At 41.8% G+C, this 250,158-nt stretch overlaps 6 protein-coding genes and 1 long non-coding RNA gene across 22 annotated transcripts; 5 read left to right on the plus strand and 2 right to left on the minus strand.

The window, feature by feature from the left end:
* Nucleotides 1-13,638: 13,638 nt before the first annotated feature.
* On the plus strand, nt 13,639-29,078 carry fam20cl (family with sequence similarity 20 member C, like). Its single transcript, XM_049560735.1, has 11 exons — nt 13,639-13,691; nt 15,865-16,386; nt 19,176-19,354; nt 25,827-25,905; nt 26,089-26,181; nt 26,410-26,525; nt 26,606-26,786; nt 27,916-28,025; nt 28,252-28,333; nt 28,502-28,561; nt 28,817-29,078. Exons 2-11 carry the CDS (start codon nt 15,866-15,868, stop codon nt 29,076-29,078), a joined length of 1,683 nt encoding a protein of 560 aa, XP_049416692.1. The 5' UTR covers nt 13,639-13,691; nt 15,865.
* Nucleotides 29,079-31,427: 2,349 nt separating this feature from the next.
* sp100.1 (SP110 nuclear antigen, tandem duplicate 1) lies at nt 31,428-99,323 on the plus strand. 15 transcript variants are annotated; one of them, XM_049560714.1, is made up of 16 exons: nt 31,446-31,972; nt 33,715-33,889; nt 34,322-34,549; nt 36,992-37,111; nt 37,214-37,347; nt 38,096-38,140; nt 38,244-38,283; nt 40,154-40,249; nt 87,656-87,793; nt 88,354-88,496; nt 88,637-88,705; nt 88,813-88,946; nt 93,651-93,768; nt 93,863-93,937; nt 94,119-94,262; nt 94,408-99,323. In XM_049560714.1, the coding sequence occupies exons 1-16, from the start codon at nt 31,826-31,828 to the stop codon at nt 94,495-94,497; spliced, it is 1,896 nt and encodes a 631-aa protein (XP_049416671.1). In that variant the 5' UTR covers nt 31,446-31,825; the 3' UTR covers nt 94,498-99,323. The 15 variants fall into 15 exon arrangements, with proteins under 15 accessions (XP_049416676.1, XP_049416674.1, XP_049416671.1 ...); XM_049560711.1 differs by lacking the exons at nt 87,656-87,793; nt 88,354-88,496; nt 88,637-88,705 and adding exons at nt 40,368-40,505; nt 41,677-41,819; nt 41,960-42,028 and having other exon boundaries at nt 31,465-31,972; XM_049560710.1 differs by lacking the exons at nt 87,656-87,793; nt 88,354-88,496 and adding exons at nt 40,368-40,505; nt 41,677-41,819 and having other exon boundaries at nt 31,465-31,972.
* Nucleotides 65,524-68,212, minus strand: LOC125879162 (uncharacterized). Its single transcript, XR_007447834.1, has 3 exons — nt 68,140-68,212; nt 67,006-67,110; nt 65,524-66,903 (listed from the first exon to the last, which is right to left on the minus strand). It is a non-coding gene; the product is annotated as an uncharacterized LOC125879162 (long non-coding RNA).
* An 835-nt stretch (nt 99,324-100,158) lies between the features above and the next one.
* LOC125879100 (uncharacterized) lies at nt 100,159-106,079 on the plus strand. Its single transcript, XM_049560747.1, has 4 exons — nt 100,159-101,273; nt 101,428-101,496; nt 103,063-103,355; nt 104,875-106,079. Exons 1-4 carry the CDS (start codon nt 101,054-101,056, stop codon nt 105,754-105,756), a joined length of 1,464 nt encoding a protein of 487 aa, XP_049416704.1. The 5' UTR covers nt 100,159-101,053; the 3' UTR covers nt 105,757-106,079.
* Nucleotides 106,080-106,991: 912 nt separating this feature from the next.
* Nucleotides 106,992-113,715, plus strand: LOC125879117 (GTPase IMAP family member 7-like). The gene is made up of 3 exons (XM_049560768.1): nt 106,992-107,686; nt 108,070-108,260; nt 111,827-113,715. Exons 2-3 carry the CDS (start codon nt 108,191-108,193, stop codon nt 112,819-112,821), a joined length of 1,065 nt encoding a protein of 354 aa, XP_049416725.1. The 5' UTR covers nt 106,992-107,686; nt 108,070-108,190; the 3' UTR covers nt 112,822-113,715.
* Nucleotides 113,716-119,757: 6,042 nt separating this feature from the next.
* ccdc97 (coiled-coil domain containing 97) lies at nt 119,758-123,640 on the minus strand. The gene is made up of 7 exons (XM_049560771.1): nt 123,187-123,640; nt 122,921-123,097; nt 122,051-122,210; nt 121,660-121,748; nt 121,385-121,574; nt 120,273-120,396; nt 119,758-120,131 (listed from the first exon to the last, which is right to left on the minus strand). Exons 1-7 carry the CDS (start codon nt 123,340-123,342, stop codon nt 119,993-119,995), a joined length of 1,035 nt encoding a protein of 344 aa, XP_049416728.1. The 5' UTR covers nt 123,343-123,640; the 3' UTR covers nt 119,758-119,992.
* Nucleotides 123,641-127,724: 4,084 nt separating this feature from the next.
* LOC125879058 (myocardin-related transcription factor A-like) lies at nt 127,725-206,406 on the plus strand. 2 transcript variants are annotated; one of them, XM_049560656.1, is made up of 22 exons: nt 127,725-127,849; nt 127,968-128,039; nt 128,708-128,769; nt 134,241-134,416; nt 160,359-160,424; nt 176,308-176,363; nt 179,526-179,601; nt 179,728-179,889; nt 185,500-185,660; nt 186,584-186,700; nt 188,271-188,339; nt 188,440-188,624; nt 188,782-188,953; nt 189,324-189,585; nt 189,816-189,970; nt 192,628-193,677; nt 193,872-194,069; nt 196,988-197,104; nt 198,022-198,153; nt 198,262-198,345; nt 200,167-200,215; nt 200,367-206,406. In XM_049560656.1, the coding sequence occupies exons 4-22, from the start codon at nt 134,278-134,280 to the stop codon at nt 200,915-200,917; spliced, it is 3,801 nt and encodes a 1,266-aa protein (XP_049416613.1). In that variant the 5' UTR covers nt 127,725-127,849; nt 127,968-128,039; nt 128,708-128,769; nt 134,241-134,277; the 3' UTR covers nt 200,918-206,406. The 2 variants fall into 2 exon arrangements, with proteins under 2 accessions (XP_049416613.1, XP_049416614.1); XM_049560657.1 differs by lacking the exons at nt 127,725-127,849; nt 127,968-128,039; nt 128,708-128,769; nt 134,241-134,416 and adding an exon at nt 147,436-148,025.
* Nucleotides 206,407-250,158: the final 43,752 nt, after the last annotated feature.

The following is a 250,158-nucleotide window of genomic DNA, read 5'->3' on the forward strand; positions in this document are numbered from 1 at the left end:
TTTCTATCTTAATTTTTTGCCTCTCGTCTTTCCCACACTTCCTCCGACAGTGACATGCACACACATATATAACACCAGATCTACACACTTTGCGACAGCCGATGACAGATTGTCCCACGTGTAGAGATGCAGGATAAGATTATCGCACAAGCTGTCACCTTGAAATGGACGACGAGAGAGAGGGATGCAGTAAAGAAATGTAGACGATGAGACCGATTAGAATCACCCTGCTGGGAATGCACGAAGGCTGCAGAGGCTTCATATGATTTTCTACTTGTGTATGTGTTTTGTGAGTTATGCCGTGTGTGTGTGTGTGTGTGTTCACAGAGAAGTAAGTGTGTCTCCCTATATAAACTGTGAGCATATTGTTGCTCTAGTTGGTATTCCACAGGAGTCTTTCCTCGTGGTCTCGCCCTCCTCCAACATCTATCTCACCTCTCCTCCCCTCCATCTATCTCTCCTCCTCCTGCTTTTCTCTTGGTTCCCTCTCTTCCTGATTGCGTTTGTTGCTCTTTGTCTTTATTTATCGCTCACCTGTTTTGCTCCATCACTTCTGTCTCTGCCTCTCATTCTCCTGCTTTCGTCTCCCACTCCTTTCAATCCCGCCCTCCCTTTCCCCAGATGAAATATTCATGCCCATCCATACTGGGAGTGTAGCAGCAGCAGCAGCCGGAGCCACAGGAGTCAATGCTTTCAAAGACTTCAGGCCTCTGAGAGGGAGAGAGGGGGAGAGAGGTTGTGGGGGAGGAAAGGGAGGGAGTAGGCGGAAAACGAGCAAGGAAGTGAAGGCAGAGGAGAGCAGGTGAGAGAAAGGAATAGAAAGATAAGCTGTGACAGAGTGAGAAAGGAAGAGAAGGAGTAGGAGGATGAGTGAAAAGACCAAGCAGCCCCTCCATCACATCAAACACCAGGCAACACATGATGAAACGCTGCTTTTCCATCGCGCACACACACACGTGCACGTGCACACACACACCTGCAGACACATACTGTAGGTTAAACACAAAGAGAGAGAAAACCACAGAGAGATACAGCGCCTGCAGCACTTCAAACATCAACCGACACATGATTAAACACTTCGTTCTCTTTGTATTCCACGCTCGCTGGCACCAAAAAAAACCCTCTCGCACCCCTTGGGTCCTCATAAGGCCATTTAAGCAGTTTTTACACCAAGGGACAAACACACACAAACTCGCGGAGACATTTTATGCACATTGAGAAAAGCAGCCACACACACTCTGTCTCTCTAAACACACGATCAGGCCTCTAAGGCTTTCATCAGTCACCCCTCCGCATGATCCGATAGGCCCTCCGCCGCTAGTTCGTCCTCTAATGTGCCAGATGTGATCTTAAATTCACTTTGTCTTATTATCCTGAGTTTGCACAACAGACTCGCCGTCCGCCTGCCTGCTGGATAAAGCACACACACGCTCCAATTAGGTGCCAAAATTCTGGGTTGTTTCCAAGCAACCTACATTAAGCTGCAACTGCTGTGAGGGAATCGGGGCTTCAAAGCTTTTGAAGGATGTTTTCGCTGTTTGAATGTGAGTTTTATGTGTGTGTGTGAAAGGGAGAAAGGCAATAAAGATGGGACAGAGGCTGGAGAAAAATTGAAAGCAACACAAATTTAAAATATGTTATTGTGTTGATTTGATGTTTGATTTTCCCCGACATCCTGGAATAAGATCGCAGCACTGGTGGAGCAGATGTAGAGGTTGTGTCTTCATTGAGTTTTCCTTGTGTTGTTAAGCAGCTGACCCAGAGGTGACCTCACATCTCCCTCTGGAGGAAGAGAAATGTGATCAGACTGCAGTTCATGAGGTATCACATCACATAACACAGCACTACAGTTCATCATTCTGCATGTCTTGCACCGATGCACTGGTGTATGTGAGCTCTCATTATGCCCAGTGTGACAGTGTGTCCTCTGCTCAGACAGCAGTTGTCAGAATTTCAGCCCCCTTACTCAAGGCCTCTTAAATGCTCTCTGTTAGCACCGTTCACCATCAATAAAAGGTGATGTCTTCCTTCCAATAGAATAACCATCCCATCACAGCCCTGCTCGGCAGTGTGTGAGATTTAGGGAGACTTAAGCCTTCCACTTCTGAAATGGAAGTTTTTCAGGCTCCAGTTTCCAAAAAAAATTTGTCCACGAGTGGTGTGATTAAAAAAAAAAAAAAAAAAAAGATATCCCCACAAAACCGCAACACCCGCTACCAAGTGATGTAATACACGTGCCAAAGCAGTAGGTGGTGATGTAACTTCTAATGGAAAGGCCATTTAAGCAATCAGAAGTCAATACCGGAATAGGGAAGTGCGGAAAATAAAAACAATCCGATCCACAAAAATAGCGTGAAACAACCAACAATGACGAATTGAGGCGGGGAGAGTCTTTCGTGTGGACAGATAGCGAAGTAGAATTGCAGGCAAAGTATGCCGATATTCAAGCTCTCTTTATTGAGCAGTACCGTGAAACACGCTCACAAATAAAGTTAGCACCAGCATGTTTGTTTGGTCTGCAATTTCACTAGTTATTTACTGTCGCTCTGACATCAAACAATGGAGACAGGTAATAAAATACTGCGGTTATCCTATCTACACGCAACCGCTGGCACTGGAGTCTTCCAAAAACTTCACCCTGGACTCTGGTTTCAAAGAAACGTGGTTTCAGGTGCGGTTGTATGTGGCCAAACAGCCAAATTGCATAGAATAATAAACAGTTTCAGAAGTACACGGGTCTGTGTGGACTAGGCCTTAGTGGTGAGGATTGCAGATTGAACCAGCTGAAACTTCTCCCAGTTAGAATTCCTTCACTGTTTATTGTTCAGGAGGTTTTTCCCGGGAGCCGAATTTTCCAAAGAGGTCTCTCCCTCTCCAGAACAAACCGGGTGATTAAAACTGGTTAAAACAGTGAATAAAGCACACTTTTTTTTCTACGCTGTTAGGCATGACTCAGACAGGCTGCTCATCCAGCACCTGCTAATGTGTGCTCACCTTTTTTCTCAAATAATTTGAGCTCCAAACGTTCAGGAGGTTTTCACCAGGAGCCGAATTTTCCAAAGAGGTCTCTTCCTCTCCAAAACAAACAGACCCGGCGATTTAAACCATCAAAAAAACTAAGAAAAAGCAGTTCAGTGTTGTGGCCGATGTGAAAACGCAAATGGCCCCATCTATAGCCAGTGCTTTGTTTGTCCATTCTGGGCTTCTGCAGAATCCGACCCGGCCTCACTCCAAAGTCGTCGAAATCCAGCGCCTGGGCAGTGACTTGTGGCATCAGACACTAACAACAAAAGCTGTACTTTAACGTCAGCATGATATGCGGCCAGTTGCCGTTACAGTTTAACGGCGCTAGCAAACGCAACAAACAGCGTCTTTCACCTGTGAGAGCAGTGTTCATGCCCAGTAAGATTATAAAGCCAGGGGAAAAAAAAGTCAATTCAAGTTGTTGTACTGACGTAGTGCTTTTATTTTGAAAGAAACTGTATGTAAATGTTAAATTTCCTGTGAAAACAGGAGTGTATTTTGAAAGAAGACAATGCATGTAACAGGCAGAACTTGACACGGCGTCCCAGAACATCAACAACCAACACACGCAGGGTATCTTGCACGGGTCCATGTCATTGGTTCGACATCCCATTAGTCCAACTGTCCGCGGTGCTGAACGGCTCGTGGCGGGCGTATGGTGCGCCGCGACCGGCTTGAGGCGGAGCAGGCTCACGGCTTATGAGTTTGTCACTTTCTTTTTCATTTTAACCCACACCATGATCTTTTCCTGACCCTAACCAAGTGGTTTTTGTGCCAGACCTTAACCACAGGGCATCATGATGATTTCGGAATGGACTTCGGAATAATGAGTTTAATATGGTCGGAACAATGGGATGTCGAACCAATGGGCAGTTCCCCCTTGCACGTCATATGTGGACGTGGAAAGTTATGTGACAAGGTCGGAGTGATAATGTGTTGTAGAGACCTGCTCCCTATATAGATAAAAATGTCTCATTCTTATTTTCAGGTGATTATACATTAAAGCAACACAATGAAGTTTTTGAGCCCTCAAAATATATATCCAAGATCCTTGTGATGGTACATCAACTCACAATAGGTTGGATGACACCTCCGTCATTGCTTGAGAGCGTCTCTTTCACTTGCACTGGCACTATGCAGTTTTGGGGTTCGGGTAAAATAGGAAAAAAAAGGACTACAAAATTTGCCTGCTTTACACCATACGTCATATCCTCCTCCTCTCTAGCGTAGCCAAACCGAGGTGAACGAAGTTAGACGTGGTTGTCATAGCTGAAGCAACAAAGAAAAGGAAGAAGGTGAAGGTGTTGTCTGAGGAGGCAAGAAAAGAAACATGGGAGAGCGATAAAACAAGAGCTTGAACAAGGATTAATATTGGCCCAGCTTTCACACACTGGTGAGAGCTGCCCGACCGATGGTGACCTGGCGCTGTTACTGCTGTTACCCTCTACTTAGGAGACTCACTGTCTGCAGGTCGGCTGCCTCAGGTAGCCTACATACAGACAGCTTTCATTTTAGTTTGTCTTTAACACTTGCGATATGCTTGTGTCGACCGTGATCGTAAACCATAATAGCGGTGAATGAGAGACTGCGGACAGAGCAGCAAATGCTATGAGGTTACTTTACCTGTTCTGAAGACGTGATGATCGCGCATTACACAGCTTCAGGAAGTTCACGTTCAAGTATCGTTGGCTTGTCAACAAATGCACGCGCAGAAAGATTTTTGCTACAGTTGTAAAGACAATACGGTTTTTCGTCTGTAGGGGGACCCCGTGAGGTTAAAAGCACAATCCTCCATTGTGTTGCTTTAAAGAGAACTTCTTATTACATTGTATTCCATTTCTGCCATTATATCCCCTAAATCCTACACACTGGACCTTTAAATACCCATAAATGTATATCCATCCACGGCTGAAAATAGTCCCCAACAAATACACAATTTACGCCAGTTTGTGTAACACTGACTAAAAACCACAGTGCCCAGCTGTTTTAGAAAATTATTTATCATTTCTAAAAATAAAACTTTAAAAATGTGACATGTTTTTATGGATTTATAACCCCAACCCCAACCCCAAATGATGTAAAACACAAATAAAAACAGAACGCAATGATTTGCAAATCCTTTTTCGAAATATATTTATTTGAATACACCGCAAAGACATGAGATTTAATGTTTAAACTTATCATTTGCATTGTATTTTGTAGACAAACACTCATTCAGAGTCTGATGCCTGCAACACGTTACAAAAAGTTGGGGCAGAGGCATGTTTACCACCGTGTTACATCACCTTGTCTTTTCACAACACTCAGAACGCATCTGGGAGCTGAGGACCGTAACTGTTGAAGTTCTGAAAGTAAATTTCTCTCTCAAGATTCACAAGAAGACCTCCCGAAATCTTCGAGATGGAAAGACTTTCTGTGTGGAAGAATGAGCCAAACTCCCATCTGGGCTCTGTGAAAGGTTCGTGTCTTCATGCAGGAAGAGTCTTGAAGTTGGCATTGCAAATAAAAGCTTCTCCAGCAAGTAGTAAATAAATTTCAGTTTGAGTGTTCAGTACTGTTTTGCTGTGTCATTCCACTTGGTTTGAAATGTCAGAATTTGTTTATCAGTGTAGTTTAATTGAGTTAATAATGTCTGGTCTAAAGTTTCATGTGGATAGCTCCATTGGAAATATGTTTAAAGACAACGACAGTGGAGAAGGATATCGTTGGAAACACTTTCAGAGAGATGTGATGAACGATAGAAACACTAACATACAATTAAAACCCATCTGAATTTACAGGGCGTCACGTTCAACATAGCAGATGATATTGTGGAGATACTCATCTTTATAAAGACGCAATCAGGATGAAGGACATCTGGGACACAATCAGGCTCACCCTTGGACTCAGTGGTGAGTGTTTTGTCATTGTCATTAACAGAAGTGAGGAGACAATTATAAATAGCTAACACAAGCTGGTGACCCGTATCCTTGTACTCCTGGCTGAACGTTATTGTTCATCAGTGTGGATGCTCACACCTTAATTCGTACAGCTTATGTCCGTGGTGTAAACAGCCTCTCGGTCTTCTTGTACTATTGTTCAGCACTGGCTACGATTATACATTTGCTATATACAGTATACACAATATGCAGAACTCTATTCCAAACAGGATGATACACCGAAATATATAATTAGACACTCCTCAGATTTGTTGTATGGAGAATTGTCGATGTCAAAGTGCAACGGCATTACCATCACAGGGCTCCCTAAAAACTTGACATTTCAGCCAGGTTGTCATGGTTTTGCTGGGCAAAGCAGTCTCGGTAAGTCATTTAAAAATCTGCCAGGAAGTCTAGTCCTGGTTACAGCTGTGTCAGCAGTACAAGAAGCAAAACTCTAAGTGAACAGATGATTACAAATATATAGAACAAAACACCAGCATCAATAGACTACTGAACGGGCCTGCCAGGCACAAGCCCAGAGGCCCAAAGTGTCAGGGGGCCCCCTGGCCTTCACTTGCTAAATGTCACATGTCAAATTAACACGTACCGACCAGGAACAGACTCAAGATGACCATAGAGAGACACAGAAGACACCAAGTTAAAAAGAGACACAAAACAACCACAGAGTTTGTGTGTCTTGCTCCTGTGTAGGAGAGGTGGTGGGGCCCTTTGCATATCTGTACACAGGGGCTCAAAGTGTCAGGGGAACCCCCTGGCCTTCACTTGCAAAATGTCACATGACAAATTAACACGTAAGCTACTGACCAGGAACAGACTCAAAATGACCACAAAGAGACAAAAACAAGAGTTAGCTCAATGAGTGTGTTTACATGGACAGTCTAATTCCCTTTTCATTCGGAATGAAAGTTCATTCCTATTAAAAGTGATCTTGTAAACACCTAATTCGGAATGAAAATGGCCAACGCGATTGAAAATTCAATCCGATGTAAGGGGCTGGAATATTCCGTTTCTAATTCCAAATGAAAGAATTTCTCGCACTTGTATACACTCATTCCTCTGTAAGTTCATTCCGGTGTTTCTGTGCATGCTCGTTTCCTTGCCCTTCTGGCGCGATGACGTATACAGCGTGCATAGCAACGGACTGCGATAGAGCAGTCGGACTCATTGCACTCACTGGTTTCCATACGCCACAGCATGGTCTTCTATCTCCCTTCTCCTCCTCAACAGACGAAGCATTAGCAGAACAAGGTTGTTGTCGTACTGCTGCTTCAAGAATATAAGCAAAACAAGCCCGAAAAAGGCACTAAGAACGGCGTCGCCCCGCCCGCTATCCAATCAGAAATCTTCCCTACCTCAAACCTTGCACGGACTCGAATAAAGGTAATTAAACTGATCTCCCGTGTAAACCCCCATTCGGAATGAATATTTCTCATGTAAACTACCTGGAAACACTTTAATTCCAAATGATTTCATTCAGATTTATTTCATTCTGAATGAGAAGCTATCATGTCACCACACCCAATGAGACACAAAGGCCCAATCCCAATTCCTTTCCTTATCTTAACCCTCAATCTTAACTTTCAAGCTCAACCCTCAATCTCACTAGCCCTTAAAAACCAAGTGTTAGGGCTATCTTGAGACTTAGAAATGGGACACCCCTTAAAGGCAGATACGTCTTCAGACTGTGGGGGCAGCAATACGCCAAAGCTCCGTCCAGTCTGTCAATTCAAAAGAAGAAGAAGAAGAAGAAGAAGGTACATTACGTCATCAGTAGTCGTAAAAGAAGAAGGTTACAGACGAATGATGCGAATCATGCCATCTGCAGCTGCGCTTATGTCTTGCTTGGGATTTAGGAATCTTTCTGAGATTGTCTACAGCAGTTGATATTCAACCAAATAAGGTGTAACACAACTACCGACATAACTCTTTCAGCTAACTTATGGTAGTTAACGTTAAACCAAAACACCAGCTTTAACCTGCAGCTGCGGCTACAGTAGATGACACCGTCCGGTCATCTTACAAAAATGTCGGTGCAAGCATTCCATGTATATTGATAAAACTTAACAACATTACCACTGAGAAAAATGATATAATAATAATAATAATGTTAACTAAACGACAGCTAACGTTATGGCTTGTGTGCAGCGCAACGGCTAACATTAACGTTACTATCGATCGTTAGCGAAAAAATGCGTTCGTGTTTACGCTACAAAGAGGTCTAAAATCCATAAAATGACATTTAACTAAGATATTACAATGCTTATCATAATTTTTAAACTCATATTTGCAAGGAAAATACTCACAGTTATAACTCTTCTTTTTACCGCTTTCTGCCGCCATCTTGCTTTGAATGAATTGTACGGACTCAGCTGATTTTGGCTGGGCTCGGCCGATGATGCGCAAGGGATTCTGGGATAGCACTTGATCTCAGGGTCAAGCAAAAGATAAGGTTATCAAACAGTTTTTTACACTACGGTTTTGTCAGCTTATCCATAAAGTGACCAGGTGACACAATGCAAACTGACAAAACCACTGATTAGGCACACACCACACTGTGTGACGCAGGATGTTATGCCCCGCCCCCAGTTGAAGTACCAAGTTATTAGGGAGTCCCTTACTATCATGATGAATAATTGAGAAAAAATGTGTTGTTATGCATTCAGATTTTTCCTAATGTACTCAAACATGTAATATTTATCTAATCAGCGATCTATTTCCTCTCCCTCTCTCTGCCTGTGTGTGTGTGCGTGCTGATATTGTAATCTCATTTGTGACATTTAACAGTTGTTTACATGTAATGACACACACTCAGAGGCTGCATATTGCCCCAGGTTTGAGAAACATGAGCCTAATCTGCTGGGATTTGCTCTAACATACATAATGCATTCTGTCTCAGAGCGACGTTAGCTAATTAGCAGCAACATATAGTCGGCTAATTAGCAGTACGCCACAGAATGATTTTGCAACCCTCAGAGGGCAGAAAACGCTGAAAGTCAGAGAGGATTTAGAGTCAGCAGGAGATGTGATGGTAGATACACAGATATAATGGATGGTTTATGATAAAAGGGGTGAGGGAGACAGGAAGAGGGGACAGGTTCAAAGAGAGACAAAAAGAGAGACAGCGTAAAAGAGATGAATATTTGATTTAATCTGGGCTGCTTTAGAATATAAATTCATCACTCTACATGTTTCTATGTGTGCACTTTAATGTGCCGCCAGTATCAAACAGTTTATCCAGGAAGATCCAGGTCACAGTTTTTGACATCACCTACATTAAAGCCATTGTGCTTCATGAAAAAGAGTCGCCATGAATTCACAAAATGAACAGAAACCACACAGAGTGTCCTTTCAAAAGTCAAAACTAGAAGCAGATATCATTGACATAAGAGAAAAACTCTAGACACGAAGGAGGCCACACAACATGTTACAAACGGAGAAAGATAGAGAGAATAGCCGAAAATGTGGACAACACGGGGTTATACAGTTCTGCATTTTGGGAAATGTGCTTATTTATTTTCTTATTGAGAATTACAAAGATTGACTCCATTCTCATGTCTTTATATTACCATAAAGCTAGGCTACTACGAGCGACCTGTTAGCTTAGCTTAGCTTACAGACTAAAAACAGGGGAAAACAGCCAGCCCAGTTCTGTCCAAAGTAGAGGTGGGCAATATTGCAAATAATTTTTATTATTTAAAGCAGCTGAGCTCAAAAAATTACTGGAATATCTGAATATAGTCTCAGTCTGCTAACAGCTAATGTTGACCGGATGCAGATTGAAAATGTAACACTAACCAATGCTTAAAGCCTCAGTGTGTAAAAATGGTGAGTAACAGTGACATCAGTGGTCAAATTCTAGATTGCAGCGCTCACTCACTCACCCCTCCCGTCGGGTAAGTGACGGTGGCCTCGTAGGACAAAAAGCCTTGCGCAGACAGCAGAGTCTTTCAGGAGTATCTAGCAACGAGGTGAATATTTATTTAGGAATCTAAACCATGTTACGATATGTTATAGCTTACCAGTGAGATATAGGTTATCTGTGAGATATATGTTAGGAGTGTTTTATTTCTAATTGTTTTGGTAACACGAGCATTAGCACAGTAATGCTAAAATAACACGTTTTATGTGATAGTCGCGGCACAGTGCGGCAAATATAGGTTGGTACAATTATAATATATGCGATTCCAGAGTGTTCTTCCACAGAGAGATGAGGAAGAGGGAGAGGGAGAGGAGGAAGACCAGGGAGAGGGAGGGGGAGAGGGGGTAACGTTAGAGGCAGTGCAGGAACAGCCAGGTGAAGAGGTGTGTCTCGGCTACCCAGAGGGAAGAGGAGCAGGAGAGGGTGGCAGCCTTCACAGCAGCGTGAGAGGAATCAACAGATTAGGCTGTAGGCTAGGCTAACCATTTAGCTGTAGCTCTGGGATAACGTTAGCCAAGGCTAGGATAAGGTTAGCATGTAAACGTAACCGTCACTCAGACTTAGACGAGAGGGAAAAGTAGTTGCAAACATGAAGCCAAAATGATTTTAAAATATCAGACTGAATTACCTGTCTAGCAGAAAGCAGGCAACCTCTGCATCCCTTGTGAAATCCTTCTCCTTCAGGAGTTCTTTCCGCCTGGAATAAGCAACACCGATATTCACTCGCGTTTTGTCCCGTCCTCGCTTATCTGATCTTTTTCTTTTATTTGGTGGCGTGGTTTCCCTCTTACGGGGCAAAACATATGTGTGGTCCTCCATTTAAAGTGCGACAGAATCATAAAAGTACAAAGCAGATTCACGCAGAAGCGCCCCGGATTGATCTTCACCTTAACCGTCTCCAGTGACGGCAAGTTCTAGGTAAACGCGAAAGGCGAAGCGCGTATATCCCTTTTTGTATGTGAATTGCATTACACTTTAGTAAATATATATTTATGAAAGCAATAATTGATATTTGCTAATAAACAACCACGTAAATTACACATTGTAACTTTAAGGTCCTATTTGACTAAGGGTGCTTTCATAGCTGCGCTGTTTGGTTCACTTCCTGGTTTGGTTTCCTTCCTTTTCTGAGCCTCTCTGCCAGTGAACTGTCTGTGTGTCGGGGACCTGGATCATGGATGTGTAAAGAGAACTGGATACAGCATTGGAGGCCCGATCCCATTCTTGCCCATGGAAGTTGCTCAGTGGCGCAAAAACATTTAACCGCTCTATATAAATTTTCCTGAATGATCGGCATGGAGCAAGTGCACTAGAGACTTCCACCAGCTGAGCCAACTACTTCCAGTTTAGCGCTGTGCTAACTTGAATAGGGATACAGTTATTTAGTTTTTCAGGTGTTATAGATTTTCCAAATATTGTTTCATTATCATGGATAAAAACCTGATAATGAACAAGTCATTTTGTGATGCTCATAAAATGTATCCACTGATTTACAGACGTCTCTTTCACAATGTAAGTCTATGGGAAAAAGTCTTTGGGCCCCGTGGCACCAGGTGGCGGACTCAGAAGTTGTTATTTTCTTACTGTGCAAATAGTTTTTCTAGTTGTGCACTTTTAACTACTTGACTCACAGTCACTTTGTCTTCTGTGTTTCCTTTCTTGTTGTACAATACCCTTGTAAAACATTTTGTGACCTATGTCTGTGAAAAGCACTATATAAATAAATGTTCTTACTTAATTACTTATTCAGCTGTTTGGCCACTGTGTCGAATTGGCTTCAAAGCCCGGTGTACCTTCAGGGGGCCTGATCTGGATGCTGAGGCACTTCCTCCTCCTTCCTTCTTTTCTGTTGCAGATCCAAGTTTTCTTTTTCATGTTTTTTGTAATGTCTTCAAAACAAATTTGTGGTGTTGCCACAGTGCTGATCAGCCTACACACATCACTGTTGACAATGTTTCAATTCATAGCTGTGAAAAGGCTCCAGTCGATGCTTCTTTTTTGTTCAACCATCACTGCAATTATGTGTCAACTTAAACTCATCTGGGTGGGCGCCGCAGTGCGTGCTTGACGTGTATGTTGTCAGAGTATACACACCACAACAACAGCAGAGAGACAAAGAGTTTGCACAGTAAGATGTATTTACCACAACAGAATGTTGTTTACACAGACACAGTTTAACCTGTTTGATGAAATAAAAATGAGTACAACGTAGAGGAGAGAAACTGATCCTTTTCTGATTTCTGTCCTACTGAGGCTAGAATTGCTCTCCAGAACAAGACGTAGTATCATACCAGTGTTTAGATGTTGATATTAGTATTGATGGTAGTGTTAATATTCAAAATGTGACTACCAGCACCCCTAAAAGCCCAGACACACCAAACCAACTTTAGAGAACTGTGATGGCCCCCTGCTGCATCACCTGACATTGCCTTGTCTCAGCCAAAAAAGTTGCACATGAAGACATCGCAAAGACTACAGCCGACGGCCATCTAGCCTGTATGTTCTGTGCCTGTGAGAGAGGAAATAACTCTTCACACTAGCAGATGGAAGTCATCTATAATTGGCATTCAAAAAGAGAAACCGAAAACCATCTTGATGCTAATTAGCCAGTTAGCACATTAATAACACAGTCCAGTGTTGAAAGAACAGAGTATATTTACCATGCACCAGTGAACAGTACCACAAACCATCTGGAAACATTTCTGCTAAAGAGCTCAATGGTTAGAGAAAAATAATCTGACCTTATGTGACAAGTTAATTTTGGGCTGACACCTTCTTGGCTTTAGCTGATTGTTTACTTTCCTCACTTCCTTTTCTCTTCTTGTGCGTTGAGCTGAACTGCCAATCAGAGTGATTTCATTTACCAACGGGCTCTGCCCATGCCAGCGCTGATTCAACATGCTGAACTGGCCAAAAAAACAAGCCAATGGGCGTGGAACCGACCGCAGCGACGAGGGCCACAAACACTCGCCAATGGCCCAACATTGACCAACAGCCGACCATCAGCTTGGAGTGTCAGGTCCTTTAAGCACACTGATTTGCATGCTAGTCTGTATCTGGTATATCTATCCGTCCGTCCATCCGTCCATCCATCCATCCGTCCATCCGTCCATTTTCATCTGCTTATCCAGGGTCGGGTCGCGGGAGCAGCAGGTCAAGCAAAGCACTCCAGATGTCCCTTTTCCCAGCAACCCTTTTCTCAGCTGCTCCTGGGGGACCCCAAGGTGTTCCCGGGCCAGATGAGATATCCCTCCAGCGTGTTCTAGGTCTTCCCCGGGGCCTCCTACCAGTGGGATGTGCCCAAACTTCAAATTTACCCTACAGTTTTCAGAGTGGTATCAAATCTCATCTAATTCTCAGTAAAACAAAATAGAATATTTCCCAAAATGTCCATCTATTAGTTATATGTTATGTATTTTTCAGTGCTGCTCCATTGACCCAACCTGTTTGAGGATTATTATTACGAGTCATAAATATTGAGTCAGCCCTCTGTACAAGACTGCTGTGTATTTCACCCATTCTGCATTGATCCTGGCAGACTAAAAGCTCACTTGGCAATTTACTGTGATTCCCTTTCTCTTTACTGTGGGTCACGCAGACACAGGTCACCACAACATGTCAGTCCTCGTCCTTCTGTTTGGACTGCAGTGACCGCGTGATAACAAACAAACCATCCTCCCAGGGAAAGAACAGGACAAAAAAAAGGGTAGAAATGTCACCAAACTCTGAATATCTGCCTCATTAACAGAGGAAGAGAAGCGGAATAGAGAGAGGGAGAAGAAAAAAGGTCTTGAAGGGGAAGAGATGTAAGTAATTCCTCCAGCCTGCTGGTCCACACACGGAATGTGGGAGCAGCGAGTTGTTCAATAATGTATTGATTTTCTTAGTGAGCTTTTCTTTATTTGAGGATTTGATGTAAAGGGTTATCTGACAGATTTCTGTTAAACCGGAGCAGTGTGAATGTATATAGGAGTGCCCGTCTCTCTGTCCACCCACCTGTCTGTCTGACAATGAAATTAATCAGTGCAGTGTTTAAATGTTTGCTTGTGTGTGTGTGTGTGTGTGTGTGTGTGTTTGCCTTAGGTACAGAGCAGAGAGAGTTTGGCAGAGAATAATAATAAAGTAAAGATGATAAAGTGAAGGGCGACTGTTTGCCCTCAGAACAGCTGCAGTTGGGAATTCATTGTAGTTGTATATTGTGTAATTCTTGTAGAAAAAGCCTCCAGTTTGCTAAAGAATAGAGGGTGCAGAAATGTACTTAACACTTGTGTTCCTAAATGTCCATAAAGTCTCGATTATGTTTAAACTGAGGAGGCCAAAACAGGTGTTTAACTGCTGTTGAATTTCTTTAAAAATGGGATGTTATTGCGGCAATATGGAAGCCATAACCCCCCCCCTCCACTGGGTTTTGTATCCAGGGCTAGCGTGTTTAACTGTCAGACAACCATACCGACATTTAGTGAATAAATGACCCTACTAACATGACTCCCATACTAAAAATGTTTAACTGCTCACAACAGCTGGTGATGGTTTGATGCAACATTTGGATCACACTGAGAATCAGATTTTTCCATTCCATAAGCAATCTACAGTACCATGCCCCATACTGATGCATTTCTTCTGCTTTCAACTTTCGACAGTTGGTTCATAATGTGCAGTTTTGTTAAGACCGTGTCATAAAGGCTATGAATGTTTGTTCCCTTTGAAAATGGCTATGCCAGTTTTTCCCTCGCCAAAATATCGCATGAATTCGGAGCATTATTTACCCCCCTTGCTGACAAGTTATGCCAACTTGATTAAACCAATGGATACCTTAGGTTGTCTAGTTTCACATGATACTACTACCTTCCCCCCAACCTAAAAAACAATTGCCACAGCCTCTTAATGGAAGCAATGTTAGCCTCCAATCGTTTCAGGGCGGCGATGGCCTCACCTGGCCCCGCCATGGGGGCGGAACTGCTTTCAAATACTTGGTTTGCGTCCAAATACCTGAAGAGTAAGGACATACCCATCAGCCTCAGCTGTCTTTTGTGTTAGTGCTGAGTACATGCTAAATGTTGCGGGCCGACTGCGATGGTTAATACAGTAAACACAGGAGAGCCAGCTCCTCGGGTCAAGACTCGGCCACTTACATCTGCAGGAGAAGGGACACTCCTTTGAGGACAGCAATGTGCACATCTTGGCCTGGGAGGAAAGATGGTTTGAAAGAGGAGTAAAAGAAGCCATCTACGTCAAGCTGGAACGACCATCGTTAAACAGAGCGGGTGGCTTATGACACTACTTATCCCCCACCTACAATGCAGTCTTGGGATCCCTCCCCAGATGACTTTCACCGATTCACCCCTGGTCCCACCTAATGACTCACATGGTGGCCAGGTGGGTCAATGACTCATATTGTGACCTTAAGGACTCTGAAACTAAGAGCTCACGTGACCCCTACGACTCTGCAAGGGTTCCCACCCACACAGGGTTTAAAGCCTGCACCTTCGTAAAAGTCATTCAGAAATGAAGAAGCTTCTTGGATGAGAGGCGAAACGTCTTCAAGAAACGCAAGCAAGTCCAGTTGCCTACAATATAGCACTTACAATTACCATGACCCGGATGACTGAGAATCTTCTCCGACAACTACAGTAAACACTATATCTGCTAAACATGATAGCATTCTCATTAGCATGCTGATACAAGCATTGTGCCTAAGTTCAGCCTCACAAGCTGCCACATGTAGTCCTCTTAGACTCTTATTTAATGTGGCCAGTCCACTGTTAGTTGTATCATGGAATGCATTTGGCATTCAGCTTGATACTGCTGCCTCTGTGAGCAACTCAGTTAGTTCAAAGTAAAAGTTCTTATTCATGTGAATATTTGTGGAACATAATGATCAGAAAATGTTTCATCAGGATCATGTTTGAAGTTTTGGCAGGACTCCATGGTCTGTTTGGATTTTAAATGTCTCTCTGTTGTTGCCTTTCTTTCCTCCAGCATGATAAGGCAGAACCTGGGTCGATCAACTCGCTCCATCTGTCTGGGCCTGGCATGTCTGTCCCTCGCTCTCAACCTCCTTCTGGCATTTTTCTGTCTCTCTGTCCTCCAGACACCCTGTGTCCTTCCCACCTCCTCTTCTTCCTCCATTCCAAGAACAAATACTCAGCACCGTCAGTCCATCTCCCACTCCTCCTCTTCTTCAGATGTCTCCTCCTCACATAAACTGCCAACGATCCCCCAGAATGGAGAGCATGACAAACTGAATGCCATCACCAATAAAGAGAGAGACTCATTCAGTGAAGCTACTGAGAGGACAAAGAAACTGATTGGAGCTGGAAAAGTCAAGGTTAAGGGTTATTCTAAGCTGGAGGCGCTGTTCAAGCACCCGCTGTACAATCTGCCACGTCCAGAGCTGCAAGACGATGACTGGCTGCTGAGGGTAAAGAAAACTGAACATGCAAAGGATACAGGAGGTGAGGAAGAGGAGAAGGAAGACACCATAAATAGTGACAGCCAGTGGTAAGTGAAACTGTTGCCCCCAGACATTCACAGTGCCCTCTGACTGCCTCCTAGCTCCACCATGAGGTCTTGGTTTTCAGTCAACATAACCTTTTGGACTACCATGAAATTTGGCACAAAGATTCAACTTTGGTGTCCCCCCCTGAAATTTCAATACACCAGCAAGTCCAAACATAATCTGTCCAATATTTTGGTTTACACCAGGCAAAACCTGCCTCTCCCCACAGGGCTGTAGGCTACATAGGAGTCTTAAATATGTCTGCTTGGGAGCCAGAATAGAAGGAGTCATGGCTCAAAACTTAAATTTTATCACATACCAGCCGCCACTGCCCATCAACAAAAACATACAAAACGTGTGTTAGTGAAAAAGTATTTCCTGTTGTAGGGATGAATGGCATTATGTGTATTAAAGGTTATCATGTCCACCTCATCAGAAACTGGGGAGGGATTAAGAGAAATATTGAATGTCTCTGTAACGCTAACTTTAGCTAACGTTAGCTTTGATAGCAAAACAAACTTGAGGAACCTGTCCAAGTGTCGTCCTCCTTTGTAAGATTGGCTTCCTGTGACATCATCCATCCACAAAGTGAGAGCATACGGGTCGGCTAGCCTTGGACCAAGACGTTCATTGCATGAACATCTTGAAAACGAACCCCATTTTTTGTGTGGGGGTTCCCGGTCTAGACCGATTCACGTCTCCATATACTTTCAAATCAAACATGTAATGTACTCACCTAATAGGCACAGGTGTTAGGAAGGTGTACGGGGGTTGCCGTGTGTTTGTATATCCGTTATTGTTCAATAAATATGCATTTTATCTCGGGATGTCTTGAAATTTTCTTCACCCCTTCTTCGTCCTGCAATGAATGAGTGCACCGGCTTTCTAGTGCGCCAAAGCGCCACTATAGCAGTTGGGAGGTGTATTGCACATTGGTAGTACACCTCCCAACCGCTATAGTTTATGGAGACGTGAATCGGTCTAGACCGGGAACCCCCACATGAAAAACGGGGTTCGTTTTTAAGACGTTCATGCAATGAACGTCTTGGTCCAAGGCTAACGGGTTGGCCAGTCTGGTCCCGTTGGTCAGTGTTTACTTATTCAAGTATCCCCTTGTTTCCACTTGCGTATGTGTAGAGGCGAGGCAACCGGAAGTCCATTCATTCCTATAGGAATCTCCGTGATAGCCGATGTGACTGCGAAACTCCTCCCTTCCATAATATTTCGGTCAAGAATTTGCCCTGAGTTTTGTGGAAGTTTTCAGAGAGACCATATGACATTGTACTAATTCAGCCAACAGGTTGTTAATTGGCTAACAGGCTATTTCCTTAATCTCATTTGCCTGTGTTGATTGTCAGGTGAGTTTGTCTGATTAAAAAGATCTTTTTTATCTAGTTTTAACACATTGAGTGTGTTTACATGGACAGTCTAATTCCCTTTTCATTCAGAATGAAAGTTCATTCCTATTAAAAGTGATCTTGTAAACACCTAATTCGGAATGAAAATGGCCAATGCAATTGAAAATTCAATCCGATGTAAGGGGCTGGAATATTCCGTTTCTAATTCTGAATGAAAGAATTTCTCGCACTTGTATACATTCGTTCCTCTTTAAGTTAATTCCGGTCTTTCTGCACATGCTCGTTTCCTTGCCTTTCTGGCGCGATGACGTATACAGCATGTATAGCGCTCACCGGTTTCCATACACCACAGCACAGTCTTCTATCTCCCGTCTTCGACCTTCTACCTCCCTTCTCCTCCTCAACAGATGAAGCATTAGCAGAACAAGGTTGTTGTCGTACTGCTGCTTCAAGAATATAAGCAAAACAAGCCCGAAAAAGGCACTAAGAACGGCGTCATCAAGCATCTTGTTATCCGGAGCGAGGACTACAGTGTTTCTTCCAGTAAACGTAAACACATAACATCCGCCCCGCCCCCTATCCAATCAGAAACCTTCCCTGCCCCAAACCTTGCACAGACCTGAATAAAGGCGATTAAACTGATCTCCCATGTAAACCCTCATTCGGAATGAATATTTCTCATGTAAACTACCTGGAAAAACTTTAATTCCAAATGATTTCATTCAGATTTATTTCATTCTGAATGAGAAGCCATCATGTAACCGCACCCATTGTGAATGAGAGTCACGTTATTCTGCTAAAATATGGTTTTCCATTACATACAGTCAGATTGTCATTATGACTTGTTCAGCTGTTCATATGTCTTTTAAATTAAATATTTCACAAAACATGCCATGTACCTGGCAGATCCTGTTTTTGACCCTGTAATGTCCCAAGCACATAATTCAAACTACTGGATGGTAAACAAAATTAGTCTCTTCCCCATGGCTACAGGTAGTTTGTTTTAGGTTTCTATGTATCTGTAAAGGAATGCACTTCCTTGCGTTGGACACTAGAGGCATCATCTGTATATCTACAGATCTACAGACACCAGTCACATCAGTGGAAACAAGTCTGACTTCAGAATGGACTGTGTGGTATAATTACTGGTGTCCCACGGTTTCATGAAAAATGTTCTTGAAAAATAACTCTTGGTTATATTTATATTTGTCATCTCGTAGCCTTTAGGCTGCTTTTTGTTTTGCAAAATTAATGGAGTGTCCTGGAACAGAATGTCTTGTTTTAGTTTCTTTATATGGAACTTTACTTCATTAAACATTTTCCCACTACAGCTCGTTTTATATCTCAGAGTCGACCTGAAACAAACTTCAGCTTCACTGTCTCATTCATTAGCCAGTTCAGCCTATTTATCACCTCCTCTTCCTCCCCTAAAGGCAGAGTGCCAGTGAGGAGGAGGGCTATGACAAGGTCACTTGGACGAGCGATGTGGAGACCCACCCTCCCTGGCTACGGTTCCACCTGGGCATCACTCGCTGGGAGCTGTACAACAGGAAGGATCCCAACCTGGCTCGGCTGACTCACTATTTGGCAACGCAACGTATCCTCGGTGCTGGTGAGCAAATGAGGGGGGTGGGGCTAATCAGTTGGAGAACAGAGAGAAGAACATACAGGGCCAGGGAAAGCCACAGAGACGAAGGAGAGGCATTAGAGGAGGGTGAACAGTGAAGGAGGTGAAGGATTACCAGTGATTTAACTACGTTCCCTTTAATCTTTCTGTTCCTAAAATTACTTCCTCACAATTGCTTCTAGCTGGCAAAGACATGACTCTTTAAATATGAGCCATGTTCTGCCAAAACTTGCACAACCCATTCAGGTAAAAGCACTTAATGTAGTCACTGATATATAAAAGTCTTCGACCTGCATTCAGCACTATCTTTAGGATGCAGTGATGAAAAGTTTTTCTGAAACAAGGCAGCCTGGCAAGCCAGTTTTTAGTTATGAGTGGAGTTTTGTTCACTAAATTTTAATCTATGCAAAAATTTGGTGCAGCGTCTGCAGTGATGCGAGCGCTGCGCCGGACCATCGTGGTGAAGAGGGAGCTGAGCCAGAAGGTGAAGCTTTTGATTTACTGGTCCATCTATGTCCCAACCCTCACCTATGGTCATGAGCTCTGAGTAGTGACCGAACGAATGAGACTGCGGATACAAGCAGCTAAGATCCAAGTCCTCCGTGGGGTGGCTGGGCTCAGCCTTAGCGACAGGGGGAGGAGCTCGGACATCCAGAGAGAGCTTTCGAAAGGGGTCAGTTGAGGTTGTTCAGGCATCGGATCAGGATCCTCCTGGGCGCCTCCTGTCAGAGGTGTTACAGGCACATCCCACTGGTGGGAGGCCCCGGGGCAGACCCAGAACACGCTGGAGGGATTACTTACCTTATCTGGCTTGGGAACACCTTGGGGTCCCCCAGGAGGAGCTGGAAATCGTTGATGGAGAGAGGGATGTCTGGGGTGCTTTGCTTGGCCGGTCATTCCGAAGTCGCCGAAATCTGGCGCTTGGGCAGTGACTTGCAGCATCAGAAACTGGCACAAAAAAGCATCCTTTATTGATGGCATGATACGCAGCCAGTTGCGGTTATAGTATAATGGCCCTGGCTTCAGGGGGAAACGTGGCGGGACAAAGACAAAAGTTAAGGGCAGGAGGGGTGGTGGAAGGGTTCAACAAACACCGACTTTCACCCAAGAGAGCAGTGTTCATGTCCTGTAAAGGCCCTGGCACACCAAGCCGACGGTCGGCCATCAACCAAGGTTGGGCCGTCGGTGAGCGTCTGTCAGCCTAGTTTTTGCGGTGTGTCCCACACCGTCTGCACTTTGGTGTCGGCGGTTTTTCGGCCTATTGAGCATGTTGAATCTGCAGCGGAGCTGGTCGCTGAGAGAGATCACTCTGATTGGCTGTTGAGGTTTTATTTCCTCGAGGAAGAAGACAATGCATGTAACAAGCAGAACTTGACACGGCGTCCTAGAACGTCAACAACCAACGCACCCAGGGTACCTATCACGTTGCATGAGGATGTGGAATGTCCATGATCCAACGTCAATATGTGACAAGGTTGGAGTGAGAAAGTGTTGGCCCCTGCAGATGAAAATGGATGGATGGATGGATGGATGGACAATTTAAGTAAACAAACTTTAGCTTTTTGGTCATTTTCAGTGCCACCATCCCCATGCTTATCACAGTTTTATGCATTTTGTTGTCCAATTGGGTTCAAGGCCACACAGATAAAATCCAGCATTTCACTCCAGAGCTCAACAATGCTCAATATACCAAAACTAAATTTAGAAACTGACCTAATCTTTACCCCAAGTTGTCTTCTCAGTGCTGGGGTTTGATTTCAGTATGATCATTCAGATTCTTCCTGACACCATTACACAGTCTCAACCAGGCTGCTTTTTCATTTTAACTCTAATCTCTTTAAATACAAACAAGCTAGTCTGTGAACGAGCCAGAGGCAACACGGAGTAAAGTTTTCACTCAGTGAATACAGTAAACCGTGCCAAAGTTCATATTTAGAACAGGGAAGATTACATTTTTAGAAACACATGCACACCATCCACACAAAGATGACAGATCCTTAGGGTGCACATAACTTGGGCTGTGTATGAAAACACTTTTGAGGCACATTTACGCAGACTAAAAGACCCAGGAGGATTCAGCACAGTGTCTGACGACCCTCAGATCCTTTCAGTAATGAAATGAAAGTTTAAACAAGGTGGAGAAGCAAACATAGAGCCGCATGTATTGACCTATACATTCTTTGTGTGTGTGCAATGTGAATATCTGTATCACATTTACTGGATGTGGACACGATAACACGAACACTCATAAGATATATTACAAAAACCTTACAGGAAAAACAAAATTTATAACGCTTGTAATATAAAATTTTTATAGAGGCCGTGTCCAGATGCAACGGATTTTATGAGGCTGCGGTTTGTGCGGTTGATGCGGTATATTTTACTGGACTAAACCATGATTTTTAGACAACTTAAAAACACCAAGCCCCACACACACACACACACACACACATAATACACAGTCATCGTTAAGAAAAAGGCGAATGATGTGTCATAAAAACCAGATCATCTTAAATCAGCACTTGATTTTTTTGGGGTCATTAAAATAATTCTCCCACAGACTTACATTATCTCAACACCCTCTCACCCACACACACAAAGACATTGATCCAAGTACCACACATGAACACACACAGGCACACAATCTCACTTGCACCAACACATGCTCATGTTGTGTTTACTCATCTCAGACACCTTGTCCCCGTCTTCAGCACGCCGCACAATGAATAATGCATTGAGATTTGTGTTATATGGTGCAGATTAAGCACTAATCTCAGCTACAGGCTGATTTGTTTTGACTGGTATCCCCTTTCTTTCCCATGTTTAACACTCAACAAAGTTTTTATACCATTAAACATTTGAGTGCAGATTCATTTTCTTTTAATCGGAGTCATAAACAGGTGATTTAAATAAATATGAGAGGATTTGATCTGTTTCTCAGGATTTGTAGCTTTTGAATTATTTACAGGACGTACTCCTACAAGCATGGCAGCAAACTCAGCCTCTTCTGAATGTCTGGGACCTTAACGTTGAACTTGTCACTTGAAAGAGCGCGTGCTTTAATTTAATTCATTCACACTCCCTGGGTGTGTGAAGTGAGGGTGAGGTGGCTCATGGTTTTATTGGATGAAAGACTCCAAAGGTACCTCCGTGTTTAATTTAATGATCTCAGTGTTGCTGATAATGAGTTTAAATAATTTGATTAATAGCTAATAATACACTGAGTTCATTGTTTGTGTGTGTTCACAGTAAAACTACAACCAAACATTTACCAAAAAGACCTTCAAGAAAATAATTCTTAAGTCTTTACATGAAAAATGTACGGTTGTTCTACATAGGAAATAATATTCTACATATGATGGAAAAATGTTTTTTTACCCTGCCTTTTGGGCCTCTGTAAAAATGCATTATTACAATAATGTTAATTATACAGCACTTCTCTAAAACAAGTCACAAACTAAGTTCATTACAAAGACATAAGACAAAAGAAATGACTAAATAAAAGCAGAATCAATATGGTAATAATAAACTTGTCCAGTTATGTGAAGTGAGGGTGAGGTGTCCAACTCACAGATCTCAGTGTTCCTAAAAATGGGCTGAAATTTGTTGAAAACTAGCTAGTGATACACTGAAGTCCCAGATTATGTTTGGCTGGGGCAAAACCAAAGAGACCTTTAAAATAACAATTCATACATTTTTGCATGAATAATGTATGGAAGCCCTGAAGGCAATAAGAAAAAATATTCTGGGCAAAGTTGTCCAAAACCTAAGATTACGTTCTAGGAGACAATATTCTGTGTATGGGATGTTATGTCCCACACACTGTAGGAAATAACATCCCGTACATAGGAATTTTTTTAGTTTGTTTTGTTTTTTTGTTGTTTTTTTTCGTACATCTCAGGGTTCCTGTAATAATGCATTATAATAGTGACTTTATTTATATAGCACTTTTGTTCACTTAAAAAAACACACATGCTTGGATTGAATTGATTTACACTGTCCAATTGACCTATGGCTAAGCCACGCCCCCCTCCACTCACTCGGACAAACTATCAACATTCAGTGACCGGCGCTATGGCAGGTGTCACAGTACACGGCATTTCACAGGAGGCAATTGATGTTTTCTGGGGACATAACGATCAGATGTCATTGAGGAGTAACCAAAAGGGCCTAAACTACGCATTGGAGGGATATATTCATCATTTTATTGTTGAGAAGGTCGATGAAAAGCTTAAATTACAAGCCAAAATTTACAGGTCACAGTGTACGCTTGTGAACCGCATCTGGTTGCCGTTGCCATCAAAGACAACAAGTTAAAGTGCCACTGAAGTTAAGGTTTTTGGCTCAGAATATGAGAAAAGGATAACGGCCTTTTTACCATCTTTACCAAGAGTGTCTCTCCGTTAGTTTGGTGCTACAGTATTTACACTGAATCATTCAGCATAACGTTTGCCAACCTTTGTTATCTCTGCCATTACAGATAAGTTAATGAAGCTAAGCTCCAGAAGTTAACGTTAGCTTAACTAGAGCCCTTTGGACAACAGCTAACAATGATGTACCATCAGAACTAGAGACACTTTTCTCGGTTGAGATGTGGTTTAAAGTGTAAAAAATACACCTGGTCGCCCAGCCTCTCAGGATACCTTGTGTCAGAGTTGCATGTACCCCATGCACACCGTTTGACCATTTTTAAACTTCAAATCTCAAAAAAAGCTCAAAACCGAACAAAACTGACTTTGACTCATGCTTTTTTTTTTGGATGAAACATTCAAAAAGTGCCTAAGCATCCAGTTTACAGAGCTCTGCGTTGATAAAAATGAGTTGAAATTCATTGTAAAATAGCTAATGATACTCTGAAGTCCTTTATTGTGTGTTGCCAGGATAAAATATGACCTTCAGGATAACAATTCATAGGTTTTTACATGAATAATATACAGAATGTTTGATTATCTCCTAAGAGATATCTCCTATGTGTTAGATAACACCCTGTTTGTTGTAAAAATGTTTTTTACACCTTGCCTATTACGTCTTCCAAAATAATGCATTATAATAATAACTTCATTTATATAGCAATTTTCAAAAACAAAGCTAAAACAAAGACATACAAACAAAATAAATTACCAGATGTACAATAAATAAAAGTAGAAATGATACAGTAGTAATGACAAGTGAGGAATGAATTACTAAAACACAATAAATACAAGTAAAGTATAAAGAAGAACAACCGATTCAAGAGAAAGGAACTCTTAAAGTGCATTGTAAAAGCCTTGACCTTGAAATTATTGAACGACCTCTGCAGGAGGTTCTCAGGCTACATTCAGGCTCACGGGGGGCTAAATTAGTATGTTTTAAAAATCACCTCCAAAACAAACAGGTAACCAGTGTAGGGATTTAGACTCTTGTGATGGTTTTGTGAGAAGTCTTGCTGCAGCATTTTACAGTTTGGAGAGGTTGTATTAAGCTAAATTCTTAGCAGACAAAAATAGAAGAAATATGCATTATGGGAGCATAATACTGATTAAATACTGATTAAATCAATTGTATAAATATTTTCTCCAGGTCTTATTGCAGTAATGTACCAAATGGAGGGTGTAGTAGCAGTTGGTGTTTGGGGGTTTAACTGTGTAATAGGCCACCATGTGGTGAAACTGGTGTATAGCACTGCATTGAACATAGACCCAGTGCAGTGCTCATGTAACCCTTACATGTATCTTTTCATGCCTCCACACCGGTGACAGTCGAGGCTAGAGGCGTTATGTCTGTCCATACCATTCTCGTGAGCATGTTATCTCCGGAACACTTTGAGGGAAATTCGTCAAATTAAGGCACAAGCATTTAGTTGGACTCAGGGATAAACGAATTAGATTTTGGTGGTCAAAGGTTGAGATCACTGTGACCTTATGTTCATCCCGTTCTTGTGAACATGAGAACTTTGAAGAGAAGTTCTTAAAATTTGGCACAAACGTCCACTTGGACTCAAGGTTGAACTGATTAGATATTGGTGGTCAAAGGTCACTGTGACTTCACAAAACGTGCCTTTGGGCATAACTCAAGAATTCATAGGCTAATTATGACAAGATTTGACACACTGAAGTGATGACATTTTATATCCAAAATGTCAATGATCAACTTCACTGTAACATCATAATGCTCTGCAAAAAACACTATTCTAGTCAGTATTCATCACCATAACTCAGGAACAGAAGGGGAGACATTTGGTCGGATACTGAATTGGTGACAATAATCTTGGACGCCCATCTTGAAACTGTGAGCAACATCCATATTTGAAGCATTGTCTACTGTCATGGCAACATATGAGTCTGGGCAGACATTGACTTTAACTGTTGCTTGACTTGTTGGTGGAGGCATACAACTGCTAGGTGGTAATTCTAGTTTTTTAATCTAATACTCAAGTGTGTGATGACTGCAGTATTCATGTGCACTCCATATCTTTCAGTTCAGAAGACAGGAGGTACCCAGCTCAAACTGCTCATGTCGTTCCCGAACTACGGACAAGCTCTGCTGAAACCCATGAAGTAAGGCACCACAGTCCTCATGCTGACTGACTGATACATAAATGACTGACAGCTATGGTGTTTACTAAATGAAAACTCAAGGTCACATTTTTCATGAAACAACACAGCGCAGCAGAGCAAATTTCTCCTCTTCCACATGACATCAGCATATCCTCATGCATTATGTGTGCTTCTGTTGCACAGGCAATCCAGAGACGCAGAGACAGATGTAAACCTCTTCTACTTCTCAGACTTTGAGAGGCACAATGCAGAGATCTCTGCGTTTCACCTTGACAGGTACAGAGCTTTGTACACTCTGTCAGTAAGCAGGAGGTGTCCTGCTGGGTGGACAGACCATTCTGTAACCACCAGGGCACTGGTCCAACACTGGAATTACTTATTCATGAAGCTACTGTACAGCTTGTAGCGTAGGAATACGAGTAAAGTGTGTATTGAAAAGAATAATAGTGTTTCACTCTTCTACACTGCTCTTTATTCTTGCTATTTTTTGTGTCTTTTTTTCAGATTGCTGGGGTTTAACAGGATCCCTCCAGTGGTCGGTCGACTCATCAACGTCACCTCGGAGATCAGAGAGATCTCCACTGACCGCAGGCTGTCTAGGACCTTCTTCACTTCCCCCGGTATGCATTTAGGTCAGTGTGTATGCATGCCTACCAACTGCCTGACCTCTAAACTCGAGCTTCCGTCTCTCTGACTCCAGCGGGCAACGTGTGTTTCTATGGCCAGTGTGAGTACTACTGTTCGTCAGAGTACCCACTATGCGGTCAGCCACATGCGCTGGAGGTTTCCCTGGCTGCCATGTTACCTGACCTCACCCTAGCGCCCCGCAGGTCCTGGAGGTCACCTTGGAGACGCTCCTACAGCCGCACCAAGAAAGCACAGTGGGTACACTGTTATTTCTCCCTTTAAAAGTCATGCAGTCACTAATGTTTATATCGATTTCATCAGAAAACAGCCCTGCAGTCATCAGAATCTTTATTTTATCCACCTACATTTAAACATTTGGTGGTGTGTAGAATACTGGAAACATCTGTCTGTTTTAAATGTTATGAACTGTAATGTTTTTACCTTGTTGCTGTGGAGATGAGTGCGTGTGGAAGCATGAGTCTATACTGCCCTCCGGTGGTGTAAATGAAAAACTGCAACACAACGTTCACAATAGTTGGTTATCACAGAAGTGTTAATGTCACTCAGTATACACTCACCGGGCACTTTATTAGGTACACCTGTTCAACTGCTTGTTGACACAAATAGCTAATCAGCCAATCACGTGGCAGCAGCTCAATGCATTTAGTCATGTAGACATGGTGAAGACGAGCTGCTGAAGTTCACACGGAGCATCAGAATGATGAAGAAAGGTGACTTAAGTGACTTTGAACGTGGCATGGTTGTTGGTGCCAGACGGGATTTTCAGCACAGCCATCTCTAGGGTTTACAGAGGATGGTCCCAAAAAGAGAAAATATCCAGTGAGCCAAAATGCCTTGTTGATGCCAGAGGTCAGAGGAGAATGGCCAGACTGGTTCAAGATGATAGAAAGGCAACAGGAAGTCAAATAAGCACTGGTTCCAACCAAGGTGTGCAGAAGAGCATCTCTGAAGCAACAACACCTTGTCCAACCTTGAAGCAGATGGGCTACAGCAGCAGAAGACCACACCAGGTGCCACTCCTGTCAGCTAACAACAGGAAACTGAGGCTACAATTCACACGGGTTTTCTCACCAAAACTGGACAATAGAAGATTGGAAAGACCACATTCAGATGGAAGCATGGATCCATCCTGCCTTGTATCAACGCTTCAGGCTGCTGCTGCTGCTGCTGCTGGTGTAATGGTGTGGGGGAGATTTTCTTAGTACCAACTGAGCATGGTTTAAACACCACAGCCTACCTGAGTATTGTTGCTGAGCGTGTCCATCCCTTTATGAATCCATATATTCAAACTGAAAATAGTTGTTATAAATGATTGTCATTATTATGGCTCCTGTTTTAACTCACGTCCACCACTGTTCCCAGGTGGGAGAAGGACCCGGCCTACTGTGACACAGTGAAACGGACGCCTCCTTACAACTACGGCACCAGACTGGTGGATCTCATAGACATGGCTATACTGGACTTCCTCATGGGTCAGTCTCTACATTTTAAACCCAACCTGGTAATCAGTCAGTTGGCAACATAAGAGCCCTTGCAGACAGTGTGATGGGGGTCACTGACCTCTATGTTCTGCTTGAAGCGGGGAGGGAAGTGTAAATAAATGAGTAAATGACAGTGTCATCTCTCATGTTAATGCACTCAGGATGTTACAATGAATTTTCATCACCATTCTAAATTAACTTTGTTTTTTATTCAAAGGGAACATGGACAGACATCACTATGAGACGTTTGAGAAATTCGGCAATGAGACTTTCGTGCTGCATCTGGATAATGGACGGGCGTGAGTAGCATGAACATCTGCTGCTGACTCATTTCAGCTCAGGCAGTTTATAATGTTGTTATAGTGAGAGCAACAAAGAGTGTGTTGGAACAGCTTTTATCTCAGAGATAAATAAGTAAATAAGAAGTACTTTTTCATGACTGAAATGTTGGTGATAATGTTTTCCAGGTTTGGGCGTCACTCTCGGGATGAGCCGTCTATTCTCACTCCTTTGCAACAGTGCTGCAGGTAAAACAAAAAATGTCTGTTCACTGAGTGGCCAACACTCTTAGAAATGAAGGATGGGTGAAATAAAGTGTAAGAAAGAAGCCCATTCAAAAGTTAGTACAGTTACAAGGTGTACTAGAGAAGACATTGAATTCATTAAATTTTGACACATATATTATAAAGGGACCCTGAGAGGTGAAAGAAACCTAAACGTTCTTGCTAAATTCTGGCTTGTTTAGGTCTCAGTTTGTCTTGTCTCTCCACCCACATTTCCAGAATCCGTCGTTCCACCTTCCTCCGCTTGCGCCTCTTGTCCCTCCCTGGCTTCCGTCTGAGTGATGTCATGCGGGAGTCGCTGGTCCAGGATCCTCTGGCAGACATGGCACCCGTCCTCTCTGAGCCACACCTCTCTGCTCTGGACCGACGCCTTGCCTACGTCCTACAGGTGGTGCAGACCTGTCAGGATCACCACAAAGATGTCATTTACGATGACTTGGAAGGATACGATCAACAGCCTGATGGAGGGGGAGAACAATAAATTATATATTTGTCTTATATATCTGTGTGGAAATCATTTTGTCACATAGTCAATGAGGGCGTGAAGGTCAAAGCTGTTGAAATGGTAGCCAGATGTCCAAAATTATCAACATAATTTTCTCTCTGGTCCCTTTAACCATCTCAAGACCGCTCAGATTTTGTTGGGCACCTGAGCTACTGATACAGGATAGATACACGGGATGGAAGTGAGCACAGAATCAGCTGGCAATTTGTTTATGTCAGTTATATGTATTCAGCTTTAATACCAATACTAAACAAAGGATCATAAGTATTAAGACAATCAAGAAATGTGTGAAAATGGGGATAAAGGGGGAAAAAAGATTAAAAAACAAAACAAAAAAAAACAAACCATAAGAATACTTAACACAGTAAAATTCAAGCAAATCCATCAGTTGAAACAAGAACAAGACAGTGATAAAAACTGGTTTCCAGCTCAGTACAAGCAGCTGGCAGCTGCAACCTAATCCAGCGTGTTTAATAAGAGCCCACATTAAAGACAGCGAGGGTTTCTTTCAACAGAAGGGGAACACACATAAAACAGGAGGGTTGTGATGGTCTTCCACCAGAAGATTTTGAACACAGGATTTTCTGGTTTCTGATGGGTTTTTTTGCAATTTGTGCATTTTCTGCATAATCTGTGGTGTTAATTTTGTAAATGCAAATGTACAAAATGTATGTGATAATGTAATTTTGTTTTTAAAATAGTTCTCTGCTACTTTTATGTTTTTATTGGGGGAGGGGGGACAAACTGACATGTTCTAAATATCGAGGGCAAAGTGACAGCGATGAGGTTATATAAGGGGGTGGAAAAAAAACAATGTTGGCCATTACTGAACAGGCCTACCGGGCAGAGGCCCAGGGGCCCAAGGTGTCAGGGCCCCCCCTGACCAAGACTCAAAAAGACCACAGAGAGACACAAAATGAACAAAAAAGACACTAGATTATATCAAAGAGACCCAACCTGCAGCAAAGCAACCAAAAATCAACCAAAGAAATACACCAAAGTAACACAAAGAGACACAAAATGACCACATAGAGACACAAAGTGACCAAAGAGACACAAAATTACCTGAAGGAAACCCAAACTACTACAAAAGACACAAAATGACAACAAAGAGATGAAAAAACACAGAAAAAGAAATCAAATAGTTACGAAACAACCACAAAGAGACAAAATTACCTCAGGGAAACCTGAACTACTACAAAAAGACACAAAACAACCACAAGGTGACAAAATGTCTACAAAGATACACAAATCAAATCAAAAAAGAAACCAAATTACCCCAAAGAGACACAAAACGAACAAAAAAGACCCTAAATTACCAGAAGGAGACCCAAACTACTACAAAGAGACACAAGACAACCAAAAAAAGAAACCAAAGTACCTCAGAGACACAAAATGACCAAAAAAACACACAAATACCTGAAGGAGACCCAAACTACTACAAAGACACACAAAACAACTACAAGGAGACACAAGATGACTACAAAGCAACACAAAACAACCAAAAAAGAAACCAAAGTACCTAAAAAAGACACAAAATGACCAAAACAAGATGCAAAATTACCTCAGGGAAACCCGAACTACTACAAAGCGACAAAAAACAACCAAAAACAAAGTACCACAAAGAGACACAAAATTATCAAAGAAAAACACAAAATGACCTGAATGAGACCCAAACTACTACAAAAAGACACAAAACAACCATAAGGAAACACAAAATGACTACAAAGTGACACAGAACCGACCAAAAAATAAACCAAAGTACTTCAAAGAGACACAAAAAGACCACAGAGAGACACAACATTACCTCAGGGATTCCAAACTACTACAAAAAGACACAAAACAACCAAAAAAAGAAACCAAATTACCTCAGAGACACAAAATGAACAAAAAATATACTAAATTACCTGAAGGAGACCCAAACTACTACAAAGCAATACAAAACAACAAAAAAGAAACCAGAGTACCTCACATAGAGACAGAATGACCACAGAGAGACAGAGAAACACACAGAGATGCAAAACCACCACAAAGTCTGTGTCCTGTGTGGTAGAGGTGGTGGGGCCCTTTGCATATCTGTGCCCAGGGGCCCATTGTCTCACACTACACCCATGGGTCCTCCACCTCAACATCCTGGGTGCATCACTTCCTTCTTTCTGGTTTAAGTTTATCAACCTATTTGTGTCTCTACTTTTATCAATATAAAAGTCCCCTGCTACTCTCAAGTTTTCATCAGGGGTCAAAGCTGCACGTGTTGTAACATGTTCCCTGCAGGAGTCACTCTGTGGTAGATGACGCCCCCTGTGGCCACTGACCGGAACTGCGACTTATCAGCTGAAGAAAAAAACTCCTCCAACTTTCACTTTCGAAACGTCATCAAAAGGAGGAAATGAGATCACATTGCGGGCAGAGGGTTGTGCTGTGGGTAGATCCGCTCTGATCGGACTTGTATAGACTCCCGCCTGTTTTAATCTGCTTTGTTTTATATGTGACACAGTACAGTGAGCTGCTGCGGCATTTTTACTTTAACTGTCTAAACCCTGAACTTTGGAGCAGGACAGTGTGCAGAGGGAGGAACTGCAGCGGAGGGAGCCTCCATAAATCACTTTACTCAGTGCCACACTGTGGATGTGACACCTCCTGACCTGTGGAGCAGCTGTGGTCTCTCTGGGGTCTCTGGTGTGTGTGCAGAGGTTTGGGTGGAGGTGGTTGCAGCCAGGAGCATGACGGAGCCGACGTTCTGGATGGAGAAGGAAGAACTCCTTCGGTTCTTCCGCCGCCATAAAACAGAACTGTCCTGCATGGAGAACCCGCACATCTTCCTCAGCCAGCTCAGAGATCACGACCTGATCCCGGACGACAGATACCAGGTACGTTAGTGAGGTGTTACGCAGTTGTTGTTGTTCTGATCTTCTTCCTCACACACTCAGATCCTCCCATGGGTGCTGCTTTGAATGGAAGGCGCGCCCGTCTCGTGATGGCGGGAACAGCCTGCAGGCTGCAGCAAACAGGAACACAGATTTTAATATCTCTGTAACAGCGGCAGACTGGAGATGAAACATGCCTCTGAAGTTTTGACTAGAGCTGTGTCTGTGCCCATATGTGCATGCACTCCTCGGGAGCGCGCTCAATGTAAACTACCAGGCATTGTAGGGGAGACCGGGATCGGTTGTCACAGTATTGTTCAACAATACGATGGACAAACAAATGTCAGGTATAAAAGGAACACAACAACAACAACACATGGGAGCTGAAACAAACTGCAGTGACAGGTGAAAGTAAGAATGGAGAGGAGAAAACAAGAACAACAACAAAAGCAGTTCACTTCACATCAGAGGTTTCATCAAATATTTATTTGTAATATTCTAAAAATGTTTTACTTTGTTGTTGTTCAAAAGAGTAAAGCAGCAAAAGCTTTTGAAATCCTTGGTCATATTTTCCAGCAACCAAATCGTATCTTAAATGCCCCTGAAATGTTTTGCACTTTGCACCAACATCGCACATTATTTATCCTACAAATCATGACAACAACCCACGAACTGGCAAACTGTGCTGTTACAAGATGTAGCCTTTGTCCAGCTTTTCACCTCATTCTTAAAGCAACACCTACTGGACACTTTACGCTTTTCTTTGTTTAGGTTAAAATGCTCGTGCACTCCACCCCCATTTTGTAGCAGAAACGCCTAAAACGACATACCCAAATTAAAATGACTGTAGCTTCTGAACCGCTCTGACTACATGCATGCATGAGGTGTTGCCAGAAAGAAAACTCCCTCAAGTTTCTTGTGAAAGTGTCAGAAACACTCTAGGTGATACAGAGACATAGTGATGGGCCTCTGAAGTCAGTAAAATTTGAAGATTTTGCCTAAAATAAAATAAAAAATGTATTTCAGGATGAATAACTGTCTGCGGCTTCATCTGAGCAGGTAAATGACACTGTGGGACTGTAGGCACACTAGCAATGAACATTTGTTTCAAATTTGAAGAAGATTGCTCAAAGTATGACCATTCTACAGTGTTTTTTCCATGAAAAGATCTCAGTCGTCACTGACCCCGGATAACTTTCAAAACTCCGGGGTTGTGTTTGACTGTGCAGGACAGGTAATGTTATGTTTAGTTTGCCTCTAATGTAACAGGCTATAATGCTATTTATGACAACACAGCATCCAGTTGCTAATGGCTAACGTTAGCCTACGGTGGCATAGCCTCTGAAACGTAACGTTGTCTTCCTTGTGCGTTTCCACTTACAGGTAACGTTAACGCTACTATCTAATGTTAGCACTGTAACCTTATTCCAAAACTTTTAACACTCTGGGGTTGCGTTTGACTGTCTTGGTTGTCTTGGAGTAGGCCTTTGGAGGGAGGTGGAGTTGCAGGAGGAGGGGGATGGGACTTTGGAGCGAGGCGGGAGTTGTGGATGTTGTAAGTCCTGTGTGAAATGCAAGAAAGGTAAGAGTAGCTTTAAGGGGGAGTGTGAAAAGGCCTTTTTTTGTTTGGGGTTTTGTTTGTGTTGGCGTTGTTAAGAAGATGCTCATTTTTAATGATGCAACATTTGATCAGGCAGACACAACATGTCAGTGCAGATGTTCTCTTTGTGTGTGTGTGTGTGCAGAAGGTGAGTCGCATGAAGAGTAAGAACAACATAAAAAGAGGCCTTTATGACATTCTGGACTGGCTGGAAAAAAAACAGTCAAAGCGCATCATAGACTTCTGGGACTGTGTCTTCAATGAGACCATCATGAACCAGTACCCCACCCTGCGACTGCTGCACAACAAACTCAAGGACGGTCAGACTCTTTTTTTTATGGTCATTAGACTGTTAATGATTGTAAATCTGCTTACTATTGAACTATTATAATTTATATTATATACTAAGACAGGTTTATTTTTGTAAGATAGATATTTGGTATATATATTTACATGGTTTATAGTTGTGTGACAAAGTTAAATGGTAATAAAAACGAAAGGTAGGAAAGTCTGAAAAGGTATAAGTTTATCTCTAGGAAGTTGTCTCTCCTTTTCCGACGTGTAAATCAAATTAACTATACACTGACAATTTGCTTTTACATTATGCTTTTTATTATTTATAAATATTACTTTTTCCGTGTGTCCGCTTGCTGTATGTTCATGTCTTTTTTTTATATAAATAAGTAAAATAATAAAAAAAAAATAGTACAAATCTTAACATTTTAATCTCTGGGTTTTCATTTATATCACAGGGTCTTTCCATTTTTACCAACAACAACCAGAGAGTGAAGAAACAGAGGAGTCAGATGAAGGGAAAAGGAAGAAGCTTTCGGCAGATGAGGACGGACAGAAGAAGCAAGAAAACTCAGTAAAGAAGAGAAAACTAAGAAGTAGGAGTGCGTGCGAGGAGGAGGAGGAGGAGCAGGCCGGCCCGTCATCTCGACTGACTCCAAGGAAAAAGTCCAAGAAATTATGCTTCTGTAAGTCGACTCCCATTTAGGCTTTACTTTTCTAAACTCACTGGGTCTCATTCATGAAATGTTAGCAAAGCTATGAGAAGATTTGCACCTTGGTACTAAAAACCTACTTCAGATTCATGAACGCCACGGGAACGTCAGAAATGATCACAGGCAGGAGTGCATGTTCATGAATACCAATCAGTCGTAAATTGACAGCACACTCCTGCTAGTCAGCAATTAGCATACATCCCGCCCATGAATAGCCAGTGACCACCATATAAGGAGGTGTTAAATACCCTGGACTATGGAGAAAGAGAAAGAGGAAAAGAAAAACTTTTCCGACGCTGAGACTGAAGTTATTTGGGGTGAAGTGGAGTTAAGGAAAACATTGTATTTTCTTCTGTTGGTAGTGGTGTGACAGGAACAGGTAAATCAAAGGCCTGGCAGGAGGTAACAGGTGCCGTTAACTCCGTGTCTTCTGTTGTAAGAACCATCCAGCAAGTTAAACGAAAATGATCCAACATGAAATTTGATGCAAAAAACCTCCACAAGTACACACAAAGAACCCACAGGAAGCCGGTCACAGCTCGCTGCTGCAGATGAGCGCATTGCTTGCATCATCAGCGAGACCTCTCATTGTTTTAGCATTGTTTAAACCACTATTAAAACATCTTAATTAGGGGTGTAACGGTACACAAAAATCTCAGTTCGGTACGTACCTCGGTACACAAGTCACGGTTCGTTTTTTTTTTTTTTTTTCGGTACAGTAATGAAAAAAATAGACAACTATTAAATATCTTTTACTTATTGGTAACCTTATTAAAACATACCACCACAGCAGTTAACTCTTTTTACACAATTTTTGAATGAAACAAATATATATATATTTTTCACATTGTTTGAATGAAAATAGAAATATAAAAGTGAAAAATAAAATCCTGCTGTTTTTTTAACACATTTTTTGAATGAAAAATATAAATATAAATTTCTGCTTAAACACTTTTACTCAGTTAAAATAAAAAGTATAGTGCAGCTGGTCAGCTTTAAAGCCTGCTCAGATTCAGTTTTACTAGGAACTTACTTAGCTTTCCCACTTTGTTAAAGTGCAGTAAACAAAACATGCTTATATCTAAAGTGCAGCTTAAACAATTTACTCAACTCCAATGGCGTTGGTTATTTCTTTAGCGCGATGGTCAGGGAAACGCTCTTTCTTTTTAAACAACGACGATATCGTAGTTTGCACCAGATTGCTTTTTCTAGTCGTGCCGGTTAACGTTTAAACTCGGGTGGTGTCACTTTAGATGCGTTAGCATGTTAGACGTTTTTCCAAGTACATACCCAACCGCTGTTCTGCAGTGTCGGCACACTGCTTTTGTCTTGTCAACTTGTTTATTTCCATCTTCGTATTTTACCCTGAAACCAAAGTGTCCCCAAACGGAGGACTTAAGGTGTGGGGGTGGGTCTTCAGGTTCGTCAGGCTCACTTGCCATGTTGTCAAAATGCCAGAATGCGCTGCACAAAGTGAAAGCGGAGATTTACGGTCGGACTTGGTCCATCACTCAATTATGTCCGTCGGGGCACTAGATATTTTAAATGGTTCGGCTCGCAAAAACGGAATTAAAATAAAACAAAATAAAATAAAATAATATCCTGCGCCCAATAATTCAGTACAGGGTCCTGCCGAACCGAAAGTCGCGTACCGAACGGTTCGACACAAATACATGTACCGTTACGGTCCTAATCTCAATGCAGGTAGTCTGATGTCGGGATTAACCCACCGTTAAGTTTAACAACAAGTCCCTCCAACTCTCTGCCAGATTCTGATTCACCAGCTGCCCACAGGTCTTATTAAACCAAAACTCAATTTGAAATAATGTTTACGTCTCCCACGTCACAGCTCTGATAATTAAATTTAATTAATTTAAGTTTGTTACTTTATTCATCCACAGAAAGGTGTTGTCCAGTTTTGTATTATTCAGATAACTCATATTTTAGAACCCTAATCTGAAGCTCAAATCTGATAAATACCAACTAGTTTAACTAACTGTGTTACATTTCTTATCTCTTGTTATGTTTAACTTACTTGTTTCAAAGGCATCTGTGTATTGTGAACATAACAGAGCACAATACAAGCTAAAACTGTAATTTCTAATAAGACAAGCAGCATTTATGTGCAATATCTTCTTTACACGAGCACTACCAGCAGTCAGAAGCAGCTGTAGATCTTGTTAGTATCTACGAAAAGTCCGGAGCTACTAGCATATTGATATATGCAGAAGTATTCGTCATTTTCCCTCTGCGAACAGTTTACACATAAATTTGTTCTGCTCATATTTGATGAATGAGATCCACTGTGTCTTAATGTTTACTGCCTTTTAGCGCACTGTCACTGTGTAAATTATGTCTTTGTAGTTTCTCATTCGTAACAAAGAAATCAAAGTTCTTTTTTTTTTTATTCTTCAGCGTCTCCCCTGAAGAAGGGACAGAAGAGCGACATTTGGACCTGGAACATCTACAAGACACAGCTGCCTGTGACCTGTGGACAGAAGGAGGGGACACTGGACAGACAAAGACTAGCTAAAGGTAGGCCAAATGTAAAGCTCAGTGACTGGAGGATTGATTATGAATAACAGCAGATGATTGATGGCTGACATGAACACTTTCCTTATTCTCTGATGGTTTCAGGGGAGAAGTGCATTGTGTTCAAGAAACGGTGGTTTACTCCCGGTGAATTTGAGAGGTTCGCGGGGAAGGAAAGCTCCAAGAACTGGAAGTTGAGCATTCGATGTCAGGGCACCCCACTGGAAAAACTTATAAAGGTTTGTTGAAAAGTGAATTTGAAATACATGTGGAACCTGGCTGTGTGACACAGCTTGCTTTTCTCTAAAGCAGCAGTGTGTAGGATTTAGTGGCTCCAAGTTAGGATTCCTTCAGTGTTCATTGTTCAGGAGGTTTTTACTTGGAGCCCTGTCAAATAAATCCAAACCTATATGACTGGACCATGTGGGACTTTACTTTGAAAGGGCAGACACAGGAAGTGTCCACGCTCAGCAGTCAGACAGGAGTCAGGTTCATTTCCAGGGCTGGTACCTGCGGTTATTCCACAGGCTAGTTAATAACATGTCGGGCAGGAAATCCAAAGTGTGGGATCATTTTGAGAAGGTGAAGGACGAACCCAAGGTGATATGTAAACTCATCTTCAATGGTCGACTACAAACATGACGTATCATCTGAAACACGGAAGTAGCTACATGCCCATTAGCCCACAGCGTCATTAACATTAAACATGACGGTGCAACATGGTGATCTCCATGGCTAAGGAACTGCTCCCTGTGTAGATATAAACGGCTCATTCTAAGATAACAAAAACACAATGATTCTTATTTCCAGGTGATTTTACACGAAAGAAAACATACTTATTATGATATATTCAATCTTTGCTAATATACCCCCCTAAATCCTACACACTGGACCTTTAACGTTGGTCATGTTAGCATGCCTTGTTGGATATCTTTACAGACAGGTTGTTGTAGAAATATGATTTTCTGTTTTTTAATTTCACTGCAGGAAGGTCACCTGAAGGCAGCAAATTACAAAAGAGGGTGTAAAAAGGTAAGAACAAGAACTGATGAAAATACATTCAAGCTTTGTGGTGTATCTTCTTGTTATTGGTGCTGCTGATCTGAGCCGTATCCATTTTATATCTCTTTGCTAGGCCAAGAGGTCACTGGTGCTGGATGATCATTCGATAACAGGTCAGTGGTGGTTGAAGGACCTTAAAGCGTACTTAGGCCCAATCCCAATACCCCCCCCTTGTCCACTACCCCTTAGCCCTTGGCCTTACCCCTAGCCATTTCCCAGTGTCCCTTGGCCCTTGAAATGAAGCAACAAGGGGTAGGGGTTGAAATCCTTTCCGAGGAATTGGGACACCACTCACTACGTCACAGCGTCGGTCACGTTCACGCATACGTAACTATTTTAAACAGGAAGCTGCGAGCCATCTACATTTCCAACCGGCATCTACAATGGAGTCTCTGGTTGAGTTCATCCTGCCGATCGTGTCTACATTATTCATCATGCTTTGTTTGATGAACGACAGACGACAGGGGACTTCTGCTAGCTAGCTAGCTAACCAGCTAACATTCCGACAATTTTGCAGAACAGGACAGATGATAGACGCCAGATAGTGCAAGCTAGCTAGCTAGCCAACAAGCAACCTGACGACGATAACGTTAGCTATGTATGAATTTTTCTCCCCGTCTCTTGCTTGGTGGTAGCCATGGCGACGTCTACCCCTTGCTGGCAAGTCAGCATCTGAAATCTCTAGTTGCTTGTTTCACACCCACTACCCCTCGTTATGCCCCCTACCCCTACACGCAAAAAGGAACTGGGACACCACTACCCCTCGCGGGAACGTGCAAATGTAGGGGTAGGGCCAAGGGGTAGGGCTAAGGGGGGGGTATTGGGACAGGCCCTTAAAAGTAAAAGTACAGATGTCTTAACAGGATATGACTCTAGCAGAAGTTAAAGTCACTTACTAGAATACCGTTAAACTTTCATTAGTAGTCCGGGCTATTATTTACTTAAAGCACAGGCCTCTAATTGAGACAGGCCTTTATTTCTCAAAATGTGTAGCCACACCGGGCTACTGAAAGGGACGAGGGCATTTAATTTGGACTAGGCTTTTAATTGAAGTTGTTGAAAGTAAAAGTACAAGTAAATGCTGTCAATAAAAAAGCAAGCGCTCAGAATTCTGAGGATTATCAAGTTTATTTCTGAGCTTGTACGCCACCTTACAAATGGAGCGTACACTACACGTGAAGAAAAACAAGGTCTTCTTAAAAACATTTAGCATTTAAAAGCATTTAAAGGAAACCTTTGACTATCCAGGGCTGACACACTGCAGTCACAAACCTTTATCTCTTTGAATCATTACTCACCCTCTCTGCTGTGGGACGCCATTTTCTGCTTTAATCGTGAAGCCTTTCTCATTGAGTGGAAATTAGTCGCTAGCATGTAGCATCTAATCTAACGTGCAGTGTAGACTTGACTGTAAATCCAAACTTAACTTTGGCCTGCAGAAATGTAGTGTAGTTTGGGCTGCTTCCAGCTAAGAATTTTCCTAGTCGACCAATAGTCGTCATTTAGAGCCATCAGTGGACTAGTCTCCCGCATGTTTCTGATATGAATGTAATGATTAAATGATATATTTTGGTGGTTTGAGTTGAAGTTGTGAGAAAGAATAGTATCAGTAACATTGTTAACACTGTGCTACATTACAGAGAAATACAAACCGTACTAATGAACCCTCATTAATATAGGCCTATATTTTATCTCCAAGTGCACGTCACACACTGAGCGAGCCGCCTGTTAATGACGCTGTGGGCTAATGGGCATGTAGCTACTTCCATGTTTCAGATGATACGTCATGTTTGTAGTCGACCAATGAAGATGAGTTTACATATCACCTTGGGTTCGTCCTTCACCTTCTCAAAATGATCCCACACTTTGGATTTCCTGCCCGACATGTTATTAACTAGCCTGTGGAATAATGAGGCAGAAATCATTGACATATACAAGCAACAGAAACATGGCTGTTCACCTCCTCCTCTTTTTTTTTTTTAGTGTCTGATGAAGAAGAAGATGAAGACGAGGACAGCGACCATGACAAGGAAGACCAGGTTTCATCAAGCAGCAAAGAAAGTTCCACAGATGACACAGGTGCTGGTTTCTACAAAGTGATATTCAGGCTTAAAACACATTTATGCTCATAATAGAAATAACTGAAGGTATGTATCCTGTCCTCATGTTAGTCATACTTTAAACATGTCCATTACAGATGACGAAAGACAGACGGAGGAACGGCCTCAGCAGCAGCCACAAACCAGTACAACAAGACATGACCGTGGCAGGAAGGTGTTCAGTGTTACATGTGGAGCTTTAGCTGCGACCTTACACAGAAATCGGTTTGCATCAGGTAACTGTCTCCCACTGTACACAAAGTCGCGAAATACACTCACTGGCCACTTTATTAGGTACACCTTGCTGGCACCAGGTTGGACCTCCTTCTTAATTCTTGGTGTCACAGATTCAGCAAGGTGCTGGAAACATTCCTCAGAGATGTTGGTCCATATTGACGTGATGACGTCACACAGTTGCTGCAGATTTGTCGGCTGCACATCCATGATGAGAATCTCCCGTTCCAGCACATCCCAAAGGTGCTCTATTGGACTGAGATCTGGTGACTGTGGAGGCCATTGGAGTACAGTGAACTCATTGTCATGTTTGAGATGATGTGAGCTTTGTGACATGGTGCGTTATCCTGCTGGAAGTAGCCATCAGAAGATGGGTACACTGTGGTCATAAAGGGATGGTGATTGGCTGAATAGCGCAGCAGTTGAACATGTGCACCTCATAAAGTGGCCAGTGACTGTGTTTACAAGGTCTTTAGTATCCCGGTTTTGAGGCTTATCCCGGTTTTGAGTATATCCGGGATATGATGTTTACATGGAACACAGAGAAACCCGGTTATTCATATCCCTGTATACATGATAAATACCAGTAACCTGTTTTCTGATCACTGCATCCTATCCGCGCAGGCGTGTGTTACATCTTTTACGCCTTTTGTTTACAACAGATTGAGCGGGAAATGTGATATATTTATTATATTTAGAAGTAAGACAAAAATGACACCTCTGTGGGTTCTAGCGGGCTTAGCATTAGTAAACACTCACGTTGCATTACAGCTATGGCTCATCCACTTCATCTTCAGCAATGGGAGGAGAGAGCGACAACAAATATTGAATACGTCACCAACTGAACCATTCATGAAACCGGGATAAGGCGTATACATGCTCCAGTATCCCGGCTTCTATCGGAGTACTCCAGGTGGCAAAACCGGGTTTCTTGAAACCAGGAAAAGGGCATAACCCGGTTTCTGAATTCGGGATATGGTGTTTACATGCACAAACACAAAAACGGGATACTTAAAAAACCCAATCAAAACCGGGATACTAAAGACCTTGTAAACACAGTCAGTGAGTGTATGTGTATCTGCACAACCTGTTTATTGTGTGGGTGTGTCACTCTAGTGATAAGGTGTAATGAAATGTGTCCTAACCAGCTGACTCTTCTAAACTCACCACCAGGGACTCGTGGGAAGAGTCTTCGTACTGAGACGAGCTGGTTGACTCCGGAGGAGTTTGTGAAGGAGGCGTCATGTCCAGATGCAGATGCCACCTGGAGGAAGGACATCCTGTATGAAGGGGAACCACTCAGTGTCCTCATAGAGGTGACCATGATCAGGGTGACGTGTTATTGTAAAGTGTGTGTCTCTGTGTTTCTGACAGAAGCACAGGATTTTACAGAGCCTAAAAGACCTAAAGTACAGCTTGAAACAAAGAGGACAACACTGTTGATTTGTCTTTTCAGGAAGGCATCTTGAGGATCCACTCACTGCTGTGTAAATGCGGACTGTGCAAACCAGATAGTGAAGACCTGGTGAGTTTGTTGATCAGTCAGTTTCAGACGAGCAGCATTTCCTCATTCCACACTCATCTTTGTTCTGCATAAACAATGTGAAGGCCATTGCTGATTTCTCTCAGATGCAGGGTGTAATTGTGCTGTGTGTAAACGGAGTTGCTGTCGTGTCTTTTTGGCAGGATGATCAGAAAAACGACGATGAGTGTTGCGTCTGTAAAGGTGCAGGAGAAGAAGAGTTGGTGGAGTGTGACCACTGCCCTCGCTCCTTCCACCAGAGATGTCACCTGCCTCATGTAGAGGACAACATTTTAGGGTGAGCTTTGATCAGAAACAGAAGACAGCCGCAACATGAAACATTTTTATGTGATCTCAGTTGTTTCATTTTTTTTAGCTTTTACGCATTTCATTGAGACTGAAAGAGATAGAGGTAGACCAGTGGGATTTTATATTTATACTAGATTTATATTAGATTTTTTATTTATACTCGTGTGGCAGACCCTACGCCGTAGCATACAAATGTGACCTTCGCCATTGTGAGCATTTATACTTGTGCGGTGGTGTGTCTGTGTCACTCTGCAGTTACACCTCTAAAACACTAGTCAGCGGTGGAGGTTTCTGTGAAGTTTCTGTAAACACACATTAAATATGGCTTAATAGAGACAGTTTCAAACACAAGTACACAAATCAGCTTCACTATAACTCGCAGCATTCACAGACAAACACTTGTCTTCATCTGGACACACTTTCCCCACAAATACAACATGCTAACGTTATTCGCACAAGCCTATGGCATTTTACATTGTATAAATTAGCCTAGTGGCTAGCAGACTTCTCTCTACTCATATAAAACCAGAGACAACAGCAACATTTAACAAAGATAACGGCACATAATTTGGCTCCATTACAACTCACAAGGTTCACTGACAAAACAACTGTCTTATACTAAACACGTTTTCCAAACAAATACAACATGCTAACGTTATTAGCACAAGCTTATGGCATTTTACACTGTATAAATTAGCCTAGCGATGAGCGGAGATTTCCTCTTAACAGACTTAAAATGTTATTTTTGTGGAGGCTTTATTGTCTTCACAATTTATTGTTTCTTGTCTGTGAAATTAAAGTAAATAAAATATTTGTTTCCACTGAGGGAAATGGTTTCAGCTTACAGAAATAGACAGGAGGTCTGCGTCGCTACATTTCTGGGGAGGTGCGTGTCAGGCTATGGCTTAAGGTACGCCGTCGGTTCAACGCAGAAGTATAGATTCCGCCTTAAACTCAAGGAATGGCTGATTAGAATTTGTTGGTCAGAGGTCAAGGTCACTGCTGCTGGACCAAAAATCCTCGGGGAAACACTGTAGCTATATCATTGTGATAAAGTGATATGTAAATATTGTGCTTCCAGCTTGTATCACTGCCCCCAAACGGGCAAAAATCACTTAATCCATGTTCAAGCTCTGATTTATGCCATCTTAATAATTAATGTTTTTCTCATTAAAAATGCAGGTAGCAGTAGCTGCAGTGGATATACTCCTATGCTGTTGGGAAACTTCCTATTAAACTCTCCAACTTTCATAAGCAAACTCCTCTATGTTGGTCTCTTCTTTATAAGCACAAGTATTCTCCTCACAAATGTGTTTATGGAGCAGAGCCAATATACGTATAGAAATGAGTCCATTTTCTTTGAACATTGGTTTAACAGCAATATTCTGCTTGTGACGCAACTATTTGACAACTTTTGTATTCATGTAATGATTTCAAAGACAGATATAGTATTCCAGTATGGCATCATATTAATCAGACATTCACTTATTCCAAGAACAGTACTGCTAAATATAATTGGACAGACCAGACTCTTGATGGTGAGACATGGAGTCCTGTATTCACTCTTCCTTCCTGCCCAACAAGATCAAAGAGCTGCTTTTTAAGGTTATAGATAGATATTATCCAGAGAATTCTGTTATTTATAAATACATTCCTGATATAAATGACAAATGCACCTTCTGTATCAATATGGTAGAAACATTATAACACTTACTCTCTCAATATGTACATGTGACGATCTTCTGGACTGATTTACAGTTGGACATTTCGACAGGAACATTTCACTCAAAGAACCTGCTCTCTTAATAATTTTTTTTTAAATGTTTTTTCCCCCAGAAATAAACAATATATAATTAATTTGCTCATTATCTTGGCTAATTTTTGTCATCATAAATCAAAATACTTTTCTGTAAAATTGCCCTCATGCGGTCGCTAGAGGTTCCCACCACCAAACCAAACGGGATCAGATTCCTCAGGGGAATGGAATGGAAACGCCAAAATTCGAATTAAAATCCCCTGATTCGCACAAACTAAAAAACGCTCGCTATAGCCGGGTTTTGGTTGATTCAAAAAAAAATTTGATTCGCAAAACAGGGGATGGAAACAGTTATGTTCGAATTAAGTCTGACATAGCGCACCTCTCTCCATGGTGATATCCACACTCCGGGTCGGGAAGACGGTAATGCATTTACAAGCTGGTTGCCAACCGCCAGAAAACGTAGAAGAAGAAGAATGCAAGACTTGTTTTGTTTCCGGTTCTACGGAAAACTCGTGCGAGTTCGTAGTTTTCACCTAAGTCTGTACATTTAATGGAAACACACAGGATTCGTATTTCTTTTAATGCGCATTTCCCAATGATTCGAATCACTTGTGGATGGAAACATAGCTAGTGAAAAGTAACCAAAAGGGCCTAAACTACACATTGGAGGGATATATTCATCATTTTATTGTTGAGAAGCTCGATGAAAAGCTTAAATTACAAGCCAAAATTTACAGGTCACAGTGTACGCTTGTGAACTGCATCTGGTTGCCGTCACCATCAAAGACAACAAGTTAAAGTGCCACTGAAGTTAAGGTTTTTGGCTCAGAATATGAGAAAAGGATAACAGCCTTTTGCCATCTTTACCAAGAGTGTCTCTCCATTAGTTTGGTGCTACAGTATTTACACTGAATCATTCAGCATAACGTTTGCCAACCTTTGTTATCTCTGCCATTACAGATAAGTTAATGAAGCTAAGCTCCAGAAGTTAACGTTAGCTTAACTAGAGCCCTTTGGACAACAGCTAACAATGATGTATGATCACCAAAGTACAAAACTAGAACAAAATAGGCTAATGAACTCCCAGCAAACAAGGTGACATGATGAACAACGCAGCTAGGAGCTAACGTTAGGCTAACTTTAGCTAACGTTAGCTAGAGATGTTAAAGATAACTTTATATTTCTTTCCAGCAAAGTGACAATATGTTGCCTCAAACACAATGTTGACTTACCTTAGAACAGATGTAGACATCATTGTTAATCTTATTCACGTTGAGTTGATGTTGTGGTCTAACGTTACCACACAACTTTATCCAAAGGAGACACTTTTCTCGGTTGAGATGTGGTTTAAAGTGTAAAAAATACACCTGGTCGCCCAGCCTCTCAGGATACCTTGTGTCAGAGTTGCATGTACCCCATGCACACCGTTTGACCATCTTTAAACTTCAAATCTCAGAAAAAGCTCATAAAACAGAACAAACTGACTTTCTGTAATGCATTTCAATGGACGTCCAGGCAGAGAATGTCCCAGTGTATGGGAATGGCTATATGCACTGTGATTGGCTCATCGCGTTTGAGGGCGGGGCTTAGCCATAGGTCAATTCCTATCTAAAAGGGGCTAGTAACCCCGGAATCTGAGCCAAGTCCTCAACAGTGCACGTCTCAAGCCCGTTGGAGACGGGAGGTTCCAGGCGTAAAAGCGAATTCTTCTGTCCTTTTAAGAATTCAGATTTATATATATCATAAAACAATATCAAACTTAAAATTATGTAATAAAAAACTGACTGAAACAATTGATTTATGCATATCTTACAATTTTATAACCAATTAGGTAAACCCTGTGTGTGTGTGTTTTCATTGTGTTCATTTGTGTTTTTTATTATTATTATTAATTACTATTATTTATTTATTTTACTTTTGTTTTGTATGGTTACATTTATCACTAAGAGTGTGCCTATTACATTGTTTTCATTTATGATTTATGATCATTGCTCTCCACCTTATATGCAAAGTGAATGTAACCACCAAAGTAGCATCAGTGGAGTCAGGGAGATGCCTATTTCAGCAGACTTTAAATTTACTAGCTCATCAAATGACATGTTATACAAGTCAATAAATCTCTACCTTTGTCACATGTTCCACCTGTCCAGTGTCAGTGGGATTAACGTGGTTAAAATGAAACACAAATTAAGAGCAGTCTATATTCTGTTCAAGACAGATACTTCTCAGATGTTTTATATGTATGTATGAATATATTTTGTTTGTGTGTGTGTGAGCAGGGACGACAGGCCATGGATGTGCACATTCTGTGTATTCAGAACCTCTCAGTCGTGGCTTTACCCAGATCAGCAGAAGAAGGAAGAGGTCATGTCTCGCCAGATATCCCAACGCATGCTGGTGAGCACGCCGTCTCACTCTGTGTCCTCACATCGTAACGCCTGCCTCTCTGACACACCGCCGCCTCTCACCTCCTCTTCTCTTACATCAACAGCAGTGCCAGTATCTCCTCCTGTATCTGTGCAGTGCTGATGAGGAACAAATATTTGCCACCAACCCATGCCTCTACGTGAGTCTCTGTCTTGCTCCTCTCATGCACCTGTTTACTGTCTTCATATTTGTGGGAAATAATACAAATAAAGAGGAATGACGCTGTCCTCAGGTGCTTATGATGGTCTGAAGCTCGTGTAAACACACAAAGTTGTTGCAGAGTGTTGAGTATTTCATTCATTTCTGCTCGGCACCCACAGTTGCAAGATTACTCCACTGTGATCAAGACTCCCATGTGGCTGGGTGAAGTTGCAGACAAACTCCAGGAGCAACTCTACCAGACGGTTGGAGAGTTTGTGTCTGACGTCCAGCTCATTTTCACCAACTGTGCCGCGTACAACCGAGTAAGTAACAAGAAAGAACCTCACACAGTCTCACTTCAAAAGGTCTGAACTATCCCTTTAAAAAAAGGAGGTTTTCATCAACAGTTAAGTACATGTTTTAAGTATGTATTTTAGTGACATGGACTGTTGTGTTCTTTTGCAGGACAACCCTGAATTCCTCGCCAAGGGCAACGGACTGAAGGAGTTATTCGATGGAGAATTTAAAAGTGTGTTCAACATCAGTGATAACTGATGACGGGTAAACAGTGTTCTGTTTTCAAACTCAGTAACTTTTTGGGATAGGTTAAGAAATGATGATGTAATGAGCCCTGTGGTATATGTCTTTCTGACTGATGCCTCTGCTGCAGTCACAGTATTTCAGAATAATAATCAATAAGAGGTAAAGGTACAGTACAGGCCAAAAGTTTGGACACACCTTCTCATTCAATGCGTTTTCTTTATTTTCATGACTATTTACATTGTAGATTCTCACTGAAGGCATCAAAACTATGAATGAACACATGTGGAGTTATGTACTTAACAAAAAAAGGTGAAATAACTGAAAACATGTTTTATATTCTAGTTTCTTCAAAATAGCCACCCTTTGCTCTGATTACTGCTTTGCACACTCTTGGCATTCTCTCCATGAGCTTCAAGAGGTAGTCACCTGAAATGGTTTCCACTTCACAGGTGTGCCTTATCAGGGTTAATTAGTGGAATTTCTTGCTTTATCAATGGGGTTGGGACCATCAGTTGTGTTGTGCAGAAGTCAGGTTAATACACAGCCGACAGCCCTATTGGACAACTGTTAAAATTCATATTATGGCAAGAACCAATCAGCTAACTAAAGAAAAACCAGTGGCCATCATTACTTTAAGAAATGAAGGTCAGTCAGTCCGGAAAATTGCAAAAACTTTAAATGTGTCCCCAAGTGGAGTCGCAAAAACCATCAAGCGCTACAACGAAACTGGCACACATGAGGACCGACCCAGGAAAGGAAGACCAAGAGTCACCTCTGCTTCTGAGGATAAGTTCATCCGAGTCACCAGCCTCAGAAATTGCAAGTTAACAGCAGCTCAGATCAGAGACCAGATGAATGCCACACAGAGTTCTAGCAGCAGACCCATCTCTAGAACAACTGTTAAGAGGAGACTGCACGAATCAGGCCTTCATGGTCAAATAGCTGCTAGGAAACCACTGCTAAGGAGAGGCAACAAGCGGAAGAGATTTGTTTGGGCCAAGAAACACAAGGAATGGACATTAGACCAGTGGAAATCTGTGCTTTGGTCTGATGAGTCCAAATTTGAGATCTTTGGTTCCAACCGCCGTGTCTTTGTGAGACGCAGAAAAGGTGAACGGATGGATTCCACATGCCTGGTTCCCACTGTGAAGCATGGAGGAGGAGGTGTGATGGTGTTTTGCTGGTGACACTGTTGGGGATTTATTCAAAATTGAAGGCACACTGAACCAGCATGGCTACCACAGCATCCTGCAGCGACATGCCATCCCATTCAGTTTGCGTTTAGTTGGACGATCATTTATTTTTCAACAGGACAATGACCCCAAACACACCTCCAGGCTGTGTAAGGGCTATTTGACCAAGAAGGAGAGTGATGGAGTGCTGCGGCAGATGACCTGGCCTCCACAGTCACCGGACCTGAACCCAATCGAGATGGTTTGGGGTGAGCTGGACCGCAGAGTGAAGGCAAAGGGGCCAACAAGTGCTAAACACCTCTGGGAACTCCTTCAAGACTGTTGGGAAACCATTTCAGGTGACTACCTCTTGAAGCTCATGGAGAGAATGCCAAGAGTGTGCAAAGCAGTAATCAGAGCAAAGGGTGGCTATTTTGAAGAAACTAGAATATAAAACATGTTTTCAGTTATTTCACCTTTTTTTGTTAAGTACATAACTCCACATGTGTTCATTCATAGTTTTGATGCCTTCAGTGAGAATCTACAATGTAAATAGTCATGAAAATAAAGAAAACGCATTGAATGAGAAGGTGTGTCCAAACTTTTGGCCTGTACTGTACTTTAACTAGAATTAAGTCAGACAGAAATGATCCAGTTTAACTTGAGGTCTTTTTGCAGTAAAGATACTTGCAGTGACAGAACTGTTAGTGGCCAAGTTGCATTGTGGGTAATGTAGCCGCCAGGTTTTTCATGGATGCAAATTGTCGCTGGAATAATAATAATAATAGGACAATATCTGTTGTTCTGATTTTGATCCAGTGTTACAGAAGAGTAATGCTGAATGAGCAGAGCACTCAGGTTACTGAACTTTTAAAAAATACTGTAGTTTGATTAAAGTAAGTGTCACTACCAGGGCTGGGTTAAAATAATCGATTCATCCAATCCAAATCGATCGTCATTTCAATGACACTATATTGATTCATAAAATCCCAGATTGATCTTTTAATATATATGTTTCCCCACAGATGTGTGAAGCTTTAACCAAGTTAATCTCGCCATTAGTAAACGAGCCACGGCGCTAAATTATCAACTTTCAAAGTCTTGAGAAGCTCTGAAGTTACCAGCTCCTTTATCTGTAACTGTAACTGTGTCATTTATTGTCATGCTGCAGCAGCCTGCTGTGTGTGCGTCGCTGCTGCTGCGCCACTTTTAAAACATGGGAAACGTGAGGTCGGATTCTTGGGACTACTTTTGTGCCTTTTTTTTTTTTTTTTTTTTTTTTTGTGCAAGCTTTCATGAGCGTGGCGGCAGGTTGCGTCTGAGGTTGCTAAGCAACCTTAAGCACCGAATCATATTCTGTTTACCTGAAATCCTGAGTGCAGAGCTGATCTTTCTTCCAGGAGCTGTTTATAAGTGTGTAGGCCTGTCGTCTGTGGGACAGATGTAAAGCTCTGGGTGGCCCTGCACTAACATGATCAACTTCATATTTATCACAGACGGCCCCTTTCGCACACACAAATACTGAGTAGAGATGTTCGGGTGGAGACAGAAAAGTGAAGTTAACTTGAGCTGAGGACAGGACACTACAGCTGATCAGCAACATGTAAACATGAAGAAAAGTGATAGTTCAGTCTGCTCTGTCTGCAGTCTCTCGCCCACCGCCACTGATATTATGTAATAAACAAGCACAGACACTTTACAGCTAATAGCAAATTCTTGCTAACAAGCTGAAACAACAACAAATTTTTATGTCTCAGGGTTTAGCTCAGTCTCGTATCTTAAAACTTACCAGTGGTCATGTGACCTGCAGGTAGTGAGTCTCCTCAGCAGCAGAGAGGACAGCAGGACTAATACTGACTGATGTCTGTGTTCTTTATTCTTTCTAAACTTCACTCAGTATTGTGATGTCAGGAATATGATTTATTTTATTGACATTTTTATTCTGTTTCCAGTGAGACATGAAGTTTATATTGTGACTTTGCTGTTTTAATATTGCTGTTGCTGCTCTAGAAACATTTAGTTTTAAAATATTCACTTTTAATTCTGTTCTGAATTTATTCTTTTTTAACAATAATTCCTTGTACATTTTGCACTATTAGTTCTCTGAGAATCTCTTTCACATACTAGCAAAAAATGGTATTGTAACTGAAATATCCCCAATCGAATCGATATCAAATAGAATCGAATTGAATCGGGACCTTGTGAATCTAAATGGAATCTATTCAGGAAATCAGTGGTGATACCCAGCCCTAGTCACTACAGTACTTGTGAATAGTGAACTTATCATTTTGGGATGATCCTCAGCACATGATGAGATTTCAGAACAGTTGAAACTGCTTATAGTGATCACAGGTCATATTCATCACTATAAACAGATGATTATTTTCCTTATTTCTCACACAGGTTACCATCTCATTGACATGTGCAGTCTATATTTATGACATGAATATACAATCAAAAGCACAGCTTTGCCATTTACTGAATTTTATTGACTGTTTAAAATACAGCACAACTGTTTCATTCCATGACCGGGCATTATCACATGACGAGGCCGGCTTTAATCGCAGGTGCTTTTTCTGTGTGTATTCATTTTCTGTCTCCATGACTAGCAGCTGTAAAAAACTTTCTTTTATCTGTCATGATTTCAATGTGCATGCGGCACCAGCCTCAGGTGGTCAGTAAAGTAAAATAATAATAATACATTTACCCTAGGTTTAAATTAATTCTCTAGAAGTTCTCATGTATGTGGATGTGGACGACTTGATTACTGTTCGCAAATTATTTAACAGCGTTTGTAAAGGAACGATTGTGTCCCAAGCTTTTTGAGGTAGATCACTAATTGTGATCTTTTTATCACAGTATAATATAATTCCACTGCAGTGCATTTTGTTTACTCCTAAAGGGTGCAATATAGTCAGTGCCTTTCTTTATTGATGTAACAAACATTTTTAATATTTCTATGTTTTTATTAAACAGGAGTTTGTACAATGGAGACAAACTATTTTATACTAGTACTTTAAAGTTAAGTAAAAATTAATTTTCTGTGTGTTGTGTCAAACCTTCTTTTTATTGACGTTTCCTCTGATGTTGCACCACATGTGAGGAGAGTGCCAAGATGTATGTATTATGACAAAAGTCAGTGTTTGACTTTGTATTTGTTCATCATGCAAATGATCAAACAGGATTTTCATGTCATTCCACAGTATTTCAGATATGAATCAGTTGCACTCTCTCTCTCTCTGTGTCTCACTCTTCTGATCTGTCGCCGGTGGATGTTTGTTTTTAAAATAAAATATATATGTACATCTTTAAAGACGTCTCATTTTGATAAACCTGCCTCTTTAATCATCTCAAGACCCCTCAGATTTTGTTTGGCACCTGAGCTACTGATACAGGATACATACACGGGATGGAAGTGAGCACAGAATTGAAGTAGCGTAAAAACGGGATGACGAGTGAGACATGCTCATATTCTATCTAATAGAGGTTTGCAATGAATCAGTTCAGCTGGCAATTTGTTTGTGTCGGTTATGTTTATTCAACTTTAATACTAAACAAAAGATCATAAGCATTAAGGACACAATCAAGAAATGTGTGAAAAATGGGGATAAAGGGGAAAAAAAGAAAAAAAACTTAAAAAAAATAACCCTTGAGAATACTTAAAACAGCTAAAATTCAAGCAAATCCATCAGTTGAAACAAGAACAGATGGGAGTGAAATAGGATCTAAAAAATTTTTTAATTGCCGTGATGATAAAAATGAGGTAAACTGTAGATTCTGCATGAATGAGAACGCAGATATTCTAAATATTGAGGGGGCTGTGTCCCCTGCATCCCCTCGAAATCTACACAGATAGCAATAGGGTAATATAAGGAGGTAAAAAAACCAATGCTGGCCTGCATAGATGGATTACTGTCTTACCAGGCAGAGGCCCAGGGGCCCAAAATGTTAGAGCCGCCAACACACACACACAAAAAACACAATATTACCTCAATGAGACCCAAACTACTACAATAAGACACAAAACAACTACAAGGAGACACAAAATGTCTATAAAGGTATACAAAACAACCAAAAAAGAAACCAAAGTATCTCAAAGAGACACTAAAAGACCTAAAAAAAAGACAAAATTACCTCAGGGAAACCCGAACTACTACAAAAAGACACAAAACAACCACAGGGTGACACAAAGAGACACACAAATAACTGCAGGAGACCCAAACTACTACAAAAAGACACAAAACAACAAAAAACACAGAATACCTCACATAGAGACAGAATGACCACAGAGAGACAGAGAAACACACAGAGAAACAAAACCACCACAAAGTCTGTGTCCTGTGTGGTAGAGGTGGTGGGGCCCTTTGCATATCTGTGCCCAGGGGCCCATTGTCTCACACTACACCCATGGGTCCTCCACCTCAACATCCTGGGTGCATCACTTCCTTCTTTCTGGTTTAAGTTTATCAACCTATTTGTGTCTCTACTTTTATCAATATAAAAGTCCCCTGCTACTCTCAAGTTTTCATCAGGGGTCAAAGCTGCACGTGTTGTAACATGTTCCCTGCAGGAGTCACTCTGTGGTAGATGACGCCCCCTGTGGCCACTGACCGGAACTGCGACTTATCAGCTGAAGAAAAAAACTCCTCCAACTTTCACTTTCGAAACGTCATCAAAAGGAGGAAATGAGATCACATTGCGGGCAGAGGGTTGTGCTGTGGGTAGATCCGCTCTGATCGGACTTGTATAGACTCCCGCCTGTTTTAATCTGCTTTGTTTTATATGTGACACAGTACAGTGAGCTGCTGCGGCATTTTTACTTTAACTGTCTAAACCCTGAACTTTGGAGCAGGACAGTGTGCAGAGGGAGGAACTGCAGCGGAGGGAGCCTCCATAAATCACTTTACTCAGTGCCACACTGTGGATGTGACACCTCCTGACCTGTGGAGCAGCTGTGGTCTCTCTGGGGTCTCTGGTGTGTGTGCAGAGGTTTGGGTGGAGGTGGTTGCAGCCAGGAGCATGACGGAGCCGACGTTCTGGATGGAGAAGGAAGAACTCCTTCGGTTCTTCCGCCGCCATAAAACAGAACTGTCCTGCATGGAGAACCCGCACATCTTCCTCAGCCAGCTCAGAGATCACGACCTGATCCCGGACGACAGATACCAGGTACGTTAGTGAGGTGTTACGCTGTTGTTGTTGTTGTTGTTGTTGTTGTTGTTGTTGTGATCTTCTTCCTCACACACTCAGATACAATACAAATTTATTTATATAGCACATTTAAAAACAACAGCGTTGACCAAAGTGCTGTTCATCAAATATAATATACAAAAGTCAATATATAAAACACAAGAAAAGAAAACACAAAATAAGACAACAAAAGGCTGCCAGCTCTCATACAGGGGCAGAGAAGGCCGACGGAAACAGGTGGGTTTTTAAACGAGATTTAACAACAGGGAGGGTATCTGCCAGTCTAACCTGGAGGGCCAGCTCAGCCCAGAGTTTGGGGGCCACAATTGCAAAGGCTCTGTCTCCCCTCTGCGCTAACCTTGTTCTTGGGACAAGAAGAAGTGATCTGGTCGCCGATCTCAATGACCGTGATGAAACACATTTTTTCAAAAGGTGGGATGGGGCCAGCCCATAATCAAGTCGGGTGGAGACAAATGCGTGAATCACCCTCTCAAAATTATGAAAAGAAAGGACAGGCTTAACCTGTCTCGTGATGTCGGGAACAGCCTGCAGGCTGCAGGAACAAACAGGAACACAGATTTTAATATCTCTGTAACAGCGGCAGACTGGAGATGAAACATGCCTCTGAAGTTTTGACTAGAGCTGTGTCTGCCCGCCATATGTGCATTTGTATTGTTCAACAATGTACAAACAAATGTCAGGTATAAAAGGAACACAACAACAACAACACATGAGAACTGAAACAAACTGCGCTGAAAGATGAACAAATAATAGGACAGATAAAGTAAGAATGGAGAGTAGAAAACAACAAAAACAAGAAAAAAGCAGTTCACTTCACATCAGAGGTTTCATCAAATATTTATTTGTAATATTCTAAAAATGTTTTACTTTGTTGTTGTTCAAAAGAGTAAAGCAGCAAAAGCTTTTGAAATCCTTGGTCACATTTCCCAGCAACAAAATCGTATCTTAAATGCCCCTGAAATGTTTTGCACTTTGCATCAACATCGCACATTATCCTACAAGTCATGACAACAACCCACGAACTGGCAAACTGTGCTGTTACAAGATGTAGCCTTTGTCCAGCTTTTCACCTCATACGCTTTTCTTTGTTTAGGTTAAAATGCTCGTGCACTCCACCCACATTTTGTAGCAGAAACGCCTAAAATGACATACCCAAATTAAAATGACTGTAGCTTCCTAACCGGTCTGGCTACATGCATGCATGAGGTGTTGCCAGAAAGAAAACTCCCTCAAGTTTCTTGTGAAAGTGTCAGAAACACTCTAGGTGATACAGAGACAGAGTAATAGGCCTCTGAAGTCAGTAAAAAATTAAAGATTTTGCCTAAAATTAAAAAAAAATGTATTTCAGGATGAATAACTGTCTGTGGCTTCATCTGAGCAGGTAAATGACACTGTGGGGCTGTAGGCACACTATCAATGAACATTTGTTTCAAATTTGAAGAAGACTGCTCAAAGTATGACCATTCTACAGTGTTTTTTCCATGAAAAGATCCAGGCGGAGCTCCAAAACAGTCACCAGTACTATCTAAAGTTAGCATTTACGTTGTATTATAAAAACTCAGTCATCACTGACCCCGGATAACTTTCAAAACTCCGGGGTTGTGTTTGACTGTGCAGGACAGGTAATGTTATGCAGGGCTCAACAATAAGGAGGAAGTAAAACTCTCGGTCGGGCATGTAAACTAACAACTCACCTGCCCGATCGGGCAAGTTGCTAAAAATAGTAAAAGTTAATCACTAATTGATAAAATAAATGTATTTTAAAACGTGCTCTTCTGCTCTGATGCAGCGGTCTCTCTGCCTGAAGTCACAGGCACAGCTGTGTAACAATGTCCTGCCCACAGCCTCCATTGATATTATTTTGCGTGACGGACGCTTCATGTAATAACATAACAATATACGAATTATGGTGTTATGTCATCGTGTCATTTCTGTCTACATGGTCACGTGTTAACAATTCTCCTCTGCTCTCTGTATCGCGCATGGCGGAGTTCCGCCACACACACAGGTGAGCACGCTAGAGCGGCTCGGGCCGCATTTTCCTGACCAAACCTGACCCCGAGCCCGGTGCAGTTTGTCACCTGACAAAGTTATTGAAATGGACAGTGTGTAAATAACCATCAACAGACTGCTGTTATGCACAGACAGACACGCTGCTCGCACAGCAGCTCAGTACGGCACTCATGCTGAGCTTGTGTTGCATTCAGGCGTTGTCACGTAAATAACAACTACCAATACTTAAATAGGTCATAGCACAAAACAGCAGCATGTCAAGTGATTTTTTACTTTATTACATTCAATAAAATTGTATGTTCCTAAATCTTGAGACACCTCATATGTAAGCTAGACAGACATTTCACCTGCTCATTACTGTGCACACATGTACTGTATGTACTTAGTCCTAAAGAGCTCTTCTGGTGCCAGTAGATACATAGAAACATCCCAGCAGGCTGTGCTTTGCAAGCATACAAAAAAGTTTCACGCATGTGAAAATTATTTTTCATGCGTGTGCTTCACCTCCGCTGCTACAACTCCATCCCAGGGGAAACACTGCTGTGTGTGTTTTGTGCAACAGGTGGACGTGGTAGTCTACTGGTAGAGTAGAGAGAGAGCTAAGTAGTGTTGAAGTAGAGTAGAGCAGGGCAGAGAGATGGAAGCAAAATATATTAAACCTGGTGTTAACACAGCAGAACTGGAGAGAGGGGTGAAAAATAAATAGAGGTGGGCATGGCTCAAGTAGGGCGCAAAATTATAGACGGAGAACGATTGACAAATCTTTCACTTTAAGCCCTGACACTGTCATTTTGTGCAGGAATTAAGCTACAATACATGACATATGTTGTTTTAATTAATAAATACAGTGTGAATAAAGATTACATAACATAAAAATAACTGCAGTCTTTGTTATTTGATAGCCGCTTAAATTAAACAGTTCTTATAGGGCAAATAAAAAGTGACTTCGGGCAAGTAGATCTCTGACCAACTTGCCCGACCGGGCAAGTGAAAAAAACCTTAGCGTTGAACCCTGTTGTGTTTAGTTTGCCTCTAATGTAACAGGCTATAACGTTATTTATGACAACACAGCATCCAGTTGCTAATGGCTAATGTTAGCCTACTGTAGCGTAGCCTCTGAAACATTAACGTTATCTTCCTTGTGCGTTTCCACTTACTAGTAACATTAAGGCTACTATTTAACATGAGCACTGTAACCTTATTCTAAAACTTTTAAAACTCTGGGGTTGCGTTTGACTGTCTTGGTTTTAACGTTACATTCTAACGTTACCTTGCCAACGCCTATGTCCATCATAGACGTAATGAGGACGTAATGGAGGAGGGGGGAGTAGGCCTTTGGAGGGAGGTGGAGTTGCAGGAGGAGGGGGATGGGACTTTGGAGGTAGGCGGGAGTTGTGGATGTTCCAATGTGTGAAATGCAAGAAAGGTAAGAGTAGCTTTAAGGGGGAGTGTGAAAAGGCCTTTTTTAGTTTAGGGTTTTGTTTGTGTTGGTGTTGTTAAGATGATGCTCATTTTTAATGATGCAACATTTGATCAGGCAGACACGACATGTCAGTGCAAATGTTCTCTTTGTGTGTGTGTGTGTGTGTGTGTGTGTGTGTGTGTGTGCAGAAGGTGAATCGCATGAGGAGTAAGAACAACATAAAAAGAGGCCTTTATGACATTCTGGACTGGCTGGAAAAAAAACAGTCAAAGCGCATCATAGACTTCTGGGACTGTGTCTTCAATGAGACCATCATGAACCAGTACCCCACCCTGCGACTGCTGCACAACAAACTCAAGGACGGTCAGACTCTTTTTTTTATGGTCATTAGACTGTTAATGATTGTAAATCTGCTTACTATTGAACTATTATAATTTATATTATATACTAAGACAGGTTTATTTTTGTAAGATAGATATTTGGTATATATATTTACATGGTTTATAGTTGTCTGACAAAGTTAAATGGTAATAAAAACGAAAGGTAGAAAAGTCTGAAAAGGTATAAGTTTATCTCTAGGAAGTTGTCTCTCCTTTTCCGACGTGTAAATCAAATTAACTATACACTGACAATTTGCTTTTACATTATGCTTTTTATTATTTCTAAATATTACTTTTTCCGTCTGTCCGCTTGCTGTATGTTCATGTCTTTTTTTTTTATAAAGAAGTAAAATAATAAAAAAAAATAGTAAAAAAAAATAGTACAAATCTTAACATTTTAATCTCTGGGTTTTCATTTATATCACTGGGTCTTTCCATTTTTACCAACAACAACCAGAGAGGGATGAAACAGAGGAGTCAGATGAAGGGAAAAGGAAGAAGCTTTCAGCAGATGAGGACGGAGGGAAGAAGCAAGAAAACTCAGTAAAGAAGAGAAAACTAAGAAGTAGGAGTGCGTGCAATGAGGAGGAGGAGGAGGAGGAGCAGGCCGGTCCGTCATCTCGACTGACTCCAAGGAAAAAGTCCAAGAAATTATGCTCCTGTAAGTCAACTCCCATTTAGGCTTTACTTTTCTTAACTTACTGGGTCTCATTCATGAAATGTTAGCAAAGCTATGAGAAGATTTGCACCTTGGTACTAAAAACCTACTTCAGATTCATGAACGCCACGGGAACGTCAGAAATGATCACAGGCAGGAGTGCATGTTCATGAATACCAATCAGTCGTAAATTGACAGTGCACTCCTGCTAGTCAGCAATTAGCATACATCCCGCCCATGAATAGCCAGTGACCACCTTATAAGGAGGTGTTAAATACCCTGGACTATGGAGAAAGAGAAAGAGGAAAATAAAAACTTTTCCGACGCTGAGACTGAAGTTATTTCAGGTGAAGTGGAGTTAAGGAAAACATTGTATTTTCTTCTGTTGGCAGTGGTGTGACAGGGACAGGTAAATCAAAGGTGATGCAAAAAACCTCCACAAGTACACACAAAGAACCCACAGGAAGCCGGTCACAGCTCGCTGCTGCAGATGAGCGCATTGCTTGCATCATCAGCGAGACCTCTCAGTCTCGGTTCGGTACGTACCTTGGTACACAAGTCACGGTTCTTTTTTTTTTTTTTTTTTTTTTTTCTCGGTAGAGTAATGAACTAATGAATAGACAACTATTAAATATCTTTTACTTATTAGTAACCTTATTAAAACATACCACCACAGCAGTTAACTCTTTTTACACAATTTTTGAATGAAACAAATATATATAAAATCCTGCTTTTTCACATTGTTTGAATGAAACAAAGTCATGTTTATTGGTGGCGACTTCAACATCGATCTGTTGAATCCAAATAATCATAAGATGACTAATGAATTTATTAATACACTATACAGTATTGGCCTATACCCCAAAATTACCAGACCCAGCCGAATTACATCACACTGTGCAAAATTAATTGATAACATATTTACAAATGAAATAAATAACGATACAGTAAGTGGGTTATTAGTAAATGACATCAGTGACCACCTTCCAGTTTTTATAGTCTATAATGACAACCACATGAAAATCAAACAAGAAAAGATACCACTGTACAGACGGGTCAGGACAGAGGAAACCATCGAGGCACTTAAAAATGATTTAGTAAAAAATGATTGGGATTCGATATATAAAGAAAATGATACTGATAAAGGAAACTGAAAATAAGTATAAAATATATAAAAATAAGTTAACAAATATCATGAGAAACTGTAAAAAGGATTATTATAATAGGTTACTAGAGAAAAATAAGCATAACATAAAGTGCATATGGAATACACTAAACTCAATAATAAGAAACAAATCAAGACAGATACAGTATCCAAGGTATTTTATGGAAAATAACAAAATTATAAATAACATGAATGATATAGTTAATAAATTCAATGCGTTTTTTGTAAATATTGGGCCAAAACTATCAGAGGAAATTCAAGATCCAGTGACATCCAATGATAATCTAATAGCCAGAAATTCAAAGACAATGTTTCTTATGCCTGTAGAAGAAAAGGAGATAATAAATATTGTGAATGAATGTAAGAGCAAGTCATCCACTGATTATAATGAAATAGACATGATAATAGTAAAAAGGGTAATTAATGGGATTTCCAAACCACTAAGGCACATCTTTAATTTGTCACTACAAACAGGTCAATTTCCTAACAATATGAAAATAGCTAAAGTTGTTCCCCTGTATAAAGCTGGCGACAAACACCATTTCACAAACTACAGACCTGTTTCACTTCTCCCACAATTCTCAAAAATTTTGGAAAAAGTTTTCAATAACAGATTAGACAGCTTTATAGAGAAGAATAGCTTACTCAATGACAATCAATATGGATTCAGAAGTAACCGGTCAACATCACAAGCTCTGGTCAAACTAATAGAAGAAACCACAAACGCCATAGATAATAGGAGATACGCTGTTGGGGTATTCATTGATCTAAAAAAAGCATTCGATACAATAAATCATGATATACTATTCAGTAAACTAGAAAAATACGGGATCAGGGGGACGGCACTACAGTGGGTGAGAAGTTATCTGAAAAACAGGAGGCAGTTTATGAAAATGGGAGAATATCAATCAAGATGCTTGGACATTGTGTGTGGTGTTCCACAGGGATCAGTGCTGGGTCCTAAATTATTCATCATTTATATCAATGACATATGTAACATATCACAAATACTCAAATTCATTTTATTTGCAGATGATACAAATAAAAATAAATAAAAATTGGGATCAGGTGAGAATCTACAGCGACTTTTGGACATCATCACTTCAGAATTTATCAAGATTAAATACTGGTTCGACAAAAACAAACTATCACTAAATTTAAGCAAGACGAAGATAATGATATTCGGCAATAGAAAAATAAATCATCAAGCACAAGTACAGATAGAGGGCGTCGATATAGAAACTGTACATGAAATTAAATTCCTTGGAGTGATGATAAATGACAAAATTTGCTGGAAACCTCACATTAAACACATCTGCACCAAAATATCCAGAAGCATCTCTGTAATGGCCAAAGTAAGGTATTTTCTGGATCACAAATCACTGCACATTCTGTTCAATTCACTCATCTTACCGTACTTACAATACTGCTCAGAGGTGTGGGGCAATACATATAAAAACTCACTAGAGCCGTTATTTATACTACAAAAAAGAGCCATTAGAATAATTAATAATGTTAGTTACATAGAACACACCAATCCACTATTCATCAAATCTAGAATAATAAAACTTTATGATATTATAGAATTCCAAACAGCACAATTTCTGTACAAAGCCAGAAACAACTTATTACCGGGTCACCTACAAAAAATGTTCCAGGAAAGAGAGGGGAGGTATGATTTAAGGGAAAAACTAAACTTTAAGACTCAGAGATGTCGAACTACAATGAAAAGATTTTGCATAACAAACAACGGAGTACGACTATGGAACAGACTCAGTGAGGATTTAAAGCAATGTCCAGGCATCAAACAGTTTAAAAACAAATATAAGCAAATGGTCTTTACAAAATATAGGAAAGAGAGGAAATAATAATAATATATATGTGTATATGTATGTATGTGTGTATGTATGTATATATATGTATATATGTATGTGTGTATGTGTATGTATGTATATATATATATATATATATATATATACTATGTATATATATGGATATTTATGTTTTTTTCTTTCTTTTTTTTTTCTTTTCTTTTTTTTACGTATATGTGTAGGTAGATATGGAGATATATATATGTATACCTTTTGCCTGTCCTTGTATTCTTGGCTACGTCAAGGCGCAAAGGAAAAAAGAAAAAAAAAAAAAAAAATTATAAATGATTGAATTTACTATTACCATTATAGCTATACCATTACTATTTTATTTCTATTTACTATCCACTATTACTATGTCACTATATTGATATCTATATAAAACTTGGTTTAATAAATCATAATATGTAGATACCCACATATCTAACCATCTATATATTTAAATATGCCTGTATGCATGTATAGAACGAATTCACTATGATAAAAATTATAATAATAACAAAATAGGGATGGGGTAGGATTAAATAAGTTTTTTACTTCTTCCTACTCCTTTTCGAGCATGTTGGACTCATTATTTTGTTTTGTTCTTTTTTGTTTTGTTTTGTTTTCTTTATTTCTTTATCTATTGTGTTATTTATTATTATTATTGTTATCTTTTTTTCATTGTTGTCTCATGCTTCATATCCATGACCATGCTCGAAATAAAGACTAAAGACTATAAAAAAAATAGAAATATAAAAGTGAAAAATAAAATCCTGCTGTTTTTTTAACACATTTTTTGAATGAAAAATATAAATATAAATTTCTGCTTAAACAGTTTTACTCAATTAAAATAAAAAGTATAGTGCAGCTGGTCAGCTTTAAAGCCTGCTCAGATTCAGTTTTACTAGGAACTTACTTAGCTTTCCCACTTTGTTAAAGTGCAGTAAACAAAACATGCGTATATCTAAAGTGCAGCTTAAACAATTTACTCAACTCCAATGGCGTTGGTTATTTCTTTAGCGCGATGGTCAGGGAAACGCTCTTTCTTTTTAAACGACGACGATATCGTAGTTTGCACCAGATTGCTTTTTCTAGTCGTGCCGGTTAACGTTTAAACTCGGGTGGTGTCGCTTTAGATGCGTTAGCATGTTAGACGTGTTTCCAAGTACATACCCAACCGCTGTTCTGCAGTGTCGGCACACTGCTTTTGTCTTGTCAACTTGTTTATTTCCATCTTCGTATTTTATCCTGAAACCAAAGTGTCCCCAAACGGAGGACTTAAGGTGTGGGGGTGGGTCTTCAGGTTCGTCAGGCTCACTTGCCATGTTGTCAAAATGCCAGAATGCGCTGCACAAAGTGAAAGCGGAGATTTACAGTCGGACTCAGTCCGTCACTCAATTATGTCCGTCGGGGCACTAGATATTTTAAATGGTTCGGCTCGCAAAAACGGAATTAAAATAAAACAAAATAAAATAAAATAATATCCTGCGCCCAATAATTCGGTACAGGGTCGTGCCGAACCGAAAGTCGTGTACCGAACGGTTCGACACAAATACATGTACCGTTACGGTCCTAATCTCAATGCAGGTAGTCTGATGTCGGCATTAACCCACCGTTAAGTTTAACAACAAGTCCCTCCAACTCTCTGCCAGATTCTGATTCACCAGCTGCCCACAGGTCTTATTAAACCAAAACTCAATTTGAAATAATGTTTACGTCCCCACATTACAGCTCTGAAAATTAAATTTAATTAATTTAAGTTTGTTACTTTATTCATCCACAGAAAGGTGTTGTCCAGTTTTGTATTATTCAGATAACTCATATTTTAGAACCCTAATCTGAAGCTCAAATCTGATAAATAATAGTTTAACTAACTGTGTTACATTTCTTATCTCGTCATGTTTACCTTACTTGTTTCAAAGGCATCTGTGTATTGAGAACATAACAGAGCACAATACAAGCTAAACCTGTAATTTCTAATAAAGACAAGCAGCATTTATGTGCAATATCTTCTTTACACGAGCACTACCAGCAGTCAGAAGCAGCTGTAGATCTTGTTAGTATCTACGAAAAGTCCGGAGCTACTAGCATATTGATACATGCAGAAGTACTTGTCATTTTCCCTCTGCGAACAGTTTACACACAAATTTGTTCTGCTCACATTTGATGAATGAGATCCACTGTGTCTTAATGTTTACTGCCTTTTAGCGAACTATCACTGTGTAAATTATGTCTTTGTAGTTTCTCATTCAGTAACAAAGAAATCAAAGTTCTTTTTTATTCTTCAGCCTCCCTGAAGAAGGGACAGAAGAGCGACATCTACAAGACACAGCTGCCTGTGACCTGTGGACAGAAGGAGGGGACACTGGACAGACAAAGACTAGCTAAAGGTAGGCCAAATGTAAAGCTCAGTGACTGGAGGATTGATTATGAATAACAGCAGATGATTGATGGCTGACATGAACACTTTCCTTATTCTCTGATGGTTTCAGGGGAGAAGTGCATTGTGTTCAAGAAACGGTGGTTTACTCCCGGTGAATTTGAGAGGTTCGCGGGGAAGGAAAGCTCCAAGAACTGGAAGTTGAGCATTCGATGTCAGGGCACCCCACTGGAAAAACTTATAAAGGTTTGTTGAAAAGTGAATTTGAAATACATGTGGAACCTGGCTGTGTGACACAGCTTGCTTTTCTCTAAAGCAGCAGTGTGTAGGATTTAGTGGCTCCAAGTTAGGATTCCTTCAGTGTTCATTGTTCAGGAGGTTTTTACTTGGAGCCCTGTCAAATAAATCCAAACCTATATGACTGGACCATGTGGGACTTTACTTTGAAAGGGCAGACACAGGAAGTGTCCACGCTCAGCAGTCAGACAGGAGTCAGGTTCATTTCCAGGGCTGGTACCTGCGGTTATTCCACAGGCTAGTTAATAACATGTCGGGCAGGAAATCCAAAGTGTGGGATCATTTTGAGAAGGTGAAGGACGAACCCAAGGTGATATGTAAACTCATCTTCATTGGTCGACTACAAACATGACGTATCATCTGAAACATGGAAGTAGCTACATGCCCATTAGCCCACAGCGTCATTAACATTAAACATGACGGTGCAACATGGTGATCTCCATGGCTAAGGAACTGCTCCCTATGTAGATATAAACGGTTCATTCTAAAATAACAAAAACACAATGATTCTTATTTCCAGGTGATTTTACACTAAAGAAAACATACTTATTATGATATATTCAATCTTTGCTAATATACCCCCCTAAATCCTACACACTGGACCTTTAACGTTGGTCATGTTAGCATGCCTTGTTGGATATCTTTACAGACAGGTTGTTGTAGAAATATGATTTTCTGTTTTTTAATTTCACTGCAGGAAGGTCACCTGAAGGCAGCAAATTACAAAAGAGGGTGTAAAAAGGTAAGAACAAGAACTGATGAAAATACATTCAAGCTTTGTGGTGTATCTTCTTGTTATTGGTGCTGCTGATCTGAGCCGTATCCATTTTATATCTCTTTGCTAGGCCAAGAGGTCACTGGTGCTGGATGATCATTCGATAACAGGTCAGTGGTGGTTGAAGGACCTTAAAGCGTACTTAGGCCCAATCCCAATACCCCCCCCTTGTCCACTACCCCTTAGCCTTTGGCCTTACCCCTAGCCATTTCCCAGTATCCCTTGGCCCTTGAAATGAAGCAACAAGGGGTAGGGGTTGAAATCCTTTCCTAGGAATTGGGACACCACTCACTACGTCACAGCGTCGGTCACGTTCACGCATACGTAACTATTTTAAACAGGAAGCTGCGAGCCATCTACATTTCCAACCGGCATCTACAATGGAGTCTCTGGTTGAGTTCATCCTGCCGATCGTGTTTACATTATTCATCATGCTTTGTTTGATGAACGACAGACGACAGGAGACTTCTGCTAGCCAGCTAGCTAACCAGCTAACATTACGAGGCAGCATAGTTATACTAGCTGGCGTGTTATCGTAATGTGAAAAGTCCGACAATTTTGCAGAACAGGACAGATGATAGACGCCAAATAGTGCGAGCTAGCTCGCTAGCCAACAAGCAACCTGACGACGATAACGTTAGCTATGTATGGACTTTTCTCCCCATCTCTTGCTTGGTGGTAGCCATGGCGACGTCTACCCCTTGCTGGCAAGTCAGCATCTGAAATCCCTCGCTCCGAAGGGCTAGTTTCACACCCACTACCCCTCGTTATGCTCCCTACCCCTACACGTAAAAAGGAATTGGGACACCACTACCCCTCGCGGGAACGTGCAAATGTAGGGGTAGGGCCAAGGGGTAGGGCTAAGGGGGGGGTATTGGGACAGGCCCTTAAAAGTAAAAGTACAGATGTCTTAACAGGATATGACTCTAGCAGAAGTTAAAGTCACTTAGTAGAATACCGTTAAACTTTCATTAGTAGTCCGGGCTATTATTTACTTAAAGCACAGGCCTCTAATTGAGACAGGCCTTTATTTCTCAAAATGTGTAGCCACACCGGGCTACTGAAAGGGACGAGAGTGTTTAATTTGGACTATGCTTTTAATTGAAGTTGTTGAAAGTAAAAGTACAAGTAAATGCTGTCAATAAAAAAGCAAGCACTCAGAATTCTGAGGATTATCAAGTTTATTTCTGAGCTTGTACGCCACCTTACAAATGGAGCGTACACTACACTTGAAGAAAAACAAGGTCTTCTTAAAAACATTTAGCATTTAAAAGCATTTAAAGGAAACCTTTGACTATCCAGGGCTGACACACTGCAGTCACAAACCTTTATCTCTTTGAATCATTACTCACCCTCTCTGCTGTGGGACGCCATTTTCTGCTTTCATCGTGAAGCCTTTCTCATTGAGTGGAAATTAGTCGCTAGCATGTAGCATCTAATCTAACGTGCAGTGTAGACTTGACTGTAAATCCAAACTTAACTTTGGCCTGCAGAAATGTAGTGTAGTTTGGGCTGCTTCCAGCTAAGAATTTTCCTAGTCGACCAATAGTCGTCATTTAGGTCCATCAGTGGACTAGTCTCCCGCATGTTTCTGATATGAATGTAATGATTAAATGATATATTTTGGTGGTTTGAGTTGAAGGTGTGAGAAAGAATAGTATCAGTAACATTGTTAACACTGTGCTACATTACAGAGAAATACAAACCGTACTAATGAACCTTCATTAATATAGGCCTATATTTTATCTCCAAGTGCACGTCACACACTGAGCGAGCCGCCTGTTAATGACGCTGTGGGCTAATGGGCATGTAGCTACTTCCATGTTTCAGATGATACGTCATGTTTGTAGTCGACCAATGAAGATGAGTTTACATATCACCTTGGGTTCGTCCTTCACCTTCTCAAAATGATCCCACACTTTGGATTTCCTGCCCGACATGTTATTAACTAGCCTGTGGAATAACCGCAGGTACCAGCCCTGGAAATGAACCTGACTCCTGTCTGACTGCTGAGCGTGGACACTTCCTGTGTCTGCCCTTTCAAAGTAAAGTCCCACATGGTCCAGTCATATAGGTTTGGATTTATTTGACAGGGCTCCAAGTAAAAACCTCCTGAACAATGAACACTGAAGGAATCCTAACTTGGAGCCACTAAATCCTACACACTGCTGCTTTAGAGAAAAGCAAGCTGTGTCACACAGCCAGGTTCCACATGTATTTCAAATTCACTTTTCAACAAACCTTTATAAGTTTTTCCAGTGGGGTGCCCTGACATCGAATGCTCAACTTCCAGTTCTTGGAGCTTTCCTTCCCCGCGAACCTCTCAAATTCACCGGGAGTAAACCACCGTTTCTTGAACACAATGCACTTCTCCCCTGAAACCATCAGAGAATAAGGAAAGTGTTCATGTCAGCCATCAATCATCTGCTGTTATTCATAATCAATCCTCCAGTCACTGAGCTTTACATTTGGCCTACCTTTAGCTAGTCTTTGTCTGTCCAGTGTCCCCTCCTTCTGTCCACAGGTCACAGGCAGCTGTGTCTTGTAGATGTCGCTCTTCTGTCCCTTCTTCAGGGGAGACGCTGAAGAATAAAAAAAAAGAACTTTGATTTCTTTGTTACGAATGAGAAACTACAAAGACATAATTTACACAGTGATAGTTCGCTAAAAGGCAGTAAACATTAAGACACAGTGGATCTCATTCATCAAATGTGAGCAGAACAAATTTGTGTGTAAACTGTTCGCAGAGGGAAAATGACAAGTACTTCTGCATGTATCAATATGCCAGTAGCTCCGGACTTTTCGTAGATACTAACAAGATCTACAGCTGCTTCTGACTGCTGGTAGTGCTCGTGTAAAGAAGATATTGCACATAAATGCTGCTTGTCTTTATTAGAAATTACAGTTTTAGCTTGTATTGTGCTCTGTTATGTTCTCAATACACAGATGCCTTTGAAACAAGTAAGGTAAACATGACGAGATAAGAAATGTAACACAGTTAGTTAAACTAGTTGGTATTTATCAGATTTGAGCTTCAGATTAGGGTTCTAAAATATGAGTTATCTGAATAATACAAAACTGGACAACACCTTTCTGTGGATGAATAAAGTAACAAACTTAAATTAATTAAATTTAATTATCAGAGCTGTGACGTGGGAGACGTAAACATTATTTCAAATTGAGTTTTGGTTTAATAAGACCTGTGGGCAGCTGGTGAATCAGAATCTGGCAGAGAGTTGGAGGGACTTGTTGTTAAACTTAACGGTGGGTTAATCCCGACATCAGACTACCTGCATTCCACAGATGACACAGGTGCTGGTTTCTACAAAGTGATATTCAGGCTTAAAACACATTTATGCTCATAATAGAAATAACTGAAGATATGTGTCCTATCCTCATGTTAGTCATACTTTAAACATGTCCATTACAGATGATGAAAGACAGACGGAGGAACGGCCTCAGCAGCAGCCACAAACCAGTACAGCAAGACATGACCGTGGCAGGAAGGTGTTCAGTGTTACATGTGGAGCTTTAGCTGCGACCTTACACAGAAATCGGTTTGCATCAGGTAACTGTCTCCCACTGTACACAAAGTCGCAAAATACACTCACTGGCCACTTTATTAGGTACACCTTGCTGGCACCAGTTTGGACCTCCTTCTTAATTCTTGGTGTCACAGATTCAACAAGGTGCTGGAAACATTCCTCAGAGATGTTGGTCCATATTGACATGATGACATCACACAGTTGCTGCAGATTTGTCGGCTGCACATCCATGATGAGAATCTCCCGTTCCAGCACATCCCAAAGGTGCTCTATTGGACTGAGATCTGGTGACTGTGGAGGCCATTGGAGTACAGTGAACTCATTGTCATGTTTGAGATGATGTGAGCTTTGTGACATGGTGCGTTATCCTGCTGGAAGTAGCCATCAGAAGATGGGTACACTGTGGTCATAAAGGGATGGTGATTGGCTGAATAGCAGTTGAACATGTGTACCTCATAAAGTGGCCAGTGAGTGTATGTGTATCTGCACAACCTGTTTATTGTGTGGGTGTGTCACTCTAGTGATAAGGTGTAATGAAATGTGTCCTAACCAGCTGACTCTTCTAAACTCACCACCAGCGACTCGTGGGAAGAGTCTTCGTACTGAGACGAGCTGGTTGACTCCAGAGGAGTTTGTGAAGGAGGCGTCATGTCCAGATGCAGATGCCACCTGGAGGAAGGACATCCTGTATGAAGGGGAACCACTCAGTGTCCTCATAGAGGTGACCATGATCAGGGTGACGTGTTATTGTAAAGTGTGTGTCTCTGTGTTTCTGACAGAAGCACAGGATTTTACAGAGCCTAAAAGACCTAAAGTACAGCTTGAAACAAAGAGGAGGACACTGTTGATTTGTCTTTTCAGGAAGGCATCTTGAAGATCCACTCACTGCTGTGTAAATGCGGACTGTGCAAACCAGATAGTGAAGACCTGGTGAGTTTGTTGATCAGTCAGTTTCAGACGAGCAGCATTTCCTCATTCCACACTCATCTTTGTTCTGCATAAACAATGTGAAGGCCATTGCTGATTTCTCTCAGATGCAGGGTGTAATTGTGCTGTGTGTAAACGGAGTTGCTGTCGTGTCTTTTTGGCAGGATGATCAGAAAAACGACGATGAGTGTTGCGTCTGTAAAGGTGCAGGAGAAGAAGAGTTGGTGGAGTGTGACCACTGCCCTCGCTCCTTCCACCAGAGATGTCACCTGCCTCATGTAGAGGACAACATTTTAGGGTGAGCTTTGATCAGAAACAGAAGACAGCCGCAACATGAAACATTTTTATGTGATCTCAGTTGTTTCATTTTTTTTAGCTTTTACGCATTTCATTGAGACTGAAAGAGATAGAGGTAGACCAGTGGGATTTTATATTTATACTAGATTTATATTAGATTTTTTATTTATACTCGTGTGGCAGACCCTACGCCGTAGCATACAAATGTGACCTTCGCCATTGTGAGCATTTATACTTGTGCGGTGGTGTGTCTGTGTCACTCTGCAGTTACACCTCTAAAACACTAGTCAGCGGTGGAGGTTTCTGTGAAGTGCTGTAAAGTTTAGTTGATTCAAAACTCACATTAAACACACATTAAACATGGCTTAATAGAGACAATTTTAAACGCAAGTACACAAATCAGCTTCACTATAACTCGCAGCATTCACAGACAAACACTTGTCTTTATCTGGACACATTTTCCCCACAAATACAGCATTATAACGTTATTAGCACACGCCTATGGCATTTTACATTGTATAAATTAGCCTAGCGGCTAGCGATCTCTTCTCATATAAAACCAGGGACAACATTTAACAAAGGTAACGGTACATAATTTGGCTCCATTACAACTCACAAGGTTCACTGACAAAACAACTGTCTTATACTAAACACGTTTTCCAAACAAATACAACATGCTAACGTTATTAGCACAAGCCTATGGCATTTTACACTGTATAAATTAGCCTAGCGACGAGCGGAGATTTCCTCTTAACAGACTTAAAATGTTATTTTTGTGGAGGCTTTATTGTCTTCACAATTTATTGTTTCTTATCTGTGAAATTAAAGTAAATAAAATATTTGTTTCCACTGAGGGAAATGGTTTCAGCTTACAGAAACAGGAGGTCTGCGTCGCTACATTTCTGGGGAGGTGCGTGTCAGGCTATGGCTTAAGGTACGCCGTCGGTTCAGTACTGTATTCACTCTTCCTTCCTGCCCTACAAAACCAAAGAGCTGCTTTTTAAGGTTATAGATAGACATTATCCAGAGAATTCTGTTATTTATAAATACATTCCTGATATAAATGACAAATGCACCTTCTGTATCAATGTGGTAGAAACATTATAACACTTACTCTCTCAATATGTACATGTGACGATCTTCTGGACTGATTTACAGTTGGACATTTCAACAGGAACATTTCACTCAAAGAACCTGCTCTCTTAATAATTTTTTTTTAAATGTTTTTTCCCCAAAAAATAAACAATATATAATTAATTTGCTCATTATCTTGGCTAATTTTTGTCATCATAAATCAAAATACTTTTCAGTAAAATTGCCCTCATGCGGTCGCTAGAGGTTCCCACCACCAAACCAAACGGGATCAGATGCCTCAGGGGAATGGAATGGAAACGCCAAAATTCGAATTAAAATCCCCTGATTCGCACAAACTAAAAAACGCTCGCTATAGCCGGGTTTTGGTTGATTAAAAAAAAAATTTGATTCGCAAAACAGGGGATGGAAACAGTTATGTTTGAATTAAGTCTGACATAGCGCACCTCTCTCCATGGTGATATCCACACTCCGGGTCGGGAAGGCGGTAATGCATTTACAAGCTGGTTGCCAACCGCCAGAAAACGTAGAAGAAGAAGAATGCAAGACTTGTTTTGTTTCCGGTTCTGCGGAAAACTCGCGCGAGTTCGTAGTTTTCACCTAAGTCCGTACATTTAATGGAAACACACAGGATTCGTATTTCTTTTAATGCGCATTTCCCAATGATTTGAATCACTTGTGGATGGAAACATAGCTGGTGAAAAGTAACCAAAAGGGCCTAAACTACACATTGGAGGGATATATTCATCATTTTATTGTTGAGAAGCTCGATGAAAAGCTTAAATTACAAGCCAAAATTTACAGGTCACAGTGTACGCTTGTGAACTGCATCTGGTTGCCGTCGCCATCAAAGACAACAAGTTAAAGTGCCACTGAAGTTAAGGTTTTTGGCTCAGAATATGAGAAAAGGATAACGGCCTTTTTACCATCTTTACCAAGAGTGTCTCTCCGTTAGTTTGGTGCTACAGTATTTACACGGAATCATTCAGCATAACGTTTGCCAACCTTTGTTATCTCTGCCATTACAGATAAGTTAATGAAGCTAAGCTCCAGAAGTTAACGTTAGCTTAACTAGAGCCCTTTGGACAACAGCTAACAATGATGTACGATCACCAAAGTACAAAACTAGAAGAAAATAGGCTAATGAACTCCCAGCAAACAAGGTGACATGATGAACAACGCAGCTAGGAGCTAACGTTAGGCTAACTTTAGCTAACGTTAGCTAGAGATGTTAAAGATAACTTTATATTTCTTTCCAGCAAAGTGACAATATGTTGCCTCAAACACAATGTTGACTTACCTTAGAACAGATGTAGACATCATTGTTAATCTTATTCACGTTGAGTTGATGTTGTGGTCTAACGTTACCACACAACTTTATCCAAAGGAGACACTTTTCTCGGTTGAGATGTGGTTTAAAGTGTAAAAAATACACCTGGTCGCCCAGCCTCTCAGGATACCTTGTGTCAGAGTTGCATGTACCCCATGCACACCGTTTGACCATTTTTAAACTTCAAATCTCAGAAAAAGCTCATAAAACAGAACAAACTGACTTTCTGTAATGCATTTCAATGGACGTCCAGGCAGAGAATGTCCCAGTGTATGGGAATGGCTATACGCACTGTGATTGGCTCATCGCATTTGAGGGCGGGGCTTAGCCATAGGTCAATTCCTATCTAAAAGGGGCTAGTAACCCCGGAATCTGAGCCAAGTCCTCAACAGTGCACGTCTCAAGCCCGTTGGAGACGGGAGGTTCCAGGCGTAAAAGCGAATTCTTCTGTCCTTTTAAGAATTCAGATTTATATATATCATAAAACAATATCAAACTTAAAATTATGTAGTAAAAAACTGACTGAAACAATTGATTTATGCATATCTTACAATTTTATAACCAATTAGGTAAACCCTGTGTGTGTGTGTTTTCATTGTGTTCATTTGTGTTTTTTATTATTATTATTATTAATTACTATTATTATTATTTACTTTTGTTTTGTATGGTTACATTTATCACTAAGAGTGTGCCTATTACATTGTTTTCATTTATGATTTATGATCATTGCTCTCCACCTTATGTGCAAAGTGAATGTAACGACCAAAGTAGCATCAGTGGAGTCAGGGAGATGCCTATTTCAGCAGACTTTAAATTTACTAGCTCATCAAATGACATGTTATACAAGTCAATAAATCTCTACCTTTGTCACATGTTCCACCTGTCCAGTGTCAGTGGGATTAACGTGGTTAAAATGAAACACAAATTAAGAGCAGTCTATATTCTGTTCAAGACGGATACTTCTCAGATGTTTTATATGTATGTATGAATATATTTTGTTTGTGTGTGTGTGTGTGTGTGTGTGTGTGTGTGTGTGAGCAGGGATGACGGACCATGGATGTGCACATTCTGTGTATTCAGAATCTGTCAGTCGTGGCTTCACCCAGATCAGCAGAAGAAGGAAGAGGTCGTGTCTCGCCAGATATCCCAACGCATGCTGGTGAGCACGCCGTCTGACTCTGTGTCGTCACATCGTAACGCCTGCCTCTCTGACACACCGCCGCCTCTCACCTCCTCTTCTCTTACATCAACAGCAGTGCCAGTATCTCCTCCTGTATCTGTGCAGTGCTGATGAGGAACAAATATTTGCCACCAACCCATGCCTCAACGTGAGTCTCTGTCTTGCTCCTCTCATGCACCTGTTTACTGTCTTCATATTTGTGGGAAATAATACAAATATAGAGGAATGACGCTGTCCTCAGGTGCTTATGATGGTCTGAAGCTCGTGTAAACACACAAAGTTGTTGCAGAGTGTTGAGTATTTCATTCATTTCTGCTCGGCACCCACAGTTGCAAGATTACTCCACTGTGATCAAGACTCCCATGTGGCTGGGTGAAGTTGCAGACAAACTCCAGGAGCAACTCTACCAGACGGTTGGAGAGTTTGTGTCTGACGTCCAGCTCATTTTCACCAACTGTGCTGTGTACAACCGAGTAAGTAACAAGAAAGAACCTCACACAGTCTCACTTCAAAAGGTCTGAACTATCCCTTTAAAAAAAGGAGGTTTTCATCAACAGTTAAGTACATGTTTTAAGTATGTATTTTAGTGACATGGACTGTTGTGTTCTTTTGCAGGACAACCCTGAATTCCTCGCCAAGGGCAACGGACTGAAGGAGTTATTCGATGGAGAATTTAAAAGTGTGTTCAACATCAGTGATAACTGATGACGGGTAAACAGTGTTCTGTTTTCAAACTCAGTAACTTTTTGGGATAGGTTAAGAAATGATGATGTAATGAGCCCTGTGGTATATGTCTTTCTGACTGATGCCTCTGCTGCAGTCACAGTATTTCAGAATAATAATCAATAAGAGGTAAAGGTACTTTAACTGGAATTAACTTGAGGTCTTTTTGCAGTAAGGATACTTGCAGTGACAGAACTGTTAGTGGCCAAGTTGCATTGTGGGTAATGTAGCCGCCAGGTTTTTCATGGATGCAAATTGTCGCTGGAATAATAATAATAATAATAGGACAATATCTGTTGTTCTGATTTTGATCCAGTGTTACAGAAGAGTAATGCTGAATGAGCAGAGCACTCAGGTTACTGAACTTTTAAAAAATACTGTAGTTTGATTAAAGTGAGTGTCACTACCAGGGCTGGGTTAAAATAATCGATTCATCCAATCCAAATCGATCGTCATTTCAATGACACTATATTGATTCATAAAATCCCAGATTGATCTTTTAATATATATGTTTCCCCACAGATGTGTGAAGCTTTAACCAAGTTAATCTCGCCATTAGTAAACGAGCCGCGGCGCTAAATTATCAACTTTCAAAGTCTTGAGAAGCTCTGAAGTTACCAGCTCCTTTATCTGTAACTGTAACTGTGTCATTTATTGTCATGCTGCAGCAGCCTGCTGTGTGTGCGTCGCTGCTGCTGCGCCACTTTTAAAACATGGGAAACGTGAGGTCGGATTCTTGGGACTACTTTTGTGCCTTTTTTTTTTTTTTTTTTTTGTGCAAGCTTTCATGAGCGTGGCAGCAGGTTGCGTCTGAGGTTGCTAAGCAACCTTAAGTACCGAATCATATTCTGTTTACCTGAAATCCTGAGTGCAGAGCTGATCTTTCTTCCAGGAGCTGTTTATAAGTGTGTAGGCCTGTCGTCTGTGGGACAGATGTAAAGCTCTGGGTGGCCCTGCACTAACATGATCAACTTCATATTTATCACAGACGGCCCCTTTCGCACACACAAATACTGAGTAGAGATGTTCGGGTGGAGACAGAAAAGTGAAGTTAACTTGAGCTGAGGACAGGACACTACAGCTGATCAGCAACATGTAAACATTAAGAGAAGTGATATTTCAGTCTGCTCTGTCTGCAGTCTCTCGTCCACCGCTTCAGGAAATCAGTGGTGATACCCAGCCCTAGTCACTACAGTACTTGTGAACAGTGAACTTGTCTTTTTGGGATGATCCTCAGCACATGATGAGATTTCAGAACAGTTGAAACTGCTTATAGTGATCACAGGTCATATTCATCACTATAAACAGATGATTATTATGATTATTTTCCTTATTTCGCACACAGGTTACCATCTCATTGACATGTGCAGTCTATATTTATGACATGAATATACAATCAAAAGCACAGCTTTGCCATTTACTGAATTTTATTGACTGTTTAAAATACAGCACAACTGTTTCATTCCATGACCGGGCATTATCACATGACGAGGCCGGCTTTAATCGCAGGTGCTTTTTCTGTGTGCATTCATTTTCTGTCTCCATGACTAGCAGCTGTAAAAAACTTTCTTTTATCTGTCATGATTTCAATGTGCACGCGGCACCAGCCTCAGGTGGTCAGTAAAGTAAAATAATAATAATACATTTACCCTAGGTTTAAAAGGACAGTGCACCCAAAAAAGGAAATTCAGCCATTATCTACTCACCCATATGCCGAGGGAGGCTCAGGTGAAGTTTTAGAGTCCTCACAACACTTGCGGAGATCCAAGGGGAGAGGAGGTAGCAGCACAACTCCACCTAATGCAGGCTGACGGCGCCCCAGATTCAAACGTCCAAAAAACACACAATTGAAACCACAAAATATCTCCATACTGTTCTAACTGCCTCTCTGTGCAAAAGCACATGAACACACATGAAGGCGGTGCCCATGTCTCACGGTCTCGCGCAAGCACACACAGGTGAGCTCAGTGTACAGAGAAGCAGTTAGAGCTACAGGCTACAATGAGGCTAAAAACAGAGTTCAAATGACGTTTTTCCAAACGACTTTTTATGTCGGGGCTTCAGGACACTTGGATCACTATGGACGAGCAGTATGGAGATATTTTGTGGTTTCAATTATGTGTTCTTGGACGTTTTAATCTGGGGCGCTGTCAGCCTCCATTAGGTGGTTGTGCTGCTACCCACTCCCCCCTGGGATCACCGCAAGTGATGTGAGGACTCTAAAACTTCACCTGAGCCTCCCTCGGCATATGGGTGAGTAGATAATGGCTGAATTTTCATGTTTGGGTGCACTATCCCTTTAAATTAATTCTCTAGAAGTTCTCATGTATGTGGATGTGGACGACTTGATTACTGTTAGCAAATTATTTAACAGCGTTTGTAAAGGAACGATTGTGTCCCAAGGTTTTCGAGGTAGATCACTGTAACTGTGATCATTTTTCACAGTATAATTCCACTGCAGTGCATTTTGTTTACTCCTAAAGGGTGCAATATAATCAGTGCCTTTCTTTATTGATGTAACAAACATTTTTAATATTTCTGTGTTTTTATTAAACAGGAGTTTGTACAATGGAGACAAACCATTTTATACTAGTACTTTTTATATTAGTTAAGTAAAAATGAATTTTCTGTGTGTTGTGTCAAACCTTCTTTTTATTGACGTTTCCTCTGATGTTGCACCACATGTGAGGAGAGTGCCAAGATGTATGTATTATGACAAAAGTCAGTGTTTGACTTTGTATTTGTCTGAAACGTTCATCATGCAAATGATCAAACAGGATTTTCATGTCATTCCACAGTATTTCAGATATGAATCAGTTGCACTCTCTCTCTGTGTGTCTCACTCTTCTGATCTGTCGCCGGTGGATGTTTGTTTTTAAAATAAAATATATATGTACATCTTTAAAGACGTCTCATTTTGATAAACCTGCCTCTTTAATCATCTCAAGACCCCTCAGATTTTGTTTGGCACCTGAGCTACTGATACAGGATACATACACGGGATGGAAGTGAGCACAGAATTGAAGTAGCTTAAAAACGGGATGACGAGTGAGACATGCTCATATTCTATCTAATAGAGGTTTGCAATGAATCAGTTCAGCTGGCAATTTGTTTGTGTCGGTTATTCAGCTTTAATACTAAACAAAACATCATAAGCATTAAGGACACAATCAAGAAATGTGTGAAAAATGGGGATAAAGGGGAAAAAAAGAAAAAAAAATTTAAAAAAAAAATAACCCTTGAGAATACTTAAAACAGTTAAAATTCAAGCAAATCCATCAGTTGAAACAAGAACAGATGGGAGTGAGATAGGATCTAAAAAAATTTTTAATTGCCGTGAGGATAAAAATGAGGTAAACTGTAGATTCTGCATGAATGAGAACGCAGATATTCTAAATATTGAGGGGGCTGTGTCCCCTGCATCCCCTCGAAATCTACACAGATAGCAATAGGGTAATATAAGGAGGTAAAAAAACCAATGCTGGCCTGCATAGATGGATTACTGTCTTACCAGGCAGAGGCCCAGGGACCCAAAATGTTAGAGCCGCCAACACACACAAAAAACACAATATTACCTCAGTGAGACCCAAACTACTACAATAAGACACAAAACAACTACAAGGAGACACAAAACAACTACAAGGAGACACAAAATGTCTATAAAGGTATACAAAACAACCAAAAAAGAAACCAAAGTATCTCAAAGAGACACTAAAAGACCTAAAAAAAAGACAAAAAATTACTTCAGGGAAACCCAAACTACTACAAAAAGACACAAAACAACCACAAGGTGACACAAAGAGACACACAAATAACTGAAGGAGACCCAAACTACTACAAAAAAAAACACAAAAAACCAAAAAACCAGAGTACCTCACATAGAGACAGAATGACCACAGAGAGACAGAGAAACACACAGAGAAACAAAACCACCACAAAGTCTGTGTCCTGTGTGGTAGAGGTGGTGGGGCCCTTTGCATATCTGTGCCCAGGGGCCCATTGTCTCACACTACACCCATGGGTCCTCCACCTCAACATCCTGGGTGCATCACTTCCTTCTTTCTGGTTTAAGTTTATCAACCTATTTGTGTCTCTACTTTTATCAATATAAAAGTCCCCTGCTACTCTCAAGTTTTCATCAGGGGTCAAAGCTGCACGTGTTGTAACATGTTCCCTGCAGGAGTCACTCTGTGGTAGATGACGCCCCCTGTGGCCACTGACCGGAACTGCGACTTATACAGCTGAAGAAAAAAACTCCTCCAACTTTCACTTTCGAAACGTCATCAAAAGGAGGAAATGAGATCACATTGCGGGCAGAGGGTTGTGCTGTGGGTAGATCCGCTCTGATCGGACTTGTATAGACTCCCGCCTGTTTTAATCTGCTTTGTTTTATATGTGACACAGTACAGTGAGCTGCTGCGGCATTTTACTTTAACTGTCTAAACCCTGAACTTTGGAGCAGGACAGTGTGCAGAGGGAGGAACTGCAGCGGAGGGAGCCTCCATAAATCACTTTACTCAGTGCCACACTGTGGATGTGACACCTCCTGACCTGTGGAGCAGCTGTGGTCTCTCTGGGGTCTCTCTGGTGTGTGTGCAGAGGTTTGGGTGGAGGTGGTTGCAGCCAGGAGCATGACGGAGCCGACGTTCTGGATGGAGAAGGAAGAACTCCTTCGGTTCTTCCGCCGCCATAAAACAGAACTGTCCTGCATGGAGAACCCGCACATCTTCCTCAGCCAGCTCAGAGATCACGACCTGATCCCGGACGACAGATACCAGGTACGTTAGTGAGGTGTTACGCAGTTGTTGTTGTTGTGATCTTCTTCCTCACACACTCAGATACAATACAAATTTATTTATATAGCACATTTAAAAACAACAGCGTTGACCAAAGTGCTGTTCATCAAATATAATATACAAAAGTCAATAAATAAAACACAAGAAAATAAAACACAAAATAAAACAACAAAAGGCTGCCAGCTCTCATACAGGGGCAGAGAAGGCCGACGGAAACAGGTGGGTTTTTAAACGAGATTTAACAACAGGGAGGGTATCTGCCAACACATTTTTTCAAAAGATCGGAAAGGTGGGATGGGGCCAGCCCATAATCAAGTCGGGTGGAGACAAATGCGTGAATCACCCTCTCAAAATGATTTAAAGAAAGGACAGGCTTAACCCGCCTCTTAATGGCGGGAACAGCCTGCAGGCTGCAGCAAACAGGAACACAGATTTTAATATCTCTGTAACAGCGGCAGACTGGAGATGAAACATGCCTCTGAAGTTTTGACTAGAGCTGTGTCTGTGCCCATATGTGCATGCACTCGGGAGCGCGCTCAATGTAAACTACCGGGCATTGTAGGGGAGACCGGGGTCGGTTGTCACAGTGCTTATTTTGTATTGTTCAACAATGTACAAACAAATGTCAGGTATAAAAGGAACACAACAACAACACATGAGAGCTGAAAGAAACTGCGCTGAAAGATGAACAAATAATAAAGTAAGAATTGAGATTAGAAAACAACAAAAACGAGAAAAAAGCAGTTCACTTCACATCAGAGGTTTCATCAAATATTCATTTGTAATATTCTAAAAATGTTTTACTTTGTTGTTCAAAAGAGTAAAGCAGCAAAAGCTTTTGAAATCCTTGGTCATATTTTCCAGCAACCAAATCGTATCTTAAATGCCCCTGAAATGTTTTGCACTTTGCACCAACATCGCACATTATTTATCCTACAAATCATGACAACAACCCACGAACTGGCAAACTGTGCTGTTACAAGATGTAGCCTTTGTCCAGCTTTTCACCTCATACGCTTTTCTTTGTTTAGGTTAAAATGCTCGTGCACTCCACCCCCATTTTGTAGCAAAAACGACATACTCAAATTAAAATGACTGTAGCTTCTGAACCGCTCTGACTACATGCATGCATGAGGTGTTGCCAGAAAGAAAACTCCCTGAAGTTTCTTGTGAAAGTGTCAGAAACACTCTAGGTGATACAGAGACAGAGTAATGGGCCTCTGAAGTCAGTAAAAAATTAAAGATTTTGCCTAAAATAAAATAAAAATGTATTTCAGGGTGAATAACTGTCTGTGGCTTCATCTGAGCAGGTAAATGACACTGTGGGGCTGTAGGCACACTATCAATGAACATTTGTTTCAAATTTGAAGAAGATTGCTCAAAGTATGACCATTCTACAGTGTTTTTTCCATGAAAAGATCCAGGCGGAGCTCCAAAACAGTCACCAGTACTATCTAACGTTAGCATTTACGTTATATTATAAAAACTCAGTCGTCACTGACCCCGGATAACTTTCAAAACTCCGGGGTTGTGTTTGACTGTGCAGGACAGGTAATGTTATGCAGGGCTCAACAATAAGGAGGAAGAAAAACTCTCGGTCGGGCATGTAAACTAACAACTCACCTGCCCGATCGGGCAAGTTGCTAAAAATAGTAAAAGTTAATCACTAATTGATAAAATAAATGTATTTTAAAACGTGCTCTTCTGCTCTGATGCAGCGGTCTCTCTGCCTGAAGTCACAGGCACAGCTGTGTAACAATGTCCTGCCCACAGCCTCCATTGATATTATTTTGCGTGACGGACGCTTCATGTAATAACATAACAATATACGAATTATGGTGTTATGTCATCGTGTCATTTCTGTCTACATGGTCACACGTTAACAGTTCTCCTCTGCTCTCTGTATCGCGCATGGCGGAGTTCCGCCACACACACAGGTGAGCACGCTAGAGCGGCTCGGGCCGCATTTTCCTGACCAAACCTGACCCCGAGCCCGGTGCAGTTTGTCAGCTGACAAAGTTATTGAAATGGACAGTGTGTAAATAACCATCAACAGACTGCTGTTATGCACAGACAGACACGCTGCTCGCACAGCAGCTCAGTACGGCACTCATGCTGAGCTTGTGTTGCGTTCAGGCGTAAAGGTCATAGCACAAAACAGCAGCATGTCAAGTGACTTTTTACTTTATTATGTTCAATAAAATTGTATGTTCCTAAATCACCTAAACACCTCATATGTAAGCTAGACAGACATTTCACCTGCTCATACTGTGCACACATGTACTGTGTGTACTTAGTCCTAAAGAGCTCTTCTGGTGCCAGTAGATACATAGAAACATCCCAGCAGGCTGTGCTTTGCAAGCATACAAAAAAGTTTCACGCATGTGAAAATTATTTTTCATGCGTGTGCTTCACCTCCGCTGCTACAACTCCATCCCAGGGGAAACGCTGCTGTGTGCGTTTTGTGCAACAGGTGGATGTGGTAGTCGACTGGTAGAGTAGAGAGAGAGCTAAGTAGTGTTGAAGTAGAGTAGAGCAGGGCAGAGAATATATTAAACCTGGTGTTAACACAGCAGAACTGGAGAGAGGGGTGAAAAATAAATAGAGGTGGGCATGGCTCAAGTAGGGCGCAAAATTATAGATGGAGAACGATTGACAAATTTTTCACTTTAAGCCCTGACACTGTCATTTTGTGCAGGAATTAAGCTACAATACATGACATATGTTGTTTTAATTAATAAATACAGTGTGAATAAAGATTACATAACATAAAAATAACTGCAGTCTTTGTTATTTGATAGCCGCTTAAATTAAACAATTTTTATAGGGCAAGTAAAAAGTGACTTCGGGCAAGTAGATCTCTGACCAACTTGCCCGACCGGGCAAGTGAAAAAAACCTTAGCGTTGAACCCTGTTGTGTTTAGTTTGCCTCTAATGTAACAGGCTATAACGTTATTTATGACAACACAGCATCCAGTTGCTAATGGCTAATGTTAGCCTACTGTAGCGTAGCCTCTGAAACATAACGTTATCTTCCTTGTGCGTTTCCACTTACTAGTAACATTAAGGCTACTATTTAACATGAGCACTGTAACCTTATTCCAAAACTTTTAAAACTCTGGGGTTGCGTTTGACTGTCTTGGTTGTAACGTTACATTCTAACGTTACCTTGCCAACGCCTATGTCCATCATAGACGTAATGAGGACGTAATGGAGGAGGGGGGAGTAGGCCTTTGGAGGGAGGTGGAGTTGCAGGAGGAGGGGGATGGGACTTTGGAGCGAGGCGGGAGTTGTGGATGTTGTAAGTCCTGTGTGAAATGCAAGAAAGGTAAGAGTAGCTTTAAGGGGAGTGTGAAAAGGCCTTTTTTAGTTTAGGGTTTTGTTTGTGTTGGCGTTGTTAAGAAGATGCTCATTTTTAATGATGCAACATTTGATCAGGCAGACACGACATGTCAGTGCAAATGTTCTCTTTGTGTGTGTGTGTGTACAGAAGGTGAGTCGCATGAAGAGTAAGAACAACATAAAAAGAGGCCTTTATGACATTCTGGACTGGCTGGAAAAAAAACAGTCAAAGCGCATCATAGACTTCTGGGACTGTGTCTTCAATGAGACCATCATGAACCAGTACCCCACCCTGCGACTGCTGCACAACAAACTCAAGGACGGTCAGACTCTTTTTTTTATGGTCATTAGACTGTTAATGATTGTAAATCTGCTTACTATTGAACTATTATAATTTCTATTATATACTAAGACAGGTTTATTTTTGTAAGATAGATATTTGGTATATATATTTACATGGTTTATAGTTGTGTGACAAAGTTAAATGGTAATAAAAGCAGGTAGAAAAGTCTGAAAAGGTATAAGTTTATCTCTAGGAAGTTGTCTCTCCTTTTCCGATGTGTAAATCAAATTAACTATACACTGACAATTTGCTTTTACATTACGCTTTTTATTATTTCTAAATATTACTTTTTCCATCTGTCCGCTTGCTGTATGTTCATGTCTTTTTTTTATTTTTATAAATAAGTAAAATAATAAAAAAAAAATAGTAAAAAAAAAATAGTACAAATCTTAACATTTTAATCTCTGGGTTTTCATTTATATCACAGGGTCTTTCCATTTTTACCAACAACAACCAGAGAGGGATGAAACAGAGGAGTCAGATGAAGGGAAAAGGAAGAAGCTTTCGGCAGATGAGGACGGAGAGAAGAAGCAAACGAACTCAGTAAAGAAGAAGAGAAATCTAAAAAGTAGGAGCGCGTGCGAGGAGGAGGAGGAGGAGGAGCAGGCCGGTCCGTCATCTCGACTGACTCCAAGGAAAAAGTCCAAGAAATTATGCTTCTGTAAGTCGACTCCCATTTAGGCTTTACTTTTCTAAACTTACTGGGTCTCATTCATGAAATGTTAGCAAAGCTATGAGAAGATTTGCACCTTGGTACTAAAATCCTACTTCAGATTCATGAACGCCACGGGAACGTCAGAAATGATCACAGGCAGGAGTGCATGTTCATGAATACCAATCAGTCGTAAATTGACAGCGCACTCCTGCTTGTCAGCAATTAGCATACATCCCGCCCATGAATAGCCAGTGACCACCATATAAGGAGGTGTTAAATACCCTGGACTATGGAGAAAGAGAAAGAGAAAAATAAAAACTTTTCCAACGCTGAGACTGAAGTTATTTGGGGTGAAGTGGAGTTAAGGAAAACATTGTATTTTCTTCTGTTGGCAGTGGTGTGACAGGAACAGGTAAATCAAAGGCCTGACAGGAGGTAACAGGTGCTGTTAACTCTGTGTCTTCTGTTGTAAGAACCATCCAGCAAGTTAAACGAAACTGATTCAACATGAAATTTGATGAAAAAAACCCCACAAGTACACACAAAAAACCCACAGGAAGCCGGTCGCAGCTCGCTGCTGCAGATGAGTGTATTGCTTGCATCATCGCAGAGACCTCTCTGTCAGTTTGCCCTCAGGCTCGGCATTGTTTAAACCACTATTAAAACATCTTAATGCAGGTAGTCTGATGTCGGCATTAACCCACCGTTAAGTTTAACAAGTCCCTCCAAGTCTCTGCCAGATTCTGATTCACCAGCTGCCCACAGGTCTTATTAAACCAAAACTCAATTTGAAATAATGTTTACGTCTCCCACGTCACAGCTCTGATAATTAAATTAAACAAAAATGACGTGATGACGTTGGTTTGTTACTTTATTCATTCAGAGAAAGGTGTTGTCCAGTTTTGTATCATTCAAATAACTCATATTTTAGAACCCTAATCTGAAGCTCAAATCCTGTAAATACCAACTAGTTTAACTAAATGTGTGACATTTCTAATCTCTTGTCATGTTTAACTTACTTGTTTCAAAGGCATCTGTGTATTGAGAACATAACAGAGCATCTAATTGAGACAGGCCTTTATTTCTCAAAATGTGTAGCCACACCGGGCTACTGAAAGGGACGAGGCGTTTAATTTGGACTAGGCTTTTAATTGAAGTTGTTGGAAGTAAAAGTACAAGTAAATGCTGTTAATAAAAAAGCAAGTGCTCAGAATTCTGAGGATTATCAAGTTTATTTCTGAACCTGTGCACCACCTTAAAAATGGAGCATACACTACACTTGAAGAAAAACAAGGTCTTCTTAAAAACATTTAGCATTTAAAAGCATTTAAAGAAAACTTTTGACTATCCAGGGCTGACACACTGCAGTCACAAACCTTTATCTCCTTGAATCATTACTCGCCCTCTCTGCTGTGGGACGCCATTTTCTGCTTTAATCGTGAAGCCGATCTCATTGAGTGGAAATTAGTCGCTAGCAGAGTTGGGTATAACGCGTTACAAAGTAACGCGTTAGAGTACTTTGATTACTTTTTGCAGTAACGAGTAACCTAGCGCGTTAGTTTGCTGTTTGAGTAATCAAATACTTCAGTACATTTTCAAACAAGACATCAGTTACTTCTGGTAGTTTTAGAACGCTGGTCCTTCAGCTCCGAAACAGCAATGGCTGTCGTTTGGTTCTAATAACGGAGATAAGGTTAAACCTATCAGTCTGAAAGAAGCCACGGCGCTTGTGGCTCGCTACGTGGTCAGAGAAATGCTGCCGTTGTCTACGGTGGAGTCTAAATAGGTGGAGTAGGACTCGCTGACAGACATATTTCAGACTCAGGACTTGCATTATGCCTGGTACACGCTACACGCTGGTACTCACCAATTATCCCCGGTCGTCTTTCACGGCGTGTGTGATGTCATCGGGTTATTCTTGTCCTATTTTTATTACTTTCATTATTATTTGTGTCTGTTCATGTGTCAGCCGACATGTGGTTGTAGTCACCTAAAAGCGTCAGCAGATGGCAGCAGCTACATTTGAAGCGCCATATGTAAACTACGTAGCTACTGTATCTTCCACAGGAAGTTCTGACAAATGTTTCAGAATAAAAGCCTATTTAGAAAATGGAAGGATTCTCTCAGCTGAGGTTATAAGGGGCTTTTAATTTGAAACAAGTGTTGAGTTTGAAATGATGGTGCGATATGTTAACTTTATAAAGACAACGGAGCGCATAAAAACAATCAAATTACAATACCTAATTATGTATTATACAGAGCTGACAGATGTACCAGAGGTGGTGGTGTGGCAACATATGTTATATCAAACTTACAGTCTGAACTGATAGTTCCTCATGTAGAGCCTGAACATTTTGAGAGTCTTGTTGTAAAAGTTATACTCCATGAGAATAAATATCTTACAATTGGAAATATATACAGACCCCCATCTGCACCCGTTGAGTCTTATAGTTGCTTGAACTCTACCATTACTTCCATTGTTTGTAATAATGAAATTATTATTCTCGGTGATTTTAATAAAAGCTGGTCAGATAGGTCCTCTCTCAAAGATCAATCAGTTTTTTTCTAATTTAAATCTAACACAACTAATTAATGAACCCACTAGAATCACTGCCACCTCTCAGTCTTTGTTGATTGGATACTTGTATCTCATCCAAACAGAATTACAAATGCTGGTGTATTGTCTGGTTGTCTTAATGATCATTCAGCAGTGTACTGTGTTTGGAAGATAAAAATTCCAAGATCACCTCCTAAATTGGTGAATATTAGACAGTACAAGAAAATGGACCAGACAAGTTTATTCACGATTTAACTCAGATAAACTGGGATAGATTTCAGTTAATACCCGATGTTCAAAGTGCTTGGGATTTTTTTCTTTCTGAATTTACCTAAGTTGTTGATAAACATGCCCCCTGGAAACAGTCAAAAGTCAAGGGTAATCATTTACCCTGGATCACCTCTGAACTAATACACCTCTTCAGGCAAAGGGATGAAGCATGGGCAAAATTTCAGGCAACAAGGACACATACTGATTGGGAAGCATACAGGCAACTAAAAAATATCAGCAAAACTCAAGTTCGGAACACAAAGTCTAATTATTTTAAAGATTGTCTAAGTAATAGTTTTAAAAATCCCAAACAATTTTGGAAAAATATCAAAAACACATTACTTACATCTAATAAATGTTCCGTCAGTCAATTAAGAATTGCTGATAGAATAATAAATGAACCTTTATCTATTACTTATGCTTTTAATCAGCATTTTTCCTCTGTGTGCTCTAATTTAATTCCTAATACTGCTCATATTACCTCCCATACCATATCACAAAGTTCTTTTAATTTTCATGTAATATCTCCTAATGATGTCCGTAAGGCTATTTGTGATTTAAAAGAGAGCAGTGGTCCTGGGCTTGATGGGATTGAATCTAAATTCATCAAACTAGCATGCCATATTCTCATTTATCCTTTGGCTGACCTTTTTAACCTGTCTTTGTCCACATGTGAAATACCTGTTATTTGGAAATCAGTAGGCATTACACCTCTCCTTAAGAGCGGTGATTCACTTGATCCCAACAATTACAGACCCATCTCAATTGTGCGTTCCATTGCCAAAGTATTTGAAAAAATAATTCACAATCAATTATCACGGTATCTTAATGATAATAATTTACTCTCCCAATATCAGTTTGGTTTTAGACCTAACCACTCCACAACTACTGCTCTCTTGAAATTCACTAATGACGTTTTTTCTGCATCTGATCATGGTAATCTTACAGGAGCCATATTTCTTGATTTAACCAAAGCCTTTGATATGGTTGACCATTATTTACTTTTAGACAAGCTTCAGGCTGTTGGTCTTTCTCAGCATGCGCTGATGTGGTTTAATTCATATTTGCACAATCGAAAACAATGTGTTGTATTGAGAGGGTGCAGATCAAATATGCTTACTCAACAAAATGGAGTACCTCAAGGTTCCACCTTAGGACCCCTCCTCTTCTCAACATTTATAAATGATCTCCCTCTTATTTTTTCCGAATGCCATACACAGCTTTATGCGGATGATACAATTATATATACATGAAAGCCCTCTGTCTTATCAATTCAAGAAGCTCTACAATGTGATTTTGATGTTTTACAAACCTGGTTGTTAGCTAACAAACTATTATTAAATAAAACAAAAACTCACTCAATGCTCCTTGGTGTGCGCCAGAATCTCAAAGCCATATCTATTTTTTTAATGCTAAAGTGCAATGATGGCAAAACTCTTGAAAAAGTTGAAAAAATTAAATATCTTGGTGTCTGCATTGACTCAGAACTCACTTTCAAAACTCATATTGAACATATTGTCAGGAAAGTTAATTTTGGTGTCGGTGTTTTGTGTCACAACAAACATTGTTTTACGGTCAGTGTTAAATTAAACCTCATCACTCAGCTTATATTACCCATAATTGATTATGCTGACATAGTTTATCACAATGCTGCTAAAACTGATCTCTATCAACTTAATGTCATTTAAAACAGACTTTGCAGATTTATACTAGGCTGCTTATTTTTCACACACCATTGTACAATGTTTGACACTCTAGGATGGCTACCCCTACATGAGACGCCAATTTCATTGATTTCAATTTATTTTTAAATGTATTAATTTTGATTATCCTTATTGTTTGAAACAATTTCATAGTGTCTAATGAAGAAGAAGATGAAGACGAGGACAGCGACCATGACAAGGAAGACCAGGTTTCATCAAGCAGCAAAGAAAGTTCCACAGATGACACAGGTGCTGGTTTCTACAAAGTGATATTCAGGCTTAAAACACATTTATGCTCATAATAGAAATAACTGAAGGTATGTGTCCTGTCCTCATGTTAGTCATACTTTAAACATGTCCATTACAGATGACGAAAGACAGACGGAGGAACGGCCTCAGCAGCAGCCACAAACCAGTACAACAAGACATGACTGTAGCAGGAAGGTGTTCAGTGTTACATGTGGAGCTTTAGCTGCGACATTACACAGAAATCGGTTTGCATCAGGTAACTGTCTCCCACTGTACACAAAGTCGCGAAATACACTCACTGGCCACTTTATTAGGTACACCTTGCTGGCACCAGTTTGGACCTCCTTCTTAATTCTTGGTGTCACAGATTCAACAAGGTGCTGGAAACATTCCTCAGAGATGTTGGTCCATATTGACATGATGACATCACACAGTTGCTGCAGATTTGTCGGCTGCACATCCATGATGAGAATCTCCCGTTCCAGCACATCCCAAAGGTGCTCTATTGGACTGAGATCTGGTGACTGTGGAGGCCATTGGAGTACAGTGAACTCATTGTCATGTTTGAGATGATGTGAGCTTTGTGACATGGTGCGTTATCCTGCTGGAAGTAGCCATCAGAAGATGGGTACACTGTGGTCATAAAGGGATGGTGATTGGCTGAATAGCGCAGCAGTTGAACATGTGTACCTCATAAAGTGGCCAGTGAGTGTATGTGTATCTGCACAACCTGTTTATTGTGTGGGTGTGTCACTCTAGTGATAAGGTGTAATGAAATGTGTCCTAACCAGCTGACTCTTCTAAACTCACCACCAGGGACTCGTGGGAAGAGTCTTCGTACTGAGACGATCTGGTTGACTCCGGAGGAGTTTGTGAAGGAGGCGTCATGTCCAGATGCAGATGCCACCTGGAGGAAGGACATCCTGTATGAAGGGGAACCACTCAGTGTCCTCATAGAGGTGACCATGATCAGGGTGACGTGTTATTGTAAAGTGTGTGTCTCTGTGTTTCTGACAGAAGCACAGGATTGTACAAAGCCTAAAAGACCTAAAGTACAGCTTGAAACAAAGAGGACAACACTGTTGATTTGTCTTTTCAGGGAGGCATCTTGAGGATCCACTCACTGCTGTGTAAATGCGGACTGTGCAAACCAGATAGTAGAGACCTGGTGAGTTTGTTGATCAGTCAGTTTCAGACAAGGAACCTTTTTCCTTTCAGATGCAGGGTGTAATTGTGCTGTGTGTAAACGGAGTTGCTGTCGTGTCTTTTTGGCAGGATGACCAGAAAAACGATGATGAGTGTTGCGTCTGTAAAGGTGCAGGAGAAGAAGAGTTGGTGGAGTGTGACCACTGCCCTCGCTCCTTCCACCAGAGATGTCACCTGCCTCATGTAGAGGACGACATTTTAGGGTGAGCTTTGATCGAAAACAGAAGACAGCCGCAACATGAAACATTTTTATGGGATCTCAGTTGTTTCATTTCTTTGAGACTGACAGAGATAGAGGTAGACCAGCGGGATTTATATTTGTGTGGCAGTAGTGTTGCTTTCGTCAACGAAAAGTATGACTAAATGTCGTCGTCAACGAACCTTTATCACGTGACGAAAACGAGACGAGATGCAACGTAAATGGTGGTCATGTGACGATAAGTATAATTAAATATATAATGCAATATTGTTGACGAATAAAAACAAGACTAAATGTGGTTTACAAAATAAAACCTCTGCTAAAATGTCTCTTCATTTTCGCTGACCAAAACGAGACGAGACGAAATAACGTTATAATGTTTAGTCGTGTTATTATTATTATTATTATTATTTTGCAGTATTTCTGTTTCCTAGGCTGTGCGTCGCACTGCGCAGACGGATTACAGCCGTGACGATATACAGTACAACATCACTCGCTCTCATGTGATATTGCTTTTATACAACAGTTCAACAACAGCTTAAACAGCAATGCTGAGTAAGGAAATGTTAACAAAAGGTGATGGAATAAATTATTTAAGTACTTTATGTAGCTCCGCGAAAAAAAACAGCTCCCCCAGTCTGTTGCCAGGCAACGCAGCACACACACCAGGAACTCACAAGTTACTTTGTATTTACATTGATCTGCAGCTGTGTAACTTCATCCAGTTCGGCTGATGAAACGTTGGCAAACCTGGATGTTGGCACGGCCGGATTCAGCTTCCACTCTCCCTCATCCTCATCAGTACCTCATCAGATGATCATTGATAATTCCTGACTGTTATCGCTTCATTTTTGCTCTTCTCCAGTTTGTCGAGGTCAGCTGATGTTACACAAACACACCTGGAGGTCTGCACAGAAGAGTCCTGGCTTTCCTTTTCCTCGTCCTCTCCTGACAACCACTCATAATTTAATTCAAATGTAATTTTGGGGAAAATATCCATCTTCTTGGTTAAACGCTATAGTGTCAGTTTGCGTCAATGTAGCGAGTGTGACAGTTGGTTAATTAATGGCTGTATTTATATTTATTACACGGCTCTATTAAATGCTGTATTCTGATTGGTCAGTCGCAGCATTCAGAGGTCTGATATTACTGTGTAGTGACTGTTGCTATGTAGCCCAGCGTTGCTAGGGACGCTGCCCTGACAAGGAGATTCAGCCGTTGCCGGCAGTTTTTTTTTTCTCTCCTCCTGATTTAATTTATAAATCAATACAAATCATATAATTAATCAATATTCTGTCTCAAATTATTTATTTAACTGATAATTAGCCGTGTAGTAAGCGGGATAATGTATAATGAGTTGGTGAATACTAGGAAAACAACTCCCTTCAGGGGAATAGAACCCCTCCGCTGCGTGATTTTACTGTTACAAGTCCCAGTGATGTTATAGCCTACTCTATATCGGCACTCACGGAATGCCTCTCGTCCAATCAAATTACTCGGTTGGAACTAACTGTTGTATAAATAAATATATATTTAGCTCTAACTAGAAGCTAATTTAGAAAAGAAAATTTTAGTTTGGTTACACTATACTAGGTACTTATACTATATTGACTGGGTATAATAGAATTGCATTACTAAAAAGAGACTAAAATACAGTTTTCATTGACTTAAACTAGACTAAAATGTCATCAGTTTTCGTCGACTAAAACGAGACGAAAATAGTCATGGATTATTCTGACTAAAATAAGACTAAAATGCTCAGACTTTTAGCTGACTGAAACTTGACTAGACAAAAAAGAGTATGAACGTGACTAAAACTAATAAAAACTAAAATGACAGTTTGACACAAAGACTAGACTAAAACTAAAATTAAAACAGGCCGCCAAATCAACACTATGTGGCAGACCCTACGCCGTAGCATACGAATGTCACTTTCGCCGTTGTGAGCATTTATACTTGTGCGGTGGTGTGTCTGTGTCACTCTGCAGTTACACCTCCAAAACACTAGTCAGCGGTGGAGGTTTCTGTGAAGTGCTGTAAAGTTTAGTTGATTCAAAACTCACATTAAACACACATTAAACATGGCTTAATAGAGACAGTTTCAAACACAAGTACACAATTCAGCTTCACGGTAACTGGCAGCATTCACAGACAAATACTTGTCTTCATCTGGACACATTTTCCCCACAAATACAACATGCTAACGTTATTAGCACAAGCCTATGGCATTTTACATTGTATAAATTAGCCTAGCGGCTAGCGATCTCCTCTCATATGAAGCCAGGGACAACAGCAACATTTAACAAAGGTAACGGCACATAATTTGGCTCCATTACAGCTCACAAGGTTCACAACGTTATTAGCACAAGTCTATGGCATTTTACATTGTATAAATTAGCCTAGCGACGAGCGGAGATTTCCTCTGCTCATATGAAGCCAGGATAAATCACACACACGACTTAAAATGCTATTTTTGTGGAGGCTTTATTGTCTTCACAATTCATTGTTTCTTATCTGTGAAATTAAAGTAAATAAAAGCTTTGTTTCCACTGAGGGAAATGGTTTCAGCTTACAGAAATAAAGAGGAGGTCTGCGTCGCTGTGACATGTAGTTACATTTCTGGGGAGCTGCACATCAGGCTACAGCTTAAGGAACGACGTGAATACAACGCAGAAGTATAAATTCCCGGGCGTCGGTGGCTTAGTGGTAGAGCATGCGCCCCATGTACAAGGCTGTTGCCACAGCGGCCCGGGTTCAACTCCAGCCTGTGGCCCTTTGCTGCATGTTACTCCCTCTCTCTCTCCCCCTTTCACACTTGTCTGTCCTATCAAATAAAGGCTAAAAAATGCCCCAAAAAATAACTTAAAAAAAAAAGAAGTATAAATTCCGCCTGAAACTCAAGGAATGGCTGATTAAAATTTGTTGGTCAGAGGTCAAGGTCACCGCTACTGGAACAAAAATCCTCAGGTAAACACTGTAGCTTTATCATTTTTATAAGGTGATATGTAAATGTCATTAAAAATGCAGGTAGCAGTAGCTGCAGTGGATATACTCCTATGCTGTTGGGAAACTTCCTATTAAACTCTCCAACTTTCATAAGCAAACTCCTCTATGTTGGTCTCTTCTTTATAAGCACAAGTATTCTCCTCACAAATGTGTTTTATGGAGCAGAGCCAATATACGTATAGAAATGAGTCCATGTTCTTGAAACATTGGTTTAACAGCAACATTCTGCATGTGAAGCAACTATTTGACAAAGATAAACGTTGAATTCATGTAATGATTTCAAAGACATAGTATTCCTGTCTCCCAACGTGAGTAACACTGTAGTAAATGCACTGCCAACTGGCATCATATTAATCAGACATTCACTTATTCCAAGAACAGTACTGCTAAATATAATTGGACAGACCAGACTCTTGATGGTGAGACATGGAGTCCTGTATTCACTCTTCCTTCCTGCCCAACAAGATCAAAGAGCTGCTTTTTAAGGTTTTAGATAGATATTATCCAGAGAATTCTGTTATTTATAAATACATTCCTGATATAACTGACAAATGCACCTTCTGTATCAATATGGTAGAAACATTATAACACTTACTCTCTCAATATGTACATGTGACGATCTTCTGGACTGATTTATAGTTGGGTCTCCAATGACATTTTGGCAAAAACTTTTCACTTGAAGAACCTGATTTCTTAACAATACTCCAAAATTCAAATTTACAACATATACAAAAATATATAAGTAATTTATTTGTTTTATTATCTTAGCTTAATTTTATCATTATAAAACAAAATACTTAAAGGGGAACTAATGTTTTTTTCAACCTGGGCCCTATTTTCCGATCTACTTTTGTCTAAATGAGTGATAGGATGTTCAATATGAGACATTTCTCCAGTACGAAGCTAGGGCTGACCTGCCTGCAGCCCGTGAGCGCGCGCTATGTTAAATGACAGGGCACTCAGACAGCGTCAAGCAACGTCAAAATATGTCCACTAAAAGAGTATTTTTTTCACACAGATAGGCTAGGATTGTTAGTATAATTATCCGACGACATAATGGAAAGGAGAAATGAACGTCTGTGTTTACCTTTAGCTGGATTCAGACATGTTCCTCTGCCTGTTGCTGCTCCCTCTCTCTCCTCGTCCGCTCTTCAGTTTCAATGAGCTCTGCGTCCGTGTACGTCCGTGTACTCTGTGTTCAAATAAATACGGGCGCTCATCAAATTCAAATGGCTCATCCAGATCCAGTTGGTCAAAATCGGGTAAAAATTCAGCCATGACTACTCCAAACAGAGTAACTCCTTGCATTTGTAAGGTCACTCCAGCGGTAACTTCCTGCAACAACTCAAATCTCGTGAGACGTGAGATTTCAGACCCAGCCAGAGCTCAGAGTGAGTGTTGACTTGCCACAACAAACGAATTTTTACCCGATTTTGACCAACTGGATCTGGATGAGCCATTTGAATTTGATGAACGCCCGTATTTATTTGAACAGAGAGTACACAGATGCAGAGCTCATTGAAATTGAAGAGCGGACGAGGAGAGAGAGGGAGCAGCAACATGTTCCACCCGTCCTGTGTCAGTGGGATTGATGTGGTTGAAATGAAACAAAAATTAAGAGCAGTCTATATTCTGTTCAGGACTGATACTTCTCAGATGTTTTATATGTATGTATGAATATATTTTGTGTGTGTGTGAGCAGGGATGACAGGCCATGGATGTGCACGTTCTGTTCATTCAGAACCTCTCAGTTGAGTCTTCACCCAGATCAGCAGAAGAAGGAAGAGGTCGTGTCTCGCCAGATATCCCAACTCATGCTGGTGAGCACGCCGTCTGACTCTGTGTCCTCACATCGTAACGCCTGCCTCTCTGACACACCGCCGCCTCTCACCTCCTCTTCTCCTACATCAACAGCAATGCCAGTATCTCCTCCTGTATCTGTGCAGTGCTGATGAGGAACAAATATTTGCCACCAACCCATGCCTCAACGTGAGTCTCTGTCTTGCTCCTCTCATGCACCTGTTTACTGTCTTCATATTTGTGGGAAATAATACAAATAAAGAGGAATGACGCTGTCCTCAGGTGCTTGTGATGGTCTGAAGCTCGTGTAAACACACAAAGTTGTTGCAGAGTGTTGAGTATTTCATTCATTTCTGCTCGGCACCCACAGTTGCAAGATTACTCCACTGTGATCAAGACTCCCATGTGGCTGGGTGAAGTTGCAGACAAACTCCAGGAGCAACTCTACCAAACGGTTGGAGAGTTTGTGTCTGACATCCAGCTCATTTTCACCAACTGTGCCGCGTACAACCGAGTAAGTAACAAGAAAGAACCTCACACAGTCTCACTTCAAAAGGTCTGAACTATCCCTTTAAAAAAAAAAGGAGGTTTTCATCAACAGTTAAGTACATGTTTTAAGTATGTATTTTAGTGACATGGACTGTTGTGTTCTTTTGCAGGACAATGCTGAATTCCTCGCCAAGGGCAACGGACTGAAGGAGTTATTCGATGGAGAATTTAAAAGTGTGTTCAACATCAGTGATAACTGATGACGGGTAAACGGTGTTCTGTTTTCAAACTCAGTAACTTTTTGGGATAGGTTAAGAAATGATGATGTAATGAGCCCTGTGGTATATGTCTTTCTGACTGATGCCTCTGCTGCAGTCACAGTATTTCAGAATAATAATCAATAAGAGGTAAAGGTACTTTAACTGGAATTAAGTCAGACAGAAATGATCCAGTTTAACTTGAGGTCTTTTTGTGGTAAGGATACTTGCAGTGACAGAACTGTTAGTGGCCAAGTTGCATTGTGGGTAATGTAGCCGCCAGGTTTTTCATGGATGCAAATTGTCGCTGGAATAATAATAATATTAGGACAATATCTGTTGTTCTGATTTTGATCCAGTGTTACAGGAGTGTACTTTTTACAAATACTGTAGTTTGATTAAAGTGAGTGTCACTACCAGGGCTGGGTTAAAATAATCGATTCATCTGATCTAAATCGATCGTCATTTGAATGACACTATATTGATTCATAAAATCCCAGATTGATCTTTTAATATGTATGTTTCCCCGCAGATGTGTGAAGCTTTAACCCCGTTAATCTCGCCATTAGTAAACGAGCCGCGGCGCTAAATTCTTAATGATCAAAGTCTTGAGAAGCTCTGAAGTTACCAGCTCCTTTATCTGTAACTGTTTGCTCACTTTTTTTAGTTTTGGTCTGTTCCACTTTTAAAGGGCCAGTGTGTAAAATGGGTTGAAAACAGTGACATCAGTGGTCAAATTCTAGATTGCAGGGCTCACTCGCTCACCCCTCCCGTCGGGTAAATGACGGTGGCCTCGTAGGGACAAAAAGCCTTGCGCACGACTTTTTCAGGAGTAGGTCTATCTAGCGACGAGGTGAATGTTTATTTAGAAATCTAAGCCATGTTACGATATTGTAATGAATCCCTCACGAGCAGGAGACCAGAGGAGCGTTCGGGAAAAAGGCCTGTTTATTTGAGCACTACAGAAACTCCAGTAACACTCCACTCCGTCCCAAACTCTGAGTCTTCTAGCGTAACAGACACACTTCATACACACATACTCGTTTACCATACTGAGTGGGCACCCCCTCCCCTCTCTGCTCCACCAACCTCCAGCCCGCACACTGACTGACAGCGTAGCCTGTAAACAGAGCTCAGCTGTTTATTTAGCCTAGCAATATCTCTGGACTATAGTCGCTGCAATGGACGACTTTGAACGCGATTTTGAAGAGTTTCTTGTAGCGGACACAGACCCAGAGCCATACCTGTTTGAGCCGGAGCATACAGATGAGGAACTCCATGTGTTTGATGCTGAGCGGGCGAGAAGAGAGGCTGAATGCACAGAATGGGATTCGGTGCTACTGCTACCATCGTTGGGGAGATATATCATCAGGAGGAAAAGCGCCGCAGAGAGTGCATCACAAGGAGTGAAGTTGCGTCTTCTTCTTCTTTTCCTCACAGATGGCAGTTCAGGTTCATTCTCTCCCGTTGCGTTGTAAGTGTGGTCCATTCGCAAACTTTATAACTAAAAAAACTTTTCACTATTCTCTATCGACAAACTACTAACACTCTCTGCTGTTTCCTCCTCCTTCTTCCTTCCTTCCGCTGTCTTCGTTGGTTCATTTATACACGCGAAACGCGTTCTCTGGCTGGCTGGATTGTCCACTCGGTCTGCCGTACATACATGGCGGTGCAAGATGGCGACCTCTCTAAAGCAAGGCCCTTGCTATATATATATATATATATATATATATATATAAAAGCATAATTATAAGGCTACGAAAACCAAACGAATTTTATTTTATGGCAATTATACACTTATATAAACATATTAATGGGTAGAATATTCAGATTCAGATTGACAATAAACCATGCCAAATATTACACACTGGCCCTTTAAGGGCTTTAACCGCCTGGGAAACGTGAGGTCGGATTCTGGGCGCTACTTTTGTGCCTTTTTTTTGTGCCAGCTTTCAAGAGCACAGCGGCAGGTTGCGTCAACCTTAACAATCATATCCTGTTCACCTGAAATCCTGAGTGCAGAGCTGATCTTCTTCCAGGAGCTGTTTATAAGTGTGTAGGCCTGTCGTCTGTGGGACAGATGTAAAGCTCTGGGTGGCCCTGCACTAACATGATCAACTTCATATTTATCACAGGCTGATATGTACGGATGAAGGGAAAGATACTGTATCTGAAGCTGTGATTGGTTGGTCCTCGTCACATGTCATGTGGTGCATGCTGCTGCATTCATAAAGTTAAATGCTGTTTATCCTAGGGCACAAAAATGCGCACTGCTTGAGCACACCTGCCGCTCTTCTATATTGAAAACAATGATTTTTAAGGTGCAAAAGGGTTGTGCACAGCATTTTAGATTGGTTTCCAGTGAAATTTGAGTTTGTATTATGACTTCATATTGCTGTTGCTGCTCTAGAAACATTTAGTTATAAAATATTCAGTTTTAATCCTGTTCTGAATTTATTCCCTTTTTTCAAATAATTTCTTGTAAAAGTTACACTATTAGTTCTCTGAGAATCTCTTTCACATACTAGCAAAAACTGGTATTGTAACTGAAATATCCCCAATCGAATCGATATCAAATAGAATCGAATTGAATCGGGACCTTGTGAATCTAAATGGAATCTATTCAGGAAATCAGTGGTGATACCCAGCCCTAGTCACTACAGTACTTGTGAATAGTGAACTTATCATTTTGGGATGATCCTCAGCACATGATGAGATTTCAGAACAGTTGAAACTGCTTATAGTGATCACAGGTCGTATTCATCACTATAAACAGATGATTATTTTCCTTATTTCTCACACAGGTTACCATCTCATTGACATGTGCAGTTTATATTTATGACATGAATAGAAAATAAAAAGCACAGCTTCGCCATTTACTGATTTTTTTTGACTGTTTAAAGGGCCAGTGTGTAAAATGGGTTGAAAACAGTGACATATAGCATTTAGATTCTAGATTGCAGCGCTCACTCGCTCGCCTGTGCTCACCCCTCCCGTCTGCAAAGTTAGGGTGGCCTCCGAGGATAACAAAAGTGGATTCACCGCACACAGGGCTTGAATTGAATTGCTTCTTATTTTATTAATCAGTCTACAAAACAACGCGTTTCACCCATGGCTTCATCAGGTTTGTTACACAGTCCACAGCACAGGTGATCTGAAATAGGCTGCAGCTGTACTGAATCCAATCAGCAGGGTACACAGGAGTAACATTACTGCTATCCTATTGTCTGTTATGCCTTTGACATAAGACTAAAATTTTCACAAGTGTTTTACAGTAATTGCTCTACCTGGAGATGATGTAACGTTATGAACTCTCCTCCTCACTACCTACTTGTCGAGTCCGACACGTAACGCTATCATACTACGTGCTGACAAATAGTAGCACTTATTTTAGTAGTTTACCTGTCCAGCAGAAAACATGCCACTTCAGCGTTGGATTGAAGCCATTTGTCCTTCATGAACCCCCTCCATCGCTGAAAAACATCACTGATGTTTATTCTCTGCCGTCACTTATCCCGTTTTCTTTGCCCCTCTTTGCGTCTTCTTTTCCTCGCAGATGATGGTTCGGGTTCATTCTCTCCTGTTGCGTGGTAAGTGTGGTCCATTCGCAAACTTTATAACTAAAAAACCTTTTCACTACTCTCTATCGACGAACACTCTGCTGTTTCCTCCTCCTTCTTCCTTCCTTCCACTGTCTTCGTTGGTTTATTTATACACGCGAAACGCGTTCTCTGGCTGGCTGGATTGTCCACTCGGGCTGCCGTACATACATGGCGGCGCAAGATGGCGACCTCTCTAAAGCAAGGCCCTTGCTATACATATATATATAATATAATATATATATATATATATATACATGTATAAAAGCATAATTATAAGGCTACGAAAACCAAACGAATTTTATTTTATAGCGATTATACACTTGTATAAACATATTAATGAGTAGAATATTCAGATTCAGATTCAGATTGACAATAAACCATGCCAAATATTACACACTGGCCCTTTAAAATACAGCACAACTGTTTCATTCCATGACCGGGCATTATCACATGACAAGGTCAGCTTTAATCGCAGGTGCTTTTTCTGTGTGTATTCATTTTCTGTCTCCATGACTAGCAGCTGTAAAAAACTTTCTTTTATCTGTCATGATTTCAATGTGCACGCGGCACCAGCCTCAGGTGGTCAGTGAAGTAAAATAATAATAATACATTTAACCTAGGTTTAAATTAATTCTCTAGAAGTTCTCATGTATGTGGATGTGGACGACTTGATTACTGTTAGCAAATTATTTAACAGTGTTTGTAAAGGAACGATTGTGTCCCAAGCTTTTTGAGGTAGATCACTGTAACTGTGATCATTTTTCACAGTATAATTCCACTGCAGTGCATTTTGTTTACTCCTGAAGGATGCAATATAGTCAGTGCCTTTCTTTATTGATGTAACAAACATTTTTAATATTTCTGTGTTTTTATTAAACAGGAGTTTGTACAATGGAGACAAACTATTTTATATTAGTACTTTAAAGTTAAGTAAAAATGAATTTTCTGTGTGTTGTGTCAAACCTTCTTTTTATTGACATGTTTCCTCTGATGTTGCACCACATGTGAGGAGAGTGCCAAGATGTATGTATTATGACAAAAGTCAGTGTTTGACTTTGTATTTGTCTGAAACGTTCATCATGCAAATGATCAAACAGGATTTTTCATGTCATTCCACAGTATTTCAGGTATGAATCAGTTGCACTCTCTCTCTCTGTGTCTCACTCTTCTGATCTGTCGCCGGTGGATGTTTGTTTTTAAAATAAAATATATATGTACATCTTTAAAGACGTCTCATTTTGATAAACCTGCCTCTTTAAGGTTAAATCTATGTTCCAGATGTAAACAGAAGGCTGTCACCATCTTTTACACAGCAGGTAAATAAAACCTATACTTGTAATTATGGAGGGATTACTGAACGGGCCTAGTGGCACAAGCACGTGGGCCCAAAGTGTCAGTAGGCCTCTAAAAATGGAATATATTACTAATTAATTCACTCCGCTACTCGTTAAATTACTATCCCATTACACCCCATAAAATTAGTACCTGCATATCTCCCCAAAATTAAGATGTGTTCCTCTGTGTGAATGTCAGGGTGATCAGCGTTAAGTGTAGCTAATGCTACATAGCTTCTATTTAGCTTTACCTTTTCTGTTGCCTGTGACCGGTATTTTCCCAGGGCTGTGCCCCAAAGACGGAAAGTCACTCATGGAGCAACATATCCAACCACAAGCTTCATCACTTCTTTGCAGCTGCAGCTGTACACGATTAAAATCCACTTTTGGTTGTTTAGCCAGTGTAGCAATACAGCGCTGACCTCTGCAGCCGAGGAGAGCTCACCTTTGGTGGGGTGTATTTCCTGGAGCTTCACGCTGTTGTGCTGACGGTCGTAGTAGCCGAGGTGTTTCAGACTGAAGGTTTGAGGACGTGTTTTTTGCAGTGTAAAGTATTTTAGTTTGGCTTCCTGCAGCAGCAGTGTTCTTGTCAGCTTTCCTCCCGACAAAACCAATGTAATGGAAATATTTCCATACGTTTAGGTTGGTTTTTCCAACTAGCTTGGCGCTTTATGATGTGCAGGCACAACACAACAATTATTAAAATGAATCCACTGATGTGATTGTTGTATTTCAAGTCAGTAATGATGTGATAACAAAAGTAACGTAACGAATTGTTTAGTTTTGGAGTAACTGTAATATTATTACTGAAATTTCATTAGTAATTAGTTACCTTTTCCAGTAACGTGTGGTATAATATTATTACTGTAATGCATTACTGCCCAACACTGCTCAAAAGAGACTCAAAGTTGCCACAAAAAGATGCAAACTAACTGCGGAGAGACAAAACAACTACAAAAATAATTCAAAGAGACACAAAACAATTTAAACAGACACCAAATTACCTAAAAGAAACACAAACAAATGCTTTAGGGCTGCAAAAAGATTCAAAAAAGGAGGTAAAACTACAAAGTCTGTGTGTCACCTGTGTGGTGGGGTGGTGGGGCCTTTTGCACGTCTGTGCCCAGGTGCCCCCTGTCTCATAATCCGCCCCTGCTGCTGAGACAGACACAAAATAATACTTCCTGTTAAAAACCCAGACTGGGTCCTCCTTTAAAAGAGTAATTACATGATGGATATTAAACGCTGTTAATCCCATATTGAAGCCTCATTGTTACCATGTACTGTATGTGCGGTCAGGTGACGTCACTGACACAGTTGCCAGCAGCAAATCTGTGCTGAGAGCTGCGCAGCCGCGCTGCGCATCCGTCGGCTGAGGTGGACAGCGAGCGCAGCCATTTCTCTGCCCCTCATGAAAAACATCCAGGGGGGGAGTGACGTTTGTCCATCACGCACATAACTACCCCGACGTGCGGGAGTCATGACGTGAGCAGCACATACCGAGGCTGAACTCATCACCGACTGAGATCCGCGCGCTCCAAACTTTCTCCCAATCCAACGCCTGCGCAGACAAACCGGGCTCTGTCTCCTCCATTAGGCTCATGCTGTGCCTCTGTGTCAGCCATGGAGGGAAATGTGCACGGAGGCTGCAGCGACGTGGCGGTGATGCACGTGAAAACTGAGGCGGTCGATGAGAATCCATCTGCGCTGGTTTTGGGCAGTCAGGAGTCGCCTGCGCCCTGCGGAGATACCGCATGCAGAGGAAGAGGGGGAGGAGGAGGAGGAGGAGGGGATCAGACTGCAGAGGAGCTGGCTGACACGACAACTACTCCTGTGCTGCTGTGTGAGTGCAGACATCAGCTCGTTTATCTCTCAATCACCTTTTTCTTTATTGTGCAAAATAAATTAAGATTAAAAATTCAAATAATCTTTCAACATCTTTTTAAAATTCTTCATCATGATGACATAAATGTGTCTGTTATGTGTGTCACCATCAGATCCAGTGAGCACAGACCGCTTCTTCACCACAGCAGGGGATGGAAAGACTTACCTGAAGATCGCTCCAGGTGAGTGCATCAGTGTGTGAGAGGGGTCATACTTTTACTGCTGTGATTGTTGTCAGTGTGTCATCACAGTGATTTAAAACACACACTGTAGAGCATGCACACACCTGTACAGGAGAGGAAAAGTCACACACATGATCTTTGATGTGTTAACATGCCTGTTAGTGCTGACAGACTTTTCCAAAAAACAAAAATACCACACCTGGCTAAAATTTATACAAATATATATAGAGAGATTTATTCTTAATTGATCTCACCCTCTCCTGGTTTATGGCTGTTTTCAGAACCCAAAATGTTCTGTATCGGAGTTCCAAATATAATGTTGATAATAAAAATGACGCATTTCCATTGTATGTCATGTTAAAGCATTCCATATCTCCATAACATTAAATATCCAAAATCATTTAAGGTGTTTTTTGGGACTCTTGAGCCGCGTTTCCACCAAACAAACAACATTTTCTTAAAGAGATTGTGTTGCCGTGAGTCTCTCTCTATTGCATATTTAAAAAGAGCTGGTTTGTGCATGTAGTCCTTCTCAGGTCGGGAGAAAACGTGGATATGTGAGGCATGCTTTCTACAAAAATTCCCGAAATGACACCATTTATCATCAGAAACTGTAAAAACATAAATTATCTTTGGATTTTCAAATTTGCGACCGTCCTTGAACACATCACGTGCGACAAATATCAAATTATATTTCGTCGAAATAACTTCTATGACTCATTTAAAATTTGGTGCACCAACTAACCACCAGAGTCTTTTTTCAACTCCAGGATTTCATCTTTTTGACACTGACAGGCTCGGATTGTTATTTTTAGTGTTTGGCAACATGATGGAAAGGATCCCCACAGAGATAGAGCTTTTCATTGAAGAGTAAGATCCTTTTTGTTTAACCAGAAACACCCCGAAATCATCATCAAACCCACCAGACTCCATTTAAATACTTTCTTTTAAGTCAACAGAAACAAAAAATAAAACTCACTAAAGCCATTTTGGTTCATCTTTCCACTGCTCCAACAATCACCAACTCTGGTTTGGTTGAAACTCTTAATTCACCCAGTTATATACGGAAAACATGCTGCCTCTATACACACTAAAATTACTGTTTATTTACATGGTGGGTCTGGTGATAGAAATTTGGGGGCTGTTCCTGGTTCAACAAAAGGATCTTACTCTTTAACAAAAAGGTCTATCTCTGTCGGGATCCTTTCCATAATGTTAGACACTTGGAGTAACAATCTGAGCCTGTCAGTGACAAAAACAAACACTTTGATTGGACGTAAATGAAACATGCTCCAAGTGGTTACATTGCAGCCTGTTTCGCCGCTGCCGGCTGAAGCCCTCTCATTCAATACTGGACCAGTTTAAAAAGCTGTTGTTCCCATTACTCACTAAGACAAAAGAACATGGGAAAATAGAGTCCAGGTTGGAAAATGCTGAACTTACCCTTTAGCTCATAATGAAAAGCTGGTCGAGTAAACACATTTTCAGGGCCTCCCACACACATTTACATATGAAGCAACCCCACAGTTTGAAAAGGAAATCTAAATCACCTGTGTCCTCTCTCAGCTTCAGCGATGCCACCTGCTCCTTCAGAGAAGACGCTTCCCTCCGGCTCTGATTTCTCCTCCAAAGCCGTTTTGTGTCTGATAGAGGCGGTCGGGCGCCGCTGGGGCCTCTACGAGACTCGAGAACGCTCACAGCTCTTTCAGAGCGTCCAGGAGGAGATGGCCTCCAAGGGGCACGTGCTTCCTGTCGAAAAGATACGCCGCAAGTGGAACAACCTCATTGTCACATACAAGAGGGTTAAAGACCGCAGCCGGGAGACGGGGCACGCCAAAACATCCTGGGAGTTCTTCGATGTAAGTGTTTCCTTTCAGCACTCTATTTCCTCACAGGGAAAATTTCCCCCAAGGTTGGATCAAATATTAAAATGTCTTTAAAAAATCATCAGACACTTCTTATAGTTTATAAATAATTTTGGGGCTAATTTGGACCTGCAGTTGGCTCAGGAAATGGAACTGGATCAGGTCTGAGTTCTGACCTAGAAACAAGGTACCAACACCAAACCATGTTTCATTGCTGCGCAAGCGAAAGTTTCATACTGAAAGTTAATATTAATCAGAAGACACATCCCACTGGCTGACAATTACTTTCTACTTCAGGGTCTCCATCCCATTTGGCAAAGTCCCTTGAATGTTCTCGCATGGTCTGCCCGTCTATACGCCGTATACATTATACAGAGTCTTTACAGTTCTAGAAACGTGAATATGTCTCTCAGCTTTGCCAGGCACATTCCACCTCAACAACCTGGCCACCAGAAGAAAACGCTGGCATTGTATTTTTCTGCAAACCACAGATATGTTACATTTGTACATCTTATCAATGTTTCCAAAGTGACGTAGTTCTGATTGCGTTGTCATCAGGAGGTGGAGGGAATAATGGATGGTTTGAGACCTAGGCGAGACGGCTGCCAAGCTGCAGACCAATGTTCAAGACCAACAAACAACAAAACGGTTGTGTTTTAGCAACCCATTGCGGCATTTCTAGAGGCGATTGTGGCATCAAATATGGACATTTTAAACCAAAACATGAGCCTTATCTACCCATAACCAAGGATCAATCATAATACACCCCTTGCCTCTTCCATTTAGCCCTACCCCTTTGTTCTACCCAAACATACCCCTTCATTTTGCGTGTTCATGTCTAGGGGTAGAGTGTCCAGAGTCTTGTTGGACTAGAAGAGTAGTGCAAAGTGTTGGGGCTACATGGCCCTCCAAGCAGAGGTGTTTCAGAGGCACACTTTAAACTGAGGGTTACAAGAATTCATTGGCAATATGGCGTCACAAGCAACAAAAAAATCCATAAATGTTAATTTTTTTGTCAGTACAGATTTAAAAATTCTGACGACCTGCGTATTGTCTCAGTGTAACGTTTTTTCAATGTATTGCGGACCTTTTCTTCATAACAAACATTACCAAAAAAAACAGCTAGTATGCCGATGTCTTGGTGGGTAACTGGCTAGCTAGCTGTCGTCCCAGTGAATTAAACAGTGTTCACAGCTTCACCTTTTAGTACCAGATCTGTGTGCTAGGTACCCCAACAGAGGGGGGACCAAACATGGGGACGCTAAGGAACGCTTCCACTGGTACCATCCACAACTTTTCACAGTGGAAACTGAGAAATAAATGTGTCCTGAACTGAACCGGACTGCCTGGTGGATACAAGGCTCATAGTGCTGTGGTAAGATCGATAGTCTCTGCGTCTAACAAACTCGCAGGGCAGAGTATACTCTTACAAAATCAAAACCTGATCTGCTGATCTGATCACAAATAACTTGAGTTGTTTATTTCCTCTCTCCATCTCTCTGTGTCTCTATAGTTGATGGACGCCACACTCTGTGACACTGTTGGCACTCAGATTGTCAGCAACAAAAGAAACAAAAGTGGCAACACTGTTTCCACGCTGCCCGGTCCTTTGGCAAAGATCGCTGCAAAACCACAGGTTCCACAGCCCACCACCATCATCCGCCCGAATGGGGACTTTACTTCGACTGGTGGTGTGGACTCAGTGGGCCAGGGAGCCATCAGCAGTCAAATCATCAGTAGCGCTGCTGCCATTACCTCAGTGACTACAGCCACCATTAGCCCAACAAATGCTCCAGAGCTCAAGCCCCTGATCGTCCTCAACAGTGACATTGTTACAACCAGCATTCATCCAGCCACCATTGTGCCATCTCCATCTTTTATCTCCTCACCTTGTTTCACAGAGACAGCTTCTACTTCCCCTTCCCTTGGCTCCATTAGCAACGCAGATCTCAACGCGCCACGCTACGTAGGCCGTAAAGCTCAATCATTCCCATCAGGCGTCATACCCTTCCGGCTCAGCAGTGCACCACTTAGCAACAATCAGAATCTCCTCAGCCTCTCCTCCGCTTTCCCCCATACTTCCTCCTGTCTCACTTCTTCTATCACCACCTCCTTACCTGCAGCAACCATGTCGGGAACCGAGGGCCAGAACCAGAAAGGAAATGAGGAGCAAACAAGCACAACTTTGTTCCAGGAGATTCTGAAGCGACAGGAGGAGCAGGCCTACCTGGACCGAGTGGCTCGCCGCAGGGTGGAAGCCAGAGAGAAGAGGCGCGAGAGGAGGGAGGTGCGGATGGCAGAGTCCCTCGGCAGGATAGCCACAGCACTGGAGCTGCTCTCCTCCAAACAGGACACAGTCATTGCCCTCCTGCAGAGACTGGCTGATCGGAAGTGATGAAGGGTGAAAGCGGGGACTCATAATTCTGAGACCACACATATGAGAACTTCTTAACACTCCTACCATGCAATTACCCAGAGTTCCATAATGCTACTGAAAAGGGTTTTACTCTCCTGATTTTGATGTAAATAAAATTCTAGAAAATCATGTAAGCTGCTCACTTTTCTAAAGGTAAGTTTGGTATTTTTAAACCTGGAACAATCATTTATTAAACTGGTCCAGGTCTGGGCGAGAGTGCTTCAGCTGGCAGCCGCAAAACAAGCTGCAGTGTAACCACTCTGGGCATATTTGCACCATCAATTTACTTCCACTAAAAGTGCTTGTTTTTGCCTATTACAGGCTCAGATTGTTACTCCAGGTGTCTAACAACTTATGGAAAGGATCCCGACAGAGATAGACCTTTTTGTTAAAGAGTAAGATCATTTTTCTTTAATCAGAAACAGCCCCAAAATGGCCAGCACCAGTTCAACCAGACTCCATTTAAAAAAACAGTAATTTTAGCATGTACAGAGGCAGTATATTTTCATTTCTAACTGGGTGAATTAAGGGCTTATTTCAACCAAACCAGAGTTAATGATTGTTGGAACTGTGGAAAGACAAACCAAAATGTTTTTGTGAGTTTTATTTTGTTTCTGTTGACTTTGAATAAAGTGTATGTTTTACGATGATAGAATTATAGCATTTTTACATGGAGTCTGGTGGCTTTGGCAGTTGCTATTTTGGGGCTGTTTCTGGTTAAACAAAAAGGATCTTACTCTTTAACAAAAAGGTCTGTCTCTGTAGGGATCCTTTGCATAAGTTGTCAGACACCTATGATTATAACCTGAGCCTGTCAGTGGCAAAAACAAGCACTTGTAGTGGACATACATTGACAGTGCGTGGCTCAGTCCAGGGTCCAGCAACAACACAGCTGTGCTCCATTGACTCTAATGCAGTTGTTTCAGATTTCCTTCATTTTGCATCATTCATTCAGGCTGGTTTTGTGGATTTGGAGCTAAATGTTGTGCCTGGGGCACGTCGTGTATTAATGATACTCGTTACCTGGAGAGGTTGGAAAAAGATATACGTTTCTTCCCTGTTCCAAAACCAAAATCAAACCCTGAAAAGTGTAGGTTTACACTGTGATCTGTAGCCTATAGTTCGGCTTTAGCTTCTAACTACCTTTGTCTTTTTAACCTGTTGTTGCTGCTGAGTCAGTTTGACATCCTGGATATATCCTTCACAGACTGTAGACCCCTCTGTCCGCTTCTCTCTGGAATTCATTTTTCCAAAAGTATGATAATATCTCTTCAGGGAGTGATGTTAGTTACAGTGTGGGCTCCATGTTTACCGCGACAGCTTGTCGGCTTAGTGAAAGGTCAATTGTCACTCAAGAGTGCCAATGCAAACTTTGGTTTTATAATAACTGCTATGAAAGGAGGGCATGGTAGTTTGAGAGTACAGTCACTCGCCCAAAGCTCCCAGACAGCGGACCACCTATAATAATATCATAAACATCTCGGGTTATACTTTGTTGTGTGGTTGGTGTCATATGTCATGAATGGTCATGGGAATTTTATTATGTGTCCTTGAAAAGCTAAGGAGAAGTTTTCAATTTCTGTCCATGAAAACCTGTGGGAACCCTGGGGCATCATCCTAAATTACATTTTAATACAAAAAGGGAATTTTGTACTTAAAAGTTAAAAACATTAAAGATACCCACTTGATTTGTGTAACACCAACTTGCAAAGCCTCATATTAGCTTCAGTTGAACTCTATTGAAACAATAAATGTATCCCCATGTGAGTATTGTTTTAAGACAGATGTGAAGGGATGTCCTTCAAGGTGAAAGCTGTGGTCCTGCCTGCTCTAGAAACCGAACCCACTGACTGTGGATCTCCCAAAGGATTTCCTCACATAACTCAATCAGGACGTCTTTGAAATACTGGTAAGTACAATATGTTGCCCACTAGATGGCGTCATTTGTCTAGTTCTTTTTGGTCAGCTGACGTTTACAAACTAGTGCAGACACATTGGATTTAAATATTTCCTGTTTTCTTTGGCTGACCCTTCACAAATAATCAAAGGTTGTTTCATGGTCAAACTAACACATGCATGGAGAATACAGCATGTGACTTTCATTGGTTTCCATAAGCTAACTAATACATTTTCACTATGAATGCTCTGTAAGTTTTACTGCACATTATGTCAGACCTTTATGCTGACAGTCTTTTTCCAGGAAACATTTCTCAGAGCCTTGAACGTGTAAACTGCCGGGCCAGTGTCCTGCCTTTGTTACTGCATTCTTTCACTTTCCATTTCACTCGGCAGCAGCAGAGAGAAAGCTGAAGAGTGGACTGATCCACACAGAGAAACTTTGTAAGAACTCTGAGACTTCTTAGAAACAGCTCCGTTGCCCAGAAGCTGCCGTAAACACTGACATTATACAGACATGAATGTTGGCTGCGCGGGTGAAAACAACCCTAACAACATGCCTGGTGAGAAGGAAGATCAAGAGGAAGGTGATTATGAAAATGAACTCTGAATTCTCTGTTCTCTCTGTCTCTCTCTGTTTTTAGCTGCTCATAAAGACAAATGGTTGGAAATGAACTTTATTTGCATTTATTAACATTTTATGGGGAAAACCCATCACAGGAGTTTATAGTCACATGTGTGACTTCAGCAAACTGTTTCCTGTAAGCTGAGCGGGTGCAGGCATGTCTAAAAAAGGAGTAGGTGACAACGTGGGGAGCTAGTTTAGATTAGTTTCACTTTGCAGCAAAAAAAAGTTCTAGCACTTTATTTGCTCTTGTTCTTCTGCTTTTCTTTTTTGTGTCTAAAAATGGCTAAGAAAATAACGTCACTTCTGTATGATCACAGCGAGTGTGCAGTTATTGCATTTTAACCCTTTGATATACACGTGGGACGCTCCTCTGTAAGTGGGTTAACACTGACCCTTTTTAGAATCCTTGTATTTAAGTTTCACATAGAGTTTTTTGAAAGTTTGTAAAGTTTATGCATAAATTTTAATACATTTTTTTAAAGGAAGTGAGCAATAAACAAACTACTTATTTCTAGATTTGTGGACTTGAACTTTTTGACTTGAAAATACTCGTTACCTTTCCACAAGCCCAAAGATTTAAAAGTATGTGTCAGGAATCAATTAGTTTCCCTTCATTTCCTGAATCAACTCACATAAAGACTTATCAACCCCAGCAAGTCAACACTTATTTCCCTAGACCCACTTATTTCAAACTAATCCGACAGCATCCACTCAAGTTGCAGAGAACAATGAGGAACAAACATTATGTTACTGAGCGCTGGTTGTAAAAACAATAGATACTTTTGCTCACATACAGAAACTACGCAGTGGTCAGTAAAGAGTTGCGGTACACAAAACATGCGAGTTGGAAAGTACAGAGACGTAACAACTTCTAACTTTGACATTTTAAGTTGCACAAAGATTGGTAAGCTGAGGCTAATGTTAACACAGTTAGCAAGCTAATGTTTAGCCAGCATCAGCTTAACAGCTAAGAAACTAATTAAAAAACTTGTTTTAACAAATAAATTCAAATTTCAAAAAGCATTCAGGATTTTTTAATTTAATACTGTCATGACATTTGTTGAAGGGCGTGTTTGTTTAGGACTTGAAACTTGACTTCAGTCGACTTGGGACTTTACTTTGGACTTGCAAATGATGACAGTCTTTGCACTCAGGCCCCAAGTCAAGACTGACAAGTCACAAATCAAGTCTTAAGTCCTAAACTTTGAGTTTCGAGTCCTAGTCAAGTCATAACAAGCTCTTCACCAAACATAATGCCATTTTAACATCAGAGTAATAATATATTAAATTAACAGAAATTAAAAATGTTTAGTTTGTCCTCTGAGTTTGAACCAATCCAACGGCATCCACTTAAGTTGCAGAGAACAATGAAGAACTAAGGTTATGTTACGCAGTGCTAGTTGGAAAAAATTATACCACAGATAATTTTGCTCATACAAAAACTATGCAGTGGTCAACAATTAACAATTAACTTTGACATTTTAAGTTGCACAAAGATTGGTAAGCTGAGGCTAATATTACACAGTTAGCAAGCTAATGTTTAGCTAACATTAGCTTAACTTAGCTGAGAAAGTAATTAAACTTGTGTTAACACATAAATGCAAAATCTAAAAACCATTCAGGAGTTTTAATTTAATACTGTCATGACATTTGTTGAAGGGCATGTTTGTTTAAGACGCAAAAGTCAGAGTTTAGGACTTTGGATTTGACTTGGGACTTGTCAGTTGGCTTGGGACTTTACTTTGGACTTGCAAAATGACTTTCTCGGAACCCATCGGCTGTATTCGGTGTCTGACTTCCAGCAGACGGCGATACAGCCTCTGGGGGCAGACCCCCGATTTTTTGGCATTCCGGTTTGATTTGGGCGGAGGTGGCGAATTTCCATTTCCGACATATAAGTGAATATGCTGAACCATTGCGATGGATTCAGAGTTTGCAGTGACGACAATTATGTTCCGCCCCGTTAGTTCACCGCACGGACCGTTTAACCTGGCAACAACTGCAGCCGGCTCAAACGTGATTGATCAATATCACGCGGACTACAAACAGCCTACAACCGGAAACCAGGGCTCTTCTGCTCTTCTTCCGGAGGCAAGATCTCCGAGGTTTGCCTACAGACTCTACATTCATTGAATGTAGAGTCTGTATATAGAGACTAGCAAAAGGATGACAGTCTTTGCACTCAGGCCCCAAGTCAAGGCCCAAGTCAAGACGCACCAGTCCCATCTTAAGTCCAAAGTCCTAAATTTTGGGTCTCAAGTCCTAATTAAGTCATAACATGTTCTTGACCAAATATAATGCCATTTTAACATCAGAGTTATAATATATTAATTTCACAGAAATCATGAATGATTTTTAAAATATATATGTAAACATATTTTTGTTAAAGCAAGTTTGTTAAAAAGTAGTCTGAGTGGGTGGAAGTTCGCTGCATAGATCAGCCTCTCATTGGGCGGAACGAGCCACCCGCTGAAGTCCCGCCCTACCACCTCCGGTTGCCGTTTTCAACACGTCCTTTACTAACTTTTGCGATGTTTGATCTTGCGGGGATGTAGCCATTTTTCTGCCATGGTTCACGTCCTGTAGGCGATATTTTTGTGGGCGTGTTACACCAAAACCTGTTTCCCCCCGGCAATATTTTTGCAAGTGCACCGTTGCTGTGGCACCGCCCAGAACGATTGTGATTGGTTGAAAGAAATACAAGCAGCCGGGGCGTTTTTTTCTCCAATCTTAAAGTGAGCGTCGGCGCAGCGAGACCTTTCTTTTCTTGAGAAAGGTCTGGTGAGCGAGACTAGTTAAAAAGTTACTTAGCTGTTAAGCCAATGTTAGCTAAGTATTAGCTTGCTAAATATGTTATCATGAGCCTCATTCTTTGTGCAGCTCCAAAGCTGGAAGTTGTTGCACCTCTCTCTGTAATTTTTGACCCACACATTTTGGATACTAAAGTTCATTTTTTGTTGACCACCGCATTGTTTTGTACACAAACCAAATTATCTTTGCTTTCATTTTATCCAGCCAGCCCTCAGTAACTTAACTTCTTTATGGTTCTCTGCTGCACCTCACTTTATTGCTGTTAGATTGGTTCAAACAAAGTTGATCATCATTTCCGGAATTAGGTGTCGACTTCCATTTTAATGTGAGTTGATTGAGGAAAGGAAGGGAAAATAATTGCCTCGTGGCACAGTTTTTAAATATTATACTTTCCAGTCCTTTTGCTTTGGGGTAGGTATCAAGTATTCTCAAGTCCAAGTCCAAGGGTAGTCATTGGTGTCTTTTTTGAGTTTGTCAAGTCTATAGTCATCAAATTTGTGACTTGAGTCTGAATTAAGTCCAGTTCATTAACTCATGTCCACACCTCTGGTATTTGCCTCTAAAATCGAGTATGCGTTAAACTAAAGTGTTCACCATCAAACATACAAAATCCAAGAAAATATGAGAAATGAGAGCAACAGTGATCAAGGCAAGATCAGCATTTACTTGTGTTTAATTGTTTAGTAAGATGTTTCCTGTTTGTTGAATTCACAGAGCACTTGAGGATCATGCTTCTAGGGAAGAGCGGGGTAGGCAAGAGCTCGAGTGGGAACACCATCCTCGGGCGACAGGTGTTCATCTCAGACATGAGGTTGGAGAGAGTCACTAAATACTGTGAAAAGGTATGCGGGATCGTTAAGAATGTGCCTGACTCTATCACTGGAAAAGTGGGCGATGTGCCTGTTGCTGTGATCGACACACCTGGCTTTTTTGAGACAGACCGCAACAAGGAGGTGATTGTGCGAGATATTCTCAAGCGTGTCAAACTCCTGGAACAAGGACCTCACGTCTTTGTGTTAGTGTACCCCATTGGAAGGATGACTCAGGAAGACCAAGATACCAACAAGCTGATCGAAGCAATGTTTGGCCCGAGAGTGTGGGACTACACCATCGTGCTGTTCACCCATGGCGATCGTTTGGACGGAAAAACCATAAACGATGTGATCACAAAGAGTGAAGTCAACCTCCGCAACTTCATACGCAAATGCACCGGTGGCTTCCATGTCTTCAACAACAAGAACCCGCAGGAGCAGGACCAGGTGACAAGCTTCATGGCAAAGATCCAGACCCTGATGGCCCTGAATGGAGGGGGTCATTACAACACGGCCCTGTATCCCAAACCGGAGAGGATGATTAGGGAGAAACAGTTGAGCATCCTGGCGGAGAGAAACAAAAAGATCACCGACAAGGAGGAAAAGCTGCCAGATCATTTCAAGGATGAAGAGCTGGAGATGGAGAGGAAGAAGCTGTGGAGGAGAGAGGAGGACAAAGCAAGAGAGGCCGCAGAGAATTACATCTCCAAAAGCTCCTTAATTCGGAAAATCATCTTCATACTGGTAGCAATAGCAGGGATCTGTTTTATTTGTAACACACCGAATGTGTGTTTTCTGATAGGAGTTGCAGTTGTTATTTTGATTTTTTTCAGGGAGTCTATTCTTAATCTGTTAATTTCAGGAGAAAACACATGGCTTCAAAAGAAAAATCAATAAGTGTAGTCTGAGATATTGACGCACTGTTAAGCCCGGGTCAGACCAAAGATTTGCAATGAGACATAACCGTTTTACGTCGCAGAGAGAAGTTGCAGCGGGGTGAACTGACCGGTCTCAGCTCAGCTCAAGCCGGCTGATGGTGTCACCTGTGACTCAGCTTGTTGAGTCACCAGTCGGCTTGTGGTGAAGTCAGCTGGTCAAGTCAACTTGAAAGCAGATGTTCACTTCTTGTGGCATTTTCTGACACCAGCCTTCTGTCCCCGCTGAGCCCAAGTCCACCTCATTTACATCCCTGCAGCTGTTGGCACGTACGGGCTCATGCTGTTTTCGAAAAGCTTTCGGATACGGATGAAACGAAGCAGTGCCACTGGAGATAGTGGAGGCCGTGTAGCATAGTTCAAGCAAGGCACGACCGCAGGAGACGGCGAAGGCATTTAAAAAAAATGACGGAACAAAATATTTAAGGGCCTTGCAGTCCACCATCATAGAAAACGCTGCCTCCATAAAAAGGTACATAAGTATGACCTCCTCCATTGTTGCCTCGTTGCAGACGAGTTCCAACTTGTCTTGGCGTGAATCTTTGGTCTGAACTGAGTTTTAAGAATGACTCATCTACATCCGTATTACTCAAGTCTATAATGGATGTTCAGTTGGTGTAATGGATTTTATTCCAAATAATCCATTTGATAAAAATGTTTTTGTAAATGTAACAGTTTATAATTCAAAAACAGAAAAGCGTTTGTTTTTATAGCTTTCTTACTCGCTTTAATCCACTCGCACATGACGCAACTGTGAAAATACCAAGAAAAATACATTGTGTTTCAAGTGATTCAGTGTTTTATCATCAATAAATGTCAGTAAGAAAAAAAATAAATGAATTTCTCAAGCAGTTAATCTGTGTATTTTATGATTATTTTGTCGTCTGCATGTGCCTGTAAGTGTGTGTCTCTGCTGGTCGGTCTTCACCGTCAGCTGACCGTCACTGTGGTCATGAGTGTGTGCTGCTCAGTGTTTCAGTTTGTTTCCTCTGTTGAGGGGCAGATGAGGTAAGAACTGCTATTTTAATTTTTTCAGCAGTTAGCCCGGGGATTCTGAACAAAGGTGAAGTTGTTTTTATAGTTTGATGTAGCCTGCTGCAGTTTTATGAAACAAGTATGCATGGCCAGAGCAAACAGATGTTATGACATGATGCAGAGTGTGTTTGCTCACCTGTTTGCTGTACACCAGTCATAGCAGCCAGAAATGCCTGATGAGTGCACAGTACATACAACATACTGATGATAATCTTATGCCTTGGTATAGAGCATGTAGTAGCAGACAGTAGGCCTAGAGCATCTGCTTCTTCAAAAGCCCATGAGTCATGTACAGCTTGGCATGAATTAGTCACACACATTCACAGGTCAGTTTAAAGATGAGTGAACTTCTGCTTTGTCTCTGACTGGGACACTTAAAGGGGAAGTACGCCATTTTAAACCCATTTTATCCCAGTGGTGTCAGACAGTTCAAAAATATTTTAGCGAACATAAACAACTCTTTCCCAAATTCAAAAACGACAGTGCTAAAACTCAAATATGTGATGTCACAGGGTATGAAGTCTGGAGCTGATCCACATACAGTGAATGGTGAGAGATGTTCTAGATGACACTGAGAGCAGCCACGGGATACACCTTAGTTTATGGGGACATTATCAGTTTCAGACCTGAGAACACTACAACAGAATTAGAGCTCACTTGGGTAGAAAAAGAAAACAAACATACTGTGGGTCAATAAAAATCAGTGTTCTATTCGTTGTCCAGGGTGCAGCTTCAGACTTTATACCCTATGACATCACAAGTTTGAGACGAACTTACCACAGACATGCAGAGGGCGGCACCACCTGTCCTACATAGTCGCAAGACACACAGATGTTGTAGTTGTTTAGTGTCTCTTTGTGGTTGTTTTGTATCCTATTGGTCATTTGACTCTCCTTGTAGATGCTTTGGTTCTTTGTTCTCATTTTCAGTCTCTTTGTAGTCACTGAGTCTCCTTGTAGTCTTTTTGAGTCTCCTTGTAGTCACTGAGTCTCCTTGTAGTCTTTTTGAGTCTCCTTGTAGTCTTTGAGTCTCCTTGTAGTCTTTTTGAGTCTCCTTGTAGTCACTGAGTCTCCTTGTAGTCTTTTTGAGTCTCCTTGTAGTCACTGAGTCTCCTTGTAGTCTTTTTGAGTCTCCTTGTAGTCACTGAGTCTCCTTGTAGTCTTTGAGTCTCCTTGTAGTCTTTTTGAGTCTCCTTGTAGTCACTGAGTCTCCTTGTAGTCATTTTGAGTCTCCTTGTAGTCTTTGAGTCTCCTTGTAGTCTTTTTGAGTCTCCTTGTAGTCACTGAGTCTCCTTGTAGTCTTTTTGAGTCTCCTTGTAGTCTTTGAGTCTCCTTGTAGTCTTTTTGAGTCTCTTTGTAGTTGCTTTGCATTTCTTTGTAGTCATTTGGAGTCTCCTTGTAGTCATTCTGAGTCTCTTTGTAGTTGCTTTGCATTCCTTTGTAGTCATTTTGAGTCTCTTTGTAGTCACCGAGTCTCCTTGTAGTCATTCTGAGTCTCTTTGTAGTTGCTTTGCATTTCCTTGTAGTCATTCTGAGTCTCTTTGTAGTCACTGAGTCTCCTTGTAGTCATTCTGAGTCTCTTTGTAGTTGCTTTGCATTTCCTTGTAGTCATTCTGAGTCTCCTTGTAGTCACTGAGTCTCCTTGTAGTCATTCTGAGTCTCTTTGTAGTTGCTTTGCATTTCTTTGTTGTCATTTTGAGTCTCTTTGTAGTCACTGAGTCTCCTTGTAGTCATTTTGAGTCTCTTTGTAGTCACTGGGTCTCCTTGTAGTCATTCTTAGTCTCCTTGTAGTCATTCTGAGTCTCCTTGTAGTCATTCTGAGTCTCTTTGTAGTTGCTTTGCATTTCTTTGTAGTCATTCTGAGTCTCTTTGTAGTCATTCTGAGTCTCCTTGTAGTCATTCTTAGTCTCCTTGTAGTCATTCTGAGTCTCCTTGTAGTCATTCTTAGTCTCCTTGTAGTCATTCTGAGTCTCTTTGTAGTTGCTTTGCATTTCTTTGTAGTCATTCTGAGTCTCTTTGTAGTCACTGAGTCTCCTTGTAGTCATTTTGAGTCTCTTTGTAGTCACTGGGTCTCCTTGTAGTCATTCTTAGTCTCCTTGTAGTCATTCTGAGTCTCCTTGTAGTCATTCTGAATCTCCTTGTAGTCATTCTGAGTCTCTTTGTAGTTGCTTTGCATTTCTTTGTAGTCATTCTGAGTCTCTTTGTAGTCACTGAGTCTCCTTGTAGTCATTCTTAGTCTCCTTGTAGTCATTCTGAGTCTCCTTGTAGTCATTCTTAGTCTCCTTGTAGTCATTCTGAGTCTCTTTGTAGTTGCTTTGCATTTCTTTGTAGTCATTCTGAGTCTCTTTGTAGTCACTGAGTCTCCTTGTAGTCATTCTGAGTCTCCTTGTAGTCATTCTGAGTCTCTTTGTAGTTGCTTTGCATTTCTTTGTAGTCATTCTGAGTCTCCTTGTAGTCATTTTGAGTCTCTTTGTAGTCACTGAGTCTCCTTGTAGTCATTCTGAGTCTCTTTGTAGTTGCTTTGCATTTCTTTGTTGTCATTCTGAGTCTCTTTGTAGTCACTGAGTCTCCTTGTAGTCATTTTGAGTCTCTTTGTAGTCACTGGGTCTCCTTGTAGTCATTCTGAGTCTCCTTGTAGTCATTCTGAATCTCCTTGTAGTCATTCTGAGTCTCTTTGTAGTTGCTTTGCATTTCTTTGTAGTCATTCTGAGTCTCTTTGTAGTCACTGAGTCTCCTTGTAGTCATTCTTAGTCTCCTTGTAGTCATTCTGAGTCTCCTTGTAGTCATTCTGAGTCTCTTTGTAGTTGCTTTGCATTTCTTTGTAGTCATTCTGAGTCTCCTTGTAGTCACTGAGTCTCCTTGTAGTCATTCTGAGTCTCTTTGTAGTTGCTTTGCATTTCTTTGTAGTCATTCTGAGTCTCCTTGTAGTCATTCTGAGTCTCCTTGTAGTCACTGAGTCTCCTTGTAGTCATTCTGAGTCTCTTTGTAGTTGCTTTGCATTTCTTTTGAGTCATTCCTCCTTAGTGTCATTCTGAGTCTCTTTGTAGTTGCTTTGCATTTCTTTGACTGAGTCATTTGAGTCTCTTGTAGTCATTTTCCCATTTCTGAGTCCCAGTGGTGTCAGACAGTTCTATTTGTAGTCTTCAACTCTTTCCCAAATTCGTAGTCAGTTCTCTCTTGTAGTCATTTCTATGAGTCTTTGTAGCTGAGTCCACATACAGTGAATGGTGAGAGATGTTGTAGTCATTCTGAGTCTCCTTGTAGTCATTCTGAGTCTTTGTAGTCATTAGTCTCTTGTAGACATTATCAGTCTTCAGACCTGAGTCACTGAGAATTGTAGTCATTCTGAGTCGTAGAAAATGTCTCCTTGTAGTCATTCTGAGTCTCTTTGTAGTCAGCTGAGTCTTTGTAGTCATTCTGACATCACAAGTTTGAGTGCTTTCTTTGTAGTTCTTCTGAGTCTCCTTGTAGTCATTCTGAGTCTCCTTGTAGTCACTGAGTCTCCTTGTAGTCATTCTGAGTCTCTTTGTAGTTGCTTTGCATTTCTTTGTAGTCATTCTGAGTCTCCTTGTAGTCATTCTGAGTCTCCTTGTAGTCTTAGTGCTTCTCTTTGGAGTCTTTTTGCTTCTCTTTGTAGTCATTTTGAGTCTCTTTGTAGTCACTGAGTCTCCTTGTAGTCATTCTGAGTCTCTTTGTAGTTGCTTTGCATTTCTTTGTAGTCATTCTGAGTCTCCTTGTAGTCATTCTGAGTCTCCTTGTAGTCACTGAGTCTCCTTGTAGTCATTCTGAGTCTCTTTGTAGTTGCTTTGCATTTCTTTGTAGTCATTCTGAGTCTCCTTGTAGTCATTCTGAGTCTCTTTGTAGTTGCTTTGCATTTCTTTGTAGTCATTTTGAGTCTCTTTGTAGTCACTGAGTCTCCTTGTAGTCATTCTGAGTCTCTTTGTAGTTGCTTTGAGTCTCCTTTTTTTCATTTTGAGTCTCTTTGTAGTCACTGAGTCTCCTTGTAGTCATTCTTAGTCTCCTTGTAGTCATTCTGAGTCTCCTTGTAGTCATTCTGAGTCTCTTTGTAGTTGCTTTGCATTTCTTTGTAGTCATTCTGAGTCTCCTTGTAGTCACTGAGTCTCCTTGTAGTCATTCTGAGTCTCTTTGTAGTTGCTTTGCATTTCTTTGTAGTCATTCTGAGTCTCCTTGTAGTCATTCTGAGTCTCCTTGTAGTCACTGAGTCTCCTTGTAGTCATTCTGAGTCTCTTTGTAGTTGCTTTGCATTTCTTTGTAGTCATTCTGAGTCTCCTTGTAGTCATTCTGAGTCTCCTTGTAGTCATTCTGAGTCTCTTTGTAGTTGCTTTGCATTTCTTTGTAGTCATTTTGAGTCTCTTTGTAGTCACTGAGTCTCCTTGTAGTCATTCTGAGTCTCTTTGTAGTTGCTTTGCATTTCTTTGTAGTCATTTTGAGTCTCTTTGTAGTCACTGAGTCTCCTTGTAGTCATTCTGAGTCTCCTTGTAGTTGCTTTGCATTTCTTTGTAGTCATTTTGAGTCTCTTTGTAGTCACTGAGTCTCCTTGTAGTCATTCTGAGTCTCCTTGTAGTCATTCTGAGTCTCTTTGTAGTTGCTTTGCATTTCTTTGTAGTCATTTTGAGTCTCTTTGTAGTCACTGAGTCTCCTTGTAGTCATTCTGAGTCTCTTTGTAGTTGCTTTGCATTTCTTTGTAGTCATTTTGAGTCTCTTTGTAGTCACTGAGTCTCCTTGTAGTCATTTTGAGTCTCTTTGTAGTCACTGAGTCTCCTTGTAGTCATTCTGAGTCTCCTTGTAGTTGCTTTGCATTTCTTTGTAGTCATTTTGAGTCTCTTTGTAGTCACTGAGTCTCCTTGTAGTCATTTTGAGTCTCTTTGTAGTCACTGAGTCTCCTTGTAGTCTTTTTGAGTCTCTTTGTAGTCACTGAGTCTCCTTGTAGTCATTTTGAGTCTCTTTGTAGTTGCTTTGCATTTCTTTGTAGTCATTTTGAGTCTCTTTGTAGTCACTGAGTCTCCTTGTAGTCATTCTGAGTCTCCTTGTAGTTGCTTTGCATTTCTTTGTAGTCATTCTGAGTCTCTTTGTAGTCACTGAGTCTCCTTGTAGTCATTCTGAGTCTCTTTGTAGTTGCTTTGCATTTCTTTGTAGTCATTTTAAGTCTCTTTGTAGTCACTGAGTCTCCTTGTAGTCTTTTTGAGTCTCCTTGTAGTCACTGAGTCTCCTTGTAGTCTTTTTGAGTCTCCTTGTAGTCACTGAGTCTCTTTGTAGTCACCGAGTCTCCTTGTAGTCATTCTGAGTCTCTTTGTAGTTGCTTTGCATTTCTTTGTAGTCATTTTGAGTCTCTTTGTAGTCATTTTGAGTCTCTTTGTAGTCACTGAGTCTCCTTGTAGTCACTGAGTCTCCTTGTAGTCATTTTGAGTGTGTTTGGAGATGTTTTTGTTCTTTGTACTTACTTTGAATCTCCCTGTAATTGCTTTGCATCTCTTTGTAGTCATTTCGAGTCTCTTACAGATGCTTTGTTTGTCTTTGAGGTCATTTTGTGTCCCTTCATAGCTGATTAAGTCTCTTTGTGGTCATTTTGAGTTCTCATTTGTCCACTCTACTGCATGCACTGATGTAAAGAAACCTCCTGAAAATGTAGTTATATTGACGTCCTCTGGGATGATTTTGTATTTAACTGGCTGACGGCTGATTTACATTTATTAGTATAGTTACCTTGGTAACAATGTTCTCAGCTCTCATGCATTAACCCAAAAACTAAACTTAAATGTCAATCTTTACAATGTAATTTTTTTCATGATAAAATGAATTTCCTCTTGAAATCTGTGTTCTGTGTTAGGCTTCTGCTGATATGTGCAGACTGAAACAGAAGTTTTATTTGTGCACGTGAACAGAAAGTCATCAGTCTGACATTTGGCCTTTTAGTTAGAAGGACACCATATTTATATTTGCAAAAAGACTCCGACAGTATTTGTAATCAGCCACACTTGCATTCACAAGTCAAAAATAGAACACATCCTTATTTTGTACATTTGTATTTACACTTCAGTCACAGCAGTGAGTGTGAAACATTTGTTACGACCACAGCCACTATTCTGTCATGTCTTTCTCCTCTTCATCATTTCCCCCCTCGTCTTCCTCCTCTTCATCATCTTCGTCAAAGTATTTATCCTCTGCATCTCTGCTGACTATGTCCAAGTTGTCGTAGTCTGGATTCTCGTCCACCTCACTGTAATAGACACACAAGCAATCACCCAGAATAAGGTCATACTTAGATAAAACGAGCTCTGGATACACTGTTTAATGTCTGTGTATCAAAAATGCAGCCTTTATATCGTGTGAATGCCAGCTGAGTGGCGGTGTGACTGACCTGTAGTTGAAATCCTTGTCTTTGCCATCTAGGAAGCGCTGATGCATCTGACTGATGAACTCCTCCTTGAGCAGAGCCTTCTCCTCTGCGGTGGGCTCCCATTCCTTCTGCTGGACAGTGTTATCTGCAGTAGGAACAAGGAGACAGATCATAAAGTAATGGACATTTACTCCATGACGTCACCCGTTAGTTTGATGACTCAGGTTTTTAAGCCTTGAGTTTGACCTTTTGATCGTCACCATCTTGGATCTCTGGAGCCAGAAGTAATATTTCGGCCGACAAAGTGGAGTTGTGGGGGAAATGAGGGTCTGTGTGGTTTGACTCCCTTTTGGAGCCAGGCTCAGGTGGCCATTTGAGGAACTGCAGTTTTTGACACTCCCACATTGGATTAATATCAGCCCCAGAGGTTGCTGCTTCAGGGAGACACAAAATGACTAATGGAGACAGAGAAAAAAGGAGAATCCATCCATCCATTTTCATCCACTTATCCGGGGCCGGGTCGGGGGGGCAGCAGGCCAAGCAAAGCACCCCAGACGTCCCTCTCCCCTGCAACACTTCCCAGCTCCTCCTGGGGGACCCCGAGGTGTTCCCATGCCAGACGAGATATGTAATCCCTCCAGTGTGTTCTGGGTCTGCCCCGGGGCCTCCTATCAGTGGGAACCTGATCAGATGCCCGAACCACCTCAACTGACCCCTTTTGAACTACTCTGAGCTCCTCTCTAAGGCTGAGAGCAGACACCCCACGGAGGAAACTTATTTCTTCTGCTTGTATCTGCGATCTCATTCTTTCGGTCACTACCCAGAGCTCATGACCATAGGTGAGGGTTGGGACGTAGATGGACCAGTAAATCAAAAGCTTTGCCTCCTGGCTCAGCTCCCTCTTCACCACGACAGTTTGGCGCAGTGCCCTCATCACCGCAGAAGCCTCGCCAAACCACCGATCCATCTCACGCTCCATTCTACCCTCACTCGTGAACAAGACCCCGAGATACTTGAACTCGCTTGAGGCAGTAACTCTCACCCAACCCAGATGGTCAATCCACTGAGAATCCAAGGAGAATTCAAGCCGTAAGGGCAGAGAAACAACATTTTATAACTTCAGCCTCTCTCACCTTCGTCGTCATCCTCCTCCTCCTCCAGTGCTCCCTCCTCTCTCTCCTGCTCCTCCTGTAGCCGGTTCTGGATGAGACGCTCCTGGTAGGAGTTGAGGAGGAGGTGGGCGAGCCCTCCTGTGCTTCCCGCCGGTGCCCCTGGTCCCCCCTGTGTATTGTCCAGCATGGCCTCCTGGGAGCGCTCAAACACCTGAAACATTAGTCATTCAGAACTTACTAAAATACTGCCTCAACTGAACTGTTAATGATGAAATAACTCTGCATCGTGCTCTCACCTCCTCATCAGTCAGGTACTGGCCAATATATTGTTCATACAGCAGCGGCTCCCTCATCCTCATCTGCTCCTCACTGAAATACTCACCCTCTAGAGGAGGGAATACGGCAGAGGAACAAAAGGGGTGACACAGTGGGAGGGAAAGAAGTACTTCGTCAGGCGTACAGTACATACAATACAACACTGCCAGTGATTAGTGTAGGGATTGCTGGGGCGGCAGTAAAGTAAAACCAAAACTATCTGCACAATACAAGTGGCAAGTGGAAAATATGTTATGTAAACTTACCTTTTAAAAAGAGAGCAGACACTTTTAGCCCATTCTAACGCAGCTACAGTAAAATGAATTTATCAATATTTTTTTTTTGTTTCAGCTGACAAAACAAATCCCCTACCCCTCTGCAGGGCTCTGAGGGCAGCATAGCGGTGGTTTCGAACCCTCGTCCTGTTGGTGCATCCTGCTGCTCGTCTCTGTATCACCTTGCTGTAGTGAGCAGCTCGTGGATCTGAGCTGACGTGGGCAAACGCTGGCAGGTCCTGGGGCTTGAGGCAGGCCTGGAAATAGGGGGAGAGCAGATAACACAACAACAAGAAAAGGTTAGCACAAAAACTATGTCAGACAGGAGTCAGGTTAATTTCCAGGGCTGGTACCTGCGGTTATTCCACAGGCTAGTTAATAACATGTCGGGCAGGAAATCCAAAGTGTGGGATCATTTTGAGAAGGTGAAGGACGAACCCAAGGTGATATGTAAACTCATCTTCATTGGTCGACTACAAACATGACGTATCATCTGAAACATGGAAGTAGCTACATGCCCATTAGCCCACAGCGTCATTAACAGGCGGCTCGCTCAGTGTGTGACGTGCACTTGGAGATAAAATATAGGCCTATATTAATGAAGGTTCATTAGTACGGTTTGTATTTCTCTGTAATGTAGCACAGTGTTAACAATGTTACTGATACTATTCTTTCTCACACCTTCAACTCAAACCACCAAAATATATCATTTAATCATTACATTAATATCCTCAGAAGATGATCACTAACATTAGGTAGGGAAAAAGCAGATATATCGATAACTCTATTGGTTATTTGTCAAATAAGTTGTTACATATCGGCATAACATATATTGGCAGAAAGTCTAATATCGTGCTACCAGCATATATAAAGTCCCCTTCAGCTGCTGCCCAGATTATATAAACACGTATATGCGGGCAAATAAACACACACAGACACACACATTTGTTGAGCCGTGCACACGTACATGGTACCTCTCCAGGAACACCAGGGGTCTGCTCCTGTACTGCTGCAGCAGCTCCTCTCTGCGCTCCTTCAGGCTCAGCTCAGCCTCTCCTTGCTGCTGGCTCTTCACCAGGCTCCCACTCTTGGCTACGGCCTCTATCATGTCATTTACACACGTGGACTCAGCGTGGCTCGCGTGCTGTGTGATGAGCAGACACACAGTCATGATATTGTGTGTAGATATGTGCATTATAAGCACTGAAACAGAGCTGATGCTGTCGGTCTCACCTGGGTGTGCTCCCGTGGCTGCTGGGTGGCTGTGGGGTTGATTAAATCACATCTCTCGGACCGTGTCACCGGGTCTTCCTCCGGTAACTCACCCTTGCCTTTAGTCTCCCTCAGACACGGTTGTGTTTTAACCGGTGGGTCGATTTCACCCCACATAACTGCTAACTAGCAACGTGTTTCCAGTGGCTCTCTTTATGAAGCTACAGTGAACTAGCACAAGCTAGCTAACGTTCATGTACGTCGTCAGATTAAGTCTAACTTGATATTAGAGAACTGAATATGTTGTCATGGACACCGAAAATGTCTGGTAAGTTTTCCTGATTTGGTGTGAACATTCCCATATGGAAAAAGTAATTAATAACAGGTTAATTACACATATTTGTTTCACTTGTGTAGCATTAGCTGTGTTTTGCCGCCATGTTGGTCCGTCACAATTACTGGCCCCTCCTCTGTTGTGACCGAAAGAATGGTTCCGCTGTTGATCTTGTCGCCCTCTGGTGGAAGCTTTGTGACCATAGAGAGAAGTGGAGTATTATACAGATGTACATTTAATTATTTAATAATTAAAAAAAGAAAAACATGGAGATATATTGTAAATGTGTAATTATAAAACAGATCTGCAAGTATACCAAGCAAAGTCCACAAATATGATATAAGTCCACCAAAGACAGAGTATAATAGAAGGAATCACCTTGTTGTTTACAAATACTTCCGGGTAGAAAACCAGCAGAGTTCATATATATATATATATCACATTTTTCACGTCACTGTATCACCGTGTAGACTAATCTGCTGTTTGTAAAGTCTACAAACACAATGACTGAACAAACATTACTATTTCTGTGTGCACGTTTTGTAATTAATAACATGGTTATCGTAGATTAGCTGGGCTAACTGTTAGCTGTTAGCCGTTAGCGGTTTCTGTAATAACCTAATAACTCAGTAACTCAATAAACGGTCGGTGAAAAAAATATATTTTCCAGCAGATATCTTATTTACAACATGATTGAGCTAGCAAAGCAGTTTTGTGTTGCTATGTGTGGTATTTATTCAGTTTTGGGAAATCACGATGTCTAGAAAGCATCAGTGGCTGCAGCTGACAGGGACAGCTAACAGCAGCAGCAAAGCTAACATCATGACGTCATCTGTTAAAAGCCTCCCGTTGTCGGATACGACATGAAACTACTCCAGTTAACTCAATCATGTTGTAAGTAAGACATCTGTGGATGCCACGCCATGACCAAGTGGCTGGCATAGTGTGCAGGAACATGTGCACTGAGTGTGGGCTGGAAGTCCCAAGGTCACAATGAAAGACTGACTGGCAACCACACATCGTGTTGATCAACAAACAACAGAAGAGTGCAGTGGTGACAGATTATTAGAGGAAGGTGATTTTATATTTTATGATTTCTTCCTCTTATTATTACTATTGGCCTAAGTAGTATAACCCCACACTTCAATGCCACTGCTAAAGTATGTACAACACTGATTGCAAAGTAGAATGCGATGATTTACAAATCACTTTTGACCCCTATTTAATTAAACACAGTACAAACACAAGATATTCAAAGTTCCAACTGATAAACTTGCTGTTTGACAGTGTATTCACTCTGAATCTGATGCCTGCAGCACATTTCAAAACAGCTGGGACATGTTTACAAGTGTGTTACATCAGCTTTTCTTTTTTACAACACTGACGTTTGGGAGCTGAGGACACTAACTGTTGAAGTTTTGAGAGTGAAATTTCTTTCTCAAAATTCACAAGCGCTCCCCAAAATCTTCAAGATTTGAAGGCTGTGTGTAAGAATGGGCCAAAACCCCATCTGAACACTAAGACACATGAATTTCTTCATATAGGAAGAGTCTTGAAGCTAGCATTGCAAACAAAGGCTCCTCCAGGTATTGAATAGATTTCAGTTACTGTGTTCAACACTTTTCCGGTGACATTCTACTTTATTGTACATAATTTTAATGGACTGAAATGTTAGGATTGCTTCATCATTATAATTGTATTGAGCTAACTGAGTTAACCTCTTTGTTTCTCTACTGACCACCTACCTTTCTGGCTCCTATTTAGAATGACTATATATTTTGTGTCTGTTTTACATTTCTATTTATGACTTTTATGATTTTAGAAGATGCTTAAAAATTAACATAGCTTACACTAATGTTACACTAATGACCTGTGAAGAAGTCAAGCAGTGTAATGTTTTTTAAAAGCATCAAATCTTTTTTTGACGATAGAAAAAAACAACGTACAAACAAAGAAGTCATTTAGACAGACAAAACAATATAAGAGCCAGAGTAAATCTTTAAATTAAAACATTAAAAAAACAGCACAATGAACTGTTTTTGCAAATTTGTTATTTAATTCAATTTAATTTAATTTAATTTAATTTATTTTCATTTAATTTATTTTCATTTTATTTTATTTTATTTTATTTTAATTTAATTTAATTTAATTTAATTATTTTATTTTAATTTATTTTCATTTAATTAAAAATGGTCCCAATGTACTGTTTAGTTTCATTTTCAAGTACTAAAAAAAAAATAAAGGTTTGGAATGGCTAAATTTGGATTTCTGAATATAATATGTTCCTGAAAAGATCATCAAGCTGGTTACATAAAGGCCTAATTCTTTATTATTATTATTATTATTATTATTATTATTAGGGCAGGTACTAAACAGGAATTTTCCCAGTAAAGAGAAACTTCAGAGTCAGTGTCATCAGCAATAAACCGGGATATATCTTTTCTAAATGTGTTGGTGTATTCGGGTCATTGCCAGAACAGGGGGGTATTCCAGAAAGCAGGTTATGTGAAAACTCAGAGTAAGTTAAGCCTGAGATGAGGGAAACTCTGAGTCAGTCACCATGGTAACAGACTCTGTGAACCTAACCTGCTCGCTGACAGGTTTTCTTCAATAAACCCTGAGTTTTTCTCTGTCTCCTCCCTCTTACACGCTGTTTCATTTCCTCATTCATTCAGTCCGTGTCAAAGCTTGTATCGGAGCGCATTCATCAGCGGAGATTTACCGTCTGTCACAGTCTAAATCCTGCTGGATATTAGTTTGTTACTCAGGACTGTCTGAAGTTACTGAATTTATGCACATCAGTCATTTCTTTGGACCTCAGTTTTTGTCTTTACATTCAAATGTTACACAGCGAGAATTCACCCTCAGCTCAGATTCAAACCTCTGTCCTTTTTATATTTATTATTTTTATAACACTGTGCACAAGGATCAGACTGTCAGTCTGTCAGAGCAGCTCCCAAATGTTTATTGCACATAATGTGTAGGTCTAATTATTTAAATTTTAAAAATGGGTATGAAGCTTTAGACACGTAGTATCAATGACTAATGATCTCTGTCACTGATGTCACTGGTCGCACTGATGGAACATAACTCCTATAGCCTAATATTGGGGATTATATGTTCATATTTCTGAGTGAGCAATGGTGCAGCATTTCAGTGTCTTTAAAGTTACTACATTTGTAGCTGAAATAAAGTCACTGAATGCTGTTGAGTCAAGACACAAATAGATGTGCAACATTTTAAAATCTACTGTATTTTAACCTCAACGTCTTTTCAAGTGCAAATCACCAAACATATTATTACTGGGTCACACTGTGAGTTTACAGTCATGTCTTTATGTCTTTGATCTATAGCCTCGCCTATATGTTTGAAATCTTCCTATTTTTCAGTTGCTGCCTCCTGTGTTTTTCCCCATCACATTAAATCTGAACAAATATAGGCCTATTATTATATATTATTAATATAATGTATCTACAGCCTGATACACAGTCAGATTCCACCACTTTATCTTCATTAAGGAAATGTAAGTCTGATAAATGATGAATAAACGGACAACACTGAATAAACTTTTTTATTAACTTCATGGTTAACTTATTGACACTTTCCTCGCTCTGACTCAGGCTCTTCTTTTAAAGATAAACGTGCACCGTCTGCTACACATGCATTAATATCTCTACATCCACTGGATTAAAATGGAGGCCTGTCTTTTATTTACCTGTTGCCATGGTGAATCGTGGAGTCGGAGCTCCATTGATGATGGCTTTTTATTGTCGGTTTAACTCAGAGTGAACATACTCAGAGTTGACTGAACTAACTCAAATCAGCTGTTCTGGAACCGGTAACTCAGAGTTTCCCATCTTAGGGTAAATCAACTCAGAGTTCAGGGTTAGACTCAGAGTTTGTTGAACCTCCTACCTGGAATACCCGTCAGGTGCAGGATTGTTTATGGACACATAGTGTCACTTAAAACAAAATTGCAATTGTATTTATTTTATTTTAGTTGTCTCTTAAAACTCCATGGTATGAATATCACTCAACCAAACAATGCTAAATATGTTTCCAAGTAAACAAACTAAAGTTAGTAAAGGTGAATCCTGTTTTATCAGGACAGGTGAGTGTTCCCTGAACGTCTCACTCTCGAGCCGAGCAGCGCGCGGCAGCAGAGAGGTGCCACTCCCACTGGAATAAAACACACAAACACTTCATATCGTGTGTCCACGGCTCTGTCATCATGGCAGCGTCCAGGGGACCAACAGCTGGCAGATGAGACTGGCTGTGTGCTGGCTCGGTTCCGCGTTAACGGGACTTCGGGACAGTCTGTGAAGATGCTGACGTCGTTTGGAAACAACAGTAAGTATTATCCTAAAACCTTTTCTCCTGGTGTGGTCAACAATAAGAGCTGTATGTTGACATTATAATTTCTCCCCCTGGCTGACGTCACAATGTTTGTATCGCACAAACTTGTCAGCTTCTCCAAAAACTCTGCTCGTTGGACCCGACAGTAACATGGACACCTGACAGGACCACACAGAAAACCAAGGTCCGTATTTACAACAGAGCTGACCGCACTGCATGCTGGTCACTGTTAAACTACTCTTACACTCACTGGCCACTTTATTAGGTACACCTTGCTAGTACCAGGTTGGACCCCCTTCTGAATTCTTGGTGTCACAGATTCAACAAGGTGCTGGAAACATTCCTCAGAGACTGCATGACTAAATGCACTGAGCTGCTGATTAGCTATTTGCGTTGATGAGCAGTTGCACAGGTGTACCTAATAAAGTGGCCAGTGAGTGTATGCAGCTTCTTTGCAGCACATGAGTCTGGACAGACATGGATGTAAACTGGAACTGGTTTGCAGAGGTGTGCATGCGCGAGGTGGTCATTCTAGTTTTTAAATACTCCACCTGTTTCCACAGAGACTTGTTTTCATTAGTCTCCAGTGTGGCAGAGAGCTTCTTAACCTTTTCCTCCTGACAGGCTGCTGCTCTGCACAGTTCGGAGGTGAGCTTTCAGAAGCTCCAAGCCTTGTTTCTTTCTTCGTCGGAGTCCAGGGCTGTTTGAAACATGCTGTAGATTCAGGCTCAGGATTGTCAGCAGACATATTAGATGTGACGTACCTGCATTGAGCTGCACCATGTGTTTACAGAGATTAAACAACTGCTTCTATTTGTCATGTCGTCCTAATTCCTCTCACTTTGTTTTTAGTGTAAGTGGATCCAGTGAGATGGAAACACCCGGGTGCTGGTTTAACAGGAAATAAAGAGCAGGTATGCACATCAGCAGCTGCAAGACAATCTTTCTGTCTTCTTTATTAATCTGAAAAGGCGGCTGTGTCGGCAGCAGTTATGAATTTTAACCAGCTTAAATCATCAGCTGGATTTCCACTTTACTCCACTCAGCAGTAATTGAGATGTAGTGAATGTGTGAGGCTGTTATGGTTTGTATGTGCTTTGCTGCGGACAGCCAGGTCAGGTTCAAATTGACTTAATGACGACTGTTTGAATAGCCTGCACTCAATACATTATTTACATTCCAACACAAACACCTCTGGATATTTTGGAGCTAAATCAAGCCAGTGTCGCCCTGTGTCCTTCTGCTTGTCGTCCCTGGAGATTAACCTGACTCATACATGTGCATATTTAAGACACTTTTACAGGCGTCTTGTTTTAAAATGAATCAGCTGGAGACGGAGGTTTGAACCAACATGAGAAATAGTGATGCTGTCGTACTCTCTCTCAGTTTAGGTTATCATTGTTTTGGCTGCGTAAGAGTTAACAGATGAAGGCTGCACAGGACAGCTGCCATGTGCACAGCAGAGTAAATGTTAGGCCGTACTTTATTTGACAAAGACGTGATCGTTTTGCTTTTACTAGATAAATAGAGTTTCAGGTAGCCGATTAGTAAACACTGGAGCTGCATAAACACAACTACATTATGGTGAACACAGAAGACTGCAAGTCGCACAGTGTAGTACTCTAAACCATCACTGCAGTATACATAGTATTTTTGTATGCCATGATCAGTGTTAGTATCTATGCAGTGACTAACTCTGACATTATTAGCAGATCATAGTGGGGTGTAGACACACAACTGTTATTACTGTTTTAGACTGACACAGTTTTCATTTTCACAGCTAGCACCCACATTGTGTAAACAGAGCTCGTAAGTTGGGTGTTTCCGTTTCCAGTACATGGGACCTTAAAAATTGATTTTTCATAATGGGTTTCAATGGCTAGATGAAAATTATTTTCTGGTTCCGTTTGAATTGTGCCACGAATTTCACATATGTTGTTCGTGAATTTTTAATATATTTTTTCATGCAAAGAAGGCTACAATTTAGTACGGATGCACCGAATATTCAGTAACCAAATATATTCGGCCGAATATTGCAAAAAAACACACATTCGGTATTCGGTGGAATAAGTTAAAAGCAAGGCCGAATAATAGCGCCGTGTTTTGGTAACGCAATCAAACAGCGTGCTGTGACAGGTGGAGTAAAATGTCGGCAGTGTGGCGATCCGTCCCTCACTGCACTCGCATTTGCGACTAAAATAGTTTTGAGCGAGCAAAATAGGCTTAAATCATTCAGCATGCTGTGCGAGCAGCCTACAGATTTCAACGAGCAGCAGAAACGAAAGGCGAATCCCACCGATTGAGGGTTGAACGGGGGTCACAGACACAGACAGTAATGTATTCCTGTCAAATACAACGGCCATTGGCTTACCGGCGACGGAGAAGTCGGTTCCAATAATATCCTCTTCTTGGCGTCATGACTGCCCAGAAGTACCTGAACAGCCCAGCCGAACACAGGTATGTGACGTGTCAGAGGAGAAACGAGCCGTTCACATTTCCACAAACCTCACCGCACTTTAGGGACTGTTCTTTACTTATGAAGGGACTGTTCTTTACTTGTCAGGGGAGGAGGGTGGCTGGTTGATTCTTATTTTATTTATTTTATTTTGATCCCCCCTATGTTAATCACTTATTGATGCTGTTTTTGAAGTATGAATAAGTCAATAAGTAATTTATTCCATTGAAATATCATTGATGTATTATAGAAAAGTGATTTATCTTTTTATAAATGACAAAAGGCACATCTGCCTCATTTTTAGTGTGGTATCGTGATACTACTCAGAACCGTGATACTTTCATTGGTATTGTACATGGGATCCAATTTTGGTACCGTGACAACACTAATCTGGAGGGGGTTCATCTGCAAAAACTAATGAAAAACTAAACAACGATATTCGGTATTCGGCCAAGCGTTTAATATTATTCGGCTTCGGCTCTTCGCTGCTCTCGACGCGTATATATGATATACGTCACTGCTCGCACTCGGAACATGGCTGTGTCTCTGGTACACTTCACCGCCTTCTTCCAAGGAGAGGACAAAAGCCTTTAGCGTGGCGAAAACCACTACAAGTCTGGACATGTGGAAAGTTTCAGCTACATCAGCATGTTGATCTGATGGCTCCGTAGATCGTGGCAGAAGACGCAGCAGCAGCACTGTGAGTTGAGAAGTGGAGGGAAAGTGTGATGACTTGACGTCACATGTAGTCTTTCTCATTACGTTGTTTCCACAGCCCTTAACTGAAGAATCATACAATAAACTGTCAAACTCTTAACATGAAAAAATATTATTTAGACCCACATGAAACATTTGTGTAATCCAAGGCATTTAATGACTGAGACCAGAAAATAATAATCGGTGACTATTTTAGTAGTCGACTAATCGCTTTGAGTCACAGAAAAGTACTGTAAAAATACCCCAAAATACTCTTATTGCAGATTCTTGCGTTCAAATATTGGCAGCTTTACACACTGTCCCATGACGATGAACTAAAACCCTTTGGCGTGAGTACGAAACAAGACATTAGATGGCATAACTTTTGGGGTTTGGGAGAGACAGACCGACATTTTTCAACTTTTTAACACATTTTTCGATAAAATGATTAGTTAACTAATCAAAGAAATAATCGACAGAATAGTCCACAATGAAAATAATCGTTAGTTGCAGCCCTAGTACGCAGTATGTGTACCGAGCAGGACGTTTACCACCTCATTTATCAGCCACCATACATGCCAACCCCAGTATGGCCGCCTTAAGCTAATTTGGACGATAATACACTGGCCAATTTTTCCATCCAGCTCTAGCTAAGTCTGAAGTTACCTTTGAATTCTCAAAGTGAAGTGTCAAAATATTAAAAGTAAAATGGGTTTGCATAAAAATACTGCATATCTTGGAAAGCTATTAGGTCTGTTATTCAGTTAGACTCAGTGTTTCCCTTAAAGGGATAGTGCACCCAAAAATGAAAATTCAGCTATTATCTACTCACCCTCATGCCGAGGGAGGCTCAGGTGAAGTTTTAGAGTCCTCACATCCCTTGCGGAGATTGGCAGGGGGAGCGGCTAGCACACCTAATGGCTGACGGCGCCCCAGACTAACGTCCAAGAACACAAAATTGAATCCACAAAATATCTCCATACTGCTCATCCGTAGTGATCCAAGTGTGCTGCAGCCGCGACATAAAAAGTTGTTTGGAAAAACATCATATGAACTCTGTTTTTAGCCTCACTGTAGCCTGTAGCTCTGACTGCTTCTCTGTGCTCCGCGCTCACGTGTGCCAGCGAAAGCATGAGCTTTGCTCACCCGTGTTTACATCACGTGACACGTGCACCGCAGGGAGAGACAACAGTAACCACAAAGCTAAAAGATAATTTGCACTACAGTCTTTTAGCAAAGGACAGCCCAACATGTCTGAAGACTTTGAAATTGAGGAGGAACAGCATTTCTTTGTTGAGCCGTATTTGTTTGAGCCCGAGTATACGGACGCGGAACTCAGGCTACTGGACGAAGCAGCTGCCGCAGCTCATGAGCCTAACCCTCAGCCAGCCGCAGAATACCGGAGTCGAGCACTGGAAACCTGGAGGTGTAGTTGTTTCAAATGCAAAGCAATGCCAACAGATGAGGAAAGTCTTTGCTGCTCAGACTGGGAATTGGCGATGCCTGCTCTTGAGAATCTGGACATCAGTACTGACGAGACTGCTGCTCTTCAGAGACCGTGCATCACCGATCACCCTGAGTTTCCAGCACTACTGACCCGTGGTGTTCTGGAGACATTTTTTTACTTCCCCAAGATCAACTGGAAGAAAAGGCAGAGGCCCGCAGGACCAGATGGCAGGCTTTCAGAGGAGTAAGTCATTCATTTCTACCGTAGTTCAGGCGGTCAGTGGCGTTTGCTGGTCTTGCGCAAGCGTGCACACGTGAGCGCGGGGCACAGAGAAGCAGTCAGAGCTACAGGCTACAGTGAGGCTAAAAACAGAGTTCATATCATTCATATCATTCATATGACATTTTTCCAAACAACTTTTTATGTCAGGGCTGCAGCACACTTGGATCACTATGGATGAGCATGTTGGAGATATTTTCTGGATTCAATTTTGTGTTCTTGGACGTTAGTCTGGGGCGCCGTCAGCCATTAGGTGTGCTAGCCGCTCCCCCCGCTGATCTCTGCAAGGGATGTAAGGACTTCACCTGAGCCTCCCTCTGCATGGGGGTGAGTAGATAATGGCTGAATTTTCATTTTTGGGTGCACTATACCTTTAAGTTCAAATGTGTTGGCCTGGCCACTCGTCTCACTTTAACTTTCAAAGCTGGTTCACCTGCTTCTCCTGTTATTTCCTTGGTTTAAAACAGTGGTGTGGAACATCACAAAGCTGCGTTTTCATGAAAACAGAATTATGACTGGTGTGTTACCTGCATGCCAAATTAATCAAAGCACACAATTTAAATTCTGAAGTTACTATAAGACCAGTTTCTGACAAGCAATGCAGCATTTCAATGGGTATGTTTTCAAACACAGTCTGCTGCACACATGGAACACTATAGAGCACCACTGGGGCTTCCAGCAAACTTCACAGGGCCGAACTCCATTTTGTTTGAGCCAAATATCCTAATTGTCTCGCTCAGCAGCAAACTCAAAATCTCACAATCTGTTAGCTGATAACGTTATCCTCACGTCACCTGTTCAACTGAGTTTAACACTTTACATCACACACTGTTCTGCTGTTATTACAGACGTGTGAACCAACCACAGACACGTGCCTCATTTATGAACTCACAGCAGCCTGGAATACATATTCGGTGTTATATTTGGCATTAAAAATATTTTTATTGGCCTGGCAGGGGTTGCTGTCGGCCTGGAGGCTCACTGGGGCCTGTATGCAAATATAGGGGGAACACTGAGGTTATTATTTTAGATACTGTCCAAATGTTGTTCAGTAAATTCGAGCTGACTCGGTGTAGCTCAGGCCTCTTACACTTCTTTTGTGTGTGTGTGTTTGGTCAGAGTAGCCAGAGGCTGATTATGTAATGTGTTGTCATGTTGTTTTTTACACGCCCCACCTTTCCAGCAACTCTCCCACTGTATGGTGAGTTGCCATAACAACCCAAGTGGCCGAGCCATTGTCAGCGCTGGGTGTCTGTTACCTCTGTGATGTCTTCACTGTTAACTACAGGCTCATGTAACTACAAATGAGTCTCTCAGATGGAGAGAGAGAGTTGGAGAGACAGATAGAAGGTGGTGTGTGTGACAGGTGCAGAACAGCGGCGTATGGAGGGACGGATACAGAGAGCGCGCACGTTTAGATTAACAGAGTATTTGTGGGTGTTTGTGGTGCGTTTGTCTCTGAAACTCACCATTCCAAGTGTGTGTTCATGTGCTTCTTCGCTTCCTAGGCCTGCCTGCGAGCCCCACTCTGAATCCCTGGTAACCATGGAGACCAAGTTTGGAGAAAGACCAAATGCAGGTGCCTTCATCCTCAGCCCTCAGAGTGAAGCTGCGGCCAATGAGCTTCAAGAGCTCTCCCTGCAGCCTGCCCCCAACCTGCTGCCAGTCAGAGACAGGAAGGATGGTAAGTGGAGGTTTTACACTCACAGTGAAACTGCTGTTACTCATGCAAGGACATGTGTGGTTAAAGTGGCCAAAACTCAGGGATATACTCCAATGCATGCTCCCATTTGATTCCATGTGTCTGCTGAACATGACTGGAGGCTGTTTTCTCTGCATTGACCTGATACAAAGAAGCAGAGAGGGAGAGAGGGTGTTTGGCTGCTGTGGTTTTTCCAGCATGTGTAGAGCTGCGAGCTGCTGCTAGAGTTTACATTTCAGACATACTACGTCTCCCGTCCCATTACCTCATTATAAACAGCAAGTGCTGTCTTCACACACACATACAGACACACACACAGACTTTCAAACTAGTGAAAAGTACTGTATACATAGCTTATTATAGTGAAGTGCTCCTCTTAAAATGACAGTTAAACACCAAGGTTGACCTTAAACTTGACCCAAGCACTAAGACTTGTGTGTCTGCAAGACAAGTATAAATACACCGCTCATTAGAGTGACTTTTTATGTGAGCTTCAGCTGCGTGTCTCAGGCAGGCTGTGGAGAACAGTCTTGATTTTGAAACTAGGTTCAGATGTAAAGACTAAGGCCCATTTACACCTGTTATTAAAGGAACCATGGAGTTTTTCGCCACTAGGAACACTATAAAAAATACTCCACAAGGACGCACATGCATGGACAGGTGTTCATATTCAAATTCTTTTTTGCAAGCTGTAGCTACTACATGCAGCTTTTGCTGGACTTGCTTAATTCAGTTCAGTTCAATAAAACTTTATTTATCCCAAAGGAAATTCTTGTGCCAGAGAGAATGTCTCTACTGCAAATTCACACAGTTTGAGATGCCTGTTTGTAATATGGTGTGATCACAGTGTGTGTGTGTGGTTGACCCGCTACCCCTGCACCCATCCTTCCAACTACTACCATCAGGTCGCCGCTAGTCTGAGTAGGCGGAAGTTCGCTGCATAGATCAGCCTCTCATTGGGCGGAACGAGCCACCCGCTGAAGTCCCGCCCTACCACCTCCGGTTGCAGTTTTCAACATGTCCTTAAGTAACTTTTGCGGTGTTTGATCTTGCGGGGATGTAGCCATTTTTCTGCCATGGTTCGCGTCCTGTAGGCGATATTTTTGTGGGCGTGTTACACCAAAACCTGTTTCCCCCCGGCAATATTTTTGCAAGTGCACCGTCGCTGTGGCAACGCCCAGAACGATTGTGATTGGTTGAAAGAAATACAAGCAGCCGGGGCGTTTTTTCCTCCAATCTTAGGGCCCTATTTAGATGGTCTAAAGCGCAAAGCGCCAGGCGTGCCGCGCATGGGCGTGTCCCAGTCACTTGCTAGTTAGACAGCGTGTTTTCAGACTGTGCGCCATGGTGGAGAGTCTAAAAGGGTTGGACTTACTCTGTCAATTAGTCATGGGTGTGTTTTGGGCGTATCATTCAGTAAGCCAATCAGAGTGTCACCTCTCATTCCCTTTAACAGAGGCGTGATTGGAGCGCACGGCGGAGAGCTAGCTAGATGGCGGACCAACTGGAAAGAGTGAGCGTTTTACAGCTGAGGAGACGATAACTGTATCTCTATAACGACTGTCCCGTCACATCTGATGTCAGATCATAGGGGATTGGCACCGTTTGGCACACGTAATGGAAACCCAGCCTGATTTGATTAAACAGCTGCAAACTAATAAGTTCACATCCCTCTCAGCCAACCACAAACAGCCACAGCATCAGATAGGGAGTATATATTCAGCATCTGTCATCTTAGAAAAGCCAAAAGAAAAGAAACAGAGTGAGACTGCGAGAGAGAAAGAGAGAGCGCGCACACGAGAGAAACGCTATCAACAAATTGTAAGTTATTGAATTTATTTTATTTTTAACCCGGGTGCCCCCGGCTGTGCGGCCATCCTCCTCCTCCTCCTCCTCCTCCTCCTCCTCCTCCTCCTGACAAGATGATCTTCAGTTTTACATTCTAAAAGCTTTTTTTTACATATACATTTGTACTTGTAGGGCTATAAGTTTACGTTTTTAGTTCACAGAAGCTGGTTATTGTTGTGTTTATGTCAAAATAAAGTTTATCAAACGTTTTCACATCTTTGATTTTGTGATTTACGTGCCAGAATGATCACAGCTCATTTGGGAAAGACAAGTTCATTTTACAGGCTATGCATCATCAGCCCGTGGAGGTCTGCTCGTAGTTCCGTATATTCGGACACTGCGAGCTTGGACCTCCCGGATTATGATGATCATTATTACTGCGATTAGATCATTCTGATTAATGACTGACCATTAAGACGTGTTTCTGATAAATATTTTAATGTGTACAATAATAACCTTTCACATTGTAATCATATTTTTATTTATTATCTTTTGCATATGTGTGGCTGCTCCGTGTGTGTCTGAGCAGAGTGCACGCGCGTTGTGCACCCGCCTAGAGACGCATATTACTAACTTGTTTAACAGCGAAATACTGCGCTGTTGACTTTAGACCAGGTTTTTGTTGGTCACTGGCGCATTTGCTTTTCACGTCATCTAACTAACAACGCGCCATGACTGCGCCTGACCACTCCTCATTTTTAGACCAACACACCCAGAGAAGCGCAAGTTCATTTGCTAGTTAGACGACGCGGGCGCAGGGTGTGAAATGACAACTGCGCCTGCATCTAAATAGCAATGACACTTGCGCCATGGATTATGCGCCCTCTGTCGTCCGCTTTAGACCATCTATATAGGGCCCTTTAAGTGAGAGTCGGCGCAGCCAGACCTTTCTTTTCTTGAGAAAGGTCTGGTGAGCGAGACTAGGTCGCCACTACAAAGTCCCACTTTCCCGGAAGAACACATAGAAAAAAACTTTTGCTCCCACTGCCATCACCACCCTGAACAGTTTAAAATAACAGTTGAAGTCCCACCCAGATACACTACTTTGTCGTGTATCTTGTATAATGTCTATTGTGTTTTGTGTGTTCTTGTCTATTTTATTTCGGAGCTTGCCAAAGACAAATTTCTGTTACTTATGACAGACAATAAAGGTTTATCTTATCTTATCTTATTACAGTAACACTAAGTACAGTAACCACAACTAGTGGGTTCCCCAGGTCAGGAGCCCAGGTTGAGAACAATAGAGCATTAATCTGGCTAAATATACAAATATACAAGATACAAGTGTTTTCAAGGAGCAGAAGCAAAAACCGAGCCTAATAGAGTAACAAGAGGAGTGCGATAAGTACAAGAGTTGGTAAAAATGAATAAATATATATATTTGCTTTCAATAGCCCGGCACCCATTAACTGGTAACCACACCCTAACTAGTCCTTATTTAGCCAAAGGTTTACTATGCAGTACTGTCAGTTACTGTTTGTAAATGCTCACCAGTGAAAGTGAAAGTAAAAGCCGACCCCAGATTCACTTTTGTTTGGCATTTCACCTCAATATTTCTGTATTTTTTTTACAGCGCTGTGTCTCGAGTCTGTCACCTGGTCACTACCTTTTTAGAAAGCCCCGACCTCACCTGAGCGCTGTGGGTGTATAAACTTTCTGAACACAGAAAATAAGAAAACACAGGCAGAGGGCAGAGTCTCTGCAATTTGACCAATTAAAGTAAACTCCAGGGCAGAAATAAGTATTTGATTTATGTGGAGAGGTCCGGATAAGTCGTAATAAAAAGACAAAGGACACGGTGCCTTAAGTGTAAACCGTTTTCTGCTGAACTGATAAAGTTTTAACCACACAAAAAAAATCCTCTTTCTCTTTCCTTTTCCTCAGAAGGACACACACATGGATCATATGTTTTGCTTTTGTGTGTCAGAAGCACAATATGAATATATCTGCCACAGTAAGTAAAGAGCTGATGCTGTAAACTGAAACATGTGGGCACAGGACTGTACCAGTCACACAGGAATGCCCTCTGTTTTAAAGTGGTGCATGTCGCCACCCTCTGGCCAGTAGAAGTACTACAACCAGCATTTCTGCAAGACAAACAAATGTGAATCCACGGCTCATGAACAGAATACAATCTGATAGACTTAGATGTAGTTTTAGTCCCCTTCAGATCCCATTAACCAGCCTTGAATAGCCCTTGTGTGTGTGTGGCAGTGTGTGTGTGTAAGGTGTGTGCAACCCTAGCCCCGGTGTGCACAGATAAAGAGGTTCTCGATATAGCGATGAGGCCAGCTGGTCCTGCTATTTAAACCAGTTGGAGAGAGTACAGAGGTTAAGAGCAAAGTGAGATGTAATATCAGAGGAGGGCTGGTGGTGGTGGGGTGATCTGAAGTGAGGAAACAGTATTGGCTGAGGAGATGGGGAAAGTGTGGGGTCAGGAGAACTGAGGAGGAACAAAATAGTATTTAAGGTCAAAGGAAGAGTTTAGAGATAAGTTAAAGGAGGCCAGGTGTGCAGTTAGCAACTTTAAGGAGCGCTTCACCCCCCAAATGACTGTTTGTATATTAACTACTCTGTGTTATGTTAAATTTGGGAAGAATTCAAAAACTGAAAAAAAACTTAATGTGTCTGTTAGAGGCAGTGGTAGACCAGCAGCTCTCTTGTTCAGTGAGGTAAAGTTACTGTTTTTGTTAACTGAGTCTGGCTTTGAAGAGAGGATCAATAAGTTTAAATTTCAGCTCAGTTCCACGTCCAAAAGAGCTCTCTGTTTGGGAAGTACTGAGCATACAACTGGATAAATGAGACTTGGTTTAAGCTGGGTGTATACTTGTGTGTCCGTTCTATGCAGACCCTACGCTGTTGTGAGCATTTACACTTGTGCGGTGGTGTGTCTGTGTCACTCTGCAGTTATACCTCCAAAACACTATTCGGCAGCGGAGGTTTCTGTGAAGTGCTGTAAAGTTTAGTTAATTCAAAACACACATTAAACACACATTAAACATGGCTTAATAGAGACAGTTTCAAACCCAAGTACACAAATCAGCTTCACTATAACTCGCATTATTCACAGACAAACACTTGTCTTTATCTGGACACATTTTCCCCACAAATACAACATGCTAACATTATTAGCACAAGCCTATGGCATTTTACATTGTATAAATTAGCCTAGCAGCTAGCAGACTTTTCCTCTTCTCATATAAAACCATTGAACAACATCAACATTTAACAAAGGTAACGTTACAAAATTCTGCTCCATTACAACTCACAAGGTTCACTGACAAAACAACTGTCTTACACTAAACACATTTTCCAAGCAAATACAACATGCTAACATTATTAGCACAAGCCTATGGCATTTTACATTGTATAAATTAGCCTAGCGGCTAGTGGACCTTTCCTCTACTCATATGAAGCCAGGTCAAATCCCCAAGTATTAATCACTGAAGGATAAATTACACACAAGACTCAAAATGCTATTTTGTGGAGGCTTTATTGTCTTCAAATTTATTGTTTCTTATTTATGGAATTAAAGTAAATAAAATATGAATTCACCATAACACAGGGTGAGTAACTGACATACAAATGGCTGTTTTGGGGGGTGAAGTATTCCTTTAAGCCAGAGAGGCTCAGTGGACAATTATAAATGTGCCCCATGGACATTTCAGTGTTGAAGAAAAGATGGAAAAACAGCTCCATAAACTTTGGGTTTTGGACCTATAGTGTCACCGTGTAGCCCCAAAACACTGATTATGCTTCACCCATATGGACTTTTAATGCCTCTTTTGGAGCTGTCAAAGTTTGGTCCCATTATTTTTAATAGCTTGCAGGAAAGGTGAGAGAGACCTAAATTATTCTGTCTTTGGTTTTCACACAGCGTTCAGTTTGACTGACACGTGGATCAATAGTTAATAACTACATTTTCATTTTGAGGGTGTTATTCCTCAGCGGCCTGTTTGAAAAAAGAAAGACAGACTCATTTAAAGTAGATCATGGGGAGCAGAGTTGGTTAGAAAATGGATATCAGATCCCACAGCTAATTTAAAAAATACATGGTATCTGTGTAGAATCTGAACATAGTGACTGCTGTGGTGCCAATGGCTGTTAAAATGGTGATAAACAACATTTACATCGTATACTCTTTGACAGAAAGAAGATAGAGTCCTTATGTGGAAAGCACAAATCTTATTATTGGAGAGTGCATGGCAACACCACCAGGGGGAGGAGGAGTTAGGGTTGGTGTTAATTTGACACCTGTTTACAGCTTTGTCTTGTTTTAGGAGGAGCACAGGTCACGAAACTGAAGATGAGGTCAGTAGATAACAGTGGAAAATATGAACATTCATGGCTGTAGTTTTGTTATTTAAAAATAAAGTCTAATAGGGCTCATTTGAATTCTGTATCCATTTAGAAAGTTATAGGTGACAGTTTGTAATCCATGATGCAGCTTTCATGACCCGTGCTCCTATTAAAACCTAAAAAAACACCCTTAATGAATCTTTAAAACAACTTCTCCACAACAACCATCAACCATGCTCTAAATATAACAAATAAACTGTATCCAGATACCATTAAGCATTAGCTTAATGTCTTGGAGCCAGGATAACTATTCCTCTGTGCACTGCAGCCTCAGAGCTTAGCTTTAATTTCCTGTATTGCAGAGCAGGGGGCCGTTGGAGCTCTCTCTCAAGTATTGAGTCAGGTTTTTAATGAACACACACTGATACATTCGTGTGCAGCAGCTACTTTTGGCGCTGACCTTTGACCTCTGGTCTCATCATTTCCTCTTAGTGACATAACAGTGAAACCTTTTAATAGATCCACGGAATACCTCCCCAGAGATGACAGTGAGACACTGATGAACACATAGCTAGGATTTCTGTCGGGTGAAGAGGTCAAGTAGAAAACACTTCTGAATTTAAACTTTGTTTTAGAGGATCTAGTTTGTGCAGGGTTCACTGACCACAAGGAGTCTGGTTGTTGGAGTTTCTTAATATTGCAGGCTTTGTAGACATCGCAAAGTGTTTCTATGTTAGTCTGTTGGTCTGTTGGTCCACCACTTTAGTCCAGAATGAAATATCTCAACACTTTTTGGATGGATTGCAGTGAAGTTTTGTGCAGACATTCATGGTCTGCAGAGACAGTCTCCGACTGACTTTGGTGATGTCTTGACTTTTCCTTTCAGCGCCATTTTGAGATTGTAATTTTTAGGGCTGCTCCCTAATATTCGACCAAGTGTTATCGACCAGAAAGGTCATAAGTTGGCAAGATGTCATTGGTCACTTAGTCGCAGGAAAAAACAACATCCTAAAAACACAAAACTCCATTGGCAGCTGCGCCTTGTCAAAATAAATCCAAACCTATATGACTGGACCATGTGGGACTTTACTTTGAAAGGACAGACACAGGAAGTGTCCATGCTCAGCAGTCAGACAGGAGTCAGGTTAATTTCCAGGGCTGGTACCTGCGGTTATTCCACAGGCTAGTTAATAACATGTCGGGCAGGAAATCCAAAGTGTGGGATCATTTTGAGAAGGTGAAGGACGAACCCAAGGTGATATGTAAACTCATCTTCATTGGTCGACTACAAACATGACGTATCATGTGAAACATGGAAGTAGCTACATGCCCATTAGCCCACAGCGTCATTAACAGGCGGCTCGCTCAGTGTGTGACGTGCACTTGGAGATAAAATATAGGCCTATATTAATGAAGGTTCATTAGTACGGTTTGTATTTCTCTGTAATGTAGCACAGTGTTAACAATGTTACTGATAGTATTCTTTCTCACACCTTCAACTCAAACCACCAAAATATATCATTTAATCATTACAATCATATCAGAAACATGCAGGAGACTAGTCCACTGATGGACCTAAATGATGACTATTGGTTGACTCGGAAAATTCTTTGTTGGGGGCAGCCCTATGACTGTAATACTTAAAAATATTTAATACTAAGATTTATCACTGTAACAGTTTTGTTTTCTATATAATCAGCAGTACAGTCTTGTTAAACCAATGCTCGTAGTCGTACTAAGTAGTTTTATATGAATAGAAACAGAACGTAATCTGTGTTTTTTTATTTATTTATTATTTTTTTGGATCAGTCATTTGTAATAAGCCAAAGTTTGCATACCAAAGTTCACAGATATTTACTAATTCGGGTGCCTGCTGTGCAACAGCAAAGCAACCATATATAATCCTGCATGTTTCTTCTTCTGTTTTTTTCTTCCATACTAAGCATTTGCTGTGAAACTTGTCCTGCAGTGTTGCCAGCATAATCACAAAAAATCTATCAAAACGTGCGGAATGATTGGGAACATTGTGCTATGACTTTTTGGAGAGATTCGCCCAGCTGTTTTATGAAATTTGGAAAAAAACTATGTTAAAATTCCCATTCAAATGAATGGGAGTTCATCGAGAAAACAACGTGAAAAGAGCAAACATCACTCTTTTTGAGGCCACACCAAATCACCATACTTTGATGTAGAAAAATTATTTAACATTTAAACGGCTCACGAGACTCTCGACTTTCTTGGCCCAAATCAGCATTTTAATATCTTGTATGTTGTTTAAGAAAATACAGTTTATATTTCATGATATTTTTCAGACGTTTCAGATTTCATAGTGAGTGTCTATGGGAGAGAGCTAGAGAGGTGACTTCATCGCTAGAGTGTGGTGGAGCTGGAAGATGTGGAGGTGGAGGGTACGCACAGCAGAAGCATGAATGGACTGCGGGCAGAGAAAGAAACATGTTTAAAATAAGGAGCAGTGAGATGATAGGCTGACGAAGAAGGTGTGTTGCTCTGCTATTGGTTGATTGTGGATCAGCTGAGGACTCGAATGACTGACGGCCAGAGTTAGAGAGAGTGCGTGCGAGCAAGGAGTGAATAGCAGGGTGAGGATGAAAGTTACAACCTAAGCATGAAAAGTGTTGTCTTCCTGACTGAACTTTTGCTAGGGCTTCATTAGGCAGTACATATCGATTGACTCATATTGAAACTTGCTTCGTACTCAGCATCAGTAGCAGGCACCCGTCAAAAGTCTACTCTATAACTGCTCTGGTATTCTTGATCATTGAACACGAAGGCCTGTGAGGACAAGTTACTTCTGTCTGCACTATGACTGCTGTTAATGTTTGTCCTAACGTAGAGCATTCAGGAAGTGCCTGTTCCTTTTTTTTGTCACAACGCATCTTTAGCTCACATCTAAAGACGTCTCTCCGTCCGTCCTCCACAGCATGAACACTTCTGCTCTGTAGCAGTTGTGAGGAGATATTAAAGTACTCAGAGAGAGGAAATACCCTCTTCACCTTCACACGACCTCAGTAACTCTACCTCTGCAAACCGCTGCTTTGAGATCTTTTCCTGTTTATTAATAAACAGCGATTAAAATCTCCCTCCACTGACAGAGTGGCATCGAGCTGTGTGTGTGGGAGAGACAGATAGACAGAGAGAGAGATGGAGATTTACAGTCCACTCTGAGCCCTGAGCAATTTGTTGGCTTTTATCTCAGCGTTTATGAGTGATAGGAACACACACTTTGTGGAGACTTTACTGCGTCAGACACAAACAAAGGTGTGCAGACACATCTGTAGACACTCTTAATGTTACGTGGATAATAAAAGAGTTGAAGACACTGTCACACATACATGTAGACGCACTCTTTCTGAGAATAAACACACACCTACACACACAAACACACCCAGCAAAGCAGGATTATCCCTGCCAGAGTTTTGGCTGGGGCCTTATCTGCAGTAATGGCGGATCAGAGCCCTGATTCGTTTTCCCTGTCTCTTGTCAGACTGAGGAGTTCTTTGCCTGGGGACACCACATCTTGCATATTAACACGCTCTGATACAAAAATGCACCCGCAGACACTTCACCCTGCATATTTAGCGCGTGCACACAAACACACAGCATCAGATCACTTAACAGTCCTTTATTCCCGCAATCATTTCTTTGTTTTTGAAGCGCCGCCGCCGCCTAATTTGTTTCATCAGCATAATGTGAACATGACAAGCACCGTGGGTTCGTTGTAATGCGAACCGACAGATGAGAAGGAAGCGCTTGGTTTTTTCACCTTGAAAGGGCCCTCTGTCACCTTTGAATGTCATGTCATATTCTCTGATGTCACCTGGGACAAAGCCTTAATAATGGAGATGAATGAAACTGTCAATGGGAGGGAGCAGGTGTTTTACACCGACAGGCAGGCAGGAAGAGGAGAAGCTGAAAGAGATGAAGGCACGCAGGCAGGTATACACTTTATTGACTTGCTGAAAGAGAGCACATCAGCTGGTGGTTGGACTCTGGATGCAGTTTAATCTTTTGTTTTTTCTTCTCTGTTTTCCAAGTGAAAAGCAGGATGGCTAAATATGGAAGCCAAAGCAGAACTGACTCCCAGTCTTTTACTGTTCGCCTAATGCAGGCTTCAAAGACAAGGCTTCCTTAAATAAGATCTTCCACCAGAGATAAGGCTCTTAATATTGAATTTCATTATGTGTGTCCTACATTGAGAATCATTGTACTATTAAAAAGGTACAAAGGGGAACTTTATACATGCTCGATTACCTGATTGTACCCATTTTTTCTGATAATGAAATTTTGCAGATACCAGTGTTTGAAATAACAATTTGGCCAACAGCAAATATCACTGTTGTTTATTTTGTTTTTGTTGTTATTTCCCTGCCTATCTAAGACAAAGTTGGGTGATTTTGGCCGCCGCCTTGGTCAAAGTGTGTGTGTGTGTGTGTGTGTGTGTGCATGGGGGGTGTTCAGATGTAGTGTCTTTTGCACGCACAAACCCATTACTTTTAAATGTCGATGCACCTCACGCTCGCTCACAACCCAAAGCAACGCTGTAGCGGCGCGCATTCGGTGCGACGCACTTGTTTTTTCGTCCGGTGTACAGCTCTATGGACCTGCGTCAGATCCCGGTTCCCCCTCAGGCTGTGTCTCTCCTACTGTTTCCCACGGAGCTCTGCCCCGTTTGAAAGGTGAAGGAAGCCCATATATGGAAAGACGTGGCCTCCAAGATGTAGAATGTGTATTATAGAAGAGAAACACACATTTCAGGACCACTGTCTTGTATCATCAGAACAGACATGTCCTGTGATTTTCAGCCTCCTTTCATATTTAAAGGGGAACTAATGTTTTTTTTTTCAACTTGGGCCCTTTTTTCCGATCTACTTTTGTCTAAGTGAGTGATAGGATGTTCAATATGAGACATTTCTCCAGTACGCTGGAGACGAGGAGAGAGGGGGAGCAGGGAGAGAAGTGTTTTGACTTGCCACAACAAATATGTCTGATTCCAGTTAAAGGTAAACACAGACATTCATTCGTCCTTTCCGTTATGTTGTCGGATAATTATACTAACAATCCAAGCCTATCTGTGTGGAAAAAAATGCACTTTTAGTGGACGTATTTTGACGTTGTCTGACGCTGTCTGAGTGCCCTATTATTTAATATAGCGTGCGCTCACGGGCTGCAGGCAGGTCAGCCCTAGCTTCGTACTGGAGAAATGTCTCATATTGAACATGCTATCACTCATTTAGACAAAAGTAGATCGGAAAATAGGGCCCAGGTTGAAAAAAACATTAGTTCCCCTTTAATAGAGTGTGCCAGTAAACCCGAAACTCTGTTAGCGCTTTTAGCACTTCCAGTTCTCTCGTCTAAAAGTCAGTACGTTTTTTGAATGGGATTTTGGTAAAATGCCTCAAATAAGGTCTGTGGTTAACAAAAGCTTAAGCGAGTTTCAGGTTTTGTTCTACGACATAAAACACGTCAGTAAATACCCTACTTCTGAATTTTGAAGCTTTTATGTGTCGTAAAAAAGGCGGTTGCTAACAGGTTGCTCAATACGACTACAATTAGAATACAATTAGATTAAACGTCATCACCCCCGAACAGGCGAGAGTGCTGGCAGTCCGCCATTACAGCTTCTTATTTAGCTTAAACAGTCCGATTTCCCCATTATACAATGTTTTTAAAATAAAGCGGCCGAAATCAGTTGAAAGCTTAGTGGCGGTGACGTTATGAATCATGTGACCGTGGAGTAGTCATGTAGTTTGTTAAAGCCTAACGTTAGCTTTTTACTTCTGGCGATCGCAGTTAAGCTTCAAATGCGGAATGAAAGGTGTTCATATGTGAAGATTATCTCACTGGACAAAACCTGTAAGTATCATAAACTTGTGTTAGCCACAGAGCTTATTTTCTGACATAATCCAAAATGCAATGCAAAAATCACATTCGCTTTCTCTTCCGGGAACCAGTGCGATGCTAAACTTCCGTGTTTTGACGTCAGCCCTGGCACACTCTATAGAGGGGGGACAATATCTGACAGTAATATTCTCAGCTGTCAGGATGTGCCTGCTGTAAAGGGTAAATATAATCATAGAAGCCTGAAGTCGTGTAGTGTGAACTAGGCATTAATGCATTTGCCGGCCAAGTTAAATGGAATACTTGAGAGGAAGAAAATGCTGCTGCTGCTTTCACTACGCAGCCTGTTGACCCCTTTCTTCTTTTACTTTTGCTTGACAATATAAAGATGTCAGAGTGGGCTTTAAGCAGCTGTGGTGCTCCTTCAGTTTCTTTCATTTGCACAACAATTTTTTTTTACGTCAATGCGACTGGCTTGTTTAGATAACCTGTTGTGTCACTGCTGGTTGTTGCGGCGGTGATCTACATTTCAAATATCTGACAATCTTTGGTGCCGCCGGTGCCCTCTCCTGTACTACACCGTACTAGAGAAGCTCCTGAGTTCCTGGTTAACAGAAAACTGCAACCGCAAAAGTCAGACAGGTGGGCTGAAAGACAGCCAGACAAAAAAGTAGACAGAAATGATACACGCAGAGTGGAAGCAGGTGTCGTGGTGTTTTTGTGTGTGTAATGAATTTAGGCCTGAAGGCATGATGGCAGAGAGATGCTCACACAGGTGCATATCATCGACACCACACTGAACTCAGATCAGAAGTGCTAAGTGAGAGGAATTTGGCGAGGAGGAACAGGGCCCCGCTCAGAACATATGTGTATTTGTGTGCGTGCTCGTGTGCGCCTGTTTGTGTCTGTCAGCGGCTGAGTGACTGAGTACAGCAACAGCTGGGACAGACTGCTTGATCACGGATTCACCGACATTTGACACACACACACAGGAGCACACACACGCGTCTTAGTCAGTCCTGTAGCTGCAGCAAACGCAGCAGAAGCTCTTCAAAAGCTTTGCTGTAGCTTTGTACTCATAGATGCTTTTTTAGATTTCACCACTGTGATACATTAAGTTGTAGAGGACTCTTCCAGTGTTTTCATTGAATATAATCAAGGAGTTTTTTCAGAAGACTTCCTGATGGGGAAGAGAAATGTCTTTTGATGGTCTTTGACCTCAGAAACTTTGCACAACCCTTCTTTTCATACTTTACTTTGAAAAATTTTCACTGATACTCAACTGTATCCAGTAACTTAGCAATCGTCAAAGAGGATAACGTTGTTCTTTTCTATGGATGGACAGACTTGTGACAAATCCAACACCTGGACTCAGCTGTAGCCAACTTCCTACTTCTTGTTTTCTTTGCGTCTGTGCCTAAGTCTCCTTCCAAATAATTTCCTGGTTTGATGGCGCTGCTGGAGCACCTGCCTTGTGTCCGCATTGACCCTGCCCCGCTCAAGCCTCCGCCAATCAGCAGGAACAAGGATGAGAGGGCCCTACGGTTTGAGTTAGAACGCCGGGCCTGTCAGAGTCTCAGACAAGGTGAGATACCTGTCGTGTGTCATGGTTGCGGCGCGTGTACAGTACCTGAAGATTTCTATATCATGGATATAGTGAAACTTGCAACATAGGCAATGCCTTTAAAATTTATGTAGCTTGTTGGATTAATGCTTAAGTGTTGGCAGAAGAAAATATTGGTGTTTCTGCAAACAGTGAATGAGTCACATTAGCACATTTTACACTTCTCATAGCAATGTTTTAAAGAAATGCAGTATATGAGCTGACTTTGTCATCGGTGGATGGAGGGGATGGTGGGTGGCATGTCACACAGGTGAGACACCTGCAAAGCTGCAGTCCACTGTTCGACACAACTGGTTGTTTTAACAAATCATTGCTGTGTTTCCACTGGCACCAAACATGGGTGTTTGTATCACCCTGGCTTTTTCCAGCGGCTTATTAGGCTCCAAAAGTGGGTGTTTATAGCACCCTGTCTATGTTTTTTCAACTGCTTTTTAATCTTCAAACATGGGTGTTTTATATCACCCCATCAGTATTATTCCAACAGCTTTTTGAGCTCCAAACATGGGTGTTTTTAGCACCCTGACTGTGTTTTTTCAGCAGCCTTTAAGCTCCTAACATGGGTGTTTTGTAGCACCCTTTCTGTGTTTTTCCAGTGGCTTTTTAGGCTCCAAAGGTGGGTATTTTGTAGCACACTGTCTGTGTTTTCTAACAGCTTTATAAGCTCCAAACATGGGTGTTTTGTAGCACCCTTTCTGTGTTTTTCCAGTGGCTTTTTCGGCTCCAAAGTTTGGTGTTTCGTAGCACCCTTTCTGCGTTTTTCCAGTGGCTTTTTAGGCTCCAAAGATGGGTGTTTTGTAGCACCCTGTCTGTGTTTTCTAACAGCTTTATTGGCTCCAAAAGTGGGCGTTTTGTAGCACCCTTTCTGTGTTTTTCCAGTGGCTTTTTAGGCTCCAAAGGTGGGTATTTTGTAGCACACTGTCTGTGTTTTCTAACAGCTTTATAAGCTCCAAACATGGGTGTTTTGTAGCACCCTTTCTGTGTTTTTCCAGTGGCTTTTTCGGCTCCAAAGTTTGGTGTTTCGTAGCACCCTTTCTGCGTTTTTCCAGTGGCTTTTTAGGCTCCAAAGGTGGGTATTTTGTAGCACCCTGTCTGTGTTTTCTAACAGCTTTATAAGCTCCAAACATGGGTGTTTTGTAGCACCCTTTCTGTGTTTTTCCAGTGGCTTTTTAGGCTCCAAAGTTTGGTGTTTCGTAGCACCCTTTCTGTGTTTTTCCAGTGGCTTTTTAGGCTCCAAAGTTTGGTGTTTCGTAGCACCCTTTCTGTGTTTTTCCAGTGGCTTTTTAGGCTCCAAAGTATGGTGTTTCGTAGCACCCTTTCTGTGTTTTTCCAGTGGCTTTTTAGGCTCCAAAGGTGGGTGTTTTGTAGCACCCTCTGTGTTTTTTCAGCAGCTTTATCGGCACCAAATGTGGGTGTTTTGTAGCACCCTGTCTGCGTTTTCTCAACAGCTTTTTAAGCTCTGAACATGGGTGTTTTTAGCATCCACATCTTGTCTGTGTTTTTCCGGCAGCTTTATTGGCTCCAAAAGTGGGCGTTTTGTAACACCCTTTCTGTGTTTTTCCAGTGGCTTTTTAGGTTCCAAAGGTGGGTGTTTTGTAGCACCCGCTGTGTTTTTTCAGCAGCTTTATTGGCACCAAATGTGGGTGTTTTGTAGCACCCTGTCTGCGTTTTCTCAGCAGCTTTTTAAGCTCTGAACATGGGTGTTTTTAGCATCCGCATCCTGTCTGTGTTTTTCCAACAGCTTATAAGCTCCAAACATGGGTGTTTTGTATCACCCTGTCTTTTTCCAGCAGGTTTTTAGGCCCCAAATGTGGGTGTTTTGTAGCACCCTCTGTGTTTTTCCGGCAGCTTTACTGGCTCCAAAAGTGGTTGTTTTGTAGCGCTCCTTTGGCGAAGATAGTGCCATGAAAAGTGGTTGTTTTACCATTAGCCATTGCTGCGTTACCTGCCCCCAAAATGTATTTTATGTGATTTTAAGCCAAGACATGATGACAGGTTTACCCCAGTGTTGTTGAAATGTAAAGAAACTTAAGTTTCATTGCATCCACATCATTAGATGTGCAAATGTAACGTATCCTTTGTTTGCTGAAACGTACAATGCCAACATTTTTTCTGGCCATTGGGTTGGTGTTAGGGAACAAATGCTGTAATTAGCTAAAATGTACACTCAGGCAATGCTTGCAGGGTATAATCAGTTTAAAAAACAGCATATAACAAACTGCACTGACTGTTCTAAGTGCATGGGCCTTCCTCTGAGTGTCATCCAGGTTTATTTTCTGGGTCCAGGTGCTAAGTAGATCAAATACTCTACAAGTGGCTGGGTTACAGTTGGAGCTCAGCCAGCCCGAGCACCACACACTTTGCCTTGAGCACATGAACTCAGCAACCTGTTGACTGCAGCGGCCTCAGACCAGAGTAGCTGGACTGAGAGCAGTTTGGACCGATTTAGGAAAGGGCAAACTCTGAGAACTCCAAGAAACTTCCAGAGAAGTCTAAAGTGTAACGACATGGGTTGAGCCAACCCCTAAAAATAACATCTAAGGCTATTTTAATTATTGTTATTTTAAACTGACATTATACTTGAAACTAGGGCTGGGCGGTATGACCTAAAATTCATATCACGGTATAAATCGAATCCCTTCATGGTAACGGTATATATCACGGTATAAATTTAAGTGTAAAAGTTATAATAGAAGTGTTTCTGAATGGGTTTTGTAGCAAAGCTAAATTAATAAAAAAAAAACAACAACAACAAAAGCAAAGATATAATGTATTTTTTTAGAGCATTTATTGTGCAGAATGCAGATCTCAAAACTCAAAATTAAAGCCCAGTACTCTATGGTGCAAAATGTCCCCTGGGATCTATATCAAAAGGTAATTTCCTTCTTTTAGCAAAATCCTAAATGACTGAGTTGTGTTTTTTCCACCTGGAACTTTATGCTCTGCCATTTCTCCTCTAATCATCATGCTGTAACCTGTGACAGTCTGCTATGATACCACAACTATCACACATTCACATATATGGAGTTTTTTGTGGAGCCCCTAGCGTCACATAGGTTTACATTACCAAAGGTTTATGACAAAATCTCCTGCCGAAAACCAACTCCCGTGTGCGCACGGCGAGAGAGGAGCGGGAGAGACGCTGTGCTGCTGCCAGAGGAGACACTGAACGAGTTCCCTCTGAGCGGTAAGTCGCTAAAAGAGTCTGAGAAGTCCGGGGCTGTTCATAAAACATTAACTCCCTCACTCACAAGTTCTCCAGCAACACATGTTGCACGTGCTACGCTAAATCATGGACGTGAACCAGCTCCTCTTGCTCCGCTGTCTCTGTGCTCGCAGCCATTTTCACACTGAGGCAGGTGCGGTGACATCATCGACGATAGGACGGTAGAGCGCAAATCTCTACCGTGGGCCAAATTTATATCATTTCTACCGTCTACCGCATATACCGTGCAGCCCTACTTGAAACTCCTGTATAGCAGTTGGTATTGGTTAGATATGTGTAATGAAACGTGTGTGTAATGTGTAAGGTGCTGACAAACAGGATGTGGTGGTTACAGTTGTACGTTGCACAGTGTGATTTTCTGTGGATTGTGGCTTGGCGTGTTTTTACACAGAGACACATGGGTCTCGTCATCATTCGTGGGAACAATGAGATACATTTACAGAATTGTAACAAAGGTAGGCTGAGACTAATTATTACAAGTTATCACTACTGAACTGTCTCTCCTCTTGTGCGTATGCGTGTGTTGGAAATTTACAGTAATGTTCCTTTAATTAATCTGGCTGTCCAGAGGGATTGGGTTCCAAGTGGTTACAACATGGACACAAATAGAAAAGTGAGTGAGAGGACAGGAGGGGGAGGGAGGAGGACCACAGGTTAGAGAAAGTGCTGTACTGTTGTATGAAAAAGAGTTGACAGAAAGCAAATTACACTTGTATAGCGCTTAATAACAATTTTAATTAATGGATTATAGGCAAATTAAAGATTCAATAAGTTCACGTGGCTCAGAAGATGCTGGAAGGATGGTCTTTTCTTAAAACTGGACTGGACAGCAGTAGACATTGCTGCTATATGACCAGAGAAAACAGAGAAAAGGTCCTGTGGCATTTACTTTTGCCCAGGAAACCTACAACTACCAGAATGCACTGCTTCACACCAGACGGATGCATGCTCCTGCTGGTGGGTGACATAATGCAAACTTTTTTCCACTGGAAACAACATGGGAACAGGCCGATAACAAGTGATCTTGAATTCCAGTCAAACAGTAAGCTAAAATATGTTTCTGAAAACATTTGAGACGAGAAATAGGCACGCAGGAACATAATCCTGATTCGCACTTGATCAGTACTGCTTAGTTTCACTGTTTGATCTCTGTAATTCAGGCTGTGTGTTTACAAGACAAGAAACAGTGTGGCGCCCACTGCTTGTTTACAAATTCTTGTTTTACAGCCAAACCGTGCACTGAAATATGTTTCTGAAGACATTTTAGGAGAGAAATTGGCAATACTAACAGAATCTAGGTTCATATTTGATCAGCACTGCCTAGATTTACAGTTTTGAGTTTGGTCTGAGTTTGAGAGAGGAGGTGGTCTCTAGGATCTCCTTCCATGCACTTGGTGTCCGCAGTGGTGGTGTACAAAAAAGCGGAAGTAGTTTGAGCAACAGCCACAGCACCAGCAAATACTTGAGCCAAAAAATGAGCAGGGAGATCTGGGTGCTTGTAATATGGAGGGAAGTTTGCGACAGTTCAGTGTCACATACTACCCACAACGTTATGATACAGAGCTGGTTGAAAATCTGCAAAATATCCCTCTAACAAATTCCAGTCAGTAAAAATATGAAACAGTGTTTTAAAAGATTAAACTGATAGATTTGTAGTAGTTGCTGCAATATTTATGCAAGCAATATTTTCTCATGATCAGACAGTTGTCCTACTGTATAACTTTTTTGAGGTGTGAATGTGGGCGATAGGGAGAAAACATGCACCAAGGGGCCACGAGCTGGAATTAGGACCACTACTGCTGTGGCAGGGCCACTGCCTTTGTATATGGGGCACCTGCTCTACCCACTGAGCTGCTGGGTGCCCCAAGTTACAGTTTTTGTTGCAAGAAAAGTGCCTCAAGTTTGGGCTCAAATCATTTGGAGACTACCTGTTTGAAGTTGCTTTGAAATCTCACAAATGACAAACCGGTATTTGCATTCATTCCGACTTGCAGTTGTAATTGTAAATTGTAAATTCAGAGTTTATATTTTTTCACAAGGTTTTTGCATTGTTTACTCCTTGAACAAGCAATCCATGATTTCTTTTAAATGTAGCTTGTACAGACTGATGGTCATGTCTCATGGTCTGCATTAAAGGAATACCACTTGCATATCAGTTACTCATGCCATGTAACCTTGACTTTGTAAAGACAACTTTGTTTTATCACATGCCTACATGGAAAACGCTTAACATATTCATTAATTAATTGATTGGGGACTATGTTTAACAGCAGCAAACTATATTGAAACATCCATTTACAAACTCTCACACAACTCGTGCAGTATAATCCAAGTCTCATTTATCCAGTTGTATGCTCAGGACTTCCAAAACACATGCAGTTTTGTTAAAAGTTCAATTTTAAATACGAAGGTTTTAGCAAACATGCATGTGTTTGGGAAGTACTGAGCATACGACTGGGTAATGAGACTGTTAAACGTGGTTCCCAATCAATCAGTAAATGGATATGGTTGGTATCTCCATGGAGGAATGTTAGAAAGAGAAAGTTTCCTTCAGCATCTTAAGGTAACATGGCATGACTGATTTTTAAATGGTCATTTTGTGGGTGAAGTGTTACTTTGAACTGTTGTTGAGTGAAGGTACACTCGCTGTTATGTAGTGACATTTGAACAATGAACACACTTTCCCAGAATAGATTCTGTATCAGCGCATTGCATCACTTGCCTGTCATCTCTTGGCACAAATCATCTGCCTCGAAAACAAGTGTTTTTTGTGTGTGTGTGTGTGTTTGTGTGTGTGGGCATGTGTCATGATTGTTTGTGTATATTCACACTGCGCAGCCATAAGCTGAGGCATTCAAAATGTGCGTGTTTGTTTCTGCACGATTAATATGCACTCCCGTGCATGTTTTGCATGCGTGTAATGAGTATCTGTGTTAGTGTTTGTTTTGTTGGTCTGGCCGTGTTTGCCTGCAGGACCCAGTTAAATCTTTCCTGCTGCTGTGGGGAGAAACTGCACCATTCTGCGTCAGCCACATCCTCATCACAGAAATCAAAGGGAGAAGACTGTTTTTTATCTCAGGCTACTGTAGGACACACAGAGGGACTGTCTGCAGAGTCTGCCTGCTAGAGTCCACAGCGACAGAGCCTGCTGTAATTATTACCAACCAGAGCTGAAAGGCCAGAACACACAGATCTTTTCTGCTGTGTAGAAAAACATACATTTAAAAACAGGAATGTAGAGTTGAAGGTGTAAACAGCTATGTAGACTTGAGATAAGTGAAAAAGAGGAAGCAAAGGGGCAGATGCATGAGAAAGATAAGCGCTCTTTGCACTGTTGTTTGAGTGTGTGAGAGTTAAGGGGCATGTATGTGGAAATAATGAGCTAGCCGTTTGAAGTTGACTCAACAGACACCAACAGAAAAGAACAAAGTCATGTTTTGGTTTGTGAACGATAATGTCTCTGTGTAGAGAGGAGTTGAGGAGTCAGTTTCAGGCAGGTTGTGGGCAAACTAATAGTGCCAGTGCTCCACACAGTGCACAGTGCGTTTATATTACAATCAATTTTAATGCAATCCCAACTCTCTGACTAACAGGGCAATCACTTTGCTTCATGGCTCGTAATTATGAGCTTACAGAATTATAACCCGACTCTGCAGTTCCCCCTCAGCTCTACAGAGCTTTAAATGGTCTTACAGCTCATTGTTTTGGTTTTCCAGCACCCAACGTTACTGTTTTGCTTCCCTCTAACCGCTTTCATTATTGTTCTGGGCTGCAGCAGGCACCTGTTTTCAGCAAAAAAAGCTCTGAGAAAGCCGTTGTACACTTCCTGCCCAGCACCAAGCAGCAGACAAATTTAGCCACTGAACTTTTTTGGAGTTTTTAGCAACTAAAGAGTCAGATATTCCCCTCAAGAGACCAAAACAGAGCTAAAAGGAGAGTGAATGTTGGCTTTACATTCAGCAGGTGGTCAGAAACACGACTCCAAATGAATGCTTATGAAGCACTGCTTAAAAGATCACAGTTTATTAATGATGATATGTATGTCATACATCCTCTGAGTTGTACTTGCGTCAAGCTCCTGTGCTCATTCATAAAATGATTACAACAGATGTGAATGCTTTGCCACATGTACTGAGGCACTCTCCTGGCCTGCAGCCCTTCTTTTAGTTGCAATCCTACACAGTGAAATATTAGTTTGTTGGTTCTACAAAGGTGGAGCAAAGAAATTTTGTCTCCCTTCTCTGGCAGTGAGAGTAATTACATAAATAAATTGATGTGTGCTTATAAGATGAGCACACTACAGCCCTTTTTAAACAGGAGTTGCAGGAAAGCCCAGTCAGTCTTTTTTCAGCATCGGCAATATAAAAACAAAATCAGGGAGTGCAGCAAAATGCCGCCTACCTACTTTTGTTTATACAGAATGCGCCTTTTTCGGGGCAATGGGGGGCGTGAGCAAGTAACAAAACGTGTAGCTCAGCGTGTGACGTAAACAGTGACGTGGGAGGGAAGCCGCGGCTGGTCAGTCCTTCGGCAATTCTCTTGTAAGTCGGCCCGTTCTTCACCGTCCCCGTGATCTGACGGTTAATGGCCTCTTCGTTTGCGAGGACAAGGAAGCCAGTTCCTGCCAGTAGCTCGCACGTGTGGCATCAACATCATCAACAGCTCCTCCCACAAGTCTTCAACAGCCCCTCCCGTTGCGGAAAGCCGCCTCGTTCTTTTTAAACCAAAAAGGTTCCGACAATATGTCTACCCTACAAGGCGGAAAATTGGTTGAGTTGACATCGGATCAACTCGCCAATCCGGCTCTGTGTGTCTAAACTCTCGCAGCTTGCTGGCAAAACGGCCCAACATTTGCCGAAAATCTGGCAGTGTAAAAGGGGCTCATGTCAACCGCTTCCAGGAGCACTCTCTTCAAGTCTTTTTATGCCTCTACGCCAGGGATAGCCGTAACCTGAGGCATTATGTTATTGGGTTGTCTGTCCCTAGGTATGTACGTACATACGTGCTGTCCTTGTGAGCACGATATCTCAAGAACACCTCAAGGCAAGTTCTTCAAATTTGACACAAACGTTGAACACAACAATGAACTGATTAGATTTTAGTGGTCAAAGGTCAAGCAAGATCAGTCTGGCCTTACATTGTCTCATTCTTGTGAACGTTATATCTCAAGAGCACCTTAAGGGAATTAAAGTTTGACACAAACATCCGCTTAGACTGAAGAATAAACTGATGAGAATTTTGTGGTTGATGGTCAAAGTCAAGGTCACTGTGACCTCAAGAAACATGTTTTTGGCTAAAACTCAAGAGTTCTTATGCTAATTATGACAAAATTTCACACAAATGTCTGATAGGATACAATAATGAAGTCACAAGTATGTTTCCAATCTTTGCATTCAAGTCCCAAGCAAGTCACAACGCTCTCTTCCTCAAATTTAATGCCATCTTAACACGAGAACGAGTAGTAAATATATACAGTATATTATATTTAAATTTGTGAAATTCTTGAGTGCTTTTTAAAAAAGTGTATTTAATTGTTAAAACAACTTTGTTGGTAGTTGTTGCGTCTCTGTCTTTATTGTCTGACCCACATGTTTTGCATACTGCATTTTGATTTTGTTGACCACCACATCATTTTTGTACACGGTATCTTTTTTTTCTGAACTGCCGCTCAGTAACGTAACATTATTTCTTTATGGTTCTCTCCTGCAACTTGATTGGATGCTGTTGCATTGGTTCAAACAAAGTCAATCATCAAGCACATTAATCTTTTGGCTTGGGGCAAGGCATCAAGTATTTTAAAAAAGCAAAAAAAAAAGCTCAAGTATCACTGATGTCACTAGTCACTGGTGTTGAAGTCAAAGTCAAGTTGCAAGTCCTTTTTAATTTTGTCAAGTTGAGTCTAAAATCATAAAATCTGCCACATACATACATACATACATACCACAAACTCAGAATCACTCACATAGAGATGAAGCATTGAGAAAACAAATTAAAGCGTTGCCAAAAATACAATGAAAATGAAACGAATCTGACGTAAAGTCAATAAATGAATCTCTCCTGCCTCAAGCTCCGACTGGTTGATGTAAAATTTATCACTTTGGTGCTCCTGTGCTGGAAAGTCACCACAGGCACCCAGCACCAAACTCTACTATCCTGAGAAATACAGAGAACTTTACCGGCGGCCATATTAATCAGCACTGAGTGAACTTTGCAAGAGCTTGAACGTAACAAATGTTCATTTATATCTAAAAGTCCTGCACTCTAGCTTCAATCTGACTGCTGATCAGATGACCCCGTGTGGCGTCTCAGCTTGTGCTATAAGAACGCTGTGCTGAGGAAAGTTGAGCTACAGTTTGAATGTCATTGGGGTGATTGGCTTCGGCCCAGAAGGGGCAGCAGTAAATTTTGACTTTATGGATTTGTCCTTCATCAGCTCTGATCAAACAGAATGAGGCTGCAGCGAGGGTTTGTGTTCAAACTCTGTGAGACTTAAAACATTGTGTTCCTTACGTCAGAGGAGGGAGAGAATCGTACACTAAATGTGCATGTTTATGAAACGAGGAGCTGGTATGTAATTTCATATTAACAGTGTACACTTTACAATGTGTGCCAGGCTATGTGCTCTACGTCATTACCGTTAGTCGCCACAACATATAAAATCTCTGAACACCTCAGCCTCATCTCTGCAGTGCTGAGGTGTGAGCTGATATTGTAACTGCAGATGGTCAGGGTGTGTGTGGGGGAAAAAGAGCCCTAAACCAAAAATGTTTCCAGATGCCATATTTTGTTACACTTTCATGCTGATTTTGTGACCCAGATATACAGCAGCTGCCCATCTGCAGAAGATCATTTCCTGACAATTTATATTTTCATTCTGGAAGTTCTGTCCTCAAACTTTTTGCTGATATGTCTGCGTATGAGAAAATGTGCGGTCGGTTCAGAACGTGGTGAGTCAGAACAAGTTTGATAGCTTTTCTGGGCGCGTGGACATGGAGCCGTGACCCCAGAATGCAAATATATTAATTAACTTTAGAAGTTTTAATGATAGTTGAAACTTGATGGTGTCTGAGCCTCTGTACACCTGAACAAAAAGATGGATTTACACATGTAGGGCTGCTCAGAAAAGACCAGGGTCCGACAACAACACAGCTGTGCTCCACTGACTCAGATTTCCTTTGTTTTCAGGCTGGTGTTGTGGATTTGGAGCTAAATGTTGTGCCTGGGGCACGTTGTATATTAATGACACTCGTTACCTGGAGAGGTTGGAAAAAGATATACGTTTCTTCCCTGTTCCAAAACCAAAATCAAACCCTGAAAAGTGTAGGGTTAGCTAGCTAGCTACTGAAGATATAGCCTACTGAATGTATACACATGCTGCTTTTGCTTTGTAATGATTATAACAGTGAAACAAAGAGCGACCCTGCTGTACAGGAACCAGTGAAGGGAAGCAGGGAAACTTTGCTCATATTCAACCAGCTGTGTGTCATCACAGTGTGACTTCCTCCAGAGATCCCTGCCTGTCTGGGTGCTGGCAGCAGCACGGGGGTGAAGCCAAACACTGTTCATGTGCACACACTGTGATGCCACACAGCTGGTTCAATATCAGCAAAGTTTCCCTTTATATTCATTGTCTTGTGTGGCGATCAGCAGTGATGTGGTGGTTCACTTTTACACTGTGATCTGTAGCCTATAGTTCGGCTTTAGCTTCTAACTATCTTTGTCTTTTTAACCTGTTGTTGCTGCTGAGTCAGTTTGACATCCTGGATATATCCTTCAAACACAGACTGCAGACCCCTCTGTCTGCTTCTCTCTGACATCACTCTTTCATTTTTACAAAAATATGATAATATTTCTTCAGGGAGTGCAGTTAGTTACAGTGTGGGCTCCAGAAATGGAAAGTATGGACAGAAATGGAAGCGTTTGACAGCGTTACTTCTTCCTCAAAGCATTTGAATGGCATGAGACGCATGAGGTAAAATAACAGTTTCTGTCAAAGGAGTCTGGTGGATTCGGACGAGGGCAGCAGCAAAACGTATTTTAGGCAGATAAAAACAGCAACACCTAAAAACTTCAGTTTAAGCATACACTGTATTCAGAGTATTTTCACAGCCTCACCTTGCCGTCAGACAGCCCTTGTAAACTGGAAATTCAAAGCCACCAGACTTCATAGACAGACACAAATTTTACTCCACAGAACATAATGAGTCTCTGGTCTTCCACTGATCCCTTGAATAGTGAGTCTGTATTATTGTGTGATTTCCGAAAGCCACCTAACTGTGCCAGTCCTTTTATCTGCTTCTGCACACAATTCTCAATGAAAGCTCAGTCACAAAAAAAAGCTCAGTGGAGTCCTCCCTGCCACATGGCCTGCGCTTGTTGGAGACTCAGCAGAAAAGCCATGGACGTCGCGTCCATGGGAATGAAATATAATATGATATAGTCCAGTATTATTCACACTTTTTCCCTGATTGTCAGAATAAGTTGCTTAAAAGTAGAAATAAAGTCAGCGAGAGAGTCTGAAAAGTAGCTTAATCTCGTGGCAACATTGATGAACCTTTAGGTGACATTAAACACATGCATGTGAGTCTCCTTGCCTGTATCTCTGTCACATATTTTACTCCTCTGTGGTGATGAGATGTGAGACATGCAGCAGTGAAGTGTGTGTGCTGCTATTTTATCAAATACTTGGAACAGGAAGCTGTCAGCATGTCTGCGCTGTGGTTTTTGCACATACGTGTGTTCATGTTTGTGTGTTTCCTTTCCCTGTGTAGTGTGTAACATGTGTAACATTGTACGTCTTCTCACAGAGGACCATGGAGAACTCATTTTCAGCAGCCAACATGGTAGATGAAACCCTCAGATGTCAGCGTTCTGTCTCACATTCATACAGAGAGACGTCTTATTCAATGTTTTTCTTCCCTTGCACCTAAGTTATGAGTAATGTCACTACCTTTGTGGTTTTCTGTGGCTGGGAAGTGAGGTAGAGAGGATGTGTGGTTGGTTTGACGATGCTGTCTGTTCACTCTGCACTCACTGACTTCTTTTTTGTCTGTCTCTGTCTTGGTGTTTAGTTCTCCAGCTGAAGCTACAACAGAGAAGGTCCAGAGAGGAGTTGGTCAACCAGGGGATCATGCCGCGTAAGTAGTTGCTGTTTATGAGTACATTCATACTCTACAATGTCAGCCTTTCATGGGGTTATTTAACAGCTGATGCAACCTTTTTAAAATCACTTTCTAGTGTGTGCTAATTTGTAAACCGCAACTATTCATTCATGGGTCATGTAAAACTTTTCTTATCAGTGTGATAATGAAGATAGAACATACGGTTTAAGCCTGTCAGCAAACATGACCATAACTCTGATTGGCGTGTGCAGTACATGGTTTAAGTTGTTTAAGTTTAAGTTGGCTTCTTCAACCTCTCACATTCCAACTCACATACAGAATACATCGCCAGTATTGCTGATAAATCATCTAAAAATTATTTGTTCAATTAATCAAGGAACAATTTTGTCTATCAAATGTCACTAAATAGCGTATGGCAGTTCACAATAGTTAAGTCTGTCCCCCATCTCTTCCCTTACAAATGTTCCTTAGTGCTACATGTAATGTTTTGATTGGTTAGCTGACCTGACCAGATGACGTGTGAGGACAGCAAGTTTGAGCAGGAGTCAGTCAGTCAAGGTTTAGTCTCGCCACCAGACAATCAGAGATCTCCGCCTTCTGATAGTCTGGGGACACTCCTTTCTAAAGTGTGTTTAACACACCGGCGAAAACGGCCGGCAACAAAGCAGCGCCTCTTGTATTTTTGAAAAGGACACGCCTTCTCGGAAATGTGTGCTCCCTCTTTTCTTGTCCGCAAGGACACAAACACACAGAGAGCTTGAAAATGGATGCCGAGAGATTTAACTCCGTTTTATCAAACGTGTGCTCATCCGTGAAGAAAATATTTTTTCCAGCGGATGTCTTAGTTACAACATGATTGAGCTAACTGGAGTAGTTTCATGTCGTATCCGACAACGGGAGGCTTTTAACAGATGACGTCCTGATGTTAGCTTTGCTGCTGCTGTTAGCTGACCCTGTCAGCTGCAGCCACTGATGCTTTCTAGACATCGTGATTTCCCAAAACTGAATAAATACCACACATAGCAACACAAAACTGCTTTGCTAGCTCAATCATGTTGTAACTAAGATATCCGCTGGAAAAGATATTTTTTTCACGGACCGTTTAATGAGTTATTACCTATTACAGTCATCGCTAACGGCTAACAGGGCTAACAGCTAACGGTTAGCCCAGCTAAACGTGAACACAGAAATAGTAATGTTTGTTCAGTCATTGTGTTTATAGACTTTACAAACATCGGATTAGTCTAAACGGTGATACAGTGATGTGAAAAATGTGATATATATATATATATATATATATATATATATATATAGCTAAAAGCTCTGCTGGTTTTCTACCCGGAAATATTTGTAAACAACAAGGCGATTCCCTCTACAGTCCGGACGGACGGATGAGTCATGGCCTTGTAAAAGATTATGTTTCTTTCTTTTAGTCGGCGAGAATGCGTCGCCGCAAACGCGTCAAACATCCACTAACTTCGACGGAGTTTTCTGCTAGCGCAGCTGAGCCATTTTGTGCCACTACACGTGTTTCTAGTGGGACTCTGTTTACAAGCACAAGAGTTCAGCGAGCCACCGAAGGACCGCCCTGCAGATTTACTATTGGTTCTGCAACGTAGGGAGTTTTTTTAAACTCTGAAATTGTATCCGCCCATCTAAACACAAAATCAGGGAGAAAGTCATCAGTCTTTAGTTAAGCAAAGCGTCTAAAGACTGACTTGTGAGTCTAGTAAAGGTTAAACGGTGCTCGTGGCTCATTGCATGGACTGCGCTAGCTTGCTAGCTGGAGACTGCAACCCAGCGGAGTTGCCCTCACTGGCTGTATGTTCAGCACTGCTGGAGTTAAGTAAAATGCAGAAACGGAAGATTCCTTGTCTTGCGAAATGATTTCCACCCGAGCACATCCAGGCGGATTAGCCAAGCTTACTTTGGAAGCCGAAAGATGCCCAAGGTGATGTATTTAAAAAGCTTGTTTTATTCAACCAACAGTCCAGTCACGCAGGGCGTCCAGTTCACTATGACAAATCAAGCCATCATATCCTCACATTTAACAGTCCTCAGCAACACTTTTGATGAAAAATAACACAAAACAATTGATTGAACACACCAAGCAGCAGCGAAGTGCGGCTTACCACAGTAACTAGATTTTTCTGAGGCCAGGAAGTGTGTTCGTGTTTCAGGAGGAAAGAAAGTCTTTGTTATATAGGTCAGTATGTCACAAGAGTCACCAGACTCTTTTTACTGGCTATTGGGATTCTGTGGCTGCGATTAGCCGGCAAAAGTTGTATTGTCCCGAAGGTTTAGTTTGGCTGCCCTTTGCTAAAGAATCAAACATAGACATAGATTTTCTTTAACAGCTCGCCACAGGCCGCACTTTGCTAGTGCTTGGTGTGTTCTTGGCGTTAGAATAAACCTCTATTGTCCACCAGACAAGAACATGGGGTGCGTTCCCAATCACATACTTTCTATTCTTACTTTTAGTAGGTACTGCAGCTGCCCTTAAAAAGTACGCAATGTCGGCACATACTACTTACTTCCTCGTAGAATTGTGCCCTGAACTCTGATCCTAGTGATACTCACACACCTGTTACCATGGAGATAAAACAAAATGCCCTTCACCAAGACTGAGGTCAACCTGGACAGCTCTGATGCAATAAGTTATAACTGCTGACATATTATATTTATGGTAAAATTACAGAGGCTATACATGTATCTGTCATTGTTATATAATACTTATGCCCTTTAGTTGTGTGTTATATTTATGATTATTTTATTCAGTTAAACAACTAATATTCCTGTTATTACCAATCGACTGGTCATCAGTCAACTGAATGTGCTGTCATCCATCAGTGCAGCTTCTGACAGTCAATGTGACGCATTGTCCGCTGTGCAAAGGATTGTGGGTTAGAATAGACAGAAAAGCATGCTGGCTTGCATACGGCAAAATCTGACTGGACATAGTAGAACATCATGGTAGTTTTGGCATACTGGACTTGACATACTGTGTATTGGGACCAGAATTTGCGCTAGACTTTTTCGTCACTGGTCATTTTGACCAACTGGGTCATAAAAATCCGGTCATAATCTATTTTTACCGGTCATTTTAATTTTCGTTTTTAAATGATAATAAAGATATTCAAAGACATTTAGTTTTCATTCGTTCGTTTTTAATAAATCCAACAAGCAAGTTATAAAGTGTGCATTAATAAGGACATGAACGAAAAGATGAACAGACATCCACACACCGCAGCGCTTCAGAACAATATGCCCTATTCATTCAGTGTTAATCCAACACGCTCAATACATGGACATGCAATGACAAATTGTCATTAACTTATTACGTTATAAAAAAACGATTAAAATATGGCCTTACCCATGTTTAAAATGACCTGTTGAAATGAAAAAACGAGTACTGACGGGAACAGACGAGTGGAGTCGATGTTTAACCGGCGCGGAGAGCGCAGGAGAAATGCGCTGCCTGTGTGGACAGTCAAGCGCCTGCGAGTACATTCGCAGGACTTCTGCGGCACTAACGCATCTGGTGTGTCCAGGCCGTTATGTCAGCAACGCTACATGAAGCAGTGTGAAAACGGCAGCCACTTAAACCACTGACTGTGCACTCCGCCGCCAAGTGGGCAGGGGTGGTAATTGCAACCGGTCAAATGACCGACGGCCTTCAGATTTTCCGGTCATTGTTGTAAAAAACCGGTCAGTGACCGAGAATATCCGGTTAACGCGACCCCTGATTGGGACATACTAAATCTTCTCCTGCCGTGCTATATAGTATGGCAGAATGGATTATGGAGTGCACAGATTGTCTTTGCCTCCCTTAAACCAACAGAAGAAAATGAAACATACAACAAATAATATACAGAACAAACGTGGCAACACTTCAACATTCTCCACATTGATAGTAAAGTTGAATCAGCACCTCTGTAAGCGGAATTAACAAAACGTGAACATGTACTCATACTGAAAGTAGGATTTATTACTGCGCTGCTGTATTAAAGTGCATTAGTGTTAACCTAAATAAACTAGCAACTGACTGTCAGAGTCATAAAACCAACTTTGTCTCATGTTGAGGATTTTCATTCAGTCACCGCATGTGAGAATCTATTTTGTTGCTTTACCCTCATTACTTGCTACGCAGCAGTTCTACGAAGTGATTGAGATTGTGGTTAACACGGTGCCATCGTCTCTGACAGACAGCAGTTTCAGTCTTCATAGAAAGGGGAATCCAGGTCACACTTCAACTGCCATCGTGAACATCCGCTTACTGCTTTTTATCTGATTGAGAGATTTCCCCTTTCAACATCAAACTCAAAATGTTTAGATGCAAAGATTACATGTTGTCAGTGCTGCCTTTAAACTTTTGGCTCTTCTTTTATATCTGTTTAATGGAACATGCTCTTGTTGTCTGATGTACACTGTTGTTTTCATCAGATATCATGAGAGGAGCATCATGTTCTGATGTTAATAATCACGAGGAACATTCATTTCTCTATGAGACAATTCACCCAAATCACCTACAAATCAGTGCTTATAACCCCATGTTGTTTAATGCAGCTCGTTTAAGTACAGTAGTACATATTTACTTCACAAATAATCAAGTTTATCTTCTGCCTTTGACATTTGATCTCACAACAGTCTCACATGTCGCCAAACAGGAAGTGTTTTGCACTGTGGATCTTATCTGCTAGTATTTCCTCTTATCTGGTAAATGCTTGAATTAGCTGCCCGTGAACTATTTACTATTTGGTGCACACACCTTGCTGTTGCAGGAGCTACTTTGCTCTGCATCACAAAAACACAAACTATTTCCTCTTCACTACATAGAGCCATTACAATGCTACTACTAGTTCTTATCTGTGTGTACAGACAGCATTAATAATGAGCACGGCTCAGACCTCATCTGGTGGAGAGCTGCTTTAAAATGGAAAGATGTGAGTGGAAATTTAACATTGATAACAATGATGCAACAGTTTCTGATTGTCTGTGTGGTGAGCATATACACGAGGCTGTACGGGAGACAGTCTAGGTGTGATGAGGCCAAGTGTGACCAGAGGAGTTACTGTTACGTCTCGTTTGTCTTCGCTTGTGTTTCTTTGTATAAACTGGCTGGGATGGAAATCAAACTGATGTGTTCACACGGTCTCATCCAATTAGCCCACGCCGCTTTACGCGACTTAACTGAGGGCTTGTTGCTGCTTGATTAGGTGTCTGTGTATCGTCTCTGTGTCATGTCTCCTGCAGTGTTCAGGGGGATCACAGTGTGTCCCAACAAGCCCTGCTGGTAGCATTTTAGGCTTGGTGATAAAATGATATGCATGGGGCCCATGTGGGTAGTAAACGGGCTGAAAAGTGGGCCCTATATGCGATTGTTCATGGGTTCCATATTGGTCCCATGCCAGCTGCCCACTCAGGTGGATTTAAAGTTACTATTAGTATTGTTTTGACCATGGATAATGGCGCCAGGCTACCCCACGATCGAATTTGCCACAAAATGTCAGCTACAGTTGCTGTATGGGTCATTGACTCATCTAATGTTAAGGGTAGGTTAGCAGTAAGGATGCACTGATACGATATCTGGATCGAATATCGGCCCCGATATCATCAAAATAGATGGATCAGGTATCGGAAAATGCAACCTATACCTGAGGCGATCGGAACTGAAAAAGCTGGATCGCTGCATCTCTAGTTAGCAGGTTAATGTTCCATTTGTTGTGGCTATTGCAGTGGAATTGAATGACGTAACGTGAATAAATGTGACTATGAGTAATGTAAATCATGTCAGGTAGATTTTCATCGGCAGTGGTGGTTGGTTTAAGTGATGCCACGATACTTCATTGTTCGTCTTTTTTGTTGTTTTGATTGCGAAACGTCAGATTTAATGATGTATTTTGTGTCGTAGAATGAAATGTGGTAGTCTCTTAAGCCTGTGTTAACCACAGACCTTATTTCAGGCACCTGACCAAAAAGCACTTGACTTCAAGACAAGGGAACCAGGAGTGCTAAAATGCTAACTCATTTCCTGGTTGCAGGGCTTTCTCCTGCAGCACTTGTAACAGTCGAATATATGAAATGTGCCTTTAATATGATGTATACTGTGTCGCTTAACAGCAATGTCATCAAGCAGCGCTTGTTAAGATTTCTGTCTGTTGAGAGCGCACCCAAACGCTGGTCAGACTACAGCTATGTGCTCCCGCTTTCCTTTATGTCTGTCAACACAACAGTAATGGTTGTAAGTACGTGTGGCAACTATTGTGTTCATGTGTGGAATTGTAGTAGCCGTACAACCGGGCTTGGTAAGGTTGGAGTGTTTTAAGTGGACGTAAAAATAAATGACGAGCATTTGTGAAATCCCACATGTGTGTGAAAGTGAGTTTCTGCCTGTCCTCTAACTCCAAAGAGCTACACGGACCCAAAACCATTACACACTCTGTGAACTGTGTGGTTTCCTCAAGTGTCTCTCAGGAGAATAAATCAGTTTTTTAAACTTCAAAGAATTAATGGGTTGACTTTTATTAGCCCTTTTTAAATAGGAATTGTGCAAATTTGCAGGAAAGCCCAATCAGTCTTTTTTCAGCATTGGCAGTATAAAAACAAAATCGGGGAGTGCAGCAAAATGCCGTCTACCTACTTTTGTTTATACAGAATGCGCCTTTTTCGGGGCAATGGGGGGCGTGAGCAAGTAACAAAACAGGTAGCTCAGCGTGTGACGTAAACAGTGACGTGGGAGGGAAGCCGTGGCTGGTCAGTCCTTCAGCGATTCTCTCGTAAGTCGGCCCGTCCTTCACCGTCCCCGTCATCTGACGGTTAATGGCCTCTTCGTTTGCGAGGACAAGGAGGGCGCACAATTCCTTGTCTCCCCAGTTGCTCATCTTTACAGTGTCTGTCAGGTTTGTGTTTCCCTCTTGCTACTAGCTGCTCGCTAATTCCTGCTATTGGGGCACCTTGGTCTTTTTAAACTAAAAGGGTTCTGCCAATATGTCTACCCTACGAGGCGGAAAATTGGGCACCTCGGATCAACCCGCCAATCTGGCTCTGTGTGTCTAAACGCTCGCAGCTTGCCGGCAAAGCAGCCCAACATTTGTGGAGAATCTGGCAGTGTAAAAGGGGCTATAGACTGATGTGAAAATTTTTACCCTGGTAACATTTTGGCGATATCTCCCAACCCTATTTATGTGGAGACCAGGCAGATGCCACAAGGGCAAAGATGGCGGTTGTCGTTTCGTCATGACCAAAGGTTTGAATGCCGCTTTACCACATTTAGAAGAAGTTAAGTTCAGGTGTGGGTTTTCAGAGTAAGGACAGGAGCAATTAGCCACTGACATTTCAGCCACCTTCCTGTGTCACATGACCTTTACCATCGTTGTACCTGTGGTCTTTCATTGAGACAGAAGGCGGTTGGAACTGACAACACACACTGCAGATCACCACTGCAGCACATCTACGATGTCCACCTCTGTGTGGCTGCTCTCCCTCTCTGACTCATCTTTCCACCCCTCTGTTTATGACTTCTTACCTCCTCTCACTGACAGTCCAAATGCTTACATCCAACCCTCCTCCCCAAATACCCTCATCCTTTTGCTCCTTCCTTCAGGCCATTTCATAAAACATCCCTTTGGACCTCAGAGGAGTCTTCTGAATCGATATTATAAACAGCCACTTGACCTCTCATAGCAGTGCTGCTGATTCCTTCTGTCTCTGCCCTCACCATCTTTGCTCTGTATCTCTTTATCACTCACCATCTTTCACTTCTCCCTCCCACTATCACACCTTTCAAGAATAGCCTTTCAAATTTGTGCTTTGTGTAGAAAAGAAACGTCTTTTCTTCTCTCAGCCGTGGGGCCGTGGTGTGTGTTAGGCTGGGTTCATTTGACTCAGTGCTATAATAAGCCCACAGTATGATACCCTGCCCAGCACGTTATTTATACACTTCTCAGATGTGTAAAAATGTCTCTCAGTTCGTGCTCATCTTCACGTGGTTATCGCGTTAGCTAAGCTAAACTTTAATGCCCCGGTGAAGCCTTTTTCAAGTATTTGTTAGCAAGAGCAACAGAAAGAGCTGAGCGCTGGATTTAGGTGGAGCAGTTCTCACGTCTGAAATGGCTACGTCTGTGGTCTGTGTTTGTACTGACAGCAACAAGCTTGACTTGTTTGTTGAGGACAACAATGCTATTTCAGTAATTGTGTCGCTATTCTGGCTTTTTCATGAAGTTGACACATGTCACACAGTTTAGGCTCTTCTACTCCACCCCTCCCTCCATGGCCCCACTTTTAGGAATAGAATAGATAAACTTTATTGTCTGTCCCAAGAGCGACAGAAATTCTCCTTTGACAAGCCTCAACCCTACACATGATTCACATTCAAAACACATTTAAAACAAATGTAAAAAGGACTGTTAAAACAGCAACTGAGAGAGCAGATTAACATGCAGTGTCTATTTTGTTCAGGGTGGTTATTGCAGAGGGCAAGAAGGATTTCTCGTAGATGTTTCTCTACAAACTGGGGAGATAGCAGGTCAACAGTATATGCCACGTAGAGGGGGTGTGCATCATCTGAAAGCTGGGAACCTGAAGATTAATTAGAGATGCAGCTCAGTAGGTTTGCCTTCTTAAAGTTGAAGAGTTGAATCCTCAGTTGGAGACTCCTCAGTCGACTGTGAGCAGTCTTTCTTTTTTTGAGTGAGCTTTCCTCACTTCCACACTGCTCTCCTGTAGAGGCAGCTGCAGACCCAGACCCAGTGTGAGTCTGAGTGAGACAGCAGGTGCCTGCACATTAATCTCCCCGACACTAAGAAGTTGTGAATTTATTGCTCACAGCAAATCAGTACTATACAGTCTGTGGCTTTTGTTTGGTACCTAGTGTGTGCGGAAAAAGGTTGTTGCACTTTTGCAATGCATCGTTAGCATAGTTAGCATGGATTAACCTGGAGGACTAACTTGAATTGTTGCACATTACTATATGAATGCTGCTGTCACCATAATCATCCTGCTGAACACTGTCAAACTGTTACCCTTGAAATCCAGAGTTCTCGCGAGAGCACAATTTGAATTTGCTCAGCGAGTCACTCTGGCAATCAGTAATGATGCTCATTACCTATGCCGTTGGAGCCGAGCTGCACCAATCACATCGGTGTATCTGATATCGGCGGGCCAGAGGCGAGCTAAACAGATGACGACAGCGCTGCGACGACGAAGTCCGGAATCAGTCAGTAAACATTGCAAGATGGCTACGGATGAACACCAGTTGTTTGAAACGGCTTTGGCCGCTACAATGAACGAGTTAGACTTGGCTTTTTCTCTAAAAGAGGAACAGAAGACGGCGCTCGAATCTTTCCTTTGCAAGAAGGACGTTTTTGCTGTTTTGCCAACCGGATACGGCAAGAGTCTAATCTACCAGTTAGCTCCGCTGGTAGCTAAGCTCTGGATACGTCACCCCGTGTATTGTTCTGATTGGTCGTAGTGTTATCCAATTGCGTGCAGTGATATTTACAAATACATGCTTGGTGCCGCCCCTTGAGTTGGGCCATTTTCATTACTCATAGCCAGACCCTAAATCTTTCTAGATTTCGGTCTGGATTTCCAGGCTATCAAACTGTCAGATATAGCCCTTCAGCTCAGCACTATGTGTCAAGTTTTCCAAGTCATACATATGCAATAAATATTGTGCTTTGGTAAGGCACCTTTTCAAACTTTGAAAGTTTATGATGGTCATTCTCATGCTTAATTAGGGCTCAGGTTGTTGCAGCAGTTTTTGTGTTAACTAGCCTCTGAGGCTGAAAAATGAGGACAACCCAGATGTGCCAAAAACTACATTTTTTTGAATGACCACTTGGGACTAGCTAAAAAAAAAGCAAGTCAGTCCCCACAGACCTCCATGTTAAAATGAAACATGTTTACAGCCTGGTACAAAAAATGGTTTTGGTCTCTATCCCTAATTTCCCCCTTCATGACACCAATACGGAAGGTGAATCTTTACATAACTCACACATTTGCATTTTATTAGAGCTTAAAGTTACGCAGACCACTTTGAGTGACAGGCTATTTACTGATAGTGTCCTTGGCTTCTTACTCAGATCCACCCCTCGCTCCTCAGCGCCATCTTCTCGCGCAAATATAGTCATCTCTGGCTCCAAAACACCAAGATTGCAATGGCAGTAATGCCGAACTCAAGGCTTCAAAACAGGAGTCCACAAACTAATGGGTGATGTCACGGTAGCTATGTCCATTATTTTCACAGTCTGTGATGTTGGTACCATTTGTTACATAGGTTTGGTGCAAAATTTAAGCATTTTTACCACTGGAGAACTGATAAAAATCATTGAAAAACCCCTTCAAAATATCACATTGAGACACCAAGACATGAAGGAATACCATAGAAAATGCTGTGATTTGGTATCAGAAACTTTTTGGATTTGATGGCAAACACTTCTGTTCTTAAAACTTCTGAAGAAAAAAAACCCTTCTTCCAATATGAAGATATAAAAGCCATACATCTTCTGAATGCCCAAAGTTCCTAGTTTGAGGCTGTAAGGTTTCATGGGACACTCATGGGTACTCCTACAACCCATTTTCATTCAGATATCTTGAGGTGAGAGGTCTCTGTGAAAATGGACGCCCTGTTTTTTACTCATCAAGATTGAGCCTAATTTGGAGCATTATTTCGCCCCCTTCCTGACAAGCTAGCATGACATGGTTGGTACCAATGGATTCCTTAGGTCTTGTAGAGAGAAGACGTTAAACAGGCAGTAAAGAAATACACAGAGGAGAGTCTCTCAAGCCACCAGCCAGTCAGTTAACACATAAGAAATAACAAAGCACTGGTCACCTGCAGACTGAACATAAAAACAGAGCCCCCCTCAGACGAAGTGATGCCGCTCCATGTTCTCGAAGTTTAAAGATCGGGAATGCCGGTTAGCTTTAGCAGGGTGGCAAGAAGCAATGATTCAGCCACTCATGCACATAATGGAGTCTTTTCTTTCTGACCTCATCCCACCACTCTCCATTTCCTCCTCTTCATTTGCCCTTCGGTCTGTTGTTCCACTTTTCTTCCAGCTGCCTCTCTCCATTTATCTCCTCACCCCAGTCTTGCCTGTATTCCGTCTCTCTCTCTGATTCTCCGTCTTCTCCTGATCTATTCCCATCCCTCCCACACCCATCCCCGCCTCCAGAACCTCATTTTGTGCTCATCCGTCCATCTGTCCCTCCATCCCACCGCTCATTTTCCATGTAAGTGACTGACAGGCAGGTTCAAAACCCCCGTGTGGATGGGTGAGAGGTCTAAGAGGGTTGATGTCCCCGGGGTGTGCAAGAGTGAGTGTGTACCAGCAGTGTGACAATGCTCAGCGACGTGAACTCAGGCTTGAGAAGGTACCAGCAGTCTTGCCCCAGGGTCGCTAATCTAGTCAACACCACGTGTGTGTGTGTGTGTGTGTGTGTGTGTGTGTGTGTGTGTGTGCGCACGGTGAAGTCAGAAAGTATTAGGACAGCGACACATTTTCTGTTGTGTTAGCTCCGACACATTGGATTTGAAATGAAACCGTGACGATGAAATAAAAGTGATGACTTTATTTTAAGGGTGTTTACTTCCATACATGTGATTTCTTCCTTGGTCAGCCGTGTGCTGTGGCCATTTGTGACTGACTTGGCACACAAAGTCGCAAATGCCGTTTGGCTATTAAACACTTCTTGGCTGCTTTGTCTCTATGTTAGAAATAAAGAGAGGACGACTTTATTGTCCTGAAGTTGTGGAACTGTGATACAAAAGGCCACTTATCATACATTGTCCACCCAGTATGGATGTGCAGACCCTCATTAACCTCTCAGTCACTGGTTCATTTCAATTCCAGCGTGCAGATGGAGACGGAACAATGAAAAACATTTGACTGTACTCAGCAGTGTGCACATCCTGTATGTTTGTTTGTTCAGCACTCTGAGATAGCTTGCTTTTGTTGACTGGCACTTTCAATTATCATTTTATCTGCATGCATAAATATGCAACAGTATGATAAGCAAAAGGGTTGGATGTACATGTTGTAACTACATAAAATTCATCCCCTACCATAAGAATGGTTCACAGGGGCTATTGATAGGGGTAGGAACCACAGACACCCCATGATATGATGATTTTTAAGTCACGATATAATATTATCGGGATTTTAAATGTTGCAGAGTATTGTGATAACATATATTGCAGTTTATTTTTTTGTACGCTCTTTCAACTGCCAAATATGTCCCCAAAGTAGATCTGTTACCATGTGTTTTTATCTAAGAAACCTTTGTGTGTTCATCTCACTTCAGTCATTTTTATTGCAGCTAAATGTATCTAGTGGACTGACAAAACAATACATTTTATCATACTAGTTTGCTACCAAAAGTTTGCTTTATATTTGCTATATTAATGATTTACATATTTTTTAAGAAATGATAATCGTGTCCGTGTATTGATAAATTAATGCCACGCAGCTGATTTTATTAATCTACCAGGCTACTTAAAGTTTAACTTGTATTTGCAATGTTATAAATCCTAAATAAAAATAAATGATTGTAGATTATTTTCCCATCACTCCTAGCTATTGTGATGCTTTGTTTTCTCTTTGGTATGAGGAATGATTAGGCCTGTCAGGGGCATGGATGGTATTCAAAGAAAGCACAAAAACGAGACAACTAAAGCCACCTTAAGTTTAAGTGTATGTATAAGACTTAAGGCACTTGACCCAATGCTGATCATCTCCATCTTGCAGTCGGATCTTTAAATTTTTCCGTGCCCTGTCTCCGCCCTCGCCCCCCGCCTGTGTTCTACTGTAAAATCATGGGCTCTACATGGAAAGGTCAGCGTCAAACGGGGTCGAAGTTCAACAAAATTGAATTGCGTCAAAACGCCGGTGAAGCCCACAACGCGACGCCCAAGTCGAAAAGTACCCCGATGGCATCATTAACGCCAGCTTCCATAGGAAAACAATGGCACAGCGGGCATCAATAGATTTTTAACGCTGGTCATGCGTGTTTCGAATCGCATACTTTTTTTTCTCACTTTTAGTAGGTACTGCAGCTGCCCTTAAAAAGTACATACTGTTGCATGCAGTATGCACACAATCAGGACATACTACTGTCTCATAACATTACACCCTGAACTTTGACCCTCTTGCTTTTATATCCGTTACCTTGGAGATAAAACAAATGCCACTCACAGTTCGCCACAGATGGAGATCGACCCGCAAAGCTCTGCTGTTGTTACTTTGCAATGTGTGTAGTTCAAAGTTATAACTGCACAGATTGTGCGTCAGAACATATGATATTTGCGACAGTGAATATACAACTGCAGTTTTCTGTCACTGTTATTTTCATAGTTATGTCCTCTTGTTGTTTGTAATGTTTACGATTATTTTGTTCACTTAAACAATCAATATTCCTGTTATTACTGTTCGACTGGTCATCAGTTGCTTGGATGCGCTGTCAACTGTCATTGTGGCTTCTGACAGCTGTCAAACAGCTGTCACACTGACATCTGTTTGTGGCTCAGTTGATTTGACATATTTTCCACTGTGCAGAGGATTGTGGGTCAGAACAGCCAGAAAACTTTGCTGGCTTACATACTGCAAAATCAGACCAGATGTATTTTTGGCACACTGCATTTGACATGCTATGTATTAGGACATACTATATCTTTTTCTGGCACACTGGTAATACTGGTATTGGAATGCACTGTTGATTTATGCCTAACGCCTCATTTCCTCAGTTTTGTTTTGTGTCTGTAATTCCTTATAGTACACGGAGTAGGCCCCCAAGTGTTCAGCGCAAGGAAATCTCTTTATGGAAAGATAGAAACAGCACCGCATTTTTTATTTTTTGTGTTTTTTGCAGTCCAGTCGAAAATGAGTGTTATCGAGACAATAATAGAACCAACTAGAAAAGCACTCAGAGAGTGCAGACCTCCACCAAGTAGGTGATAACCCCCCCCCCCCGCATCAGATTTTGCAGCCTGCATCACGATTAGGTTATTTGCATCACTATCATGATTAGGTTATATATGCCTTCACCATGGAGACACTGTGGTGTATTTATTTCGTTGTTTTTTTTTGTACCAACACAGAATATAATGTTTTTTTGTATTTTTCACTTTCTTTTTTTTTTCAACACAGAACGTTAATTTCAACTTTAGAATTACAACAATATTTAGCAAGTAGAACAAGACGTGCTTTCTGGCCACCAGATGGCGCTATTTTCACCGTCTTTAGAAATTGGAATTGCTGCTGAGGCTGTCAGACTATAGACTTTATTTATTATTTTATCCACTTTGCTTCCACCGATCACCACCAAAATGTTATCATCTGTTCCTTGTCCCATTATCCACCTTTCCTGAAAATTTAATCAAAATCTGTTCATAACGTTTTGAGTTATTTTGCAGACAAACAGACCAACGCCGGCGAAAACATAACCTCCTTGGCGGAGGTAATAATGCATGACGGTGACTAAGTAATGAAATTACCCTGCAGTGATTGCAGCCAGTTTGTGAAGTATTTTTCTTAAAGACGTACTGTATGAACCACTATGCATGCACTACATGTTACACAGCTAGCATGATACCAGTGTTAGCTAAATATACAGTCACACGTTTCACCAAAAAAAGTACATATAAACCTGTATTGCATACATTATTTGAATGAAATAGCCTGTGCGTTACTAGTTTTTATGCTAACTTCCTGTGGCACACAGTGCAAACAGTATGTCCTAAATTTGCCGCAGAATTTCAAGGTGTAGTTATGGTAAATTCCAGACTGAAAAACACGCCAAACAAAACAAAAAAACAGAAGAATTATTTACAAAGATTGCCGTGGTTCTTATAAGAATGAATAGACTTTTGCATGCCTACACAGAGCTACGTGGAAACGATGTGTTTGAGACAGTGAGATCTTGTAGCCCTTCACCTAACCACAAAGTGTGGTGAAAAGGCCCAAATCTTGATTTACACCAGTAATTAATCTATGTTCAATACCTTAACTTTTTACTTATTCAACACTGCCTCCTATCTATTATCGTATAACCTTTTCCTCATAGGTGCCTATGATTGGTCAACAAATAAAAACTTGCCCTGTATAAAAGCTTTAATGTACAGTTCCGCAGTGCTCACTTGTGTCATTAAGCAGATCAAATCTTAAATGTTAATAAAATGCATGTCCTTGAAATGTATTCCACTTGTCTGGCCTTTACATTCATGCTCAAGGTGTGAACTACTTAGTAATCTGCATGCATATGTATTCTTACATCCAATTTAACATTATTTAATAGTTTGAGGTTTGGATTCTTGTTTTAGCAGCAAAATCATAATGCCTGCACTGATATGCTGCATTTAAGTCAGCATTTTGGTGTCATCACAGCCCTTTAGGCTTTTAGGTGTCTAGCACCACTAATCCCTGGGTTTTTGCATAATCATAGGCCTACAGCAAGTCTTGCTTGAGTCATTTGTGAATGCTGAACAGATTCCATAAATTCCACCACTGTAAAGAGGCTCGTTGGACTGGAACTCTCAGAGTCCATCCCATTACATGTCTCCCTTTACCTGTTAATGGGACCGCTGCCCAGGCTATTATGCATTTTGTTCTGTCATGGCACATAAATAAGTAAGTCTGTACAGCCGGACCTGGCATTTATTACACTGACGTGGCGTCTCAGAATGTGAGAAAGGGAAAGCTTTGGCAGTATAAGGGCCATAATCGTCACCATCAGTAAACCTATTCAAACTGAACTGGAGCTGAACTGTAGAAGCAAAGAGCCTTTCAAAGCCATTTTGCTCTCCATTTCCCCTCAGTGACATGAATGTACATACTGCCATGTTAATGTCCTCTCTCTCTTTCTCTCCATTTTGCTCTGCTCTCACTCTTTATTCTTCAAGCTCTGAAAAGTTCAGCTTCCTTCCACGAACAGAGACGGAGCTTGGAACGAGCCCGGGTGAGTTTGCCTCCCTCACATCAATCACTGGAGTCAAAACTGGCCTGTTTCAAGCACACATTCAGTCTCTCTCTGCTTTGTAGCATCTGACATCATTACAGCAGCTCTTGAATAATAATGTAATACAGAAGGGCTGGAAATGACAAATAAGTGCTGAGATAAGGCCATCTGCACAGAAAATGTATATTTTAAGTAAGGTGCAGTGTCAGTGATTCCCAATAAGGGGTACATGTTCTCCAGGGTATGTGTGCAGTTTCCAGGGGCTTTGTGGAAAGATTTTGGAGTAGCTCAATTTATTAAATAAATAAATAATAGAAAATCTGAATTGTATAAAAAGCCACATATAGCCACATATTGAGTCGGAGTAAACACCTGAACACCATGTTGAGCTTGTGTGAAAACCAAATGAGCAGAGAAGTCTAAATAGTTAGCTAGAAGTAATGTTAATGTTTGAAGTAGTTGGCTAAAAGAAATGATAAATGTTTGAAATACTTAGGTAAAGGAAATGAATAAATGTTTGAAATACTTAGGTAAAAGAAATGAATAAATGTTTGAAAGAGTTAGCTAAAAGTAACGCCAATGTTTGAAATAGTTAGCTACAACTAATGCTAATGTTTGAACTAGTTGGCTAAAAGTAGTAGATAAATGTTTAAAATTAAAAAGTAATGGATAAATGTTTGAAATAGTTAGCTAAAGTAATGCTAATATATGAAATTGCTACAACTAATGCTAATGTTTGAAATAGTTGGCTAAAAGTAATGCACATATTCAAAACAGTTAGCTACAACTAACGATAATGTTTAAAATAGTTAAACGTAATGCCAATGTTTGAAATAGTTAGCTAAAGGTAATGCAAGTGTTTGAATTAGTTGGATAAAAGAAGTAGATAAACGTTTAAAATAGTTAAAGATAATGGATAAATGTATTAAATAGTTAGCAGGGAGTACTATGTTCGAAACAGTTAGCTAAAAGTAATGCCAATGTTTGAAACAGTTAGCTAAAAGTAATGTAAAAAATAATTGGCTAAAAGTAATGCTAACATTTGAGATAGTTAGCAAAAAGAAATGGAGAAATGTTTAACGTAGTAAGCTAAAAGCAATGCTAATGTTTGACATAGTTTAAAGTAGTGCTAATGTTTGAAATAGTAAGCTAAAAGTAATGCTAATGTTTGACATAGTTTAAAGTAGTGCTAATGTTAGAAATAGTTGGCCAAAGGTAATGCTAATGTTCAAAATAGTGACCTAAAAGTAATGCCAATGCTTGAAATAGTTGGCCAAAAGTAGTGGGTAAATTTTTGAAATACTTAGGTAAAAGTAATGCCAAGGCTAATGTTTGGAATACTTAGCTAAAAGAAATAAATAAATGTTTGAAAGAGCGACCTAAAAGTAACGCTAATGTTTGAAATAGTTAGCTACAACTAATGCTAATGTTTGAAATAGTTAAAAGTAATGCAAGTGTTTGAAATAGTTGGCTAAAAGTAGTAGATAAATGTTTAAAATTAAAAAGTAATGGATAAATGTTTCAAATAGTTAGGTAAAGTAATGGTAGTATATGAAATTGTTAGCTACAACTAATGCTAATGTTTGAAATAGTTGGCTAAAAGTAATACAAATATTCAAAATAGTTAGCTACACTAACGATAATGTTTAAAATAGTTAAAGTAATGCTAATGTTTGAAATAGTTGGCTAAAAGAAGTAGATAAATGTCTAAAATAGTTAAAGATAATGGATAAATGTATTACATAGTTAGCTAAGAGTACTATGTTTGAAATAGTTAGCTAAAAGTAATGCTAATGTTTGAAACAGTTAGCTAAAAGTAATGTTAAAAATAATTGGCTAAAAACAACGCTAACATTTGAAATAGTTAGCAAAAAGAAATGGAAAAAATGTTTAACATAGTAAGCTAAAAGTAATGCTAATGTTTGACATAGATTAAAGTAATGCTAATGTTCGAAATAGTGACCTAAAAGTAATGCTAATGTTTGAAATAGTTGGGTAAATGTAGTGGGTAAATGTTGGACATAATTTAAAATAATGGATAAATGTGAGATAGTGAGCTAAAAGTAATGGGTAATGTTTTAACTAAACAGGAAAAACAACGGATAAAGTTAGCCCAAAGTAATACTTGGCTAAAAGTAGTGAATAAATGTTTGAAATAGTTAAAACTAATGGATGAATGTTTTAAATAGTGAGCTAAAATTAATAGGTAATGCTTGCTCGAAGTAATAGTTAACATAGCAAGTATTGGATACATAGAGAGTTGGCTAAATGTAATGGGTAAACACTAAATAATAGTTAGCAATTGATCAGCTAAATGAAACTAACCGTTTATTAAACACAACTATATTTAATAAATAACTAATAGATCGCTAAAATAAATGAACAAATTAGCAAAAACGAAATAAAACCTAAATAAATAAACTGAAATGTTCCCAGTATTGTATGTTCCCCAGCTCATCATCCTCTCAATATGACACATTAACACCTTTCAGTGGCTTTCAGAGCCTGCTGATGTTATACTCATTAAAACCTGTGCCCTAAAATTTGTGGCTTAGACAGTTTTCTTGACTTTAGATGATGAGTGCGTTTACATGGACATGAATAATCTGTTTATGATTGGGTTTTTTGGAGTATCCTGTAAACACCATACTCTGTTTATGAGAAACCCGAATATGCTAGCTGGAGTATTCTTAAAGAAACAGGAATGTTTACAGGGAATATGAATAACCCGGATCGTCTGTGATTATATAAACACCATAACCGTAACCTTAGAAATGGGTTATTTATGTCCTTGCAATGGCACTCACTGATATCATCAATGGCTTTAATCTCTGACGATATTAGTTTATATATCAAGAGACATACGGTACATTAATATTTGTAAATCTTTAAATAATTAGGAAGACAGATGTAAAGTGTGTCTTATGTGTTATATTATGGGTATATAGAGCTGGGGAACATAGGAGCTTGGAAATAAATGTCGGTGTCAATTAAAAGGTACCTGGTAATAATGATTGCAGAAGAGGAAAACTAAGTTTGAACTAAAGAAGTTCTGGGCTGATGAAATGTTGGTGAGAGTGTTTTGAGTTATGGAAAAAAATATAATCATATTTTATAAATCCAGTGAATCACAGTCACAATTTTTCCTTTTTCCTCCTCCAGACCGAGGACTATCTCAAGAGGAAGATCAGAAGTCGACCGCAGCGCTCTGAACTAATCAGGATGCACATCCTGGAGGGTGAGTGCCACATAGACCCTCCTGTCTGTCTGGACCCTGGGCTAATCTGACAAATAACTTCTGAAGATCCGAGCACACTGGCAAATTTTTTTTTTTAAAAGTTGTTTGGTTTCTGCGTGCTTCCAGAGACATCAGCAGAGCCGTCACTTCAGGCCAAGCAGCTGCAACTAAAGAGAGCTCGCCTTGCCGATGATTTGAACGATAAGATCTCCCACCGGCCGGGGCCCATGGAGCTGATCCACAAAAACATCCTGCCTGTTCACTCCAGCATTAAACAGGCCATCATAGGTGAGCCGGGCCAGCTGTCAGATGGATTTTAAATGACATATGGAATCCTTCCAAGACAATTCAGTGTTTCTGCAATTATTTTTCCCCAAATTAACTGTTTGTTGGACTGTTGCCATCTTCAGCTGGACTAATTAACTCCTCTCACAGTCACCTCTGACTAGTGGAGCCAACTAAAACTTGAATTAAGCATTGAATCAGTTATGTGTGACAACCTTACCTTTCACACCAGTAAAACCAACTATGAAGCAGAGACAAGACACAGTAAAATGGACAGACAGTATAGAGGCAGGTTTCAGGCTGGGTGTAAAAGTTCTCCTGTTAGCTATAACAACTTTATAAGCCTTTATGTCACAGTGGCTCCACATCTCTTCTTGTCTTGTTTCTTTTTTGCCCCCTAGCGGAAATAAACTACTAAATACACCTTTAAATAGAAAATGCCCTGCATATATGTGGAGGAGGGAGGTGTAATATAAATGTAAAGGTGCAATATATCACAGCACACCCACAGTTTAAGGCTCCTGACAGGATGTCCCTCCTGGTCCCCTCCTCCAGCTGTCATGAACACACTGATGCGTCCTCTCAGATGCCTCAGCTGTGCTCACCACTCACACACACAGGCACTGGCACACACACAGATGCCTGGCGACACACACTTAATAAACAATATACGTTTCCCTCTGATATATATACACAAAAACTATGTTACACACAAACTCCCCCACCTGAGTATTCATGCCTCAAAAGCCACAAATGTTAAAGGGGCAGTTCACCCCAAAACCTCAAAATACATATTTTTCCTCGTACCCATAGTGTTATTTTTTTAATCTAGATTATATTGGTGTGAGCTGCTGAGAGTTAGAGATGTTGGCCGTAGAGATATCTGCCTTCTCACCACTATAATGAAACTAGATGTCACTCAGCTTGTGGTGCTCAAAGCGCCAAAAAAAATCCATTTTAAAAATTCAACAGCATTGTCTCTTTCCAGAAATCATGACCTGGTTACTCAAGATAATCCACAGACCTTGTCGTGAACAGTTTCATGCAGGAACTATTTCTTTCTACAGAACTACAATAGCCAACCGCATCACCGCGAAGGAAGGAAGCATGCATCTACCGCTAGCTCACCTAGCACCACTGAGCTAGCCAGCGTTACAGCTCTGCCAAGGAGGATGCCAGTAATGTTTACATCTCGTGCTGTTATGAGCATGAGCCGCTCATCAATGAGTAGATGCACACCTCCTTCTGCGCAGTCATACGGTTGGAAAGAGACATTGCTGTTGAGTTTTTCAATTGTATTTTTTTGGGGACTTGAGCACCATAAGCCGAGTGCCATCTAGTTCCATTATATTCAAGAGAAGGCATCGTCTCTACGGCTGATATCTCCAATACTCGGCAACTCAAAACCAAAGCAATCTAGATATAATAAAAAGCACTACAAGTACGAGGAATCAAGAGACAAGGGACAATCCTGGCAGAGATCAACACCCACTGAGAACGTGTTTGACTTTGTGTTGACTAGCTCTCACTTAAGTTATGCAAGGACCCGTATTCCTGCAGTTCCCCCCACAAGAATCCCATCAGGTCACAGGCATAAGCCTTCTCCAAGTCCAGAAAGCACATGTAGACTGCACGGGCAAACTCCCACGACCCCTGCAGCCGCCCTGCAAGGGTAAAGAGTTCATCCACTGTTCCAGGACCAGGACAGAATCCGCATTGCTCCTCCTGAATTTGAGATTCAACAATCGGTCAGAGCCTCTTCCCAGCACCCTGGAATATTTTCCCAGGTTGGCTGAGCAGTGTGATACCCCTATAATTGGAGCACCCTTTCCGATCCCTCTGTTGAGTTTCTCAAAATGTATTTTTGGCGCTTTGAGCACCACAAGCTGAGTGCCATCTTGTTCCATTATATTCAAGAGAAGGCATCGTCTCTATGGCATATATCTCCAACATTTTGGGCAACTCACACCAAAACAATCAAGACTGATAAGTAGCACTACAGGAAAGAGGAAAAATATGTATTTTTGATTCTGGGATGAACTGTCCCTTGTATCTAGGATATAGTAAATCATGTATGCCCCCCCCCCCCCCCATCCCTGCTTCACAGCCAGAAAGTAAAAACTCTTCCCTCTCTGTTGTCTGCTTTAAATGGCCACAGTGTCTGTTAATAAAACCCATTATCTTTTATTAGGAGAATCACATTCTAATTGAAGAGTTAGGACTTTAAATGAAAGACTTTGATTTTAATCAGTTGCAGTTTGGGCACAGTGACAGATATAATAACCCCAATTTCACCCTTTTCCATTTTGGCATCAACAACAAAAGAAACAAAGGAGCAGTACTGTCTCGCTTTTATTGTATATGTTTAGTCCGCTGCTGTCAGACGTTGGATGATGAGATCAGAGACGGTGGGTCCAGCAGCTGCTTGATTGATGTGTGGAGGAAGGGATGCTGAGATTCAATAACGTGCAGTGTCAGTGGATTATCCGTCTCTGTCACCGCCACACAATAAACACAATTGCATTGCTCCCACTTACTGCAGGAGCGCTGGGAACGCAAGAGTTACACAGAGTTGACATGCAAAGATACAAACATGCAAAGCACGACGCACAGATACACACAGGCACAGCGCGGCAGTAGGGAAGTCATCACGTTATTGGATCAGAGGGTATTAAATCAGCCCCATGTTGTCTTTTCATCATTGCCTGCTGATGTGAGATTAATGACCAGCAGTGTATTTTACATAACTGTCTGCTGCAGCCCACAGCAGCTCCTGTAATTAAATAACACACATCCACCAGCAAAAGAAAAGTCTCCATCCTTGTCTAGCGGATCAAACCAGGTACCTTTATACATGAAATCCCTGTAAAGACTCAAAGTCTGTATAATAATGAAATGATGATGTGTGATAACCCTGAGGGAAGAATTAGCAGGAGGACCACGACTTGGATCTATTCCTTTGCTGGAGGACATTTCAACCTGATGCTGAGGCTGATATGAAAACATTCGTCCTTTGGTGGACACATTTTCATGCTGTTTGTTTTTTTGCTTTCGCATTGGTGACAGCCCTGGACAGAGGCATCGTGTTTTTGGGTTGTTCGTCCCATTTTAGATATCTCAAGAACACCTTGAGGGAATCACTTCAAATTTGGCACAAACATCCACTTTGAATGAAGGATTAAGTTACTAGAATTTGGTTGTCAAATTCAAGGTCACTGTGATCTCACATTCCTCTCATTCTCGTGAATGCAATATTTCAAAACACCATGAAGAAACTTGGCACAAACGTCAACTTGAACTCAAGAATAAACTGATTAGATTTTAGTCGTTACGGGGCATCGGTGGCTTAGTGGTAGAGCAGGCGCCCCATGTACAAGGCTGTTGCCGCAGCGGCCCGGGTTCGACTCCAGCCTGTGGCCCTTTGCTGCATGTCTCTCCCTCTCTTTCTCCCCCCCTTTCACAGTTCACTATCCTATCGATTAAAGGCAAAAAATGCCCATAAAAATATCTTTAAAAAAAGAAAAAGATTTTAGTCGTTAAAGGTCAGTGTGACCTCGTCTGTCTTATTCTCATGGATGTGATAGCTCAAGAACACCTTGGGGAGATATATTCAAATTTGGCACAAACAGAATGAACTGATTTGTTTTTGGTGGTGCTAGGTCAAGGTCACTGTGACCTCGTATCTGACTTATTCTTGTGAATGCCGTGTTTCAAAGATACCTTGAGGGAATTACCTCAAATTTAGCACAAATGTCCATTTTGAGTCAAGGATGAACTGATTAGATTTTGTGACCTTGCATTTTTCACATTCTTGTGATCGCAATATCCAAACAACACCTTGAGGGAATTACTTCAAGTTTGGCACAAACATCCACTTGGACTCAAGAATGAACTGATTCAGTTTTGGTTGTCAAAAGTCAAGGGCCCTGTAACCTCAATGGTCTCAATCTCATGAATGCAATATCTCTATAACACTTTGAGTTTTTTGTTGTTGTTTTTTTCTCAAATTTGGCACATCTACATGGACTTAAGGATGAACAGATTAGATTTTGGTGGTCAAAGGTCAAGGTCACTGTGACCCTGAATTTTTCACATTTTTATGATCACAATATCCAAACAACATCTTGAGGGAATTACTTCAAGTTTGGCACAAACATCCACTTGAACTCAAGAATGAACTGATTCAATTTTGGTGGTCAAAGGTCAAGGTCACTGTGACGTTGTGTCTGTCTCATTCTTGTGAATGCCATTTCTCAAAAGTACCTTGAGGGAATTACTTTGAATTTGGCACAAACATCCACTTTGAGTCAAGCATTAACTGATTAGAATTTGGTCATCAGGTCAAGGTCACTGTGACCTCGCATTCCTCTTATTCTTGTGAATGCAATATTTCAAGAACACCTTATGGGATTTTTTCCAGAGTTGCACAAACGTCCACTTGGACTTTAGGATGAACTGATTAGATCTGGGTGGTCAGATGTCAAGGTCAGTGTGACCTTGTGTCTGTCTCATTCTTGTGAATGCCATATCTCAAGAATACCTTGAGAGAATTACCTCAAATTTAGCACAAATGTCCACTTTGAGTCAAGGATGAACTGATTAGATTTTGGTGGTCAAAGGTCACTGTGACATCACCTGTCTCATTATCGTGAAAGTGATATCTCAAGAATAGAATTCCCCCATGTTAAAATGCCCAAATTTACAGCAAAAATGAACATACTTATAGCCTGGTACAAAAAAACAGTTTAGGTCTCTATAGCCAATTTCAGCAGGGGGGTTTACATAACTTTCCTTTTTACAGTTTATTTAGGCCCAGAGTTACACATAATGAAGTATGAGGAGTTGCTACAGTCTATGAGTCCGATCCACCCTTCGCTCCTACACACCTCTAACCTAACATACTTTGCCTGATGTATGTTTTATATTGTTCAGCTGCACTTATTTGTAGCCTGAAAAACATTTTGTAAAAAGAATATCATTAGTCGCCCAGAAGGCTGTGCATAAACAGGAGGAGCCCTCACATAAACAGTTAATGCATTCGTAGCACAGCTTACGCAACCGATCCTTCAGAATTCTCAGCATATCATCATCCCTTAGAGAGACACCATCTGTCACATAAAAACCAGTATGAATGAGGTGGCCGGCCTTATTTGGCTGCACTGAAAGTGAGCTTAGATGAATGAGAACTATCACTGGGATAAGCTTGACTCAGCCTGACCACACTGTGAACGGATGAAACTGTTTGGGTTTTTTTTTTTTTTCAGTTAAGATATCTAAAACTGGCAGAGAGGACAAGCGTTTAGGTTACTCTGCAGCCACCATCACATAAATGCACTGGCTGACAGTTCTAGAGCAGACATCGGAGAAGGAGCTTGTTTTTTTTTTGTACAGTTTTATAGGCCTTGATGTGCACATGCGTGTTTGCTGATACTCGTAGAGGACATGCTGGTGATAATTTAACTTTAGGTGATAAAAGCCTGCTGTCATTGTAGAGATATACACAAGCAAGACAGGCACACAGGTTGCAGATATAGCTGCTTGTGTGAAAAATACCAGTTTCATTTATGTTTCCATGTCTTCAATTCTTCTTCTCTCCTCTCCTCTCCCACTCAGAGTTTCCGAAGGCTCCATGTGATAATTCGTCATGTGATGAAGACAGCAATTACAGTCTGTCTCCAGAGCAGCCGGTGAGCCAGGAGTCTCCTCTGGGCCTGTTACCTCCGCCTTCTCCTCCAGAGACGCTGGCTGGGAGCAGCATCCCATCTCCAACACAGGTAATAGTGACTGACATGTTGTGTGTCAGAGATGCACGATTATAAAACATAAGGCAAATTCCTTTACAGTAGCAAACTTTAATGTACCATTGTAATGTCATCTGACTGGTGAGGTCTGTTTATAGTTAAATTTCCATCTGTCAGTTAATCTTAATTGCTATTTCCTAGGCAACTGGACTTGCTTGAGTGTCTTGAAGATGTTTCACCTCTCATCAAAGAGATGTCTTCAGTTCTGATCTGAAATGTCTTTGAGTTTTTTCAAAACTTTAGTTGTAAAATAGTCTTGAAAGTTTAGGCAATGCAACAATACACTGACACAAGATTTTTGATTTATCTTCAGTAGACTATTATAAGTTGATAAATTGGCCTTTGCAGATTTATTGGTCTAGCTCTCGGTCACTGGTTCCCAACCTGGGGGCCCCGACTCTCACTAGAGGTCACCACTGAGAGTGAAGGCTCTCTGCTAACAACAACCAAAGAGCTAACACAATGATGCACAAGCATGAGGAAAAAGGAAACACTGAATGTGTCCGAAAATAAAACTTTAAGTATGTATGATTGTTAGAAATAAAAATAATAAATAATACAGATGGAAAAACGTATAAAAAGTTTCCGCAAAACTCTGATGCAATATTCACAGAAAATAACCTGTTCAAAATGCATTCAAATTATTAGTTTTACCCAAACTTCCTGCAGTTACTGTGTTCACTATTTCGGTTAACTGTTAAGTTTATCAGTTGTTCTGTCCTGTTATTGTTAATGCTTTGAATATAATATGAAATATCCATAAGAAAAATATCACTCAGTCAGGGGTCGTCAGTTTACTCAATACTTAAGATAGAAAAATTGGAACCACTGCCTGAGGCACAGCTACGGTGCAGCCATCAGTGATTAATTTTGCTCATTTCCATCTTATCAATCAGGTGTCTCCACCTACTCCTTCTTTCACACCAATCTCTGGATCCTCCCCCTTATTTAAGCTGACCAATGGGACGGGAGTATCATCTGCCCAGAGGACAGGGGCAACTTCACTGATAAAGGTAAGTGACATCAGTCAACACAGACCAAAAAATAAGTTTCATGTAATCTGTGGGGAAAAGTGCAAACTGTGTTTTGATTTAAAGCTGCTCTTATCAATATTTTAATATTAACAATGGATCAGATGACTGTGTTTAATGAGACAGCGGTCTCTCATTAATCACAGGTATCCAATACAGAACATGAACAGAAAATTATCACCTGTCTCTGCAGTTTCCAGCAGCAGATAGCTATTTTCAACAAAAACAGTTTCACTTACGTTAAAACAGAAATGTAAACTTAGACTAGTCAACTACTCTTACATAAATCATCATGTGACTGTCTATCTTTTGTTCCTCTCAATGTAGCTCCATGGCCCTCCACCCCAGCTCTTCCTTTTCATGTTATGTCTGACTTATCAATGTCATTTCTGTTTGTCATTGATACTGCTGTATTCTGTTCCCGGGGTCTTTGCTGCTGCTCTCCCTGCCGTGGGCTTTCTATGTAAGCGCATGGAAGGGCAGGGATATTTGCCCTTTCTGCCTCAGGATTTCTTAGTTTACGCGTGGAAGGGCAGGGAGGTGTGCTGTCTCTGCCTCAGGCTTTCCATGTAGGCACGTGGAAGGGCAGAGAGTTTTAAGTGCAACACACACCACGCGTCAAAACACCTGCCTCCATTATATTCTATGAACAAACCCACACCGCTGCGAGAAAAGCCTTTTATGTACATCTCGGCTGCCGTAGTATCAACTCCGGTTTCAGCTTTCAAAGGGGTATCTGGATGCTTAACGTTATTAAGTTTTTCAAATTTTTAATAAGACGATTTTGATAAGAAACTTAGTTTTTCCTCTTCTTCTTCCGTTACTAGCAGTTGGCAACTGTTGGCGACTAGTGTAGGTACAGCCACCTAGTGGACTGGGGTGGGAAATACACTTTAGTGTCGATGGTGCCGCTGCCAATATGTGTTGGGGGGCGGCACTTGAAGGCCACAGCACCGTGCCGGCGGCAGTGTATGTTGCACTTTACTCTCTCCCCCTAAGGCTTTCTGCCTAGGCCCGAGGAAAAGCAGAGAGGCTCCAGAACAGAGCCATACCTCCAAATATAATACTGCAAATGGCAATAAAGTTTTCTTTGACTCAGGTGTTCCTGACTGAAATACATTTTACAATAATCAAATCGTATTTTACAGTAAATGCCCCTGAAATGTATAAATGCAAACACACTACAGCATGTCGCCTCCAGCATGATGGCACACAAGCCAAAAGTGCAGAGGCTCCACAAGTTGTTAGTCATCATCTGAAACAAACCCGTATTAAATAAATGGTTGTGATTGGCCCGATCGGGGCAGGTCTATTGCAAATCTGTCTGACTGGAAGGGGGACCAGATCTGCCAGAGCAAATACAGCATGAGTTCACACATACATCTGGTTCCCAGGGTAGCATCAACAGGCTTAGGAGCCAGATGTTTCCCTCTGGTGTTAGTAGAGACCAAAGCAGAGCTACAAGGAGAGTGAATAATGAAGTTACATAGAATTATATTGTTGTATGAAAGTTTACAGTAAACACTAACTGGCATCTTTCCATTTTTACCAGTCCCAGCCCAAACCAAGCTCCGACCGCTCCGCACAGAGACACAAAAAAACAAAGGACATCAAGCCAAAGGTAGATTTAAAACTAAACCTAAACCTCAGAGGAAACAAATGAGTCATAGCAGCAGCAATATAACTATTATTTGCTGTGTTGTTGATGTGTCGCCTCCTAGATTAAAAAGTTAAAGTACCATCAGTACATCCCACCCGACCAGAAGGGAGATAAAGAGCCTCCTCCCCATCTGGACTCATCGTATGCCAAAATCCTCCAGCAGCAGCAGCTCTTCTTGCAGCTCCAGATCCTCAATCAGCAGCAGCAGCACTATAACTACCATGCCATCCTGCCGGCACCACCCAAGTATGTTTTTTTTTTTTTGTCTATGGTCAAGCATGTGGTGTGTAGCAACACCTGGGGGAAACAGACTTCAAAACTGAGGAGCTGCTATCTTGTGTAAAAGTGTTTAATTGTTCACAGACTGTAGAGATCACTTTCCTGATAGCTTTCTCTCCAACAGAGCTCAGACAGATCAGCAGCCACCTGCCTCTTCCTCCTCCAATTCCACAACCACCTCCTCCCCACCTCAACCTGTCGCTGCCCCCTCAACAGCCCCCTCTAACCCAGGCAGTCACAGCCGTCACACATCTGCAAAACCAGTGTGTCTGCCTCCAAACCTGGATGAAATGAAGGTTAGCTGCACAGCAACATTTAAATAAAACACGTGCATGACCCATATATTATGTCTCACCTACTCACAAGAGTGAAGAGCAACAGCTCTCTCTGCTGTCTCTGAGCTATGAGTCAATGGAGTAACTGGTGGATAGAAGCTGGCATATGTAAAAGATTCTCTGTTAACAAAATTCTGTCCCAGAAAAGTGGCCTGCCAGCTCCGAGCTGACAAAGAAAGAGACAGTGATGGATTATTCTGTCTTTTTGTTTTCCCTCTTCTTTTTCCCTTTGATCCATTTCAATTTTCCTCTGGTATTTATCCTCATCTCTTTGCTTTTCCTCGTTCTTGTCCGTCAGTCTCAATTTCTTTGTTACTCCGTCTTCTGTCAGGTCGCGGAACTGAAGTCCGAGTTGAAGCTGCGCAGCTTGCCAGTCTCCGGCACCAAAAACGACCTCATTGAGAGGCTGAGGACCTACCAGGAGCTGAATGGAGGCAGCGACACTTCCTCCTCTTCGACAGCAGGGGGTACCACAGGGCCGGGGGCGGAAGGAGCAGGAAAATCCTCCAAATGTGCTGCAACCTCCAACAACATCACATCACAACAACAGCAACAGTTTCAGTATCAGTGCCATCAGACGTCTTCTGTGACCGGTCAGTCAAACAGAAAATGTATCTGTACTTCCTTAATCCCCTCTCCTCACAGAACTATGTGTTCAAGTGTTAAAAGATAAGGAAGACAGAAATTTAAATCTCCATTCAGAATGAACCCACGACCCACTTTTGGGCTGCGACCCATCAGCTGGGAACCACTGGTGTAAATAATGTGTTGTGTTTGTACCTTCTGCCTAAAGTCACACAATCCTTTCTCAACCTCTGAACAGCTGATGCAGGTAGCAGTGAGACCACTCCTCAGCAGCTCCTGACCTGTAGCGGCAACATCTCCCCCCCAGTCGTCTCACTCGCCCCCTCTGACCGCTCACCAGGCGCCATGAGCCCAGAGGATACCAGCTTTAGGAGCGACCCCATGGGGGAAATGGTGTGAATTTTTCTGTCATTTTCAGGCTGGTGTTGTGGATTTGGAGCTAAATGTTGTGCCTGGGGCACATCGTGTGTTAATGACACTCGTTACCTGGAGAGGTTGGAAAAAGATATACGTTTCTTCCCTGTTCCAAAACCAAAATCAAACCCTGAAAAGTGTAGGGTTAGCTAGCTAGCTACTGAAGATATAGCCTACTGAATGTATACACATGCTGCTTTTGCTTTTTAATGATTATAATAGTGAAACAAAGAGCGACCCTGCTGTACAGGAACCAGTGAAGGGAAGCAGGGAAACTTTGCTCATATTCAACCAGCTGTGTGTCATCACAGTGTGTGCAGATGAACGCTGTTTGACTTCCCCTGGAGATCTCCGCCTGTCCGGCGGTGGAGGTCCGGGTGCAGGCAGCGGCACAGGTGTGAAGCCAAACACTGTTCATCTGCACACACTGCGATGCCACACAGCTGGTTCAATATCAGCAAAGTTTCCCTTTATATTCATTGTCTTGTGTGGCGATCAGCAGTGATGTGGTGGTTCACTTTTACACTGTGATCTGGATTGGATTAACTTTAATAATCCCCAAGGGGAAACTGGATTGCCACCATGGCCAACATACAGTACAACAATAAGACATAGACAAGATATACATATACAATAACGTCACCTAAGAGTGCAGTGGTCCAATACAACAATAGCAAAATTACCTGAAAAAATAAATAAAGTACAACAACAATGTACAAGGACGAGTATAGCAGCAAGTTATAACAGCAAGAAAGTGTCGCTGCAATTTAAAGTGCGATGTACAAGGACTAGTATAGCAGCAAGACATGACGTCAGCAATCCAAATTAAAAAGCCTGGTTGCTGCAGGAACAAAGGACTTCCTCAATCTTTCTGTGAAGCATCTGGGCAAAAGAAGCCGCTTATTTCTGCCACTTCTAACAAAAGTGCTATGCAGGGGGTGATCATCCTGAGACAAGATAGCTCTAAGCTTCCTCCTAGTCCTCTGCTCTGTTATGACCTCCAGAGAAGCAGGGCGCATACCAATAACAGACCACGCCTTTCTAATAAGTTTGTTGATCCTGTTCCTGTCCTCCTAAGTTAGGCTGCCACCCCAACAAACAACCGCATAAAAAAGGACACTTGCTAAAATACCATTATAAAACACATTTAGCAGAGATCTGCTGATGTCAAAAGATCTGAGTTTCCTCAAGAAAAATAATCTGGACTGGGCCTTCTTAAAAATAGCGTTTGAGTTCTTCCTCCAGTCCAGTTTACAGTCCACATGCACACCCCGATATTTATATGAGGATACAGTCTCTACAGACTGTCCTTTAATCAAAATAGGAGTTGCTTCAGGAGAAACATGAAAGTGATCTGTAGCCTATAGTTCGGCTTTAGCTTCTAACTATCTTTGTCTTTTTAACCTGTTGTTGTTGTTTCTCCAGGGAGTGCACTTAGTTACAGTGTGGGCTCCATGCTTACTCTAACAGCTTGCCAGACCATCACAAAGGGGCGGGGCTTGGCGAAGTCAGTATAGTAGAAATCTGGTTAAATTTCAAGAATATCTATATGAAGTAAAAGGTATGTTTAGATACATTTATTTATAACTTTAGTGTGTCAAAATAGTACTGCAAAGATTTGCCCAAATCCTTAATTTATGATTAAACACCTGCAGCAACAATCCCATCAGCCTCCACTGTACTGTGCTTAGTGTTAATTAGCAACTGTTAGCATGCTAAAATGGTAACTAAGATGATTAATGTTATAAATAATATACCTGCTACATAGCTCCAGCCTGGCTGTAGACTCTTACGGGGAAATTCACAAAAAATGGATTACAGCTGCTGATAGTACCGTGAACTGCACATCACTTTCAGCCACTCTGCCCCGTCTCAAGTTTCGATTCATAAAAGATATTGCACTAGGGATATTACAGCGCAAACACGCCCATAAAGTTTTGCAGCCTTTTTGCGTCTGACTGCAAAGTATAAATGTCGCCTTTGGGCAAAGAACACAGTAAACAGAATGATGGCAGAGAGAAAAAGAAAACTGAAATTTTCAGAGTTGCAGATCCTCAAAACTTCAAGCAAGGAATTTAAATGTGACAGAGAGAAAACATATTTGGGATTTAATATCCCGGTCTGCCTGTGCTGTTGGTATTTTCAAATGCACGCCGTCTTTTTTAGATGGCACGATTTGAAACAAAAGATTAAAGAAAAAAATATAATTCAGTGCTTCACTAGAAAGTCTTGGCATGAAACCATTTACATATTAACGTATGTGTTTATGTATAAATATCCTTTACATGACATGACAGACATGAATAATTCAACTGATTGCACAGAGGCTTGGCACCTTCCATTTGCATATAAAGGGTCCAGTTATGCGGCAAATGAATGTATATTACCTCATTTAAATACATGCAAATAGCACAGTTTCACCAAGACAAGATTTGCGTGGTAGCGCAGTAAGGTGTTTTGAGAATCACACAGCTACCTACTTTCACATTTGTGCAGATTTAACGGCTATAAGAGCCACGCAGTCCTTTCATGAATCTTCCTATTACTCTTGTTCACATACTAAGAACTGTGATTTTATAGTGTTTCCCTGTCAAGGCTTCCTACTGTATGTTTTTATTTCCTCTCTTTCTGTCTAGATGAATTCACCTCTCAGCCAGGTGAACCTTCAGCCATGTTCAGCTGCTCAGCTTCCAGCCAACATTAAAGAGGAGCCAAAGTGTTCCACCCCAGCACCCTGTCAGTTCTCTGTAAAGCCCGCCTCTCTGCAGAACCATCCCCTGGTCTCATCAGGTGCCCTCACCGCTACAGCCACAGCTCCAGCTCCAGCAGTGACCGTGGACAAAGACAGGATGCTGCAGCAGAAAGACGAGCAGATAGAGAAGCTGACCAGGATGCTGATGCAGAAACAGAGGCTGGTGGAGGTGCTGAGGTGGCAGCTGGAGCAGGGGAACAGAGGAGGAGCAGAGCCGCTAGTTCTTGTAAGAGTTAAACAAGAGCCTCCTGATAAGCCCGGTGTCCCTCTCTCAGCCCCCCCTCCTCCACCGTCATCTGTTTCATGTGAGATGGATGTTATCAAGGTAACTGTCAAACAGGAAGCCATGGAGGCAGAGGAAGGTGCATGTGAATCAGCTACCCAGTTACCAAACACTTGTGGATTACAGCAGTCCTCAACCCGAACGCAGAAGGCGCAGGAGCAGATTCGGCTCCATGTCAAGCCGCAGCAGACGAGCTCACAGACAAAACAACAGCATGTACGTCTGCAGCAAACCACTCTGCAACTGGCCCAGCAAGAGGCCATACAGAAACTTTTGCTCCAGCAGCAGCAGCAGCAGCCGAACACTCAGAACCAGAAGCAGACAATTCAGAACCGCGGTCAGACAGTGGAGAACCTGCAGAAACTTTCCCAGCAGAGAAAGAAGAAATCTCACAAACAGCAGCTCAAACAGCTCCAGCAACAACAGCAGCAACTGTTGCCGTCACAGCAACAGCACCAACAGTCAAAACAACATCACCAGCAGATGCAGCTGAAGCAACAGATTCTACTGAAGCAACAGAAGTCATTTTTACAGCAGCAGCAGCAGACTAAACAACTGCAACAAATCCAGATACAGACCAAGATACATCTGAAGCAACAGCAGGTGCTGATACAGCAGAAACAGCAGGCGCAGCAGCAGCAGTCGCCACAGGTCAGGAATGTTTTTGTTTAAGACTTTATTGTCAGGTTGTCTCATTATGCCGCTTAAGTTCTGCAGTAAAGGAAACTCCTGAACAGTGTTCACCTGATGTGGTCAGATAAACGAGCATATAGAAGCTCAGGTGTGTTGGAATGAAATATGGAGCAAAAACTCTTCCTCTAAAAGTTATTATGGGTTCTGTCCAGGTGTCTCAAGCGTACCTCAACCAGCAGTCAGGCTCAGCTCCCTCTTTCCCTCTGGATCACCTCAAGAGCGACTCCACCCCGACTCTGGTCTCCGATAGCAACGGCAACCACTTCCTGATTGCACTGACCAGTCACATCACTGAGAACCAAAGAACTGATGCACAGGGGAGCAAAGCAACCAATCAAATCACACTGCAGGTACATGACTCATTTTCAGCAGTCTGTTTAAAGCTGGGGTAGGCAGTTTTATTTTGGCGTCACTGGGTCAAAATCCCATTCTAACCTTTCAGCATATTCTAATTCAAGTGGACTAGACCTCTACACCTCCTCTTGGCTCTGTTTTCAGGCTTTAGAAAGCCTATGACGGGAGACTTTGGCCAATCAAAGGTCATTTCAGAAAGAGGGCGTTACTTATGGCTGCTCTATGAAGGCAGATGTGCATGCATGTCCCTTCGGCAAAAGCCTAATTCAATGGTAAGGAGTCCTGCAGAGAAAGTTGCTATTCCACCATTGGCAACAGCTGCCTACTCTGCAAAGCAACCCAAAAAGGGAAGACAGACTTATCAAAAAAAAGTTAAAAAAAAAAAGAAGAAAAGAACGAAAGAAAGAAAAAGAGAGAGTCTGACAATAAACAAAATAAAACGTGTCAATATTGGCGAGGCGTTTCAGAGGTGGAGATTAAATATTGCTAATAGTTTAGCCTCCTGCTAACTGGTGCCAAAACCTCATGGCTACTTTAAGGTCATGTTAATGTAGCAAGCTAGCACCTTGAATCGAGTGTGTCATTTCAAAGAGCTTTACAGGCACAGACAGTCAGCAGCTATAGCAACTCTAATTCAGCCAGCGGACAGCTCCGCCTCCCCGCCCGATCAGCAAACTTTCTGTTGCTGCCTTTACACAGCTTAGACCCAGTCCATTCACTAGCTGATTGTCATCTCATTTGTGGTCTGATAAACAAGAAGAGCAGGGCAAGGAGGGGCGGAGCTAATGCGCTGCTGGCAACCCATCAGTGAAATAATATTCAGTCAGCCAATGTCTGGGTTACTATTAGAGGTCGACCGATAGTGGATTTGTAATCACCGATATAATAACCACACACATTGCTAGTTCTAGGCCCGTTACATCAATTCCAGTAAAATTATACCGACCATGCTTGCTTGCAAAACAAAAAGCACATAAAGCTATTCTATAACCAGCAACCTTATTATGCCCCTAATAAATTCCTACATTAGTTAACGTTCATTGAAATCATACAAATTATCTAAAGCACCCATTACCTTGACTTTGCATGTGAGGTACTTAGTGTAAAAGCCTGATGGCCGTACCCATGTGGCAAGGGGAGGTTACAGCTATCAGCCACTATCGGAGCCCCGTTCCGCCATTTACGATAGTTTATATAAAGTTCTATTGGCGCCAATTAATGGCCAAACCGATGAATCGGTCGAGGAGGGTGTATTATTTTCAAATTCTGCTGTTTGCTTTGTCTACCCCCAGTATTTCTTGTACCTTAAAGGGGAAGTTCCGTTTTTTACAACCTGGACCTTATTTCTGGCATTAAATACGGTTGTTTACTCACCCAGATTAGTTTGGTGTCATGTGGAGTCCTTCGGAAGATATTTAGATCTGTGAGAGCCGCGTACATCCATATAGTGGGAATGGTCGGGGCACCGACAATGAGGCTCTAAATAACACATTATCTGCCGCGAAACTCGTTCATTTCACCAATATGTTTTTATGAATTGCTAGAGTTGCTTGTCATCATCATCCGGGTCATTTATACTGACCTACTAACCTCTGACCACGGAAACGTTCACCTTTCTGTTTCTCACTTTTTGTCACTGAGCACTATGTAATAATAAATTCACGTTTTGCATAAGAAGTGCCTCTGCCATTGTCCACAAGAACACCACCATTCTCAGACGTGCAGCGGTTTGTTGTTGCAGTGTGCGGGCCGTTCTACACAAGCGATGAGAAGAAACTAAAGAAATGTAAATTCTTACATTTATTTACTTATCAAGCAAACAAATTCAAGGAAAATAAACAATTTATGCATGTGTGTAGGCTAACGTTACTTACTCAATCGAAAGTTACCCGTTCGGTCCTGCAGGCTTTGGCTGGGTCTTCCACTTTACTTTCGGGACACGAAAAAAAGTCTCTACAACAGCCCGGTTGATCATAGAAGTGAAATCCTCTGTAGTTGTGAGACAGTCATTTCTGGAGACATCGAGATGTGTATCTCCTGGCCTCAAATCCCACTCGGAGCAACAAAGGCATTCCTCCTCTGTTGGCATAGTGGAACATTGTCCACAAGAACACCACCATTCTCGGACGTGCAGCAGTTTGTTGTTCTCTGGCCAGCTGTTCCTCTCTCTGCCTCCGCATCCTCCTTTCAAAGAGCTCCTCATCCGTATACTCTGGCTGAAAACGGTAAGGACGTCCATCATATTCAAAGTCGTCGTTCACAACCTCAAAATCTGACAAATATTCAGCCATGTTTCAAAAAACTAACAGTAGCAAATTCCAGCTGTAAACAGAGCCGTGCTGCAGGCGCGCAGCGCACCTGGATGACATCATCCAGGTCAGAGGTTAGTAGGTCAGTATAAATGACCCGGATGATGATGACAAGCAATTCTAGCGATTCATAAAAACATATTGGTGAAATGAACGAGTTTCGCGGCAGATAATGTGTTATTTAGAGCCTCATTGTCGGCGCCCCGATCATTCCCACTATATGGATGTACGCGGCTCTCACGGATCTAAATATCTTCCGAAGGTCTCCACGTGACACCAAACTTATCTGGGTGAGTAAACAACCGTATTTAATGCCAGGAATAAGGTCCAGGTTGTAAAAAACGGAACTTCCCCTTTAAGATCTGGGCTCTCTACAAGCCTCTCACAAAGTGTGCATTATGTTGGATAAGTGACCAAATTAGAGGTACCCAGTCTCCAAGGTTAATATCCACCATGTCAGCATTATGGATCAGAGGCACTGTATATAAAGTAGAGTGTGAACGCAAAGATAAAAAAGCAATTTTCTGCTCTTGTAACCTTTTTATTGTTATATTAAGCACTTAACAATACTATCAACATTGTTTGCATTTTTCATTTTCCACCAGCGACTACAGTCGACACCCGCCAAGCTCCCCAGCCACAGCCCTGTTCAGCTGCCTAAAGCTGATAATCAAACCAAACAGAGCATGCATGTGGGATTTTTGAAACAACAAGAGACAAAGGTGAGATTTAAATATTTAATCATGATATGGAGTGTTTTCATTGGGAGAATTTCTTCTGTAGCAAAGCATGAAAAGTGTTCGGTTATTGTCTGTAGCAAGAAGCTTATTGTTTCATTCAGATGTTAATTTTCAGTGCTTTAAGTACATTAAACAAGGTCATATTCAGCACCAGTGGTAGCCTAAAAACGATAGATCAATACCTTAAAATCAAAACTACCTGCTTGCCAAGCTATGACAATTTTCTATTTGGATAATCTGGCCTTTTAAAGTTTCTGCATGGGGCATTTCTGCCAACACAAACCGTCACTCAGCAGCCTTAAATCATCTCTTTCACATATTTCATGGACCCTCATCGTGCTACATACACTCTTCCTCATTCTCACACCAGCCCCGGAGCCCCAGAGCCCCTGTCACTGGAGCAATAACGGAGCAGTCCGTTAATACTCCATAAAGAGCGAGCGAAACATGAGAGTGAAAGAGAAGTGCTCCAGCGAGTCCAATAGCAGAGGAAATTAATGATGTATGCTGCTGGAGACAATGACAGCACTCTTTGATAAGAGTGTCTGACACTAGCCCGATGCTGATTATTACTGCGTGGCTAATTACTCTAACGACATCTTCCATTACTATGATGTATGTTGTTAACGGAGGAGGAACAAAAACTCCTCCGCATCTCGGCTAATTGAGATGTACAGTATGTCTCGGGGAGCGCAGGTGTGCTGGAAAGTGTCAAGATTTGGTGGAACGCCGTGTGCCGACTGCACATTTTGCTGTCGTCAGCAGTCTTTCCTGATCTTTGTGCCCTTCTTATCACACTCGTAATAGAATGAAATTCTGCGTGATTTCAGATGTTACTGAAATAACTAGTGCTGCTGCCTCTGAATACTTATCCTTTCACTGTTTTTAATGACTTGAAGCCACAGAGCGGGGGCCTTCGTGTGTCTGTAGAGCCGCCTCAGCAGGAAGTTGCTCAGTGTTCGTCAGCACCTCCCAGTCTGCAGCCTTTCTTCAGGGACCAGGAGACTGCTCCCTCACCTTCCTCTCAAACTGTGAGTAATGTCATGATGATATGGATGATCTCTCAGGGTGACTTGTATCACAGAGTCGCATTGTGATCAGTTTGGATGCATACCAATCTTCACTCTTCTGTCCTCCAGGAGTTTTGCCCTGGTCTGGATGTCTTGTTCAGTCCTCTGACTCCAGCTTCCATTAAGACCGCTGCCTCATCGCCTGATAACAAAGTATGACCCACTGCGTGTCTGATTGTGTCATTGTGCAAAATGATTGAGATGTTCACAATCCAAAATGTGTGATTTTTACCTCCGTGGTGTGTTTGTTAATGTAGGTTTTGCTAACCTACATTAAGCTAAGCTGTTTTGCTCTGCATTTCGGTTTGATATGTTGTTTTACATCATTTCACATCTCACATCAAGAGCTTGTGTCGCATACTTTTGTGTTATGTCAGTGTTTCTCAAACTTTTTTTAATAATAATGCCCATTTTCAATATTTTTTCAGCCATGTACCCAAATATTTTTGGTAGGAAAAAAGCCTATATAAAGCCCCAAACTGGCAGAGCACATTTTGCAGGTTGCAAAACATGAGGCATTGAATCCTGCTCCGATTAGACAGAGCGCTTTTTTATATCGTGCCAGGCGACCACTGGATCACCTGTCCTTACATATCCTTGTAATGGAAGTTATTACTATAATCGAAAAGGTAATCAACAATATAATAAAAAATTATGTAATTATGTCAAAACTATGCAACATTTAATGCTTATGTAACAGAAACTTTTAGGCTTCTGTACTATGTGCAACTAATTTACTGCAGCAACAGAGAGTTTCCAACAGATGGCATTCAGAATGGAAACACAGAATATAAAATATGGTTTGTTAATTTTAATTAATGTATTATGGCATCATTAATTTAGGAATTATGCGTGACTTATATTTTTTAAGTCAACTTTTTCTTTCTTTTTAACTGTTCATACACCCTGCAGCACTCCAAAGTACCACTAGGGGCACCAGTATCTCCAATCGAGGAACAACTGAGCTATATCTTACCTTACGATATACTGACGAAAACTCTGTGTGTGTGTGTTCCATGTTTTTCTCCTCACTGACTTGGTCAATCCATGTGAAATTTGGCACAGTGGTAGAGGGTCATGGGAGGATGCCAATGAAGCAATATTACATCAGTTGGCCAAAGGGGGGCGCTATAGCAACCGATTGAAATGGCAAACTTTGAATGGGCATATCTCATGCCCCGTATGTCGTAGAGACATGAAACTTTGCACAGAGATGCCTCTCCTCATGAGGAACACATTTGCCTCAAGAACCCATAACTTCCGCTTATATAGATTTTCCGCCATTTTGAATTTTTTGAAAAACACTTCAAATGGATCTCTTCCTAGGAAGTTTGAGCGATCTGCATGAAACTGGGTGAACATAATCTAGGGAGCAATATCTAAAGTTCCCTCTTGGCAAAAGTTGGAAAACTTCCTAAAACTGAGCTTCTATAAGGCAATGAATATTGCGGAGGGCGTGGCTCATCACATAAAGGTGTAGAACATCTCAAGGGTTTCACCCATCACCACGCAACTTTGTAGGCATATGACCACACATAATCTGAGGGGACCCCTCCATTATTGACCCCATCAAACAAAATGGGGGCGCTAGAGAGCTCATTTCTTATCTAGGCCTAACCGCCATATGGATTTTTACTAAACTTGGTAGATATGTAGAACAGGACGCCTCAAGGTGACTGGAGAAATTTAACTCTAATTGGCAACTGGGTGGCGCTATAACAACAGAAAAATGCTTCAAAATGGCTAAAATGCGACTGATCGCTGTGGCTCCCCCTGTGGACCAATGTTTTCTAATTTTTGGTATGACTAAGTCATGGTATGGTATGCTGTACATAATCACGGAAACTGTCAGTGTGTCATTCTGTCAGTCAGTCATTCTGTCTGTCCCACGTTTTTCTACTGGGTATGGACTAGTGAACTTTACACGCAGTTTCGAGCCTAAAGTTTTTCCTCTGTGTGTGTGTGTGTTTTCAGGATGCAGAGCATGAAGATGATTTTATTGACATCATCTTACAGACAGGAGGTAAGAGGCAGTAACATTGTCTGATTTTTGTGATGTGTATTAACTTTTTTGATTCACTCAGCAGTTTCATGATTATTGTATCGGCAGCGAGCGCCCAATTTTATGTTCAATTTTTTAAAATTCCGTGTTTTTTTTTTTTTTCTTCCTTCAGAAATGTCAACCACCTTCAAACCAGCACCTGATCCTTCTCTGGACCATCTACATCCACACTCCTCTCCTCCCTCCCCACTCCAGCTGTTGCTATCACCCGCTGCCCCACCCAGCTATGACACCCCACAGCCGACCCCCTCGGTTCAGTCTGAGCTTCAGACCCAGCTCGACGCCACAGAGGAGAAACAACGCCTCAGCAGCGCTGGGAGCGGACGCCTGGAGGACTTTCTCGAAAGCACCACCGGTAAGCCTCTCCTGGGGGTGGAGCCTGGAGGCCTGTTGACTTTGATTGATGACCTCCACAGTCAAATGCTGTGCACCCCCAGCATCCTGGACCATCCCTTGTCTCCAATGGATACCTTCGACATGGCAGCGGAAGGGGAGCAAGGGCTGGACGGTATGGATTGGTTGGACGGTATTGGACTGGTTGGAGAGAAGAGAGAAGAGGCTCCCACGCTGGGCCCACTCTGCCCCCAGACACCTTCTAGTGTCTTTTCCGCTGATTTCCTGGACAGCTCTGACCTGCACATACACTGGGACTCCTGCCTTTAGCCTACAGACTAATAAGGGGCTCTGCTGCACTCACTCACACATTGACTGCTGGGGGGGGGCTCTTTCTGTATCATCTCACACGCTGGTGTATTGAATCTTCGAGCACTTTGACCTTTATTTATTTAATTTACACTCTGGTGTATTGATTCTTTTGTGCAGACACTTATTAGGCCGGTCCTAAATCTGTTGTTGCTTCTTTAGCAACACTTCTGTCAACACATTAGAGGGACTGCTGTGGATGTGGACCCGATAGTTGACAAGACACTTTTAACTGAGCCATGGACCCGTCACTTACATACACATTAGTCTCATCTTTTCTTGAAACCTTGTTTCAGTGAAGGAGTATATCGGTTTATTTGACCTTTGTCTAATTAGGAGTGCAAATCCTTTGTTACTTTTTGTTGTAAAGATAATCAATTGTTTACAGCTACAGCTAATCAATAACCAAAGTTCAGGTGAAAGACTGATTTTCTCGCAGCATAGTTTATAGGATGGAGCAAAGAGGTTTGCAGACAAGCTGCCCTCTGATGCATGGCCATAATTCTGCATTAATGTCATTCAAGGTGATACTTTGTTGTTGTGAGACGGGGATTCTCATGGATAATGAGAAGGATGTCCCGATACATTTGTATCAGAGCTGATCAAGGCATTTATCAACTGATCAGGACGGGCTATATGATCTATATAGAGCCCAGTCTCATCCTTTGTTTTTCGTCAGCTGTCACACAAGTGTTTTTACTCACTGAGTTTTAATGCAGAGCAACACAAGAGCCGTTGTCAACTCTCAAACTCTCTGCTGTCTCACTTCACTGAGCTACCCATGTGTAGGAGCAGGGACTGAGCCCCGCCTGCTGCGAAACATCACACGCCACACACGAAAACATACTATGAGACTGTTTTTTTACGCTACATATCGAAGTTCTGTGCAGTCTCGTGCATTTTGCTCTCATCCATGGCACATGGTGTGTTACTGCCTTGCTGGGAGGACAGACAGACAGCAGTGCAGAGCTTGCAACAGCCACACTCAACATGCCACTGTGAATGCAACAAAAGCTAGGGCCGAACATTAGAATTATATCAGTTGAAACAGAATCAGCTGTTGAACACAAATATTCAACTTTTTTTCCTTCCTATAAAGTTTTAAAGTTTAAACAGGGCTCACCGTGATGTTCAATGTGACAGCAACATTTATTGCCAACACTAGATATCGGGCAAAAGCCAGAGACTGTGTCGTATTAAGTATCTGTGAACTGTGAATTCACCACATCCATGCAGAAGAGAGAAGAGACTTGGAGTGAGAAGTTCCTCCTCTTCTGTGCTGCTGCATCTTGTCCAGAGCTGTCTGTACCAAAGCGTGAAAGTCAAGACCGCTCAGTCCGCGGCAAAATGTGGGGACGTCCCTAGAGGTACACTGCACAGCACAGTGACTAGCAAGAAAAAAATAAATACAGCCTGACTTGAGGCCATCTCAGTTGGCTGAAGGGTTTCTGACTTGACGATTTGAATCTCTGAGTTTGAAGGGGCAGTCCTGACAAAAGCTATTAGGCAAAAAGACCAATAACAGTAATTGATTAATGGAACTTAATCCACACACAACAACAGAAAGAAACACTCAGTGGAATACAGTTCATTCAGGTAGGCTAACTCAGGTAAGGCTCTCTTAAAAGGACAGAGAAATTCCCTCGAGACAGCGACAAGGCTGAAAAGATTAAAGAGAGAGTTTTTGTGCTTTTATACTTCATTTTAACTTTGCAAGAAACTTTGACCGTGTGCCTGCGACCTCCTATTACTGAGTATTAATGGCAGTGTAGCTGCATTACTGAGGTACGTAGGCCACACACTGTCTGTGTCTACCACATGTACTGCTGTACATATAACAGATGAATAATAGGCTAATAAATTAACAATTAAGGAACCTGTTGGATGCAGGGATTTTTTTTCTTATTGCATTGCAGAGCTCTTCAGTTGTCTTGCATAGACTGTGCATTGGATTGATTTAAACACCTTAAAGCAGTGGTTCCCACCCGGCCACAGGGTCCAGATTTCTCCTTAAGCCTAGTTCACATTACACAATTTTCACCCTGACTTTGTGTCACAGAGACTATCGTAATCTTTTGAGTGTTCATACCTGGCGACGTGTGTTTCTGTCAGCGGGAGTCTCGCCAACTGCGTTACAACCTGTGTGTGCACACCACAAGATTTCTCCACCAAGCACTCGCCGACAGAGCCCCAGATAACGCGGTGACGTCACCAAACTTGGAGACGACACATGGTAAAGGCATGGATATTCTTCCCAGTGTTGAATCAGATCTGCCTCCAGGGCCTGGGTCCAAACACAACGCGCTCCCCATGATCCTGTGGACGCCGCCATTGTTGTTGTTGCTCGCCGGTTTGTCAGTGTTGCCAGATCTTGGGAGAGAAACAAGCAACCAGGGCTATGGAAACAAGCCCAAAAGAAGTGACAGATATATATATATATAGAGAAAGGCAACATTTGCAGGGCAAGCCCAAATAAGCAACTCCACTTTAGAAACAAGCCCAAAAAAAAAAGCAACCTGCGACTACAAATATTTGTAAGTATATAATATTTGTTGCTTGCCGGCTTGTCAGTGTTGCCAGATCTTGGGAGAGAAACAAGCAACCAGGGCTATGGAAACAACTCCACTTTAGAAACAAGCCCAAAGTCGTGGCTAATAAGCAGACCTGGCAACCCTGCAGCTTGTCCTCTTCACATTTCTTCTGTCCTCCTGCGTGCTGATGTGGGACGTATCCCGCCTCTCATTGGCTGATGCTCTTTGTCAGTCATGTCACACCTCTCCAGTTCTCTAGCATGCCAGATATCCAGTCCCAGTCGCAGATGAGGGGGCGACTTGCTCGTAGGCTTGTTCACACATGAGGACTCGCCGTGGCAGACTATCTGCCGACTCACCTCCGACCCAAGGCGGCGCTCAAGATCCTCTGCGACGTCAAAATCACAGTGAAAACCGTGTAATGTGAACTAGGCTTTAGTCATTTAGTCCACAAAGTTTAAAGGCGCTGTATGTAAGAATGTGGCCAAAACGGTTACTGCACTCAAATTCAAAATACTGCCGCGAGTCGTGTCCGCCCCCCCTCCCCTACAGATTTGAGGTTGCTGGACAGCGGCACGCTGGAGACTGATTTGTTTGCCCACGGGCAGCTCCTGTGGCAGGGCTGCGTCGTTGATCTTCGGTTTTCCAGAGGACCGTTCGAGCAAGTCCGGCTTCTCCGCTGCTAACGCTGCTGCTAACGCTGGTGCCGGGATACAGCTGAGGAGCCGGCTGCTAATGCTATGTACTGGGACACTGCTAATGCTGCTTGCCGTGCTGCTGTAGCTCAGTCATAACTGTAACTGATGCTGAGACTCTACTGACTGCGTGACTGGTAGACGGCGGTGAGTGGAGCAACAGGCCAAAACACAAATTCAAAACATAAACATGATTTGCGGACTGTAAATTTTTTTTTAAATGCGAATATTCTGGCTGTACTATTGTTGTCGGTGAGATCAGTATGTTATATGAACATTATTCCTTAGTCTCTGTGACATATTAGGAGGATTTTATGACTATTTGCTTTATATTTTTTACATATAGCTCCTTTAACATATTCAGTGTCTTGCTTGGCCATGTCGTTGAGCTAGTTTGTTGTCTCTGTCTGTTACAACAGGAAACGACACTTCAAAATAAAAACTTGTGCAGGAAATTTACTGCACTTCAAAAATAAGGGGTATTTTTCTTTAAAGTTGACACGTTCACGAGTCACTTGCAGGCCATTCTGAGTGGACCTGCGACCCACCAGTTGGGAACCACAGCCTTAAAGTACCTGAAATGCACTGTGCAGGTGTATTACTAAGGAAAATAGAAGTATCGGATCGAGACTTGGCGTCAGAAGATACTCTATATTAAATGACTCGGACTGGGATCAGGGGCAACAAAATAATGGTCCAATTTATTAGGGACAAGGACTTAATATTAAATAGATGTGCATATTTAAAATGTGCATTTCTTTTTTTGTTTGGTTTTTTATAGAATTGCACTCTGAATACGTCACGTGTGAAGCCAAGTGTCTTAATATTTATTTGACATAATGCGACTTTATAGATTAATGAATTTCTCTAGTATGAAACTTTCTGAATGTGGTTGTTTACTGCATCTAACATGAAGTATGCAGCTTGATATAAGTGTTCACCATGCTTCATGTCTACATACAGTAAAGCACCAACAGGTTTTTGTGTTAACTTTGAAAACTTAAGTTTTAAAAAACTGCCATACTGTCGTTTCACTCCCTTTCTGTTTGCACTTGTTTTAATGCAAAATATAAAAGAAAAGGGAAACTTTATAGATTTCTGACAAATGTCTTCTTAATGAGGATTCTTGTAATAATTCAGTTGTTGTTCTTAATGGTGATGTTTGACTGCTTTGTACTGTATCAGTACTTTTGCCAATAGGGATTTATTTATGTCCCTTTCTTCTTTGAGATTTTATCATGCTGTAATATACCAGTTCAGACACTGAGAATGTATCATAGGATGCATTTGTTTGTATAGATTTTCAGATTTCTTTCTGTGGAACACTGGTAATGCAGGTTTGTGTGGACTATGACAAAATGTCTGTATTGTGAATCCAAAGCCTCTCTTGAGAAACTTTGGTGACTTTAAACACAAACACATCGACACAAGTTCATTTTTCATTCACGGCATCTTTTGAATGTATTATTTTACACCTTTATGCATCTGTCACCACAGACATACTACACCTTAGGTTTTACTGTTTGTCCAATACGACCTCCTTCATTTTCTGACTTTGCTGTTACAGTCTGGCTGCTTAAAGGTTCACAGCTTTTCAGCTCTGTCTTAAAACAATAGTCAGGTGCCAATATAAACTTTGATATATGTTTTTTATTGTTACAATATGCCCCCCTGTTTGGCTTCCGTTCCTGAAATGCGTTCAGTTAAAATGATGTAGAAAATGTGAGTTTATCCTTTAGAGCAACAACCCAAAACAAAACTCTCAGTTATGTAGCACAAACGCAAACAGAAACTTTTGTATTCTTTTGCTTTTATTAATACAAATAATCTTTTGAGGGAGTATCCAGTAAATAGTCAGGTATCGTATGCCAGACCTCGACTAAACACTGCAAACTCATTTTAAATAGTGACAACCACATGTGCCTGATTCACTCGCTTTTTATGTGAGATTTATGGGGTTTTTAAGGATTTTCAGTCCCTGACGTGATGCATCTCACACACTTTGGCTCTGTCAAACTTGTGAGGACTTTAAAATAATTACAAAGTTGTTTTTCTGCTGTATTATTCCTATAAGTGTTGAACCGCCTCATGTAAAAATATTGTGAAAGCATTAGGAAATAGTCGTTTGGCTTTGGGCAAAGTGTTTGAGCTGTTTGTTTACTGTGCAATTTTGATTTTTCTAAAAACAAAACGAGATTTATTAATAAAAGAAAAGATAATTATGTTCTGATTATTTTAATAATGAGATACACATAGCTGGCACAATCTCTGATTCTGTGCTTTGATTTTTGCCAACCTTCAAAGTGAAAACAATATTACCTTGGTCTCTTATTCCACATTCTTCTCGTCAGGTAGCGACCCACTATGCACCATGCAAAGCCTGAAAGGAAAGGTGAAATATTTTGAAATATAAACTTATTCGTTTTCTTAGCAAGAGGTGTACAGTATAGGAAGACTGACACCACTCTCAAGTCTGTACGATAAATATATAACTATGCTGTCGCTCATATAACAGCATATTGTAATTTTTACACAATTTTTACGCTTTGGTTTAAAGACACAACATATAACTTGTTGATTAGCTTACTGGTAGGGTGATTTTGTTACCGTTGAACAGAGCCAGGCTAGCTAATTCCCTGCGTCCAGTCTTTATGCTAAGCTAAGCTAACTAGCTGCTAGCTGTAGCTTCATATTTACTTAACAAACACAAGAGTGGTGTCAGTCTTTTCATCAAAGTCTTGGTTAGAGGGCAAAAAAGCGTAATTTTTCAAAATGCCGATGTATTTATGTCACAGCATGTCTATAGACCCTTTTACTGTTAGTAAACACTATGACTTTTTTTAGTGGGCGGGGCTTAGCTGAAGGCAAAACAATTCTCCACAGACATTAGCTAGCGCTAGCTAGCAAGTTCTGTTGGCTTGTTTTAGACAGTGGAGGAAGATGAAGCGAGTGGTGCGTTCAGAAATACGTATTCTGAGTGCCAGAGCGCACTCTGGCACAAACTGGATCGCTTGAAAATTCGGAGCGCTGTCAGAATGTACAGTTCAGTTCAGTTATTTAGAACGCCGCACTCTCAGAGCAGCAGAGCACCGAGCTGAGTGAATGTGTGATTAATTTAACCGTTGGTTCATTTATGTAGAAATATAACGCTCTGTTTCTCCGACCAACCAACTGGCTATCGTAGCCAACATTAGCTAATGTGCTAAAAAGTTAGCGATCCAGAGAAATTCCTCTAAAAGGGGAACTAATGTGTTTTTTCAACCTGGGCCCTATTTTCAGATCTACTTTTGTCTAAAAGAGTGATAGGATGTTCAGTATTTGACATTTCTCCAGTACGAAGCTAGGGCTGACCTGCCTGCAGCCAGAGGCGGATGATGCTGATAACAACTCTCTAGCTATTAATGGAGGGCAGCAGAGGATGCGAGGCTAATATCTATTCCACAGTGAGCATCCCAGGCCTCCCAGTGAAGCCCGTAACAAAAGAGTGTGTGTGAATAAACAGCTCCCACATCTAAATTTTCGCACAATCATGCACAACCACTGTTGTATGATATTGTGTGAATTTGAAAACCCCTTGCTGTTATGCTGTCTTGCCATGCTGTGTGTAACTAACAATTGCAGAATAGGGGCACAGAGCGATCTCGCCTTTAATCTGCGACAGGAGCGCTGAAACGGTGTTTGTATAAACAGGACAGCATGCAGGAGGGACCATGGGTGGCAAGGGTGTGAAGTTTTGATAATATGTTATGTGTATGACCCATCGCGGGAGATTTAAACTGTTAGCAGTTAGCGACTAACTCAAAAAAGAAGAACAGCAGCCGTAAATGTCTGCCAGTTGGGAAATCAATTAGATGCAGGTGCTCCTTAACCTCAGAGCAGAGGACAAGATCAGCCACCATGTAATAGAGACAGAAGATAATTGTTATTGCCATGTTATGCCATTGTTATTGTTTAGAAAGTGCAGCTGACACATATGTTTTATGTCACACTTGAGGTCGACGCTGCTGAGTTCCATGTGATGCCTGTCACTCCTCTTTTGATTGTGGGATGCAAGAGGCATAAATAAGAGACTCTGTAGCTGCCCTATAGCGCCATCTCTGTGTGAAAAGGGTTGAAGTTGCTCTGAAAAATGTTGGAAACTCAAAAATCTGAAAAATGACTATAATGTCATTTCAAATTTAAGATGTTATGAAAATTATTATTTTTAAGTTACCACATGTTCTACCGTAACCATTAGGTCCATCTCAAGAAAAAGTTATCTCAACTTTTTTTTTCCGTAATCTTGCCCTCCTCTAGCATGCATAGTTTACCGTGAGCCAGAAGTGTAAGATTAAGGCTACAAAGAGGTCCACCCACACACAAATGTATCAACACACACACACACACACACACACACACACACACACACACACACACCACCATACACCCCTAAATCCAAAGTTATGATGTTGGACTGGGCTTAGAGGAAGTTGTGCTCTCGGGCAGCTTGCAGCTGTGCAGATGCTTTGATGCACCTCAGCACAACAGGGGGGCTATCTGTGATGTGGAAGTATGTTGGTACTTGCAAACACACCAAAACACACACTTGACAGAAACACATCCACAGATATACACGGAAAGTAAACAGATTTATTCTCAAACACAGGAGTGCATGAATACATATGTATTTACACAACTCCTACAAGGGAAAAGCATATAAATCTTCAGGATGAGTCACAGACTGTTTTTAATTATTTTATTTGTAGTTTATTTGTAAGGGACAAATACAGAGAAACACAAAGTCACCAAAAAAAGAAAAGCTACGACGCTGGGTGTGGTGCTGCTTTTGTTTTTGATTAGACGTGACAGTCCTTTAAAAGCTCAGGTTATCTCAGACCAAACGTCATGACATCTCAAGGTGGACGAGAGAGTGAAATGAATTCGTGGTTAGCGGGAGGTGTGAAGAATATCTGCTTACTGAAGCAGTTTCCTTTAATACAAGACAAAATGTATTCTTGGTAAGATCCTGAAGGTCAAAGCGGTTTCACTCCAGATGACAGATAATCTGGACCGCTCTAATGGAAACCTGCTGTGATGACATGCTCATACCAACACACACACAGGAGCACACACAGAGGTGGCAGATTTAAGCTCGAGCTGCATGTACAGACAAAAATGCTGACAGCGACTGTCAGATACACATGCAAATAACTCAAACATGGCTGCAAGCACTTGAACACACAGGCACAGACCATCTATGACATGTATGTCTATTCTTGTATTATCTGCATTATGTTTGTGTGAAGGGCTTACAAAATGACAACTGAAGTCACGATTTAGCGTCACGATTTAGGGCTGCATGCCATATTAAAGGGAGCAATGCACTGGGGTCGTAACAAAGAATAGCTGATGCATTGTCTTTTAATGAATCAGTTATTAAATGGGCCTGGTTTCCACCCACTGGCCACCTGTTTTACCTTCACTCTGTGGCGCCACTGGGACACAATCATAGCAAATGGAAATTACATAAATGTGACGCCTACATTGAGGTAATAAACTGAATGAGAACTGCAGAGGTAATACCAAAGAAATAAAAATGAAACAATTTTTATAATTAGCAGCTGCTAATGTTTCTGCACATCTCATCCATACAGTATCAATAGAGTTCAGGAGTATGCCTTGCACTTAGGCCATTGTTGTGCACGTTCACACTCAAAGTTTAAAACAGTGCAGTTCATTGAATCAACCTGACTTTGATCTACGTTTGCTCTCAGCATTGTGGACGATGTTTACTTTCTAGCTATGGTCAAAGTTGATGGACTTCTGGTGGGCCAACTAGGCCCGAGGCCTAATTGGAAATCAACGTCTCCAACATCTAACTCCTGGTGCATACCGGCCCCAGAAGCATCCAGAGCCACCAGGCCCCAGCAGCATCCAGAGCCACCAGGCCCCAGCAGCATCCAGAGCCACCAGGCCCCAGCAACATCCAGGGCTACCAGACCCCAGCATTCAGGGCTACCAGACCCCAGCAGCCTCCAGAGCTACCAGACCCCAGTAGCATCTAGGGCTACCAGACCCCAGCAGCATCCAGGGCTACCAGGTCCAAGCAGCATCTAGAACTTCCAGACCCCAACGGCCTTCAGGGGCACCAGGCCCCAGCAGCATCCAAGACTACCAGGCCCAAACAGCATCCAGAGCCACAAGGCCCCAGCAGCATCTAAGGCTTTCAGGCCCAGCAGCATCAAGAGCTCCCAGGCCCCAGCAGTATCCAAGACTACCAAGCTCCAACAGCATCTAAGGCAACCAGGCCCCAACAGCATCCAGAGCTTCCAGGCTCCAGCAGCATCCAGGGCTACCAGGTCCAAGCAGCATCCAGAGCTAACAGGCCCCAGCAGCAGCACTATAAGGTCTCAACAGCCATCAGGGTTACCTGGCCCCAGTTTCATCAAGAGCTCCCAGGCCCCAGTAGCCTCCAGGATTGCCAGGCCCCGGCAGCATCCAGGTTCACTGTTACCTGTTTACTTCCATGCAACAGCCTGCTGCATGTGACGTATTTGTTATTGTCCTTTTGCTCGTGCAGGTCAGTTCAGGAGTGTGACAAGTTTACACCGGAATCTGATAACAGCCACCATCAGAGCTGAGTCTCTATTTATGGTCTCAAAGTTTTCAACACCATAAATAGACATTTTGAGCTTTTCAAATGATGATCAGTAAGCGTGTGCTTGTTAATCATCCTTTAAACCTGTCAAAACTCTGCAAGAGTTTAAACACTAAAGCAGAAAGAAATGTTTGACTAAAAGTTGACCAAAATGTGATGACTTTTCCTCAACTAAAGCAGTGAAGGATAAAAACGACTACAACGTGACTATAACTAAAGAGCATTTGCATCTGAAGTCTAAGTCAAAATCTAAAATGGCTGCCAAAATTATGATGATCTTGCATAGAGGGAATCTTCTTTAATTAGATTATCTCATGTTAAAGCAGCTGCTTCAGCACTCAGTATTAACGCATCTCTTCACTAGCACGACAGAGAACAGCTTATTTTCTGCCCGTCTGTTTGGCAGGTAGGCTGTGACGTCACCTTCAAGAAAGATATAGCAAACACACATATGCAAAAACAATAAAACCCATGTTCTAACCTCTCCCCTCCTCCCCCCACTCTGCAACACAGAGGAACTGCCAGAAGACCGTAATGAAGCCGGATGAAGCGCTGACATCACGTCAATTCACAGGGAAAAACAAAGGGAACAAGGAAAATTGCGAGAGAGAGAAGTGAGATATAAAGACGAGGTGAACGGGGAGTGATGGAAGAGAGGGTGTGTGATGTGCGCGTGTATTCATGCACGTGTGTGTGGGAACGGGAATTGGATATTTGACGGTGAGAAAATATGTGAGCAAGAGAGGCAGAGAGAAGACAGAGAGGTGCAGAGAGTGGGGAACAGAAATAGCTGTGGCCCATTATCATCACCTCTACCTGTCTGGCTGTCGCACCTCTAATTACTGCTGCCACATCGCTCCAAATAGCACACAATGAGGGAAGTGTGTGTGTGTGTGTGTGTGCATGGAGATGTGTTTGAGTACGGCGTCTATATTCAAGTACAGGAAATATTTTCCCCCATTTTTGCGCTTTTACGAGACAGTTTTCTGCACGTTAAGACCACAAAAAGAATTACAGCCACTGAAACATAGCAACTCGTCACTATATGCGTGTGTGTGTGTGTGTGTGTGTGTGTGTGTGTGTGTGTGGAGATTATACCTCTCCTGTTAACCACCTGGAGAGAGGCAGCCTGGTGAGAGAAGCTTAAGGAGAATTTAATCCTTGCCTTAATGTGACAGCAGCATTTTCTGCAAAACTACCATCATTACTAAACTGTTGAGCCTTGGTATGTGTGTGTGTGTGTGTGTGTGTTTAAGCGTCCCATGTATACACACATACACATCCCTGCAAGCAGCATTCTGCAGGAGGATACAGTAAGTGTGACTTCATGTGTCGTCTTAAGCACACTGCGAGCAGCCGATGTAGGTCAGGCGTATTGCAAACTGACTGTTCTCTGACTTATGCTTGAAACCAAATGCTACCAGGGGGATTATACAGAGACAGTGGCAGGCCACCCACACACACACACACACACACACACACACACAAATGTGCACAGCGTCACACAAACACATAAAGGGCCTTTTGAATCTAGGTCAGCAAAGTAGTGGAGACAGTACTGACCTTTACTGCACACATTACCTGACAAACACTACAGGTATGAGGAAAAACACACACACACACACACACACACACACACACACACACACACACACACACACGGTTGGAAAACACATCAGCATGAGTTTGGCTTGTACATTTGATGTCTACCTTCAGCCCTATATGTACGAGCTTCGCCGTCCTCTGGGTTGTCTCCACGTCCTTGCCATCAATCTCTCTTTCTGTCTCCATGTGCAAACTGCAGAGGCAGCATCATATGGCCCCTGACAGCTTCCATACTTTCTCCCTCTGCTCAACAAAACTGCTGAACCTTTGCCAGAGAGAGACACACACAGACACAAACACAGGCAGCTCTGCATCCAGCGCTCCCATCTGTTTATGGTGATGTAGTTTTTCTTGTCAGGGCCTCTGTCAGGTTTGTATGTTTGATCTCATGAGTCGGTGTGTCCATCTGCCTCTCTTCATGTCAACCTGTCCTTTGGCTGTGGAGCAAGTGGCTTCAGCCTCTCTGTGTAGCCACCTATGCAGTTATGATGTTTGACTGTCTCGTTTGTGGTCACTTTAATGCTGCAACAGGCAGTTCAGTCCCCAGAAATCTTGTCATCTGACATCTTCAGCCTGGTCTTTGTGCTAAAATCGTGTGCAACACAGTGAAGCAACAAATCATGCTCATTCTGTCCTCATCCTGTAAAGCCACTCGGCCAACAAGCTAAACCACAGCCAAACGTTTTCTCCAGTCAATCAAATTTTCATTTCAAACTTTCTTGTTCCCATCTGCTGCGAGGCTATAATCAATGGTCCCGCTTGGCAAAATGAAAATTACATTTCTGAGTTTCCTCTGGTGGTTGAAACAGTAGATGATGGTGCACAGTGGAAGCTGAGGAAACTGTGTCATGCTGTTTGGTTTCAGACCAAATGCGCAAGAGTGGATAGTTTGCATGCAGCAGATTGTAGAATGAAGACCAGCACTTAATCATAGCATTAACCCTTTGCTAAGTCCCGCCCCAAATGTTGTGCCTGGGGCACGTCGTGTATTAATGATACTCGTTACCTGGAGAGGTTGGAAAAAGATATACGTTTCTTCCCTGTTCCAAAACCAAAATCAAACCCTGAAAAGTGTAGGGTTAGCTAGCTAGCTACTGAAGATATAGCCTACTGAATGTATACACATGCTGCTTTTGCTTTTTAATGATTACTAGTCCATACCCATTGAGTACAGCATACCATACCATGACTTAGTCATACCAAAAATTAGAAAAACCAACAACATTGGTCCACAGGGGGAGCCACAGCGATCGGTCGCATTTTAACCATTTGTAAGCATTTTTCTGTTGTTATAGCGCCACCCAGTTGCCAATTAGAGTTACATTTCTCCAGTCACCTTGAGGCGTCCTGTTCTACATATCTACCAAGTTTAGTAAAAATCCATATGGCGGTTAGGCCTAGATAAGAAATGAGCTCTCTAGCGCCCCCATTTTGTTTGATGGGGTCAATAATGGAGGGGTCCCCTCAGATTATGTGTGGTCATATGCCTACAAAGTTGCGTGGTGATGGGTGAAACCCTTGAGATGTTCTACACCTTTATGTGATGAGCCACGCCCTCCGCAATATTCATTGCCTTATAGAAGCTCAGTTTTAGGAAGTTTTCCAACTTTTGCCAAGAGGGAACTTTAGATATTGCTCCCTAGATTATGTTCACCCAGTTTCATGCAGATCGCTCAAACTTCCTAGGAAGAGATCCATTTGAAGGGTTTTTCAAAAAATTCAAAATGGCGGAAGATCTATATAAGCAGAAGTTATGGGTTCTTGAGGCAAATGTGTTCCTCATGAGGAGAGGCATCTCTGTGCAAAGTTTCACGTCTCTACGACATACAGGGCATGAGATATGCCCATTCAAAGTCTGCAATTTCAATGGGTTGCTATAGCGCCCCCATTTGGCCAATTGATGTAATATTGCTTCATTGGCATCCTCCCATGACCCTCTACCACTGTGCCAAATTTCACATGGATTGACCAAGTCAGTGAGGAGAAAAACGTGGAACAGACACACACACACAGGGTTTTCGTCATTAGTAAGATAACAGTGAAACAAAGAGCGACCCTGCTGTACAGGAACCAGTGAAGGGAAGCAGGGAAACTTTGCTGATATTCAACCAGCTGTGTGTCATCACAGTGTGCGCAGATGAATGTTGTTTGAAGATCCCTGCCCGTCCGATGGCAGCAGCACGGGGGCGAAGCCAAACACTGTTCATCTGCACACACTGTGATGCCACACAGCTGGTTCAATATCAGCAAAGTTTCCCTTTATATTCATTGTCTTGTGTGGCGATCAGCAGTGATGTGGTGGTTCACTTTTACACTGTGATCTGTAGCCTATAGTTCGGCTTTAGCTTCTAACTATCTTTGTCTTTTTAACCTGTTGTTGCTGCTGAGTCAGTTTGACATCCTGGATATATCCTTCAAACACAGACTGCAGACCCCTCTGTCTGCTTCTCTCTGGAATCACTCTTTCATTTTTACAAAAATATGATTCTTCAGGGAGTGCAGTTAGTTACAGTGTGGGCTCCATGCTTACTGCGACAGCTTGTCGGACCATCACAAAGGGGCGGGGCTTAGCGAAAGGTCAGTTATCGGTTATGAATAAATAATTTACACATTTGCTTGTTTGTAGAGGGAGATATAACAACAGCCACAGTATCTGCAATATCGCTTGTGAACTTGAAGCTTTTGAATAAGGTCTACGCTGCATGACTGGCATTCTTCAAAAGTTATTCTACATGTTCTTTTATTCTTTTTATTAACCTCAATTTAATTGAACTTTGGCCACAAAGCTGAGGGGAAAATCAGTGTACTCGACACTATGACTCGGCATCTGCCTGAGAGAGCACAGCTGTTCTCTCCAGTGGAAATAATGGCCTTGTTCTGTGCAATGTTGAACCTGCGCTTGTGAAAGCCCTGACAGGGAGTCCGAATATAGCAACCATTCAGCCTTAGTCACACAGTGAACCTGTTAGTGGCTGCTTTAACAACAAGTATGGACTCTACAAATTTAAACTTATCAATGTCATTCCATGATGCAGTGATCGTTCCTGACAATCCAATGACGATCAGCTCATAGAATAATTAGCAGACAGACACCATGGTGCAGCCATTTGTGGAGCAGTCTTCTTTCTGGGAGCCCCACTTTGTGATTCATGATTATAAGAAGTGTGCATTTTTATACAGAATCCTGCCTGAAGCAGTTTTAAATTTAAAGTTTTTAATAAATTGGTGCAACCCCAAACTTTATTAGATCACACAGATATGCATTCCTCCTGCTCCCTCTCTGTTTTATCTTCATCGCTGTATCCTCTCCACCCTATCTGTCATGTGACGACAGGTTAGAGTTTTAAGATGTACGACGCAGATGCAGGTGTTGCCTGACCTGTCCCCAAAATTACAAGAAGCAGCATGAGGACAGTGGAGGAAGGAGTGGAAAATACTATGAGATAACTGCTACGTGTTTGGGATGCACAAGCTTTAATGTGCTGTCCACATTCCTCTCTCGTACAAACATCTCCACTGCCTCCACGCAGCACCCTGTCTTAAGCCAAACCACACTATGATAAGAGTTTCTGTTTTACCCTCCGTCTGCCCACACTCTCCGAAAACCCTCCGGCATAATCAATGAGTCAGTTATTTCCCCCTGTATTCTCAGTCAAGCATATTAAGAGGCATTTGTGATATTCCCAAGCAGTGAAGATCAAGGCTAAGAGCTTATCCACCTCCTGTTCGGCATCCGCACATTTCCCATGACAGCCGGTGGAAGGTAGAGTTTAAATCTTATTATTCTCTCTCTGATCTCTTCTTTCTCCTACAGGCCAAAGTTTTGTGTCCTACCTGCAGTACAGCTGCGTCTATAACCGCTGTGGTTGTTGCTATTAAGACTGTTTCTGTTCCCATATCATGTTTCTTTCCTCCTCTTCAAACTACATGTTAAAACAACACATATGTAAACACATGTTGGACCAGTCTATCTCTGTGTGTGAGTGATAGCTAATACAAAATGGAGTGTTGTGTGGGTATTAAATACTTATAGTCCACTATGTGCAATCCAATTACCCAAATAAATGTTGGCGTTGTATGTTTCTGCAGACCATGGATACATTGCAAATGTATATTTGATACAGTAGATTCATGAAAACTTAACCATGTTTTGACTTAAAATTCCCGTTTTTTGTGGCACTATCTGGACAGGAAAAGCAGCAGTGTCCACTTTTCATCATTCTTTCTCAGCTGCATCTCAGGGGCACAAGGCTGTTGGCGCAGGGGCCTGGGCTCGACTCCAGCCTGTGGCCATTTCCTGCATGTCACTCCCTCTCTCTCTCCTCTTTACACTTGTCTGTCCTGTCGATTAAATTCTAAAATGCCAAAAAAATATCTTAAACCCCCCCAACAGCCACTGTTCTTTGCACTATCTTGGCTGGAAATACAGTGAAGTATGGCAAGAAAAGCTGCTTTTCATGGCAAAATCCCGGCAGGAAAGGCAGTGATGTTTCAGTAAAAAGCAACAGCTTTTTGTGGTACTATTCCGGTTGGAAACACAGCAATGTCTCAGGCAAAAAACAGATGCTTTTCATGGCACTATCTAGGCAGGAAAGCAAGTGATGTTTCGATAAAAAGCAACCACTTTTTGTGGTGCTATTCCTACAGAAAGCGCAGCCATGTCACAGTAAAAAACAGCCACTGTCTACTATAAAGCACTGTCACAGCGGAAAACACAGCAACGTCTCGGCAAAAAACAGCCACTTTTCATGGCACTACCCCCTCAGGAAATGCTGCAATGTCTCAGCAAAAAGCAGTTACCTGCACTGCACTATTTTAGCAAGAAAACAAAGCAATGTCTCAGTAAAAATTAGCCACTTTTGGTGGCACTATCCCGGCAAGAGAGGCAGTGCAGTTTTGGTAAAAAGCAACTGCTTTTTTGTGGCACTATTCCTTGCAGAAAATGCAGCCATGTCACAGTAAAAAAAACCCTGGTTTTTGTAGCACTATCCCAGCAGGACACACAGTGATGCCTTAGCAAGAACCAGCTGCTTTTCATTGCCCTATCCTAGCTTGAAAATGCAGCGATGTCTCAGTAAGAAACAGACAGTTTTCATCACACTATTCCAACAGGAAACACAGCGACAGGTAACTAAAAAACAACTGGTTTTGTTGTTTGTTGGTCTTGAACAGTGGTCTGCAGCTTGGCATGCTACTAGGTGTCACACCATCCATCATTCCTTCCACCTCTCAGAGACAAAGTTAATGCATACACTACATCACTTTAGGAACATTAATGTTTTCCTCTTGCAACGCAGCTGCTACGTATATGGATACAGAAGCATACAAATATTGGATTTGAGCAATCCCTCTGTGAATGTCTTTTTATTATCTGCTTCATTTTTGTGTGTGTGTAGATTCATTATACGTCCATACTCCTCTCAAGGGAATGGAGAGGAAAAGGTTGAGTAGCGAGGGAATGAGGTCAGCTTCACACACACATACACAAATGTACACACACCGGGAGCAGACACCCTTTACGATTATTGGACGTGGAAACATTTTCATTTCCTTTTTTTGTGCTCTTTAATTTCAACATCTAGCACCAAACCTTTGTATCTGTCCTCCCTAAAGCTCGTCCTTTTCTGTTCCTCTCTATCCCATTCACATTTCAGACATCCTCTTCATCCCTCTGCCTGTCTCACCCTCTCATCCTGAATCCACATTTAAACCTGTTTCCACACATGGGCCACGGAGGATTCTGTAACAGGAAGTGCTTCTTAAAGATTAGAGGCTGTGACTGAAACAATCAGAGCCACACAATGCTCACTTCACTGCTGCCTGTTCTCAGCTCTGAACTTTCATGCAAATTCTTCTCTCACTGACTTTGCTGTGAAGTGAGAAATTTCACATCTGCCTGATGTAATCGTCTGCTAGATGTTGCAGAGTGAGCCTGCAAACAAACATATGTATCCATGTGCAAAAGCAGCTTTACAGAGAATTGGACGACTACAGAGCTGTAGGGGTGCAGATTTGCATCACTGCCCATCTTGCAGAGTTAAACTGAAGGCGTTCATGTTAAAATCTTTCATGTAATTTGTTGTGAGACTTTTGTTTCCTGACTTTTCTCTTTAAAAACAGAACTGCACCAGTGTTGCACTTGTTTAACGCTGAACACAGTCTGAAAAAAGCATGAAAATAGAAGCAGCACAGCTACAGATATCATCTTGCTTTATCCCACACGTTCTTCTTCATTGTCAAAATATGGTGCCTAAATTACCCACTATGTGACTAGACTGCCAACAGTTCAGTCAGAGATTCAGGTGTGTTATGCTAATAGTGGCAAATGTCACCTGGAGCCACCAGCCTGAAGCAGAGACGGGGAAGGAGCAGGCTGCAGAGGTCTGGTAAGCTCAGGTTTTTCCAACTCTAACCCCTCTGTTTTTGTTTTTGGCCAAAATTGTATCCTTCAGCTCAACTGATGCAACCCAGTGGCCAGAATAAATGTTGCCATTATGTTTCTGCCAACTACAGATAGGTTACATTTGGATGTTATCATGAAGCAATATGTTGAAACCTAACCTTTCTGTATCACAGCCTGTCAACACCCCGACGTCTGACCAATCAGATCACTGACACTGATGGTAAGGTCTCAGTCTGCTGACCTCACCAGGAAAAAAAACAAACAAACAAACAAAAAAAACATCAGCACCATCTAGTGGACCAAAAAGCAATTGGTTTATTATTCTAGTACCAAAAGTTGTAGTGTATTTGCAAAAAGTAATGATTTATATAATAAAAGATTGATACTTGGCGTCAACGTATCGATACAATATCGCCATGCAAAATATTGTGATAATATGCTGTATAGATTTTTCCCCACCCCTACTAGAGAAGGGTTGGATATATCCTTAATTAATTGTAACCTTTCAGTTGTTTACATCCCTATGACGATATTACATTTCTATCTTAGTTTGAGCAGTTTACATTTGTGAGGGTCGTTGCATGAAACTTTATTTGTACGGAGTGTGTTCCGCTCCCTGCTAGTTGGTTTGGGAGAGTGCTCATTGTGGCGTACCCTCCACCTGAACGTGAAAAGGAGTGGAAGTGGGTGGGGAGAGAGTATCTTATCTTATCTTACTATATCATGACGAAAACTCTGTGTGTGTCTGTTCCACGTTTTTCTCCTCACTGACTTGGTCAATCCATGTGAAATTTGGCACAGTGGTAGAGGGTCATGGGAGGATGCCAATGAAGCAATATTACATCAATTGGCCAAAGGGGGGCGCTATAGCAACCGATTGAAATTGCAAACTTTGAATGGGCATATCTCATGCCCCGTATGTGGTAGAGACATGAAACTTTGCACAGAGATGCCTCTCCTCATGAGGAACACATTTGCCTCAAGAACATATAACTTCCGCTTATATAGATTTTCCGCCATTTTGAATTTTTTGAAAAACACTTCAAATGGATCTCTTCCTAGGAAGTTTGAGCGATCTGCATGAAACTGGGTGAACATAATCTAGGGAGCAATATCTAAAGTTCCCTCTTGGCAAAAGTTGGAAAACTTCCTAAAACTGAGCTTCTATAAGGCAATGAATATTGTGGAGGGCGTGGCTCATCACATAAAGGTGTAGAACATCTCAAGGGTTTCACCCATCACCACGCAACTTTGTAGGCATATGACCACACATAATCTGAGGGGACCCCTCCATTATTGACCCCATCAAACAAAATGGGGGCGCTAGAGAGCTCATTTCTTATCTAGGCCTAACCGCCATATGGATTTTTACTAAACTTGGTAGATATGTAGAACAGGACGCCTCAAGGTGACTGGAGAAATTTAACTCTAATTGGCAACTGGGTGGCGCTATAACAACAGAAAAATGCTTAGAAATGGCTAAAATGTGACCAATCGCTGTGGCTCCCCCTGTGGCTAAATCGTAGGACAGAAGGTTCAGGAAATCATACATCAGACATTGTACTATCAAATTCACAAAAATTCTGTCTGAATACATTGCTCTTCTTAATGGGTTCAGTTGGGAACTGCCCATTGGTCAGACATCCCATTGTTCCGACCATATTAAACTCATTGTTCCGAAGTCCATTCCGAAATCATCATGATGCCCTGTGGTTAAGGTCTAGTTAGGTTTAGGCACAAAAACCACTTGGTTAGGAAAAGACCTTTCCCAGCTGACCCAGAGCTGGTCGCGGTGCACCATCATGGTAGAAATACGCCCGCCGGGAGCCGTTCAGCACCGCGGACCGTCGGACTAATGGGATGTCGGACCAATGGGTTGTCGGACCAATGACATGGACCCGTTCAGTTGACTATTTAATCTGCAATTTCTTATGACCTGTATCCCAAACACACACTATGTGAAACTGTACCTGGGCAACTGTGCACTCAATGGATATGGACTAGTAGAGAGTGGTTTGGGCAAGGCCTTCTCACTCTCCCACTCACCTGTTTCCACTTTTCCTCATCAGCCCGTTGAATACTGGACCATTTTCCTCAAGTAAATTTCCCTTCAGTCTACCTGCTTGTCTTGTGTGTGTTTGTCTGCATTTGAGTTCTCCCCCCTTTGCAACCAGGTCTTACTCAGAAATCATTGAAACCTGGCGCTTGGGCAGTGACATGGGGCGTTAGACACTGATGAAAAGAGCCGTCCTTTAATGTTCGGCATGATACGTGGCCGATTGCCCTTATAGTTTAATGGTCCTCGGTGACATCAGGGGGAAATGCGGCCGAACAAGAACGAAAGTTCAGGGGATAAAAGTCCAAGTAGGGCAGGTGGGATTGGGGGTGGATGAGTCCAACAAACACCGACTTTCACCCGACAGTGTTCCCGTCCCGTAAGATTCTTAGGCCAAACCCTGTTCTTTTTCCTGAACCCAACCACGTGTGTCAGTTGTTGGAGGAAAAAAGACTTCAGTTTGCATTGTTGTGCTGACGTAGTGCGTTATTTTTAAGGACAGTATGTAAACTGTAAATTTTCTAAAGTGTATCTTGAAAGAAGACAATGCATGCAGGACGCCAACAACCAGCGCACCCAGGGTACCTTGCACGTTGTATCTGTATGTGGACGTGGAAAGTCCATGACCAAACATCGATATGTGACGAGGTCAGAGTGAGAATGTGTTGCCCTTTGATACTGGAATTCTCTGGTTACGTCAATAGCTGTCAAATTAACGTGGAGTAACAAGTACAACATTTCCCTCTCCAGAAGCTGCAGTAGTTCCATCTGCAGTACCTAGACACCGCTACACCTCCGGAGGATTTCTGGTGCATTCACCTTCATTTATATCTCTCTCATTATTCATGTCTTTACCTCAAGTTCCCTCATTCTCTCATATTTCTAATTCACAACCTGTGATGTCTCATTTCCCTCCATTCTCTCTCGACACCCAGCATCCATTTATTCTTCTTTTCCTTAAAAAATCACCTTTTTCTCACAGGTTCACAGTAACACCGGCAGAGTCCGACACTTCCACAACAACATACTGAGAGGATTTCATAAAGACGTGAACGACTATAGGAAAAGAAACGGGTACAAGATGCAGTGATGAGAGAGAAATGTAAAACAAATGACACAGTGCTTCTTAAGGCTGCATCTTTTCCCCTTAGTTATACGAAACGTTGCAGACGCATCAACACACACACAGATCAAAGCTCTCCGCTGCACAAACCACAGGTGGTTTTGTATAAGATGATACTTAGTATTTTGTTGACACTCCGACAGATTTCCAAAGCGCTTGTTCTCATTACACTGGATCTGGATGACAACTCGGATAGTTTTGCAAGTCGTCTTTAATGTCTGCATCAGTCCCGAAACTGTCAGACTGCAAATTATTCCTCTCCTTTTTTTTTTTTAAGCACAATTGTAGACAATCAGATCTGATGTTAACAGAAAGTCCCGTTCACTGTAGCCTATTTAAATCCTTCTGTTGGAGATAAGACAGAATACCGTCAGTGCTGAGAACGAACAGTTGGTTTGAGGAGGGAGAGAGTGTTAGCAGGGGCCGGTGTCGTGGCGCTTGTTCATGTCAGAGGGAGTGCAGTGATATCACTTATCAGGAAACTGAGTTATTGTTGAGAGAGAATCATCTAATTAGAGACAGGGAAAAATTAAGGTCGCTCCCTGCATACAGAGGCCTCTTGTACACACACACACTATCTGACCTTTTTGTGGATTGTCTTTTGTTAACATGATGCATGTCTGTGCCAACGTGCTAATAATGAATAATCAGGTCTGCATGTATCATTGTCAAGTAATTTAAGGGCACCAAGAGTAAATAATTGAAGTAAGGGTCAATGTGCACAACATGTTTGCTGTGATTATTGTCCATGAATTTTGGTTTATTCAGATTTCTCTTAAAGCTGGGGGAGGCAGTTTAATTATGGTGTCAAAAATCCTACAATAAACTTTGAGCATATTATAATTTGAAAATCTGGGCCGTGACAGGAAACTTTGGCCAATCACAGGTCATTTCAGAGAGAAGACTCCTATTGGCTGTTCTACAAATCCAGATGCGTGTGCCTTAGTTGAAAGAAAAGGGACAGGGATTCAATGGTGGAGAATCCTGCAGAGAAAGTTGGTATTCCAGCATTCGCAACAACTTTCCACACTGCAAAATAACACAAAACAACTCGGTCTCACTCCAAAGTTGTTGAAATCTGGCACTTAGGCAGTGACTTGTGGCAGGACAAGAACTAAAGTTAAGGCGGCGAAAGTCCAACAAACTCCGACTTTCACCCGGGAGAGCATGTTTTTGCGTCCTGTAAGATTATAAAACCAAACCCTGTACTTTTTTCCTAAACCTAACCACATGCATTAGTTGTTGATTTTCGTTGTTGTACTGAAGAAGTGCATTTATTTTTAAAGTTACTGTATGCAAACTGTAAATTTCCTGTGAAACCAGAAGTGTATTTTGAAAGAAGACAATGCATGCAACAGGCAGAACCTGACACGGTGTCACAATACGTCAACAGCCAACACACCCAGGGTACCTTTCACATCGTATCTGGGCGTGGAAAGTCCATGACCAAACATCAGTATGTGACAAGGTCGGAGTGAGAATGTGTTGCCTAAAACTCGAAGACCGACCTGTCAGAAAAGAGACTTTAAAACAGAGTTTGGTAATAAATGAAATAAAACGTGTAAATATAGGTGAAAAATTTCAAAATGGAAAGGAAATGTTGCTAACAGTTTAGCCTTCTGCTAACCGCAGCCAGAGGCTCACGGCGGCAGGTTTAAGTCTATGTAGCTATCGTTAGCTACAGCCTCGAATCTCGGTGGATTCTTTGCCTCACTGCCCACCACTACAGACCACCTCGTCGGGAAAAGAGTGGGCAGCAACTCTAAAAACTGACCCCTAGTTAGTGGCCACAGCAACTTGAAACCAGCTAGCGCAAACCTCAGCTCTGGGGCACCGTACAGCCCCAACACTAGTGATGTTACACTCGAGCCAGTTTGCTCGACACAGTGTCGATCTTTTGAAGCGCAAGTGTTTCCGAGACAGTGTTTCTATCCCTGCTTCGGCACGCCCACAATCACGTGACTACCGACAGCAAGGCCTCGTTACAGACAGTCTTGAGGCTTTTTCAGTTCTTCCGCTTAGATGCAGTTCTGACACTTAGCCAGCAGATGTCACTCTTCTGACTGTATGATATGCTTCGAAGCAGTGTGTCATTCTTGAAGCAGTTGTGTCAAAGTGGTTCACTCGTTAATGAAGGTTCGATTTCAACATCACTGTCCGACACCCCACCAGATCAGCTAACAGGTTAGACACTGTTGCTGTTAACTGTCAACTGGCTGTACAACTGGCTGTACAAAGTGCCACTGAAGTTAAGGTTTTTGGCTTCAGTGGTTTAAAATTGTCACAAACTCAACTGAGTGACTGTACTGCACGATGAAATAAGACTAACTAAATCAGTGTATAGGAATCACTGCGTTACTGTATGAAGCTTGGATATGCCTGTGGTCATCTTGTATGAGGGGCTTAGAGAGGGGAGAGCTGCATTTTCAAATTCTGCCTTTTTCTGCCTTCAGCATTAATTTCAAAGACAGCAACTTGTTAACACGAGCAGAACTTGTGAAGTCAATTTCATGATGTTCACAGGACGTGTCTCTTCTGTTCAAACACTGTCTCCTGGAAATTACATTTGCCACAGCAAATATGTTTCTAAGGAGCCGTCATGCCACACGATTACTTTTTCTATTAACATAATGAGGAAATCTTAATTAAGGTTTCTGACAAGTCTCACTATGTTTGTACTGAACCAATCAGCAAAATGTTCACTGAAAGCGTATTTCATTTGCTCTCAGCCAAAATATCCAGTCTTGAAATTTAATATCCACTTGTAGTGTGTGAGGGAGTGAGCTGGCAAGCATGAGGAGTCACAGGTGGATTTTTAAAAAAAGAAAAATTTAAGTTCTGGGCCTATAAAAGATGTCAGCGAAACACAAGCTCTGCTATCTTAACATAAAACTGAACAAAATGAACACAGAGGGGATATAATGGCTGATGACGCCATTTGGAAACAAAGGGGGTAACACAAAGGCAAACACTAACACTTAAACTACAAGTTAAAAAAAGCAAACAAAAAACATGACAATTGACCTATGGCTAAGCCACGCCCCCCTCCACTCACTCGGACAAACTATCAACATTCAGTGACCGGTGCTATGGCAGGTGTCACAGTACACGGCATTTCACAGGAGGCAGTTGATGATTTTTGGAGACATAACGATCAGATGTCACTGAGAAGTAACCAAAAGGGCCTAAACTACACATTCGTACTCGTACTCGTACTCGTCGTCCTCCACTTATCCGGGTCCAGGTCGCGGGGGCAGCAGCCTCAGCAAAGAAGCCCAGACAGTCCTCTCCCCAGCCACTTCCGTCAGCTATTCCGCGGGAACCCCGAGGCGTTCCCAGGCCAGCCGGGTGATGTAGTCCCTCCAGCGTGTTCTGGGGCGGCCCCGAGGTCTCCTCCTGGTTGGACATGCCCGAAACACCTCCCAAGGGAGGCGTCCGGAAGGCATCCTTACCAGATGCCCGAACCACCTCAACTGGCTCCTCTCGATGTGGAGGAGCAGCGGCTCTACTCCGAGTCCCTCCCGGATGTCCGAGCTCCTCACCCTATCTCTAAGGCTGAGCCCAGTCACCCTGCGGAGGAAACTCATTTTGGCCGCTTGTACTCGCGATCTCATTCTTTCGGTCACTACCCAGAGCTCGTGACCATAGGTGAGGGTTGGAACGTAGATCAACTGGTAAATTCGGTCGCTTTCTGGCTAAGCTCCCTCTTCACCACAACGGACCGGTTAAGCGCCTGCATCACTGCTGACGCCGCCCCAATCTCCCGCTCCACCCTACCCTCACTCGTGAACAAGATCCTGAGATACTTAAACTCCTCCACCTGAGGCAGGACCTCCCCCCTGACCTGGAGTGGGCAATCCACCCTTTTCCGGCTGAGGACCATGGCCTCAGACTTGGAGGTGCTGATTCTCATCCCAGCCGCTTCACACTCGGCTGCGAACCGCCCCAGTGAGAGCTGGAGGTCACTGTTCGATGGAGCTAGGAGGACCACATCATCCGCCAAAAGCAGAGACGAGAACTACGCATTGGAGGGATATATTCATCATTTTATTGTTGAGAAGCTCGATGAAAAGCTTAAATTACAAGCCAAAATTTACAGGTCACAGTGTACGCTTGTGAACCGCATCTCGTTGCCGTCGCCATCAAAGACAACAAGTTAAAGTGCCACTGAAGTTAAGGTTTTTGGCTCAGAATATGAGAAAAGGATAACGGCCTTTTTACCATCTTTACCAAGAGTGTCTCTCCGTTAGTTTGATGCTACAGTATTTACACTGAATCATTCAGCATAACGTTTGCCAACCTTTGTTATCTCTGCCATTACAGATAAGTTAATGAAGCTAAGCTCCAGAAGTTAACGTTAGCTTAACTAGAGCCCTTTGGACAACAGCTAACAATGATGTACCATCACCAAAGTACAAAACTAGAACAAAATAGGCTAATGAACTCCCAGCAAACAAGGTGACATGATGAACAACGCAGCTAGGAGCTAACATTAGGCTAACTTTAGCTAACGTCAGCTAGAGATGTTAAAGATAACTTTATATTTCTTTCCAGCAAAGTGACAATATGTTGCCTCAAACACAATGTTGACTTACCTTAAGGGGGCGATCACACCGAGATGAAACGCTAGAAGCGCGACGCCAGTAAAATAATTGTTTTCCTATGATACGGCGCGTCTGACCGGCGTTCAAGCGTCTTTTTACACGGCCGTTTTTCCGGCGTATTTTTAGACGCGCGTTTTTGTAGACACTTCTTTTTAGGCACGTATTTTTATACGTGCGTAGATGCTGAAAAGTTAAAATATTTTCAACTTTTTGAGCGTCAGACGCCAGTAGCACCATTCAAATCAAATCCTCCTTCCTGTTTTGTTGTGGCAGTTACGGCAGTTTTATTGCACTTACGAGCATCAGACAACACAATGCAATCTGAAGACGAGAAATTTATCCTGACAATATTTGATTTTGAAGAATTATACAACACACACACACACACCTCAGTACTAGTTTCATGCAAGCTACTGTCTGTCTTTGAGGGAAACACTAGATTCAAGGGGAGATGACAGGTGTGTGTGTGTGTGTGTGTGTGTGTGTGTGTCGCCCGGTTGCGCATGCACCCCCGCTCCACAGGCGCTCCTTGCTGTTTTTTTCTTTTTGTCTAGCGCGCATTGAATAAGCACTTCCAGCGTTTCAAGCGTCTTTGAAGCGTCCGCGTTTCTGCGTCTCATTTCTGTGTGATCGCCCCCTTAAACGGATGTAGACATCATTGTTAATCTTATTCATGTTGAGTTGATGTTGTGGTCTAACGTTACCACACAACTTTATCCAAAGGAGACACTTTTCTCTGTTGAGATGTGGTTTAAAGTGTAAAAAATACACCTGGTCGCCCAGCCTCTCAGGATACCTTGTGTCAGAGTTGCATGTACCCCATGCACACCGTTTGACCATTTTTAAACTTCAGATCTCCGAAAAAGCTCATAAAACAGAACAAAACTGACTTTCTGTAATGCATTTCAATGGACGTCCAGGCAGAGAATGTCCGAGTGTATGGGAATGGCTATACGCACTGTGATTGGCTCATCGCGTTTGAGGGCGGGGCTTAGCCATAGGTCAATTAGTCTTTCAATATGAAGATTTTACTCATACTCTAAAGAAATAAACAAAATCTCTAAACTAGAAATCCCAGTCCCCCCCATGATGTGGTGAACACTTGGTATATTCCAATTGGCCACTCCTGTATTTAAGAGCTCAGCCTCAGGTGTGCATCTTTTGCTCAGGTCTGACAAGATGGCTGACCAGCACCAACAACCAGCAGCAGTGACTCCCTCAGCATGGGTGAGTCAAAATATACAGAAATTAGAATGTGTGACTTTACAGAAGATAACTTAATGTGTGTGTTACCAAAAGAAGCAAATGTTCTGCCAACAGTGTGACGTGACGCAACAAGTTATGAGGTATTTCAGTGTTTGCTGATGTGCAGTGTGGATGCCATGTGGTCAAAGGTCAACAAACTCACTGAGGAGAAGATGAACGGTAAACTATAGAGCATCCAGGTGTGTGCAGGAGAGTTACTGATGTTTAAAGCAGCTGTGTGGCAGGTGCTGTTTCATGTTGGCAACTGTTTGCTCTTGTATTCTGCTGCCCCCATGCTTCTCATATTGCTGAGTGTTGCTGCTCTCCTGTTGCTGGCTTCATCTCTGTTATGCTTTCTTGGCTGCTGCCTGCTTCGATGCTGTCGATGCTGTCATGTGATTTTAGCTGTATCATCATTAACATCAGATTTTCTAATGCAACATATCTAACTTATCAATGTTTGATCGCCCGTTGCTTGCACCCCATTTCAGTGATTCTGTTTTATCTCTTACCTTTTCTTCTTTTACTTTATCGTCACATGTGACCAGGGCCTACTGATTAAAAACAAGCATTTTACTCTGTCATATTTATGCACTGTCGCTGTCAATTACACGATGCAGAAAAAGTCTTAGGTGACGTGTTTTTTTTTTTCAAAGTAACATTTTAGAACTTAGAATTTATTTCGGTCTGCAAATAGAAATAAAAACATCATGTATTAGTCTAGAAATCCATGTAGATAAAGTCACAGTCTCTCACAGGAAATGGCAGATACTTAAATAGCACAGTGCAAAACCTTACAGTAAAGTAATGTGACATAACTTAGACACTTCTGCAGTCCTGAAGCTACAGCTCAAACACCTACAGTGCCCTTTCGACACCACATCATATTTAGCAAACAACAACAACAAAAGAAAAACAACTTACAAAAGTCAACTTAAGTTCCTGTACCTTGCTCTTCTACGTCGGTGCTACAGTCTGATGATCCATTTTCATATTCAATCAATATGTTATTTTTAAACTTTTGTTTAAAGTTACTCATGTCTTCAGTTCTTCACTACAACTGTTCCACAAACTAACTCCTTTAAACATTTAACTGAAACAACAATGTTTTTGTTGCCTAAACTTTCATACCAAAGGCTAATCTAACTGTACATTCACACCAACAGCGACCAGAGCTTCCAAAACGGAGGGATTCATTCATTTTCAATGGGCGACTTGGGGACCTGGACGTCAGCCACGTGTTTTGGGCGACCAAAGCGACCAAGACGCTTGTTTAACTTTATGGTAATGAGCTCTGACGCGGTTTGGCAACAACCAATCGGAATGCTGACACGCTTTGATGAAGCGGGTCCCAGAGAACAAGCCATGTAACTTTGGTTCCTACAGCACACTTGTTCCCACAATGGATATCGAGAAGTTGATTACTTGCGTTCGCGCCCACTCAGTCCTTTATAATGTGTCGCTGTTCGGTTACAGAGACAGAAATAAAAAGAATGAGGCTTGAGACCACGTCGCGGAGGTAGTTGGTTGATCTGGTGTCTAATGTTCGTAATAGAGGAGAGAATTGCAGGCCAATGTTGCGACGTAGCATGCAAGTCTTCTTGCTTGGTTTGAATGGGACGACGTACGTTTTCTCTTTTCATTGACCAAACAATCAGCAACTACGCTGCTTTGATGCCAGTAGTGCGGCTCCTTCAAATTGACAAGCACGATCAAACGTTCAGTGATTCACATGATGAGCGACTAGAGCGACCAAAGCTGCCACAAATATTTTTGACAATCGTGCTTCTTGGGCGTCCGCAAGAGACTTTGCCTCTTTGGAAGCTTCTGGTGTGAACGTACAGTAAGAGGCTGCAGATCTTGCTGTTAAACCAGTGGTTCTCGTACACTGGTGTGCCATGATGCCAATCCAGGTGTGCTGTGGGATTTCGTGATAACCACACATCATTATGGCAGTTTTCAGCTGGGCAGTTTTCAGCTTTCTGACCCCTGCACTAAGATGACATGTTCCCTTATTCCGATGAACACGGGCATTGGAGTCAGTCTTCATACACTGTCCTGCTGCTGCATAAAAACAGTCCCCAACAAATAAACTGTTTATTCCTGTTTGTGTCGCATTTTAGGAAATAATTCAGGCTTCATAAACAGAAACAATTTAGATTTATTTTGGAAACCAAATGTCTTGCTGAGTGCCACAGACTGAGTCAGAAAATAATGAGAGACGGACTGATGCATTGCTGGTTTTGGTGTGTTCATGGGATTTGTGAGTCACAATAAAACTATAGAATATCCGCTGCCTTATCCTTTAAGACAAAATGTGCTGACCATAAGAACTCTCAGTGCAATGTTCATATGCTTTAGCCCCAATTTGGCTCAAGAAGAGTAAAGAAAATTCAGTATTTTTTCTGTATTCTGATAGGTATGGTGTGTTGTGTCTGGTTCGGCCTGTTGATTAATGCAGAAATGTTATTGCAGTACTGATTCTGAGAGTTGGACTCAACTATAGGAGCACTGTTTACCTCTTCAGCACATAAGGTTCAATAGGGACACTGGAAAACCCCAGTGCAGTGCTGTCTGTATAGTTCGCCTGCACACAATTGATTTCCAATACATGCGTCAGCAGAGAGGGGGATGTGTGCCAGGCAGCATGAGCACAGTGTCAGACCTACCGCAGATACCTACAGTGCACCATGTGGACACAGAGCTGGCAGTGATGCTGCAAACTGACACGCAACAGTGTTTTGTTTACTGCGGAGGGGCGTAGCATCCCATGTGACCGTTTGTCTCTGTGGGTCTGATTTCAGGATCATTACGAGTGATAATGGGAGATTATTTGCTGGTTTCCTGGATTGTCATCAGTTGTCACGGCGCTTGTTGTCGCAGTAAAACAAATATTTTCTAAGACGTTATTTTCTGCTTCCATGGTGCTTTGCTGTTTGAAGTTTTGCCTCAGTTGCATTTCCCTCTCTTCTATCCTCCTGCTTGTTATCCTGATTACCGCCACGGCATCAAAATGTTGCAAATACTGGCCTCAAAACTGCTGCTGTCATGCTATAAATTAGGGAGGTTTGTGCCTACAAGGAAAAGAGATGAAAGTGGATGAATAAACAGGATCCGTCAGCAAACCAAAGTATTACACACATTGTACCTCTTTCTGATTAATATGAAAATACATGACAAAATGTTGCTGCCTTTTTCCCTCTGTTTGCTGCCGTTTAGACGCTGTTGAATGTACAGCTTCGCCGTGTTTATAGGAGGCAGTTGTTATTGACAGATGGCTGAATGTTCTCCGCATATCCTCGGTTTTTGTTATGCTCTGTCGACAGCATGAATCGCATTTAAAATCTCCTGACAGGAAAGTAAATGACCATCCTCTCTAGCCTTGTTGCTAACAAAATATCACATTTTAATGGAGCCTGTCAAACAGGGTGCCATCTCTCCTCATCTCACAGCGCACGCTCCTCTGCAATGTTTCTTTTTGTTCATGTTAATAAGACACTGTGTAGTTAAGGCTGTTTCTGATACATGGTAATTGGCTTTCAGACAGAGATGCTGTTATCCTTGATGTAAGCGGGTGAATCAGTGATGGGGTGATGACGTTGAAAAAGTGATTGTAATGATAATTCAGAAATGTTAACACAGTGTCTCAGGATACGCAGACGAATGTGTTTTGCCCTGCTTCTCATTTTCCTCCCTTCCATCATCTTCCTGATGCCTCCTCCCCGCCCTCCTGCAGCCTCGCAGACCGTCTCCTCCTCTCACATAATCTTCTTTGACTCAACAGTTGTTGCTGTGCCGACTGACTCGTTAATGCAGACGTATAATTCGGAGGTTTAACTGTAAACGGCTCTAGATGGTCAGAAGTTCATCTGTTTTCAGCAGTAATGTTTCATTAGCAAGTGAAAGTAGTGACTCTGGCAAACATATGCTCAGTGGCCACTTTATTAGGCATGCCTGTACAATCTATTCTAATCAATTTTTATTTTTACAGAGCTCAAAATGTTCAGTTTTTTTCTCGTGTTGTTGGAAATGTGTAAATTCAATCATATTTTCGTTACGAACCCGTTCCTATTCTTTTCATTCATTCATTTTCCATAACCGCTTATCCTGTTGGGGGTTGCAAGGGGCTGGAGCCTATTCCAGCTGACAGTGGGTGAGAGGCAGGGTACACCCTGAACAGGTCGCCAGACTGTCCAACACACTCTCACTCCGACCTCATCACATATTCATGTCAGGTCATGGACTTTCCACGTCCACATACGACATGAAAGGTACCCTGGGTGTGTCGGTTGTTGATATTCTGGGGTGCCGTGTCAAGTTCTGCCTGCTACATGCATTGTCTTCTTTCAAAATACACTTCCATTTTCACAGCAAATTTACTGTTTGCATTCAGTCTCTTTCAAAATAAAAGCACTATGTCAGTACAACACCGTGAATTTATGTTTTTTTTCTTTCAATAACAAACACACATGATTAGGTTCAGGAAAAAACAGGATTTGGGTTCAGAATCTTGTGGGATGGGAACACTGCTCTCTTGGGTGAAAGCCGGTGTTTGTTGGACCCCTACACCACCCCGTTCGCCGCCTTAACTTTCGTCCTTGTCCCACTGCGTTTCCCCCTGATGCCACCAGGCAACATTAAACTATACCGGTGACATCAGGCCGATGTTAAAGGACACCTTTCTCATTGGTTTCTGATGCTGCGAGTCACTGCCCAAATGCCGGATTTCGACGACTTGGGAGTGAGACCTGGCTCAACTATCACAGGGCTGACACATAGAGACAGACAACCATTCACACTCACATTCACACCTACGGACAATTTAGAGTCACCAATTAACCTGCATGTCTTTGGACTGTGGGAGGAAGCTGGAGTACCTGGAGGAAACCCACGCTGACACAGGGAGAACATGCAAACTCTGCACAGAAGGGCTCCCCCACCCTGGGTTCAGACCAGGAACCCTCTTGCTGTGAGGTGACAATTCTAGCTACTGCACCTCCATGCCTATTGCCACTGCGATAAAATCTGAAAGATGGTGAACTATACCTGGGCAGGGTGAAGCCAGAGAAACCTCTGGTGGGGGCCTGTGCTGGTCCTGACATGCAATTGATCGTCCGACCTGGGTATCGGGGTGAAAGACTAATTGATCCATCTCGTAGCTGGTTCCCTCCGAAGTTTCCCTCAGGATAGCTGGTGCTCAGAGTCTTGCATTTTTATCTGGTAAAGCGAGTTTGGACGAGGAACCCTCTTGCTGTGAGACGACAATGCTAACAACTGCACCACCGTACAGCCTTGTTCTCATTCCCAGCTTGTCAAAATACCGCTGGTCATGCCCCTGTAATATTTAACACTGGCATTTAGCATCTGTATGAGACGCACAGCTGTCTCCTGGGTGAAACATGTGACACACACACGGTTTAGCCAACAAATTTACTTGGTTAGAGTAAGAAATAAGATCATTTGTTATGGAGTTACATTTGTTTAAGTTTAGCACCCCTTCGCTGAATATTACTGGTATGACTTTAGAGTAAAGTTGTGCCAACCATGTCAACCTGGCCTCACTTCAAAGTCGTTGAATTCCGTTGCTTGGGCTGTGTCAAACACCGACAAAAAAAGCCATCCTTTTAACGTCTGCATGATATGCAGCCGGTTGATGTTTTAGCTTAATTGTGGTGCCCAGCGGCATCAGGGGGAAACACGGCAGGACAAAAATGGAAGTTAAGGTGACAAAAGTCCAAGTAGGACGGGTGGGAGGGGCGCAGGATGGGTCCAACAAACACTGACATTCACCCGAGAGAGCGGTGTTCGTGTCCCATGCTTTTGTTGCCTAAACCCAACCATGAGTGTTTGTTGTTGAAGGAAAACAGTGCCATTTCGCTGTGTTGTACCGACGTAGTGCCTTTATTTTGAAAGAACAGAATGCATGTAACAGGCAGAAGTTGACACGGCGTCCTAGAATGTCAACAACCAACGCACCCAGGGTATCTCGGCATGGAAAGTCCATGACCAAACGTCAATTTCACGAGGTCGGAGTGAGAATGTGTTGAAGCATTCAGCCAGTCTAAGGAAATATCCACGAGTGAGTGATGATCAAATTAAGATTATTTTTTTTCTTCTTTCAATGGACAGAACGAGCATAAACTAGCTCACTTTTTTTTTTTTTTTAAATTAAAATCCTGAACTATGAACCAGCTCAGTTTAATCTGTGTGAGTTGAACTTGTAAGGTGAAAACGTGCACAACACTGCTTGGTTGTGACTGCTGTGACTTCATTATTGTTGATTTCATTACTGTAAGAGGAGATGCTCTATGATTGTATGAAATGCCTTTTTGTCTTCCCCAAAATTGCCTCATGAATGTTACAACCATTTTTCCTGATGCAGTTTTAAAGACAGATTGTCGTCCTGGCTGAAGAAAAAGGGCATTAAATTGGGTGCTCGTTAACATTATCATCTTTTAAAACTTTTAACTGGAACAAGCGAAATTGTAACAGCGAGGAATTGAAGGAAAAAAAACTGTAGATCCATCCCATCAGCATATTCGTGTGCTCATACCAGTGATGAGAGAGACTGTCCTACTTAGACTATTTTTAATTGGCTGCCTTTCATTTTTGCATGTGTCTCATGTCATGCAGCACTGAGACTAACTGTTCCACACAACAGACACAAAGCAAAATGCAAATAGCACGCGGCTGAATCGATGCACATCGACAGACAGCCAAGCAGTAAACACACACATGCGTGCACAGACACACACACATTTCTCCTGCGTATGCCAATGCGGCACACAGGCTGAGAAAATGCTGACGCAGCGCATGGTAGGGGGGAAGCGTGATAATGGGGCAGTGGGGCCGAGTGTGGAGCGCCGAGAAAACGCTCATCAAAGCTATTAGCATCAGCGTGACCTCATTGGCTGCGATGACGACAAGCTGAGCTTGTGCTAATCGAGGCTCTGCAACAGAGGAGGCAGGACCAAACAGCAGTGTGTGATTACAACCAGAGGACAGAACGTATTAACACGCTAATACTATTGATAGGTTCACATGGCCACAGCATGTTACTGGAGGTCTGAATATCAAGGCCAAGAAGCTGTTGCTAATTTAAATGAGATTAGTGTAAAAAGTAATGTGAGTTTATGTATCCATTTTTAGTTAAACAATTAATTGTTTTAATCCATTAAGTGTCATTTAAAAAATCATCTTTAAAGGAATACATGACAGAATGAATGTATCAGGGAACACCTAACCCAATGCCTATTTGCACTATTGTATTGTATGATACACGTTAGGGCTCAACGATATGGAGAAAATTTCATATCTCGATATTTATGCCAGATATCTTGATACCGATATGATACGGTATGACTATGGGTTCAGTGAAAACTAAGCATTCTTTATAAAAAAAAAAAAAAAAAAAAAGAGTCCAAACCATTTTCTAGAAGCCCTCTTTAGTGACTGAATACACGGGAATCATGTGTAGCAACATGGTACATTATAGCATTTGTAATGTCTTTGTACCTGCTGGATGTCGATTGGTATGACATTATGCTACTGAATGCATCGGCAATCCGACCTTGCTTGGGCTTGACACAGGAGGCCCCAGATGTCCCTGCTGTGTCTTTTATTGCAAGGCACTGTTCATACAGTCCTCGGTAGTGTTGTCACGGTACCAAAATTGGTACGATGGTACGATACCAGTGAAAGTATCACGGTTCTGAGTAGTATCACGATACCACAACAAAAATGAGGCAGATGTGCCTTTTGTCATTTATAAAAAGATAAATCACTTTTCTTTAATACATCAATGATATTTCAATGGAATAAATTACTTATTGACTTATTCATACTTCAAAAACAGCATCAATAAGTGATTAACATAGGGGAGGATCAAAATAAAATAAATAAATAAATAAAATAAAAATCAACCAACCACCCTCCTCCCCTGACAAGTAAAGAACAGTCCCTTCATAAGTAAAGAACAGTCCCTAAAGTGCGGTGAGGTTTGTGGAAATGTGAACAGCTTGTTTCTCCTCTGACACGTCACATACCTGTGTACCGCCACGGCTCGGCTGTTCAGGTACTACTGGGCAGTCATGACACCAACTTATTCACCTGGAGCCGGGCTTCTCGGTCGCCGGTAGCCTCGTGTCACTAGGCTCTTCATGTACGGCGAAACGCTGTAGCGCTCCACCGTATTCCCATCTGTGACCCCCGTTCAACCCACAACCGGTAGGTTTTGCCTTTCATTTCTGCTGCTGGTTGAAATCTGTACTCACACAGCGTGCTGAATGATTTATTTTGCTCGAACAAAACTATTTTTAGTCGCAAATGTGTTGTGTGTATTAGCAAGTTGCTAGCAGCAGCACGTCTCCTCGCTCAAGGGGATGTTTGTGATTGGCTGGCTTTGCTGTACATTTAGGGCAAGCGTAAAAAGGATGTTTGTGATTGGCTGGGCTGTACATGCAGGTCAAGCTGGGGAAACTCATGGGGAAATTATATCGTCAATATCGTTGCCTAAGGGCCTTAAGGGTGTACTAGTCCATACCCATTGAGTGCACAGTTGCCCACGTGCAGTTTCACATGGTGTGTTTGTTTGGGATACAGGTCATATTTGCAGATTGCAGATTAAATAGTCAACTGAACCCATTAAGAAGAGCAATGTATTCAGTGCTTTTGAAAAACGTGGGACAGACAGAATGACTGACTGACAGTTTCTGTGATTATGTACAGCATACCATACCATGACTTAGTCATACCAAAAATTAGAAAACCCCAAACATTGGTCCACAGGGGGAGCCACAGCGATCGGTCGCATTTTAGCCATTTTGAAGCATTTTTCTGTTGTTATAGCGCCACCCAGTTGCCAATTAGAGTTAAATTTCTCCAGTCACCTTGAGGCGTCCTGTTCTACATATCTACCAAGTTTAGTAAAAATCCATATGGCGGTTAGGCGTAGATAAGAAATGAGCTCTCTAGCGCCCCCATTTTGTTTGATGGGGTCAATAATGGAGGGGTCCCCTCAGATTATGTGTGGTCATATGCCTACAAAGTTGCGTGGTGATGGGTGAAACCCTTGAGATGTTCTACACCTTTATGTGATGAGCCACGCCCTCCACAATATTCATTGCCTTATAGAAGCTCAGTTTGAGTAAGTTTTCCAACTTTTGCCAAGAGGGAACTTTAGATATTGGTCCCTAGATTATGTTCACCCAGTTTCATGCAGATCGCTCAAACTTCCTAGGAAGAGATCCATTTGAAGTGTTTTTCAAAAAATTCAAAATGGCGGAAAATCTATATAAGTGGAAGTTATGGGTTCTTGAGGCAAATGTGTTCCTCATGAGGAGAGGCATCTCTGTGCAAAGTTTCATGTCTCTACGACATACGGGGCATGAGATATGCCCATTCAAAGTTTGCAATTTCAATCGGTTGCTAAAGCGCCCCCCTTTGGCCAATTGATGTAATATTGCTTCATTGGCATCCTCCCATGACCCTCTACCACTGTGCCAAATTTCACATGGATTGACCAGTCAGTGAGGAGAAAAACGTGGAACCCAAAAACAAAAAAATTCTTGATGAAGTTATACCTTCAACAGCAAAACTATATCATCACATCTGTTTACAAACTCTCACACAACTCGTGCAGTATAATCCAAGTCTCATTATCCAGCCGTATGGTCAGTACAAACAGACAGCCCTTTCCAACTTGAACTTACCTCCCCTCTCTTCAAAGCCAGACTCTAATGACAGACACGGCCCGATTATAGCCCGTCGCAGCGTTGTACAGTGTTGGCTCGTGTAACAGGGTCAACCATAGAGCAGTAATATATGTGACATACACAAATGTATATTTGTAATGCTGAGTATTATAATCCCACAAAATTTGTTTCAGTTGTTATTGCCTTACATACTTAGGCCTCCATACGTACCCGGTTTCTGTACCTCTACATTCACCTTTGGGGGTACCCCACCTATAAAGGGGTGTCTCCTGCCTTACCTCTCCCCTTAGCTGTTGTGGTCCATGGGAGAGGTAAGAGACTTTACTCTTGTGGTATTTTCCATGTTGTAGCGCTGTTAAGCTCTTTACAGGTTCATTTTATGCTAATGTATTCCTGTGTTGCTTCATTTGTGTAGCAGCTGGAGTTTGTGTGGTTATGTATGACGGAGGATTTTTGTTTTTGCCACCTGTTGTCGGGAGAGGAATAAACGCAGATATCCACGGTCTGGGCCTCTTTATATCTACACAACGCAGACATCACTAGAGTCCACCTGTTTCACTCAGATCATGATCGAAAATGTATGTCCTGCACGATAATCCATCGTTTCATCTCGTGTAGTGTGTCATAGACGACAGCCGATGCTACCGATGCTGTCTGTCTTGTCTAGCATGGTTGATTTTCTTTTCCTCATTCACGATTTCTCCCGTCACAGCTGTCACTTTGACAAATAGAAATGCAGAGCTATCTGCTGTGTGGACAACTGTCCCATAACAACACCCCAGCTTTTTTGATATCTCCTTTAGGGATGTTACCACACAGAGTAAAAAAGGAAAACTGATGGTGTGAAACAGCAGAGGCACTTTAGCAACCTGCTGAGTACTGCCATTAGCATCAAGCTAGCAAACGATGTTATTTCTTCATAATGGAGGATATAAAGTATTAAAATTAAAGAGTATACCAGCTTCATTTGAAACAGACTACATTATAAACTAGCCGTTTTTTCTTATTCCCTCTGTATTATTCTATTTTTACTTTTATTCCGCTCCTGTTTGCTGTATTAAAGTTAATGCATCATATCGTCATTTCTAAATCAACACTTCCTGTACCTGTTTAAAATTAAAAGCCCATTATAATTTCAATTCAGAGTCGGGCTTAGGTTCTCTGCCTGAGCCCAAACCCGGCTGTAATTTCCCGCCACTATCCTGCTAATTGGGTCGGGCTCCTCATAATAGTACCTAGGCTATGGAACCAACTTGACGGTGCCACTGGCCACGCACATGTGAGTTGTCGACGGTGACAATGTGTGTCGGCTTCGTCGAGTGTACCAAGTGCAGCACGATGCTGGTATATGACAGCAAAAAGACGGGGACCTCGACACTTAAGAGGCACACGACGAAGGCTTGCCATACGTTCGTATCCTTAAAAAAATGTTGGGTTTAAACCGGGCTCGGGCTCGGAATTACAGTTAAAGGGACGGTCCCGGTCGGCTCGGACAGAACACGCACGGGCTCGGGTGGGGTCGGGCTGGATTTTTGGGCCCGATTTAAGCTCTAACTCAGAGAGGGCTTTGATGGCCTGACGCTGGGCTTGGCCACGTGTTTCCATTTCTGCAGCCTGGTGGTTGACTTGCCTACGAAGCCTCTGCAGCCCACTTCAACTGGGCAAACCTTTGCTTTCCAGCCGAATTGCTCAGCATCAGCTGCCAGCTCTGCATACTTACAGCTCTTGTGCTCGTAGTCTTTCTGAATTCAATGTAACACACCGTGAGTAATTGATATACAAAGGCTCATTTGGGGGGGGATGAAGTATTCCTTTAAACTGCTTGATTTAAAGCCTCACATTTGAGAATTTGCACCCAGTGAATTGTGATTATAAATAACTGCATGATTAACATCCATCACTACAAAGACCAAGTCGTATTTGAGGTGTCTTGTCATGAGCTAAAAGGGTGGATGAGTGAGAAGTCTGTGGACAGTTGGGATTTATCCTCTGGTGACCGTAAAGCTCTGTGCCAAATTTCCCGCCAATCCAAAGGCTCAAAGATCTAAGTGTTGAATTCACACACTAACCGATATCACCGTCCTGTGAGCCGCCGCTCTGTCGCAGCCAAACAGATCAGACACTGCGAGGAAAAATGGGGAGAATTGCGTAACATGTTAGAGAGATAAGAGAGTGTGTTAGCGAGAGGTGGGATAGAGTGAGAAAGAAGAGTGAGGTAAAATGCAGACGTTCTATATTTAGCAGAGGAGCTATTGTTTTCTGGCTGGGGGGAAATGGGAAAGGCGGAGGGCTTGCCAAAACGGAGCTTTCTCAGTAAACCTATCCAGAGCGCACAACTGTTCAGCCATGCACATGAAAATCAAAATCAACATACAGACGCCCCACAACTAAACATATACAGTGTTTATATCAGGGTTCCACTGTGTGTGTGTGTGTGTGTGTGAGAGCTCCTCTCTGCCGGCTCATGGCTGGAGCTCATCACATTATTATGATCATTATTCAGGAGCTGACCTTATCACTCTGTGATTTATTGCTGACTTCAGTACAGTATTATTATTATCATCCCCTCCAATCTCCCAGATTCAGTGGCCTGGCACCTCTGTGTCATTTCAGCCCCATTTAATGAGGATTTTGAGACAGCATATAAACACCATGATAGAAGAGGGGTGCAGAGGGTGTGTGTGTGTTTGTATACATAAACATTCACACAAAAATTAATTCGCACAGAAAGAAACATGTTTGCAAGAACAGTAATATAACGTTAAAGGTGCCGTGCAGAATTTTTATTGTAAGCGAGCATCATCGTAAAGAGTTTTACACACGGCGACGTTATTTTGCACATCAATATATCTTTTTAACTGCTTTTTTGTTTTTACTACTTTACACCTTTTGTTTGCACAGCAACTGACCCTTTGCTAAGTCCCGCCCCCAGAAGCTGACTGGCCAATCATAACATAGCATCAGACCAGCTCAGACCAGGGTCCGACAACAACACAGCTGTGCTCCATTGACTCAGATTTCCCTCACTTTCAGGCTGGTGTTGTGGATGTGGAGCTAAATGTTGTGCCTGGGGCACGTCGTGTATTAATGATACTCGTTACCTGGAGAGGTTGGAAAAAGATATACGTTTCTTCCCTGTTCCAAAACCAAAATCAAACCCTGAAAAGTGCAGGGTTAGCTAGCTAGCTACTGAAGATATAGCCTACTGAATGTATACACATACTGCTTTTGCTTTGTAATGATTATAACAGTGAAACAAAGAGCGACCCTGCTGTACAGGAACCAGTGAAGGGAAGCAGGGAAACTTTGCTCATATTCAACCAGCTGTGTGTCATCACAGTGTGCGCAGAGGCAGAGGTATGGTGTGAAGCCAAACACTGTTCATCTGCACACACTGCGATGCCACACAGCTGGTTCAATATCAGCAAAGTTTCCCTTTATATTCATTGTCTTGTGTGGCGATCAGCAGTGATGTGGTGGTTCACTTTTACACTGTGATCTGTAGCCTATAGTTCGGCTTTAGCTTCTAACTATCTTTGTCTTTTTAACCTGTTGTTGCTGCTGAGTCAGTTTGACATCCTGGATATATCCTTCAAACACAGACTGCAGACCCCTCTGTCTGCTTCTCTCTGGAATCAACTCTTTCATGTTTCCAAAAATATGATAATATGTCTTCAGGGAGTGCAGTTAGTTACAGTGTGGGCTCCATGCTAACTGCGACAGCTTGGCGGACCATCACAAAGGGGCGGGGCTTGGCGAAAGTCAGTTAGAAGCCTGTACTTGCACGTGGTCTCAGCACCTAAACACTTGACGTTTGTTTTTGTAATATTTTTCCAGATTGCTGCATAATGTGATTATGTTTTGTTTTATAATGAATGTGTGTGGATATCTGTGGGCAACTAAATTTCCCTTGGTGGATAATAAAGTTTGACTTGACAGAACACGAATATTAATTGGAATGAGGGAGATTTCTTTTAGCTTTTGCACTGTGAATAAAAGCATCAACCATTCACGTCACACCTACATGTTAGACGATTATTAAACACCATGGAGGCTCAGCAGTCTGAGCCAAGACAAAATACTTTATCACTCCTTTAACACCTACCCTTCTTTAGAAAATATCAACTTTTATTACTTTTATATTTTAACATATACCAGACTTGTGTATTCATGTATAAATATGTACATCTCACTCATGACTGGCTGCCGGTTTTCCAGAACCTTTTAAGTCTTCCTCAGACACTCACTCATATTCCACAAGACACTCTGAGGACTTTTATCTTCCATATTGTCCGACTTCCCTTAATCAATATCCATTTAAATACAGAGCCATCTTTTCAGAGCAACCTTCTTTCATCTCTACAATCATCATCTATATTATTGTTATTCAAAGAACATCTGAAAGGGACTCTAATTTGCAAAAACTCTTAACACTTTATTGATTGATTTGTAATTTGTTTGTTTTGTAAATTGCACATCTCATTTGTAAGTGTCTTCGTCTGGAACCCTTGTTTAATTATGCTTCGCGTTTATCTTTTTCTTTTGATTTATGATTATAGTTATTTAATAGGGGAGCCATTTTTTGGCTTCTAACCTCTCCTGCACTATGTTTTCACTTTTAATTCTTTGTCCTGTATTTTCTATATGTGTATGTTCAAAACAAAACAACAACAAAAAAAATACCTTGACCGATGTTACCTATGCCACAGCCACTCCTTCCGATTTTACCTTTCACAATAAAAGCCCAGACATATACTGTACTCTGTGTCATAGGTGTAGATTTTAGGTGGAATACAGGGACCCCGTTGTTTGGGAGAGGGACATCTGGGGTGCTTTGCTTGGCCTGCTGCCCCTGCGACCCAGCCTTGGATAAGTGGATAAAAATTGATGGATGGACCAGCACAGGAAATCAAGTCAAATCAAATCTCCATTCCAACTTCATAGTGTAACCTCTAATTAACCTATGGCTAAGCCACGCCCCCTCCTCTACTCACTCGGGACAAAATATCAACATTCAGTGACCGGCATTTTGCAGGAGGCAATTGATGATATTTGGAGACATAATGATCAAATTTTGGTGCATCAAAGTGCCACTGAAGTTAAGGTTTTTGGCTCAGAATATGAGAAAAGGATAACGGCCTTTTTACCATCTTTACCAAGAGTGTCTCTCTGTTAGTTTGGTGCTACAGTATTTACACTGAATCATTCAGCATAACGTTTGCCAACCTTTGTTATCTCTGCCATTACAGATAAGTTAATGAAGCTAAGCTCCAGAAGTTAACGTTAGCTTAACTAGAGCCCTTTGGACAACAGCTAACAATGATGTACCATCAGCAAAGTACAAAACTAGAACAAAATAGGCTAATGAACTCCCAGCAAACAAGGTGACATGATGAACAACGCAGCTAGGAGCTAACGTTAGGCTAACTTTAGCTAACGTTAGCTAGAGATGTTAAAGATAACTTTATATTTCTTTCCAGCAAAGTGACAATATGTTGCCTCAAACACAATGTTGACTTACCTTAGAACAGATGTAGACATCATTGTTAATCTTATTCACGTTGAGTTGATGTTGTGGTCTAACGTTACCACACAACTTTATCCAAAGGAGACACTTTTCTCAGTTGAGATGTGGTTTAAAGTGTAAAAAATACACCTGGTCGCCCAGCCTCTCAGGATACCTTGTGTCAGAGTTGCATGTACCCCATGCACACCGTTTGACCATTTTTAAACTTCAAATCTCAGAAAAAGCTCATAAAACACAACAAATCTGACTTTCTGTAGTCTGGTTCCAGACCATAGACCCCGCCCACTCAACTGAGTAGGCTTGCATCTCTGGTCTGGCATACTGCAATGAATTTGCAATTTATCTCGTCCAAACGATGGACGGACCAATGAACGCCGGGGGTGGGGGCGGGTCTAGCGATTAGCCAATCAGCGCCACGCTGATGTCAAGCTGTACGCCGGTGGGTAACTGGTGAGGATAGTAACAATGGCGACCGCTACAGATCCTACAGACCACATTAACGATGCTATCGAGGTATTTCACCACTACTCACGTTAATGGAGGACCAATTAAGGAAGCTGCTAAACTGGATTTAACGGCAATGCAGCTGGGTGTGCACGACGACGGAGACATTTTAAATGGGCAATGCTCGCTTGTTTTCGGCACCCTCTGTGCATGGATACTAATGACATCAGATTCTGGGTGAGTCGTTGATCTCTACTGATTGGTTAGGGAAAAATCAAATTCCCTCCCCCTTGTAAATCGCCTTCAATGGAGGCAGTGTCAGACTGAAGGTTCTGGGAGCTTCAGTCTGACACTCAGGCTAGACTTTATGTAATGTATTGCAATGAACGACCAGGCAGAGAATGTCCCAGTGTGTGGGAATAGCTATATGCACTGTGATTGGCTCATCATGTTTGAGGGCGGGGCTTAGCTATAGGTCAATTCCATCATGTGTGCACACAAAATAGTCTATCACATGTTTATGAGCGAAGGCATCTAATTACTTCTCCTTTGGAAATAACCGTGTGGAACTCATGTTTGTAGGTATGTGGCTTTTCCTCCATCCTGGACACCAAAGAGTCGCTATACTTGAGGGGAGCTGGCATCAGTGCAGCCTCACTGTTAGGGGGTTTATAACTAGCTCCCACTTCTTGCTAATTGGTTTGTGAGGACACTTCATATGTTGGACCATCCATGCGAACATACAAACAGAGTGGAAGTGGGGAGGGTGATGGTGATGGTGTAGAGGCAGGATTGGAGTTGGGCCTAGTAGTATTAATGCGTGTTAATCTGTGTGCTCCCTCAGAGCTGGAAGTTCTGTAACTGCACAGTTTAGCATCATCGCTGGATCAGGAAATGGCATCTAAGATCGATCACCCTGGAGTTTTCCCCTGATGTGTGTTAGCACTAAATGAGAAAAAAAAGGAAGTTGGGTAAAAGTTGTAGCTATGTCACACATGTCACACGCAGTGTCATTAGCATTGATCATGCTGTAGTCGATGTGAGTGGCATCACCCACGACTCCACACACTCAGCTGGGAGAATCGATGGTCAGCTGCAGCCTGATGTTATGTAACACTGGAGTCAGAGATGACCCGAAGGAAGCCCTCAGTGTCGCCACGGGTGGGTTTGTACTGTATCAGTGTCTTAAAGTAGAGCTCCTGAGCTGGCTGATGAGGCAGTGAGTGACAACTGATATTCATTAACTCTGCTATATTTGTATTCTTCTCAGAAATTTGAGAACCCAGGAGACAGACGGAGCACTGTATAAGCCATTACAGCGCTTTGCTGACAAGCTACATGAATGTAAGGGAGGAAGCCTGTTGAGTTTTTTTACTAATAGACTGTGATCCAGAGAGGAAATATACACACAGACTGCCTGCTTTTCACTTTCTCCAAAAGTCAGCAGAGTTGGCACACTAGGAATTAAAAATACTACAGTACTGCAACTTGATGCCTCGAGGCAGGAGGTGTATTGTTAGTCCTGACACTCAGTTCGGTTAGTTCACAACACTCGTCTCTCATCTTGATGAGCTGTCTACCTGGAAACAACATGTAGCCTCAGGTAAGCTCGGGAAGCTGTTGGTGAATTTAAAATAAAACAATTACAATTTGAACAGTTGGTTCATTTACTTCAGCTCAACTTAATGTTTTTTACTGCTATGATCTGTTTCATTTCAGCTTTTATTTGATTCATAAATAAAATAAAGGACGAGAAAATGCTCAAGCAAAATGAAAAAGTTTAATAAAAGATTCTGCTCAGGATAATTAAACAGGTTTTTACCTACAGAGAATCAGAGGCGTCCACCCCCGCCACTTTTCTAACAAAACAAAACACTTTTTTAACAAGTGTTGTACTTGGTGGATTTCTGACATTTGTTACTGCAATTGCGGCATCACGCTGTTGTAGTGGTACTGTATCGTAATCACACGGTGCACTGTTAAGGCGATGCCAAAACTGCCAAAGAGGAAGAAAAGATGTTCCTTTTTGATCCATATCTGTTTCACACACTTTTTTTTTTTTTTTACATCATCACTTTGCTTTCTCTCCCTTCCATTTCTTTCTTTCTTTCTTTTCTTTTTTGGAACACCGGTTTCCCTTTCTTGGGGAAAGACATGAATGTATGTTGGTGCTCCAGCAGCATGAGCAGTAACTCAGTCGTCTTTAGCTACATGTAGAGATGAATCCCGCTGCAAGGGTCAGAGGTGAGAGGGTCCTCCAAGAGTTTCCACTATTTTTTTAATACAAAGTTCAGCCTTTCAACCGATTTATTCAGCCAAATTTAATCTAGTTATGGCACTGATTACTTAGAAATAAAAAAAATTTCAGGCTTTTTTAAGGCCCCCCACTACTGGGGCCCTGTGAGCGGGAACCAGTCCTATAAACATGAAACAAAGCCGATGAGGTCATTGTTAGTCTCTTTTTTGCTGCTGTTTGATGTTTTAATATAGTTTTATATCGGCAGCTTGCGCTTGCAGACACTAGCCATGTTTCCATCAGCCTGTTTAGATGCGCATCTAGAAGTATCGCATCAGAAAATTATGATGGAAATTCAAATAAAAATCCCCTGATTCACACAAACTAAAATACGCTCGCTTTAGCCAGGTTTTGGTTGATTCGAAAAAATGTTGATTCACAAAACGGGGGATGGAAACAGTTATGTTCGAATTAAGTCTGACATAGCGCACCTCTCTCCATGGTGATATCCACACTCCGGGTCGGGAAGGCGGTAATGCATTTACAAGCTGGTTGCCAACCGCCAGAAAACGTAGAAGAAGAAGAATGCGAGACTTGTTTTGTTTACGGTTCTGCGGAAAACTCACGCGAGTTCGTAGTTTTCTCCAAAGTCTGTACATTTAATGGAAACACACAGGATTCGTATTTCTTTTAATGCACATTTCCCAATGATTCAAATCACTTTTGGATGGAAACATAGCTAGTGTTACAAACGGCAGTTGGCGTTTGTGAACGTAGCTCTGTAAATTAAGGGGAAAGTTGGAAAGCTATTCACAGATTCAAACTGCTTGGATCATGAACTCAAAAGCAAAAACACAAACAACGCCTCTTTCCAGTCGCAGTAAAGTAGGCAATAAGCTACAACCTAATTGTATCAAAGCAAGTCATTTTCCGGGCCGGACAAATAAAGTTACTCTCTATGTGCAGCCAACATACTCTCATCCCAACTCATCAAATAATGCTGTTTTCTCAGAGGAATTTCTAAAGATGACCACCTGTGTCTTTTGACGTTGCTGGATGGCGTGTCAATAGATTGCTGCATGCATTGTCTTTTCAAAATACACTTTCGTTCTCATGGTATGTGTAGGTTATGCAGAGTAGGAAAAAAAATAGCTTAACTAAATTGTTGTTAACTTGATTGACTTTTGGTTTCACACAGGGATTGAACAACAGCCTCCCAGGTGAAAGTCCTGTGTTTGTTGGACCCATCCACCTCCTATGGGGACTTTGACGCTCTTTATACTACAGTAGTTGCAGGTGGCGTTACAAACTGCCTTTTTTCCTTGGGATCTTAATGCGGACATCCACTGACATAGCGCCGGTATTTAACGACTTCAGTTGTTGGCCGCTGCCTCAACAACTGCCGTCTCCTGGTGCGTATTTTACTTCAACAAAAGGTGCCTTTGTGAGTCGATATCTAATGCCCAGAGATCGCTGACAAAGCAGCGGGGTTTGACGAGTACGGAATCAGAGCAAGCTGGTGCAGCCGTTTGTGAAACAAGAGCGCAGGGACTGTCTATAAAGTGCAACACCAAAATGAGATACTATAGAAATATTCTTGACTTCTCTAGTGTAGTGTCCCCAGAATCACCTCACACATCAGTGGTCTCCTTTTGATTGTACTACAACTTTTAATTTGGAAATATGTGATTTTGTATAATTTTGGATTTTTACTTTTTACTGGAAAAAGTATTCAGTAACTCAATTATACAGTGATATATCCCCAAACACATAATTGAAGAACTGCTGAAATACAATGCTTGTAAATAGAAGTGTTTGCTTGCACCGGTCGAAGCCCGGTACACATGATCATGATGCTGCCACCTCTGCCTCATTTTGAGCCAGGAAAAACCATGTTGAAGATCATATAAACACCAGACGACAATAGTTTCCCTCTTTTAATTGTTTCATCTTAGACAGCCCCCTCCTCCCTTTATATCGCCTTGGTTTCCATGGAGACGACTGTACAGTACTGTTACTTGAGGGCCACCAATCTCGTCATTGCATGAAGGGCAGAGTGCCGCACCGCGTCTTCAGGTTGAGTCAGGAGGAGAAGAAGAACATGACGTCAGATTCAACTCTCTGACCCCAACATGGATGACGCTTCAGCCGAGTGGAGCCAAAGAGAATAATCATCAAGGGAGATACAGGGGGAAAAAACGTTAGCATGGCTGAGACGACAAAGACAGCTTAAGGCAAAAGACGAAAGGCTTGAGCAGGAAGCGGACCTTGCATTGACGTACAGATGCTGGAACACAAAATAATGTACAGACTGTGACATATGACACGATTGCTGCTATAAAGAAATGTTAGAGGCTGACTTTTCTCCTTTATTTGTTGTGACAAACGGAGGCATTAAACTTTATTATCATAATTGCATTGGAGAGCAAATCAATAGAGCATGGAGCACTGTGTCAGCCAGTGAGGTGAACTTGCAATTTTCCATAAGTTTCTCAGACCCTTGCATCCACTTCTTCTCGCAGTACTTTCTGACTGATGACAGAAAATCAATCTCCACACATAAAGTATGAAACCTGGTGTTTCGGCACTGAATCGTCAGTATTTTTTTAATGGAGGCAAAGTGCCCATTCACTCAATTTAGAAATACACACCTCTTATTTTATAAACGCTCCACCCTCAGCAGATACAGGCATAAATGAGGTTGTATAGATGATGGATGTTCTAAGAGGAAGCCTATTTCAAAAGAGTTTTAGTAGAAATAAAATCATCCCAAGTCTATATTTTGCCTTTAAGCCTCTATGGGTAAATTTCTTTTCCATCATGTATGCTTTCCTTCTTTATCAAAATCCCTCATTCACAATTCTGACATCACCACATACGTCCAATGATCTCTCTGCCGACATTCCTCATGCCAGTCACTCCTCGGATGCTGTTCTTAGCAACATTAGCAGTATGGCTCTATGAATGTCCACCACTGTGGTCCAGACTCAAATGACCAAACAACTTTGGTTGAACTGCCATGGAATTTTGTTACAGATGTTCATGGTTCCCAGAAGATGAATCCTAATGACTTATTCCTTGACTGTTCCTTTAGCCCCACCAGCAGGTTCACATTTGTGTTGCTGAATGAAATGTCTTGACAACTAAAGGATGCATTGCCAGCTTTGTATCAGAACAGCATGAGTAGTGTGTGGGTCTAAATGCACTGTGGTAAACTTCCCTCCATCTTACCAGCACCTAGATCTCCCTGCTCATCTCTCAACTTGAATCTGCAGCAGATTTTCACTGGATCTAGGGCTGTTGCTCAAACAACACATTGCACTCTGCATTTTCATATGCTGCCACCATGGACACGTGAGTGAGAGGGAACCGCCTCCAAGCTCAGACCAAATGGTAAAACTAGACATCCAATTCGTCCATTTTCAACCCATTACCCGAAGGCCAGTCGTGGGGGCAGCAGGCTGAGCAGAGTATTCCAGATGCCCCTCTGCCCAGCAACACCTCCCAGCTCCACCTGTGGGACCCCGAGGCGTTCCCAGGCCAGACAAGATATGTAATCCCTCCAGCGAATTCTGGATCTGCCCTGGGGCCTCCTACCAGTGGGACACGCCTGAAACACCTCTAACCCAATCCTAGACAGCACTGATCAAATATAAACCAAAGGCCCGTTTCCACCGCAGGAACTTCGGGGTAAATTTACGGGGCCGGGGCTGTTGGTGCGTGTCTCCACCACAGGAACCACCCCCGAAGGACAGAGTTTCGGAACTTTTACAGGGGCTAAACAAGTCCCTGCCTCGGAGTGGGTACTCAGGACGGCCCGAAAAACTCCTGGGTGGGGCTTGGGGTTTACTTGGTGCTGATTGGATATACTCAAGGCGGGATGTAACGTCAACAGAAAGCAACAAAATAGCCGGCATTTTAAAAACTTTGCTGCTCTCATTCATAGCTTCCACCACCATGTAAACGAAGAGACACGCCAGAAAGCCAGCAACCACCTCAGCTCCTTCCATGTTGATAATCGTCTTTCTTATGTCTGCTTTCTTCTTCTCACTTCTGCTTCGTACTTCTGCTTCTTCTTCTTTGTTGTTGTTGTTCTTTGTTTGTTTCTTTGCCGCGTTGCCACAGTCAAAATGGTCACACAATGATTACGTCACATCCAGAGCCTGGTAACTTTACAGGAACCTTCCTCCTACTCGGCTCTCTCAGTGGTTGAGAGGGCCGAGTGAGAGGACGAGAAGGTTCCTGCCCCCCAAATAGTACCAGGAACTTCTTCAGTGGAAACGGGCCTCAAGATTCTGTTACTATATTGCCTATTTCTTGCCTTAATATGTCATCAGAAACACATTTTAGTGTACTGTTTAGCTGTAATCCGAGAGTTTGTAA

This window comes from Epinephelus fuscoguttatus, linkage group LG19 (assembly GCF_011397635.1).
Source record: "Epinephelus fuscoguttatus linkage group LG19, E.fuscoguttatus.final_Chr_v1".
Lineage (NCBI taxonomy): Eukaryota > Metazoa > Chordata > Actinopteri > Perciformes > Serranidae > Epinephelus > Epinephelus fuscoguttatus.

Coding starts and splice junctions, on each gene's coding strand:
- fam20cl (XM_049560735.1), top strand. CDS start 15,866: ATGATAAGGCAGAACCTGGGTCGATCAACTCGCTCCATCTGTCTGGGC. Junction 25,906..26,088: donor GCTCTGCTGAAACCCATGAA/GTAAGGCACCAC, acceptor TCTGTTGCACAG/GCAATCCAGAGACGCAGAGA. Junction 26,526..26,605: donor GACCTTCTTCACTTCCCCCG/GTATGCATTTAG, acceptor CTCTGACTCCAG/CGGGCAACGTGTGTTTCTAT.
- sp100.1 (XM_049560714.1), top strand. CDS start 31,826: ATGACGGAGCCGACGTTCTGGATGGAGAAGGAAGAACTCCTTCGGTTC. Junction 38,141..38,243: donor ACAAAAGAGGGTGTAAAAAG/GTAAGAACAAGA, acceptor TCTCTTTGCTAG/GCCAAGAGGTCACTGGTGCT. Junction 38,284..40,153: donor GGATGATCATTCGATAACAG/GTCAGTGGTGGT, acceptor TTTTTTTTTTAG/TGTCTGATGAAGAAGAAGAT.
- LOC125879100 (XM_049560747.1), top strand. CDS start 101,054: ATGGAGGGAAATGTGCACGGAGGCTGCAGCGACGTGGCGGTGATGCAC. Junction 101,274..101,427: donor AACTACTCCTGTGCTGCTGT/GTGAGTGCAGAC, acceptor TGTCACCATCAG/ATCCAGTGAGCACAGACCGC. Junction 101,497..103,062: donor TTACCTGAAGATCGCTCCAG/GTGAGTGCATCA, acceptor GTCCTCTCTCAG/CTTCAGCGATGCCACCTGCT.
- LOC125879117 (XM_049560768.1), top strand. CDS start 108,191: ATGAATGTTGGCTGCGCGGGTGAAAACAACCCTAACAACATGCCTGGT. Junction 108,261..111,826: donor GAAGGAAGATCAAGAGGAAG/GTGATTATGAAA, acceptor TTGAATTCACAG/AGCACTTGAGGATCATGCTT.
- ccdc97 (XM_049560771.1), bottom strand. CDS start 123,342: ATGTGGGGTGAAATCGACCCACCGGTTAAAACACAACCGTGTCTGAGG. Junction 123,098..123,186: donor AGCCACGGGAGCACACCCAG/GTGAGACCGACA, acceptor CTCATCACACAG/CACGCGAGCCACGCTGAGTC. Junction 120,132..120,272: donor GACAAGGATTTCAACTACAG/GTCAGTCACACC, acceptor TGTCTATTACAG/TGAGGTGGACGAGAATCCAG.
- LOC125879058 (XM_049560656.1), top strand. CDS start 134,278: ATGGAGACCAAGTTTGGAGAAAGACCAAATGCAGGTGCCTTCATCCTC. Junction 189,586..189,815: donor TCAGACGTCTTCTGTGACCG/GTCAGTCAAACA, acceptor ACCTCTGAACAG/CTGATGCAGGTAGCAGTGAG. Junction 193,678..193,871: donor AGCAGCAGCAGTCGCCACAG/GTCAGGAATGTT, acceptor GGTTCTGTCCAG/GTGTCTCAAGCGTACCTCAA.